At 44.8% G+C, this 288,358-nt stretch overlaps 1 protein-coding gene across 3 annotated transcripts; it reads left to right on the plus strand.

Moving 5' to 3' along the window:
* The first annotated feature begins 3,344 nt into the window (after positions 1-3,344).
* Positions 3,345-243,178, plus strand: ANKRD50 (ankyrin repeat domain containing 50). 3 transcript variants are annotated; one of them, XM_069631123.1, is made up of 5 exons: positions 3,345-3,529; positions 5,284-6,493; positions 134,196-134,425; positions 203,419-206,971; positions 238,687-243,178. In XM_069631123.1, exons 2-4 carry the CDS (start codon positions 6,027-6,029, stop codon positions 206,967-206,969), a joined length of 4,248 nt encoding a protein of 1,415 aa, XP_069487224.1. In that variant the 5' UTR covers positions 3,345-3,529; positions 5,284-6,026; the 3' UTR covers positions 206,970-206,971; positions 238,687-243,178. The 3 variants fall into 3 exon arrangements, with proteins under 3 accessions (XP_069487224.1, XP_069487223.1, XP_069487225.1); XM_069631122.1 differs by having other exon boundaries at positions 3,345-3,516; XM_069631124.1 differs by lacking the exon at positions 3,345-3,529 and adding an exon at positions 3,538-4,273.
* The last annotated feature ends 45,180 nt before the right edge of the window (positions 243,179-288,358 follow it).

Consider the following 288,358-nt stretch of genomic DNA (forward strand, 5'->3'; position numbering starts at 1 on the left):
TTTATCCCAAAAAGGCATTGCTAGATCACAGATGCATCTTCATTCATTCCACCATGCCATAATGCAAAAAGCTGTGCTTTTTGAAGGGAGGCTCAGAGGTTAGATCATTGGTTTACCAATGGCAAGGTTGCATGTACAAGTCACCTCATTGGCATAAAAATACTCAAACTAATAGTTGACGTGTACTGGTAGAAGATAAGTAGCATTATATTAATGTTGTAAAAATATTGTTTAATATGTATTTCCATTACAAATGGCTCAGAGAAACCAGCACCTTGGATTTGAGAACTCCAGGCCTCGAGGGCTGGATTCATGTCGGATTTTCAAGCTAGCCCTCATTAATATTCATGAGACAATTGTGCATACAGTAATTCTAAATGTATTCACATTTCTTCTCATGAATATTAATGTGGGATATCCTGAAAACCTGTCAAGATTCTGGCCTTTGAGGCCTGGATTTGGACAACCCTATCCCAACCAGCAATGCTAGTTCCCAGATGCATCTTCATCCATTACAAGTTGACTGTCATGTCATAATGCGAAAAGCTATGCCCTCTAATGAGAGGCTCAGAGGTTAGCATGTGAGTTTTCCAATGGCAAGATTGCAGGTTCACACTCCCTCGTTGGCATGAAAATACTCAAACTGAAAGGTTTTGTTTGTTGGGAGAAAATCATTAACATTTTAAATGATATATTAATGTTAAAAATATAGTTTTATCTTTATTTACATTGCAAATGGCTTGGTGAGAGCGACAAGCACTGTGTTTATCCTAAACAGCAATGCTAGTTCCAGACACATCTACACCTTTGACCGCCATGTCATATTGAAAAAGCTATGATCTCTAGTTTTACCAGTGGCTAGGTTGCAGGTTTAAGTTCCCTCGTTGACACGACAATAATTAAACTAATAAATGGACCTGTGTGCTGGGAGGAAATATTTAACATTTTTAATTTGTAACTTCTTTTTACTGTTATAAAAATGTTGTTTTACCTTTATTTCCATTACAAATGGCTCAGAGATGCCCTCACTTTTGTTTATCCCAACCCTCATTGCTAGATCCAATATGCAGCTTCAACCATTACACACCAAATCATAATGCAACAAGCTTTGGTTTTTGGAGGGCGACCCAGTGAGGCAGAGGTTAGAGTATACAGGTTTGGACTGGCTTATAGACAATGTCCAAAGTGCGAGCTGTTGATTCTAGGATGGACCCGTTTTATTTTACGGAATGGGCCACTTTTTGGCCAGAGTGGAACAGTTTCATAAGTAACTATACTAGTTTTGACCAATGTTACTATGCAAATAATTGTTTAATGTGCAATTTGCAACTTATTTTACCAAAAACATCCCATTGGATAGTATTCAAACAGTCTGTTGTGGTTAGCAATTAATTGTATTGTGTGATTGTGAACCATGTTTTCATTAGGACCGCGACAGATTTTATGCCCCAGTCCAACCCTGGCTAGTTCCAAGACGCAATTTTATCGATTACACCTTTGACACCTATGCTATAATGCACAAGAGCTATTCTTTTGGAACAGAGAGGCAGTAGCGCAGAGGTTATAGTACCCCAATGCGGCCCTGCATCAACCCCCCCTCCTTCTTATGCACTTTATTCTGATCTGAATGTACCAAGACCTGTGAATAATCTGAGGTGTCCCTTCAAACTGAAGAGGGCTTGAATGTATGTGATGTATCTTGGTGTGGTTAGGACACAGGCAGGATACTCAGGAACCACACCAGAGCCAGGGTTATCAAAAGCTAAAGTCTTCTTTATTGTTCCAGTTACAGTGGGAAAGTGAGACAGGAGATCAGGTGATGTGCTTCTGCTTCCTTTGGCTCTCTCCCTGCCAGTCCTCTAACTGTCCTTTCCTGGAACCCTCACACTCACACCATTCCAGGCCTTGCACCAACATTCCAAGCTCCACTGCTCACTCACATAGCAGACATGCCAACATTCTGAAGCCCCTGAGAGGGGGATTTCAGCAGCGAAATCGGGAGATTGCATTTTCCCCATAGGAATGCATTGGGGGTATTGTTATTTTAGGCACCTATATCGGGAGGGTTGGCATGTATGACATAGACACACAGCACACATAGCAGATGTTATGCTAAGATACAACAGTATGCTATTAGGTTTTTACATGCTGGATGTTAAATGTTAAAGGTATTTGTACCGCGCACTGTCACCAACGGAATTGGTCCCCAGGCGCTCAGGCGGATCTGTGAACGATAAAGGTGGGATGGGTTAGTAAGGTGAAGAAGGGAGTAGGATAGTGAGAGGAGTGGTGTTCTGTTGGCAGCATCAACTCGGTATACACCGGGTGCTGAGCTTTGGTGCGGGTATCGGATCGGAGTCAGTCCGCGTGTGCTGTTGTTCCGGCTTATGTGTTGTTGCAGTGTTGTGAAGTGCCTGCGGCTTGTTGTGGGAGAGATGGTTGTGTGAGTTTTTTGAGTGAGATAAGTATGCAGAGTTTGAGCTTATATTGGTTAGTGGGTTACCTGACAGATGGAAACTAAGGGCCTGGTTCACAGAGCGTTTTCCAATGTGATTGTTCCATTATAAAACGCTTCTGTGAATCAGGCTCTAAATATATTTTCCTCCATTGCAAGCTAATGGGGTGGGGGGACAAACCTCCCTCTGCCTTGTGGAAAATAACGCACTTAACTACCATATTTTGTATCCTGCTAACTAATGTATTTCATTGTGTCTTGCATGCATTGGTGTAATAACAAGTCAACATATTAACCCTTGTGGAGGGGAACATCGCAGAAAACAGTTTAGAACTGCATATCCCATGAAGACTCACGGTCGTTTCCTCTTCTGACGTTCACGGCAGTACACCGCTCAAAAGCTACTGTTGAATGGTCATGAGAGGAAAATGTGGCTGCGTTGTATGATGCACAAACGTAAAAACCCGAGCATTTTTACTGTGGGTAGGCAATGGGGCACTCATCTTTGAAAAGACACAATACCAGAGACGAGCGAGCCATGTGCACATGAAAACAAGATACAGATACCGAAAGGGAAATCCGAACTAAAGATTGAAAGAATAGATTAAACGGATTAGTGTCAACTCACAACCTTAATATTTTATAATTGCGAATAATTGAATGAAGTTATTTAACTTGTGAAATTGCTATGTATTCCACGTCTACGACGGGGGGAGATCGATTTCTCGTTAGTTTGAATTTGGAGCAACGTTTGAGGACATTTCGCGGCGGCCATGTTGGAGTGGGTAGAAAAGAAGATGTACTGTAATGCCTAGGCTGGTAGAGGATGGGCCTTTGAGCAGGAGGCGTGATTTCGTCGGTTGGGGTGCGGTCTTCAAGCAAGGGGTGGAGCATAGCGGTTCTGGGCGGGTTCCTGAATCTGGGGGGTGCGGCAGAAAGGGAGTTCAGCGGCAGGCAGCAATCGACCGGCGACGCCTCGGCTAGACAGACGGGGAGCCGGGAGTGCGACTGGAACTGGCAAGTCGGTGACAGAAAAGCTCGGAGGACCCTCGCAGTTGCAGGTACCGCTGTTAGGTGGGTCGTTGAGGGGCCTCTGCGTCGCCCATTCCCGGGCGCTGTGCATTGCCGAAAGGGTGTTAACAAGGGGAGAGATACCCCTGTCTGCACATCTGGCAAGGGCATTGCGCCAGGGTCTAGCACCCCGTGCACTGCACGCACCATGCCTCTTCGCTGTACTAAACACATCAAGACCTTACACAGGATCCCTGGAGTGCAGGACCCTCCCCTCGCCAGTAACTCCAGCATACCTAGTCTGCTAAAGTAGCACCTCCAGATATCACCGATCTAGACTAGCCCCACAGCCTTTACCACTTACCAGAGGCATGCCCCCTCCCCCCAAGCAATATTCATTTTACACTACACCAAGTAAAGCTGGCTATCCCCACGACTGTGTTCGAGTACTGAGCCTCATAAGAAACACTACTACACCAAACCCGTCAGCCACCTCCACCCGAGAGCCTTCTCCTATGACGCCTCTGTTCTATGCTTCCCACAACAAACCCTGCCCCATAACACTCTCGCCAAGACACCGTTCCTCGCCAGGCTGATTTTATGCATGCAGTCACCTCCGCCCTCTTCTCGGTCACGCCTGTTTGCTCTGGAGATAATGTGAGGACAAGGTCGGGTGCCCTGGCCGCAGTGCTGTTCGCAGGAAGCGGCGGGGGAGGTCCGGCCATCGTGGGGTTGTAATCGAAGTCCAGCAGCAGCTGACAATGGAAACGGAGCGCTCCTGAGTGACGGCGTAAACATCACAAGCAGGTAGTGCAGCGCCTCGCCAGCTTCCTTCCTCGTTTCGTAGCACTGTGCCGAAACGCCCAAAAACTCTATCAAAATGCTTCAATGTTGTTGCCAAATACATGTTTAACGTGTGATAATAGCCGGTAAGAAAGCTCAGCGGGTTGAGCGCTCGCTGCTGCGATCTGAGCGTGATCTGCAGACACAGGTTCGAATCCCGGCAAGGCCAACTAAACCTTAAATCCTTCCGAAGTCGATAAATGAATACCAATTTCGGTTGGGTGATATTGTATGTAAATATGTGCTCTGTAAAGCGCTTTGGATTAAGGCGCTATAAATACCACATCATTATAATAGACGTGATACTGGAGGCTCTTGGAGATGCATTTGTCCAAATAGAATATTATATTTTGCTCTATGTACTCAAAAATGCCCAAATGGACAAATGCATCTAAGAGCAAAGGGATGTGGGAACATCAATTAGCGTTGGTAATTGGGACTGGTGATCTGTAGATGTGACCCAGGAGCACAAGTTTAGTTACACCAGTTGGCGTGCCACTCGGTGTGGCAGAATACCCAGGGACGACTATTTTAACTGTTGTAGTATTATTGAAAGGGCTTCGTTGTTTGGTCTACATCTCATTCCACCCGAATAGGTTGGTTCCCTTGAATAGCTGCATTGTGCTACCTGAGCTGATTGCTGTCTTAACTAGATGAGCCATCAGACGCTTTTTGATGTTTGGCTGTTGGGGGTTCCCTTAAACTTGAAGTACTGATGTGAATGAATAATTATCCCACATAGTTGTAACCACAAACCGAAGAGGAAGGATGAGAGAAATCTGCTAACGAGGAAAAGCACCCTGTTGTGAGCACCTCATCTGACCGTGTCTTGAGGAGGGGGAGGGAGGTTGTACTCTCCAAGAAGTGCCAATGTCGCAGGGGACCAGAGTCGTATAACGTGAGCATGCCATTTTTTTTCTGTTGTCTTATGTCTGTGGGGCGTTGTCTTGAACATATGCGTCTTTATATTGCAGAATTCACGAACAAGTCGCTTCTCGCTGGACTACACAAAACCCTCATGCGGAGAATTGGGATCTAAGAAGTGGGGGCTAAATGTGTATTCGACAAAACTGCAGCTGAAGAGCAACTGCCTTCGGGAACGCTGTCTTTCTTGTCACTGTACAGCACCTCTAAATCGGCCTTTGAGAAGCTGCTCCCTGTTTCTCTAAAATGTGGGCTTGCAATTTGTTGAAGATGGCATTTACTGTTATACAATAAACTAAGCACGTTTTCAAAAAGGTCCGACGTGAAGAATCATTTGGGGGTTTAAGCGATATTTGTCGGATATTGAAAATGTTCATGATGTTTTCCAGATGTTTTGTGTCTGCATTCTTGGAAGATGCAGAGAAAGATATAAAAATCAGATGTAGTAGTGGGGCTTGGTCTCCTGCCATATGAACAGCATTAGTGCGCCTTGTGGGCTTACAGCCCTTTGCCATCTCATCAGATGAGCCGCAGGATGCAAATGCTGCAGCACGTTGGTCGAGATGCAGCCTGTGAATGGAACCACCGGCCCAATCCTGGAAAGAAGCGGCCAGAAAATTGACGTTCATTCCCGATTGCTGGAAAGTGGTGCTTACATGGCAGATTCCACGCTGAGATAAATCTGGGTTGGCCTTGTTCCCTGCAGTGGGGCTTGCGTGGGCTGCTTGATTGATGGTGCTGGCTGTGGTTCAGCTTCTGATGAAGAAAACCAGGAAAGGGAGAGGTCTATAAAATGGCTCAAACAAGTCTGCTGCATGGGAAGCACTTTTACTGTCGCGAGTGGGTTTTCCACAAACTTCAGCACTGTCTCCAGGAAAAAAGCAACTGCTTGGGTGGCAGTCCGTTGCCTTCCACCAATAATGTTGCTGTTGCACCCCTTGGCGGCAAAGGAGTGTCTTGGGGTGTGCTGTTGGTGGGGGGCCCTGGGAGTGGCAAGACGGCACTCATTACGGAGATGTTGTGGCCCAGCTCACCAGCCGGTCTGCAGAGGGGTTTGCATCGACAGGCCCTGGCCTTTCATTTCTGCAGGGCCCAAGACTCGGATACACTGTGCCTTGGAGGATTTATTCGAGGGTTGGTGGCTCAGATCAGTCACAGCGGGCTGATGCCTGGGTTTGAAGAAAAGCTAAAAGATCCTGCTGTTCAATCTCTTCTACAACCTGGGGAATGTGAGCGGAATGCCCCTGAGGCTTTTAAAAGGTACAGTGTGGTCTCCCCATTTAAGCATGTGTATTGTTAGTTTTGCATTGGTTCAATGTTTGGCATTCTGATACATAAGTGCTTTTCACTAAACCTTCTAAATCTTGCAAGTTTTTGGTTAAACTAGCAGAATTGGATTCCAAGAAAGCTTAATGGCTCAAGAGATTGTTAGTTGCTGTGCATAGAAAATGTTCAGTTATTCGAGATGGCCAGTTCAATGGCCACTCTGTTCTTGAAGTGTTAAGCACACATACGTACTTAATTTATCAACCTTTCTTTAAGCTCAGTCACACCTTTACATTTTTGCAGATACCTACTGCCAATTCCTCTTGCCAGGCAATGCCTCTGTCAGCAGATCTTGTTACCGTTCTGAGGTACAAAGATGGGCTTTCAGGTCGGAAGTGGGAAGACATTTCAATTGCTGATAGGATTTGAGTCTGAAAAGGGTGACTCGCGCTTAGGGTATCAGCTCTCAAAATAGGTTGTTACTACGATCTACAAGATTGGGTAAGGAAGTCAAATGAGCGCGAGTCAACCTAGTCGCCCTATCTTCACACTTTCCAAACCCTAGTTGGGTGGGTTTGGTTGAAGGGTGTTCACTGCCGGCTTTGAATCTTACAGTTCAACCCGGAGTGGTCACTAGCGCATGGATTCTATATTGAACCCATCATTTGATTTCAATTGCTGCACTGGATTTTAGATGGCATAGCCAGTATATCCATTTAAAGCCTCGAATGAGTGAGAACATTCACCACGTGGCACCTGGCTGTCTGTCTTCCAGGATGATTGATAACGAGCGTTTTGGACCATACAAATCACACCCTCCAAGGTTTTCTGTAGAATCTGGTCTTTATACTTGTGTGTACATTTTTGCTTCTTTGTGATGAGGGGCTATGGGGGAAAGGGGAATCCCAGTGTCTGAGGCTTTACTATACTGATCAGCATTTATCCTACGTATAAAGTTGGGAACAATTGATGGCTTATTTTCACTAGATCCATCTCTGAACCCAGAAAGCTTCTCAATTAGATACCTTTCAGTTTAGAAGCAGAAAGTGTATGTCACAATGGGCATCCATTTTCTATTGTTCAGGGGAACAATCTGCTGACTGAAACGGGTGGAATATTTTTTATTATTTTTTTATTACTTGTTTTAATTGTTTAGAAAAAAAACAATTTTTACAAGATTTCTCCTTGAAAGTTCATCTCTTGAGATAAAAAGTAAAGACAAAGTCTCATTCGTGCCAGCCTCTGCAGTTTGTAGGAGTAGAGAAAGCGAGGAGAGAGAGTGGTTTGGTCCCCTCAAATTGTGAGGTCAGTTTGTTCAGACTCTGGGCGTTCAGTCCAAGGCTTTCGTAGAAGCCTGTCACCGCTATGCTCCATTTGGTGTTTTCTACACTCATCAATCTCTCCTCTTCTTCCATGCACCGGGCATTGCCAAACACGGGTCTCAAGTAGAGGGTGCGGGCCTCGTACACCCCTCTACAGGTGATGAGCAGATGGGTTTCAATTGCATCAGGTTGGTTGCAGTATCTACAGAGGCTGGCCTTTGCTTGTTTTCGCCTGAATAATATCTAATTTGTGTATAAAATGTTCAGGCGGATATGCAGAAAGTTTTCGTGAAGCTTCCTAGATGGGCACTTCAATAGGTAGGCTCTGGTCCCGTTTACTTTTGCCGGGTTGTCCGGGCCGTTCTTCATAGATTTTACTAGTTGAGCTTCGTCTAGTGTTTGTATCCAGTCTCTCCATCAGTCGCCTCTTTACTTTTCCTGGGTTATGGATGAGATCGTCCTCGGTACATCCTGCCCAGTCAAGGCGCTGGTTTTTTGTTTTTTCCTCCCGTCACTGAAGCATCTTACACGTTCCTGCCCTGAGTTTTTGCTCTATTGCCTTAAGTATCAGTGGTGGATTTGGCAAAAGTATCTTTTGATAGAGCAATAGTTCGTTCCGTGATACGATGGAGTTTAGTGATTGAAGTGTTAGTTCTTTCCTGATTATAATGGTGGAATAATTCCTGAGAGCAGGTATTTTCTAAACTGCCACTGGCAGGCAAGCAAAACTACACAACCGTGATGTTCAGACTTTCACGAATACCATGCTGTCCAGAAGCAAGACGATAAACGATTCTTCCCGAGCAGTGGGATGTGAAATAGTACTCCACTTGGCTCCAATTCTGATCTAATACCAGGATGGCCTTTCTTGACTGGGGAGCAAGGGGATGCCAAATCAAGTTATTCAGTAGGATATACCTGACACCTGAAAGAATGCACTAGAGCAGGACTCTGCAACCTGTGGCTCTCCAGATGTTTTGGATTATGACTCCTATGACCCTTTACGAGTTATTTATATAGCACAGCCATGGACCCTTAGGCGTTAGGGTGCAGACAAAATATAGAACATTATCACCACTATTTTGATTGGTTATTATCTAAAAAAAATATTCAGTCGGCTCTGCTCGATACAACGGTTCAAGAAAACAGCCAAGTTTTCAATTCTTTCTTAAAGAGAGGTAGTGAGACCTGGCCTCGCAGCGTCAACAGGTTACAGGCCTTAGGGGTAGCTGTATAGAAGGCACCATCCTCGACCTTCTTAGTTCTACATCTGGGAAGAAACAAGTAATTCTGATTACTAGACCTAAGGGACCTGCTATTAACCTTCTCAATAATAAGGTCTTGCAGATAGGGGGGCATAAGACCTGATCTGCAATTTTAAACCCAGCATTGATTCTGCTGGGTACAGCTGCTGGGAGTTGTAGTCCAAACATCTGGAGAGCCAAAGGTTTCAGACCCCTGCACTAGAGAAACACATGCTACAAGGCCTCAGTATGCTGGGACTGTGTGCCCTTTAGATTGGCAGTCTGTAGAATAGTGCATGTTTCTTTTACTGCAGCATGGTATTATGATTTCAAATGAGTGATGGAGTATGTGGTTGAGTAATGGATGCAATGCACTCTGTTAAGTAAGGAATTAGCTGAATAATTCCTCTTAATGGGGAATGACTCTGAATTTGATGTTTCTTGTTGTTGTAATGTTTACTTGCTCATTTTAGGGTGAAATATATTAATCCTGACCTAATGGAAGTTCCTGATATCTTGATACTGTTGGGTGCTCAGTCTCCGCTTTACCTCTGTAGTGGAGAAGGACATCTTAAAACAAAAGAGCAAGGAGAGATATAAAAAAGCTATGTGGTTTACTTTTCCTGGCAAACTTTTTACCTTAATGTCTTCATCCTCCGTCCAGATGTTTTCCGTTTTTGTACGGTATCCAGATATGTGAGGGTTTTTTTTTTTTTTTGTTAAATACTTTCATCTTTACCTTGGCATAGCTGAAACCTTGATCTATGTTAAGCATGTTACCATATCATTTTCTTGAAATTTTAGGTGAAAAACCTGTCCTCTATGATCAGTGTGTTTGGGTAAAGCTTGATAATTTAATGTATCTCGATTCACTGGACCCATGTCGGGTAGTCCTTGTTCTATGTAGTTTAACAGATAATCTGAGTGTGTTTGCCTGGTTATGATCTTAATTCTGTAACCAGCAACAGTTATTATAATTAAATGGAAATAAATGTATCAAAAAAAGAACCTGAGTAGTTTTACCACCACATAAGTATGCCAAATATATTTAAGCAAGATTTGAATTTGTCTATTCCCTTAATCTAAGTAAAATTTTCTTGATGAACAGAGATAAATAGGTGATTTAGCTGCATTCACTGTGACCTTATGCATTAATCCTTGACCTCAATGCATTTTTATTTAACTTGGGGCACTTTATAGATGGACTTTTTAAATCTCTTGATTTGTGTTTCACGAATTCAGTCCTGTCAACAATTTCATTTTGAAAAGGCACAGTTAACAGGAAGTACAAGTAAGTCATGCTCTGCACAGCATTGGCTGTTTCCGTCTGTCTCCATCCTTGGTCCGATGTTCTAGGTTCCCTTTTTTATTTTTTGCAAGTGTATGGCATTTCGTGTATATTGTAGTTTCCATTTTTTTTAGTCGTGGTGCACATTTAATGTATTTGTTGAAACACTGTAGGTGAATTTACAGAAGCCTTACAGTTCTGACATTCCCACCTAATTTTACTTTTAATGTTCCGGTATTATCCAGTCCCCGCTACTTTCCACAATCCCAGGTCCTCACCACAAGGCTATTAAGTAGATGGCTTCTAAAGATACCGAATCCCACATCCCAAACATTACCACTAAAAGTGTTGCTTTTTTCCGTAGGCAGATTAGTTCCAATGGCTTCAAATCTGCCTGTTTAAAAAGAAAAAAAAATACAGATGTGCATGGCCATCTTATCCTGTGCTAGACCACTCTCCCCCTTGGAACTGCCTGATTTATTATAGATTTATTTTAAACATCCTTGTCTTAAGTGATTCTCTCCCAATGAATTCATGGATACTTACTGAAGCTCTTAGTGGCCACACTGTTATGTTTCCAGTGCAGCAAATTGATATAAAAATGACCCCATTCACATACATTGTAGGAAAATGTATCTTAAGAATGCTGATTGTTGAAATCCAAAATGTTCTAGTTGTTTTGCCCCCTCAAAGATGGTCTACCAGTTTCATAGGCCTCACAGGCAAAGAAAAGACCTTTTGTCGAATATATCCAGAAAGAAACAAAAAACGTATTTCGTTACTTGTGATGTACGTTTGTGCTTTCCTACACCTGTTTACACCAAAACTTTTGGAAACCGATCTAATTTGGGAGTATCTGTTCACTCGAATGTAACATCTCCAATCACTTTGATACTTAGGATTAGTAATGACAATATTCAATTGTAATGCTTATCTTGCTGGAAGCCTACCATTTTTCTTCATTGTATTGTTGTGTGTATTTCTAGAACGCTGGTGTTGTGCAACCAAGGCAAAGATGTTGAAATATTGTCCTGCTGTCAGGCCCCAGAATTAGTGCCTGCCACTAGTCAATTTCGCAAACTAGTAGATGGTTTGCTATGTTTTACTGAATAAATCGCACCTTAAATGTCATTTGAGGTCTGAACGCATAGATACACACCAACTTTATCTATATACCCGCAGTGTATCGAATGCCACTCTTCTCTCTTTGTACTGGAACTTTGACTATCCTACCATCCAGCTGCTTGGGAGCACCGATTTGTATGCAAGGGCGTGCCCATTCCTTCCTTCTGGCTGGCTTTGCTTGCTCCATTGTGTGTTATGCCACCCAAGCTGCCTCTCCTGCTTGACTCTGGGTGCTCCACTACCGTTCCTGTAAGCCATGGAGCTGGATGCAGGGTTCTGTGGGTCCCTGCATGCACGTTTTGCGAGCATATGTTTGGAGTTGCACAGACCTCATTAGCAAGAATTATTTTCTATCCATCAGCTGAATACATTGACAGCCGTATACTTTAACAAATAAGTTAAAGCAATTTTTTCCATTTCAGTTCTGCTACTACTGATGGCAACGAGCTCTTTTCATGTGAGCTAATGAAATTGCAACTGGTTTGAGTGTTTTTGCTCTCCTAACCAAGGATTACTGAATGTGTCCTTTGTTATTAACAGGTTTGAACACAGCAAGTTATTTTTTTGGGGTGCAGAGGTCTCTCCTTTCAAACAGATTTGAAAATGTTGGAGCAGGGATTTAGTTGTAGCCTGTTTTCTTATAAGGACCAATGAAGGGGAACTCCCAGAATTAAGTAAATTATCTTTAATAGAATACATAATAAAACATCTGGCCACGCAAAGCGATGCTCACCCTCTATTGTCTTTGAGTTTCTTCATTTTCAATATCGTGTCTGCAGTTTAAGGATTCCCCCAATCAACCTGTGAAATTGTGTTTGCTGATCTTTTAGAGTTTAGCCCATCCAGGATGCTTTGAAGATTAAATCCAGAACATTTACCCTCCTTCCCCTCTCTATATTCCCACCCGGAGACTTATCTTTCAATTCATTCCCCTTGCATCTTCTCCCAAGTTAATAATGGTCTTGCCATTTCCCACCCTGAAGAAATGAAAGCAACTGTCGAAAGAAAGAGCACAATCTTGCAAAGCAAGCACGAATGCACTTTTATCCAAGGGAATCAACTCGATCTGACTGGATTGTCAACAGCCGCATTTTGGGCAGTTGGCTTGCTTTTTTAGTGATGATGTACTCAAACCACCCTGCCAACTGCTAAACGGCCGTTGATTGATGTCATACTGGAAGGGGTGTGTGAACAACACACACAAGAAAGCACCTTGCTAGAAAGAACACACCATGTGCTGCGTTGATACAGTGCAATAAAGAAAGAAGCATCTCATGGCTCTAAGATGGGGATGAGAATTTGCAATGTGGAGTACGCTGCCCAGTAAAATGAAGATCACAAGGAAAGGGCTAACCTGGCAGAAGGCGGTTTAAATGGACAAGAACTGAGGACGTGTGAGATGGAGTGAAGTAAGAATAAACCAATTGGAAGCTTTAGTCTCAAGAGTATTGTCACCATCTGAGTTGTGCTGATCTGCTTTGTGTGATCTTGTAGGTGTACTCGAAGGGTTTACATTTATTCACCACAGATTAAGGACATTTCCAGAGGTATAGTTACAAAGTTAACACCTCTTCTATTGTTCCACTGAGTAATACAATCTTTTATCACATAGGTTGGATGCCCCATTTGGGTATAAACACTTTATGCATGCTATGTTAGTATTTCCTTCCAAATGGAATCATTGCTTCACGCTTACCTGTTGGCAAAAATCGGTGCCTTATCGAAAGTGATATTTTTGTGTGTGTTTTAAAAATAAATGTGTGTGTGTGTGTGTGTATATATATATGTATATATGTGTATATATGTATATATATATATATATATATATATATAATATGCTTTCGGCCAGGACGTGGTACAGAGTCTGCCCTATTTGACTTAAAAAAAGAACTCAGTGACATTATGGATAAAGGCAAACCAGCACTTCTCCTCCTCCTCCTTGATTATTTTTGCTTCCATTATGTGGCACTAAAGCAAACCCCCAAGGAGCCACAATCAAGAATCCCAATAGTATCTGTTAGGAAGCATTGCATGGCAGCAAGTGTGGGGTTGCAATCTCCTCACTAGCAAACCTGCTGATCTGAGATGACAGTGCCAACTGACTGGTGGTCTACACAGGGCTTAAATCTTCACTGGCCAATGGTTAGTGAATATGGACACTTGGGGAGTAAGAAATAGGGTTTGTGTGTTTTTGACGAATCCATGGAATTTGTTGAGCCTGTGGGCTGCCCAACAACGCCCTTTCCTAAGGGTAGAGGCAAGTGGAACCTCACCAGGAGAGACTCCCCCCTTAGGGGAGAAGGACTCCCGTTCCTGTGAGGAACTCCTCTGACCATTAGACATGATGGCATAGATTGGTCTGTCAACAATTGGGACTGAGCCCAAGAAGATGAACAATGCTATTATTGTGAAGAAAGAGAAACTGTTCCGTTAAGAAAAAGTGACCAATCCACTGACATGAGTGAATTGAAAGAGGAACATTTATCAAGTAAGAGGTGAAAATGGAGAAGAGAAGCGAGCAAGGAAGGCATCTCCAAGCAGGGGAGGTACCCTGGTAATGTGAACTTGAAAAGAGGCAGAGCTGCAGGAGGAAGTGGATCCCGCAAAATCCAAATCTGCTGGTAAGTAGCAGAGAGAACGCGTTGAAGCCAGCATAACCAAGAGCCTGAGAAGGGACAAGCCGAATGGGGCTTGATAATTCGTGGTGTGACACTGAGAGAGTCCTGGTGGGCAGTCGGCCCACTCAACTATGCTGATTCTGCCTCAGGGAAGAAAATGGAGCAACTCCTTGTTTAGTCTCTGAATAACCAAGCGGAGGAGCGACTAGTGTATGTGAGAGACACAGAGAAAATCAGGCTCAATGGTATGGTGGATAAACAAAACCGTCACTGGTCCTGTAAGATCCCCAAAGACGTGGACAGGGGAGGCACGGGAAGATCAGACTAGTATTATACAACACAAATAACTCTTCTCAGTACTATGAAACAAAACGGAAGATGCATCTATTCAATTTGAGCTGTGATAAGGCAAGGAGGAGAGCAATACCATTCGCTTAAGGAGAATAGAATAGAAGTGGAACATTCTTGTTGAATGTGACCTGTAACAGTCTGAGAAATAGAACAATGTTGATCCCGGAAGGAGAGGAAAATGGAAATGTGATATCCTTGTTAAAACTGAACTGTGCAAATACAAGAAAAGGAACAAAAATTATCCTGAAAAGGGAGGTCAAGGGCAGTGAGAAACGCTTAATGCCAACATTAATGAACCTTTTGAAAAAAAGACAGAAAGACAGAGCTATCTGAAGGGGGAATAATACAGTGAATGTCTTTGTCCTGGAAAGAAAAAGAAAGCTAAAACATGTGTCCCAAGCAGAAGAGTGGGACCAAAGAAAGAAAGAAAGAGTATGAAGAGCTGAAGACAAAGCAATCTTTATGATAAATTACTCAATCAATTAAAACCACATCTAAAGTGAAGAATAAATATACTAATATGAGGAAATAATTGAATGTTTCCAAGAACTATTGAAAAACCACATTGGGAAGACAGATGCTGGAAGTGCAGAGCAGGAGAAGGGCGTCTTTCAGTGCTGTCGGTTGCAGCTTGAGGGGCTTGATTGGCTCGAAAACGTCCTGTAAGGCAGACGTCGATAGACGTACTCCTATCTTCTTCACTGGGATTGTTTCGTCCTTTAAGGTGGATGGCCCGGAGCTGAGGAGAGTGTTGGAGGCAGCTGTCTTGTCCTTTGGTTCAGACACTCTCTGGCACTTCCCACCTAGGAAGCTTGCTGCAGAGCCAAGCAGGGCACACTGTGCGATGGTCCCCTGGATTCAGTATCTCCCTCTGTTCCCTGGGAGCTGTTTAGAGGAAGGATCTTGCTTCCCTCTTGGACGTCCCGTCCTTCCTTCACTGGCAGAAGATTTTAGGAAGACTGTACCTTCAACCAGGGTCCAGTTGTGAGTTATTCCTTCTGGTGAAGAGGATCTGCCCTCTTTTTAAAACCAATTCAATTGGGATTGGTGTAGGTTAAGCCTACCTTAATGAACCAATCCTGGAATTCCCTCCCCCCCCCCCCAACAATCTACTGTGTGGATGAGTTCATAACTAGAGTGCTTTCCAACAGAAAAGGTAAAGGGGTGAAACATGTAAAACTAAGTCCCACCCATCCTCCTGTCTGTTGTGGATCAAAGGGTCCCGCAGCGAGACCTGACTTTCTGGCTCTGTCAATCCATACTCGTACCTTCCGAATGGGGTGTCCCTGCAGGGATGACTACTACAAACATGCAGTCCCAGACCAGAGCTGGCATCAGGTTGACACAGTGCATATGATAGGCTGTTGGGATTTCCTGTCCCCTTTTGTTAGCCTCTGTAGCCAGGCCTGTGTGGGCTCGTTTGACATAAGCTCTGATTGGCATGTGCATGCTGCCACTGGCTGTATGCTTAACACATTGACCGGGCATATCCATGGACCCCTGGTTAGTTAATTAGGCTGGCCATGACAGGGGATGGTTTGGCCCTCCCCCCTCCGAGATGACATGGTGTGAACCTGGCTGTCATATGCCAACTAAATATGATCGGGGGGACTGGGCCTGTAGGCTGTGTCCACCCAAAGTACAGAGGTCTATGTCGTGCAGTGAGCATAGGAAAATGTGTTCGGACTAACGCCCCCACATTTTCCAGAGGTTGAGCTACCATCATTTCATTTCATTTAAAATTTCAAAAAAGCCCAAGCAATCGCACACCCACCGTGCAGATGGTTGAATTCTTCAGTGTGTGTGTGTGTATATATAGAATTGACATGGAAAGTTACATTTTATGGCTAATTAGTAGCATACAACCAGTGCTTAATTTGTAAAATAAGTGCTAGGGCCCACAATATATTGGTCCACTAATGCCGGCACTGGCGGGGCCCCACCCGCAGTCCTGGCCGGGTGGCCCTGCTCAGTGCTAGATCAGCCTACCACCAGACCATCACACTACTGCTGCCTGGTGCCTTCTGCAATAGTCTCCTCTAATCATCTCTGCTATGGTTTTAAAAAGCTCTTTTCCAATAAGACATTAGCAAATCCATTCCACAATGGAACCTTTGATTGTCCTTTCTCTATCCTTCTGCCTCAAAGACCATTCTGATTTCAGACTGCAGTCCATTGTTGATTTTTATAACGTATGGCCAATTAGAACACACAATGCATTCAGGCATCACCATTCTAGGTACAGGCTGACATCCTGGGTTTAAACTAAGTATTTCTGGCCTGCTCTATTCATTTACAGGGAAGCGCCCTCTACCAAATTGCCCACCTAGATGGATATCGATGAAAAAAGTATATAGACCCCCACAAGGTGCACTCGCTACAGAATAAAGCTGAGTTGACATAGGGACATGGAGGCCATTTGATTATATACAACAGGCAACATTCAAGAGACAGTGTCTAGTTGCTTAAGATTGCAATACAACTCGAATTGCCCAAACGGTTGCACTTATTGTATCCAGGAGATTGAACAGCTCAATTGCCCCAAGGTGTATTTGAGCTTGTTACCTGTAGACTAAACTGTGCAGTAAACTCATAAATCTACATAGCTATCATACAAACTTGAATCTGGCAAATTACCTCAAGGGTCCAGAGTTGTGGGAATGAGCAAGGGCCCGCCACCCCGCGCTATTCACTCACCATTCCTTGGTCCCCAGCGACCAGCAAGAAAAGATATTGGGTCCTGAACACTCAGGGAGGAGGCTCATTGACAGGTAAAATGTTTGCGTGGGTCCGTAGGTTGGGTTTGACTTTGGTCAGGACCACACTACTCTGCAGAGCACATGGACGTCACAGACCTCTGCAGGACATGGAGGTAGGGTAGCCCTTTGCATCTCTCTGATGTATCCTGCCTCCTGCAGGATCTGCCCTGGCCAGTAACAACAAGGAGCAGGAACCAGGCTGACCCAGGTATGTAGAAAAGAAGCAAGCTTTATTCTCTTAGTTACAGGCTCAGTATTGAATATAGGAGAGAGATCATCGGTAGCTTTTACCCTGGTTCCCTGCCCAGCTCCAAGTCCCAACTGTCTTCCATGGAATTCCCAGGTGCCCCAACACTCCAAGCTCCACTAGAGCATTCTGCAAGGCCCCTGCACTCGCACAGACATCCTTGATCACCTATAGGATACCACACTCTCTCAACACACATTGCTGAACAACCAGTCTCTGCTTCGTTTCCCAATTCCCACACATGTACTGCGGCAGGCTGTGGACACAGTCCAGTGTCCCAAGGATCTGTGTGGACTCTAGGTGTTTCAGCTACCTGCTGGGTGGCTGTCTCGTGATAATCTGTTTCTTTGTTTCCATTCTTGGTTTCTTCTAAACAACCCAACCACACTTCAGTCTGTTTTCCTCTGCTCTAAGCAGGGAGGGGCCCAAACCTAATGTTGAAATGGCCTCCCACAAACCAATAAACCTCTTCAGCCGAACCAGGTCCCAGATCTTGTCAGGGGACGCCCAAGCAGGGCCCTTGCTCACTTTCAGCCAGCCCTGATCATGGTGATCACAGTCCCGCATTTACAAAGGGAATGTGAAACTACAAACACCAGAAGAACCTAACGGCAGGTGAGCTAAAAGACCAGAACTGGCTGCAAATCTCACTGTTGAAGTCACTTGCTACAGGATAACTTGAGAACCCAGCTGCATCTGGTCTTCCATAACTTGAAGCACTTCATTGTATGTGTCTGTTGCCGCCTTTGTGCAGAAGATGGCCACTGCCACTGTGCTTTGGTACCACTTAACTTAACACTTCCTTGCCACAGATGGTGTGACCGTGTGAGCAGTCAATTCCTCTTTTGACTCCACCTCTTCCTCCCACCACGTTCCCACTGCAGCTTGTATCCACCACGGGGCCCTTTAATGTTAATGCCACATGATGGATGCCTGTGAGAACAAAGGCCTCAACAGCAAAATGGCCACCAAGAATGCAGGTTGATTCCCAACCCCTAAATAAGAGGCTCGAGACATCCTGAATGATTGATCGGGATAACCCTTTCTGGAAATCCAGTGGCAAAAATACCTGGTCTGGGAGAGGCGAGAACCCTGAAAGGAGAGTGCAGAGGAACGAGAGCTGAGCTCTTCAAAGAAATTATTATTTTACATTTGTGCCATTTTGAGCAGTACTGGGTCTGGGATACACATTAAACATTACAGTCTAGACCTTTTTAGTGCAAAGTACTGCATATGTCCATCGTGGGCTCTGTAGTCCATTTGTACATGAACAGAAGGGGTCTGTAAATAAGCGATAAAAGCATGTAACTAGCTAACCATAGAATGAATCGAAAAGGGCTCCCTCCAGTCCTGGCGCTGGTTTACTCGCTTGCCCAAACTGTGTGATCCCGGGCAAGTCACTTTGTCTGTCCCCCATGCCCTTTCTCTTATCTGCCAACATTGCCAGTGCTAATTAGAAACAGAGTGAGTGGCTGTCTGACCACCAGTGTGACGCCATACAGTAAGCTAGATGCTTGTAAATAGCTGCAACGGCAAATCATGCTAGCTTCAGTTGAATGGACTAGTCAAATCAAATGCATAATGGGCTAGGGGAAAATGTTTTGCACAATGCACTCCTTCCCATTGTTCCCAGTGCACATCCTTGTCCACTTCCCACAAGGACTGTGTAGGTAATAACTCACCATTACAAAAAAAAAAACATGAACACATCCACTAGGCACTGGCCGTCACAAAGATCTGTGCTCGCGTTTCACTCCACTGCCACAAGTATTGGGATCCACCACGTCCAAATCCACTGTGCAAAAAGATCTGTGCATTTCCACAGGATCTCGTCTGTGTACACCTCTCTGACGTCTTAAATGTTATCGAAAGCATGCAAACATCCCTCAACAACAGCCCCGAAGAACGCGGTACAGGCATAACAAGAGGAAATAATTACAGATTGTGCTTACAGCTTACCTAATAGCTCAGCCTTTCTAAAAATGCAAACATGCCGAAACCCTGTCCACACAGACATGCCCGCACCAAATCAATCCAAAACGTACATCAAGTCCCTATATTATACCAGTAAATTAATGACGGAATAAGTGTGTATATCTTTACATCAGAAATAAGCAAAAAACTGGTCCGATGGGGGGAAAAAAAGACTTTGCGGTCCACACCCGCCTGAACTTGCAGACCGTGCCCCGCGGCCCTTCCTGTGCACACCAGCCAGCGCTAGTGTTTGGTCAGAGACTCATGGAGTCTGCGCCTCCTTCCTGGCTGCCGCGCACGGACATGAAGCTCGTTAAAAAAACAGGCAGAGTTAGGTGAAACGACCGTGACCTGACCTGTAGGCGGCAGTGCACGCAGAGCGTCTGCTCTGAAGGCCAGTCAACAAAATGAAATCAAAATAGGTCGGTGACCATGCGTGCTGCCAAAGCAGCAGAGTTTTGAATGAGTGCCAGTGCCCATAAAATAGTGCCGGTGTTGCCCACCGGCAAATACCGGCACACATTACTTACATGTTTTACCCTTGGTATAGAACAAAACATTCCTGTTAAAATGGCCTTCCTTTCGAGAACCTTGAGTAACATACGATTCCAACCACAAGTCATCAAACATTGACACAACTCCTTTCCTTGACATAAGAAAGGGCATGTGAGAAAAGGAAGGGGGTAAGAGGGGAAGCGAAAAAGGGGTGGGATCTAAGGGTAATGAGTGAGCCAAAAGAGACTCTAAGCTACAAACTCAGGATTCAAATTGTGGTTGGGCCAGCTGTTCACATGGGAGATGAAGCAAGTTCCTGCTCCCTACTTAATGCCACACTTGGCATGGGGCTCCTACACTCCTGTTGTGGGACCAATTATTGCATTTTTCCCCTGAGTGACCATTCCTTTACCATGTCTGCCACCGGGTGGGCTAAATATGGACAAACCTTCCATTATATCGTGCAAAAACCTTGCCCTTACTACCGGATTCCTGATGAAGGCCAGCCAGGTGAATTGATGGGATAGAGGACTTCTGTGCATCCTAAAATACTGTCGAAACAGAGTATTGACAGTGGAGGGTTTTGTGTGAAAGTGTTATGGATTAACAATGAGATCAAGTAAAGACCCCCAATCCAGATGATTGAAGACTGTAGCTGCGCCAACCAAGTTGGTGCTCCACCTGAGTTTTGAAGTGCGAGGACAGCTTAGTTGCGTAGATAGAAATTTAAACTCTGGTGGGGTGCGAGGGTACTGATCCTGCTGTCTTCAGGTTTTTCACATAAAATGTTATGAGAATACACGGTTGTTGCACTTACTAACCCCATTGCATTTTAGAACAAAATTATATATATCTATATAGACAATGACATGTTAAACTATGGAATAAATTTGTTTGTTGTGCAAGATCTTTTTGTATAAAAAAAATATTTAAAAAACAAAGCATTTTTATGTAAACGCAGTATAGCGAAGTTCTGATGAGCTAGAAGTTATTTAGACACGCATGATTGTGTGAAGAGAGCCCGCAATCATGTTTGAATGATGCAACAAAACGAGGTGTGATATAATGCCCCTCTTATTTTATGAAAAGTAATCCTGGTGTGAGAGGTTGGCTGGTCTGTGTCCCCGTTGTATGTGAAGTTTGGTATGGACACATTATACTTGAATGCAGTAAGTCTTCGTTCTGGTGCTCACCTTTTAGTTCAAAAAGAATTTGTCTATTACATTTACCTTTACCCAACATACTTTAGGGACCCAAACTCCCCTGACTTCTAAATCTTTTGCAATCTTGTGCGCATTGTCTTTCTGACAAAGCCTCTGTGAATTTTCAATATTATTATTCTAGTCCGCACAATGACCACAGTTCGTCATAGTTTTCCCTTGTTGTCAGGGCTATCAGTTCTCAACGTGGTGTCTACTGAACCCCTTGCTCACAAATGGAATGCCCCAGGCATATTAATTACAATATCTCAATGCCCCGAGTGGGGTGAGAAATATGTCAGATGGAAGCTTTGTTCCCAAAGTTGTCTTTAGCTTTACACTGGTGTGAGCTCTAAGCTTGAGAACAGAGTTTCTGGTTCCCTGATCACCCCATCATCTGGTATATGTTTAGTAGGTGTATGGCGATTGCCCATATGTTTTCATTGAGCTCTCTGCAGTAAAGACACATCCTTATCATGCTGTTTGGTTTACTTCCAATTGATATTGGCGACAGCCACTGTTCCTGTTGGCGCCATTATCTGGCTATTGGAGCACTTTACAACATTTCTCCCTCACACATATGTGAAGCAGCCTGATCTTTATAAGCTCTAGGTTGTGCTCTCTTCCCGAGTATGGTCTTATGTTAAAAGCCTTTAGCAGACCAAAGTCGACATTGAACAATTCTTGATATTCTTTCTGGAGATACACAGGTTCGTTGCCCTTTTACAGAACTGGGTTTTCACAAACTCACTTTGGTCTTTAAGGTCTCGTGGCCATCCCTCCACATCTGAGTCTGATTTTTGATGTATAATTGCAGACTGCTGCTGGTTCGTTGTATTACAAGCTAGCCCTTTTGTAACCTAATGATAACGGATCTCTTCCCATAACCTGTGGGCTATATGGCAGTCTTTCTCATATCATCCATCTTCCCTTCCAAAGCTGTCCTCAAACATCTTCTAATCTGTCAGGATAAAGGGGAATTCTGAATGCAGCAGTATTCCAATGGATTTCTATCTGCTTCCACAATGTCCCATGCTCCCTTCTTATTGCCGGTGTCTGTCGAAATGTAGTCGGTCATCTGCTTTGAGCTTTTCCGTCTGAATAGTTCCAAACCTGCCGCTCCTTGTCTTCTGACACATGGAAGCAAAATATACGTTGTTGCTATGACTCGGTGTGCACTCTGTGCCAGGCATTTCCTTAGCACAGTGTTGTGTGTGCCCCAATCACACCTTGCACCTGCTAGTATCGCAACTTGCCAGCATGCTTCCTCCACTTGTGTACCTCACTGGTATTCTGGTGTTTTGACTGTTGCTCTTTGTACAGAAGTGGATCCCATTTCTTCCAATCATGTGCGCAAAACAGCCAGTGTTTCGTTTGGTTCCTCTGGAATGATCTATCTGATCTCTTGGTTACTGTCGCACGATTGCGCTACCTTCATGATAAACCCATAACATCAATCCAGCTATAAATTTGGCAAATTGAAGACTGGATTTATTGACCTGCCTTAACTTTTGTTGGTTGCTTTGGTCCGATGCATGCAATATCTGCTGGTATCTCCGGTATTCCTCTGCCTTCCCTGAAAAGCTGCATTTGGGTATAGGCTCTTTTAAGGTGTATGTATAGTGGTCTATGTTCTCTTCTTTTGCTGTTTCTGTGAGAAGAAGCAATATCTTCGAGCATAACTTTTCTTTTGGATCCTGAAGTGCTCTGCCAGTGTTGCTACCGCCACTTAATACCTTTTTTGCATTCAAATTCTAGGAACCTTTTCTTTTGTTCCGCGAATCAGTGGGTTCCAATAGGCTAGGGAATATGTGCAGACCTTCTGTCCTCAAGCAGTGCTAACGAGGCTGCTTTTTTCTAGTCGTCCGAGTCTGGCTTGAAAATGTGCACTCGCTTCTAGCCATTTATCAGTGAGGTAAATTAAGAAATTGTGTTCTTTGTGCATGTGGGGATCTCCCGTTCATGACATGAGGTGGTTGACTTTGGAAAGCTGGCTAGCAGCTTCTTACCCAGTGTTTTTAAAACCGTCTGCCTCCCTTAAATAGAGTGGAAAGTTATTTAAACAAAGTTCCCAATATTTTGTCAGTAGGGAATGGCAGGCGTGGCCAAGTTCTGCATAGTGCACAATGGCATATCGACATGGGAAGGTCGAAAGGAGGAGATGAGGATATGAGTGAGGTCAATCTAGGTTACCCTCACCTCGCTTATATTCTCATTTCCTCACCCGCCACTAGCCATTTGCTAGTGATAATTGGCTATTGGCGAGTTAGAACTGGTGTGTTGACTGTATTTATAGACTTGAAGTGACAAGTGACTTTTTTGACTGCCTAGTAGCTTGCAACTCAGCACATATCAATGAAGTCTATGGATATTGCAGCTAGAGTCCACTCGTCGATATTAAAGCTAGGTTCCACTCGTACGTGCTAATTGCTATTAGTGTATTGTTTTGATGGACTCCCAGGACGATGCTGGAAGTCCGCAGACTTGGGACAGCACAACTCCCTCTCCAGTATACACGGAGGACTCGGTCAATGCCAATTTCAAACTGCGGTTTATTACAAATAAAACCAACAAGAATCAGCAAAGGAACACAGAAATATTCATGCACCACTCTGCTTCCTCTGGGTCGCAGGCCAGTTTTACCCAAAAAACATTTCACCACTTTGTCAGAACGTGGACCTCTCTCCAGAAACCTTATCTTGGATTGGGGGCTGAGGCTTCATTAACTTATATGGGTACCTATAGATATTATTCTACTGGCTATTACATGTCAGGTGGCTGACCTGTTCTATACCCAATCTACTAACTACAACATTGTTGCAGAGTTATGGACTTATCATTGGTTCTTGACCGTTGCTATCCACCCCTAGGGTACTGAACTGTGATTGGCTAGAGCTGACGTCCCCAGGCCTGAGACACGAAATGGTTCTCAGCTCACGGTGCGCCTGTTCAAGGTGATGCGAACGATTGTGCCTGTATTGTAACTTGTGTACACCACCTTTGCCTTATGAGACCATGTCCCGCTCGCCGCAACACTTGTTGTAGTCCGTGTCTGGCTGCCTGGGATCGGTCCTCCTTTAGCACCACCGATAACTGTCCATTGTCTGCTTCAGCTGCATCACATGTTTAGAGAGTTTCATGTGTTAATACCCCCGAAAAAATATTGCCTATGCGGGGGGGACACCCCTGCTCTCAATAACCCCAAATATTAACCCTACTAAAAATATTGCCTATGGCCATTTCCAATGACCATATATACGGCGATATTTTTGGTAGGGATAATATTAACTGATACCATCTAGAGACCACGAAATTGAGCTCTGCACCTCCGAATTATGAGGATTTATTCTCTTTTTCTGCAGCTAGTCCCCTTGTCATCTGGGGATTGGAATGTCTTTCCATATCTCTTGACCTTGTCTCGCACGTCTTGCTCTCTGTACAGCCTGAATTGGCTCAGCTCTTCCCTTGCTCAGTGATCTGTGGCCTGCTGTAATTTTTCTAAACCTTATATTGTGGTTCCTACACTGTCCACGCTATACTATATTCTCCATAGGTTAGTCTCACTTGGCTGTGTCAGGTACTATAGGTGCCCCTGCAGTTCCATAGAGTTATTCGTGTTAAGCATCTGCAAGCTTTGCTCACCATCTCTTGTGCCTTGCGGTTTCTGTGTTGCTGCCTTTTGGCTAATTATAAAAATAATAAAAGCAATGACAGTATGTATATGTATTCGTCCTCTGACTATAGAACTGTACACTCTTCTTCATGTATTAGAATGTTTGTTTGTATTGCGCAGTGCAGCTTGCACATGTGCTTCTGTCTAATGCAGCTAGGTCGTGGTGTCTCTAACAATGTCAGCAACATGGCTTATTGGTGCCTAGTCCAGGCTGTCCATATAGGTGTCTCTGACCCTGGCCTGCGGCACCTTATTCACACATGTCAGATTTGTACCGCACCTGGTCTGTATGGCTGACTGAGAGGATGCCTCTCAGTGTATTCATCGATCATTGGCGCATTTGGGATTCGTCCGAAATAGGATGGGTGATTGCGATGTTTTCTGGCCTCCTGTCTTGTCATGAACTTGATGGAAGGGGTGGGGGTGGTTCCATGATCCCGGCTCCCTCTTCAGTAAGGTGTGGACTTTGCTGCTAGTTCTTTTACATGGGGATTAAGTCACTGATTGATTGGTAGCCATTCAATGTAGTTGTGGAGGTTCAGTACTGGGATGCCACCATCGGACCCTCTCAGCCTTGGCACCTGCTGGGCTTCTTCCTTGCAGAGCCACTACCTTCTGAGGATGAAGCCTTCTTAGCCTCTCCTTGCATCCCATCCTAGTAGGGTGACCAGATTTCCAAAACGAAAAACTGGGACGACCAACAACATAAATGAGGGACTACCCATCACAGCCCACCAATTACCGCCCCTCCCCCAACACGCCCACACAACCACCACCCAATCTTATTTCCTGCACTTATCATTTCTATAAACTGTATATGATCACATTTGTGCAGTTTTGTCTGTGAATCTTGGCATGTTAATTCAAAACAGGCGTTTGCTCTAATTGATATAACATTGCTTGCTGTACACTTATTTCCAAGCCAGTTTCTGTGGCACAGTCAGTAAGTGTTGTGACTTGTACCTGAAAGGCTGGGCGTTCGAGCCAATCCTCTAACTTCAAAATTCTGAAAGTGTTGTGCAAAAAAATTACAAATTTCATTACAGTAGCCACCCAACCATGCAAACACCGGATGGGGTTTATAAAATGACTCCTGGGACCCCAGGAGGGTGATTTCCCCAGACTCTCCCGGGAAAACCAGGACCTCTGGACTACCCATCACAGCCCACCAATTACCGCCCCTCCCCCAACACGCCCACACAACCACCACCCAATCTTATTTCCTGCACTTATCATTTCTATAAACTGTATATGATCACATTTGTGCAGTTTTGTCTGTGAATCTTGGCATGTTAATTCAAAACAGGCGTTTGCTCTAATTGATATAACATTGCTTGCTGTACACTTATTTCCAAGCCAGTTTCTGTGGCACAGTCAGTAAGTGTTGTGACTTGTACCTGAAAGGCTGGGCGTTCGAGCCAATCCTCTAACTTCAAAATTCTGAAAGTGTTGTGCAAAAAAATTACAAATTTCATTACAGTAGCCACCCAACCATGCAAACACCGGATGGGGTTTATAAAATGACTCCTGGGACCCCAGGAGGGTGATTTCCCCAGACTCTCCCGGGAAAACCAGGACCTCTGGTCACCCTACATCCTAGTCACCAATTTGAACAAGTATTGCATGGCAGTCAGAGCAATTGTGGGAGCCAGGTCATTGGGAGCGCCCTGCCAGCCTACCTTTTGGGGAGATATGCTTCAATTGACTGTTTGGAACACACATTCTGGCTGCCATGGCATGCCACTTCAAAGGGTGGGGGAGACATACCCTTCCCGAGACATGCTTAAGGAGAGCCTTTCCTTGACTGATATTAATATCTAGATTCTGGGGTCCAGCCCTAGTGCACATGAGCGTTGGTAAGTCGGGCGAACTAGAGGGCGCACCCAGAGATTGCAGATTAGTCTAGTTCGGGTCATTTTGGAGACGATAAAATAACTAATGCTGTATAGCGAGTTGCTTGTAAATGACTGTGTTCATTGAAATGGAACTAATATTGCGTAACTTTCATTGTTTGTAGAAATCGCACAGCTTACCTACCACCTTACTCGAGCTCTCTGGGATTCATATTACAGTTAAAAGGTATTCATCACCAACAGGGACCTTCTTAAAAGTTACGCAGGATCTGCCAAAGGACAGTTTGCACCACACGGGGGACAGACACCCTCCAAGAATACTTTAAACCCATACGCCGCTACACATTGTAACTCTTTAACGTGTGTGAAGTGGGAAGGAGCGAACTGGCATCAAAGCCAAACACAGGGACTGGATATATTGGGAGTAACGCTTCAGTGCAGCGAAGCCCAATATTGATGAGTTTATAGAGTCCTACCATGAGATCACACTATGTCTTCGTAGTTCTGTATTTTATAGGATTACAGTGAAGTGTCCAGTGATCCAGGCAGAATAAATGGAAGTGCTTGCGACAGTGACACTAACATTTTTAATTGTTTTTGCTTTGATGTTCACGGTTGTTGTCACTTGAGCACTATAGTCGAAAATCCCCCGAAAAGGGCATCTATTTGTGGTTAGCTCTGTGTGTGTGTGTAGCGAGAAGCAAATGATCTATTGGAGACCACAATTTCATTCGTGGGGGGCTGGGGGAGGGGGGTCTTATTCTGTCCTTTCTTAGACAGGCGGCACACCTCCACTCCCTAGGTTCAGCGGGTGGTGAAGTCCGGTACAGTTAGAACTGTGTCCCGTCCCTGTTTTTCTCTCCTTCTCAGCAATGTGTATGTTTTTACAGTTAAAAAGTAAGCAGTGCTTAGCATAAGTGTCTCATTGTTTGTTTTGCAGGTATTTGCATAATGAACCAAGTATTGCCCATTGTACCCTGCACAGTTATTTATTATGATCATCTGTGCCCGTGCAAACATATGAGGTATACAGTGATGTAGTTACCCATACTTTGTCGAAGCAGAAGGTGAGCGGCAATGTTTAGCTTTACCATTTTGTTTGCCTGAAATAGCTCTTGCTACGATTCAGGCTAGCTGTTGTAAGTTAGTTTGGTTCCTTGCAGCCAATGCAAAGGTTTTGGAAATTCTAGTCAATGTTTTTCCCCCAGATGCCAAAACAACCATAGTAGTCCCCTCACCCTGTGTCTTGGGACCGTTGAAGTACATTTATGTACAGCTGCACAAGGTGAACTGATTTACATGGTGAAGAGGAAGGGTTGCCTTTATATTTCTACATAAAGACTGTGTTGTAATGTGTTTCTTGGGGTGTGATGCCACTGACGGTGGAATGCGTGAGGTCAGTGTGGAGTGTTGGGTGGTGGTTGTGATCTGAATTCTGGGGTTCTAAGGACGGTAGTTGGAAGCTGGCTCTATGGGACGTGCCAGTGTTACTGACTATGGTTCTCTGTCTTGTACTAGACGCTGAATAAACCTCACAGTAAACTTACTAGCAGGCTCCGGTCCGTGATTACTTCCAGAACCACGTTACTTCAGAGTGCATAACTATTTATAGTGATAGTGGGGTTATCTCAACCTACCCTTCTAATTAAGTAAACTGTTATGGTGAATTGGGATTCAACTCAAAGGATTCCCTGTAATGTAACCTGTCTTTTATACCATGCCTTACATGAGCACCTGAATGGGAACTTTGAAAGTGGATGTCTCAAAATATAGTCAATAACGTGTGATATGTTACTGCTTTGGAATCGTTTTCTGTCGGAACACTGTCACAGATATCCTACTCTCTTCTCTTGACTCTCCTACTCCTAACTCTGCCCAGCTTCACTCCTTAGACTCTGTTCTTCTTGTCTCTCACTCCTACTACTGTCTCCATCCTTCAATATTGCTACTCCCGCCTACACACTTCTACTTCCTCCTACCCACTACTGCTCCCTCCTCCACAATGCTACCACTCCTGCCCCACCTTCTCCCCAGTCACTCCTTTCTCTCGCAGCCACTTCCCCCTCACTAACAATGTAACTACTCTTACAAGCACAGGCAACGCTCAGTAGTACCACTTGCTCTGATCAACAAATACCTCACCTTTTCAAAAAATCGCCTCCACACCCCAGTCCACCATCCTTCCACCTGGTGGTCTCTTTTTCTGACACTTCTTCCCTCACCTGACGAAGCCACACCTTTTTGTTTCCAGGGGTCTCTTATCCCCCTCCCCATCCTCTGAATGGTGGTGTGAGGCTGGCCAATCTGACCCAGTCTTTCCTACCTGGGGAAAAGATGCACACAGAAACACTTCAAAATCACGGGTTAAGCCCTGTCCCATTTCTCCACGCTGGGCTGCAGTGAGGTAGCAATGGTGGCCCACGCTCTGCAATGTTCAAGTTTCTGTTAGGGGGCTTTGGCGGATTATTTGCAGCAATGGTGTCGCACTGCGCATCTTATGGCAAGAGTCTCATCTGGTGTAATACCATAAAATAGCCCTAGGCGGAGCTGATAGTACTGTTAACATGTAACACCATGGGCAGTTTAGAATTAAACACGGCGCCTACGTTTTTCACCTTTTGCTGTTTGGGACTATTTTGTACTTCCAGTATGATATTTGGGCATTAAGCAAGTACGCTGGGGTTGGATTCTACGTTGAGAATTTTGGCTGAAGTTGTCTTTCATCCGCTTTTCAACTTGCCCAAAGTTCAATGAATGTGACGGCATAATCGTCTGCTAGACAAAAGAGGACTTGAATGTTGTGTGCATAGCTTTGGAAAAACTCCCCCAGTTCTGCTGCCAAGTCATGTAGGGGATTGATGTGAATGTTGAACAATGTGGGGGAAGCTAAGGAATCCTCTTGTATTTTAGGGTGATGTTATCAAGTACCCATTTTAGCCCTGGACATCGATGGAGTGATGGTGCAATGAAAGGTTGTACCCGTATTGGCAGGTCGCTGATCAGACTATTTGCCATCATAGCATCTGATGAGAAATGCTAATGTTCATTCTAATTTTATCTTGTTGCCAACGAAAAAAAGAAAACCGTTCAATACCGGTACACTACATCATATGGGGCTGGACTAGAGCATCTAGGGTGCAGCGATGTTTCCTTTTTACATCATTTCTTAAAAAGCTCCCTAGTGGAGTGGATAGCATCATTGTATTTGTTCGGCAAATAATGCTTTCTTTGCCTAAATCACAGCTTTTGTATTGTTGCTATGAACTAATTTGAAATTTCAAACAATTGGAAAATGTAGAATCTTTCCTTTATTTATTTTTTTTGCCAGACTCGCTAAGAGTGAATTATCAGTCGGCAGTGGCTTGTGGTGAGCGCAGTTTGTGCCCGTTTAAAAAACCAAAACAAAGGTACGCTGTCTTTTTGGAATCCAAATATTCTTGGTAGCTAACAAATCCCATAAACCAAAGTAAGCATTGTATGCAGGCTGTCTTGGTATCGGGTGACACTGTGGCAGAGTTCTTCTTGTGGAAGGTGTTGCTCTTGCCAATGGTTTGAGCAGCGCCAGTGCTTTAGAGAATCAGACACCTGGCTACATGTTACTCCCTAGTTTGCGTGTGCTTGCAGAAGAGAAGTGAAGTGGCGTCCTTACAGGGTTTAGGTTGGTGTGATTGCTAGAGTTCAACGTGATGCCTGCAGGAGTTAAAGGAGACTCTCCTATTGATTAGGGTGCATTAGAAGCTCTGTGATCAAGGTTTGGAGAAATGGAAACTTGCATACAGCCCAACTGGGGCAAAAAACAGCACAGATATTGCCCACTTGCTTGCTCCTCACCCGGCTGCAATATTGCAATGTGTCAGACCATAAAGTTATCTCACAGTATCTTTTGTTTGGGAAGTGCAGTTTCAAAACCAAAATGGCATTTTTTATGCTCGCATTGCTTTGTGGTACTTCAAGATGGGCAAAATAAAGCAACAACCACACTCCTTTTTTGTGTAACTTTTTTTTTTTTTTTAAAGATTTGAGATTTTTGGCGAGTTACTTTTATTATGATACTTTTCACATCGTCCATTTAAAACAATTGAAAGACAAACATGAACGGACAGTTCTACCAAATAGACCTGCAGCAATATCTGGTCAAATGCCTTGTAGACCAGCCTTAAACCACCCGTCCTCACTACTTAAGTTCATGGATCTGGGATCATGGAAGAATCCTTCAACCTCACCTGAAAAATATAAAAAACCTTTTTCGTGTATGCATGTCAAACCGATATCATGGAAGTAAATTAGAAATGTTAAGAAGAGGGCAATGGATAATTTTATCACACCATGAAAGTGTCCTAACTGAAGGTTTCAGTAGTCAACTGGCGAAGCTGTGGGGACTTCACTTGCAAAAGCTTCCATCGGCTCCTATCTCCCAAACATGAACACTAATTGAGGGACGATTATTTATTATTTTTTTATTTATTTATTTTAATTTATAAAGCACACTTGCAGCCCAGAGGCATTGAGGCGCTGTTACAAGCAAGTGTCTTGGTTACATGGTACATAAATTGCTACTGGTTACATTCAGTGTAGCAGTTAAGATGAGTCGATACATTTTCATTTAGTTACATATTGCTACCATTCACAATGGAAAAAGAGCTGCACTTTCATTTTAATTCCTTTCATGCTGAATTTGGGGCGGAGTGGTATTTTTGACGCAGTATCCTCCTAATGACGGTACTGGAGGTAGATGTGGCCTGAAACCCCCTGAGGAGAGCAAGGCCCTGGGCAGTCGCACAGTTGGCACATGCCTTTTTCTAGATCTCTAACAAACTTTTCCAAATAATTAAATCTGCCATGGAAAGTAGCCCAAATCGGCCCCAACTTGGGAAACCCGCAAGTGCTCGTTTTTTTACCGTACAACGTGATTTTGAGTAGCCCAATTGTGCAGGAAGTTCTGGCAACCCTGTCTGTGAAGTGCTAGTAAGAGCTCAGGGGGTGCATAGGAGTGTTCATTTCTCTCTGCTGGCGCTCGGAGCAGAATGCCTGCAGGATCTCTGCGTGCTGTCCCTAGTGCAGCAGAGTTTAGTCCCTTCAAGCAGTCAATCAAGTGCCTGAAGCAACTCTATTGTTTGCTGCCATGGGCCCCATTGAGTGTTCGCAGGAACTCGCTGGGGTGCACAGGGGCACTGCGGTTGCTTGCTGGAATTCAGTTTGATATCTCCCAGGAGCCCAGTTGCATATCGGTAGAAGTTCAGGTATGGTCCCGATGAAGCTCATTAGAGTTACTTGCAGGCGCTCCTCTGCGTGGCTATAGCAGCCCCGCAGGGTGTCTACAGGTTCCCGTTGAGTTTCCTGTACAAGCTCAGGTGTCATCTGGAGTGCATACATGGGGCAGAAATGGATAAAACAATCCCACCTCTATAAACGGTCGTTTTTATAACACAAAAGTGCGTAAATCGCTTGGTAGTCTCTAGATGGTGGAGCGCGTTTTCGTATTTTGACTCCGCTAGTGGTACTTATAAACCACCCTATCCTCAGGGCTAGGAGTAGGCTGTTTGAGAGTTTAGGTATGATCTCACAGGAGCGAGCTGAGGAGAGGCCAGGCTGCCTCCGTGGGAATTTGCCCATTGCTCTGCTGCTCCTCACAAGCAGGTCCCGTCTTGACGTCCCATGTAGTCAATGGAATGTAAACAGACCCGCTTACAGATATATTTAGAAGCCACTTGGATAGTTGGGATGTCCTTCTTGGCTCTTCTTTCACTCCGATTCATTTAGGCTAAAGAAGCGAAAGCTGTGCTTCATGAAACCATTTAGACGGGCCTCTTTGTGCCATTGCCTAAACGCCGTAGCACACTGGCTTTCCTGTAAACCTTGGTTTTTAGCAACGCGCGTATTCACTTGGAAAACATGCGATGGGGAAGCAGGAGCTCTCGCGTTTCTTCAAGCAGAAGTATGGGTTGCCCCACGGGCTCTGCAAAGCATCTGATATACATGATCAAACGCATTACATTTGTAACGAACTAAGAAAAGGAGCACATGTTTAGATGACCATTTATAATCCGATTTTTGATGTGCCCTGTGCACCACGATTTCATTGTACACGAACGTTCCATCGCTATTTTGATGGAACGTTCAAGTAACGCAAATGCCAGGTTTGCGTTGATTGTTTTAAAGGATTTGGGTATGCCTCAGACCTCTCGTAGTGACCAGATGTGGCGTCATTAGTATTAGCAGCCATCCCCAGGCGCTACAATACTTCTACGTGAACAGCAAAGACAGAGCTTACCTGCCATTCAAGTATGGGACCTGTGAAGTCCCTAACCTAAAGCACGTGCAATCAGGGCCTGCACAACACAATGGTCGGCAGAAAATAGTGTTCAGCTCTGTCTCTGACTCTTTGCGCACTGTCGCGACTGAGCTATCCGTGCTCTGAAGTTGTTCCCACTGAGACCAATCGTTTAATACTTCAGCCCTACCATTAGTGGCTGACCACTAGTTTAAAAACCTTGGTTTTCTTCCTTTTTTGCTTTGCACAATTTACGGATAATTCCTATGCTATAGAAGTGTTCTTTTCTCAATCTGAAACATGTTAGCAGTGCTTCAGATAGGATTTTGATCTTACTTTACTCCCAGTGTTTTATAATTCGGAGTAAAATGATTTGGGGAGTAAAACATGTAAGTCCATTTCTCAGTGGGAGTAAGCAAGCAAACGTGTTTTAACTGAAAAGTTTTTGTAATAACTTATTTGCACCTAGTCAAGCACATTAAAATATACATACATGTGTACTACTTCCAATCGGACAGTAATAATAATAGTTTCCTGCTCTGGTTCTACCTGCACTATTGGTCCAAACATATCCGTGTAGTTGTTTGGGTGAAAGCAAGGTCCTAACTGTCTGTCTCCTGTTTTTTGTTAGGAGTATTTTTACTCCCTCCTTTTTATTTTTAGGGAGTATTTGCCTTTTCTTAGGGAGTAAAAGAGCCCAGTACACCCCTTATCTGGGCTGCATATTAGTGGAAATACAGATTCTGTCCTTTCAGTTGCTTGGTTTGAGGGGTTGGTTTCGGGCTATGGGGCTGCAAGGCAGATTCTACATTTTGCCTCCATGACGTACACAATCGTTTCCCTTTTGGATGGAATGGGTAGGATGAATTATGGGTTACTGATCTCCCCTCTGTGGCTTCCTTTATGGCCTGATGTTTGAAAAACTGCAAAGGTGAGTCTGTTGTTGCAGGCACCCGAGTAGAGTCTGTGAGCACAACCTTAAGTCAGGGGCCCTGGCGGAGCACATGCTGCCCAGAAGCCTAATCGGCACTCTGGCAAAACAATGCAGGGTGCCGAGTTCTACCTCACTCGCCTTCTACGATCTGGGGTCTTTAACAACAGGATGAACATCTGCAGGCACGGTAGTTGTGGAGTGCATATGATGTGAAGGTTCAGTTCCTTGCCCTTCCACACGCAGAACACCGGCGTAATCCAATCTGCCACTGAGAAGGTCGCAATGTGCGTGTGGCTTTTTTCAAATTATTGAGCTTATGAAAATGATTGAGCTATAGTGTGCATTTTAATATGTATTATTTACTGAATGGGAGTGGTGTTTTGATCTTTTGAGTGTTGAAAATTTGGGTCTGAAACCGTCTCTTAAGCGGTATACGAAATCGAGGAGGGACTGCGAAACAAGTCTGCTGTGTGGGGGCCTACAGTAGGTGTAGCTGGCTTAGGCAAGGGCCACCTTCTCCAAACAATAGATCATGAGGCCTTCAAACATGTATTTTGGTTCCCCATTATCTCAGGTGGTCTTGTCTGCATACTGTAGTGAAGCAGTCTTTTATAGTATCCGTTGCCATTATTGGGGGCTTTTCTGTAAGGAAAAGCCTGTCGGGTTCAGTTTGCAAATACATTTCTGTGTGCAAGTAAATCCCTTTCTCGGTTGTTATATAAGCAATTAATTCAGTGAGTAGGACATCTTCGTTCTGTAAATAAATGACCTTTTCCTAAGGGTTTATTTAGGGTTTCGGCTCACCTGCTATCTGATCTGCCAGTCACGTGATACTCTGTAGATATTAACCAACTGCCTCAATTGTGTTAACTAGTAATTTACCACAAAATCAATCAACAAAGAAGCGATCGTAGTACGTACATATTTCCGGTTGTATGTGAAAATGTTGCCTGTTTAAAAAGTCACCAGGTAGGCGAAATGTATTTGATTCCACCTGCACCCCTAAATGCCCCCCCCACCACACACACATATATTCTAGGACAGTTATTAATGACTTTTATCATCTTCAGTCCTAGAATATTTTATGGAAAGTGCCTGATTTTCTTGAGTGCACATTTGTGAAAATGTCGCCCCATGGTGACCTTTTCCCAGGCGATTGTATGACTGGATACCATATTCCCTAGGTGGGCACTAGTTTTCCCAAACAAAAGGCAGTATCACTTTACAGGTGCTTTTGCGGTCGAAAGACGGACTTCTTTAAAAGGTGTTCGTTCAGCACTCACATGTTTTACTGCTTTCAACTATTTGCTGTGCGGCAGGGAGTATCCTTGGTAGGTAATTAAGTTCGAGGAGGGGCTCATGTTAGGCTCCCTCAATCATAAACCCATGGCAATCAATTATTTTTTGCATTTTCAAAGCGCTCACACAGCCCGCGGGCATCGAGGCGCTGTTGCAGTAATTGTTTTTTAGTTGCGTAATTGAATTTTCTTTTTTTTTTGTGTGTCATTGTTGCGTATTTATAATGCACTTAAATACCCAAAGTGCGGGCCCGGGGATCGAAACCGTGTTGCTTTTTGTCGTCTTGCTTCCAAGGCGAGCACGTTGCCGCTGAGCTATCCTCAGTGGCTGCAGTTTACATTATAATGGAGATGCTTCATAATGCATCTGCCACAAAGCTACCAGTGGGGGTAGTTGGGGTACCACAAGCCCCAATGCAACTTAATAGGGCCCAGATATCTCCACTTGCAATAAAACACTACAGCATTTTGGGAACCTAAGATATGACCTGTCCATGACAATGCTGTAACCCTTCTGAGCTTCTAACGCACACAGGCTTTCCCGCCCGTTTCATTTATAGTAACACCCTGACAGTAAAATGATTGAAAATCGTGAGTCATATATTTTAGTCTTTGGGGTCGGAGGACGCTGTCTGCTTTAGTGGGCACACACTTCCTTGCACATCTTTCTTTCACAGCATATTCATGACTTGATCTGTCCCTACCGCTAGTCACACTTGTGCACTCTCAGGTTCTGGGTGCTCACTTGTGAGGAGATTGCAGGAGCCGCAACAGCTCCCCAGATCATATACAGTTTTTGGACACTTGCCCTCGCCCAAAAAAGTTCAGCATTCTACAGTTGCCTTTCATTAGCTTTGAAAGGAAACTTATTTCCATCTCAGAAGGCTTCAGATAGGAGTTTGTCCCCCCATTTTAATCGGTTTGGAGTATTAGATTTATTTAAGAAGTAAAAATGTAGTGCTCTTTCCAGATTAGAATAGTTTTTAGTCAAGTAAAAATGCATTGTAATTTTAAAATATGGAATTGCCTTCTTATAATCTGAACACTTGTAGGTAGTGTTGTACCTAACGGTGGAGAGAGCAAGCTGGCGCCACTAGAAGTAGGATCAAGATGCAGTTTAGTCTCAGGACAGTTCAAGGTTACCAGGTAATGGATCTGGTCTCATCACCCAGATCAGATTAGAGCTGCACCCACCGGACATCTATTCACTCTACTCACAGTGTCAGTTGACACTTAGGCCCAGGGTTCCATGCATCATTATTCATTTTCTGTCCCTTAATCATGCTTTCATTCAGGGTAGAACATATATCCCTTTTTCACACAACAAGAAACGTACCAGGAAAAGCAAGATGCAGTACCAGGAGGGGACACATGCGCTTCACATTCTTATATATTTGTGGACGAAGGCGATAGATACTCTGTCCGATGGTGGGGTCAGTACTAGAAGCGACAAAGAAGAGCTTGCACTACCAATCCTCCATCCAGAAAAGTTAGAACGTATGACCATGCAAGAAGCAGGGTTGGGTTGTCTTTCATTTTTCAAGAATGGCCCATAACATTACGAGGTAGAACTGGGCCAATACTCCTGCTTTGAAAATGATAAAACAAAAAAAAACATAAGGCCTGTAGGTACACCATGCGTATTAATTATTGCTGAGATGCAGGGCTCAAAATATGCACTTGCCTCTCGCCATTAGCTAGTGATAATTGACTCATGGCGAGTAGGATATGGTGTGCTTTGTCATGTGTATGTGGAGAATTGAAAGGTTAGGGGCTTTTTGTTCTTACCTAGTAGCGTGCATCTTACATTTTTACCCATGCTTGAAGGGTTCTGCTATTCTGCGTGCAGGAAGAAGAAAAAAAAGTGCTGCACTGGTTTGCAATCATCTGAGGAGTTCTTTCAAGCGTTGATCTGCAAGAAGGTGTATACAAAAGTGCTGCACCACTCTGAAATTCCCCAAGGTGGGTCATGTCATGAGTTGGGTGTGAAAAAGGGCGTCTGAAAGTTGGCAAGAACTGCTTTGGAATTCTTTCTTAAGAGTACTATCGGACAATGGCCTACAGGAGGGTGTCTTAAAAAGTGCACTGCTTTGCAATTCTGTCTTGGGGGTTTTGCTAGATGTTGGTCTGCAGAAGGTGTCTAAGAATTGCGTCCTGCTACCCAGTATCGTATAGGTGGAAGAGTGAATAACGAAGTATGCAATGAGGCACAATACAATTTTATATGGAGCGTGGTGCCTGGATGCTGAAAACTAAAGGCATGACTGATCAAAAAGAACACCTGTGAGTTCTCATAACTTTACGCAGAGTATGACTGTACCAACTGAATGAAACCTGCTGGAAACGCTGGCCGTTCTCGCACTATGAAACGTTGCAGGATTGTTTTAGTCCCTACAATGGCATGCACGGGGAAAAAAGGCAATCAAGTGGTTGAGATAGAGCTTCAGCTCCACCACACTCTGATGGTTTGGGATTCACTGGCCATGTCTCCTGCCAGAACCTACTGTGAGCCTTAATTCTAGATGCTTATTCCTCTGCTGTTGATTCTAAAAGCGCTCAGAATATTCAAGGAGATGGACTGTTGGGGTTAGGAAATAGGGTCCACAGAGTTGGACTTCAATGTGCCGTATTCAAAATAGATTTTGGGGATAGGAAACTTACTTTATATTTCAATCTGGGTCATGTTTGCTCCTACTGTGAGTTTTGAATCTAGGTGCATTTTACTACTACTGTGAGTTGAATCTGGGTGCATCTTCCCACAACTGATTTTGAATCCAGGTGCATTTTTCCCACTGCAGTATATTTTAAATCTGGGTCGCTTTTGCCTCTACTATATTTGTTTTCAAATGCAGTGTATTTTCACCACTGGTTTGTAGTGTATGGGATAGGAAATGCATTACACGTAGATAAGACCATGAAGGTAGCTTGTCTATGGAGCCTTAAGACTCCTACTAACCTAAATCCTACGGTAGACTCCTAGTAGATAGACTAGGTCAGCTAGTTTATTGCGCTAAGAAGACCTCAGGATAGCACCACTCCACAATGGTGCCTAGAAGAGTCTTACAAGAAATAGAGAGGCAGAAAAACACCTTTATCAACAGTTGTCCCGTATTCAAAAAAGCCTATAACTCTCATATAATCAGAATTACATTTTATTAAGATTTTCAAGATAAAAACTCATCACATGGGAACAAATACAAAACTGATTATAAAAACTCTACAAACATATACCAATATAACAATGAGACAATACAGATTTCTAATAATAGAAGGTGTGGATGTTAAACTACATCCATTATTAAAAGGAGCATCAGAGTTCTATCATTTCTATTGAGGTTCATATCTCACAAAAGATCTCTACAAAAAACATTTAATTTTTAATTTTTCACTTTAAGACCCGGTATTACTCCAAATCACAGGCTCAAAATGTTTCAGTCCTCTCATGTACTGGGACTTTCATCAGGAGTGGTCATTTAATTTTTAGAATCATGAAGCACTATTGAAAAATCTTCATTTATTGATGTATCCATCAACTGTGTCCGGATCTAACTGTTGATAAACGCGAAAGAAAAAAGAAAACTCAGTTGTGCATATTCTTTTTTTTTTTTTTTGGACACAATAAATGTGTCGGGGTAAATATTAGGTTAATAAATTACCTAGTTCCCTTGTGCAGTCGGTCCCTTGCAGGAATGAATGTCCACAAAATGGGCAGATCAGTCGGAGGATATAAATTCTTCCATGGAATCCTATAACACAAATGATAAAACCATAAGGCTAACCATTTCTCTTAGAGCATCGGTGTTCACATATTGGACTTTATCATACTAGCATCGTTTCACATGGGCATCGTTTGACTACCTTTCTCCAGATGTTTTCTTCTCTAACATAGGCCGACAAAGGAGATGCCATAAGGTATTGCCAATCACCAGACGCTGTGCCAGGCAGCAGAAGAGATGGGAGTCTGCGTCTTCTTTTTTGTTCACATACAACTGTGCATAATTGTATTCTTGGTGTAAAACATGACAATCCTCCTTTTTTATATTCACATATTTATTAATTTATTTACATAAATACTACACACATTACATATAAACATGCCGGCATGGCAAAGCACAAGTCCAATATGCATAACAATTCCATAACAATTCCAAAACCCTCCAACAAATTCCCTCATACAGATTCAATTTCTTCTGCTTACATAAATCACCCTCTCCATCATAGACATCTTAAATCACCCTCTCCCAAAATCACAAAGATCTCGGGGCCCAGGTCCCCTCCCCTGCCAGTTGCACACCTGCACTGCCTTCCTGGAAACTCCTGCAATTGGGGACTGTTTTCTGTTTCCCTACAGTCCCTTTACCAGCACTTGACTTCTGATGCCTGCACTTACCCTTGCCACCTGCTGGCCTTACTTTTACTTATTATTTATTCTATTATCCCATGCACTGCACTGTCCCCCGCACTTCGCCCTTCCCATGCACTTGCGTGATCTGAATGACACCTGGCCTAGTAGTATCATTGTATTCCCTTTTTTCCCCCTTCCCTTGCCTCGTCGCTCCTTGATACACTTGTGTATAATGCCATATCATCATCACAGTTTGAAATTGAAAATCTGTCAGTAAAACCCTATTCGTAGTTCTAGTGACTTCCTCCCAGAATTACCTCACTTTGGAGCACTCCCAAATCATGTGCTTAAATGAGCCCACCCTCTGGCCGCAACCTCAAAAGGCACTGAGGCAACCATCCCTCTCGCATACATTCTAACCGGGGTCCAGTATACATTGTTCAATATTTTGACTTGACAAACCCTCTCCCCTAGATTCAGGGATGTCCGGGCCACATTCCCACACATTCTTTCCAATCTCCCAGCTTTCCCTCTGTGCCTAGACATTCAGACCAACTTATACATGTTTTGATGCACAGCGTCCTTTAGCTTTCAAGCTCGTTAGCTGTATCCTAAGAGCATCCTCATCGAACACATCCAGCCATCCACCTGCCAACTTCAATCTATGGTATTTACCATAAGTACAGTCTTTGAGGTCTTTCATCACAGTTGGAGTGAAAAAGGGACCCTTCTTTTGTTCACAATCGGGTCCCCAATCCACTGCACCCCACTCAAGAGCCACTTGGGCCAAAAGAGAGGCATCCCGCTGATTTGCACACTTATGCTTAGCCAGATGACCTGGCCTGAACTGAGTATTGCTCCACAATCAAGTTCTCCAATCTCTGCCATGTTTTTCTCAAAAAATCTGTCGCTGCTGAAGCTATGTACCCTTTCCTATTTGTAGTCGACAAGTGCCTTTCTTGATGGTCAACAATATCTGAACAAGTGGGCACAGGCCACGAGATTAATGCGGTAAGAGCTCCACCTCCAAATGGTTTATAGTCATCATGTCGAAAAAAAAATGTCGAAAATAATAATGTCGACATCCTATACTTATAATGTAAAAAGTCATTTTTTCGAAAAAAAAATGTCGACTTTTTTTTTAGACATTATGACTATAAACCCTTAAAACTATCAACACCTCACCCAACACCCTCCTGCCACACCCCCCACCACCACCCTCCCACCCCTCATATGCAACACATTCTATTTATATATTTATTTATTTATTTATTCAATAAATAAATAACCAAAAAAAGGATCATTTACTATGGAGGGGGTCCCCCCAACCCCCCCTCACCCAACACCCCCCTGCCACCCCCCAACCACCCTTTCACCCCTCATACTCAACACATACCAATTATATATTTTATTTATTTATTTATTTAGTCAATAATTAAATAAAAATAGTATCATTTACTATGGAGGGGGTCCCCCCAACCCCCCCTCACCCAACACCCCCCTGCCACCCCCCACACCCCCCAACCACCCCTCATACTCAACACATCTTATATATATATATATATTTATTTATACAATAAATTCAAAATTTCGAAAAAATATCGAAAAATGTCTACATTATTGTTTGTCGACATTATTTTTTTCGACATTTATTTTTCGAAATTTTGACTGTCGACATTTTGACTGTCGACATTATGACTGCACACCCCTCCAAATCATATGTAGCATTAGCTAGGAGGAAAGAGATGCAAAACCGAAGAGCGCACGATAAAAATACTTGACGAAAACTCTTAAGGGGTGCTATTCCAGCGAGCGAAGAGTGAGATTAAGGTGTAAAAATCAAGGCATAACGTTTTACGCCTCTATTTGTCACTCCAGCCAATGTTTGTGTGCACACAAAGCAGCGAAAGGACACCGAGCGGTTTTTACATCTCTGCCGTGCTTTCGTCCTCTGTGTTGTGTGAACACTTCTTTTACGCTTGCATGACGTTTTTATGTAATTGTCAAACTAATGGATTCCTACGGAATTTACCTCGATTTAGCACCTGCTAAAGAGTAGCTGGTTCCATAGGAACCCATTAGTAAACACTGTGCAAAATGTACTTTGCAGGAGGTGCTTACTTTTTATTTATTTTTTTTGTTTATTTTTTTTTACAGGACAGAGTAAAACTGAAGTGGGAGGGCACTTTTTCTTGGTTTTAACTCTTCAGTTTTCCACTCTGCATTTCAAAAGTTAAAACTCACTTGCAGGCGACCCAACAGAACCTAAGTGCTAATGTTGGTGGGCCCTGCATGCCATTCACATTTCTTCTAAATAATGGTCCCCTTTTGTAATCACATGGTGATAATGAAATGTAACATTCATTTCAGTCTTAGCGTATCAACTGGGAGGAAAAAAAAACAGATGACCCCTCGGGACACCTGCAATAAGGACATGTAAAAATCTTCAGGAATGATGTGGCTTGCCTCCAACAATTGCAAATTATCTCAACGCATAAGGCACCGGATAAGGTTGTGGCTGGGTTCTTCTTGGTTGGTTCTACTTGGCATAAGCATAGCTTGGAGATTGGAGGCCTGATTCACAGAGTGTTTTCCAATGGGATTGCACCATTATAAAAGGCTTCTGTGAATCGCGCCCTATATGTGTACCTTTTAATCTAAGTAGCTCCCAAAGGCTCCTGCTGCAATGTTTCATTATGTACTTGGTGCTGAAAAAACGACTGATTAAAAAGTGTTTTAATGAAAGGTTGTGTGCATATATTGTTCTATCTTTCTGGTCCAATGCTTCCAAGTGGTGATTTTCCAAGTACAAAAAAAGGAAGTCTTGAAGTTAAGGGATACACAATGTTTTCAGTACTGCTAATAACTGCACTACTCTCATAAAGCCGACTGTTCCAGCAAAATCGATCAAACCAGTAAAATGGTTACAAGAAAGACATTTTAGCTTGATAATGTTGCACACCTCCATTAAGGATCAGGGATGCTTGGATTAAAGCCTGCAAACATTTGAATTATAAATGCTATTTGCAAAGAAATATATCCATGGGTGTACATTATTGTTGTATTTATGCCTGCACGTTGTTTTCTCATTTTGCGATGTAAACTATTTTCCTCTCGTCTTTTGGCGACATCCATGTAAGTTAACAATAACAACATTTCGCACATCTTGCTAACCACATCCAGACACACATGCCAAACTTGCGGTACTTTTAAGGAGTTGCCATGTCAAACAATGAGAGTAAAAATACCTTTTTATGTTGTGTTTTTCATAGACCCATTTGGGGAGCAAATTCCTGAATTCTCTGCATCCATGTCGCCCCACAAATATCTAATCCTTCCTTGGAACTGTTGAAAGCCGCAAAAATTTCTAAAATTGTCTCTGCCAAACTCAAGATATTTATTATTCAGACCCGCTGCGTTGTTCTGGAATGAAAAATATATATATTTAAAGTGAGCTAAAAATAGTGTTTGCACACTTCTGAGAGCAGATCAAAGAGAAGCGGCGAAAACTGAAACACATGGGTATGCTACAAACTATGCCATTTCAGCTGAATGTCTACACATGCACGTATAGGGATAGCAGAAGCTGGTGCAATTGGAGAGTGCAGGCTATTGTGTTTGGATTAAAAGCTCTTTCTCACTCTCTCTCTCTCTCTCTCTTATACCATTTTCATTAACTATAGCTTGCATAAATACTATAGTTATAGAGAGTTTAGAGAATTAGTGGTTTAGTCTGAGTTAAGGTTTGATATGCTGCGTGATGGACCTAATCTATATGTGGGAATTATTTCAGACGCAAGAGTGTAGAAATCGTGATGGTGGCCTTCATATTGTTTGTAGCTTTTAACTTTTCGGGTAAGTAACCTTTGCTTCCTTTAGAAAACTATTATGTACATATACATTTGCACACACTCTACAGCCGTTCATTGATTGTATTGTAGCTGCATAGTCTTGAAGGACATGTACATTGTCTTCCTGTGTAATTTCTGTCAAGGAAATCCGTCTGCTTTTCCTATCTTGAACGTTGCATAGGAGACACAACATTGTTAATTGACTTTTTCTTATAAGGCTTTGAGGGGTGTCATTCTGAAAAAGGGGTATTTTTGAAAAAGGTTTTGTGGTCTCTACGCGTGACATTCAGGTTCCAGAAAGGAATGACTGCGGACACTTGCGAGATGAGGGGCCCTGCTTCCCGGAAATAGAAAGAAACCAAAAAACGAAAGGGTGAAGAAACTCGGTTTACTCGGCAGGACCCCCATCCTTTTAAACACTCAACACAGCAGGACTTTAGTCCCATGTTGATGTGTACATGCTCTCACAATCAGGGGCTGCCTCAGCAACCGTTTAAAAGATCAATGGGTCACTGCAGAATCGGGTCCATAAGCTTAGCGAGAACTGTGAACTCTTTTTGGAGCCTAGCTTCTGTAATCTGTCGACTAGCAAATGTGGCCATGAAGGGCAACCTAATGGGGAAGAAAAGCAATGCAGCTTGCATCCATCCATCGTACACGCTGGTAGTATCTTTGTGTTAATACCCATATCAGTCCGATATTAAGCATGGCTTGTTTGTGTTGGTCCCCATTCCAACCAAACTAAATGTCCTTTAGAGTCTACATCTATCAACGATACTAAAGGTGTCCATTATCTATCCATAATTATCCTGGATCCTGCTGATTTGCTTCCGCCTCTCTGGAGTAGTTTTTCCAGTTACTCCACTGTACTTGCAGCAGATTGTCTGTCTTATTCTTCTCTGTATAATGCCAGCAATGCATCTTCTTCCATCTTGACCCAGAGGTTTGGTTATTGAAGCCCCTAATTGATTTAGGAAAATCTCTTGGATATGGCTGTCCAGGTATTGTGGTGGACAGTATGTTTTCCTGGCAATGGTCTGGAAAATGGACATATGTTTGACATGTTCCTTGTTCACACAGTTGTCCTATCTTTTTAGCCTACTGCGCCAGACTTTATTTCACACATCTTAATGTTTGACCGTGTTTTTATTCTTTCATAAGTGACTGGCAAATAAGAGGTTTGGATCAGTTTCAGAAACCTATGGGGTTTCCGGGAAGTTTGGTCGTAACCGGACTTGAGCAATGCTTTCTCTCATGGTTCTCTTTATCAAGTATGCAGGCATGTTTGTATTATTTCAGGTTATTAACCAAACACCCAAAGGTCTGTATTGTAGCTTGAATAAAGTTGTTAATCATTTGAAAAACATCCCTGTTGGATTCTTTGACTGCTTGGTCTATCCTCAGAGAGTAGTGATTGTGATGGGGTAGGAGTTAATACCACGATTACTACCGGAAATGTTTATTCCTGTGAGCAATGTGCTATGCGTTGTCTCAGCCCTTCGTTACCTTGCCGCCAGACACCAGCATGGCTGTACAATATGTGAAATGTATTACTGTATGGTATTCAGTGCTTTAGGTGGGCCAGCCCCGGCAGTCTCCAAAAAGTGTGGCCCTCCGGTCCCACCATGCCTTAGCGCAGGGGTGCACAACTGATTTTGACAGAAGGCCGAAAGTACCCTACATGATGGCTATAGTGGGCCGAAAAGTAAATGTGGGTGGGGTGGTAGGCAAGGTGGGGCGTGGCATGGCAGGAGGCTTTTTCAACCCCTAATTTTTATTAAACACTATGCCCCATAGCCCCCACCTCTCAAGCAAACACTATGCCCCATGGCCCCCACCCCTCATGCAAACACTAGGCCCCAAGACACCACCCCTCATGCAAACACTATGCCCCAAGACACCCACCCCTCAAGCAAACACTATGCCCCATGCCACCAAGCATGCACCATGCATACATACTCATACAGACCCCAAACCCCCCACCCCTGCATGCAAACTAACAAGCATACACCATGCACCCATACAGACCCGAACCCCCCCCACCCCCAACTCTGCACACAAGCATACACCATGCACCCATACAGACCCCAAACCCCCCACCCCTGCATGCAAACTAACAAGCATTCACCATGCGTCCATACAGACCTGAACCCCCACCCCCAACTCAGCACACAAACCCACAAGCATACACCATGCACCCATACAGACCCGAACCCCCCCACCCCGGCACACAAACCCACAAGCATACACCATGCACCCATACAGACCCGAACCCCCCACCCCCAACTCTGCACACAAACCCACAAGCATACACCATGCACCCATGCAGACCCGAACCCCCCACCCCCAACTCTGCACACAAACCCACAAGCATACACCATGCACCCATGCAGACTTGAACCACCCCACCCCCCAACTCGCCAAACAAACTCACAAGCATGCACGCATACAGACCCGGACCCCCCACATCTCAATTTACACTGAACGTGCACACAACAACAACAAACATTCAGGCAGACCCGACCCCTCCAACTCCCCCCCACCCCCCCAGCATCTCAACATACACTTCACTTGCACACAAACACATTCAGGCAGACCCGACACACACCCCACCCACGCATCTCAACATACGTACAAAAAAAAAAACAGGACGGACCCCAGACAGACACACACACACACACACACACACAAACATACAGCCCCTCCCACCATGTACTTACCCAGACGTGCTGGAACGCTGGCGAGGCTTCTGGCACTACGGCTGGCGTGGCAAGCAAGGCTGAAATGCCTTCCGGCATCAAGCCTTACTGGCCACGCCAGCCGTAGTGCTGGCCCTCCATTGGTGCAGCACACACGCACTACGTGGCTCGTAGGAGCTGCGTGGTTCGTGTGCACTGAACCAATGAGGGCCAGTGTTTTGTCAGGCCCGGAAGACAACAAAGACTTTCTAATGGAGGGTGGCCGATGCTGCTTATGGGCTGCCCTCCATTGGGAAAGTCTTTGTTGCTGGCGGGCCGGACAAAACGGCATGGCGGGCCGCAACTGGCCCGCAGGCCGTATGTTGTGCACCCATGCCTTAGCGGGACACATTATTCCGCCACGGCTGCAGTTGTGACGGCAGATACGCCCACCGTTTTCAAGACAGGGAAGCTGTGACTGACGGAACGGCCAGCCAGCCACAGCGTAGCTTAAACTGTAAATTGCAGTTTCCTCAAAGCTGTGGCTGGCTGGCACTTCTGTCAGTCACTGTAACTTCCTCTTGTGACCCCTTGCATGAGGGGAAGTTACAGTCCCTTTGTTTCCCCACCCCCTCCCCAGGTCACCGAGGCATCTTTGACGGCAAACCTATGGGCTTCATGATCTAATCTGCTCGGCAGAGCTGATTAGATCACGGAGCCCCCAAGTTTGCCAATGGTCAAAGACGCCGCGGGCTCAGTGATCTAGTCTGCTCTGCAGCACACAGATCACTGAGCCAGAGGCGTCTTTGTCCATTGGCAAAGTCTTAAAGATGGCTTGAATTGTGCACTTTTCAAGCCATCATAAACATAGAAATATGTGACATATTTCTAAGTTTATAAAAGATGGCTTGAAAAGTACATAAACCATAGTAAGGTATGCATACAAATATATAAATGCTTTACATACATTTATATATTTGTTTGCGTACTGTAGTAATGTGGGTCGTGAGAGATACAGGTATGTTCAACAAGGTTTATTGTCCAAGCCAGTCTCAACTTCCGTAGTACAAACACAGGGATGGTAGGGTCCACAAGACAGGTTACACAGGAGGAACACTGGGATAGCCCCACACCCGAACAGCCACTCTCACTCTGGTTTCCCAACCGTCACTCCCAGCACACTCGGAGCGCCCACATTCCACCTAGGCTAACATCACAGCACTAGTTACATCAAAGCCTACCAGCTACAATACTACACTTCTCCCTCCCTAGAGAAACCCCAAGAAGTAGAGGGATTTAAAGGAAGACCTTACACAGCGAATGTAAATGGATAGCTGACCAGCATTAACCCACACTTCCCTAAGGACGAAATACTACAAGCACCTAACTTCTAATACACAGCGGCCGTCCATGATCAGAAGCTCTGCACCAAGACACATAAGGTACCCTTACAGGCCAACCGGACCCGTACAAATTGCCAAACCAGGTCACCCAAAAACAAAACACTCTCTTGAACAACCACGGCCTAAAACCATCTCGGCAGAACCCTCGAGGACTAAAAATAACAAACAGCACTTCCACCAGTTCCGAGCTGCCCCTCAGAACATAAGCCTGCCACGCCTATAACTACCAAATGTCCGGAGACAAAACCTAATCACTAACACCCCTGACCAACATAGCGCTAACTCCTTATGCTCTGGGCTGCCCCCCAGAACTTCAGCACTGCCACTGCTGAGCACTACCCCGCTCTACCAAGAGCAACAACAAATGCCCAACACCTGCCGAGAAGCCCTTAAATAGTTGAATGAAAACACACTGCTTCCTACCACCACCTAGCCTGTACCACTACCAAATGGTCAGAACTTCACCTGACAAGCTCACCTAAACTTGGCAAATTGCACCCCAACACACAATTAACACCCATCATCCAAACCTACAGGTATTGAACTAATTCAACACAGTGGTAAAACCATTCCCTAACCACTATGAACCATAACACGGACGCTCCGATCCAACAAGAGCTTCCTAACTCCTGTACCAATTGTGTACACTTGCACTATACACACTCGGGAGAAACCAACTTCAATAAATCGGTGAACACAACCCCCACACTTGCTTTAGTCGACGCCAACCAAAGGCACACAGCTGCACCTCAGCCCTAGTAACTATAGACCCAACCCGGCATCTGTACTAGCAACCACGTACAAACCGCACAGCTGCGCTAGATACTCCAGTTCCCTTGCCAAGTCACTACAGACCCGCCCGGCATCTGTACTGGTAACAGCAGAAAAATTACAAAGAGCCCTACCCGGCATCTGCATTAGCACAACACACCATAGTACTCGCACGTCATCTCAACAACAGACTACACAGTGCCGAACAGTTGTGTGACAACGCCTAAGAATTACACCATCCAAGACGACACAACTGAATTGTTGTACACAGACCCACCCGGCACCTGCATTCGCTCATTAATCTTACACCCTACAGCAACCACACTTCTTGGTGAAGAATACGGACACCCAGTGCCCTTACTGGCCTATTAACGCCAAGGCCAAGTTAAAAAAATGAAGAAATACACACTCTCCACTCTCTCCATATCCACCGCACATAGTTGCATTCTCTCACGCACACAACTCACTAGACATCACTCTATGTAAGAACAGGCCACTTAAGTGACGCATGATGGAAATGTCAATGTCTAATAAAATGGCAGAGAACATCTTCATAACACACAACACCTCATCCGGTGTTGGTCCTCCAAGTCCTTTAGACATGTCCCCAAAATGGAAATCCAAAAATGCCAACGTCCTCCAGTTCGGAAAACATGAATGCATAAATAATGACGACTCCCAAGATGCAAAACCTATGCTCCCGCCCCCTTTCCACATAACAGTTGAGCGGGCAATACATCGCAAAAATAACCCAGGGCACCTACACCCACGGAAGCCACAACGGAACACGTGACAGAAAAGACAATGGCCTTTAACATCACCCACACTAACCCAGGGAACCAGACGGACCTACACCCCTAACAGGCCACAACATTAACACAAACAAAAGAGAACAGGCCCACAACTCACCTAATCAAGAGTCTCTACCCTCGGTCACGGCCTGCTGGCTCACGAAAACTTCCCAGAACGTCATCCAGGCATGTAAAATCTTGTGTTGCATACAAATTCTGCTCAGACTCCAACAGCTTCTCACTTCCAGCTTTCCACTTGACGGGCTCTGGAGGTCTTCGGCTCAACTCCTCCTCTTTTGAACGATGCGCAATAACATCTTGACCTGTACTGAAGTCCCAGTCGTCGCTTTCCTCATCAAACGACCTTCCGCCGGATTTCGCATTGAATCTGCCCAAGCCCCACGTGACTTCCACACTGGCGTGGGCTGGGCATCTTCTGCAGGTGCACCAACTGCCGCTCATGCGACTCGAATCAGGTGCGCCGCACTGAGCTGACGTCATCATATGATACTACCCACTATGTGGAAACAGTGTCAGCACAAGCAGCCTTACCAGGTACAGCCCCAATCACACTATCCATGCTGGGCGCCGGGCGAACTCTGGACACCCCTGCGTCTTGGCCCTTAGACTCATGTTCTCTTGGATGGCGCTCCCGTACCGGAGCTGGGTGTCCATCCATCGATAACAGTTCCCTCAGAGGTCTTCCAGCAGAATCATCTGCATCACTGGAAACGTCCGCTCTCCCAATTTGCATGTCGTGCACCCAACATGACCTAGGCACCCAAATCTGCCGGCCACCCGACTTCTGGTCGCCTCAATGGCATTTCAAGTTTAGACTTGGACCACGGTGCACATCTCACTCTGCCATGGCCCACGGAGATGATCCACCGGGCACCCCGCAGCCCAACGATGGAAATAGAGCGCCGATTGCTAGATCAGACAGTCACTGGTTAACCAGGGCTTCAGTCTGAACGCGGCACCCAGCTTGCTTCACCTGGCTGAAACGTACCCTGTCCGCAACACTTCAGGCCTTCGCGCAGCCAAACTTGAATACGGCACGGCCTCTCCTGGGTACCAGATGAAACGTCGCAAACCAGCATAAGTGGCGTCCTACGCAATAAACTCTTCAGTTCTCCCTCGCGGCCATGACGGCTACCGCCGGGAAACTACTGGGTGTGGGGCAGGATGGTGGGGGCGGTGACCTCAGTTTACTGCACCCCCCCCCCCCAGCAGCACCAGATGATATACAGCGGGACCACCTACCATCCCATCCTCGTCGCCAGTTTAGTAACGGGGGTCGTGAGAGATGCAGGTAAGTTCAACAAGGCTTATTGTCCAAGCCAGTCTCAACTTCCGTAGTACAAACACAGGGATGGTAGGGTCCACAAGACAGGTTACACAGGAGGAACACCGGGATTGCCCCACACCCAAACGGCCACTCTCACTCTGGTCTCCCAACCATCACTCCCAGAACACTCAGAGCGCCCACATTCCACCTAGGCTAACATCACGGCACTAGATACATCACAGCCTACCAGCTACATTACTTCACGTACCTTACTATGGTTTGTGTACTTTTCAGGCCAAGCCCATCGTGGAAGCCACACCCCCAAATGAGGCCCCCCTCAATTTCTTTCCCCACTTAAAGGACTGATGTTGGCAAACTAGAAGTGCTGTGAGGCTTGGGTCTACTTGTTCCCTGCTGTAAGAAAGGGATCCGTTTATTTAGTAAGTAGTCTGTCTCTGGGTGATGCCTCACATCCAAGATCAAGAAGTGTGACGCAGAAGACCATGATTCTGAGCAATGAAGATTACCCGTAAGCAATCGGGGCATTTCTCAGACACAGAAAATGAATTGGCAGTAAAAGTACAAAAACAAATTTCAATTGTCATTTGCCGGCACAACCATGAGGAAACGCAACAAAATCATGTCACCAACACCATACAAATGATGCAACCGATACTAGAGCTGGCACTTCAGGAAAACATGTCCAACTTCAACTTTCCTGGCCGCAAAACAAGTCGCTCTCTTCATGGAAGTATCTTTTTTCACGTCTGCCTTAACGTGGCAGGTAACATTCAAATTTACGCCACAAAGTGAAAGTGAAAAGATGGATGCACAATCCTATTTCCTATACAGAATCCCTACACTTTTACATTACACCTAACGCAAGGTCATCTAACGCTGTTTGCAGTTCAACCTAGTTTACAATAAAAATGCTTACCAAATAAAAATGAACCTTGTAATTTAAATAACACAAACTAAATCACTACCATGTTTTATCTATTTACTTGACCGCACTGCAACGCCAAAACCGATATTATTAGCATTCCATTCTAATGGCTCGCTGGGCCTTGAGGGGCCGTTATCGCTTGTCTAATGAACACTCCCTCAGTCTAGAACGCTATGTTATGGCCACACTTGCCTCCTCTTTTACTGATTTGTTTTTCGCAGGCTTCCGCTTGAAGGTCATAGTCTTGTTTTCCCCCATTGTTTGCCTAGTTTATTTTGTTTGACGCTCTATCGCGGATTCTCTGTGGCAACTGCTGCATTACTCTAGACCATTCGGAATCCTTTGCATCTAAATGGAGAACACACATATCCACCTAAAGAGGAGTACGTACAGCCATGGAAAAGTCATTTGGCCGCCTTTTCGTTTACGAGGCCGCAAAAGAACAGATAGGAGGTTGGAAGCAAATGCCAGAGTGCTCCTACTATGGCAGCAGTGCTTTTATAAATTAAAATAGAAAACTATTTGGTAACGCAAATTCTAAAATGGTGCTCGTATAGTGGTTTCCTAGAGAAATGTATTGATGCCCACGGATATGGGCACTTGGGGGAAATTCATGAGCATAAACTCTCTTTTGCAGAGTGTTTTGGTGCTTCTGGTTCCCAGCACTGTTAAAAGCAGGGGACTTCCTTGGTATGGCTGAATGCCTACACGCGGTGCGCGCAGAAGGCAGGCTCCAGTGCTGTAACTGAAGCTCTAGGACTTTTGTCAAATGTCCGTGCTGTTGGGTAAGTTGGTAAGTATGAATGAGGAAAAATACTGAACAGTGGCACGAGCTATCTCTGCCACAGGGAGTACGCAAGAGCAGCAGGTCCTATTGGATGCAAAACAAGGCACACAAACAAGTTCTTGAAGGACACTGATAGGAGTGCATATTTCAATACCCATCAGAACAATCATAAGGCACGTTCTTAAGCAGAGATTTGCCTCCAAAGGCACGGTTTGCAAGTACAATATAGCAGAGGCCGCAGAAGACACTTTCTTGCTTTCTCCAGTGGTACGTGGTTGGAGCCATTCTCTTGCCCTTTTTGTTTTGATCATATTGTACATTGTCCAGATTGCTTCCTTTTGGTGTCAAGGTTTCCTGATATGGCATTTATAACGCGCCTATAGATAAGTGTTTCAAGGCGCAACATGTATACTGGACTGTGGATGCCCTGGTAGATTGCGCTCTCACTATTTTAGAGCAGAGCTTTTTCTGGGGGAAATACCGTGACTAGGATGGGGGAAAGCTGGACCAGTATGCAGTGTAGTGTCACCCGTCCACAGGCAAAGACAAAGTATGTGGCAATATATATGCACGAGCGTGTGCGCAGCCAGATTACCAACCTGAAAACCTAATTTTTTTACTGCTGTATCATATTTACTTGCCTGCCAGGTCAATTTGTCATGCTCATTCGGATACATTTCGTCGCAGTGATTTATAGCTGCGAGGAACTCTCACTTGTCAGCCATACCCAGCTTTTTTAGGTTATCCAGTGTTACTGATTAAGCAGCGTGTATTGTTTATAAATGTTTGTAAGAATAGTGACTTATTTCACAAAATGTTTTGTGGGAAAATAAAAGAAAGACATTGGCCAATGATTAAGGTGGCTTTTGTTATGTCCAGAATGTGACATTAAGAGCAGATTGCGGCATGGAAGTCTTTGTGCATTACTTGTTAAATTTGTCTCATAGACCTTTCTACAATTTTTAAAAAAAATGCATTTCTAAATGGGGCTGCAGTACATGAAGTGGAGGGGCAGGGCAGACTTTCTCCAATGCTAGTTTGTATTTTGTTTAACCCTATACTTTCCCCAATTGATATCTGATAGTTACAGTAGGATCTATGTTCGGCTATACAGTGATTTGGGCGGCTCTTTGGGAGTTGTACAAACTCTCTGGTCACAGAAGTAAAAAAATAAAATAAAAAGAAAATCCCCACTCTCTTGCAGAGCTACAATCTACTTCTGAAAGTTAACAATCTGATTGCGCCTCCAGTTTATTGAATCATTTCTTAAATCAATTGTCATGGGAGGTGATGCAGGTCAGGACAGATATATTACTGCGTAGGGGTTCAAAATTATGTGAATAAATGGACTAATCTACATCAGTCAACGTGGGACAAACCAACTTTATAATCTGCTTTTACTGCCATATAAACCTTTTCGATATCTGTGATTGTCCTACCTGTAGAGGTGAAAGTCAAATCTGGGATGAAGGAAGCATACAAGTGAGGCCTGTCGTCCAATCATTAAAGCTAAACAAGAGGTGATGGCTGGAAGCTTTATAACTAATCCTAACCTCTGTCATTGCGCTGGGCAATCCTCCAGACCATCGTTCTTCACCTGCCAAGCCATTACAAAAGGGAACAGACTCTGGCTCAGTCACACCCCAAAAGGGGCAGTCCAGCCCGAACTGCTTGGTCACATCCCTTCTGCACAGGACCACACACATCACCAGACATACCTCGACCTCATTGAGCCTCATCAGTGAGGAATAGCTTGGGTCTCTAGGCCCAGCAGGCATGGGACCCACATCTGGGCATACCCATCTCACTCAGGGTCACCATTGCAAAACTAAAGAGGTTATAGCTGGAAGATTTAGAACTAATCTAAACATCTGGCGTTGCTCTGGGCAATCCTCCAGGCAATCGTTCTTCGCCTGCCAAGGCATTTTAAAAGGGAAATACCATATGCAAATCAGACTTGTGGCATGAACATATCAGAAATTAATTCATTTTTATTTAAATGTTATGTTCAGCAACGATTAGTGGGCGTACTGCCACTTCACAGCATTGAGTGCCTGAACACTCTCCGAGTTAATTACGCATCTACAATGCTACTACTAAATTCATGCAAGGGGCTGTGCAGCTGAATGATATCAATAGTTGACATGTTTTCCCTCAGGGTTTGAGAGAAATCACAGACTAAGATAATTGTTCACACATGATCGGCTTAAAATCGATGTTGTGCACGTTTTCCCTCACTCCCTCATGTCCTATTCTGTCCGCCCTTTGAGCTGTCCCTATTGTGAAGTAACAGGACTCCAATGATGACTTCATGCACGAAAAGTTCAGTTGAGAGATTTATTCAGGAGTACAAGTCTGACTGTGGCTCTCCCTTCCAGGATACCTTCAAACTCCTTGGAACTCCTGGAAGCTTGAGCCACAACAATTCCATTTCTCTGAGCTCCTGACGTCACAGAACACAGTGATGTAACTATGTACATAAGCAGGGAATAATTGTCACGGTTTTATAACCTGGCACACTCCTTCCAGGGACTCCTTCCCAGACAATGAACGTGGCGCACAATAAAAATGCTTTTTATCTTTAATAACCCACGGATTTGTTTTGAGTGGGCCCCAACCAGTCTCACACCCACCTTTTCAGGACCAGGAACCAGGCCGGTGTGTGTCAATGAGATATTTATTAATGTATTATTTAATGGAAAAAGCAAAATCAAACAAGTTGACAACATCCACCAATGTTGTGGGACACAATGCAGTGTTTCCTACAGAACAACGGGTTCAAAATCCTAAACACAGTTTGCATGAATCGTTAATGGAAAACACGAAAGATAGTTTTAAAGCATGTGATTGCACTAAGGTTAAACAATCCCCCTGCAACGCTCACCCCCAAACATCAGCTAACTTAATTCCCTTTGAATGGAAGGCAGTGGCAAGGAGTTAGGATAAAGAGAAAAAAAGTCAGATTTGTAATACAGCCCACCACCCCAAGATGGGAAGGCAGAAAAGAAAATGAAAACCTATTTTTAGAGCAAAACTGCAGAATCTGATTTGCTTGATTACTCGCACAGCAACTCACAACCGCGGTGGGACAGCTAGAAAGGAAATTCGTGTTGCTAAACTTTAGGAGATAGGAAAGCTTATGGACTACTAATCAGCACACCAGGGCAACGTGGAAACAATGTAGGAAAATTGATTTTGGGGAAGAAAGCAAATGCAAAAGAAAAATACACACAGCAATGGAGTTTCGTTTTTACACATAATTTGAGATGACAGGCGGCTAATGAAAGGGTTTAGCTGTCAAAATCGTAAATTGGTTTTTAAGGACCAGAACAGAGGCACAGAACGGATAGGATTCTAACAGAAAGGGATTGCTCTCAATGAGACTATAGTTTGGGGTTTTCAGTGGTACAGATGTAAATTGGAATTTGTGGGGTAAGGCACACAAGACACAGGCAAATTTGGTTTTCAGTGACAACGACCAATTCTGTTGACTATTTTAAAGACTATAGTTATTAAAGAAAGACACTTGGCACAAGGGGGTTAATTTCAAATTTCAACCAACTTGCACTGTGAATTTCCTTATAGGGGCATTCATTGATTTACTTCAAAATAATGCTAAGGATTTAAACAGATAACTAAAAGATTTATCAAAGGAATACGCTAACAAACACAGGCTAATACAGATTCTTCTATGGGAAAGTGAATGAATTATACTGGCAATTTGGGACATTCAATGGGATTTTCAATGGTATTTTTTCTATGGGATTTATGTTACAAAAGAGAGGGGTATGCAATTTGGGACTGGGGTTGTCTGCTAAGCCTTGGTGTGGGAGTCTGGAAAGTCTTCGGGATCTCTGGACCCTTAGGACAGCTCTGCAAGAGGCCTGGTCTCTGCACTCTCCTGGATGGGATTCTGGACAGCCAGGCTGGATCTTGGGACTCTCTGGACAGCTAGGCCAGGGTCTGGTCTCTGCACTCTCTTGGATGGGATCAGCTGCCTCCTCTCCGAAGATGGTAGTCATTAGATCATATAGGAAAAATGCTTGACCCCATGCCACCTTCTTTGTACCCCCATAACAACTTAACCTCATTGCCAAAATCCGTCTTTTCTTTGCAGTACAATCCTTCCTGCAGGTTCTGGCACAGTAAAGGTAACCGTACTACAGCAACACCACAGCAATATATCAAACCTGCTGCTTACCAAATTCATTTGGTTTATATCCAAGCTACCTGTCCATTTTCAATCTGCAGCACTCCTAGCACTTCGCCACTAAAAGCCTAACCTTCGATGGATCACAGTTGCCCAACCTCCACAGGAATTACCATAACTTGATTTAATGTATAGGAGCTCATGTTCTATTAAAGACAAGAGTATTTTGTTTCACTTTCTTTACTTCTACAGCAGCAATAAAAAACAAACGCAAACTAGAAATCATAGCAACTTTGGGCATTTCTGTAGTTGAAACTTCAAACCCACATGGTTAAAGCTGTCCAGTCCCTGTAAAACTCTTTTCATAACCTGCTATCATGTCCCTAGTCTGTGCTCTTTCATTGCAGGGAGCAAACCCTAACCGTCTGCATCCAAGCTACAAACCAAGAAAACAACGGCCAACTAGTCTATGAAGTCCGCAATGGTGGGAAGATGAGAGGAATCCCTGTCTAAGCACCTCGACAACTCCTCCAGAGATTAGGAGGACAAATGCACAGCACTCCAGCGGCTTGGCTACCTCAACCAAATCTTTTCTGCTCTGAACCAGAGAAGAAAGAAGATATTTAGCAAAGGATGCGTAACAAATGTCCATGAATATATCAATATCGCAGTCAAAGCCTAGTGAAACGTAAAGATAGAAATTCTGAATAATCACAGGCAGGGACAAAACCTCAGTCATCAATGGAATCAAAATTCCCTCATGTCAATCGAGTAATGGGAATCCCTTTTCTATGGCAATAACAGAGGCGATTATTATGCTTGGACCAAGAAAGTCACCACCCTGATTGGTTTACCGTAGAAGTGTTTAAAAATGAAGTCCCCTGATTAATCAGCCTTTTTCAAAATGCCTTCTGACCGGCACCTTATCTGTAAGCCTTTGAGGCTGTCTTTTTCCTGGCCAAATGGCAACCAGATACATAATGAATCCCTGCCTGTTGCACAATCCACTTCACCACTGTGCTGATGTAGGAGCAAATAGCAGCTGGAACACTTTACACCCCCCACGAGCAAGTGCTTGGACCCTGAGGGCCTATCTCAACAGGTAACCAGTTTGTATTGCTTAGGACCTTTGATCATGTACCAACTAGGATTCTACATAAAGGCTGGATAATGGACCGACTTGAGATTCGTCTTAGTATGACGAGGTCATGAAAGCCAGTCATTCAGTTGAGAAAACTGTGCGAGTAGTCCAGAGCTCGGCACCCTTTCACAAGAAATAAGACATGAGGCTATGGTAAACTTGCCTGAAACAACCTTCGTACAGAGGGTCTCATTATCGCCCCAGTCATTGAAAAGATGAAGCACCAAATAAACATCCCATAATGCAGAGTATGAGGGAGTAGGAGGGAGGGCGCAGGAATTGCATATTCTTCAAGAGGTCGCAAACGATGGGTGTTCCCCAGCTCTGCCACCCTCAACCGCACTGTGATCTGCAAAAACAGTCAACATGTACTTGCAGATGTTCAAAAGTCTTTCTTCAACCAGGAAATTATCAACATCTCCCACTGATGCTGACGCAGGATCAATACTGTGTGCCAAACTGAGCCACTCCAGGAAGCCCACATCACCTCCAAGTTCTTCCCAGTGCAGTGGGTCCAGGAGCTCTTGGTATGTGACCGAGGTAGTTCCAAAAGGCCTGGGGCAGTCCAACAGCTCTCAAACCTTCTTGGTGACCAGCTGCAGAGACCATCTATCGCCATCAAATGGTTCTCTCAAGCTGTGTTCGCCAGGAGACCTGCATTCTGAGGAGGTGGGATTGGAGAAGCTGAGGAAAGTTACTGAAGAATTGAAAGCCAAGCCTTCAACCTCAAAATAGAAATGCCCTGCTATGCTACCACGACTAAGACTCCAGGGGTGCAAGAAGGCATCTGAGGCTTGAAGTGTTCCAGCCCCCAACTGCAAAAATGCAGTAATTGCCCTTATAGCCTTGAGACAAAATGTTCTGATTGGGCCCAAGTTTTCCTATAAGACTTTAAATACCATTGCGTCAAACCTCCAGTGGCTGAAATTTGTGAGGCAGCAGAAGGTTGGTTTGCCACTAGGTTGGGACGGGCCCGGGAGGTATTCTGTAGTACTGGCAAGCAGATGTTAGAGGCAGGTCTGGCAAAAGTCTTTCACCAGTTGGGCAAACAAGCTTTATCTAGTACCTCCCAGATATAACACACTGCAGACATGTCAGTTTCCAGGGTATGCATGTGTCCACTCTGTCCTCCTTCAATGCACTCATTGCGAACAACTCCTCGTAGGAGCTGTAGGTAGTTGATGTGGAGTGACAGTTGATGTGGAACTGTGCAGAAGAAGAAATCTAGAAGTTAAAAAGGAGGAAGTCGAACAGAGTGAGAAGAAGTTTGCAGAACACCAGTAGAAGACAACAGAAATTTAGCACATGAAGGCTTCTGAGGGTCGGTCATGCCCAACGCAGATATTAGAGGGGGGGTGGGGAATGAGACTCTGGCATGATGGCCACGCAGTACAGTACAGCAGATAGACGGGGGTGACAAGGGCAGGAGAATCCCAACTACTGCAATAGGGAGGTGATTGGGTCCTCTTGATAGCACTAGTAGCATCTGGAGGGGGAGGTCTGCCTACCTGGCACCAGTTCACACTGAACAAGAAGCTATCTTTCTCTGTTTCAACTACTAGAAGAGACCCAAATGAGACTGACCAAATAGAGTAGAAGAGCTCAAGAACAACTGAGTCTGCACAGAAAAAGCAGTTCCTGAGAACACACCAATGCCAAAGCGAAGGGGAGAGATTATTTGGCACCTGCAGAATGGGAGTGGGGGGGGGGCTTCTCAGATGACAGTTGTTTTCATCCACTCCTTGGAACATTACTTTGGTCCACCCTATTTGAAAACACTTTGTGTTGCTTTCATCAACCCTTTGGAGCATTACTTTGGAACGTTCCGCAATGTGTTACTTTCATCCAACATTTTCCACATTATTTTGGCTACTCCTGTACAATATAAACCTTGTAAAAGAGTTGATACACCTTATCCTGGGACCGGCTGGTCTGTTCATATCTGCTACCTACTTGACCGTGCTCAGAAATTTGCAGAGCCCTTAGCGAAATGTTCCCCGAAAAGAAGTCCTTATGTTTTCGGTCCTGCTTTGATAGCCACCAGTTAACCCCCCCCCCCACACCCCTACACCCAACTTGGTATCTGCTTTTACTAGGATACCTCGGTGTTACTTCATACAAATAGCATAGTTTGCATTGTCTAAAAGGCAGACTGCTCTGAGAGCCCACCCCTGCCAGTGTGTGCAGGCCCACCAGAACTCTGGTGTCATTGATCCTATCCACTAAGTCTATTCTCTTAGCCAGTGGTCCTCATCATTCTCAGAGTTTGTACTGACTAGAGGCCTGTTTCCCATGACTGGGGCTGTAGTCAGCCTGAAACAAGTTCTGATTGACATATGCAGAGGTCTGTCTGGGATGGTGTGGATACCGTCCTTTGTGTTGGAGCCCTTCCTGAGCACATGATTGTGTTTGGTGGGATGGTATGCCTTCGGCTGATTTCCCTTCTGTTGAAACGATTATATTGGTGTGTGAATGGGTGCTATGTTCACTCACTGCCTCCTGAGGGGATAAAAGCAAACTACTTTACTTACCCTGTCTCCTACTGGAGCTCCAGCTGCATTCCTAGAAGGCCTGCTGCTCGAGGGAGGACCACAGCTCTGCACTAGCATACACTGACTCTTCAATAACCATCTTTCCCAGGGGTGTTGGGGGTCTCTTCTGCACTGGTGTGTTGTCGATGGAGCCTAGAGTGGTTTGCAAGCAACATTCTCCATAACCACCTCTGGAAATGGCAAACCACCTGCTGCAGAACTGCTTTTTGGATCCTTTGTATGTCTCTCCTGACTCTCTGGTTGCTGCTGGTGGTGTCCTCACTTGAATGCTCTCTGGATCTCCTCTCTATCACCAAAGGTCTCTTTTGATCTTTACTCTGCTGGAGTTCCAGAATGTGCTCCTTTTGGACCTTTTTACAATCGGTAACTTTTTTTTTTTTTAACAAAATAATGCTCCCTTGTTGTCTTCAAAAAACAATCTGGCCTATATAGGAAAAGTGTTTTGCAGATCTGTGATTGCCCTTTTCTCTCTAGGAAAGACTCTTTACTGAACTCATAATAATTCTAATTGTTACAGTGTTAAACATTTGTCTTACAAAGGTCACTTTCCCATGAGTGTAGTGTTTTATCTCTTGTCTTTTCCTATATAAAGTTTATATTCTACTAAATATATAGTGTGTGGATATTAGATTGTTTCGTATTAATGAAACGTGTATACTGTACCTGGTAACTGCCCCACTCCACCTCCTGAGAGTTAGGCCTGGGCTGCTTTGCCATGATTTTACTTGGAGAGCCTGGTCGGCTCCAGGGAATCTCTGGTACCCCTAAGTCTGGAAGACGTAAAGATCCCTATCATATGGTTTAAGGAAAGTCCCCATTAAAAAAAACAAATCCCCACCTACATGTCACACGTTTGCCCAAATTGCAAGAGCAAAGCCAAATGTGTTTGTCCCAGTTCGGTGCAGATTTACAAACTGCTTTTTCGGAATTGCATTGTTTATTACTACTAGGTCCCAATATGTGTTGGCAACTCACTCTTTGACTGTTCCCCATGGCTCTCAATTGTTTGGCTAGATCTGCTGATGATCCTCAATTCATGCCTTCCGTTGCAAATATTTTCTGTATCATATGTGTTGCAAGATTTATTCTCTAAAGGAGTCCCCCTGCCCCCCCCTAACCCCGGACCTGTCTGGATTAAATTTAAATCAGTACTGTAGTGTTTGACTTGTTGGCGTTCATTGTGCACTGGACAGCCACACATTTCTAATGATGCCTGTATTGTGCTCTTCGGGATAGACGCAAATTAGATTGAGCATGGCATTGAACATCTAATATTGTGGCAAGCAACATTTCAGTGATTCCTTGTATGTTTTGCATTCATTTGTGGCTGTAGAATGGATTTTTGAGCTGAAGAAGTATTGATCATTCTTACTTTTAAGCATAGACGGTCTGTGGATCCCTGTGAAGCAGTGTTATTGTCTGTTAGGTAGAGCATTGCTTTGATCTTTTTCCTTCAGGGTTTGGTGGGACGGGAAGCTGCTGCATGATTTCTCACCTGTGCTGTGCTTTTTATGCCGACCTTTACCTCGACCAGAAGTCCGCTGTCTGTTACCCCCACCCTTTTTCTGGGGATAATGGATGTTGGTCTTAATGTAGGAATGGTTTTGGAGATGTAGGTGATTTGCCAGGCCAGAGCCATATGTCCATATATTGCCCTCTCCTTCAAAAGCTGAAGCAGACGGTTATTACTTATTTTTTTTTTTTACCATTCGTTAGTTTGATGCTACTTACTTTTTGAAGGGCGACTTTGGCCTCATTCCTTCTACATACTTAGTTTTGTTTGTGCTCTCCCTTGACCTCCTGTTTTTTAGGGGAGGTTTTGCTGCTTTAACAGTTTTGTTCTTTTTTTTTTCTTGTGGAACTCTCATAGGTTTTCACATTTCTGTGGCTTTCTCTCCTGTCGTGATTTTCTTGTGGTTATCGGAATCTCCTGCTGTGTGTAGAGTGTGGATCCTCTCTACACCTCAGTTTGTTTGGATATTTATTGCAAGGCATATCTCGCTGGCTTACATCCATGTACTCTATTTTGATTTGAAAACAGAATGTTGGTTTCCTTTCTCCAATATTTGTACTGTGTAATTGGTATGCCGCTATGTTTCTGGATGGCCATTCAACTTTGCAGTTAATCGTGTGTTTTTTTTTTTTTTTTTTTGTACATCGTGATGCCAGGTAACTGATTATAAAACTGCTTTCTACCTGCTGAAACCTCTAACCTTTCTTTTTATTTTGTCTCTTCCGCTTTCCTCCATTACCCTATTTCTGACTGTTGCTTTCTATACTGCGTCACTTTTTTCTCTTCTCCCCGATCTTACTTATTTAATGGGGTTTCACTTGCGAAGAGTAGTCTGATAAACAGTCTACGTTAATATACAGGTCGATGGAATACATGGTATGCCTTCAGCATTTAGTGGTATGCTGAAGGCATACCACTAAATGGTCAAAAAGCAGTTTGAATGACATTGCGTCCCTGTTTTCTGCAATCTTTCCTGATGTATGCTCCAACACTTGATACACCTGCTTGATAAAACCATTCTATGGGCTATCTTGGGATAAGGCACGCAATGAGTCTGCCTATTTCATAACAAACATTTGGTACCACACCTAAAGGAAAAACGATGCCAACGCCCATGCAATGTCCTGAATTCCTCCCTCAACTGAGCCGTCTTTTGTTCTTGTTTTTTTTCTTTCTGCTTCCATATTCACACTGATAATCGGCTTGTTTAAATAGTTGGATATACAATTTGCAGGTTATCTGCATTTTAAAACCAGTATCGGTCCTGATAGAGCCACATAAGTACACAATCTTCTAAACCTTCACAAAATTCGCAGTTCCCCTGATTGATCATTGAACTGATTTGTTTTAGCAAATGCATTACAAAGAATCTTTTTTTTTTTTTGTTTGGCTTTTTTAAAATGTTTTTTTTTTTAGTGGTTGCAGCTGCAGAAGTGTGTTATGTGGACATGGAAGAGGCCTGTCTAACGTTTTTGAGTTTCAAGTAGGGGGTCGAGCGTGGGGCATCCAGTGAATCCAGGTGGATTGTTCCGTGGCATCTAGAATTGACACCATTTACGAGAAATGGTGTACATACGTCAGTACAATTAATTAGTCTAGACAACTTCATTAAGTTTAAGCAGTAACTCCTAAAAAGGAATACAAATTACCCAAAAACACATAAGTGATGCGCATCTTTCGACCCAATATGAATATGCAAAGCTTTCTACAGGAACCAAGCATTCCAAAAGAGAATTCCTGCACAGCAATTACATTTCAATGGAAAAAAAAAGCCTTAACCACCAAGTTAACGGACAGAAAACAAAAAGAAATGACACACGTTATGATCGCTGCAATATTACAATAACGGAATATATTTAGAAATAATTAAAATAATTCAAATGTAAAAAAGGACATAAAAAGCGTAAAACACCAAGACTTCCGAGATCTAGAGTGGTCTGCAGATTCATAAAGTACTTGGGTATGCCATATCAAGTCCAAAAGCTATTGTAATATACAAATACAAAAACATGCAGAAGAAATGTACTTAAAACAGTGTCTGTAGTGCTGTTGCTTAAGCTGGAAACACATTACTATTTTCCCCTAGGAAGGAATTGGACCAGAATTGTCTTGCCGGTTTATTGTTCCGTGTAGACCCAAAGCTCAACCCTGCCCCAATTTAAGGAAAAACTCTGCCCTCAGTCTTCTGAACATTGAGTTTGGAGTTTCAATGCCTGCAACAATATGCATCGACTTCACAAACTGCATCTGAAAGTCACCATTTGCTCACCAGGACAGCCCAAACTCAAGCAATGAAATGATCCAAAGCTGCCTTGGGTTAAGGTATGTATAAAGTAGCTCTGCCCTCTTAACAAGCCAACTGGCTACCTACCAAAGAAAGTGTCATCTTCAAAACCTTGGCACTCGCACACACATTCCTACACAACATCTTCCCCCCCTGTATCTTTCTCAAAGAATCTCATGACCACACACTGCCAAACCCACCAGAACTCCTTACACCAACAGAATCACAGTACCTAAGGTCTTGAACACGCACCGGACGCTCCAGCTTCCTCTTCATGGCTGCCTCCACTGGAACTCGCTACCACCTCAGAGGAATAACCTCCCACCTAGCCTTCCGCAAAGCAATCAAGACTATGCTTTTGGTATGAACCTTTCATCGCCCTTTATGACCAGGTGCTCATTGTCCGCTCACTGTTTCTATAAATAACTCCTGTAACTAAAAGAAAGTTTTATTCTGTCTGCTCTTTACTGCTACGCTTATTGTAACCAGTAGCAATCTTTGTACCATTTAACTAAGTCATTTTCCTTTGGCCAGCGCCTCAATGCCTGTGCTGCTAGAGCGCATTGTACATTTAAAAAATAAATAAATGAGACCTATACAATTTCCTGGAGAAAAAGTTTGCATTTTAGCTAATTTACATAACAACAATGCTTTGCTGTTGGATGCAATGGAAAAAAAAAACTTTGCTCACGCCTACAGCCCGAACCGCTGGACGGAGTTTGACCAAATTTGCGGAAGGAGCAGTGGCTTGGTACCAAAAGCATGCTTTTGTTAATTTTGGTGTAAATCCATCCAGCCGTTAACAAAAAAGCCAAAAAGTAGGTAAGAGAAAATTGGTAATATCTGGGTTCGCTCTGTGGACTCACTTCCCTGTTCGGTCTGCGGACGGGCCTCCGATTGACCCAGAGGGCGACATGATTTCCACAGACATCAGACACGCCGACTGATTTGAAAAGCGTGAGGTGGGACAGATTTTTGGAAACACCTGCCATGTTGGATTTGTGGCCGGTGTCCACGGACAGCGCAGTAAAAACATATCAAAGACACAACATTGCATGTGTCAGACTAATGAAACGATCCCTGGGGAGGTGAGGGGTGATGAGGATGGGATGTGTCATGATGCCCGCTCCTGGGGAGCCGGTTCAAGCCCGGCGTCCCCGCAAGCGGACATCCAGTCCCCAAGGAAGGACCCAGCAACCCCATATAGGGGCCCTTTGGACAGTGTCCTGGCGCCATAGGCGCCAGGCTCATTATGGGAATGCTTGGGTGCACTTACCTGATGTAGACCATGCTGCAGGATTCCGGCCTCCTTGAGGCCTGAAAGGAACTACTTTACCTGTGGGACTAATTTACCATCCGGGCGTGGTCGGGGAAGGATACATACCTGATTGGAGGAAGGATACATACCTGGAACTTATTCCAAGGCCATTTAAACCCCACCCGAACAGCCACACGTGCTTCGCGTTGTTCTGTATCTAGCAGCTGGACACTCACCGTGTCTGCTCCTGCATCCTGACTTCTGCCACGCCTGCCAGCATCCTGGATCACCTGCAAAGGAAGAGAAGAAGAGAACAGAAGAAGAAGGAAAAGTCCTTACCTGCTAAATCCGCATCCCGGAGACATCTCGCCGACAATCCTGAAAAGGAAGACTTTAATTTAAAAGCTCATCGCGTCGATCGCTGCAGCGCCGCATTCCACTCACCTTTACAGGGCGCCTCCATGTTCAGCAGCGATCATCCGGATTCGCAGTCACGCCCCAAAGCCTAGGGAGAAAAACACCAGAACAAAAGGTGAGAGAGAGAAGGGAATAAGGAAAGCTAAATCTCCATGTTAAGACTTACCTGTTGATTCATTCCCTCTTCATTTCGGGTCCGCGCCGCATCCTGGCATTTCCGGACCTCGGCCCTTAAGGGGAAAAGAGACATCAGCGTTAATGAGCGAATGAAAAGACATTACCAAAAAATGCTCATTAAAGACTTACCTGATTTCTACAAGGATTTCACCTCTCATCTCGGGTCGGTGCCTGTTCCCCGGCATTCCGTACCCCGGCCCCTATGGGGAAAAAGACACTAGCATTAGTACATTAATGCATGGACACAAGGGGAACCTCTTATCAAAAAAACTTACCTGGAAGCCAAGCAAGTTTGGTTCTCACCAATCCGAAAATCCAGTGAAGTAACTGGATACCAACGTGCCCCTGCATCAGGAGCAGGATGGAGAGCTCGTCCTTCCAGACCCTAAGGTGAGACGCTACGAGAAATCGCAGAAGGGTTTCAAGGAGGGTGAGAGGGGAAAGTGGGAGGCCGATTGCATTACCCCGCAGACAGTTAATCCCCTATTTTCGCCTACAGAAGGATACTTCTGCGAGCCAGACAAGCCAGATTTGGGGGGCCCGGTCCAGTCCGTCTTCCGAACCCTGCGCATCACCTTGGAAGAGGTCACAGCAGCGCGAACCCGGCCAGTGCCTCCGTGGGAGTCAGGTGAGCGTAACAATGTGATATGGCCTTTAAAAGCCCAAAAAAGTGGTTCTTTTTCAACTCATACGTCCGTGAACAGTCCTGATGTTTGGGGCAGTCCTGTGGTGATCGCGAACACCTGGGATGTTCAGAGGCATCTATGCCTATTTCTTCATTACAGGGTTGGTGAAAAGCAGTTTTTGGATGGCTTCTAACTTTGGCACCACTCAATGAAACTGCATGAAATTGTTGAATTTTATACTTGACCGGTCTCTGAATGGTTCTGCAGTGTGGTGCTGTTTTGCCAAAAGAGAACACAATTAGAGGAGTGGTCGGTGTGGGGGACTGGGGCTTATAAATGTGGTGCCATTTGACAAATCTGGACAAAGGTTTGCAAAAAGATTTTAGACCTAGATGTGAATGTTTTCGCAAAGTTTGGTGGGATCTTGTCCAGAGGGGGCAAAATTATTAGGGGGGTGGGTTCACAGCATGTTTAGATGGCTTATAACTTTTTTGCCGTTTGATGAATTTGTAGAAATGTTTTCAGAAATATTATAGACCCAACCTTGGATGTTTTGTGCAAAGTCTGAATGGATTTTGTCAAGTGGGGGCTAAGTTATATGATTATTTTATGTACGTACATTTTGACACTTTTCAAAAAATAAAACGTGGGACGGTTTTCAGCAGACTCGTGTAAGGAGCACTGGCAAAGACCTGAAAGCATGGTTTTGCAAATGTATGTTTTATTTTTTGAAAAGTGTCATAATGTAGGTACAAAAAAGTGATATACCTTTGGTGACTGAGGTATAGCTTCTGGCCATGGACAGTGGCCAGGTTGTCCGGGTCATGGCCTAAGGCATGGGTGCACAACATACGGCCCGCGGGCCAGTGGCGGCCCGCCATGCTCTTTTGTCCGGCCCGCAAGGCACAAACACTTTCCTAATGGAGGGCGGCCCGCAAGCAGCATCGGCCACCCTCCATTAGGAAAGTCTTTGTTGTCTTCTGGGCCGGACAAAACACTAGCCGTCATTGGCTCAGCACACACGCACCACGTCGCTCCTACGAGCCACGTAGTGCATGTGTGCTGCACCAATGGAGGGCCAGCACTACGGCTGGTGTGGTCCATAAGGCTTGATGCCGGAAGGCATTTCATCCTTGGTCCACGGCAGCCGTAGTACGATTCCAGGGACTTCCAGCTTACCTGCCTTCCAGCACGTCTCGGGTAAGTGGTCTGTTTGTGTTTGTGTGTCGGGTCTGTTTTGCCGTATGTTTGTGTATGTTGAGATGCGGGGGTGGGGGTGGGGTGTTGGATGTGTATGAATGTTTGGATTTTAATGTTTTTGTGTGTATGTTGAGATGCGGGGGTGGGGTGTTGGATGTGTATGAATGTTTGGATTTTAATGTTTTTGCTGTGTATGTTGAGATGGGGGGGGCGGGGGGGTGTCAGATGTGTATGAATGTTTGGATTTGAATGTTTTTTGTGTGTATGTTGAGATGCAGTGGTGGGGGGGTGTCGGGTGTGCATGAATGTTTGTTTTGGAGTGTAAGTGCGGTGTATGTTGAGATGCAGGGTCTGTATGTGTGCATGCTTGCTAGTTTGTATGCTGATATGGGGGTTGGAGGGTGCTGGTCTGTATGGGTGCTTGTTTGAGAGTGTGCTGATTTGGGGGGTGGGGGGTTCGGGTCTGTATGGGTGCATGTTTGTGTGTGCTCAGTTGGGGGGTGGGGGTTCGGGTCTGTATGGGTGCATGTTTGTGTGTGTGCTCAGTTGGGAGGGTGGGGGTTCGGGTCTGTATGGGTGCATGTTTGTGTGTGCTGAGTTGGGGGGTTTGGAGTTGGAGGGGGGTGGGGGTTCGAGTCTGTATGGGTGCTGGTTTGTGTGTGCTCAGTTGGGGGGTGGGGGTTCGGGTCTGTATGGGTGCATGTTTGTGTGTGTGCTCAGTTGGGAGGGTGGGGGTTCGGGTCTGTATGGGTGCATGTTTGTGTGTGCTGAGTTGTGGGGTTTGGAGTTGGAGGGGGGTGGGGGTTCGGGTCTGTATGGGTGCTGGTTTGTGTGTGCTGAGTTGGGTGGGTGGGGAGTTCGGGTCTGTATGGGTCCTGGTTTGTGTGTGCTGAGTTGGGGGTGGGGAGTTCGGGTCTGAGTGGGTGCTTGTTTGAGAGTGTGCTGAGTTGGGGGGTGGGGGGTTCGGGTCTGTATGGGTGCATGTTTGTGTGCTGAGTTGGGGGGTGGGGGGTTCGGGTCTGTATGGGTGCTTGTTTGAGTGTGCTGATTTGGCGGGTTGAGGGAGCCATGGGGCATAGTGTTTGGTTGCGGTTGAGGGAGCCTTGGGGCATAGTGTTTGGTTGGGGGTGAGGGTGCCATGGGGCATAGTGTTTGGTTGAGGGGTGGGGGCCATGGGGCATAGTGTTTGGTTGGCGGTTGAGGAAGCCATGGGGCATAGTGTTTGGTTGGGGGCAAGGGGGCCATGGGGCATAGTGTTTGGTTGAGGGGTGGGGGCATGGGGCATAGTGTTTGGTTGGGGATGAGGGGGCCATGGGGCATAGTGTTTGGTTGGGGGTGGGAGCCATGGGGCATAGTGTTGCACTCCAAGAGTGAACCAAATAATAAAGCTAAAACAGGCACAGTTAGGAGATGTACATCCTTTGCTTTTTGAGGAAACCTGACTCAACGAAGGCCATTCTCCTCTTGGGCAACCCAAACAGCAAACTATAGCAGTCCAAAATAACGGAATGTCCAATCTAGGGTCAATAAAATATATATAAGTTAATTAAACAGACGAGATACAATAACTAAATAGAAATAAATTATAACAATGGAAAATGTGTAGCACAAAATGTAAGTTTGAAATGCAAATAAAAATCGTTACCCCTCAAAAACATATTCTTTTTCAATGTGTTTAATACAAATTGGGGGTTTAAAAAGCCTCCTGCCACGCCCCGCCTACCGCCCGCCCACATTTACTTTTCGGCCCACTATAGTCCTCATGTAAGGTACTTTCGGCCCTCTTTCAAAATCAGTTGTGCACCCCTGGCCTAAGGCAATGACCCAGACAATCTGGCTACTGGCCATGACCACGAGGGAGTAGCAATGGGATTGAAGTGGGCATGGCCCACAACTTTGTGGTTACGTTTTTCAAAATTGGGATAGGTTTGAATGGGGAAAATACATTCTGCTTGTGGGTACAGGTTGAAATGCTGGATGAGATTGCAGCAAATATGCGCAAGGAGGGTCAGCAAGAACTTCAAAGGTTGGTTTTGCAAATAAGTCCTGTATTTTATTTTTTTGAAAATGTAAGGACACAACAGTGCTATAACATTGGTGTCCGGGCAATGGCCTGGCCGTCAGCAAGGAGAAATGTGTCCTGTATTTTCTTATTAGGGCATGCGGCATGGGCAAAGCGGTAGGTTTGAATGGAAAAACATTTTCTGTTTGCGGTTACAGCCTGCAGTGGTGGACTAGATTACAACAAACTTGCGCGACAAGCATTAGCAAGAACCTAAAAGCATATATGTCTTGTGTTTTATTTTTCTAAAGTGCAAGAATGTAAGAAGAAAAACTAGTGATGTACATTTGGTGCCTGTGTAGTGGGCCTGGCCCTCAGCAAACGCAAAGCTGTACTCTGATTTGCTTATTGGGGAATGCATCACGGCTGAAGCCCATGCCCTATGGATTTGGAGACAGGCCATGGCTACAAGTCTTGAGCAGTGGCCATTGGTTACGTTATTAGGGTATAGTGGATACTGACCTAGGATGCATGGTAGGTGCAGTGAATAAAAGGGGTGGTTTGGTTTGGCTGGAGTCATGGTGGAGCCTTATGACATAGGCAATTGAACAATGATTTCCATCCCCAGCATGCGCTGCTGATAATGACAGACATAGGTATGTGTTGGAAAAAAAAATCTTAAAGGAGGGTTAGATTTCTTTCATGTATATGAAAAGAGGAATTATTAATTATACAGTGATGTAACACTATGAAAACCTTTCATTTATAAAAACCTATTAAATTGACAGAAAAAACATTGTTAAAGGGATGTTATGGTTTAGATGCTTCCCACCTTTGGTGCTCCGCTCCTCCAGTAGTTGGCCAATGGTGTCCCACCTTGGAAACCAAAATGCAGATGCAAAAGATTTGTAGTAGATTGTTAAGAGGCAGTTGGTGTGTGGAAGCTTAATATGGTCATAGGGTGTTATGTACAGTTTTTGGAAGTGATTGGTGGATGGTTGTGTGACTGTTTGAAAGCAGGTATTGAGGGAGTGTTACAAATATAAAATTAAAAAGGGTAGAAGGGCTTCCCTGTGCAATGGTGTGCACATGCCCTCCGGGTCTTTTAATGATCCATGGCCTGGAAAGGGGACTGTCGAGACCGTGGATAGATAAAGGTACAAAGATGATGGTCCTTGTATGCTAGAGAAAGGTATTTGGGACAGAAAATTGTTTGTCCTTTTTATATTTTTCTCTAGTATACAATTGTCCATTGGCACCCTGGGCGGGGAGCCAGCCAATCGGGTGGCTAGGAACGTGGGCTTGAACACCCCGATTTACCGCTTTGGCAACCAGGGGTGCTAATGGTCTTCATTCGCCGTGGCAGGGGCTGGAACGGGGTATAGCAGCCCGGAACCCTTGTTATCTGCCCTTGCTTCACTTGGGCCAATAACTTGGGCTGCTGGGCCTTTATCCCCAATTTCAGAGGCTAGAACGGGGATAAACGCCACAATATTTCCATTAGCTTAACGCAAAATGCTAATGGAAATGTTGGGGAATCTTATTGTCGATCTACTTTATTGAGGAATGTAAAGTAGAGGAGTCTCACAGTTATTTCTTAACTGTGAATGGTGGTTCCTAAGGGAACCTTTTTTATCAGTGATGTCATCAATGACATTTGTGATGTCATCTTTCATGTCCTTGGTGTTAGTTGTAGAAGTGCATGCTGGTGGCGCGAGTTATGGTTGCTTAGCTTACCCTAACTGACACATTTCTGAGGTTTATCAGAGGTTTTTCTGTTTTACTTGTAACCATAACGTCCCTTTAGCAAGTTTTTTCAGTGAATTTCGTAGGTCTTTATTAGTGCAACTTAAGGATAACGTCCCTTTTTTAAAGTTTTTTTCAGTGAATGTCTCCTGATTTTTACTTTTTTTTTTTTTTTTTAGGATTAGCGGTGTGCTCAAGTTTTGTTTCATTTGTACCGAATTGAATATAATCCGCTGTTTTAAGACTGTACCTACAAACACTCAATAATTACAGGCAGGTTATCCTGCAAAGATCAAAGGAGGGCACTTGAGGAATGCAGGCTGATATTTCTTTGCAGTATAATTAACAGTAGAAGGCCCCCAACAACTAGTCATACTGTCAAGGAAGATACTATTTTTGTTGTCAAATTGAAATGAATCTCACTACTTGTGCCTGATATCTATATGCCTATGCTGATCTAGGTCTCCCTCTCTCCATCCCCTCCCTCTGTTGCTCTTTCTCCCTTGCTCTCTCCTTCTGCTTTCGTGCTCTTTGCTCGTCTTTCTTTCCTGTCACACTCTACACTTGGCTCTGTTTGTGTGGCTGACAGTCACATTGTCAGGTGTGTTTTTGCTAGAGCCACCGTAGAAGTTGCTGACATCTGTTTGATGAAAAATAAAACCATTATCTTGCGGCGGTGGGATGTTTTCTTTAAAAAAGTAGCTGTACCAAAACAGAAAATAAATTGTATTCATATTGTAAACTGTACCCGTTTTTAAACGTTCTTGGTTAATTTCTAATCACTTGCAGTATACCTTGGTCTTAAAAAGAATGTAACACTTGTGTAACTGAGCAATGCATATTATCGAAACCTAGAATTACCATGTAAATGTTTTCCGACAGAAGGTTGTAACTTATGATGTACAGTCTGGTACACTGCAACTGTAGTCTTTCAAAATACCCCTATTGGAGAGAAGAGGGCAAAAAGCTTCACTAAGGGCTCCTGCTTGCTTTTCAGGAAACCAAAGAACATCATGGGAACATAGGAATGACCACAGATCTTTATATTTGACACAGCCTGTGATTAAAAGGGTTGTAATCTTGAATCACTAAATACATAATGCACACTGCGATTAATGCTCATTTCATTTTCCACTTCAGTTAAGGTGATCAGATTTAATTCAACAAAACACATGAAATTCAGTGGTTGTGGGAAGTGATGATCACCTTAACTAGGATCTAATGATGATTTATTTATGTAGCACTTAAGCCTAAGCACTTTACTTAGAATACATACAAGTTCACCCAACCAGAGTTGGTACTCATTTATCGACCTTGGAAGGATAAAAGGCTGAGTTGGCCTTCCTGAGATTCTAACCTGCGACCTGCAGATCAGTTTTCAGCAGTGAGCACCCAACCCACTGAGGTATCTTGCAGGCCTCTAATTTTGTTTGTGATTGTCAATCCCATCTGTTCATGGGCTTTGCCACAGGGGAGACGCAGAGTTAAGATGATCATTTCCCACGTCCACTGAATTTCAAGCGTTTTGTTGCATTAAAGCTGATCACGTTAACTGTCCTTTAACTTGTGTGTTTTTTTTCCAATGAATTTCAAGGGTTTTGTTATTCAATAGTTTAGTCAAGGGCCACTAGCCGTGGCCACGGCCACTGTACATGTTGCACCTGTAGGTTTCTTGAGGGCCCACTAGCCATGGCCTTCAGTGGTGGCCACTGTACATGTTCCACCTATAGGTTTCCCTCTGGGCTCACTGCCAATGGCCTTCAGCCTTGGCCAGTGAGCATGGCCATTCGGCCATGCCACTGTATATTTTAATATACTTTCTTTCAAGCCCACTCATCATGACCGTGGCCGCTGCACATGTTCCACAAATAGGTTTCTTTGGGGCACACTGACCAGGGCCACTTGCACAAAGGCCAATTTCCCCTGCCTAGTAGATGTGATCACTGCAGATGCCCCCATTCCTTTTTTCCCCCCTCAGTTTCTATTCCTCGATAATTACCACGGTAATCTTAATCTCGCGCTATCAAATGCGGTACTCCTCAAAAATTAAAACAAAGGCAATCCATCCCCATCTGTCTACTTCCTTTTTCCTAGATCCCCTAACCCATCTCAGTTGATTTTCAACTCCCTGATGCCCCCCCCGTTGCTTCCTTTCTTACTTTGCTTCTTGTGACGCATTTTGTTACTGAGCACATCTTCCATTATTACTGCGGTTATCTCGCAAGATTCTGCCGAAATTCCCCCAATAACACAGAAACGTTTGAACTGTGTAACTGGCTCGACAGACCACCCATAACTTCACATAATCTCCTTTTTCCCCCTTCCCCACCTGTAGCCTAATTCGATGTCAACCTTCTCCAAATAGCATTTTTTTTTTTTTTTTGCGCATCCCCCTGTTATTGCCGCAGTAATCACTAGCATCGAGCGAAAAAACAAACCATGATTTTTCATTTCTGAAAAGCCTCTCTCATGCAAACCAACATGGGAGATACAGCTATACTTTAGGAGATGGGGATACCTCTTCCCCATCAGATATTCTAAAAGCTACTGGACGGAATAACCCCAAACCTGTCCCTGAAATTAAGTCCACATTTCGTGCCCAAGTTGTTCCTTATTTGTTCCAATTCCATCCAGTGTTTTATTTATGCGTGATAAAATCTGGACTTTTTCTCTATGGGAAAATGAATACGAGTAGTTATGTTTTCTTAATAACATTTTCCTTTTTTAGCCAATCTTTCCAACATTTCCAGTCAAGTGGGGAGGAGGGAGTAGGGTAAAAAACATTTTCTTTGCAAAATAGCCAAATCCGTCATGCGAGTCAAATTATTAGCTATAGAATGTCCAGATTTCCTTTGGATCTAGGCAATCCCCTTTCCTATAGTGCAATATACATAGCATTAGTCCTATGCTTTAATCAGTCAAACATTATTTTGAGTCTGTGCTGCCAGTCCTTATGTATCATCAAGGTGTCTCATCCATAGCCTAATAGGCTTGAAAGGATTAGTTTCATGTAGTATGTTTCCAGCTTCGGTAGATTACCAGCGGTATAGCATGCCTCCACCTGTTATACAATTACTTCAACAATTTTACTGCAACAGCCAAAAATGACGACTGCAGGGGTCTCCCCCGGCCTATATATGCGGTGAAAAGGGGGTAAACAAATCCCTAAACAAAATTTACATTTTTGATTGATGCGATAAAACCGGCATAATGATCGCATAGATCCGAATAAGTGGGGTGGTTTATACTCCAGCATAATTTTTCCAGGGCCAACAGTCTTATCTCTTATGCGTAAAAGACTGGAGCAATAAGCACATTCAAGTCAGACGTTCCAAGTGCCCCTGTAGCATGACAAAGGTGGTGGACCAAAGGTGGTAGACCAATCACATTTTGTAAATGTTTATCCTCTTTATAAATGTCTATGTCGGAAGCACTGAATTCCAATTCCCAGGGCAGAGCATGTTAAACAGTGAAAAGGAGCAGAAAGATGTGTTAGCATCAGGATAATTTATACGGAAAAATTGATACAAATAAGGAAATGTATGTGTATGGCAGGTAATTTGTTAACGGTAGCTGCATTGTTTTCTATTTTAAATTGCAATTTTACTTAGTACATGTTTCATATCTAGTTTCTATGAAATGCAATAAGTTTTAACTTGCAATTGAATTGACTACTTGTCAGTTTGTATATAGTTTTTATGGAACGCGGCATGACATTTGGAAACGTGTATTGTGTTATAAAGTTGAAATTCGTTTTAATGTTCTGTTTATACATTTTCCAAAATGTTTTTTTATAGTTTGTAATTGCATCAGTTTTATGGATATTTTACGAAATAAACATTGTTTGATTGATGGAATGACTTGAATGGACACATGTACACACAAACATGCTTTAAGGAATCTCATCACATCTGAATGAACACTCATTCCTCCATTTGGCAAAATCATCATGCTCTGCAGCAAAGTTCGGGAGGTTCATGTTAAATTATATATGATCCGGGTTCGAAATTGCTGTCAGCCGGAAGCTATTTAGCTCCTGGTTATCGGCTAGTAGAGGCTGGATAGCTTGACACCAACAGATGCCAGGAGCTACTTTTGACTCCTAGGTCATCTGGTACCATGCACACAGGGTTCGAAAATTGAGGGGAGCTGGGAGCTTTTTAGGCTCGAGCCACTTGTTTTATGTTTCAGCTCCCCCTCCTCCGGGCTCCGATCTGCTGCTGTTCACTTTCTAGGCTTCCTTAGTTTGGGCACAAGCCTTTTAAACAGCCAACATCATTCTTATTTCTATTTAGTATTGTGCGTTCACTTCTCAATTATTGGCTTTCCTTTTCCATTTGCGTTTTATCAACTGACTTTTTCCATTTGCATCTTTTTTATCAACCGACTTTTCCTTTTGACTTCGTAGGACACTTTGTTGCCGCCCGTAACCTTCGTTCATACACGGCACAGTTTTACACACATGCCGTCAACTCACCAGCTGTATACAAGATACGGCTTGCAGCTTTCATCATAGAGCCAAGGGAGACACCAGAGCGGCTTCACTCAACCAGTCAGGCAGGAGGGCCTCTGGTGTCTCGGACACGCATTACAGGATTCTCTAGCCTCACTTATCTGCATCTCACGTGTTGCTTCCGAGTTTTCAACAGCACTACGATTACTTGTCAAATGTTCTGCGACTTTTTCTGGTTTCCTTGATTCAGCTGCGGTCTGGAATAGGCTGCTCCTTCATGTGCTCTCTCGTTCCTTGCCTTGCCTTGCTCAATGTGTGCTTCTGAGCTCTGCCATTTATCCAGGGGGCGGAAAGGTAATTAGTTGCAGGTGTAGATGATTGGGGTGCAGTGCCTGATCCTGCCTGGCTTTGTTAATGTGACAAAATGGGGTTTGTCCATAGGAACCCATGGCCTGTGGACTTTTATGGGTAATCCTCATTGCTCCAGGTTTATTCTTCCTCCTCTGTCATGTCAGTAGGATAGGAAAGGTGGGGATTATGGGAATTGTAGTGTTTTGAAAAATGTGGTAAAAGATGAGTTTGAAAGGGTTTCAAATAGACATGGCCTTTCAGATAATGTTTCTTAGAGTTATGGCTGGGAAGGGGGACTTGGGATAGCGAGTGGGGAACTTATGTAGGGACGGTTCTGCATTTTCGAGAAGGACATTGATGGGATGAGGTTGAGGGGTGACTGGTAGGGGTTTATCGGAGCAGGATGGCATGTATCCCATAGTTTCCAAGGACCCCCTGCCCAGGTGATCATCCTTAGTTTGTCCTCCCCCAGGCTTGGGTATCCAAGAGCGATGGCCCTTCCCTGGCCACCTGAACAAAGGATCCCCAGGAAAGGCCTGGGAGAAACACCTCAGGTTTCTCACAATACCCAGGAACTGCTTTTAGCTCCTGTGCATCAAATTCTTATTCTGTTCGTGTACAGTGACCTTTGAATGTCTTCAAGGCTTCAATGTCTTCAAGGCAAATATATATAATATAAATATGTAGTATAGTTACCCAGCCTGTCTGATTAATCCCTGTACCTGACTGGACCCTGTGTGGCAAAGGTACCATGGCACTTAAAAACTCAGAACGAGTACAAGCCGAACACAACAGCTACCAAGATCTGTTGTGTTGTAGAATTGAATAACTAAGCTCATGGCTGATTTTCTTTACATGTTTAGGTCCTAGTGAGACCTACTCCATTAGTGCACTTAACTTGCCGCAAACCACCTTTTTTTTATTTTTTCTTCTTTTTTTAACGATCATCGACTCGTTACCCTAAAAGATGCATTACAATACACGGTAGAAGCCAGCACTTCTACACTGCAGATGGCTCATATGGGAGCAATCCTTAAACTGGGACTTGTGTAGTGCTTAGAATCACAATAGTTTGGGATGAAAGGCACCTCAAAAGGTATGCCTCAGAGATGCAGTGAAACTGGTGTTTTGGGATCCAACATCGCTCCTATGACTGGATCACCTGAAAGCACGACAAAATAATGTTCTGTAATAGCTGTTTCGCCCTAAAACTGTGAACCAGGGTACTTGTGGAGTCTCCTCAAAATATACATTACTCACTATTATGCTCTCTTTGAATACGTGCCCTGAACTATTGAAGACCTGATAAGTCTATTGAGGCTCACAAATATACAGTGGCCGGGGGAACAACACAAATGGGGCACATGTCTGTGACTTGTGAAATCCCAGTACCCTGTAGCAGCCATCTCCCAACCTCACTCAAATGCACAGTAAGTAGCCTCTGGAAATAACCCATCACCAAACTAAAATCACGATCAGTCATTTGTGAGTAGAATCAGTACCTAAACCCACTGAGAATGGATGCCTAAATTCACCTGGCTAACCCTTGGGTGTTCTCCCCTTTGAAACACATGGTTGTTATAAGTGAGCCGTTCAATTGTACTCCAAAGATGGAAACGGCATCGACACGTTGAGGGGCTCCCTCACACACACCTAGTCATGGAACACAATTTGTGATCTCCATGCTAGAACGTATACTCCAACAGGCTCTTGTCACCCACTCACTTCAAAACCCGATAGTAGCTCCTTTCAGGATCAACTGTTAAAAACGTTCCCTTTTGATAGAGAAAAAACATATTTATGTTGACATAAGAAGGAACCTATGTGAGAAAACCTAAACTAGCCAGCACTGCCCCCTGTGAAGAATGTGCCACTGCAGGCCCAACCGCTGCATTAGAATGCCATTGATGACGCTCCTCAACCAGGAATGGTGAGAGATCTAACCCTCTGCTCCCCGGCAGCAGCTCTCAAAGGAAAACACAGTCCGATTACATGCAATGCTGCTTCTAGCCCCCGATTAGAGGAGTGTTGGATGCATCCAAAGACATTTCGGCGGCCACCACCCGTCGTATGTTTCAGATCTTGTGCAATTGTATGTACATTTCATGCCTTTTTTTTTTTTGGCTGGGGCGGGTGTTTTTAAATCAAAAATTAAAATGTCCTACAGATGATCCCTTGATTAACACTGAAAGTGAATTCATGCTTTGGGCCTTTACAATCCAAGAACCTTTAATTGGGCCGCTTAATTAAGCTTGGCCAATACTATGTTTGTTCAGTACCAGTAAACTGTAGCCTAACTTGGAGCACTATGTTACCCACCAGTGAAAGTGCTTTTTGAAACTGTTGATGGCCTCACTTTGGGAGATCTGGTTCTGCTACTCGGCCTGCCACTGGTGGTTGCGTCTCTGCAATGGGACCCCCCAGAATGTTCACTCCCCTGCCACTGCGGTTTACCACTGCCAGATATGTCCTTTTATCCTGCATCCCCTTTTAATTGATCCCTACTGCTTAAGCGTTGAAGTATGGTGAGCAGAAGCAGGTCCACATCTACTTCCGGTGGGTGTTCTCTATAGGGCCTAAAGTTCCCTGGTTGGAACACTAATTTGTCAAAATGATCCTGCTTGTATTCAGCTTTCCAGTAGCTTCTTTACAGGGTATGGGCGTTTTCAGTAAGAGTTTTGATGTTCTAGTGACCTTGATATTAAAGAAGCAGGTCACCAAGCCAACTTCATACCACTGGGTGCAGAATTTTCTATTCATATAAACTCTTTAGAAAATGTAACCTTTTCGGGAATAATGACACATGTTGCCCTGTGCCTTTTGTTGGGCTCAAGGTTCTGTTATAACTTCATTTTAATATATTTGAAATCTTATAATATTTACCGTATTTAGAAAGGTCTTTCTTCATTTTAAATTGGCAGCGCTCATGTATCTTGTTTCACAGTATACCCTGACCAAAGTTTCATATTAAAGCCACTTGCAGCATTTAATTTAAGCAAATGAAAATTGATGTCAAGTGAGCATCCTTTCAAACTGCATTATTTTCAATTCTGGTTATTTCCCAAGAAACCCTACTTGAAAGTAGAATTGAATCTTACCACTTGAAGTCCTGTTTTATTTGTGTTGCGCAAAATAATTCTTGATAATGAATGTCCATTTGTGGCGAGTGGCGCCCCAATCCAATGCTCATAGGTAAAATTGAGCAGCTGTGAAACAAGGAAAATGGGAAGTGTGCTTTACTAATTAGAGAGCTATTGTTCCGATTTTCAAGAAGGGCAACAGGGAAGATCCTAACAATTACCACCGGTGTTCCTCCTTGATGTAATCAGTAAGATAATTGGCTCACTGATCTTGAGGAGGCTGAATGAGTGGTCTGTCCAAGAGGGATGTAATGACTGTTTCCAGACTGGATTTGTTCGTGGGATTGGGACGAGTGTAAACATCCTGACCATCCTGAAAGGGAGGGTCTGGGATGACGACATCCAGGATTTTCCTGGCTTTTGTAGATCTCGTCCAGGCTATCCATCAGGTGGGCAGACGCGCTTATGGAAAAAACGTTTGAATTGGAATTGCCCATGTACCCTTCTGTAACCCTGAGTTTTGTTACACTGAGACACTAGTCTGAGGGTATGACTGAATAAGAGCAGTCTATTGTTGCAAAAGGTAAACACATTGCAAGGCCTGAAACAGGGTTGCACCAACCCTTTTTAACCTCTTTTTGTCCAACTTGGATCAAATGATGAACATGGCAAGATGTTTTCCACTGCGTATAGGTGGGGTTCCCTTAAGCCGCCTTCTTTACGCAGACAACTTGGTATTAATATAGCAAATAGCCGTCTGTCTTCAGAAGCAGCTAAACAAGTTGAGACATTATATGCAGGGAAATGTCCTACAAATAAACACTGAAAAGACTAAGATATTAGTGCTGGAGAAACCGGTAAAGCAGAAATCCAAATTTGTGTGGCGTTTTGGTGCTACACAAAACAGTTTTCATCATTCAAGGTACGTGAGGATATTGATTAACAGCCGCAGTACTGAAACACCAATGTTGGCATCTCTGCGCCAAAAGGCAAAAACACTGGCGAGTCAAGCAAACATTATAAACAAAAAATGTGGACGCTTCTCACTGGTGCCGGGCCTGGCCTTTTGCAAGAAGGCTGTCCCAATTCTGGCATATGGTGATGAAGCAATTTTGATGATCCCCAAAACATTTTGGTCACTTCTTGAAGGCATTTACTGGAAAAGAGTCCTGGGAGTTCCGATTTCCATCCCTATTCAAGTTGTATGTAGAGGACTGGGTTTCTTATCATCAAGGGCCATTGTAGAATGGAAAAAATTAGCTTTTTCCAGGAAACTCCTTGGGGACCAAGATAAAAATCATGGAGATAATAAGTAACAAAATGACGAGCGGAGCTAATGTGGCCCTGAAAGTCTGGGTAGAAGTCAACTTGAGTGTGGGGTGCATTTAAAGGCCTCAAACCGAAGTCCCTTTCACCTGAACAGCAAGAATGTAAACTCTGCAACCAAAAACGGCCTGGCTTTTGCTTCTATTTCACATGAGTGGTAAGAATTGAAATGCTGCAACCAAAAATGGCATGGCTTTTTCTTTGTGTTCATGTAAAATTTAAAGAACTGTGGGGAAAAGGGCCTACCTGTCATTGTCAATGGACCAGCAGCAATGTAATTCATCCAAGAAGGAGGAATCAAAGAATCCTGTGACATGGAAAACAGGATTTTTAAACATTAAAAGCAAAAACGGCCTTCACAGGTGTTTGTAAATAAAAGCGGCTTTAAAAAGCCACAAAGGAAAAAGATATCACAGGAAAATTTCAGGAAAGCAAAACCTGATGTGGCGGGGGGGTGGGGAGAGGGTGACCAAAGCCAATGTATAGTATGTTTCACCCACAAAACTCCTGTAAACATGTGAAGAGACACTTACTTCAGGAAAAACCTGTTCTTCTAAACTTCACAATGAAATGCCCCACTTCCAGCTGGATGTTACACTGCCCATCTAATGACGCCCTGCAATAGAATCTGCTGCTGCCGGTATTGAAATCCCACTGTTTTCTCCAGACTGGCTGGCACTTGGCTGGACTTTGAAGTCCCTTGCTTTAAGGTAGTTAAAGCAAGGGACTTCAAAAGAGCCCACACCACTTCAAAGACTCTGGTCAGAGGCTGAGCCCAGGGAGACAGATGGCGGCGGGGGATAAAGCGGCCCTCACACATGTTGAACAGACACTCCCAATTGATATTAAAATACTGTTTTCGTTTTAGGCATTTTGTGCAGCTATCAGACTGAGAATTGATCTCAATGTTATGCCATTGTTCATGTAATTTCCAGGCGGGTTTGGGGATATAAATTGAATTTATCTGGGACTCTGGGAACTGTAATGGCCAGTTAGACTAGGTTTCTGGCTGAGCTGGACATGTTACAAATGTAAAAGTGGGTGAAAAGATGCAAAATGAAATTGGGAATATGTTTGGTGACTTTCATATGCATAACTGTTGTACAATTTATGAAAACGACAAAAATGTGACACATGGCCCTACTAAATCGTACGTCGGATTTGGCGGTTGTCTTATCTAATTCCCCCTGGTCAGCTCAAACAGAATATGTGTTTTATATGGCAGTGGCTAGTACAATTCTGAAGTTATGATACATAACTAGTTTTTGCCAAAAAGTTGAAATGAGAACAAAAGATGGTAATACATGGGAAAAGACAGATGCTACTCCAAAAACCCTAAACCAATCTTGACTGGGGGCAGAGAGAGAAAGAAACTGTCCAGTCCTGGTGACAGGGTTTAGTGAAGGGTACTTCCCCTAGATTGTAGAATTAGTGATGTAAATTCTGCTATATAAGGGGGACTGTACTAGCACACGCACACACGCAACAACAACTGGGGAAGACAGAAAAAGGACGAGAGAAGGCTGCTGAACCTTAGACCCCTGCCCTTTCTTTCCACAGTGTTCCGAGATGCAGCTCGCTTTCCTGAATCTTAACAAAGTCTTGCTATGTAAGTAGCAATAACCCCAGCCCTAAATTGCATAAGCCCTTCATTGTTGCAGCAATGCATCCAATATTTTCGCATTGAAAACCCCAATTGCCTTTTGTAATTCAGTCATCTCCCATAGAATAATCTCTTGTTTGCCTGTCTGTTAGCATATTCCCATTAAGAAAACCAAACTCTGCATTGTCTGTGTAAATCTGTAGTATTTTTGTAAGTAAATCAATTAATTCCCCATTGAGTTTCACAGATCGGGATTGTTGAAATTCGAAACCAACCATCCTTGCCTAGTGTTTTTATTTAATTGTTAGTCATTAAAGTGTTGCCTCAAAGGAATTATTCCCATTGTGAGCTGAAAACCTAATTTTCCCTATGTCTAAGTTATGAGCTGTTAAGAGAATTTTCATTTTCCAGTGTCATTCCTATTTGCATCTGTCCTATTAAACCCAAACCGTTCTCCCCATTGTGAGTCATCCCTTTGCCCAAAGCCTACCTGTTAGTTGCCCCTGTCATTTTAACAAAAAAACAATTTTCCTATGTGCCTTTCTCATTGTTGAAAGCGTGTCATTTTCAAGTCCCAGTAAAATTAAGGTGATTTCCATTTTCGTTTTTCTAAAAATGTCTTTTCATCCTTTAACAAGGATTTTTCCTACATTATTCCCCATACTCTATCCGATTCTGAGTGCAGATTTCCGAGTTGCATTTCCTTCAGAGCTTGCCTGTCACTTCACAGCCCCAGCAAAATTAGTGATTTATCTTTTCATTTTTCCAAAAACTTCTTTTAACCTTGGAAAATGTGGTGTTCATAGTTTATATCTCTTCCCCTGCTATGCCCTGATCAGGGATTCTGAATTGCATTCCCTTTGTTTTGATTTTCTTTCCCATGTGCTGCCTGTGCTCAAATCAAATTTCTTAAGTGTGCTAGCTAGTCTGTTTTGAAGCCTGATTTGTCCTCTTATGTAAGCAGCCTGAAGTACCCTTGTGTGCTGTCCAAAGCCGTAGTATTGAATCATTGAAAACACATTTTTCCTTAGCCCCGTCAGCCCTTTCCTCATCACACCCAGGTGAATGGAAGTGGATTATATTTCTAAATTACCCCGGAGGTAGTGCAACAGAAAACGTATGTAGAAGGCGAATAACAAGGCAGTCCCCTTTTCCGTTCCACGGAAGCAGTGCCAGGATCACAGGATGGAGGTTTGGAGCTGGATTCTGGAGGGCGCTTCCACGCTGGTGGTTTTGTGTGGAGTTGGTAAAATCTAACCCTAATGCACGAGTAAAGCGGTGAAGGGCTGTTTTTCTCAAAGGTGTGGCTCTTTCTTTGGCTCTATTTTTGCCTCGTCCGCGATGCAGAAGGCATAGAAAACCCTGAATCAAGAAAAACACAATTCAAATATGCGACAGAAGGCAGAATCTGCAGAAGTTGTTTCGGTTTCTAAAATAAAAAGGCTGTTCTCTAGAGGTCTAGCTCTCTTTGGCGGATTACTTCTGGTATATATCTAACCTCTGATATTCTAAGGGGTTACCAATATCCGTTTTTTAACTGGTCCTACAATCCCTTTTCTTTTTTCACTTGGCAAAAGAAAGTTGATTCTTTTTTAGAATTTCATCAACATATTTGTCTTTTGCATTGCTTTGTAGGTAACGTTTTCTGTCTGGAGATAACAGTTGAGCAGTAGTAATTGTAAAAACATGCTTAAGCAGGTAGCACACACTCTCCTCTGGATGGGATACATGAGACAGACCTGGTTATCCCTTCATTGGCTCTGTGAGGGATGGAAAATTGCCTTCAACACGATTTAAACATTTCCAGTTACAAGCTACTCGACAGGCATTAAAAAGTCACTTGCCCCCTAAATTCTTCACATGCACACAGCACACCAGTTCTCGTAGCCAGCTAATATTTTGAGAACTGAATATCTACCACCTTCAAATCCATCAACGGATTGGAGAGGCAAAGTATCACACAAACCTCACATAAATCTCTCCTATAGGAAACTCGGATCCTCATTCCAGTTTACTCTGAACATTCCTCTCCACAGCAAAACACAGAGATGCAGCTTTTCCTTTCCTGGGCTAGCTACACAAACTCCACTACAATGCAGATCAGCCCTTCCGCAAAACTATCAGGTGCGACTTCTCTAACACGCAGACTCATTTGTGAAACCTTTGACACTCCTCCATTCTTCATCAACACTCTACCTCCCATGCTCCCCTTATCCCTCCTTCACCTCCTTGAAGCATTGCCACTTCCCTATCACTTGTGTAAACAGGCATATCAGATTCAGGATTAGAAGGTACGATCTAGGATTTTATTAGGATTTTTAAACCGTAATCGATAGTGCCACTCATCAAAGATTACTTCAGCAAATCTCAGGCTCATCATGCAACCAGTTACCCATACGCACCACTAAGTACAAACCTTTGCCTCAGAATAGCACTTTATTACCCTCAACCACCCACTTTTGCACTACGTCTCTTTTTCTGAAACTAACGCTGCACACCCTTCTTTCTGCTTTCCTAATTTACTACCTTTTTTTTTTTTTTTAAATATATTTTTATTGTTTTTTCCAAGAAAACATACAACCAGTATCATCAACACGACAATCAATTAAATATCCACAATAATTCCCCATTCCCTCCCTCCCCAAGTGAACCCGGACCGGGGTTGCGCAGTCTGCTGCTGGCATTAGGGTGAGCCCGGGCTGTCCGGGTCCTCGCCTGAGGTGCTGGCTTCCTTAGGACTGAACAGGGCCGTCGTGAGGGCAATCCACTGCAGGAGGTCCTCCGAGTCATTTATTTTTTGCTGTCTTTGCGCCAGCTCCCAGGCCCCGGTTTCAGCCACAGTCCATCTGCGAAGGTCCTCCCACCATGTTACAAGTTTAGGGGCCCTGGGACACTTCCAGTCCATTGCGATGCGCCTTTTTGCGAGGATGTACATCAAGTCTTTGAGCCTGTTGAGAGGTTTGTTTTTTTTCCCTCGTGGGTACGAGCCCAATAGACATGCCTTGGGGGATTGCACGTCTAGCGTTATGTCCTCCTCTGCTACCTTGGTCTGAATTTGCGACCAGAAGGTTCGTATGTTCGGGCAGGCCCAAAACATGTGGGTCAGGGAGGCCGCTGGTTCTTGGCACTTGGGGCACCGCACCACACCAGCGCCATTGAATCTCGAGATGACAGCTGGGGTAAGGTAGGCCCTATGGATGATGTAAAATTGGATAAGCTGGAATCGGGCATTCCTAGAAACCTTTTTGTGATAGTGTGTTATTGTTTCCCACTCCGTGTCGCCGAATAGTGTGTTCAGCTCGGCCTCCCATTTGCTCTTGCATGTGAGTTCGCTATGTGTGGTGTTGTCAATTAGGATCCCATAAAGCCTAGAGGTTTCGTGTCCCCCTTCTGCCACACCTATCAGGTTCTCTATGGCCTCGTGTCCGGCGCATTGGGATTCTGCATCCGGCCATCGCCTCCTAAGTCTGTCCAGCACCGCCCCGTATAGAAGGAACTGACCCAGTGGGACCCCAGTCAATTCGTGCAGCTCGGGAAATGTGTGGATGCCCTGGTCGTCCACCAGATCGCCCAGAGTGGCGACGCCGGAGGGTTCCCATATGTTCCGGATCGCCTTCCGGTCTTCCGGCCTAGTGGACATGATGGCGGCTATAGGGATCTGTGGGGAGTAGGGGTCGGACAGCTTGACCAACTTGCAGGCCCGACTCCAAATTTGAGTGCCTAGGCGGATGAGGTGCGCGTCCAGCGTTTTGGGCATTGGTCCGATCCAGAGGAGGTCCCTGAGCAGCCATGGTGCGTCTGGGGGCTGCAATAGGCGTGTATCCGTCATGGCATCATCAGCCATCCACTGGATCACGTGCTTAAGCTGGGCCGCTATGTAGTAGAGCTCAAAGTTAGGGGTGTTCAGGCCTCCCCTCTCGTACGGTCTTTGAGTAATGTCTAGGGCAACTCTGTGCCTCCCCTCCCGCCATAAGAGTTTCCTACATAGCATGGCCAGGTCTTTGAAAAAACGCTGGGGGATGTTGTAGGGGACGTTGGTGAAGAAATGTAGGAGACGGGGGAGTGCTACCATTTTAAGGAGTCCCGCCCTACCAGCCATCGAAAGGGGCAATTTGCACCATAGGTCGATTGATTTAGCCAGTCCCTCCTTAGCCCTGCCCGTGTTCAGAACATGTTCGGTCTCAGGGTCCCGGTGGATCACGACGCCCAGATATTTGAACGTAGTGGGTTCCCATTTAAGGGCCAGAGGGGGGAGGTGTTCTTCCTTGGTTCCACTAAGTGCAGCCAGGGGGAATAAGCAAGACTTGCTGTGGTTAATCTGGACCCCTGTGCATCTGTGGAACCCGTCTAGGGTTTCCAGGATGTAGGGGAGAAGGTGTTCGGGATCCCTCAGGTAGAGGAGCATGTCATCCGCATACATGGAGACAAGGTGGTTCACACCATTTATCGTTATTCCCCCGTCACCGTATTCCTGCTTAAGGTATGCTGCCACTGGTTCAATCGCTAAGATGTAAAGTAGAGGGGATAGGGGGCACCCTTGCCGAGTGCCCCTGGCCAGGCTCCATTTTTCAGAAAAGGTGGTGTTGGTACGCACTCTGGCGGTGGGGTTGGTGTAAATGAGTTTGACCCAGTTCAAGAAAGCCGTTCCGATCCCCATCTTTGCTAAGGTGGCATAAAGCCATGTCCATCGGACCGAATCAAAGGCCTTAGAGGCGTCGAGGGACACAACTGCATATTTACCGGGCATGCCGTTTGTGCTGTGTATCACGTGGTGCAGCCTTCGCAGGTTCTCGGACATAGAGCGACCCTGCATGTAGCCCGTCTGATCCTGGTGTATGAGGTATGGGACGGCTGCACGAAGCCTTCTGGCCAGTAATGCGGTGAGGATTTTGTTGTCTACATTCAACATGGATAGTGGGCGGTATGAGCCGCAGTCAGAGCTGTCCTTGTCGGGCTTAAGTAAGGGGATGGTGGTGGCTTCAGTCATGGTGTCGGGGAGGTGGCCTATGTCATACGCCTCGTTATATACTTTGGACAACAGGGGGGCCAGTATGTCCTCATAGGCCTTACAAAATTCGCTCGGGAGACCGTCCGGTCCCGGCGTTTTACCCGAGGGCAATGACCTAATGGTGGCTGTGACCTCATCTGGGGTGACGGGGGCTCCGAGGGGATCTGCCAAGTGGTCCTCCAGGCGTGGGAGCCAGATGGCGTCTAGGGCGTCTTCGATCGCGTGGTCAGGGGGCGGGGCTGGATCGGAGTAAAGGGTTTGGTAATATTGTTTGAACACTGCGTTGATACCCACTTGCGTGTGGAGGGTCAGGCCGTCTGTATTACGAATGGAGCAAATGGGGTATTTGGGGGTTTCTCGTTTATAAAGCCATGCAAGAAGCTTCCCGGGTTTATCGCCCAGGGCATGATTCCTCTCCGTGAATTTTGTATAGCTCAACTTCCCCAGCGTCTCCCAGTGTGTTAGGCATGTTTGTTTAAGATCAATCATCTTTTGCAGGTGGGCGGGATCAGGGGACGGGGTGGCTTCGAGATCTTGGAGTTCAGTCTCAGCGTGCGCTAGCAGGGACGTGACGGATTTTAGGGCCCCTCCAGCCGCGGCTATCATTTCCCCCCTAGTTACCACCTTGTAGGCTTCCCAGGCTGTGCCTAAGTATCTGACGCTATCAATGTTGGTCTGCCAGTAATGTGTGGAACCCTCCCTGATTTGTTCGCTGAAGGCTTTGTCTAACAGCGCTTCGCTCCTCAATTTCCACGTGGGGATGGGGGGCCTGGGCGTCGTGGTCACCCACGAGGTCATCAAAGGGGAGTGGTCTGAAAGTACCCTGGCTAGGTACTGCGTGTCCTCAAATCCCGCCACGTGCTCTTCGCTAATGAACAGGCAGTTTATCCTGGTATGGACCTTATGTGGGGGGGGAGTAAAAGGAGTAGCCTCTGGTTTCGGGGTTTTGCACTCTCCACAGGTCTTTCAGGGCATATTGCTGCGTGAGGGCGTTCAATATCTTGGCGGGTGGGGAGGGGTCCCCATGTTTACCATCCGACCTGTCTATGCGAGGGTTCAGGGTACAGTTGTTGTCACCTCCCCATATCGTTATGCATTCATTACTCGGGGTCAGCCGAGCGTACAGCGAGCGAAAGAAAACAGTGGCATCATGATTCGGGGCATAGGTGCAAATCAGGCGGACGTCCCGCCCCTCTATGGTGCCCAGAACCAGGGCCATCCTACCTTCATTGTCCGTTTTGGTGTGGGTCAGCTTGACTGGGACAGAGGGGGCGATCCATATCAAGACGCCTCTGGCGTAGGTGGAGTAGGGGGAGCCCACTAGGGTGCCCCGCCAGACCTTGGCCAACGCTGCAAGCTTAGGGCCACATAAGTGGGTCTCCTGAAGGAGGGCGATTCCGACCCTGTGGCGTTTCATGTAGGCGTGGATGCGGCGCTGTTTGATATAGCTGTTTAGCCCCCTGACGTTCCAGGACATGACTCTGATCCTCTCAGCCATGGTCTGTGTGTGTGGTCGTGCGGCTGTGGGAAGCGTGAGGTTGAGGGGTTTGACGAACTTGGTCGTCCTGGTTGCAATTCCGCTGCGCTTGGTCCCGGTCCGGTTTGTGTCCAATTCAAACTGCGATCCCAACTTGGGGTTCAAACCCCCACAAACAACAACGTCTAACTTAACAAAAAACACAACTTCAAACATAACACGTCTAGCGAGGTTGCCCTTGCTCTGACATCCCCGTTTCTGCCCCATCAGACCAGGGTCTTCCGGTGCCCTACGGGCAGGTGAACTCACCCAAAGTATCCTGGGGATAGGAAAGGGGCTGCCTCCGAAGGTGTTGTCAGGAGGTGCGCCACGACCGGCGCGGCTCCGGTTCCATCAGTGTCGCCACATCTATTGTCATATGAATGTACGATCGGTGACTGCAGTCAATGAGTGGAGAAGTTCCTTTGTTGCGGGCGGCTTGGGCCCGCGCTGCTTCCGTTCGATGTCCGGGATCTGTTCTCTGTCCATCCATTCGCAGGCCTCTGCTGGGTTATCAAATAAGTGGGCCTTGTTGTTGCGCAGGACCTTGAGTCTAGCCGGGTAGAGGAGTAGATAGCGCAGGCCTGCTTCCTTGAGTCTCGCCTTGGTGTGGTGGAACTGGGCCCTGCTCCTTTGAACCTGCAGGGTGTAGTCAGGGTAGATTGCTATCTTTGCGGCGTCCCTCTGTATGGATCCGCCCATCCTGGTGAAGGCCAAAATGGATTCCCTGTCCCTATAGTTGAGGACTTTGGCTATTACGGGTCTTGGTGGGGTCCCCGGTGGGGGCCTCCTGGCTAAGGAGCGATGGGCTCTTTCAATAGTGAAGCCCTGCGACAGTTTCCCGGCCCCAATTTCCTGTATGAGCAGGTTCTCGACGTAGTTAGTAGGGTCGTTGCCCTCGATGCCCTCGGGCAGGCCGATAATTCTGATGTTGTTTCTGCGGGCCCTTCCTTCGGCCTCCTCAGCCCTGTCCTCTAGGTTCTTCACTTTCTGCGCCAAAATGTCTACATCCTTTAAAAGTTGAGTTTTGGCATCGGTATTGTCTCGGACTTGGATCTCGAGAGCGTCCGTTCTGCCGGTGATAGAGCGCACATCCTGCCTCAGTAAATTCAGGTCGATCGCAACCGCATCAATCTTGTCCTCCATGGTTTTCTGGAGTGTCTTGATGGCCTATAGCAGTTGGGAGTTGGCTGGCTCGGGTCTCGCGGCGCCCGGCACCTCCACAGGGGCAGAAGTCTCCGCGGGTCCGATCGCTCCAGCGGCCGCGAAGGACTCCATGGTAGTTTGGCGGTGTCTGCTTCGGGCGCCCTTAGTGGTCATGTCCTATCTTCGTGGTCCATCAGGCCTCGGCAGGCACTACACAGTCTGTGTCCGATGGCGCCGTGCTGGGGAGACTTCGTGGGGGGGGTTGTGCGTCGGCCGCCCGCCGGGCTGCCCCAGTGGGCCGCTCAGCAGGGCCCGGTGAGGGTGTAGTTAAGGCCGCATCAGGCGCTCCCCCCTCCGTCTCCTCGCTGCTCTTCTTCGGGACACATAAGCAGTCTCAGCTTAGGCAATCTCTGCCACTTCAGATCGAGTTCCATAAAGGCTGGCCCCTTGCGGGTTCCTCCCGGTCGGTCACAGGGCTCCGCTACAGCGTCGGGCTGGGCATCATCATGGCCGCCATTTTCTGTCCTCATACGACGTTCCGTTTCTTTTCGATGGTGCGGGCCCTCAGAGGGTCGTGAGGCTCCCAAACTTCGTCAACAGGCGGAACACTCTTTCACACGACCTATATTCGGTTTTCAAGTGGCTGCAGTCAAGTTTAAGCGGTAGTTGGCGGCGGATCCATAATCGTATCGAGCGGAGCTGCGCCGAACACGTCCTTCCTACATGGCGGTTAGCCACGCCCCCCTAATTTACTACCTTAGTACTGTTGTTCTCCCTCTGCTACTAATCGCCCCCACCCACTTACTTCTCCTAAGACTGAAGTCTTGAAAATCCACACACGTGTAAATTACATACTGACAGGACAAATCTGTGGACCGTGAGACCTCTACTATGTTAGCAGGTGCAGTACACCTGCTTGCATGTACACCAGGTCCATTTATTTATTTTTATTTATTGAACATTTGTATGGCGCCTATACAGCAAAAGTGTTTTCAGGCACCACATGACAAAAAAAAGGGTCGGGGACTGGGGAAAACCAATAACTGTCCTGCTAGGCATTTTAACAATCGGAACGTGCTAATGCAGTATCAAGAAGTGCGGGTGCGGGTGCAATCGGATGAAGGGATGGGATGGGGTGATGGGAGAAGTGGTGGAGCGAGGGGGTGAGGGGGGCTGGGCAAGTGCCAAGGGGAGCCTAGGAGGACAAGTCTCCGGGGAAACTAGTGTGAGGATGGAGGTGGGCCAGACTCAGTAGGCTAGTCAGGTTAGGGTGCCAAGGGAAAGTGCTGGTAAAAAGAGTTATGGGAGTAGAGTAGATTGGTCGAAGTAGGCCCCAGTGAAACTCATAAAGGACATAGGCAACCAGTCACAGTGGCAGGTGGAGACTAGCAAGGGAGGGGGAGAGGCTAGGAAGAGAAGAGGAAGGTATTGTGAAGCTTCCGGCACTTAAGGAGATCTGTCTCAAGTCAGAGACGGTCAAGGAGGCCGTTCCCAGAGGGAGGCTCCTGGCGAAGAAAGAGATATACTCCCCACACTCTGCTTGGAGGAATGTCTGATCTGCAGAGAGTTGGAGCTAGAGGACCGAAGGACTCTTGCAGGGAAGTATTTGGGGAGAGATAGTTGGATGTAACCAGGTCCCAGGCCACAGAAAGCCTTGTGGATGATGCAGAGGGTCTCGAATTTCATACTTGTAGTCACCAAGAGCCAGTGGAGAGATTTTAGGGCTGGAGAGATGCAGTCCCTGCGCTTGAGACCTAGGACAAGTCTTGTGGTCCTATTCTGGATTGGTTGAAGGGAGGAAAGAGGCAGATTAAGGAAGATCCTGGAGAGAACCTGAGCTCTGGAGACATTGGGCCTCATTCCGAGTAGGGCGGTAAGGGATACCGGGCACCGGTAAGGAGACCGGTGCCGGTAATCACTTACCGCCCTACTACGAGGTCCCTTAACGGGTCCCTCCTAACCATAGTCTGACCAGGCGTTATGGATGGGATCCGTTAAGGGACTTCAGAGCCAATAACGGTACCGCAATTTGCCAAAGAAAGTGGGCCTTCTTGGCAAGGTCCGCGATATGCGGTGAGAAGGACAGAGAGCAATTGAAGATGACAACTAGGCTTTTAGCCTCACAGGAGGGTGGGGAGAGGGGGGCCCAAGGAGGGCGGCCAGAGAGTAGGAGGCCAGGAGGGGGCAGGGGTCCCAATGAGATGGATCTCAGTCATACTTGGGTTAAGGCAGAAATCGTTAGCAGCACACCATGCCTGAATGAATAGCAGTCAGTCAGGAATGAGAGAGGAAGGAGAAGAGGAGGGAAGCTTAAAGGAGAGCTGTGTGTCATCAGTATAACACTAGAAATGAGGACAGAAGGTGGAGATAAATTGGCCAAGAGGGTCAAGCTAAAGGCTGAAGAGCCACGTGAGTGGATAGAGCCCTGAGGGACACCACAAGTAGAGACTGAGATAGAGGAGAGGAGAGAAAAGGGCCCCATTGCACTTGCAAGGGCCGATTTGAAAGGAAAGAGGTAAACCAATCCAGTACCCGGTATGTGATGCCCAGGGTATCATGGAGACGATTTATGAGGATGAAGTTCTTGACCGTGTCAAAAGCAGAGGACAGATCGAGGAGGATGAGAATGGAGAGACAGTTGAAGTCGATGTTTGAGAGCAAGTAATCATGGGTGTCCGTGCCTCTGGCTGCTCTGATGATGACGCTGTTCAGAAGTAGTGAGTTGGATCACGACTAATGCGGGACGCGCTGGGTGATATTTGTCAGCCCTGCACGTTCTGTGGAGATGAGATGGGTCCGGGACACACCGACTTTCGGGCTCCCTTCGGTGAAAAGCCTTTTTGATTCAGCCCGGATTTTCCGTTTGCCTGCAATCCAACACACTAATTCCGCTAAAGACCAGGGCCGCTTGTAATGAAAGTCTGTGATTGATGTTAAATGTAAACATCCTGTCCGTCACTAGAAGAAAAGGGAAGCACTACTGGGTTTGGAGGTTTTAACTCCACGTTATACCATTGATACTCTGTCCTGATAAAGGCCCGGCTCGATTAAAGAGGAGACCACGCTTTGGATGCAGTCTACCTCTACCATTTGGGCCTAAACGCACTGTGTCGACGCCATTCCCTGCCAATTCATCCATTGCTAATAAGACACCCTTTGAGGTGATGGGTAGCAAGCACCTTATGATCAATAAGAGACTGATCTATTTCTTTTTATGCATTTTTTTCACTTTTTTTCATGCATTGTATGTGACAGTACTGTTTTTTTATCTAAACCCAGACCAAAGTGTGTCTATATGAGAAGGTGCCTAATGTGAAAATATTGCTGGTGACATATTTTCCTTATGTTTTTTTATGTGCTATGTGTTTTAATACAAAAAGAGAAAATCGTGACTCAAGATGAGTCAATAAAATATGATGCTCTGTTGGCAAAAAAGTATGGTTTGTTCTATAAGGAGTTTATATGCGTTTTTACTTCAGCGTGTGCACTGGGTTCTGATCATTGATAGTGTAAAATGCAGGAGTAGGAGGACTTTTGTGGTTCTTTTTGTTGTTGGACATGGAGACAGCCAACAGAATCGGTGTGATGGATTAGTTGGGTGACTACCAACTTCTCCAAGAGTTTTTTCAGGAAGGGGGTAATGGAGATAGGGTGGTAGTTAGCCAGGCAGGAAGGTCTACAGATGGCTTTTTTTTAGCAGGGGTGCACAAGGGAGTGCTTGAGGCATGAAGGGAAAGAGCGGTGGCAAAAGAGTGATTACAGAACTTAGCCAAGGAGGGAGCAAGAGGCAATGTTTTCCTTGACAGTTCTAGAGGAGCAGGAAGAGAAGTGAAGACTGCAGTAGGATTGGCAAGGTCCTTACAGATTTTGAAAAGTGGCCCCAGAGATGCAGGATTAAATGTGGGCCAGTTTCTTGGAGCGAATGGACAGTCTGTATTGCAATTGGCGCAGGTGGCAGGATAGTTTGTGTTAGAAGCCAGCCATTTCTTTTTCAGCGAGATTAGGTCGGAATCATACCAACTATTGCACTTGGAGGCAGGCTTCATTGGGATCCTCATGGCAGGGGCAGAATGTCAAGGGTGTTGGATATGGAGTGGGGAAGGTTATCAAGGGAAGAGTCTGAGTTGGAGTGAGTCAATAGCAGGAGTCTGGGGGAAATGAAGAAGGTGACAAAAGCAGCTACTGACACTCGCTTCATCGGTCGAATGACGGTAAAGGGGACTGGCAGTGTGGGCAGAGGCTTACCCGGGGAACCCAGGAGTTCCTGATGGGAGGAGAGCATGGTCAGACAAGGAGAGAGAAGTAGTGGGAGGGTTAGAGAAGGAGATATCAGCTAAGCTGAGTGCCTCCATGGTGTGTCCGGCTGAGTGGGTTGTCCCAGAGGGAAGAATGGTGAGGGAAAGAGTCACAGGTTGCAGAAGAGTAAAGTGGCCACATCAGGAGAGTCGAGATGAATGTTGAAGTCTCAGAGTAGGAGAAGCTTGGAGGTAGAGGTTAGAAGAGGCGAGGTTGGCCCACTCTGAAAGGAAGAGTGAGATCGGGCCAGGGGTCATGTAGATTGCAGCGAGAGTGAGCGAAAGGATAGGAGAGATGCAAAGCTTGCAGACAAGACATTCAAACGAAGAGTAGGAATGAGTGGGTATGATGGAAACCGGGACCCATTCAGGGAAGACAAGGCCCACTCTGCCTCCAGGCCTCTTAGACCTGGGATTGGAGAGGATCTTGAAGCCCTCAGGAAGGAGAGTATCAAAAGGAGTATCAGAGCTGGCAATGAACCACGTCTCGGTGAGAGCCAGGACGTCAAGGTCTTCAAGGAGGGGACAGATGTCAGAGGAGTGTTTGACAGTAGAGCGAGAATTGAAGGTAGCTAGGTAAAGCTGGTTGCCACTTTTAAAGGTCTTGCGAGGTGGGATACAGGGACGAGGTGCACCAATCTGTGGGGGTGACAAGGCCAGTGGGATGGCAGGTGGAGGGTTGGCAAGAGAAGGGAAGAGGTTAATAAGAGATGGAAGACGCCTGTCAATAAGGCAGAGGTTGGGCTGAGAGCCCTGGGCCATGATGGTACCATTCTGGTAGACCATAATGATGCACCTAGATAAGTGTGCCAAGGGAACTTTGCATCTGGTTCTACCATTAATAGGCAAGGAAGAAAAAGGAAAGAGGATAGAGACCATAAGGGGAGTCCATAGGTTTGGAGAGGGGACAGTAAAGTGGATGTCAGTGATAGCCTGCCTGGAGGGTAGCATTGACGTAGGTGTAGGCAATGGGATATCCTGGGTTGGAGACCAGGAGTGCTTTCTTAAATGTTTTCCTTCCAGACTTTGAGAGAGGGGTAGGAAAGGTGACGTAGCAATTAGATAATATAGGAGAAATTAAAGTACAATAGATGAAGGGGGTGGGGATGGAGAACAGATAGAGGGACTGCACAATGCATGACAACTCACCAGGCGGCCTAGCAGCAAGTCAGGTGAACAAGAGTCAATGGAACAGATGCAGTAAAAGAGTAAGGAGGGAGGGATATTGCCTAGGTTACAAAGGCAGAAGAGAGCACAAGTATTTAACAAATGTGGAGGCGCAACCAGTAAAGTGACCATCCAGAGAAACCCATCAAGGTAACAGTAAAAGGACTAGCAATTGACGCAGCAGTATTGTACAAATAGTAATCAGATTAGAATTTCACAGAAATGTGAGTAATGTCAACAATTAAAAAAAATCTATGATCGATTTTAAAAAATACAGTCAAAATGCAACTTTTTGAGTAAGCCAGTGATTCAGAAAATGGACTATCTTTAGTAGAGGTAAAGAAACTACACAAGTTACATGAAACGAGCAGTTGTGGCGCACGCCGTTGGAATAGTTGCGAACAGGAGTACAGGCTGAAGATTAGGATAATGCAGAGCTTGTCACAACCATAGAGCTATAAGAGGTAAAAAGGTATCATAAAGTAAAGTAGCAGTTGGCAAGGTCCAGCCAGAGAGACCTGTGCATAAAGGCACTCGGGGAAGGGGGCAACTCTACCAAAGAAGACCTGGGACTACAAGGGAAGCAGCATCGTTTAAAAGAGTTATGGTGTGCTTTGCAGGGCGGATTGTAGGCAAATTGCATTGAATGCCTCACAGATAGTTTGAGGGGCGAAGTAAGGAGCCAGGCTGCCAGGGCGTGGGGAAATCTGTCTTGAGCAGAATGGGGCTCCGGCAGAGGGATTATGAGCACTTCAGTGACTGAGAGGGAATATGGAATAGGGATAGCTTGCATGCAGAGCAGAAGCCCAGAACAAGATGGAAAATGGAGAGGGCGTCTCTGGGATTTGGGGGTCGGCGCTTCCAGAATGCAGGGAGTATAACCAGGCCACAATGAAAAGGGGATAAGGGTAGGGGGCTTACGCGCAGTCACTGCAAAGGATGGCCATTTGGTGCATGAGGTTGCTCCAGAGTAACGGGTAGGGCTGGGGACTCTCCCATGCCCGGACAGGCCCAGACAGGGGGTGGATGGGTGGCTGCATTCAGTAGAAATCGCTGCACGCTTTGGATTTGGCAGAGCTGATCTCAAACCACCAGCCAGGTCAGATCTGCATCAGTAGCAGTGTTACTGGAGAGCAAGAACTGTTGAACGGTAAGCAGAATAAAGAATGGAACAATTTTCAAGAGACGGGATACTTTATCTTTAAGCGAGACAAGATGTCCAACTTTTCTTTAATCTCCTTGGCAACTGCCGCGCCCTTGGAGCCATCAATACAAACTTCATTTGCTTAAAACAAAATCGTCCTTTTGCAAAGATGGGCCACAAAATTGAAACATTCAAGACATGGACCCTTCACTTTCCAAGTTGGAGTACTGTAATGGCCTATATTTGTGCCTCATAAATATGAAATTGAACAGGACGAGTACAGATATATATAGACCCAAACAATTTCTCTTCATATGACTTGTAGTGAATTTAAAATCAATTTATTCTATTATATGCAATTCCTGTGTCGAAAGTTCAATGATTGAGGTCAATACATTCTTATCATAAAAACAAGTTTCCCACAGGAGTGATGATACAATATATTATTTGTGGGAACAATTCTAATTTAAAACGGTGTATTCCCACAGCTCTATACACCCTAACGATCAACTAGGGCTATCTAAATGCCTAACTGACTCGGCTGGTTTAGTAGTGTCTTATGTTGCACCACTATATTCTTGGCTTGTCGATGTGACTGTGTTTCGGCCCCCTGAGCGATATGGTGATTCTCTAGTTGTAGTGGCCTTCATCAGGACAGACATTTTATTTTCACATCCCCTTCGACTGGGTTCCTCTGTTGGATATCTATGACACAAAATCTAGGCGTGGATCTAGAGTTAAAACGGGTGTGTGTGGTCTGTATCTGAATTTGTTTTTATAGCACTTTAAGCTAGACCTTTCTTTAATCGCCCTCAATGCAATTTCAATGGGCCTCGTACAGGTCTGGCTTACTCGCAAGGGAGTGGTGTCTGTGCTTGGCTGGGTTAAATCTGTAATGACAACACATAGGGTGTCAGCGAAGGCCTCCTGAAGCCACACAAGTGTCTTGTCTTGAAACAATTTACCTGTAATTTCTTATTGGATATATAGTCCAGTGGGGTTTCACTCTGTGGAATATTGTCACAGAGAATGCATGTGCCACCTCAAAATTTGCTTACCGCATTAATACAGGATTCAACATGAGATCCTTCTTATTTCTACTGTAATGTTGTGAAGCATTAATGTTAGTTACTTCTGAGCACATATTTAAATAAATGTGTGCATCCGCTAATGATTGTGTATATATATATGTATATATATATATATATATATATATATATATATATATATATATATATATATATATATATATATATATATATAAGCTTTGAAAGGAAAAGCTGATTGCACTCAGCCAACGGCTCTCTGTCAACATCCTTCTTCATACGGTGGACAAGGTACAGCAGAGAAGTCACAATAATGGGTTTCACCCTCACGGGCTTCGTCAAATTGTAAACCGTGAAAAGGGTTTCTTTGGTTTTAATCTTTTCCTTGGTGAGTTTAGTGCTTTTTCGATTTCTTAAACACCTCAATGCGCCTGGCCGCCATGCTGAGTGTGGGTACTGTTGTACAGAAAACTCAGAGCATGGTGGTCTGGGTATATATACATGTAGTTAACACTCATCCTTTGTTGTTGTTATTAAGCCAACGCAATACCAAGCCTTTCAACACATATATAGCCAGGTAAAATGTTATTTAAGGTTTCATGGGACTCATTGTTGATAATATTGGTGCATGGAATCGGGTGCAAAATATAAGGTTTGTTGCTTGTATGACATCAACTTCACCAGTTTTTGTGAACAAGGTGGCGTAAAGGGCATAGTGCTTTGGTTCTAAAATACTCATTTTAATTCCGAACAGTATACCATGCATTTTGACACCAATAAAATAAGTCATTTGAGATTTTGCAAGGCACAATTTTCATAAAGTGCATAGTGTTGCTGTTCTAAAATGTTCTGTTTGATTTCAACTTGTATACCATGCATTTTGGCACAGATATGTCTATACAAAATGTATCATTGGAGATTTGTGCATAGTGCAAAACACATTGATTGTATGGTACACATTGCTTATCATTAAGACCGAGATAGCATAAAGTGCATAGTGCTTGGCAACGATAATGGCTGTTCGACACAACATACAGCCTCTTATCGTCAAAAATTGCCTTTGGTGATAACATAAAGTGCCTACTGCATTCTACTAGGATTGTAAGGTGCATATTGGATTCCATTGAATATCAAATTCCAACCAGTATACCATGCATTTTGACACAGATATGTCTATCCAAATTGTGTCATTAGAGATTTCGTAATGTTCTTTCTTCATGGTGTTAGATATTAATGTAAAGTGCATAGTGCAAAATACATTGATTGTATAGTACAAATTGCTTATCATTAAAAGAAAGATAGCATAAAGTGCATAGTGCTTGGCAACGGCAATGGTTGTTCAAAATAACATACAACTTATTGTCCTCAAAACTGGAGTTTGTTTCACATAAAGTGCATAGTGCTTGACACTGTGTGCCCCTCGATCTGTATCTGAGCAGCCAACTTTATCCTCATATTATTTGGGGTATTGTAAGCGATATTCAATCAACACTACAGCCAAGTCAATGCCTAGTCTGGGATGCTGAGGAAAACCCTCATTGATGTATTTTTATGTCCAGTTCAGTACTCTGGATGACAACCCTTGTATAACACCCCCCTCTTAGAATCCCCCTGGCCCCACTGAGCCAAGAAGTAGGTTTGTTTGGCAAATTAAAAGGTTTATTTGAAAAATTAACAAGATATATCACACTTTTATAATAAATTAATAATTGATATCACACTTATGGATATAATGTTGATCAACAATGGGTAATCTGGCACTAGCACACTTCTTTACAATCAACGAGGAGTTAGTATAGGATGGATAAGTAGCAAAAATACTTTTATGGTTTCAAGGGAAAAGCAATGAGGAATAAAATGCAGTACAGAAATAATTGATATGATTTTAGCAAAAGATAACATAATCACTTTTTCTCTGGCAATTCACCCCCCCCCTATGCAATGTAAGGAATGGAAGGAGATGGAAAGAGAGGCACACAGTTCTCAGGAATGCAATCAAATACAATACGAAATTCAGTTCCCCCCCCCCCCCAGCAAGCTTAGAGGAAAACAGGTAGAGTTTTGAAATACAGGCCCAACATGCTTTGAATGTGATGACAATGAAGTGAGAAATGTGCTAAAAATGCTTTTAATTCCCTCTAGAGGTTCAGGTTGGGTGATATCTAGTTTATATTAGTTCAGGCTCAAGTTAGCAATGCCCTATGAGTAACTAGCAGGTTAAATCGAATTTTAGCAAAGTACAGCAAGGAGCTGCTGATTTTTACACGTGGCTGAAATTGTGCAAAATGTCAAATCGCGGCAAATTTAATTGCGTACGTCGAGCGTGATTACGGAGGCACTATGAGTAGGAAGTCGGTTCTAGGTTCGTTGGAAAGCCTAGAATCTTAGCTTTAAGATTACAGTTAAAACTCGCTCCTAGCGCAAACGGTTCCAGAGATGCGGCCGATTTAATAAAGGTAGTTTTTCGGATTTGAAATTTTAAAGCTCAGAATGACAGATGACAGTTCTCAGTTTTAAAGATGACAGAATGACACGATTCTAGGAGGCAGTTCTAATAGGCTAAAATAGTTTGAATTAGATTATTTTAACTAAGAGATTGGTTCTGCACAGGTCTGCTAGGTACTCACAATATACATTTGAAATAGGCCTCGTCACGGATCTGGGCAACACGTCCAGGGGCGGTTCTCTCTGCTCGGCGGGTCAATCAGGCACTGGTTCTGCTCACAGCGATCCAGATCTCTGGTTCTGCTCACAGCGGTCTGGGTCTGGTCTGCGGTTCCGGCAAAAGTTCTTTGCAAAGAATTCAAACAGCTCACCCGGCTGTTGAATAGTTTGGTTAGGTTTGTTGGATTCTGAAGGCCTGCTGAGAATACTTTTGCTTGCAGTGGGCCTTCTAGGTTCAAAGTTCTGTAGTTTATGGGTCTCTGGTTCTGGTCTCTGTCTGGATGGGATGTCGGCCGTCAAAATGCTCTGCAGAAATGGAAAATGAATGTCTCTACCTGTCCCAGCAGTCTCTTTTTATGTGTTTTTTGAAGTGGGTGTGTGTGTGGCATAACTGAGCCTGCCCCTCTCTACTTGTCAATGGCCCAGTTCTCCCCTCTCCCTTGATTGGGGAGCTGGGTTGGGTGTCATCTTTATGGCTTACAGAAAAACACTCCCCTTGTCAATGTGCACACAAATCTATTTCTGATCCAAATACATATTTCCCAGATACACAATTTGTTGAAATTACATGTACACATTATATATTCCTTATGGTCCATGCTTGTCCGCCTCTGATCTTCCTGGGGGCTTGCATTCAAAAATGACAACATTTTGCACTTTTTGGTCGGTTTACCAATATCTGACATTTACCAAAAATTACACAAATGTGCGCAAGGAGTATGGACATTAATTGATGAAGTGTCAGATTTTTAACATGCAGACATTTGGAGTAAGACCCTATTTTCCGCTAGCAACCCCCAGAATACACCACAGGGCCCTAACACCTCTTAAAATGTGCACGGAAAATCCCAAGAATAATGATATTTACATAATTTTGACCAGTCCGCACTATGAGTTATCTATCTTTTTAAAATTATGCCCTGGTCGAAAAGGGGTGTGGCTTCCCACATCACATGGTGGAATAACTGGTTTATCCACTTCCCCCAAGCTCAGCTTGCTAGCAGAGGCACTGCCCCTCCCAGTTTCCCCCAAGAGGAAGCCATTTTACGACCCCCCCCCCAATATAACATTTGCCTGAGCCCAGGACAGGGCTTTGTTCAACCTCCTGCAGTCTGCACGTACCCCTCCCTTAATTCAATCAGAGAGGTGTCATCTCCTTTTGGCAGGGGCAGCAGGATGCAGCTAGGCGTGCGAAGAGTGGCTGAGCAGGTTTCTCCTGTCGGGGGTAGTTGTCAGGCAGAATTCAGCTAAATGTCACTTTAGTTCCCAGTTTAAATCAAACTTACAATTTTTACATATACATTAAATAATTACTTCCTTCAAGTCATTTCACAATATAGTTTTACATTGTATCCACCTCTTAGCAAATCTTTCCTTGGCCTGGTTTGGGTTCCTCTGTTCAGTTTTACACAAAGGTCTGGTGGTTTTAAAACGCCGGCTTTCTGATAGTGGTGAGTCGGTACTCACCGGTGTATTGCATCAATTTTTGGGATCTGTCTTGAATTACTGCATTTCAATAGAGTGGTCTTTTGCTTGATAGTATAGGACCCTTGCTTAACATTGTTTTGATGGCATCCTTACAGTAGAGTGGTGATGTGGAACCCCCCACAAGAAGGTTGTATCTTTGGAGTGGTCTTGTGCCAACTGCGCAGTTCTCCTGGATTCTGGCGTGAATGTGGGTGGCGATAGCTCATCCCCACATCCACCCAGTTTATTGATTCAACATTGGTCAAAACCCTTGACAGTATGAAGTGCATTATTTGGGGTATAAAGTGCATAATGCATAGTTTTCAAGTTTAAAATTTGAATACCCGAGGAGTATTCCCCTGTTATTACAAGGGGTGTTATCCAAAAAGTGCAAAATACATTGTACTGCGGTTGTGAAACACATACTGAATTGTGCTAAAATGTGGGTTTACTTAAAAGTACATAATGTCTAGTACTATGTATATGCATGTTAACACCAGCTTTCAATGATCATTTTTTTTGTAAAATGCCACATATACCCCATTGCTGTGTGCACTTATACTGCCCCCGTGCTTTAGCAATTCATAATCAATACATAGTATCTGACAACAAAGGCAGTCACAGGTGCAAATGGGTTAGAAATGGGCCTTGGTAAATCAACTAACTCGCCATCATAAACCCTGAATTGAGAGATTACAAGAACTAAAACTGATAGTTCAAATGTAATCAATAGTGAAATATAAGTAAGTAAAACAAATTTGAAATGAGACCCACAGATCCTGAAAAACAAAAGATCTGTGACATAACTTACTAAGAACAAAGTGCATTTTAAAATTGACCGAGGGGGAATATTACTTAGTATTCTATTTCTCTAGGTTAGGGCATTGTCAAGGACTGAAATGTAGATTGGTAGACGGAATATCAAACCGCACTTGCGAGAGAAAACTAACGAGGGGGGGTGGAACGGAACCCCAAAGGGAGAAGCAGAAAAGCAGAGGCTAATTTAGTCACCCACAAACGTATAAAGTTCCTTGTCTTTGTTGTGGCCTCATGGGCTCTTTGTATTGTAATCCACAATGTATCTGCTCTTGCATCACCTTAATCTACGTTCCCGGTTGCCACCTCTGGGATGTTGAGAAATGGTGTTTATCCCAATGATGAGGCATCTCCTCCATGTTTTTCATCAAAGTGTTTTGCCAGTGGATAGGTGGGGCCTTGTTTCTGATCGCTCGCAGGAGTCGCTCGCAGGTGTTGTAATATTCGGGTCTTGACTTCCAGTTTCGTATTCCCTATGTAACAGAGATCACAGCTGCATGAAATGACAAAGATCACATAGGGTGTGGAACAGGTAATGTATTTCGTAATTTCGACTATATATCGTGTAATAGTTAGATAGTGGGTGAAAGACCAAAGTGATGACAGCCTTTCCAAGAACTGGTATCACTTTGGTCGGTTTCCACCTTCTAACGATTACAGGTTTATTTTGTTTTTTTGTCAATTTATTAGGCACTTGCCAGTGTCTGAACTACGAAATTAATAAGAATGTCCCCTTTTGAACGTACCTGAAGTGACGGCGTAGTGTAAACAGAGCAGCATGGAGTAGACAAAGGAGATGCTTTCAATTTTGATGAGAGGTCAGGGCCTTTGAAATAAGATACATGCTAGTTGAGCTATTTATTCTGCACTATTTAAGCGGTTATTTATTGCTATTTGGCCATATGCATTAGGAATTGTTTATCTGTTTATTTTGTATGCCACAGGTTTTTAGGACCGTTCAACCGTATTGGTAATATGGACTCCATAGAAAGGAAAGATGTGCACAAACAGTTCTATACCAATTCGCTGACGCACAGAAACACCTTTATTGTTGTAAAGCAACGTACTTGTGTTTTGCTTTCGTTCTGTAAGGGAATCTATTATAAAGTTTATTTTTTCTTTGCTCATTCTTTACTTACCTTTTACATTACAGGAGATTCCTGGCGGGTCTCCCTCGTGCCTGGTGGAGGGACACTTCCCATTCTCATTTTTTAGGGTTTTGTCCTCTGGATGCTGCTCGCTCTAACTATCCCAGTGTAGCAAAACGCTGGACACTCTATAAGGGATTAGTGCAGCTCCTTTCCTGTTACTACCCTACAGGCACCACCCCTTCTTGGCGTCTGCATTTGCGAGTGGCAACAGTGTTCATTTTTAGGTGCTGTAACCTCCACTGCTATTTACCTTTTGCACACCCCTATGGTAACGTGAACAAAACGTGTCTCTTGCTCTTGCTCTTTCTACCTCTCTTGATCGATGTCGCTCTTTATCGATTTCCCTCTTTCTCGCGTCCCCTCTTTCATCCGCCCTACCTCCCCCACGCCCTCTGACCTCTGGGGCACCCATAACATATCTTCTTAGGGGCCACACAAACCATCCCCTCACAAGCTCCTGAATACTGGACAGTGCTCTGTCACAGGTCTGCCAAAATAAAATGAAAATCCCTCTTTAACATCAGTGCCAGTTATCCGGCAGGCTACAGAAGCTGAAATTCTCACGGGGTTCAACAATCTCGTAAACATGAAATGCAGACCAATAAGAGAGATTGGCATATCTATAAACAGTGGAAAACATCTTATTTGTCAGTAAGATCAAATGTGTCTTTACGTAGCATAGAGGAAATTGACTCCTACACTCAAACAGCTGGGTTGACCAGGTACAAACAAAATGCCATTATGGTTTCATCAACTTCACTTAAATTACCTTATAATATATTCAAGGCAATAATACCAAATGACAAAACCAAAAGTGCATATGCTTAGTTGTGCTGTAATATAATGGGCACCAAACCAGTGCGAGTTTATTTTCACTGATCCAGTCATTAACCTACCAAACCTTATCATTTTACGTCGTTAAATAGTGCTAATGCAGCTTGAAGTGTGTGTCTCTTCTAGAATGCATTAACTATTCATGTCCAAGAGCTGTTCATTCGCATTCATTAACACGAGCTGACAAAGCATATGCTGAAAAATGCATGACTCGTAATGAGTCCATGTTAAATGCATTACATTAAAACAAAAAAGTGCAATATTATTTGATACTCTGAATAGTTCTAAGCACATTCCTTTGTCCTCTAGGCCCTTCAATGATTTGTTTGGGCAGTGCACATTTATGGGCTTCATGAGTAGTTGGTACTTTTTAGCTAGATCATTTATATATACATTCAGCAATTGTGCTTCTTAAAAAGCTCTGCACATTCAGGCTGTTTAGCATTAACACACCATTAAAAACACGCTTTTCTAATATTTGTCAATAATCCAAGAACTTTCTGCTGTGGAACACAAGTTCGCCCGTATAATGCCACACCCTCATTAATGCCTGCAGAATACCATAGAAAGATGCATTTAATTCAGGTTTGGCTTCAGTCTGTTTCGGTAATTTAACATGTTCTCCAAATGAACTGTCCAATGCTAATGTTCGTGATTGATACCAAATCTGGCAACTCTAATTTAAATTTGGAGGGACAACAGTCCATGCTGCTAGAACAGATGTCTCTCACAAACTGACGTTGGCGTAAGCTGCATGTTCATATTCTGAAAAGACCTGGCGCCTGACCAAATCCTCCAAGCATTGTCTGAACGTTTCCTGGTAGTTATAAGTTATATAATATCCCAAGCTGATGTCTTGGGAGACTGCAACATTGACTATCCCCCTTTTTGGTCAGTGATCAGTGGTCAGATCTCTTGATCCCAGCTTATACTTACAGCTCTGAGAAGGCCATACCAGTTTCAATTAGCCGCAACAAACTAGCCCTCAATCTTCACAAAAGTGGGTTTTTTTGGTTGGCTTTCATCTTTTGGAATGCCCCTTGAGTCTTCAAATTAAGTCTGTTTGCAATCTTGGACTAAATTCAAAGGTGTAGTTAAATATTGCGAAACCCCTTCCTCATGCCTGCAACATATATTTTCTCTGAACAAACCTTCAAACCACTGTCATTAGAGCCACCTTTACCTTCAGACTGGACTATGTAAATGTGGTCTACATTGTTCTTGTTCAATCTTCTATTGATAAGCTCCAAAGTATTCGGAATAAAGCTGCCATTAATCCGTCTTAGTCTGTACCACATCACTCTTGCCCAGATAGAATTCTGCGGACTCCTGGGCTTGTCCTGTGTTTTTCAAAAACCTCTTCCTCACTCATCAGGCTTTTCACACCAACTGACCATACCTACCTACAGGCAGATTTAAAATAGACCAGCATTCCTTTGATTTCAAGTTACTTGCTGCTCCAAGAGTCTACAAACAATGTCTAATAAACTGCTGTCTTCTACCTAATCGTTGCCATGAAACTTTGCATGTGCTTCTCAGATGAAGTCTCGGGGCACACCCGTTCTGCCTTTCCTTCTAAGCTCCCTCCCTCTTGCTCTACAGAGACTTCATTTCACCAAAATTCCAGGGGTAGCGGATGTGACATCACATGACCCTTGACCTCTGATGTCACGGGAAGTGATGTAATTTGACCCCACCCTGAAGTGACTTAACGGGAAGTGATGGAACACAACCTTACACCCCTTGACAAAACAGGAAGTGGCATCACTTAGCATTGTTCCTAAGTAAACTACAAAAAACGCTACAAAAAATATGATTGATATCACTATAATGTGATCTACATTTCATAAAGGAATGGATCACCATATGCATTGTTAATATAAGTGTGTATAGGCCCATATTACCAAATTACTGTAAATGCAAGCAGACGTCCAAGGCCAAATAATAATGTGTTATTATATAGCCCTTAGGCTTAATCACTTTATATAGAACAAATATACATACAATATCACCCAATCTGAGTTTGTACTCATTTATCAACCTCAGAAAGATGAAAGGCTGAGTTGAGGTGTTGAAGAACAGACTCGATAAGTGACTCAACCCCTGGAGTGTGCCGGAAATACACCTTTAATGAATCTAGCTATTATTGTATAGAATTCAAGAAAGACAAATCATTGTTATTCCTAGTATTTGTTATTTGTGGTCACTGCTCGAAGTGTTACACTTGTGGAACCCCCTCCTTTTTTTAAGAGGCCTGAACAAGAAAGACAGCCACTCCACAAATAAAGAGCCACATGGTGCTGGCCACATAAGAAAAAGAAAAGAAAAAGTGTGTTTTTTTTTTTTTTTAGGGCTAGCAAGGTAAACCACGGGTAGCAAGGGAGTCCTCGGGGGTCGCAACTGCGAACCTCATATGACATCCCTGGCCATGACTTTGTAATGAGCGAACAATAACTAAGAAATACATTAATTGTATAATGCCGTTTGTTCTCATTCATATACAAATGTCTACATGAAAGCAAGGTGCAATTATGGCCAGTTTTGAGTCTGAGGAAAGCACTTTCTGAACTCGACTACTCAACATTTTTCACGTCTTGCTTCGCGCAAAGGGGGGAGTAGGACGTGAAGAATACAGGACTTGTAATTTTGATTTCAAAACGTAAGAAATGGGAGCTTTGCCTGTGCCCTGTCTTTGCTGTTTCGTAACTGTCTATTCAGGTATCAAGGGATTCTACAGTGGAAAAAGGCACTTACCTGAAATCTGCAACCTTCAGAAAATTATTTTATGCCTTTGCCACGTTCTAAATGTCAGAAATGTTTTCAACCAAAGCTGATCACGGACTATCAGGCACATGCTGACAAACGGACCTCAACTCACAGTACTGTGCTACTTTTAAAAGATGCCAGCCGAAATGCTGGCTACCCACACTAAGTACAGCACTACGCTGCTCTCGAGCTAGGTCCGCGCTTTAAAAAATAACATGAAAATAAACACCTGTGTACGAGCGCGATACAAATAAAATATATCATATCATAAAGAATAAATTCAATATGGAGTTCAAAATTCAGAAAAGGACTGATTTTAATTCTTAGCTTAAACAGCCACAGAAACACACGAGATAATGAAATACATATTTTTATCTGCTACACCCACACACATTCTCCTTAAGTACAGCTTTCTTTCAAGAGATATTTCCACCCAGGACAAGCTATTTCATAAAGACCAATAACTATCTTCTTAGCAGCTCATTGTGGCAAGACACTGATCCTCCAAATAAAGGATCGTTTGCTTTAAGAGACTGTGGATTTTTGTTAAGGTCATACATGTATAACCTCGTGTTTCCGGGGTGAAAGCTTATCTGTAGAGAATCCCTATGATAGGAGGACGGATACATGGGGGCAGAGTCTCTCTCTCCCTGTTGGATTCACTTTTCTGCCCCTAGCCCCTCATCCATCTATTTACGCTACCAGTTGGGTGTCGTTTGCATACATTTGGAAATTCATTTCGTAGTGAGACATGACCTTAGCCAGGGGGCACATAACGTTTTTAACCCGAGGACTGTTATACAGAGGAGTCCTAAGGAACACTGCATTTAAAAGATTAATTGAGAGAAACGGACTGCTGCTATTCAAGAATGATTTCTGCTATCTTTCCCTTTTTCAACCGAAATAATTGGGTGGAAAAGGGTGTTGGGGGCTCTTTTAAACGTGGATTTTCAAGTTGTGCGACTACTTCAAATCTAAAATCTAATGACTTTGCAGCATCTGGTACAGTAGAGTAGAGTTGAGTTAAGAGTTCATTTTCATGGCCATCAACCAGCCCTGAACTACCTCAATTCAAATCCATCTTTTCAGAACGTGATGGCTGCTCCGCTGAACTGGATTCGGCAATATTGGGCACTATGTCCATTAGTTGGGTGAAATTCCTGTGTCCATCATTTCTGGCCCACCACGACTGATCCCTTTACGCTTGCCGTCTGCCGCCTATGTGTGCACCGTCCTTGGAACCTACTCCCTCGTACCTCCTACATCCACCAGCCTACTTGTGCTCCCCTCTCTCCCACCCCCCCTCCCCCATCCACAGTTTGGGAGCGTGGCATGCTGCCATTAGTGCGCAGACAGCCCACCGAGATATACAGATATAGCAGTGGCTCCACTGTGCCCCCGTGTCTGCGCTCATGTCCACTGCCTCCTATGGCTCCCGGGAGGCTCGCTCACTGGCCCTCGCTGAAACTGATCCGCTACTGCTTCTCTCCTCCTCACGACGCGTGCATTTCACACCTCCATGTCTCTCTGCTCAGCGTAGATTCCCTCGTTTACACCAGGTTGCCTTCGCAACCGTGGTGACTGGACAGGCATTACCTGTCTTTCCTTTTCCGCCGCTTTTGGGGTGCAATTGAAGCATCTTGCTAGGTGCTAAGGTAACGTCTGGATGCTTCGCTGATCGTTCAGTGGGGCTTGCGTGCATCACATGCCTGCACAAGAGATAATGCATATATATTCTTTTTCTCTTTTACATGTTTTTCATTGATAAGGCCCCACCGTTATTATCTTGGAAATAAGGCAATTGCTTCCTTTGATTGTCATAAAACACGACTGATGTTTACACCACATCAGTAAGTGTATAGGGGTTGCTCCTGTCGTTTCCCATGCCTGTGCAATTGATGTAGTTGTGTTTGCAGGTGTAAGAAAGATGTAGGCCAAACACGTTCAAACCAGTGATGCAAACAGTTAAACTAAGTTAAATGCCAAGACCTGTTGACAAGCATTATCCCCTGAGGCAGATGTTTTAATTATACAATTTTACTGCAGTATATTGTCACATCTCAACACTTGGCTGTTGTAAATGGGTTCTGCTGTTTTATATCGTTCCACGAAGGGGTTGCTGTAGAGTCGGAATTTCACATTTTAAAACGTATCTGATGGGTGACCACGGTGTGAGCATAGAACTCGAGTCCCCTCTCAATCCACAAGCAGCTTTCTTTTCTGCTTGCATGTTCCTTCCGTTGCCTCACACAGATGCACTGCCTCCATCTAGTTCCAAGTCCCCTAGCTTTGTATGGGCCTTTTGTTCAAGCCAGAAAACTATTTCCCCATCTCCAAATTTGAAGAATGACAAAGGCATTTGGGCCATAAAACAGTTTTTGTTGTCACTTTTTATGTCGCTGGACTAAGGAAGGTTTTCTTCGTATACCAAAGCCATACAATGCTACACTTTTAGTCCTCATTGTGTAGCGGGTTTGTTTTTAAGGAATGGGGGGCAGCCTGTCTGAATAAAAGCGTCCACAAGTGCAGGAGCACTGGGAACCCAAGAGAAGGATCCTGAGCTTGATTCCAGCTCTGGATTGGCCCGTCTAGATTAAGAAAGTGAAGGTGTCGGAATGTAAATATAAACTTGAACTGTAAATACATGCGGTCTGTAGGACAAAGCATTATTTCAATAACATTTTGACTCCTGAAGGTCAGTCAGTTGAGTTGATGTAAGGTTGGGGCTACAAGTGATAATGTTGGCAAGTAAATGCACAGAAGTAATTGCTCTACTAGTCTTTTTCTGCTTTTGCTGTGGTGTCTTTTAGTCGGCATTCGGTAGTGCACTAGTCTGCTCAGGCTTTCCCTTTTTATTAGTTTTGGCTATAAAGTAGTACTTTAGTGCCAGCTACAAGCTGAAACTTTTGCACTGGAGTACAGCTATGGGGGAAATGGCATACGAGGAGAGGGCCACAATGCTTGTAGGTGTTGGGTTATTTACTCTCCCCTTGACTGCCCCTGGCTATGCTAATCCCAGTGGCCATTCCCACCCACTTCCTGCCCCTCCCTGCCCAAAGCTTACCTTTCTCGGCTCTTTGAACAAGCTTTCTCAAGCTTTAGCATCAAACTTTGCACTTTAAGTGCCTGCAAGTGTGTTTTCTGAGAGTTAATGGTTTAATTGTGCTGTAAATGACCTACTGTTGTAAGAAAAATATATTAATCTGGTCTGCCTCCAGCCACTCGAATTATAAGCAGTATGCATGTTCTTCACTGAAGTCCTGTTAAAAACCAGCATTGGCCAAGCCATCAGTTCTGGTTTCTGTAAAGGTATTAAACAGGCATTTTCCACGCACTGCTATTCTATGCTTAGATTCCTGCACCATTTTTCTGCTGCTACCATTAATGACCAGATAGTACCATTATGGCAGTGCCTGACAACTACCTTTCCCATGTCAAAAGCCAAAACTATTGTCACAGACAGTGCTTGTTTCTACCATGTTCCTCATCCGTTTTTTTAAAATGGTGATGTTCTCTGTATATTTAGTGCTGCCATTTATTTTATGTGTATTTTTTACAATCGGAGAAGCCACTCATTTGTTTTCAAATGACCATGTATGTCATCTACCCCCTGCATGCCGAAGTTGTAGGTTGTCCTGCGATGCCAACTACATTTTCTGCTTGGGTACCATACCCTTGCTTTCTTTGAGGATGAATAACTCGTCCTCCTACCCATTTGACCATTCCAGCATGGGGATGGGTTGCCACTGAATGGTGGTAATTCTGCAACTGCCACCCCTCGCTGTCCACCATCCAGTTGACGCCCTTGTCCTGATTAGGGATCTGTCCAAGAATTGTCCTGGGCTGTGGGTGCTGCAACAGTGGGTATCTGGAGCAGACAGGATGTTGAAAACGAAAACTGCTGCTTTTCTACAAAATTATTTGACATTCTTTTAAAATCTTCCCTTTTTCAGGACCTAGACCTAGAGCTAAGACGTTTCTAGGTCACCATTTTCTAATGATTGTGCCATTGAAGACCTTGGAGGATGTTTCTTCCAAAGCATAGTTTATCGTTGGGCATCATGTGAACGAGGGCTGTATTAAAATAAATGCAGACATTCTGAAATTATTTTGAAGAGATTACAAAAAGTACTCAAATATAGGGAAGGTTTGCTACATTTCCTGGCGTTACTATTAAGCCGATATTAAGCGAGTATTGTGCAGTCAAATGAGACGTTTCAAGATCACAATCTTGGGCATATTCTTTAAGTTCATAATCTTCTGGATGTTAATGATTTCACTCAAATTCAATCTAAAATGCAATTCCATGGAAACGCAGTTTAAAATCTTCCATGATCAACTTGAAAATGGAGGCATGTTGGGCGCTGGACTTGAATGAATCCTATTTGTTATACTCTAGCTGGTTAGCGGCCATTGTAGAAGACCTTTACTTTACCCCTTGCTCAAATTTGAGGTTAGTAGCAACCTGGTCTTTGTGTTGTCTGTGTACTTTTCTTTTTTGGACTGTTACTTGTGGAATAGGAGTTGGGTTTATTTCTATCTGGTTTGAGCACTGGCTTCACCGCTCTCCGTTGGCTAGCTGCTGCTACTGTAGTGACTTCGTTTCAGGGTTCATTGCTGTGCTATGGCGCATTACATACTATGGGTGGTCCCTTCTTTGAGGGACAATAGGTGTGTTTTTCTGACTGATCGGGACTGTGAGAGAAGTCCCTGAGGAATTGGTGACTGGAAGCCGAGTGAGTGACCAGAAGATCTGTAAGAGGAGCACCTATTGTGTCCCAGGACTAGAGGGTTCCCTTGTAAAACACTCCCCCAACATACAAATATAGATTCCTTTTATAACTGTTTGTATGGCTTTCTACTGACTGAAAAACACCCAAGAAGGAGAACATCTTTGGGCTAGACCAGTTGTAGCCCCTGGCGAGCTTGTGCATCGGTCAGGAGCGAGCAGCACTAAAGACAGAAAGATAACAGGAAAGACGTTATTTTGCAGAGTAGAGGTTAGCGGCTTGGATTCCCCATGCTTCAGAAATAAAGGAGGTTACAGTATTGTTCCTACTAGGCGTGGGTTTTCACAAACTTCATACAGATCCCCGAATTGTTCTTCTGTGAGTACATTGAAGTCATACACTGTAGTCAAACATTGCAGGTTTTGGCAAAACCAAATAGTGCTTTGGTGGCTGTGTGTGGTTTTGGGTTGTGAGTGTATTGGCTCAACCTTGTATTTCCCAACATTTCTGTGCTGGAGTGTCTCACTTGTGCTCGTGAAAGACCGTGGTGCTTGTTATGTAGGAATGCTGCCTAAGCGTCTACCAAGTGCAGGGTTTGAAATTGCTGGGAACTATTTAGCTCCTGGATCTGGTATAGAAGAGCCTAGTTAGCTAGACCCTGGCAGCTACCAGGGGCAACTTTTGGCTCCGCAAGACTACTGGTGCCATACAAATACATCTATCTGGCATAAACTATGTGTCTGGGAATTTGCATAAAAGAAGCACTGGTAAACTTATCAAAGACATGTAAAACATGACTGACCATAGGACACCGTTATAGTTGCACCTCATTTGAAAGTTAGATTTGTTGCATGCTATGAGTAGGCACCTCGTTGTGCAACAGAGAGAAAGAAACGGAGGTAGGCCGTAGCAAAGAAAAGGAGGTGGCTGCAGATAAAAAAATGGTGTGGCAGTAAGGAAGGAGACAGCAATAGATTGTAGCACGAGTAGGCGGTGCTTGGCCGCCTTTCATCCATTTAGAATGTTTAGAGTGCAGTTAATAACTACTGGCATTGTCGCCCCCTCGGAACATTGTCTTCAAAAGCAGACAGGGAAATAACAATGCAATTTGCAGGCAAATTACTTTCAACAAGACACTTCCTTTCTCTTTCGTGTGTTTAGCATCCTGTAAAAAGCTAAAGCAGGGAAAAATGCTTCCACTTCGTCATAACGAAACCATTTACCAAATGCAAGCTCATGTTAAATCTAAGTTTGCAATTAAAATGCTTAATTTTATAAGAACTGTTATTGCAATATTTCAAAATGGCACTACATTACATTTAATTTAGTACCTCAGTTGCCAATTTACATTTCCTTCCCCAACCTATGGCCCAAATCCCTCGGTCTATAAGGCTATATTAATGAATTTACTGATGTGGCAGAGTTATAAAATAGTGGCAAAGAAGTCTAAATGAGAGGTAGCAGCAAGAAAGAAGAGCTGACAAAAGAAATGTGAAGGGGAAGAAGGAGAAATCAATGTAAAGTGAAGACTGGTAAAGCAACATGGCAAGAGACTGAGGATTCGACAGAAATGGAGTACAAGAAATGGCAACACAGCAACAGGAAGTGGGGGTTCAAGAAACCTGCATTAGTTGGTGCATACCACCGTTTGGGGGGGGAGGGGAGAGAAAGAGCCACCATCTTTCAGGCAATCCATTTATGAGGCTGGTCTTTAATCGCTTCTGGGCCATGATGAGTATCTCCTGGTCAGGGGAAAATCCTGACACTCGGGAGCTACGCCCGGCTCCTGCTGCATGAATTCCAGTTTCGAGCAATGCAGGTGTTTCTGAAAAATAGCGGTGCTGTTATTTAGCACTTCTGCCGGAGTGCTGTCCACATCCTCTGGTGCTTCTGCATAATACATTGTCTGTCCTGTGGGCTCTCTAATGTTTTTGGCTGGTGCAGTTTGACACATACTTGTATTCGTGCCTCTCGGGGGGGAGGGGGAGGCGTTTGGGGGGAGGAGGCGGGGAGTTCATGGTACTCCTACACCAAAAAAGTCAGTCAGCTTTGTGAAGATAGGAGTCTGGCTGGTGTTTCTTTGTGTACCTATTCACCTCTGACCCTTTTGGTAAGTATTTTAAAGGGTGTTCATAACATCCAAAAAATTGGATTCATGGATATATTTTACTGTACAGAATAATATGCTCTTTGGAACAGAGGCTTCTTGTTTTATGAATTGATGAAATGGTCATCACTTAGAACGTGGTGTGTTCTATTGAGAAAGGTAAATGTATGTGTATGTGGGTGTTTCTATGGCTTGAGTCTCTTATTTTTATACTTGTCTCGGGAGGATAGCTCAGTGCAACACACTCGCCTTGGAAGCAAGACGACATGGAGCAACACAGGTTCGATCCCCGGGTCTGCACTTATAATCCTCTAGGTATTAAGCACATTGTAAATAACCAATCACAATTAATAATTGAAGCTATGTGGTTATAGGCAGTACACCATTCAGCTCTCCATTCCACTGTCTCGCTTTTCACACATGCTATTTCATTGTTTGTGCCAGTCTTAAACTCGGGTCACATTGTGCGCCCCTCTCATGTTTACCTTGACAAGTTAGCAGCAATATGCACCCTTACGGTCCTGGGGACACATGTTGTATGGGATGTTACATAAACAGGAAAGCAAGGATGAGAAAGAAGGTGAACCCTAGGAATTCATGCCACTTCTGTAAATTTATTTTACATCATGTGTTTTGTAGATATGGGAACTGAGGCTGCTCTATTTACCAAGATAAAATAAGAAGTGGGATGTTTTGTCGCAAGCTCTATGGGGCTAGCGAGAACAAGCTATCCAAGAATGGATAGGGTTACCAAGTAAAAAGTGTTTTTTCGTCACATCAATAACTGGTGGATGCCTGCGATGTAATCACCTGCAACTCCACACCAAACTAAGACCTATTTAATGAACAAGTGAGTCCATATCTCAACCGGGCTCATGATATAATCTGGTCCCGGTCACTGCCAGCTGGAATTCCCAAAGCGATTATCAACAACACCTATGACAATGAGTGCCCCGGTAATGGAGGGGGCTGCATTGTGGGATGTATTGACCCACTCCGCTATGCTATACAGCATCACCCTGCCAGTTATGCTGAAAGAAACGGCAACAATGGCGGCAAAACCCTTGTGTGCGCCAGAAACCTACGAAAACCATGTGGTTCATTAACAAAAAGATGGATACACAACCTGCCACCCATGGTGCATGTGTGGTGGGATACAGCACACACTGCAGAAAATGTGCCAGTGGGCTCCATGACCAGCAAACACAGTGCAGAGAGAGAAGCAGAGCTTTGCAAATGAAACTCCAAAATGTGCCTGCTAATGACATTTGCTTTGTTGCTAAAAACCACCAAAATGCCTATACACAACACTTCTCAACATTTAAAATCCTCTTTGGTGCTCAAATTCATGTAATCTAATGAAGCGTTGCGAACACAGTCCTAATGGGAAGAGCAAAACATTCTTCAGAAAAACTGTATTGCCTGTAAACTGACAACCTCTGTCAGAATCTGTGTGCAGTACCATGGGCTACCTGTGAATGACAGCTGTCAGATGAGCTCCTTATGAAACTTCAAAGAATTTAAAAGATTTAAACTAAAAGTCTGCTTGATTAGTAAACATATAAAAGGGATTGTTGCCAAAAAGGAATACAGATCTTAGTTGTGTTTTTGATCCCACAGATTTTAAGGCTAAGAAAGTAATGTATTTATGTTTGATGCAACACATTTGGTTTTGCTGTATTTAAGAAGTTAATTAGCCTGGCTGAGCTGCCAGAAGTTGAAAAACAGGTTTTTCCACCCAAGAGGAGGGGCTTCCTCTCAGCAGAAACTCACTGAGAGGTGCTAACCACGGGTTAGCACAGACTTTCGTCTATAGAAAGAGAAGGAACAATGACAGAGCTTCAGCCCAGGAAACAGAGGTGTAAAGGTGGTTGTAAATGGCTCCTGGAAGGAACAAACAAGGAGGGTGCTGCTCCTGGACTGTAGGGAGACAAAAAGGGGAAGAACTGTGACCCATAGTATATTTGCATTGTCTTATTCCTATCTCAAACCCATCCTATCTTTCGTTCAGAACAAGTATTGTTAGAACTATCTTTGCGCTGACTTCTTTCTCATCTGAAGAAGTAGAGTATCTACAATAGGCAGGTTACGCTGATCAGGTGACTGTAAGATCCCTCTGTGGTAGTCTCTTTTTCATAGTCATCAACTAGTGTAAGCAAACCCATTTGTCATTTTCAAAAGTGCATTTCTGTTTTCCATTCTCGCGCCTATCTCGCAAAAACGACTCTTACTAAAACCTCTATGACTCCCTCAGTTTTTATGATCAAAACGAAACGAAACTCCTACTTGTACCTAACACTCATAGCTATCCATAGAACCCAAAACCGCATTGCAAAACAGTGCGATTCGCCCTTTATCGCGAATATCTCGCAAGGAAAAGTTTGCAGCGAATTACAATTCTGAAAGGTTTTTACATGTGTGAAATAGCTTTCATTTGTTTCCGACTTGGACTTTAAGATTTCAAATGTTTTCTTTGGACTAAATCATTGCTTTGATTGTGTGCAACTGTTCGAAGCGGCTCCCATAGGAATTTGCAACAATTTAAGTATTTTTGACCATATTAGCCGTTTTTGCTCAGTCAATTCCAAAGACAATTTTAAAGCCAATTTGACAGCTGAAAAGTCCATTCTGTTTTTCCTCTTGTGTTTGATGGGGGAAGGCAGGACTGATATTGTGTTTGATTTGTGCTATTCCTGAATACCTGCTCTCTCCTCCCATCTCTTGACATTGCCTATTGGGGGGTTGAGGGGTGTTGCAGGGGGAACCTCTAACCATAGTGCCATCTATACCAAACCAACCCAAAAGTATTCTTTTCTGTGCTGCATATGTTTCTGGTGCTCATTACTTGATTCCTAGTGTATTAAAGATATTCTTCTGTGTTCTGTCAACCCATTGGTGATTGTTGCATACCTATTAAAACATATTGTGATTAAAATTTAAATGCATAAATAAATATTTACCTTTGCAAACTGGCCTGATTCCTGGTTCAGTGTGACCGGGGGGGTCTCGGGAGAAGGGTGTGATATGAGTGGTGTATAATTCAGAATATTGAACTTATAGATGAAATAAGTAAGGGTTTCCGTTGTGCACTACACACTGGGCTTGACTTGTGTGTGTGCCGGATTGAAATCACTTACAGCATCTGTGTAAAATTGTTATGCATTATAGCCATTTCTGTATTCTTGGTATTAAGCCTTCTCAAGTCATAACACAAACGCATATCTTCATCCCCACAGCTCTGCACCTGCCAAAATATTATTCTACTGCTTGGCACAAAGTTGATATCTGAAACACAAAATCTGCCCATCATTTATAGGCAATGGGAGGTTGCTTTTGATAGTCCTCCTGAATATGAAAACCAGTATTTGAGGGGTGTGCAAGAAACGTTGCACTCGTGTCAAGCAGAATATTGTGGATTGGATTGAATGCTTAGTCATCGGAAATACCCGGATGATATGTTCAAAAGAAATGGAAAATACAACCATTAAATGAAAGAGGGTGCAATGGAATATCAGACCTAGTGTGTTACCTTCTTGGTGTGTGTAGAACAAAACGAACACTGGTTAGCCCAAGTTCTTTGAAATTGGAGAACCTTTTTAGGTAAAGCAAAGGATAGTTGAGCTAATGAAAAATTAAAACCTCTGAGGACTAATTGGTGAGAGCCTGGGTCCAGTGTTCTGCTAACAAGATCATTTGTCATAATAAAGAAATGAGTGAAGCATCTTTTGTGGATTGCCGAACAGACTCTTGGATCCATCTGCCTTTTAGTGTGGTGAGGAGGATAAAGGTGCCTGGCAAATTCAGTCAGTGATTCAGATTGGGGTGGGGTGTTCTTCTCTTCCTCCATTATCTTCATGATCCTGCCCTAACCTGGCTCTTTTTGAGGGGAATTTGTCTTGTGTTCAATCATTTAATACAGCATCTTTCACTGATGCCTGATCGTTTTTCTTACCAACTGGGCAAAACAGGATTCCATCTGCAGGCTTGATGGGTGTGAATCTTTCACATGCAAAATCACGTTTACTCTTGTCGTTCTTCCTGTGTAATTGAGTACCATGATGTGTTCTTATTTGAATCGTGGGTCTAGCAAGGCATGTAAACAGCCACGGTGTGATATCTGAGTATTTAATATGGAGCTGGTTGTGACATGGGACCTTAGTTCCTATTTCTGTGCACTCAACAAACTGCTTTGAGAATTCACTAGCTTTGTAGTGCATGGTTACTGCATCACACCAAATACCCTGAAGAACTATGGCTTTGCAGGAGGATGTCCATGTCAGGACCCCATGAGGTGTGCCTTGGGCCAACCATGACATGAAGGCTGTGGTACCTGCCAGTCCATTCACACCATTACCCTCTGAGAGTGTGCTTATAAACGTTTCACCACTCTACATGAAGGTTGGAAGCAGACCTCTTTTAAGTCCACATCTTTGGAGCCATTTGCCAACAAGTACTGTGTCCCCGTGAAAGAACCAGAGTAGTCCTGTCTCATGAAGAATCCAGGAAAGACTAAAAGAAGAAGCATAAATAATACAGAGGTCCCGCTTTCCCATTGCTGTTCAAAATGGTACTCTTCGTACTCCAGGAAGGAACCTAGTCACTCCTACTCTAGGGTTAATTAATTATATTTTCAGAAGAATCCGACCTGCTAAGGAACAGGTACAGTTCCCCACCAGCTCCTTCACCACAGAGCAGTGTGAAGTATTCAGGCATAAGATGGTCCACTTTGTTAAGATACCAACAGCTTTGATCTCCAGTGAGGCAACCATGGACCACTGCTCCTTCTTAGGCCATTTTAGGTACCGCTTCAAGCGGCAACTGCATGTCTGATGACTCAGTTCTATCCCCAGTTGTGAAGACTCCTCCCCTGCCGTGCTACTTGGCTTAGCACTCAGACACTAAAGCATCCACACAGGACTCCTCTGCTTTGGCTGCAATGCCGAAAACTAGATGAGTCATGCTCCAGAACGCAGTTATTCCCAAAAATGCATCAAATCTTCGGTGGAGAAGTTTGCCTTTTCACTTATGGGTTAAACTAAAGGACTCTGCAGGGGAGGAGGACTTTCCTTGGCTGTTCTAGAGGTAGGATGATGTTTTAACCGCTTTGGCCTCAGACTTGCTTGATGCAGGCAGATTGTGCACTATGCCTGATACTGATTTCATGCAAGCCTCTGTTTATGGAAAGCCTCATATGTAATTTCACGCAACAAATAAGGCTGTGGAGGCGCTAGATGCCTGGTCCAATAAAACCACACAGGCATTCTGGAAAAAGATCCTCCTAGACACTTCTTCCTTTCTATCCCGCTGTTTATGACCCTATCAAGGCGGTTTGGCTGAAAGCTGCGTGGACACTGGCTGTAGAGTGGGATCTTCCAAAAACTGTATCACTTGCCCTCAGGGATCATGGGTTTCTTTCCACCCAACCCTTCACAGGAATCCTGGTCTAGGCATCCATTGTGGGGTCTATGGCGTATACATTTTCAACCTTAACCCTTGAAAGGGTTAGCAAAATACTCAATGGTATGGGTTGCACATCAGCCAGACCTGCACTGTGTGCCGTGAATGTTTCCTGTGTCCTGGCTATATATTCCCACCCTTTGTGGAGTGTCATCTCTGAGGCAGTTGAAAATCTACCCATGGCCAAGATAAACAAACGCTTCACTGCCTTGGTGAAAGATGGCATTGAGGTGCCTCAGCAAATCTTGCAATCTGTCCTGGGCACAGCTGATTGTGTACCTGTGTTTAATGGGCACAGCACATGGACGGTGCTTCAGAGACGCTCCTAGCTGGTTTCCCAGGATATCTAGACCAAACCCCTGTATATATCCTTTGACAGTCCCATCTTCTAAGGCCGATTAGTTGGAGATGTTTAAAGCTTCCAAAGCCCTAGCCCAGGCCCTTGGCTTGGCCGTTCATCTGCCTTCTGTCCCCTCTTTCTTGGCAGTCTGGGCATTGATTTTGGTACATCCCACCTTTGCCCATAAGAAACGATAGGTCCGGCATCATTCAGCAAGCAGCCCCACAGTGTTTCCCACATTTCGGCAGAGGTATCCTGAGTGACTGTGTTTCTGACTCCATGGTCCCCTCTTCCCCCCCCCCCCCAGGTCGAAAACCACTTAAATTTAGACTATGTACTTTTGGGAGGTTGTCCGTGTAGATCAAGAAGTGAACCCGCACCACCCATGATGCCTGCTCTTTACAGATCGAGTCCGTGCTACTGCCCCACTTTCTTCCACCACCCAAGACTATCCTTCGTCCTGTCCTTTGTATCCCTAGACCCCCCTCCCTTTGAGAAGGAAATTCAACAATTGCCTCGGATTGTGGAAGGGGTTTGAACTCCCTTTACTTTCTGGTTCTAAAAGCGGAAGGGGATCTGCGTCCTATCATGTGTTTGAGGGTTATGAATTTATACCTACTCAAATTCACGATGGTTATGCTGGCCCCATAATCCAGAGCCTCAAACACAGGGATAGTTTGATCTTTCCAATTCTCAATAGGCCCCTGCGGTTCATAGTATGGCATGCCAAATACCAGTTTATGGTGGTAGCTTTTCCTCACCTTCAAGGCTCTTCACCAAGTTGTTGGCTGTGGTAGCTCCTCATCCCTGGGGGAGGGAGACATTGATTTACCTTTCCCTACCAGAGTGACTTGCTTATTCAGGCTCGCCCCCAAAGCTAGTGGCAGCCCACATGTACCTCTCTTGCGGTCTGCTTTGTAGCATGGGCTTCTTGCCCAATCAACTTCAAGAAATATGAGGTCATGCCCTCTTTCACTCTGATTCGTCAGATCGATTCTGGAAATGTGCTAACGTAGGGCTTTTCCTCCTAAGGACACAGTGGTGAACATCCTACTGTTGTTGCAAGCCTTCCAATCACAGAGACTTGTCACGGCCTCTTCCTTTCTGCATCTTCTCGGTCTTGTGGCCGCCTGCATTTTTGTGGTGCCAGAGACTTGGTTGCGCATTTGATCCACCCATTGGTGACTTTGTCGAAATTGCTCTGTTACAGGGCAACATGACTGACTTTTTATATCTCTAGAACAAAGTATCAGAGGGCTTCCTGTGGTGGGCCCACAGATACTACCTCCTAAGGGGAGAGCCTTTTTCGGAAACCTTTGCCTCATTAAACAATAGTCACAGATACTGCCTTGAAAGGCTGGGGAGCAATTGGGCAATCTGAGTGTGATTATGGCCTACCGCTCGGGCAGGGAAAACCTTGAACCTCCAGGAAATGCAGGTCATCACACTAGCCCTCTTTTCTTTCATTATCTGCACAGGACCGGCTTGTCCAGATTCTGACCAACAGCAAGAATGCCATGAATTGCTTCAACAAGGGAGGTGAAGAGAATGTGGTTGCAGACTAATTGAGCAGGCATTCCCCAGTCTGAAACAACAGATTGAAACAACAGATTTTCATCTCTTGGGTGTGGGCATCCCATGGACCTATTCTCCAGTAAGAATCGGAAGTGCAAGTTGTTGTGCTCCAAAGAATTTCCTCTGTGGGAAACACCAGAGAATGCATTGGTTGTTGAGTGGAGCTTTGATTTACACTATGCATTCCAACCAATTCCTGTCCTCACAGGTCCTTGGAAGTCTGCGAAAGTTGAAGCCACCTGTCTCTTGATCACTCCAGACTGGGCAAGAAGGACGTGGTAAATAAAACTTCTTGACATGTCCATCTATCCATCGATGCTCCCTGGTCCCTCTAGGTGAGGTTGGACCTGCTCTCCCAGTCAGACGGCAGGATCCTCCATCCAAACCTACGAAGTCTCAGCCTTAAATCTTGGCTGCTGAGAGACTGAGGAACTAGGGGTGTGGTCCCCTCTGTTGAAGTCCTGGATTTTCTCCTTTCTGCCAGAAGGCCTGCTAACAAGCACGCCTACGTTTGCAGGTGGCTACGTATTCAGCTTTGTCCCTTGGTAAGGGCATGAACCTTTTAATCTGTTCTGGATTTTATTAATTCCTTTGTCCAGGGGGGCCTTTAAATTTGCACCTTGAAGGTGTACTGGGCTGCAGTTGCTCTCTTGGAGAGGATTCCCACCCGCTATTATCAATTTTTTGTTGGAATTATTTACTGGTTCCACCATGTTAGTTCGGTATTCAGTGATAATATTGCAGGAAATGATAAACAAGGAATTTACAAAGATGAAAAAATATTTCAAGAAATAACAGAGTGGGTAAAAAATACCTAAAAGCAGAAAAAATATCGAAATCAAGAAAAGAAAATAGATAGGGGTGTGTTTTAGGTGTAAAAATAAATAAATTAGATTTAGGTCAACATTGGGATAACTGGGGAGACGAGTAGAGTTTAGGAGTAGGTTAGGTAAGTGGGGATCAGAGCCCCCCCCCGAAAATAGATATGTTTTACAATGTGCACTGTTAAAGGCATTTCAATATTTTTTCATGCAATATTTATTACACTTTGCAATTGTAAGGAATAAAATCACAGTGAACCGTTAGTTCCATGTGGGATATAAAACATTTCTCATGGTGGTTCTGTTTGAGCTTTGGCATTTCTGCCTCAAAGCTATGGTGACTTTCCTGGTTCCCATCATGTCTGCTAGACTTGTGAATGAGCTCCACGAGCTTTCTGTCAAGTGTTCATACATCTTTTTCAAGGAGAAAGTGACTGTGTATGAAGCTGTCAGTCCTTCCCAAAGTTGTCGGATTTCACCTGTCACAGTAGATTCAAATGCCAGTCTTCTTCCCTCTGCACCATCATTTATGATGGTGTAGCAATTTCATCATCTGGACCATGTCTCTCAAATGAGAGGCATCAGCATAGATAATTAGCTGTTTTGTGAGTTATGGTGGTGCTCAGGCAGGCATGTGTGTTGATAAGCAGACGCAGTTCAGTTGGGTCATTCTTGCTTTTCTGATTCCTATGATCTGGCTGGTAAATTGACACCTGGAGTCTTTGAGCCCCTTTCACCAGTAGTCTGGAGGCTACCACTGCCTTTCTGAGGGGTGTTTCGTAACGGAAGGGATGGCCCCTAATGTGGAAGGATAAAGAAAGGGCTAGTATTCAGTAGAGAACAAAAAAGGGGGCTCCAACCACAAGTACGTTTCTTGGCATTGCACTTAGTTTAGAGTGCCTAAATTATTTTGTTATTCTTATTTCAACCTATTGCTCAAAAATCAATAAGCCAAGTATCCTTGAAAATAAGAAATCAAAATTTCAAGATGAAACCAGTATCTTGAAACACTTCTTTTTTAATATTAGCAGTTACTTTATTCAATTGTTTTTTTTTTTTTTTCAGATACAGTTCATCATCTGCAATTATAATTATACAGAGTAACGGAATGTAGCATAGTAAAAAAAGGTTTAAAAGAGTATAACATCCAATTGTAACATCATTGGTGAGTTAGTACTATTCATGTGTTGCGAAATCACAGCAAAGCATATTGAAAAAAACAAAATAGAAAAATAGAAAGAACAACCAACCAAGGTCCTAAATCTGAAAGTGTTTGTACTAGACAAATGGATTACAGCTATCAAACAACAATCACCAAATATTCGGTATAGACAAAATAGGACGGTGGAAAGAGTTCAACAGTGGACCATAGCCATTGGCCCGAAACCCCCTTGTAAGTAGAACAAAGCAAGTTACGGAAGTGAAATGAATTAAACAGGGGACCAAAACCATCACAGGGGGAGGTGCCCCCTTTAAAGTTGGTATGGGCAGTCAAGAAAGCTCAAGGCTTTGTCCAAGGGCGTTTTGGCTACTTGTTGGCAAGCCTTTGTCTGGGCCTCTGGAATCTCTGTGGGGAAAGTCCCGCAGGGCAAAGCTGGGGAGGAGAAGGTATCCTTAATTCACTTCCTTCTGGTAAGTGGATACAGGGAAGCACTGTTTCTAATTTGAAATTCTTGTAGTTAGAAGATATCTACAAGTTTGAAAAAGTAGTCTCAGTCGTGCGCTGGGGCTGCACGCTGGTATAAACGAGTAAAGCTTGAGCAGCTGTGCAGAAAACTGAAGCCTCAGGTCATCATCTCGAGCACAGTGGTTAGCATGTGTGCAAATTAATTACGTGATTCAAAAATGCCAGAAAGACGCGAGTAAATCGCTGCAGCCTGTGTCCTGTGGTGATATCCGGCCCGCTGTTCTCCCGAGGTGCCGTAATAGAGCTGTGCCGTCAGGGGGTGTGGCTGGTGTCAGCAATTGTCGGGCATCTAAGTGGGATTCTCTGAACGTTTGCTGAGCATTACTGCCTGATTTCTTTCTCCTGTCAGTGCGTCTATCGGCTGCAGGGTTGGGATTGCTGATATCGTAAAACTTCAAATAATGGTGACTAATTATAATGAGGCTATGCTGCCTTATTTTGTAGGCCATGTTTTAAGGACTGGCTGAGGATCTGGATGCCATCATCCGACAGTTTTGCAAGAAGAACATGAAGCTTCAAGCCCTTACCAGTGGTGGAGCATTGCCTCAAAATCCTGCACTACTGACTTGTGTGCATCAAGTGCCTTTAGTAACTCACACAAGTCCACATGCATGGCCTCTTTAACCATGGCAGGTTGCCCTGGGTGGCTGCCATTGGCTACCACTACCGCAGTTACTTTGATTGGCTCCTGCTAAACCAGGCCTCAAGTAGACATTTTGGCATCTGCCACATCAAGACCCCATGATGTCGGAACAGACCAGACCAGACCTAATGAATGACTAGTAGAAAGCCAGATCCAAGGCCAGTCTTTGCAAATGGCTCCATACAATGTGTTAGGAGGGACGCACACACTGTGCATGTGAAGACAAGAGTGCGTTGTCAGGTTGCCAGCTCCCTACATTCACACTATTTCACACGCCAAGAATAAACTCTGATTAGCGAGTCAAATTTTGCAGCCCTTTTAATAATGTGTGTCCAATCTTTTTGTGTAAACCATAACACATTTAATATAGTGAATTAATGGTGAGTAACAATATGTTTCCTGCTTCCCAGGACGTTTTTGGTCAGTAATTCATGTTCTGCTCTGCCCCTTATCGGTAGTTTGTACTTTCTACAATGCCCTCGGTGGCACTTAATATCCTTCCATGTTGTTTCATGACATCCTCTTGCTGCACCTCCATTCTACCGTTTCCCAGCAGTCCCCAAAATGTCTACTCCATACTGGCCTTGCTCTTACTTGAACATATGCTTTTTATCCTTCCATGGCAGCTCTCTTGGATATTCTATGGCCTGCTCTATATCCACACCATGGATTGTCTTGTCGATAACTGAATCCTGTGTTCCAGAAGAATGTTCAGGAATTGTATACATTAATATGCCATCACTTCATACCACAGGGTTAGCTTGCTATTAACACTGTACAGACCGTTAATATAAAATAAAATAAACTACATCAGTGCATAATGAGACTATCTCTGGAACTTCAATTGCCTCAGACTGAGAATTTTAGAAGGGCTTGCGAGTTTTATCCTGGACCCTATCGTCTCTTGGACATTCCTTGTTGTTAAACTGTAAAGCGCCTTGGATTAAGGTGCTATATAACTACAATAAATACAATACAGTAAACTGTGCTGGATGATCAGTTTGGCTACAGTTCATATCAATGCAATACCTCTGGGTCCTGGGCGCGTATAACAAATGAAATAAATAATGTATTGTATTATTGGTCAGACTGCAGCCTGGTCTCACACCAATACTCATTCTGGCAAACTCTTGGGCCACTCTGTCTTGAAGCTTCGTGCCTCATTGTGCTGGGCTGCGTCCTCTCCATTTGCGACTGCTTGACTTTACAATCTGTAACTCCATAAATAGAACCAATTATTCAATCACACTTTTTTTGCTGCACAAGTTCTGTCCATGTAGGTGCCAGCTACCAAACCTCTATAAACTATAGGGCCGCTGTTACACTCTTTATTGCAGTGTTACAGCAGAGCCGAGGAGGCGATTGCATGCTAAGAACAATCTTTAACTTTTTAATATAATAGTTCCAAAACAATCCGCAAGCCTGCTCCCACAGAAGTAGGATTCCCTGGTGAAGCCATGGCATAATTGATGGGGTGGGGGTTCATCCTGTTAGGCTAGAACACTGTTTTGATCCTGTTCGTGAATGCTAAACCTTGTTAATTTCTGTGAATGCTTTGATGGCGTATGCCTTCAGGTTTCAGGAGGCGCTTTAATATGTTAAGCATAAATTCCTTAAGGCCGATTTGTGTAACATAGAAATGGACCGTCTCTGTAATCAACTGCGTTTTGTCTTTCCTAAAACCCAACTTTAGTCACGAAATGTACTGGTGAGGAAAAGTAATGTGGTGATTATCTATTGCTCGCTCCATACCTTATTTGGAGTATTCTTTTCAGGTCATTTTCGTTTCTAGCTCATCTGAAGCTTTCCATTTCTACAGTCCGATCACAGATTTGACGGCAAGTGGTGTCTCTCTGATCCTATACAATTCATATTGATTTAAAGGTATAGGACAGATGAGAAAAGCTGGGCCTTTCAGAAGTCCATACTGACAGCAAAACCCTGTTTTCCTTAAGTTGCTTTTTCATATGGCTGTAATCACCAGTGGTTTCCTCGGAGACCGTTGATACTGTATAATAATTGTTGTTTTATGACGCGCCATAATACCAGAGATTGGTTTCTAAGTGCGCAATTGGGATTCAAAAGTGAGTGGCACTGCCTTGTCTTGCTTCCAAGACGAACCTGTTGTCCCTGAGCTATCCTCCCATAAATAAAGGTTGTAGTTTCCGTTTTTATGCAGTAGCATGCAAGTTTCTCCTTTACTTTGTATCTTGACATGGAATCATGGTGTCAAATGTATTTCTTTTGTAGCAATTGTGCAATTGCTGGATAAGAAAAAATGTAATTTTGTTCCATTTTGACAAATAGCAATTGTATTAAAAATATGTTAGAATGGGATTCTGGAATGCTGGTGAACAGAGCAGCAGCTTAAACCAGCTGCTCCTGCTCCCTCTTGGCCTATCGATGATTAATACCAGGATTGAATATGAATACCCTTCAAAAGAAGAAGATTGAGATTCCAGAGAACCCTACTCCTAAGAAACCAAAACAAGGAAGTGACCTGGAAGACACTCCTGGAATTACATTTATGCTCTGCTGCTGAAGGTCTCTCAGGATGTAGGGAAATTGAAAATTACCCTGAATTAGTTATCTTCCAAAGTAGGTCAATTGGAGACTAGAATGACTAAAGTGGAGTCAGAAAATGTTTCCCTGGCTTCTGAAGTTGCTGGAAGTTACAGGGTGTATAAAGAGCTGAGTTCTAGGTTTCTGACTTCAAAAATAAGAATTTAAGGCTGGAAGCAGAAAGGAGAATCCATAACTTGCGCTTGCTAAGAGTGAGAGAAAATCCTAATCTGGACAAGGATCTAGTCGCAAGAGTTGGAGGGATCCTGACCGAGGTGTTGGGAAGGAAAGTGTTGAATGATGGAGATTTGGACTATGCGTACAGAGCAGGGAAGAACATGGAGGATGGTAAACCAAGGCAAATTCTGGTGTTAACAAAAGTGAGTGTAAAGGAGAACGTTTTGAGACTGGCAAGGGAAAAAGGGAAGCTCATTCCACCATGGCCATCTATCCTGATTATCCAAATGTTATTGAACCAAATGACAAGGGTAAACAATGGAATACTCTTGGAGCTTGAATAAGTGGTCCTGAGGCAGGGAACCATTTGAAACGGCCTTATGCAAAATTGGGCACTTCTAAGACCCATTAAACAAAGAAATAAAGAAATAGGTGTAAGTTCTGCAGAGACAATCAATGCATACTTTTTGTCTCCCAAATGCATGTTATGTCAGTGCATAGAATGCAATGTGGCAAAATGATGTAGGTGTTAAATTCGTATTTTTGGCCCAGTGCATTTGACACTTGGAGAATGGGTTCAGTTTTGGTCCTACGGCAATACAGGTTCTCTGCAGCTCTTGGGGATACTTAAGTCCAAAGTAGAGCTCATGGGGAGAGGAATCCACTGGGTAAGGTGTCGGCATTGGGTCATATTGATGGTGGACTGATAATGTTGTATATACCAATGCGTGAGGTGAATTGAGATGTCTTGGGAATTATTAGATTTGACCGTTATATGACAGTTTGCCTGATACATATTGGGGCAGAAAGTGCATTTTTAATTCTGGATTCTGGAATGGAGTCCAGCGTGAGGTTCAGTATGGAAGTGTGGACTCCAATTGTTAGGTAAGAAGTCGTATAGTGTTGCAAAATTCACCTTTTTCACAACGGTTTGTGAATGCAGTTTGGTCCGTGCAAATATTGACCTTTTAATGCGCACCACTTGGGTTTGGTGCTAACGGCTAGTAGGGGAAGGGAATTGACCCGAATGGGTGTAGTGAGATTCCAGAATGAATGTCCGGTGGAATTAGAGGTTCTATGTGGGGTGGTACAAATTAGCACAAGTCTAAATGTTTCTAAGAGGATGTGTAATAAGGTGGGGGGACCTCTGGGATGTTTTTCAAACTATGATGACAAGTAGTGTTGTAGGGTTGTTGTTGGGACGGACCGAGTGGAATGGGAATTGGGAGTCCAATGTGAGGTTTTTCATTTTAAGCTTGATTTTATATGTATTGCGGAAGTGATGGGAATCCATATGAAGGAGCGGGTGTTGTTTCTTTCTACATAATTATAATTGTGGAAGGGAGGATCCAGAGGTTTGGATTGAACAAATCCAAGTGGTTTGGGTGTTGTATTTTTTTAGTTAGTCTTTTTTGTTACGTGTTCTGGTGTATGTGTAGGTTTCATCACGGGGGATATTTTTGACAGTCTTCTCATGGCAATCTCATATAAGAGGAGCTTCTGTGTAATTTCCTGGAATGTTAATGGGGCGAATTGTATAAATAAGAGGAATATGATTTCGCAGAAACTGGATGGGTTGGGGGCTGATGTTGCCCTGCTTCAAAAAACACATTTATTGGAGGTGGGTGCAGATAAATGGAAGAGAATGGGTTGGCAATGTGTTTTTGTTCATCTTTCTTTTCTAGCTCAAAAGGTGTATGCACCTCGATTAGGAAGAACCTGCCTCTTACTAAAATGTGTTGTGAACAAGACAAGAAGGGTAGAATTATATGTGTGAATTTGATCATTCAAAATGTTAATGACTGTATCTGTAATATATATGCTCCCAATAGAGGGAATGGTGCCTTTATTTTTTTTTTTTTACTCTCGCTCAGTTCCTACAAGAGATTAATGAAAAGAATGTTATTGTGGGGGGTGATTTTTATTGTTTTACTTGATCCTCTGTTGGATAAGAGTGGAGGGAATTTGCACAATGACAGCAAGCCTAAAAGGGAAGCCTTAAGGAAGCTGATGATGGAGTGGAATTTCCTAGACGTCTGAGGATTACAAAATCCTCATCTCCAAAACTACTCAGTACTCCTTTTTCTCAGCAAGACATAACGTGTACTCTCAAATTGACCTATTCTTGACGACCGGTCTGTGCACACAATGTTTAATCGGAGTGGATATCAAAGGCATCACAATCTCAGATCATGCTCCCATTTTTCTGGAACTGAAATTGACTTATCCACTGCCTAAAACCAATACATGGGGTCTAAATGTGACACTACTTGATGACAACAATATCGTTGATAAGATAGTGAAAGAAGCAAGGTACTTTGTCTGCAGAGAATTGTACAGGCGAAGTGAAGGTTGAATTTGTGTGGGAGGCCTTTAAGGCCTACTCGAGAGGGATGCTAATAAGACTCTCGAGTAAAAAGAAAAAAATGAGACACAATGAGATACAAATTCTAAATGAAGAAATCGAGGTTCTTGAATGGCAAAATATGCAAACTTTCTCAGAGAGGTTCTTGGAATTGCTAAAGAAGAAGAAAGACAATTTGGAAGATCTACTTACAACAAGAGTTGATGGACTTCTTTTCAGAACAAGATGCAAATATTATGAAAAAGGTGAAAAGTGCGATAGGCTCACACATAGGCCCATCGCCTACGCGTGCTGGAAAGTGAAAAGACGGTCAGGTCAGTGTGATTTGAAAATGAGGATGGAATTGTGACTTATGAGCCTATAAAAATTAAGGTAATATTCAGGGAGTATTACTCCAAACTATATTCCTTGGAGATCCATGTGAGTCAGGAGGAATTGATGCACTATGTAAATGGATGTAATCCTAAAAGACTTGATTCTATATGCAGAGATGTACTTGAAAAAGAACTAAGTGTGGAGGAGCTCAAAAGAGCTGCAAGTTCGCCAAACTCTGGAAAATGCCCGGGACCAGATGGTCTGCCGCGCGAGTTGTATAAAATCCTCCCGGATGAAGTTTACAATCTGATTTTGCCCATGTTACATGCCTCTCTAAAGGAGGGTTGATTACCAGCAAAAACAAGGTATGCTTCAATATCAACATTTTTGAAAGAAGGAAAATCACCTTTGGTAACAAGCAGTTATAGACCCATAAGCATGATTAATACGGACAATAAAATCTTCGCTAAAGCCCTAGCATTGCGAATGGAACGTTTTCTACCAACAATAATAGACAAGAGTCAAACAGGTTTCGTGAAGGGGAGGCATGCCTCGGACAACATGCAAAGGCTACTGTTTACGTTGTTTGAGAGTAAAGAACATCAGAAGGAGGTCGTGGTGCTGTTGTTGGATGCAGAGAAAGGCTTCGACCGGATAGAGTGGGAGTATCTCTTGGCTGCCTTGGATGGTTTTGGATTTGGTTGTAATTGGATCAAATGCATTAGGCTCTTAAACTCTTGTCCAACTGCCTGTGTGAAAACAAATGGATATGTCTCTGACAAATTTGATCTTGAGAGGGGGACGAGACAAGGCTGTCCGCTCTCTCCTATCTTATTCGTTATTGCATTGGAGCTTCTTGCTGTCCGGATTAGAGAAGATGTGAAGGTTGAAGGAATACAATATGGAGAGACCGGTCAAAAAGTTTGGCTCTACGCTAATGACATGCTGCTGGTTCTGCAAACATCAAATCTTCGATTCCAGCGTTGATGGATCAAATCGAAGCCTTGCACAGAATCTCGGGATATAAGTTCAACTGGACAAAGTCCTAAGCATTGCCAGCATCAAGCTCCTGATTCGATCTTAAGTATGAGTATGTACAGATTTAATCAGTGTCCTGAAAAGATGCGTTATTTAGGGATCTGATTGACGAAAGATGTTTCTAAAATGATGGAGGTCAATCTTGCATGTATTATCCAAAATTTTGAATCAGACCTGAAGAGATGGAATGAGCTGAAATTGAGCCTTTAGGGCAGGGTACATGCTGTTAAAATTATGTGCTGAACATGATTCCATTGCAGATCAAAATGGGGTTTGTAAAGAAAATTGAGGGCCTTCATTCAAACCTTTCTATAGGAAGGTAAGCAGCCTCGTCTGAAATTGTGGAAACTGCAACTGTCTCAGGGAAGTGATGTCTGGGTGTTCCAGACGTTGACAACTACCATTTGGCGTTTGGTGCAAGGCACTTAGTCCCATTCATTGAAAACTCGAATGATGTATGGACTCAGGCGGAGACCAGTAGCACTTCCCCCCTCTTTCACCTAGAGCTATTCTTACATCTGTGGATGGGGCTGGCTGCAAAACCTTTCCGCCAACAACTTTTATTAGAGCATGCTGGAAAGCTCTTGTAAAGAAAAGCAAACTGGATGTGGTTGGTAACCCCCATCACTTCAATCTGGCTGAATCTGGACATAACGTTGGATGGGATATCCCTTCTCTGGCCGAACTGGCTACTAGGGGGGCATCCAGTGTTTACAAGATGTAGTGGATGGCAAAAATGGCTCAATTTTAAACAGCTGTCTACAAGTAAAGACTTCTGGGATTGTACTCTAGGGGAATGTAGGAAGCTAAAGAAGACATTGATTAACAAAATTCCAGAGGTAGACAAAGAGTGGCATGTCTGGTTGAAAGAATATAATTGAGAAGGCCATTTGGCCTCTAAAGTATACAGGAAGCTAAGTCAATACAAGGAACCAAATTCAGAGTTATTGGTCAAATGGTCAGAATCATTAGGCACGGAGATGTGCGAGAATAGGTGGTCCAACATATGCTAGAATGTGTCTCTTACATCTCTAAATCATGGTGAGAGAAGTCGTCAGATCAAGTTATTAAATGGGGTTTTCTGGACACCCGAAAGGCTACACGCTAGGGGTCTTCTTGACTCGGAGGCGTGTTGGAGATTCAGACATGCCAGAGCGACGTTTGAGCATATGATCTGAGAGTGTTATTAACTAAGGCGCTTTTAGAGGAAGGTTTCACTGAAAATGAACGAGATTCTCATTTTTGATGTGAATTATGACTATGCAAGTGTAATTCTGGGTGAAGATGATTTAGTGGCTCATCTCACATACCCTCAAAGATGTAGGTTCTTCAGGGCCTCCAACTCTGCAAAAAGTTATTCTAAGGAGGTGGAAAGATGTGGAAAGGCCAACGCTCGCAGAATGGATTTCAGATCTAAGACGGGTGGCCAGAATGGAGAAAATTATCCTTTTCAGTAATAAAAAAACATTTGATCAGATTTGGGGAAGATGCCTAGATTTGATAATCTAAGAGTATCTTTATAACCTCTGTATCTTCTGTCTTATTAGTGATGTGTATCCCTATGTGGTACATTTGTTTGACTGTTAACTCTTTGATGTTTGGTTTTTACTGTTTGTTATGATTTAAATCTAATAAAAAATGTACATATAAAAAAATGTGTTAGAACGCATACTCCTTTGTAATGGTTAGTGACTGGTCAGTTGCAACATGTAAACCAGGCTTTACACAGTATTACAAGAAAGAATATTGGTAGCAAATAATGAAATGGAAATAGTGTCTTATACCTTCACATAGTTCAATGTTTATATGGCTTTGTTGGCCTGTATTCCAAAGGAGTCCTTCCCAGCATCATGGAGCATTTGAAGTTCACTGTGTAGAAATCATGTGATCTTTCACATTCTGCCGCAACATATTTTTCAATTGAAATCATGTAAATCGGGGTTTACGTTTCTAAATTTCTCAACCGGGTGCACATGTAAATGCAGAGATTTTCTTGTTGTGGACATTACCAATATTTTTTGCTTTACCTTCAGAGCGATCTTCAAAATCCACAGCCATGTTCAAAATACGTAAGCGAACATGGAGCATAGGTAAAAATAAATCTGATATATATTTGTTGTGTACATACAAAGACCTACTAACGGTAACGTTTGTACAAGTCACTGACTTCAGATTTTGAGCTTTTTGACCGCTGTAACCAGTATTGCATTAAAAAAGGCACCACAACAGTCCCTTGACACTAGGTTAAATGTGACATTATCTGAAAAACAAATTACATGGCTGTGCTATCCATTTTGGATCAGTTGAAACCCCAATCTAATTGTAGACATGCCCTTGTGCCATCTCTGTACTTGGAGGACTGAACCGTACATCGACAGCCCTTTCCTACTTTGACATATTGCTACATAAGGGAAGCAAGAGAGATGTCATCTCTCATAATCAAACAATATGGAGGAGGGAGCTCTTCCAGCTAGATTCCTCTGGTTCTGCACAAACTGAACAGGTTTTCTTTTAGCAAGTAGGGGAATATGTGTCGCTGCAAGTGGGCTTTCCAACCAGGTGCGCTTGCCTTTGTAAACATCAGTTGAAGGTCCGATCATATCTGTTTAGAACTAATCTTCTAGTTTAGGGATTGGGCCTACCTGCACGCACAATGCATTGCTGTCTCCTAATCAGTACAGAAAGCCGTGAGTAGTTTGGATGGTGAACCTCATGTGTGATTTTATTTATTCATTTATTTTGTAGATTTTGATTCATAAAGAATAATTTGTAAGTGTTTCAGTATTTCAGAGGTAGGAATCAAATTGTAGTTACAGTAGTTTAATTCTTGTAACTGGTAAACAGATTATAGATATTCTAGTTTTAGGTTATTCTAGGCTTCAAACCATCATCTGAAAATGGTTGGCTTGTAGTTGTCTTTTGCGGAGCATGCATTACATCTGCAGTCTCATAATTGTAGTGTGCAATATATAAAACATGCAGGTTATTTACCTTATTGTCATTTTCCAAAAGTAATTTCTTGGAGAAATCTAAGATCCAGATTTTAACCGATTACTTTGAACATTGTTAATTTATTGTTGTAAATGTCTACCTTTTTGTAATGAAAAGAAATCCACTTTTACACCTGTTCAAATAATGGTAACAATGTATTTTCTTATGTATCTGTATTCTGTATTACATAAGCACCATATTGCAAATCTGCCAATACACACAAAACACATATTCCTTATGTCCTTATTCTTATCAGAAGTAGAACACCAGTTTCCAAAGTAAGTTTTATACAAGAGGTACATTATTCCTTGGGACAAGGTTGTACACACTCATGCAACAGGATTCTCGAAGTATAAACTGGTTCCTCCTATTTGCGTACTGCTAAAAAGAATTAATTGCAATAGAATTACCTCTATCTGTTCTTGCCATAACGGACAACAATTAACCATAACATTGCTTTGATTTGTTTTTCTTGTAGGTGTGTGCTGCTTCCCCTTTTGGAAATGAAAGCCCCTTCGCAAAGCCTTTTTATACTTATTGATTCCATCGACGAGGGCTGTAACGTTGCAGACGGTGAACAGAGACAATCTGGTTTATCGGGAACTATAGCAGAACTTTTAGCAGCTCATCACGAGTTCTTCCCACCATGGCTTCTCCTCATGTGCTCTGCCCGCAAGCAAAGCAAAGCTGTTACGAAAATGTTTACAGGTAAGGGCAGTTAGCTTTGTGAGATGTTATTTTGTGGAGCCTGCTTGAGGCCTAGAGCAGTCAGGGCAATAGTGGTTTAACTATGTCCAATTGAAATACTCTTCACATTCTTGAGCGATTTTATCATCTTAATGTAACAAATCTTTCATCATCTACCAAGTTGGACTGAAATGTCATTGTTAGTGTGTGTTGTTATCATAGATTTAAAGTTCAATGGCCTTAGCTCTCATATCCTGCCCACTTGGTAGACATTTGAAAAGACAAAACTTGCTTAAGAGGTCAAGAACATTTTATCTCCTTGTCCTGTAGCATTCATCATTGAAAAAGTGTTGCCATGGGTCGAAAGCTTTGGTTAACCTTTGGCTAACCTTTTCCTGTCCTTGGCTGGCATTAAAGGAATGTTTCAATAAAGCTTGTTACTCTAAAACAAATGGTATATACAGCATTTGAACTGGTGTTATAGTTTTTTTTTAAAATGTATTTCCACTCTGATTTTTAAACGGAGTTTACACTCTAGTTCTACTAAATATATCAGTATGTATTATGAATTCACTGGCATTAATAGAGATTAGCTCTAAATTGTATGCAAAATTAAATAAATCCCTTTATAAAGCATTAAACGTTTCGTTTTGACCAAAAAAACATTAAATATTACAAGCATTGAAAACCTTATGGTGAAGAAATGCACTTCTTTTTTAAGAATCCATCAATCTCTTCTGATTATTTTAAACGTTTTAGAATAGCCTTTATAGAGCAACTTCTCCGGAGACTCTCTTAGGTTTACATGCATTCAAGATTTCTATCTTAAAATGTCATCAGAGTAATGTGAAAAATAATCAGAAAAATCTCTAGGTTCTAGTCCCTGACATTGTTTTTCTGTTTCCTAGCACTGCTGCTGAAATTAATCAGGATGTTGATCCTCTTACTCTCTTCCTTCGGACAGGAGCTGTAAATGTGCATGTTACTGTCCTATGTGATTTTTATTGTACTTATTCTTATCTCAGGACGCCAAGCAGATCTTGCTACTTTTTAGGTATTTGTGACATTTTTACAATATAAAATGAATCACAATAGAGAATTTGCAGACCTCAACAGGGACAACTTCTTTAAAAACGTGAAACAAAAGTTAGACATAATTTAAATTGTGCCCATGTTTTTCTGTCCCACACTTTTCACCAATCTGGTACCAGACGTCAGTAATCGTATAGTTGGCTAGGAAGCACCAGAAGAACTTGCCATGTACTAGTGGATGTGGAATGACGAGCGGTGTCTTTTGCTGTAAGGAGAGCCATAGCAACATTATGGCAAATCCTTTTGGTGAAACTATTTGTTTGCCTATCTCCACCTTTATTTCTAGTTTGTGGAGAGTGGTACTGCATACTTAAGTTATATTTATTTTAATAATTTCGGTTTTCTTTTACTACTGGACTGAAATGTTCAGGATGCAAGACATTGGGTTGGTAACAGTTTTCACATACTGTATAACTGATGTCCAGTCAGCCCAAATGGGCGTGCCACACATTAGGTACGTGGGAGTGCTCATTGATGTTAATAACTATAATTGAGAACATGCAATTTGATTGGATTACATTACAAATGATGCTGAAATATTGCTCTTCCTGCCTTCGCGTCTCTTAAAAATGGATCTCTATTGTTGGTGGAGTGGTGAGGCTGAAATCTACTCTACCTCTAGAAACATTGGCAGAACCTTGAGCTCTTGAAAAAAAGGTGGGCAAGTGGCTCCTCCTCTTCAGCCTGGAGTAAAACCCTATCTGGGTAAATGATTTTCATGAAGATAGTCTATGAGGTCAATCTAGGGAAGAAAACATCATGACATACTCAGCCACCTCTTTAAGGTACTGATCTCCAAACAGTAGACCTTCAGAACTCATACTTGTATCTGATCTGGCCCCCAATTTACAAATGACCTTTCTACAGCAGGGGGTCTGGCATGTTGTCAGGCTGTGAATCATCGCGTGAAAACTGTTTCTCCTTTAAGCCAATCGCTGTCCTCTGGGTCATACTGCCCCCTTCCAATGAGTCCTCTCCCCAAGCTCTACCCCTAGTCGCCATCTTCAGATTTGTACTGCACGCTTCAGTGTTTGGAGTCCTTATTGCCCTCCAAGCTTTTTTCCCCTAATATTTTGAGTTTTTGGTAAAATGTGAACGTTTTTGACAAAATTTTGGATTTATCATTCGACCAGAAGTTGACTCCCGGCAGCAGGGATCCGCTGTCGGTGAAGATTTTACTATATCGAGGAACTTACATCGGAAGGCCCAGCTTTGGGCCTACTTCCTGCCTTTTCAGCATGACGGAGGAGAAGAGATGCCTCTTCAAACTCTGTGCGAAATGTGCACTAAGGAACGTTTTCGTGGAGGAGCAACACCCCAAATGTCTTTACTGCCTGCATCCGGACCGTGATGAGGAGGTATGCAGGGTCAGCCATGGTTTTTTCAAAGAAGACCAAGAAGGACCGCTACAGCATGCTTGCGGAGTGGGTAAAATTGGGTAAGGCCTCTGGCCTTTAGGATGCTTCCCACAGGACCGGCCGGATACACGATCGAGCTTCCTCAGATAAGAGGTTGAGGTCCTTAGAGGACGCTCTGCCCGTGGGGGTCCAAAAGAAGGCAAACCCGCACGCCACAGATCCCACTGGGTTCACTGCTGCTGCAGGTCCCGGTTTGAGAAGGACAAGGTCATCATTACCAACCACATCCACGGTGAGCCTGCGGGCAAGGGTCGCACACTCAGAGAAAGTTCTTGATCCCTTTGAGACTCTGCTTGCCATCAGCGGACAAGACGATGAAGGAGAAATCCAAGGTGGGCCCTTCTCTGCCTCCATCGACGACTCAGCCAAAACAACAAAATCATCAACTGTGTCATCAACAGCCACATCGATGATGACTGCTGTTGCAATCCCGTTGACGACCCCTACTTCTTCAAAAGGAGGGCAGACCACAAAGGTGGTGCCCACAGTGATAGCTACCCCGTGGTTGTCCTTACTGGCATGGCATGAGGTAATTGCCACGGTTTCGGCAAAGATCCCCTGGAAAGGGGACAGCAGCCACTTCCTCCCAAAAGTCTCAGAAAAGTGGAGGGAGTAGGCCGCTGACGTCCCCTGGGAAGGGTACAGAACAAGGTTCTGAACCAAGTGTGCCGGGGCACATTTAAACTAGCTCCGATGAAGGCGATGAACTGCCTGAGGGCTATTATTCAGACCACGAAGGGGGCCAGGGACCCTAGATCGAAGGCCCTGCTCCGTCTGGAAGTCCTCAAAGACCACTTTCCGGAAGTCTGTCTTGGTGCAAACCTAAGTCTGTCTAGGGCGCTAATCGACACCACCCCCTCTGAAAAGAAAAGGGAAAGTCAAACCGAGCTGGCTAGTCTGTCCTTTTTAAGCAATCTACCACAGCTTTATGGCGATCTCCATCTATCACAGCGGAAAAACCCTCTGCTGAAGCATTGAAAAAGAAAATACCTGGGAAAATACCTGGGGAAAATATAAAATTATACCAAGTCACCTTTTATATGTTCCTTCAATATTTTAAAAAGGGAGTAGCACAAATAAACACATCACAAAAGGTGTACACATACATGGGTTTTCACGTGTTTGAATTTTCATTTTGAATTTGATTTTCGGGTCACATCTGGATCACGTGTGTCTCAAAATCCTTGAGGTAAAAGAACAACCTTGGGCAATAAATCGTGCACCAAACACATTTTTTCTGCCAAATCCCGAGTCTAATGAAATCTGATGAGTTTAATTTCCTTGGGGCAGAATATTCCACACACGTTTTGGCTGACTCCATAACCAGAAAATTAAATTTCAGGAGCCAGTGTGAGTTCTGATTGATGAGCAAGATAATGAAGTCGTGGGTCAGGCCTTGACAGTTCCTCATGTAGATTCGCCTGGTAAGAATTAATTGCAAAACTGGCATGGAAAATTAAAGTAACCACCAGAGGCATGAAATTCTGTAAAGAGAAAAATATATCCTATTGCCTTTATGGAAAAGATGTGTTTGCTGTACAAGGAGATCCCTTACTTTGCTGATTAGTGTTGAGACAGGTCGAATTTTACTGTGTTTACAGCAGCAGCACTGTATGTTGTACTTTTACAACCTAGCCCTATGCTGTTGGGCAGTACTTGCACTTCACCTAGAAGTAATAGTATAGTAACTTGTAAATGCTCACATTAGTGAATCAAGCACTGTCAATAGGAACGTCCTTTCTTCATGACATGGTCCATGATTGAATGAGGCATGCTCTCAAAGTGCTCCTACAGCGTGTCTCCTTTCCTCCTTACTTGTGGACTATTCCATCCTCCAGGACCGGACCAGAGCTTTTTGCAGCACCATACAGAAATGTTCTCTTCTATTTTCATGTCCCAGGCCCAAGCACATGATTGGCCACAGGTTCGGCCTCCCCAAGACCTGCCTCCGGGCCTCGCACTTCAGTACTTTTCTGCGTGCGGTCGGGCTGGATGCTTCAGCACCAGCGGGTAATCTTTTTTTCACACCCTTTTTCTTCTGGCACAATTCTTTCTCCTCGTCTCTGATTTCATAGTCTTTTTTTGGCCCGCTTATGCTGAAATACATGGGGCTTGCCTCCTGCGGGTTGTGTACTAGAAGATACTCACCATTGGATCCTTGTGCTCTCTGCTTGGAGTGCCTGGTCCCGATTCACAGGGGGACAGTTGCTTCGCCTGTGATGCACTTTCAGTTCGGTCCCTAACTCGACATCTCCAGCGCTGGGAAGAAGTTTTCCGTCCGGTAATGCCAGAACACATTTGAGAATTTGTCTCCATGAAGAAACATCGACTAGTGACTTCCTTTTCAGGGTAACCAGAGCTGGTGGCTCCTCTTCAGAGGTTCATGATTTCCGGAGGGGCCGTTCACACTCGAGCAGTACCGGGCTCGTCCCAATGCCCTTGAGGCATATTTGGATACTGGAGCTCGCTCAGAGGCTCCCCGCTCAGGGCTAGGACTCTTACTGGTGGTACTGAGGTACCCCCAGTAGGGGCTAAACGTACCATGTTCACCCCTGAGGTTCCCTCGGAAGAGGGCCAAGATCAGCACCGGCAAGGCCGAGGTTCCCCATTTGGAGGCTAAGTCTACATGGGTCCTCCCTGAAGGTCCCTCCAGTAGGGCTAATCTTCCTGGCAGGACCAATGCTCCACAGGTAGCTAAATGTACTGGGGCTATCCCTGAGGATCCCTCTTCTAGGGCCAAGTCTGATACCGGCTAGCCCAGGTACCCTGTGAGAGGGATAAGCATGACCGGGTTCAAACCACAAAGGGCCTGTTGGTGCTGTCGCAGCTCGAAATGGAATCTGCCACCTCAGCTGTTCCATCCTCTGTGACTTCATTTGTGGCACCAAAAGAGTGGCCCAAATCCACTACTAGTGCGTCATTGTGATGTGACCCTTCAGGGTTGGTTAAAAGAGCTTTAGGGGAGAATGATCCCTTTGCCCGGGGGTAGAGTGGTCGGCCCGACTAGAATGTCTCTGCTACCCACTGTCTTTGCCGGTCACCTAGTCACTGCTCCATTACCTGGATCTGTGGTTGTCCAGGCGCACTTGGTAGCCAGTTTCTAGTGAGTCATGCTCACGGCCTACTGTGCCTCAGATACCGGCTCCTCAGCACATGTTCCATCAATTAGAGGAGGCATTCTTTCAGCGGTTCCAGATGCTGATGCATTTGGACTCTTATGTAGGAGTATTTCAAAGGCATTCTTAGAGAAATAATGCCAACCTGTCCGAAGCTCCCAGATCAGCATCTGCTTCCGCTTCCAGTGGAACCCCAACCTCTGCTGTGAACCGGGTCATTCTGCTCCTCCTCTAATTCAGGAACTGGATCTTCCGACAGTGCCGGACTCGCTGCCCCGGCAAGGTCCAAACCTCACTAAGGAGGGGGAGCAGCTTATGGGCCTTATGAGCTTTCTGGAAATATCGGTCCCGGGCGCACCACCTTTTGGAGGAGGGGGTGCTGCCGGGTGCACAATTGATCAAAAGGTCCAAGATAGCAGGGATTGTCCTGCACAAAGACATGTTAGCAGAGGCAAACAGAATCTGGAGTAAAGCACATTCTGGTCCTCCCACCAGTAAACCAATTGACCTACGTTATAGGCTATTGCAGACCAAGGAGGTTTTTTTATCTGCCTGCCCGAAGCCATCTTCTTCGGTTGTCGCTGCATCAGCGATATTTGCAAAGCTGGCGTCAGCGTTGTCCTCTTCTGTGTCTGGGCAAGAAAGAAAACTCGGCGTTGCAGCTGAGGCAAGCCAACACCACGGTGCTGCTCTCAGCCATGAACCAACGGCTGTGGAAAGATCTGGTAAAGTTTGAGAAATTTATCCCTCAAGACGGATTGGATGAGGTGAAGGACGGTCTGGCAAATGCTAGAATGAAATCTTTTCCACAGCTCAACAGACGAGCTTGCTAAGAAGGCCAGTACCCTGGCGGCAAAGTTGCTGTCGGTGCTTACAAAGTCTGACCCTCCCAAGCAAAAGTCTTGTTCCAGTCTGAGGCGTGATCGAGATCTTTTTATGGATTCAGAGGTTTCCAAGAGCAAAAGGTGAGACTGCAGGACAGATCGCCCAGTATGCAACGTAAGAATCAGATGAAAACTGATACTAGGGTTTTTGTCTCCCACCAAGCTGCCTCAACCAGTTCTTCCACTGATAAGACAACAAAATGATGGACTTGTTTGTTGCCACGGGACACAAGTGGGCGAGGGATTTCCCTCCACTTGGAGGCCTGGAGGACCATAACGAGGGACTTATGGATGTGGTCTGTGACCAACAGGGGGTTCAAGCTCCCTCTTTATCCCCATCCCATCCCCCGTTGAAGCAGGCTAGGTCTCCCTCACCTGGGGCAGCAGAGTGGAGGGCGATAGAAAAAGTTAGAGCCCTAGAAATTGTACAGGGGTTCTATTCCCGCCAGTCAACGAGGCAGGCTGGCGTACCATTCTGGACCTTGCAGACTTAAGTATTTTCCTTTCCCTTCAGAAATTCAAGGTGATCACCCCGGCACAGATCCGGTAAGCCTTACAGCAAAGGGACTTGATCTGTGCAGTGGATCTGAAAGATGCTTACCTGCATATCCCCATTCAGGCCCCTCTTCAGATGTTTTTTGAGGTTCTTGGTGGGTGGGGGTGGGTGGGGGTCGGAATCCTGTGATGAATCCACTTCCAGGGCACCAAGGGTGAATATCGGTTTCTAAACCATCAATTGGTCCCACGCCTCTAGTACACCAGAAGGGATCCAAACAGTTTGGAATAACAAGCAAATTCCTCCTTGTCCAATTTTTGGTAACCTGGACAGAACGGTAGGCTTATCTCTGAAAGGTTGTGGATTGTTCGATACAACACAGCAAAAATACCATTATTGCCCAATGATACAACCTTGAATGGACTGTCCCTTTTATCAAAACGATCTACATGCAGAGTACAGACCGTTTCAGAGACGAAAAAGGGATGCACTTTGGATACTGACAGGAGGGTAGTCGATCTGGTTAATAACCACAACAGTGTTTGGTTTCTTGGTTTCAGCACAAAAGGGAGTGATGGGTCTTAATATTTCTCTAGGGGCCTTCTTGGAAAGACCAAGGGGACAATGCCACAATGTTCCTTGTGTTGTAGGTGTTCTTCGTGCTTGACTGGGTCGAGTCAGATTCAGGGCACTTTGCAGGCTTCTGTGACCGAGTTCAAGATGGGGGTGACCTGCGGGGTATCAGGCGGCAATACAGTGAATGAAGCTGGGCGAACGACTGCAGGCTGGTCTACACAGCGGCTCTAAGTCGGGAATATTTTCAGTTTTGTTCGATGGGTCTGAAGCACTGGTCGAGACTTCTCAAATGTCTTTAAGCGGCTGCGGCTTCACAACGGTCAGTATTGCAGTCGGTTGCAGCTCAAGGAACTCGACTTGCTTGAAAATATGCTTTTAAGACCACGTCTATGCATGCTCTTCGAGGCACTTCTCCCAGCTTCTTCAATGGGCTTGTCATCCTTCAAGGCGGATGGCTCAAAGCTGAGGAGTGTGTTACAGGCAGCTGCCTTGTCCTTCGTTGTAGGTTCAGAGACCTTCTGGTGCTTCCTATTCAGGAAGCTTGCTACAAAGCCTAGCAGGGCACTCTGTGTGCTGGCTGGGTACTGGTTGTGGAGTGGTTGGAAGGTCCTGAGTTCTGCATCTTCCTCTGTTCTCTTGGAGATGTTTAGGGGAGGGATATTACTTCCCTCTTTGGCAATCCTGCCCTTCCTTCACTGTCAGAAGATCTAAGGCAGACTGTACCTTCAGCCAGGGTCCAAGGTTTAGTTCTTTTAGTGTTCAGATTATCTGCCCAAAGAGGGGCTCTGGCCCTCCTTATAAAGCCAAGTGGTCCACAGTGATGGGTGTAGGTTAAGCCTACCTTAGTGAACCAATCCTGGGGTCCCTACCAACAATTTTCTTTTATGTGTGGTCATAACGACAGTGCTTTGCAACAGGAAAAGGTAAAGGGGTGAGAACAGGAACCAAGGGTGTCCCAGAATCAAAATGGCATGCACCTTTTCTCAGCAGAAGGCTCTCTGACCACAGTCCCTTGTGATACTAGGTCCCCCCATCTTCCTGTCTGTTGTTGATGAAAGAGTCAAAGTGACAGGTCTCCCTTGAAGCTGCAGCGAGACCAGACTCTCTGGCTCCTGCAAACCACATTCTCGTACCTTATGAATGTGGTCCCCCAAGCGGGTGGCTTACTGTAAACTCCCACCCACTCCCTCGGTATCTTCCATTCAGATGGCATGGGAAGGGCCATCACTCGTTGATCCAGAGCCTGGAGGTGGACAAGTGAGGGAGGATCACCTGACTGGAGGGCCACAGGGATTGGGAGGAAAAGTCCCAAGGGCAAGACATGGTATTACCCCAGTCCCAAAAATACCCTGACCTACCCTTCCTCAGCCTTTATGGGGTATCTCCAATCTCACCCCATCTCCCTCATCCACCCTCCCCATTTCCAACAAATACTTAGACGAAGAGGAGGCAACTAAGATTAGTAAACATCACCCATAGGAATAACATGGGGGAAAATATGGGCAACCTACCATAGAAAGAACTCAGTTCTCCCACTAATAGTCAGGCAGGGTCAGGCATTTGATTGTGACCACTCACACCTGACTGGTTTGTTCACTATAAAAGGTGTGGTCTTGCACAGATGGAGGAGCGAGCTGGGTAAGAATACTGGACCAGAGAAGCCACGAAGCTGGGAGCTGCAAAAAGAAGGATCCGGAGGAGAGTGGCATGCCGCAACGCTGGCGCGGTGTTGGAGAGAGGCTGCAGCGTGACTGGGGAGCCTGGTCTCCTGAGAGCCAGAGCGAGGCAGCTGGAACCCCGCTGGTGGTATCTGTGCAATTGCTCATTCCCTTGGGCTGTGTGCCGGGCCCAAGGGTTTCTGAAGAAAGAGAAAGAAAGACAGTTTTAAGAAACAAAGTAAGAAAGAAGGAGAATGTGTTCTAGTGGCACAGAAGGAAGGAAAAGTAAAGTGCAGAGTAACAGGAAAGGGTGCGAACGACCCGGAAAGAAGGAAACAAGTGCAGATGTGCACAGAAGTGTGAAAGAAGTGTGCAAGAGGCACGAAAGGAATAAGACAGTGCACATGTGCACGGCAAAGAGAAGGGAATACGTGAAAGGGGTGCAGGAAGCACCTGAAGTTAAAAGGTATGAAGGAAAGCATTAGAGGGAAATGAAGAGCGGGGCAAAGGGTCAGAATAGTCGTGCTTAGGAAAAGCAGAGAGTCTGGGTTTTTTTTATTTTCGGAAGCCTCTGATTGATGGTTTGTAAGAAAAACTGTATATAAGGAAAAGGTACATCCTGACCAGTTGAACATGTGTTTGGATCTAGAGGGGCCTAATCCTGGGCAAGGGCACCCTGAGAAATCGAAAAGGAATTGCGAGATATTTTTGTTTTGTGTTGAAAGCTGGAAGAGGCCTGAGCTTGGGAAAGGGAACCCTGAGAGGCCTACCAAGGAAATCAAAGTGCATCCTGATAACATTGACTTTGTGTTTGAAAGCTGGAAGTGGCCTGTGCTTGGGGAAGGGAACCCTAAGAGGCCCAACTAAGTTGGAGACTTGTTATTTTTTTTCATAGTGTTGAAAGGATTGAAGCATGGGGAAGAAAACCCCAGAGAATCTTAAAAAGGAACCGTTCTATTTCTTTTGTGGTGTTTGAAACTTGAATAAGTTGAAGCTTGGGGAAGGGAGCACCAATGAACTCAAAGACACTGAAGGTATTTGAAATCACTGCAAGGGTTCTGCATAGAAGGACTAACGAATAGCCCTGTTGATTGAGCTCATTTTTGTGACCTCAAACTGCACCTCGTAAGAAGACCACCTGAGACCAACTTTGGTTTCCCACTTTTTGTTGAACCATTATTTTCCTTTTCAAAAGACTTCCTATCACATGTTTGTAAAGAGTGAAGGCAAGCATAGGTTTAGACAGTCTTTTTTATTTTAGACTATTAGACAACAACAGCCATTAGAAACATGAGTTAATAGAACTATCCGTTTAGAGTTGGAGCCAGCAAGGCATTGCACCAACCCAGGATCTTGGTAAATAAAGGTTTTAAAATGAACCCTTTTGAGTCTCTCTCTTTTGATACAATGCCTGTCTCACACAGTTCACTGTCATTGATACTGAGGGCGGGAACTGGCTTCATGTTGACACTGTTGCATATAAACGTTTGTTGGGTTTCCTGTCCCCTTTGTTAACCTTTGTAGCCAGGCCCCATGTGGACCTGCTTGAAGTACCCTCTATTGAAATGTTAATAGCTGCCACCAGCTGCAGGGCCTAACAAATGAGCAGGGTGGATCCTTGGAGCGTTTGTTAGTTAATCAGGTTGGCCATAGCAGGGAGGGAAGGTTGCCCCCCCCCCCTTCCTGAAGATGACACTGTGTAATCCTGGCTGTCACATTCCAACTAAATAGGACAGGGCTGGTCTGTGCCTGTAGGCGGTGTCCATCCAGCATACACGGGTTTATGCGTTTGTCGTGGTCTAAGCATAGAAAAATGTGTGTTTAGGCCCACACATTTTCATGAGGTTGGTTTACCATTATTCCATTTAATTAAAAATGTCAAAAGGCCAGGCAAGCACACACCCACCATGTAGATGGTCAAATTCGTCAAGTCCCAATTTCCAGTTTTGAGTCCTCCCTTTTGGTCTCAGCTCAGCACCCAGAGTGTTCACGAACATGATGGGTCCAGTGGCCTCCTTCCTCCGTCTTCAGGATATTTGTCTACCCCTACCTGGATGACTGGCTGTTGAGTGGGCTATCCCCAGAGAAAGTGAACTCTCACCTTAATTACCTCCTAGACTTACTTTACAACCTGGGCCTTTCAGTCAACTGGAAGAAGTCGAACCTTACAGCTTGCTAATACTTGGTCTTTATAGGCTTACTTTGGGACACTCAGGATGCCAGATCCTTCCCGACTGCAGAGAGGATAGTGGATATTTGGCAGGCCTGCTCCCTGTTTCTTTCCTCTAGCACCACCACAGCATGGTGGTTCTAAAGCCTATTAGGGCTGATGGCTTCCTGAGTCCAGGCGGTACCGCTAGCCAGGTTGAGAATGAGGAGAACTTTGATAATGTTGAGGTCCTCCTGGTCGCAGGGGGTAGATCAGCATCATCAGTCACAGTTGATTCAGATTCCTCACAACCACCTCTGGTGGGCAAATCCCCAGAATGTGTTGCAGGGGGTACCCTTACATGACCCATTGCTCCAGGGTTCTATCGCAATAGACTCCTCACTGCTGGGATTTTGGGGCAGTGCTGAACGATCGGACTGCTCCCGTCACATCAATTATTTGGAACTGAAGGCCATCTTTCTGGCGTTGAGAGCCTTTCTTTGGTGAGGGTTTCTTCCCTAGCTGGATCTTTTCACCTCCAGCTTGAACAGCCACTGCCCTGCCTACGCATCCAGAAGGATATAGAGAATGGGCACTCTGGGGATGCACTAGAGATCTGGTGGGATGGGATGATAGCGTATGACTGGTCCCACTAATGCTTTGGGCTCTGCAGAGGTTTCAAGAAGCAGTGTTGCTCTCTTATACCCTGGTGGCCAGCCAGGTTCTGGTTTTTGGACTTGGCAAATTTTACAGAGCAGCCTCCGGTATCTCTACTAGTTCGCCAGGACTTAGTCCTTGGAGGAGGGAAAGATTCTCCATCCCTCACAATCGACAAGCTTGACAGCATGGTTCCTGTGGTTAGTTCCCTAGGACACCTGGGCTCTCAGATGACCACATGCAAATCTTACAGGCAGCCTGCAAAGATTCACCAGAGCTCAGTACAAAAGTAAGTGGCTGAGATTCTGCCACTGGTCATTGGGGAAACACAAGAATCCTTTACCGGCTTTGGATGACGTTCTTTTGTTTATTTGCCATCTGGCGGAGTCTGTAATAAGCTAGCCTTCTGCGGTACTTACTCCGCTCTGAAGGCCTACTTGAATTCGAGCAACCAGACCTTCTCTATCCGGTGGTAAGATGACATGTTGAGGGACGGCGCAGGCTGTTTCCAGCAGTCAAGCCTCCTCATACCAAATGGGATTTTAATATCATTTTAATGACCTTGTGGTACAAACCGTTTGAACCAATGGCTTCTGCAAAAATCATACTGGTTTCTTGGAAGACAGCATTCCGGATGTCCAGGAGGATAAGTAAAATAAAGGCCCTAGCGGCGGGCAAGCCTTAAATTGGGAGAAGGTGGTGCTACACACACATCCTTCGTTCTTACCAAAGATAGTCACTGATCTTCATATTAACCAGGAGATTTGCCTCCTGATATTTTTTCCAAATCCAACTTGGAGTTTTAGACAGTTCTTCACTGCTTGGATGTTAGGATAACCCTAATGTTCTACATCAACAGGAGCAAGGAATTTAGGAAATCTCCTCGGTTCTTTGTTACGTTCCGGATCGTGGACCAGATAGGGTGTGACAGCTTTGAAAGCGACCGTTTCCAGGTGGATTGTGGCACCCATTGTGGAAAGCAATTAGCTACAGAAACGCCCGCAAGCAGAAGGTTTCATGCCCACCTGGTCCGAGCTAAAGCAGCCTCGGTAGCATTTCAGAAACATGTCCCGTGTGGCACTATTGCAAAGGCAGTAACCTGGGCTTCACCATCAGCCTTCTGAAAACACTATTGCCTAGAAATGAGATTGAGAAACGGAGAGAGACCTGCCACCCCTTTCGAGACATGTGCTTGTGAATCTCCGACCAGTATGGAGGGGCAAGGGGATGGTACACAGGAGTAAGGAAAACGTATTTACCTAGTGACTACTTTACTCCTAGTCCATAGTCCCTTTTCCTCCATATGCCCTCCTGCCATCCCCCTAAAATGTCCTCAACTTACGTCATACCAAACTACGCTGGTCAAAAAGGACTGAGGTGCAAGGACTGGTGGTGGGATTTGGGGAGGCGTATCCTGTGGCCAAGGATGCACTCCGGCCCGCGACATAAATATAGGATAGACCATTTTTGTAGGATGCTACAAAAAGCTCTGGTCCCGTCTCGGAATAACCCCCAAATATGGAGGAAAAGGGACTATGGACTAGGAGTACAGTAGTCACTATGGCGAGTCATTTTTCCAGTTGGAAGCAGCCTAGCTCAATATTTATGCCACTGTTCTGGGTCTCAGCAAAGGATCCAGTTTCGTAATTATTTGCCCCAGCATAAAATGTGTAGGAATGTTCAGAAACCAAAGGCCAGATGAATTCCACAACTGCAAGCTCGGCATGGGGTCTCCAGGCCTGTGTTCAAGAGCAAAGAAGATATCTCAGTGAGATAAGCTCTTGCTTTACAGATCTGCGTGCAACCTACACTCAGCAGGGCCAAAGCAGCTTTCTGCTTTTGATAAAATTAATACCGTTCCGTTTGGCAATAAAATCCAGCTGGAACCGGTGTACCATATACCGATCTACTACTCTTTTGTTTTCCTGCGTTCTGTGTCCTCTTGCTTGCTGTGTCTCACACTGTGTAGGTCGGAGTCGCATAGTCTGCGTTCGTTTTCTAGAGCCATCCCAGCTCCGTCTGACGGCTACGCATCCAGAGGTAAAACAATTGTATCTTGAAGAGGTGGTTGTGTTTTCTTGCTAGAGCATCTATTAAAAAGTTATTATTTAATTATATTAACATAGTACATTGTCTCAAAAGTGTGCAATGTTTATTTGTACTGATCCTTTGCAGTACACTTATCTTACGGAGCAAATCACAATTATTAAAACCTAGAATAACTATGTCAAATGTTATATAGCAGGTTCTCCGAAGATGGACTGTTTCGTGTGCAGCTAATGTACTTTTTTTGAAATGCCCCTCTAAAAAAAGTGAAAGCTTACAAACGGCACCAATGAGAGTTCGATCATGCGTTGCCTAAAATCAGAGAGCATTTTGGGAACATAACAATGACCACAGATCTTAATATTAACCATTTGTGGCTGTGATGAAAGGGTTGAATGCTTGAATCACTTAAATAGATCATAAACACTGGGCTTGGCACGTTTCATTTTTCCAAACACTGACCTCAACATTAAAATGTTTGTAACATTGAACCCTACATATTAATTCATACGGCTTCAGTATTTGGATGTGAGCATAATCTACAATCCATCGGGGCGCAAGGGCCATTCAAAGATAACATTTTCCTTTCCTTTGTAGAATTTTAGCCAGGTCTCGTGAGTAAGGGTACCTGTGCAAATACTCATTTTCCAATGCATAGAGAATTGTATATAGAGAATTATCACCCTTCTTAGAAATGGCAGGGGTCCTGCATCCAGCCTTAGGTGAATCATATTTTGTATGTTTATCCGTAGTGAGTGCCTTATTCAGACCTTTATGCTATTTTCTAGCAAAGAATATGTATAGCTGTTTACGCCTTCCTGGTGCTTTCTGCCCTTTCCACATTCCCTCCCTAACCCCTTAACTCCAATAGGACCGTATTCACCCTTGTGAGCTTAACTCTTCTGACTGAGCACCACTCAAATGAGCATCGTGTTTGTTGGGGCGATTTCTCTCAAGGTATACCAGAGGCCTGGGTCTCCGCTTGCCTCCCAAGGGCCTCAACACCCTTCCCCAGAATAAACGGAGGACTCCGTCAACGGCAAGTTAGAAATGCAGTTTATTGCACAAACCAACAGGGATCATACAAGACAATTGAAATTCTACAGTACTTCTCAGCTCTTCATGGTGTGCGGCCAACTTTTTTACAAGTATGATGTCATCACCTGGGCCCTTCCCTGAAAAACCTATCCTCATAGAGGATTGGGCATCGGGAGTACTATTACCTATAGGGGTACACTAAGAGGTTATTTTACTGGTCCTTGCGTGTCAGGTGGCTGGCCTGTCCAATCCCCCAAAAAATGTCTATTACATTGTTGCAGAGTAGTGGGTTTAGCATTGGTTTGTACCCTTTGACATCCACCCCAGGTTTTCTAAGCTGTGATTAGTTAGGGCTGATCTCCCCAGGCCTGGGACTCTGATTCGGTTCTCAGCACTATGTGCACCTCTTCAAGGTGATATAAACAATTGTAACTTGTGTGTACCCCCTTTGCCTATGAGAATGCGCTCCTTATGTTGCAACACCTGTTGCCGCCTGCATCTGGCTTGCTGAGATCGGCTCCGCTTTCCCACCACTGGTGAATGTCCATTGTCTCGTTTGGTCGTACCATTTGCTTGGAGACAAAATCAAGCTCTTCAGCTTGCATTTCTGAGGATTTATTCTGTTTCTCTACAGCTGGTCCCCTTGTCTGATGATTGGAATGTTGCATATTTCTGACCTTGGCTGTGAGCCTGCTTCGTGCTCTGTGCAGCCTGAATCAGCTCTCCTCGTTGCAGGCTCCGTGGCTTTTAGGCCTTCTGTAATTTTCCCTAGACATATAATATAAATTCTACATGTTCTAAGCACTCTGTTAGTCACACATGGTCCTATCAGGTTCCATATAATCCCTGTATTCCCATAGGGTTGTTCGCGTTAAGCATCTGCAAGCTTGTGCAGGATCTCTAGTGCCTTGCGGTTTTGCGTTCGGCTGATGAGAAAATAATAAAAGCATTGACAGTATGTAGTCCTCTAGCTATAGAACTGTGTAAGCATGTTCTTCGTTTATGCGAATGTGTGTTTGTGTAATGCAGTGCAGGACTGCGAATATGCTTCATGTCTAACGCTGCTATGTCGTGTTGTCACTAATGACGTCGGCATCATTGCTTCTTGGTGCTTAGTCGAGACTGTCGATATAGGTGTTTCCATCCACTATCTGTTTCTTCTCCTATATCTGTGAAGACGTGTATTGGATTTGGTCTGTATGGCTGGCTGAGAGGATACCTTTCCGTGTACTTTTCAATCATTGGTGCACTAGGGATTTGTCCGAAACAGGATGGGTGGCTGCAAGTGTTTCTGGCTCTTCGTCTTGACATAAATCTGGGGACGAGGAGGGGCATTCCTGGGACCCTTTCTTCAGGTTACTCGCCTAGCCTGCATATATTTGTTGTCCGAGAACTTGGTGAACGAGTTTAAGATGCGGTTTCACTACACGTCTATTTTTTTTCATTTCACCTTGGATGGAGTAATAGAGTACACATTGCTCCGAGTCTCTCACTGATGCAGTTCATTACATTACACCATGCTGTTCCCCGTTGTATCAGACTGCTCCAAAGGTCCTTCAACAGTTTGTCTGCACCCTGGAAAAGGCTTACTGGTCATTAGAGTGGGCTCTGGGGGCCAGTGCTTAATATGCAAAAATAAGTGCACGGGCCCACATATTTTCGAGGATGCCTTTTACACATCGGGCCTGGCAGCTCCCTGTCCACTGTTGTCACCACCCATGGGCTTCTCCCCACAATGTCAGGATAGTTGGGGTTAAAGCTGTAACGATCACTGGCTCATCAGGGTTGATGGCTACACTATGCAAGGCATATGTGCATTTTACAGATATCAATTAATCTAACACAAAATAACTCAACACGCGAGTTGTGTCTTTAAGGGAAATATTGAATTGCTTTTTAAAACACATTGTAGTTAACATGTGGCTATGATTCTATAAATGGCAAGTGGAGCATGTAAACCATCTATCCACAGAAAAAGATCAAATGTGCTTTCCTCCTATAGAAAACTGATGATCAAATTCAGGAAAAATCATAACTGAACTAATGAACTACCCTGCAGCTAGATCCTTCTGTGTAGGTTGGCACTCGTGACAGGCACTGCTCTTCGGCGTTGACCTTTTCCCTGTCCTTTGCCCTGTGTTGGTGCTGCTGGCATGGTCACTATTCTGTCTACAAGCAGAGAGGATTTACTGCCACCTTCCAACTCATAGTTTTCCCAGAAAATTAATAACTAGAAACTGCCCACCTGTATCATCAAGTTCATGAATAACAATGAGCTGGCCCAGGATGCAGAGAACTTAGCCATTGCACACTTTAGTGCGACTGACAGTTGAAACAAAGTTGCCAAAACACCACCTCATAATCAAACTGAGTCTGAGACAATAAGTGCCAGGGCTCAAAAATAAGTGCTGGGATTGAGCCGTGGCTAACAACCCCACAAATTAAGCACTTCTAGGGGCACAGCATACATTTTCATTTAACCTGATTATGAATAACTTCTGTTCCGGCTCATTAAAGTACCAGGTTATTTAGGAGAACAGGTGGCTGTCTCGGTCCCTGATTCGATCAATTGTTGTCTAACGTCTTCAGGAGGTTCAGCATGCGAGGTAGCTTGTGCACCACCATTTAGGCCTATGCGGCATATCTGAGCATTATATAGTAGTTTGTGTCTTTGGATTTTATGATGTTCCTTTAAAATGTATATTGTAGATATTATTACAGCAAAGATGCAGGCGAGCTCCCACTGTTTTAATGTGCTCAAGCTTAAAGGAGAGTTCCGGGACTTTTTTTTTTATTGTCCCTACGGGTCGGCCATGTGTTTGTAAGCATAAATCGGTAGATCGTAGGAAACTTTCCTATGGACCTTACCCGACTTTTCGCCCCTTATCGCACTCGAAATCAGCCTCCATTTTGTGATAATCCTATCATTCCGCCGCATCGACCTGGCTCACCTGCCTTTGCGGCACTAAATCAAATCCCCCGCCCCTGAGCCTGACATCAGCAGACGCGTACTGCCCATTTCAAGCACGTCTCGTGTCAACAATCGCTGCGCCTCAGCTATTGACGTGTTGCCATGGAAATGGCAGGACGCCTCTTTCCCCAATAAGTATAAACAGACCGTTTCACAACATACAGCAGCAGATTTTCGATTCCATTCCTCTCTCTGTGTTACTTTGAGTATTCTGTGACTCGTTTCAGTGCTCTGGTCAGCTACCTTCGCCGCTTGTAGCCCGTGTGAACAGATACCAGTACCACCGCTATAAATTATTTTACTATCTTTACCGCACAATGGCCACAATAATGCCGTATATGTACGAGCCCGAGTACACCGAGGAAGAACTACTGGAAAGGCAAGCACGCGAAAACGATGGGGATTCGGACGGCAGTTGGGAGGACCAGTCAACGGATGAAGAGCCTGGACCATGTCGCATGGACGGCGTCTCCACCTGGTGCACGTGCAATCGGTGCGAGCTAATGCCAACTGAGGAGGAGAACTGCTGCTGCCGTGAAAATTCCGGGTGCTTGGCCTACATTTCGGAAAGCGAGCAAAGTCAGCAGGAAGGCGAGCAAAGTCCGCAATGCATCACCGAGCTGCCAGAGTTCAGGGAAGCCTGCCTCTCACGGACAGTGTTGAGGATGATGATGGTGCTTATGCACGAACTTCGTGGCACTGTTCGTCCGCGTAATCCGAGTAACGAGTAAGTATACTCTGTTTGTGATGTCAGTGATGCCACCACTATTTCATGGTCGTCTCCCACATATAAAATTACATTTACATATCATTGGAACGCATGTAAATTGGTTCCATATAGTGCATTTTCTAGATATAATTTTTTTCTAAGGAAAATGACATGTGTTACCTGAATCGACATTGATAAGAAAGTTTGGTCAGTTTAATACAGTTTGCATCTTTTTTTTTTCACAGGTGGTACAGGCTGGTGGCCTATCGTTGCTTCACTTGGTGGCTTCACGGGAGGCTCGGACACCGCGTTCGGAGAGTAATACCTGCCTGTGCGGTACTTGCCATTAGACAACATTTCCCCAGTGACAGTGGACAATACCGCGGATTTTCCCTCGATGTGCTGCAACCTCAACTTTACAATGTGTAATGTTTATTATTTATGTTTAATTAAAATCTAAAATAAAGCCCAACATATATTTTAACAATGGTTGTTTTGATTTTTTAAATGAATCTAGTGTATATTCTCCTGGGAGGGTGAGGTATTTATAAACTCACCCCCCTGCCTTCCATGTAGTAGATCCTGCAGCCATCCTCTTACATTCAGTTAGATGGCCTCTCCTTGGTGAGGCCCTGCGGCAAACGGGTCTTGTCTGCACGACCACCGCCCCGATCCACCCCCCGCCTTATCAAAGGCAGTTCGCACCGGGGTACTTGAGCTGCTGGCAAGTGGAGCTGTCAGGGAGCGATAAAGGCCAAGAGGTGCCAAAGACCATGTACACTTCAAAGTGGTCTATAGAGCATGGGTTTGTTGTTCCCATGTCTACCTCCAGACCCCGTGTCTCCTGCCAAGCATCCCCCTCACGCTGGACGGCCCCCTGCAATCCACATAAGTGTGTCTCCATTCACGAGTCTTCCTGTGTCTTGTCTGCACGACCACCGCCCCGATCCACCCCCCGCCCTATCAAAGGCAGTTCGCACCGGGGTACTTGAGCTGCTGGCAAGTGGAGCTGTCGGGGAGCGATAAAGGCCAAGAGGTGCCAAAGACCATGTACACTTCAAAGTGGTCTATAGAGCATGGGTTTGTTGTTCCCATGTCTACCTCCAGACCCCGTGTCTCCTGCCAAGCATCCCCCTCACGCTGGACGGCCCCCTGCAATCCACATAATGCCACGACATATACACGTCATTCATTCACAAACACACCCCTGGTTCGAATTCTTTATAACCCACTTCATATTTCTAATGAGAACTTCTTTGCGCTTTGCTAGTCAACCCGTGAAGGTGCTGGTTATCTGCTCTTCGTCTCTGTGAACTTCCGTGACCACTTTGAGCAAACTCGTCAGTTTGCAACCTGTGAACTGCTCCCTGTTCTACGACAAGAAACTACTCTGATCCCTGCATCTAACTGTTTGTTCGTCAAGGTAAGTCCATGTACCATAATCATTTTGCGTCCAATTTTTTAATTTATATCTATTTGCTAGTAGTCATCAAATTGCATCCATGTTTTCTTTTCGTTCACGACAGTACATGCAAGGAACTAGTCACATGTTCTGAGTTTAGTCAAATTACTTTTTCTATTTTTTGAAAGTTATTGAAATACTTATCCGCATGTGAATAACGTGTATAGTTCCAAGAACCAAAACGGACCTTGCATTGAACCTTTTATGTGTCATTTACTGTTTTAACACATTGGTATTCATAGAGAATTGTTGATCTTTACTTTTCAGAACTTTCCATAATGCCTGCCTGTTCCATTGGCGGTTGCCCTTCGAAGACCCATAACAAATCTGAAGGTACTATAATGCATGTTTTCCCTAAGACAATAGATCAGATAAGAGAATGGGTCCGATATTGCGGATATCCAGCCTCTGAGCTAGAAAGTAGAGTCCTAGAAGTCTTTGCGGACAAGAGGGGTGATCGATACCGCATCTGCAGCAGGCACTTTAGCCCAGACATGTACTCCACATCATTGCTAATAAAGAAGAAAACACCGCGAGCGAGGCGAAAATTGCTCTCAACCGCTATTCCCACTCTATTCGTCCACATCCCTCCACTGGTGAGTCAAGTTTACGTATTTATCTCTCGGCCTTGCGGTAGTGTGTAGCATTAGCTAACAATAATTTCCCCATTTATGTATCCACTCAATATGAAGGCGGAAGATTCTCCATCCGTGTCGTTATTGCAGTCATCAGCCACTTCAAGCGCCTATCGGGTAATCTTACTTAGCTATTCTGACACTGACTTGTTTTAGGCATGTAAATCAATAGTTTTAATTGATCGTGTAATTATTTTACCTAATGGTACACCCTTGTACTCGTCCTCTAGTCTTTGTTTTCAGTTATAATTATTGTTATCCAAAATAATGCAAGTACTGTCTTTCAGGGAGATGCTGAGGAGTCCAACGCATTGACGACAACCGTAGATGTCACTCAGATGCTCGAGGTACGTTTCCGGACAGTTCCATCGATGGAGATCATCAGATCTTGCATTCTTGTAGCGTGATTGTTACACACAATGTTTCTTTCGTTTTTAGCCATTGATATGTCCTTCTGTCGTCGCCCTCCTATTTGTCTTCTTTTTTCAATATTGTGTTCATTACTAATGAAAGTCCTATGTTTCAGGGAGTCGATGGAGCATTAGTCCAAGTAGAAGGGGGAGCATGCAGTTACGGGTCGGCGCAACAGCTTGCAGAAGTGTGCACCGCAGTTACATCGTCCCTTGATGTTCTTATGCATTTCGAGGTATGGATACTGACAGTTCGATCAAGCGAAATCATATGACGTGATTACATCCGCTATACTTCCTTCTTTATTAACGCAAGTACTATGTTTCAGGGAGATGACGGAGCTTCTTCTACAAGAACATCACCCCTAGTAGTTGATGCAGATCTCTGGGTGGTGACACTTCCAACGATCGAGCAAATCGAATCATATTTACATATCCATTATTTATTTTAGACAACTGATCATTTGTGCAGGTCTATTTAGATGAGCCGTTGACGCCTGCTCAAAGTTTATGTTCTTTTTAACAAAATAGAAAAGCATACTAATGCAATTACTGTGTTTCAGGGAGTTGCTGAAGCGTCATCTTCAATAATATCATCAATGGAAGTCTATGCGGAGCCCGAGGTATGGATCTTGACAGTTCAATCTAACTAGATCAACAATGCGTGAACTATTGTCGTTTGAATGTTCTACACAATGCGTTCATTCGTGTTTTGCTATTGAGATGTACGTATGGGTATTGGTCCCCAAGTACATTTTGTGTTTTCAATATTATTATACATACTAATGAAAGTTCTATGTTTCAGGGAGTCGATGGAGCCTCAGTGAGTGATGGATGTGCTTATCATGAAAATATAGTCGTTGCAGCGCGAGAGGAAGTGGAGACATGCACACACGAGTCGGAGCAACAGCGTCCAGATGTTGAAGTTCGAGGCAAGAAAGTTTCAAAGAAAAGAAAGCAAAAGAAGGTTAGTGTCCTGTTCACTATATTATGTTGTCTTTCACTGTCAATAGTTCAATACTGTAAGTTGTGTTTAAACTGAACATCCCTTTTCTAATCTGTCCTCTAGTTGCGAGTGGGTGTAAGAACTAGATCTACACAGACAGTGAAGCGAACGAGAGATGTTGCTTGTCAAACCTTTTGGCAGGGACTTGAGACTGGAGATGCATCGTGCCAATGGGAAGAATATGAAGTGATTGACAACGGAGCTATACCACCACCAGCCATTGATAGTGAATGTCCTCCTGGTAGTTTGGATGCAGTCGGAGATCAATTCACAGAATCCACACCCGCAAAAAATAAGAGCGCGCGAAAGTTGAAGACATTGTTTTTTTCTCCCATCTCCGGACAAGGAACAGATGTTGCAATGGAAGAGAATGACGTGGACGACAATGAAACACCATCAATATCACTCAGCATAGCGGAAGACGATATCAGAGATTGTACCTTTCATGCGAGTGACATGTCCTCAACGTTACAGGCCGAACCAGCTGGGATGCAGAGTGACAGTATAAGGAAAGAGGCCAAATTCATTGTATTCGATAGCTGTTTGATGGATATTATTATGATGATGAAATGTGGGCATTCGGTTGGTGGGGAAGTATGTGGGGAGCCATTGATTAATGTGACTCGTGCAATTCGAGGCACTAACCTTAAAATACATGCCACCTGTACACAATATCATCCGTTCGCATGGTCTGCACAACCCATGCTGGGGCAACTGCCAGCAGGCAATCTACTTTGTGCAGCGGCCGCACTTTTTAGTGGTTCAAGTTTTAAAAAGTTACAGTATTTCTTTCAGTTTGTGGGAATCCATTTCATTGCGAAAAGTCAGTTCTACAAATACCAAACCGATTATCTATTTCCAGCCATCAGCGAAGCTTGGAGAATGGAAAAAATGTCAATGGAAAGTACATTCGCGGGCAAACGCTTCAGGCTAGCCGGTGATGGACAGTGCGACAGCCCAGGATTTTCAGCCAAGTACTGCACCTACCACTTTCAGGACATGGAAAGTAAGAAAATTGTGAGTTCGGTGGTCGTGCAGGTGTCACAAAGTACATCCTCAGTGGCCATGGAGAAAGTTGGCTTTGTAGCATCATTGCAAGAACTACAATCGCGGGGAATGGTGATCGACCTGATAGCCACGGACAGACACGTTTCAATTGCCAAGACAATGAGAGAAGAGTACAAAAATATAAATCACCAATTTGACGTATGGCATCTTGCAAAAACAATCAATAAAAAATTGTCGGCTGCAGGAAAAAAAAAAGATATGCAAGGTATTTCACAGTGGTCCAAGTCAATCAGCAACCATCTTTGGTGGAGCTCAAAAACATGTGAAGGGTCGTTGGAAATTCTACTGGAAAAATGGCGGTCAGTAATGTTGCACTGTAGCAACGTACATCGATGGTCGACAAATGAGCATTTCCACAAATGTGAACATGGCCATTTGTCCACAGAGGAGGCACGGAAGAAGAAGTGGTTGATTCCTTCATCACCCACTCACAAGGCCATTGAAAAGATTGTATTTGATAAAACTATAACAAGAGATTTGAGGGGACTCACGGAATTCTGCCACACAGGAGATTTGGAGGTGTTCCACAATATGTGCCTAAAGTACAGGCCCAAAAGATTGCATTTTGGCATGGAAGGCATGAAAAATCGGACTCTTCTAGCGGTCTTGGCACATAACCATAATGTTGGCCGTCAACAAAGTAGGACGACCGGAACTTTAGGGACGCTTCGCTACAATAAGGCCTTCACTAAAAGAAGTAAACAATGGGTGATCAAACCAGTGTTTGAGGATATGCAATATGAGTTTATTGAGAGACTTATCGTAGATGTCCTCGATAGGCACATACATGGAGTGGTGAACGAACCTATGCAGGGGACAACTGCATTGCCACCCAACATTGCCTCTGTTCCATGTCCACCTAAAGCAGAGCTCATTGAGAAATACACATCACGGTTTAAATGATTGTAATTTGATTGTCTGTTCTCTCGAGTCTCCTCATGTTGCAGGCCCATTGCAATTAAACCAAACAGTAATATAAATCATTTTTACAAAAATTATAGAATGTTTCCGTATTGCAAAAACATGGCCGACCCATAGGGACAATAAAAAAAAAAGGCACGCAGACAAGATGTCCCTAAAACTAACTGCAGCTAACTAGAAATGTGTGCTCGCTCAAAGTGAAGGTCAGCTGCTTTGATGTTTTGCTCGGGTGGCGGAACGGCCCACGACCCAATATAAGGTTCTATTGTGATTTGACCTTGACAGGCCGGGACCATCCTGAAAGACTAAGAAAAGATAATGAATAAAATTTCAGAAACGAAACGATGAGCCACGTTCATTAGAAGAAGTAACGTCGGCAAAGAAGGAGTGGTGTTTCGGGTCTGCCCTACACAGAGACACAATGGAAAATGCAAATATAATGTAAGTAACTTTTGATGAGTTTATACCGCAATTTCATTACTATACAGTGGCTTTAAAGACGGGTTCAGTTGTACTTGTTCGTTCTATGTGGCATATTGTTTTCTACCGCGCACTATCTTGAGGAGAAACATCTGCTTTTACTGAAGCACCTCAAAACCTTCCTCTTTGCTTCTGCTTTCTCTCTCCCTCTCCCCTGCTACAACTGGTCCACTGTCTGCGACCTCAGTCCTGGGCCCTTCCACTCTCCACCTGCACTGCCTCCCTGTCAACCCCTGCACTGGGGGACTGTCTCAGTATCCTACAGCCCCCCCTTCCCAGCACTTGTTCTGCACTTACCTTGCACTTGCCACCAGCTGGCCCTATTTATTTATTATTTTATGCTACTTACCTTGTACTCCACTCCCCCCCCCCCCTCCATGCCTCGCCACGCCTTTAAACACTTGTGTACACCCAGTAGCGCTGTCCTCGCTATGAAATGAATAATTTTAATAAGGATCTGATGGTGAGACTAATTTCATTTTTTATGTTTTTAGGTACATCATTCACTACTGTCTGTGTCACGAGTACCAGACACCGGCGGACGGCTTCTACAGCCGCCAGTTGCTTCTCCGCGTGAACAACGTTACCACCCTGACCATTTTATGGGACGATCGCCAAGTACAAGTATGCCCTTATGCGGTACTAACGGTTAGATGCAACATACCTACCGTTGTGGTGGCCTAGTGCCTCGTTGTTGGAACAGCCATGCGATTATCAGTGCGACCGAAGAGCTTATTTTTATCGTAAACCAACACCCTGTGTACTGCACACGAACATCGCTTCCCTCAAGACGAACTAATTTGGATCGAGAGCAAAGAAAAATGCAAATCGCTGAATATTCTCTAAACATTTGATGTCCAATAAACGTACTTTGCCAAATGTACAATCTTGCCGTTTGCTTTTAAACCACGGTTTCACATTCCGAATTGTGGCGCTGTATTGTGAGATGCTCTAAGACCCTGTGTACAGCAAAGGACCATCGCGTTCCTCAATACGAACTTTTTGGAACGTGAGCAAATAAAAATGCAAATCGCTGAATATTCTCTAAACATTTGATGTCCAATAAACGTACTTTGCCAAATGTACAATCTTGCGGTTTGATTTCAAAGTACAGTTTCATATTCCGAATTGTGGCGCGCTGTATTGTGAGCTGATCTGTGTTGATTTCCGGGGTCTGTGTGGAGTCGCGTAGAAGACGCCTGGGCGCGTTTGCCTACGCAGCTCAGTCACGTCACGGATAGAGGCGGGGAATATGAATGTTTTGATAAAGTCTGTTTCAGGGGCGGGGGATTTGATTTAGTGCCGCAAAGGCAGGTGAGCCAGGTCGATGCGGCGGAACGATAGGATTATCACAAAATGGAGGCTGATTTCGAGTGCGATAAGGGGCGAAAAGTCGGGTAAGGTCCATAGGAAAGTTTCCTACGATCTACCGATTTATGCTTACAAACACATGGCCGACCCGTAGGGACAATAAAAAAAAAGTCCCGGAACTCTCCTTTAAATATTTTGAAACTGAATCATCAGAACATGTGCTTTGTCTGCTTTTAGTCTTGGTAGCACTCCTACGTTGTTGAACTAAAATCACAAACCTTGTCATAGTGGTACAAAATACTTTCTAATAGCTGTTTTAATTATCGCAAGAGTCTATAAGCAGGCTTAACTTCCTATTCTTGTTGTCAGTGATGCCTGAAATACAATAAGAATCTGTGTTATTTGTGCATTTGCCTCGAGCACTGGGTTCACTTTAGGGTCTTCCAGTTGTCAAAGGTCAAAGTGAAAATGATATTTTGAAGGCAAGCAGGAAACTATTAATCTCTGGGCGACGGATGGATTTCTTTACTCATTAAAAATCAAAGAAAACGTATTTTTTTACCAGTTGCTCGAGATTTGGCTGAAACTCGGTATTTACTGTCCAATTTCATAAATGAGAACACTATACCGTGTCACAGGGGCTTTGACATTCTGCGCGGGAAAGAGCGATTTTCTGTTTGCAGTTTGATCATTAGTGAGCTGTGAAACAGTACTTTGGTTTGGTTGAAGGACGAATGCCATGATTAATTAACCATGACTCGTAGGTTGTTGTCAGACGCGGCCACCTTGTGGACATGCAGCACGACATAAAATGGCTGCAATACCCGTGCTATCTTCGCTAGTGTAGCTCAAATAAAAATAATGCAACTTGTTATAGCTTTTAGTTTTTCTGGCACATTTTCGCAGCAAACACATATTTTTATCGTGACTTAGAAGTTGCTAAACTTATATTTGATGAGCTAATAATGCTGTCCACGCATTGCGGCATTGGACCTTTTAACGCCAAACGTATTACAGTAAACAGAAATCTCATTATCATGCAAGCGTGTGCCTGCTTTTGCTTTTATTGGCACACGTTGCCACTATGTTTGCAACTTTCCCGTAATGTTGGGCAATTGAGGTCTGCTTTTCTTAAATTGTTAACTCGTGTGGTATACGTTTCTCTGAAAAGCAGTAACATGGGCATGTGTAACCTCTCGTGAATTTTCTGAAATCTTTCAGTCGTCGCAATCAAAGGAGACACTTTTTCTGTACTGCGACCACTGTCGGCTTTAACGTGGTTTGGTTGAATTTGCCTCATTATGCAACCCATACCGGAAAATGTATGTTCATCCTTCATTAGTGTCGCTAATTTAGGTTGCGTTTGTCTCCTAGCAGGGAGGAGTGGTCAGAGACCTCTGCAGGACGGATTTACAGCGCCTGTTGATGACGGCTCTTATTGACGACAGCTAGGCGTCGCTTCCTTTTAAGCCCCTTCGCTCGAGGCCTGCCAGTTTTGATTTATTTCTGTCAGGTTGCTGGAAGATCGCTGATATGGCCAAACTTATTTTTTGTTAATTAAAAAACAAAAGCATGGTTGATTTCGAGACAACTTTGGTTATGCCTAGGTCCTTAACAAAGCCATTTTGTATGGGACCTTTTTCATTATATCTATGGTACTTGAAATATCTGACTGAGGTCGTTTGGGGACTCCTTTGAGGTTTCCGAGCTACCTTCCTGCAAATGTAAGTGCATGACACATGTTTTGGGTTCGAGGAGTGAAGAGCTCTGAAGGAGCACCGATCAATAGCATTTCACTACTTTATGGTAGGAATTGGTGACGTTGTGATCTGATAATTGCCCTACAACCTCCACTAGCCTCACCAGTAGGGTCAGTGAGTTTTTGGCATCTTTGAACTTTTATTCACTCATGTGGATTTTTTAAATTCTTTTTATACAGCCTGCATATATTTTCCTCTGCGTTTGTATTATCAACACAGCTGCCACTTTTGTTTTTACTTAACAGTTTGACAGATTTCTTTTTGCTGTTTTTCTCCTGTGGGAAAGGATTCCATGCCATCTTATTGTTCCCTTGCTCGTGATAATGACGTCAGCAAACTATGTCATGACTGTATTTATGCCTTTCAGAGCACAGCCTTTTCATGATGCTGTGCCCAACATTGTGGGGATCTTATCATACATACATAGTTTGTGACCTTACCTCTACAGGCTAATGACATCATTGCACTCTGTAGAGGGTGTTTTTCAGAACGTACTGCTACTCCTTTGATTGTCATATGAAGGATTGATTACTGACCTTCAATCTACGCTCATATTTTGCCTGTCAATATAATAACACACTTGCTGTGTCAAATGAAATGCTTTCTGTCTCATGCTCGCCTCTTTCTCGGATGTGCAACTAGAGGAAAACGTGCCTTTGCTCTATGTTGCCTCTCCTGTCAGGTTACCCGAACTGGAAATCGACATTTAGTGGTGGGCCCATGACCCCCATTCGCACGGGGGTGCAGATTGTCAGTGGTGTGGGTGGGACTGGGGCTGGATTGTCAATGGTGTGAGCAGGACTGAGGGGCACAGCTAAGTGTCGAATGATGTGCGTGCCCTGAATACAGGATGATGGCTGCTTTGCATAAAAAGTGCATTTTGAGAACATAGGAATGACCACCAATTTATCAAACATGTCTGCACTAGTAATTCAACCGTTCATTCCTTCTGAGCATGTAATGCACATTTGATACAGTGCTCTTTTCCTCTGTCAGAATAGTCACCATGACAGTAAAATGTGTGCAAGCATGAGACGTATGTACAGCTTTGGACAGTGTCATTGTTTGTTTGAGTTTGGGCTGTTCAGTAAAGGACTACTTTCAGAAGCAGTCTGTGAAGTTGTTACATATTGCTGCTCAGCTGTATACATAGAAACACTGTGTCTGGCTCTGTGTCTCTGTGTGCAGCTGTGAAGCGATATGCAACGAGCACTGTAAACCCACCCCCGGCCCCAAGTTGAGGAAGCTCTCTGCCCTTGACTGCCACTCGCAGTTTCCTGACCGCTTTGTCAGAGACACAGCGAGACTTGCAGCAGTTTGATGAAGCATTCGGAAGACTCACAGCAGTCTGGGGCTGAGCGCTTCCTCAACTTGTGGGGCACGGGGTGGGTTTGGCCTCGTGTCTACAAATAGCACTCGGGCAAGACTGTTTTTGCCAGAGCAGCGGCTCCGTCTTGTTCCATCCCAATTCCTCCCCTGCAGGTTACAGCTTGTCTCTGTATTTGTATTCAGAAGCAATTTTTACATTGTTACAATAACCGTCCTGTCCACTGTTTTATGGATAGGCCACCCTCCAATATGAACCCAAAGGTCCATCAGTAAACCTGTATTAAAAAAAATTAAAATAGCCGACCCCGGATTCGGTTGTCTCTCTGGCGGCCAAGAAGAAGGCGGCGGGGGCTACTGCTTCGACTTCAACCCCCCCCCCCCCCGGACAGCGAGGGGAAGAAACTGGACGCCATGGGGCGACGTGTCATCTCGTCAGCGGCGATGACGATTAAATCGGCTAACGCCCTAGCGATTGTGCCCCGTTACGACAGGGAGCTTTGGTTTAAGATAGCTCCTCCGCTGGACTTCCTCCCGGACGACAAGAGGGCGGAGGCCCTGGAGATCCTGTATGAGGGCGAGGTGGCGTCGGACCATGCTATAACGGTGCCCATGGACATTGCTGACACCGGTTTCCGTCAGTTTGGGCAACGGTGTTTGTCTTCGACGGCGTGGTTGGCTCAAGGTGACCGATTTCCACCAGGACGTGCAAACCAGAGTTTTGGACATGCCCTTCACAGGAATAACCTGTTTGGAAAGGCAGTGGACGAATCACTGCAGGCCATCAAGGCCGACACTGAGACGGCCCGGGCCTTGGGGGTTTTGCAGCAGCAACGGCCACCCTTTCGGAACTCCGGAAGCAAGCAAGGTGCCGCTAAAGGATTCGGCGGCGGCTCCTCGACGTACCGCCAGGCAGCCCGCTCCTCGTCGGGCCACCACCTGAGCACCCCGGTGGGAGGCCGGCTGGCGAAGTTCATCAACATGTGGGAGTCCATCTCCACCGACCGATGGGTGCTGGATGCCCTGGCCCGCAGGCACACTCGCGAGTTTTTAAAGAAGTGCCCCCGCATTCCACCCGTGGCCAGGAAGGAAAACCACAACTGCTGCAAGTAAGGGCGATGCTGAAGAAAGGAGCCATCGAGCTCGTCCCAAAGAGGCTCTGGGGCTCGAGAGTATACTCTCGATACTTCCTCGTAAAAAAAAAGACCGGCGGTCGGTGACCCATCCTGGACCTTCGTCGTTTAAACAGGTACATCAAGGCCCAGAAGTTCCGGATGGTCACCCTCCAGCACGTGCTGGGACAGCTGGAGGAAGGCGACTTCCTATGGTCTCTGGACTTGGAGGATGCCTACTTTCACGTCCCCATTCTAAAAGGACACCAAAAGTTTCACAGATTCGTAGTCCAAGGGCGGCACTACCAATTAAAGTCCCTTCCCTTCGGACTGAAATCAGCGCCCAGGATATTCACGAAGTGCCTAGCACCAGTGGCGCTTGCAGGGGATCCACATCTACCCCTACCTGGACGATTGGCTCATCCGAGCAAAGAATCAAAAAATAGGGCTCCTGGTGTGGAACCTATTGTACCCAGGAGGGTTAACTAGGAAAACAAAAGATACAAATGAATAGGTCCAAGGATGCTAGGCTCAGAACAACACCTCCACATGTATTATCAAACTCTGCATTGCTAAGGAACGAATCACTCTTCAATAGTATGTTGTAGAGATAAATCTCATTTGTTTATATTAGAGTTGTGTGCAAAAAGACATAAATCCAACATTTAGAGAAATTAAGACATCAAAATGGTTTGCTAAAACAGAACAATCAGACAAAATAACAGAAAGATATTTACAACACACAGTGCCAAAAAACCATTTTTTGGGACAATCTCCAAATTGTGTGTGTGCAACAAACCCGACTCCTATTAGGATTTGCCAAGAAATTCACATATTGCAGTGTACATATTCAAGTCAACATTTGTGGAAAACGCATAGAACAATGGTGGGTACACAATTATTTTTCTTGCGTAAACCGCATTAATGTGCTGTAGTTTTGGGGGGAGCAGTGCGTCTACACCAGGTGTTTCAGCCGTTTCTAGGTGGGCTAGGTGTGCCTCATCTTTAACACGGCCTTCATCAGGACGGAGTTCTGTGTAGATTGACACGAAGGGTGTCATATATGTAATAAAATGCCCTTGCAAACTCCTCTACATAGGAAAAACCACACGTGCCATCAAAATGCGCATCTCTGAACATCGTTCCTGTATCAGGAACAAGGTAGCAGACAAGCCCCTAGTAGAGCATTTTATCTGTAAGAACCATAGTGATACTGATCTAAGATGGTTTGTCCTCCAAAAAGTGAAACCAGCAAAGCGTGGGGGGGATCTGAACAAAAGGCTGACCCAATTAGAACAACGGTGGGTCCACAGACTTAACTCCGTTCAGGCTGGTCTAAATGTGTCAGTTGAATGGAAGTCTTTCCTGTAATGACATGTGCCCAATGATTGAGTATGAGCTATGAACTTCTTAACACTATGATCATTTTTCATTTCATGAAATGCAGAAGTCAGTAGACATTTCTGTGCAGGCGGCCGTCGCGAGGTAAGGAAGCCCTCCGGGCATGCCTCCATTCATAGAGCCAAGTAGGCCCCCAGGCCCTTGGAGCGTCCCTCTCCCACCCCGCACCCTCTTCCTGTTCCCCGCTCCCCTCCCGCCTCCATTCATTGAGCCAAGTAGGCCCCCAGGCCCTTGGAGCGTCCCTCTCCCACCCCGCACCCTCTTCCTGTTCCCCGCTCCCCTCCCGCCCCCCAACCCGCCCACCCCCGCTCTGATTGGGCCGTGAGCCCGAGCTGGAAGGGTCTAGCGACCCTCCTCGCGGCGGCCCCTGCATTTCTGTGCAGGCGGCCGTCGCGAGGTAAGGAAGCCCTCCGGGCATGCCTCCATTCATAGAGCCAAGTAGGCCCCCAGGCCCTTGGAGCGTCCCTCTCCCACCCCGCACCCTCTTCCTGTTCCCCGCTCCCCTCCCGCCTCCATTCATTGAGCCAAGTAGGCCCCCAGGCCCTTGGAGCGTCCCTCTCCCACCCCGCACCCTCTTCCTGTTCCCCGCTCCCCTCCCGCCCCCCAACCCGCCCACCCCCGCTCTGATTGGGCCGTGAGCCCGAGCTGGAAGGGTCTAGCGACCCTCCTCGCGGCGGCCCCTGCATTTCTGTGCAGGCGGCCGTCGCGAGGTAAGGAAGCCCTCCGGGCATGCCTCCATTCATAGAGCCAAGTAGGCCCCCAGGCCCTTGGAGCGTCCCTCTCCCACCCCGCACCCTCTTCCTGTTCCCCGCTCCCCTCCCGCCCCCCAACCCGCCCACCCCCGCTCTGATTGGGCCGTGAGCCCGAGCTGGAAGGGTCTAGCGACCCTCCTCGCGGCGGCCCCTGCATTTCTGTGCAGGCGGCCGTCGCGAGGTAAGGAAGCCCTCCGGGCATGCCTCCATTCATAGAGCCAAGTAGGCCCCCAGGCCCTTGGAGCGTCCCTCTCCCACCCCGCACCCTCTTCCTGTTCCCCGCTCCCCTCCCGCCTCCATTCATTGAGCCAAGTAGGCCCCCAGGCCCTTGGAGCGTCCCTCTCCCACCCCGCACCCTCTTCCTGTTCCCCGCTCCCCTCCCGCCTCCATTCATTGAGCCAAGTAGGCCCCCAGGCCCTTGGAGCGTCCCTCTCCCACCCCGCACCCTCTTCCTGTTCCCCGCTCCCCTCCCGCCCCCCAACCCGCCCACCCCCGCTCTGATTGGGCCGTGAGCCCGAGCTGGAAGGGTCTAGCGACCCTCCTCGCGGCGGCCCCTGCATTTCTGTGCAGGCGGCCGTCGCGAGGTAAGGAAGCCCTCCGGGCATGCCTCCATTCATAGAGCCAAGTAGGCCCCCAGGCCCTTGGAGCGTCCCTCTCCCACCCCGCACCCTCTTCCTGTTCCCCGCTCCCCTCCCGCCTCCATTCATTGAGCCAAGTAGGCCCCCAGGCCCTTGGAGCGTCCCTCTCCCACCCCGCACCCTCTTCCTGTTCCCCGCTCCCCTCCCGCCCCCCAACCCGCCCACCCCCGCTCTGATTGGGCCGTGAGCCCGAGCTGGAAGGGTCTAGCGACCCTCCTCGCGGCGGCCCCTGCATTTCTGTGCAGGCGGCCGTCGCGAGGTAAGGAAGCCCTCCGGGCATGCCTCCATTCATAGAGCCAAGTAGGCCCCCAGGCCCTTGGAGCGTCCCTCTCCCACCCCGCACCCTCTTCCTGTTCCCCGCTCCCCTCCCGCCTCCATTCATTGAGCCAAGTAGACCCCCAGGCCCTTGGAGCGTCCCTCTCCCACCCCGCACCCTCTTCCTGTTCCCCGCTCCCCTCCCGCCCCCCAACCCGCCCACCCCCGCTCTGATTGGGCCGTGAGCCCGAGCTGGAAGGGTCTAGCGACCCTCCTCGCGGCGGCCCCTGCATTTCTGTGCAGGCGGCCGTCGCGAGGTAAGGAAGCCCTCCGGGCATGCCTCCATTCATAGAGCCAAGTAGGCCCCCAGGCCCTTGGAGCGTCCCTCTCCCACCCCGCACCCTCTTCCTGTTCCCCGCTCCCCTCCCGCCTCCATTCATTGAGCCAAGTAGGCCCCCAGGCCCTTGGAGCGTCCCTCTCCCACCCCGCACCCTCTTCCTGTTCCCCGCTCCCCTCCCGCCCCCCAACCCGCCCACCCCCGCTCTGATTGGGCCGTGAGCCCGAGCTGGAAGGGTCTAGCGACCCTCCTCGCGGCGGCCCCTGCATTTCTGTGCAGGCGGCCGTCGCGAGGTAAGGAAGCCCTCCGGGCATGCCTCCATTCATAGAGCCAAGTAGGCCCCCAGGCCCTTGGAGCGTCCCTCTCCCACCCCGCACCCTCTTCCTGTTCCCCGCTCCCCTCCCGCCCCCCAACCCGCCCACCCCCGCTCTCATTGGGCCGTGAGCCCTTCAACACAGGTCCTCCCAGGGCAGCCCCCAGCGGCTAAGGGCCCCAAGGCCAAGGGCGGCTCCAACAGAGGCGGCTCCAAGATGTGTCTGCAGGTGTCCGCAGGGGAAGCCAATGAAGCCAGCAACTAACAGACACCACCAAAAAACCGTGAGTGTGGTGTGGGTGGGGAGTGGAGCAATCACTCCGCTCCTAAAACCCCATGCCACTCTATCTTACATCCAAATAACATAGACTGCCATAATGCTTGCATGTCCACTCTTGGATGGAACTGTGAAAGTTAGCATGTCCACTCTTAGATGGAATTGTGAAAGTTAGCATGTCCACTCTTAGATGGAATTGTGAAAGTCAGCATGTCCACTCTTAGATGGAATTGTGAAAGTTAGCATGTCCACTCTTAGATGGAATTGTGAAAGTTAGCATGCCCACTCTTAGATTGAACTGTGAATATTCGCATGCCCACACTTGGTTAGAACTGTGAATATTCGCATGCCCACACTTGGTTAGAACTGTGAAAGTTAGCATGTCCACTCTTAGATTGAACTGTGAATATTCGCATGCCCACACTTGGTTAGAACTGTGAAAGTTAGCATGTCCACTCTTAGATGGAATTGTGAAAGTTAGCATGTCCACTCTTAGATTGAACTGTGAATATTCGCATGCCCACACTTAGTTAGAACTGTGAAAGTTAGCATGTCCACTCTTAGTTGGAATTGTGAAAGTTAGCATGTCCACTCTTAGATGGAATTGTGAAAGTTAGCATGTCCACTCTTAGATGGAATTGTGAAAGTTAGCATGTCCACTCTTAGATTGAACTGTGAATATTCGCATGCCCACACTTAGTTAGAACTGTGAAAGTTAGCATGTCCACTCTTAGATGGAATTGTGAAAGTTAGCATGTCCACCCTTAGATGGAATTGTGAAAGTTAGCATGTCCACTCTTAGATGGAATTGTGAAAGTTAGCATGTCCACTCTTAGATTGAATTGTGAATATTCGCATGCCCACACTTTTTTAGAACTGTGAATATTCGCATGCCCACACTTGGTTAGAACTGTGAAAGTTAGCATGTCCACTCTTAGATTGAACTGTGAATATTCGCATACCCACACTTGGTTAGAACTGTGAAAGTTAGCATGTCCACTCTTAGATGGAATTGTGAAAGTTAGCATGTCCACTCTTAGATTGAATTGTGAATATTCGCATGCCCACACTTGGTTAGAACTGTGAATATTCGCATGCCCACACTTGGTTAGAACTGTGAAAGTTAGCATGTCCACTCTTAGATTGAATTGAGAATATTCGCATGCCCAGACTTGGTTAGAACTGTGAATATTCGCATGCCCACACTTGGTTAGAACTGTGAAAGTTAGCATGTCCACTCTTAAATGGAATTCTGAATATTATCATGCCCACACTTAGTTAAAACTTTGAAAGTTAGCATGTCCACTCTTAAATGGAATTGTGAATATTCGCATGCCCACACTTGGTTGGAACTGTGAATGTCCGCATGCCCACACTTGGTTAGAACTGCGAAAGCTAGCATGCCCACTCCTAGATGGAATTGTGAAAGTTAGCATGTCCACTCTTGGGTGGAATTGTGAATATTCGCATGCCCACACTTGGTTGGAACTGTGAATATTCGCATGCCCACACTTGGTTGGAACTGTGAATTTTCGCATGCCCTCACTTGGTTAGAACTGTGAAAGCCAGCTAGATGGAATTGTGAAAGTTAGCATGTCCACTCTCAGATGGAGTTGTGCGTATTGCCATGTCCACCCTTAGATGGAGTTGTGGATATAGGCATGTCCACCCTTGGATCGAATTGTGAATATAAGCATGTCCACCCTTAGATGGAATTTTGAAAGTTAGCATGCCCACACTTAGATAGAACTATCAATAGTAAATTTAGAAGTATACCCAACTCCCTCTCTGTGAAAAGGGAATTAGAAGTGTACCCAACAGCCTCTCTGTGAAAGTCAATTTAGAATTACATTTAGAAGCTGCATTTAGAAGTGTGCCCAATAGCCTCTATGTGGAAAGTAGCATTTAGAAGTACATCTAGAAAGTTGCATTGAAAGTGCATTTAGAAGCAGCATTTAGAAGTGTACCCAACAGCCTCTCTGTGAAAGTGAATTTAGAAGCATACCGAATATCCTCTCTATGAAAGTGAATTTAGAAGTGTACCCACTCTGGGATAAGAACTGTCAATAGTAAATTTAGAAGTATACCCAACTGCCTCTCTGTGAAAAGGGAATTAGAAGTGCACCCAACAGCCTCTCTGTGAAAGTGAATTTAGAAGCATACCGAATAGCCTCTCTGTGAAAGTGAATTTAGAAGTGTACCCACTCTGTGATAAGTTGAATATAGAATTGCATTAAAAGTGTGCCCAATAGCCTGTCTGTGGAAAGTTTAATTTAGAACTACATTTAGAAAGTTGAATTTAGATGTGTGCCCAATAGCCTCTCTGTGATTCTAGAAATGTGCCCAACAACCCGCTGAATCTAGAAGTGTGCCCTGTAGCCTCTCTGTGAATTAAGAAGTACGCCCAAGAGCCCCCCGTGGAAAGTTGAATATAGAAGTGTACCCCATGTAACCCATCATATCTCACCAACACGCTTACTCTCTCCTTACATCACCACTCAAATAGAACACAGAGATACTATGACACCATTCGGTATAACTGTTCTCATATCAACATTTGCCGCTCACCCCACATCACTCTAAGTAATCACTGCTGGTTACGCACCCCCAGCGAGGCGTTCTCCTCAGGCCTAACGCAGCCACATCCGATCTGGATAAATCCTGCCAGAACGAACACATACCCCTGACCTCTCAACCACCACACCTACCGTTAGAAAACAGCTATCACACCGATACTGCACGAGCTGTACACATACCCGGTGCTCACACGCACCTTTTTGACTCTCTCGACTCTCTCTACTGATATGAACTTCGGTTCCCAAGGGCGTTCAACCTACCAGCGCCTTCAGACCATACCAATGGTATATAAGGCGCTATATAAGTGCAAAATAACAATAACAATTATGGCACTGTGTGTTTTTTTGGTCAATGTATGAAATCACCTACATGAAAAACTATACTTTCTTTGTTAATTCCAAATGTTTTCTGTCATTATGAAACTATGTATTAAGTTTCCAGGCGACATGCCCTAATTCTCACCCTCTCGGGCTGTTAGTAATACAATACAAACTGTCCACTTACTTAATTATGGTTTTTCTCTGCTGAGATTCCTGAGACACATAAACAGTTTGTGATCCATGCCACAACATATTGAAATGAAGTATTTTCGGTAATCACAACTTCATGGGGCCATTAGCTATGTTGTTTCAGAGTATAAAAAACCAATGCCATTCCGCAATGCTTACGGTTGCCATGACAACCGTTTGTCAACAATATTGTCTAAATTAACTTTTTAGACACGCGTTGACACTAATCACACCCATCATTGATTGAGCTTTATTTGTGCCCCCCGGATGGAGCAGAATCCATCATTTTGTTTCTCACTCGATCCTAGGGCCATTCCAAAATGGCCGACATATAAATACCTACAGGGACCTAGCAACAGCGTTACCAATGCTTTGCAGTCAGGCCCCTGCAGTCTCATCTGTGACTCAGCAGCCTGAGGAGTTCCAGCTCGTACTTTTTTGCAGACAGGCTGCCCATGCTGCAACCCTCACAGGTACTTTAAAAATAAACCGTGCACTTACTGCTATATATATATGAGACAGTTGTTACTAGGTAACCACACTCACCTTGAGCCATATATATTTTTTAGCTGTGCAAGCCGTGTCTGTTTCCCACTGATACCACCCTGGATCAGCATTTTTCGACCTCCAGCGAGAGGAAAGACTTTTTTCCCTGCATATAATAAAAAAAAAAAAATGTTCATGCCTTTTTAAACGGGGACATGTTTAGCTTCAACCTCCCTTTGCTTCTCTCGTTCTGTTATTTGCAACAGGATCATACAGAGACCAGCCCATGCGGCTAGCAGATCTCAAATTTAGCGCCTGTGAAATCTATTAACCCATAGGTAAGCTATGTGCTTTTTGATTTTACATCAACCACACGTGATTCACTCAAACTAAATAATTTTGGCTCAGACACCCCCCTGACTGTAGTCTCCTTCCCCTGCAGCACAGACGTCAATCTACACAGAACTACGTCCTGATGAAGGCCGTGTTAAAGATGAGGCACACCTAGCCCACCTAGAAACGGCTGAAACACCTGGTGTAGACGCACTACTCCCCCCAAAACTACAGCACATTAATGCTGTTTACGCAAGAAAAATAATTTTGTGTACCCACCATTGTTCTATGTGTTTTCCACAAATGTTGACTTGAATATCTACACGGTAATATGTGAATTTCTTGGCAAATCCTAATAGGAGTCGGGTTTGTTGCACACACACAATTTGGAGATTGTCCCAAAAAATGTTTTTTTGGCACTGTGTGTTGTAAATATCTTTCTGTTATTTTGTCTGATTGTTCTGTTTTAGCAAACCATTTTGATGTCTTAATTTCTCTAAATGTTGGATTTATGTCTTTTTGCACACAACTCTAATATAAACAAATGAGATTTATCTCTACAACATACTATTGAAGAGTGATTCGTTCCTTAGCAATGCAGAGTTTGATAATACATGTGGAGGTGTTCTGAGCCTAGCATCATTGGACCTATTCATTTGTATCTTTTGTCATGAGCAAAGACAAGAGATCTCGCCGTCGGGCACATAGCGAAGACCGTTCGGCTGCTCACGGATCTGGGTTTCTCCATCAACTTCGCCAAATCCCACCTGGTTCCATCGCTGGTTGCACTGTTTCTGGGAACCGAGCTCGACAGGGTAGCGCGACTGGCCTCCCTGTCGGAGGAAAGGACGAAAGCATTCATGGGAAAGGTGCAGCAGCTGTTGACCATGGACGTGGCCAGGGTGAGGTCCATCGAGTCCCTTCTCGGCCTGATGTCCTCGTGCATCTTCCTAGTGCGCCTATGCAGACTGCGGATGCGGCTGCTGCAAGAGTTCGTCGACGCCCGTTGGATGCAAGCGGCGGGCAGCTTCGAAGACAGGATCTCGCTCAACGAGACCTTCTGCCAAGCGATCCAGTGAGGCACCCGCGCACATCTGGCGGCGGATATGGACTTCCAGACCCAGTCACATCAGGAGACGGTGATGACGGACGCCTTCCTGGAGGGATGGGGAGCGCACACCGGAGATCTCCACGCAAGATGCCTTTGGCTCCCGGAGGAGAGGTCGCTCCATATCAACGTACTGGAGCTCCGGGCCGTGTTCTGGGCCCTCGGGTCATTCCTTCCGTCCCTCAAGGTGGTGAGGATCTTCACCGACAACACCACCACGATGTTCTACATCCGGAATCAGGGAGGTACCAGATCCCCAGCCCTATCCAAGGAGGTGCAGGATCTGTGGCACTGGGCCGTCGCCCAAAGGATGTTTCTGGTACCCTTCCACCTGGCAGGAATAAAGAACACAATCGCCGACTCACTCAGCAGGGAGCTGCGCTCGTGCCATGAGTGGGAACTACGGCAGGATCAAGTGGATCTGCTGTTCCAATGATGGGGCAATCCCCAGATCGATCTATTCGCGATGGCAACGAACACCAAGTGTCAGAGGTTCGCCAGCAGGTTTCCCCAGCCGGGGAGCATGGGCGATGCCTTCTCATTCCCCTGGGACGACCTGTTCCTGTATGCTTTCCCGCCGTTGCTGCTGCGACTCATCAACCAACTCAGACGGTCCCGGTGCAGGATGATCCTCGTTGCACCGGCGTGGCCAAGACAGACCTGGTTCCCGGATCTTCTGGACATGTCAGCGCCTCCCCCCGCCCCCAAGTCAAACTGCCAATGGATGCGGATCTCCTCGCCAGAGAAGGAGGCCCCATCCTCCACCACGACCCGGGGTCGCTGAACTTGCAGGCCTGGCTCCTGCAGCACTAGAGTTTGGAGGTTACGTTATCCCGGTGGACTGCAAGGAGGTGCTTGCAAAGGCCAGGGCGTCCTCGACTCTCAGGTGCTATGGACATAAGTGGAAGAGGTTCTCTGTCTGGTGCCGTGACCTATTGTCACTGGCCAAGGCGGGGCTAGCCCATGCCTCCATCAAGATAAATCTAGCGGCGATCTCCCGCTACACCAGAACTCCAGGACGATCATCTCTGTGGTCCCATCGTCTGGTGAAAGGATTGTTCCGATCATTCCTGCCGGTGAAGGCTCCAGCCCCGGCGTGGAAGCTCAACTTGGTGCTGAGCAGTTTCATGGGGCCACCATCCGAGCCTCTGCATTCAGCATAGTTGAAGTTCCTCTCGTGGAAGACTGCGTTTCTTGTGGCCCTCACCTCCGCACGACGAGCGGGAGAAATCCAGGCCCTCTCCTGTAATCCTCCATACCTGACATTCCACGAGACGAGGATGGTGCGGAGGACGCACCCCTCCTTCATGCCCAAGGTGCCGTCGGACTTCCATCTCAACGAGCCCTTGGTGTTACCCGTTTTCTTCCCGTCGCCTTTGTCGCCGGCTGAGAGGACTTTGCACTCGCAGGATGTAGGTAGAGCCATGAAGTTCTACATTGACCACACGAAGAGCCTTCGGAAGACATCACAACTGTTTGTGAACTTTGGACCTGTGAACCAAGGGAAGGCCCTATCAAAGGCTTCCATTTCCAGATGGCTCTCCGGCTGCATCATGCACTGTCACCGGTTGGCAAACCGACTGTTGCCCGGCCATCTGAGAGCCCATTCGACCAGAGCGATCGCTGCTACCACGGCGTTCCTATCTGGTGTGCCCCTGCTAGACATCTGCAGGGCTGCTACGTGGAGGTCGACGCACACCTTCACAAGATTCTACTGCGTCGACTGGGATTCCAAGGAGGAGTCCAGAGTCGTCCAGGCAGTGCTGCGTAACCTGTTCGCCTGAAGGTGGGCCTGGTGAGGAGGTAAAAGGTGCTTAATGTTGAGCCTTCCGTGGTTGTGCATGTGTGTACTGCTATGTATTCTTGTATTCATGAGCATGTGAATCCATGCCAGACCCCATGCTGGAGAAGGAACAAGTTACTTACCTGTAACTGTTGTTCTCCAGCATGGGTCTGGCATGGATTCACAGGCGAACCCTACCTCCTACCCCTCTGCGGCTCTTCACTTGGTCCTACTGCCACTTTCTGTGCTACCAAATCTGAAGATGGCTGGCAGAGGAGGGGCTTAGATCCAGAGACCAGTGATTGGTTACTAGTAGAAAGACAGTTCAGTAACAAAACTGAAACTGATCTTTTCTTTACCAAGGATTCCTAGCCTGACGACAGGGAATATTCATGAGCATGTGAATCCATGCCAGACCCATGCTGGAGAGCAACAGTTACAGGTAAGTAACTTGTTCCTTATGCTATACATTGTTTGGTATTGCGTGAGTTATATACCAATGTGCAATATATGTATGTGTTGGATTATTTTCTGTGTGTTTTGTGTGAGTGCAGCACTTGGGGCAGTGTGTGTGTGTGTGTGTGAGAGCAGTGTTCTATCAGTGTGTGACGTGCTTTTGCAATCTGTGTTTGTGCAGTGTAGAGCAGGAGGCAATGTGCGTCTGTATATGCTGCAACTGAAGTTTGTTTGTATTAGTCGAATACATCATATTGATCCCAACCTATAAAAACAAGTTGTTGTGTTTGATTCTTTGATAGCGAAGCCCCCGATGGGATAATCTGGGAATGTCAGCATTCTAACATGGCCACTCCACTTGCTATTGATATACACCACCTATAGGCTGCGTATCACTCTTCATATTCATCACACCACTATTTACACTGCGCATAGTTTCACCACACTTTCCGTAGAGCTGTTACTTTTGACTCTGGTAAAATGTGGCAACATTTCAGATTTGGAGATCAACACCACCAAGACTTAGATTTTCCCAATGACCCATCTATGTCATAGAGCTCTACTTGATGGCTAATTCACAGAAGCATTTTATAATGGCAAAACCCCATTGGAAAACGTTCTGTGTATTAGGCCCTTAAGTGTTTTGAGAAAAGGGACACGTCCTGATGAACATCCAACTGTAACTGGATCAGATGAAAAAACAATGTCCTGTGCACTCTAAATTAATAGAACTGGTATCACAACCCAAACTAACATAATTAGATGCAGCTTATTACAGCCTGCATTTAAATTTCATGCACATATCAGCAAACCTCTGCAACATTTTTACATGAAGGGGATTTGATTTCCATTGAATGAGAACAGTGTTGATATTTATGCAACCTTTCCCTTGTACTAATACTTGTTTTAATTGCTAATAGAGAACATAAAATGTAGTAAAAATTGGTGATGGATAATGAGGAAATTTATGGGATATATTGACTGCTAACATTATTTAACTGTACTGGCTGCTAAGCGGCACTGTGATTATAAACTTAGATTGTGTTTAGAAATAAGATTCACGTATTAGAATTAGAACCAGAAAAATCGTTACCCGCTATCTTGTAGAGTGTGTGTGCAGTTTTAGTGAGTGTAACAGGCTGGCCAATTCTAATTGTAAATGAACTATCAAAGTTCATGTATCTTATTCTGGTGACTTCCCCTGCACCTTTAATTTTAAAAAAATGTTTAATATGTCAGAGCTTCAACTATAAACACAGCATGTTTCTTGTCCCAGAATTTTGGGGTGGGTTTGTATACCAGGGAATGTTAGATTGGGATTGGCACTTAGTGAAAAGAGCGACATATCAACAAATAACTCAACAGGAATCAGCTGGAGGAAGGTGATTGGAGGATCTTTGCGATCTACAGGCCTTTTGAGAGGACAGCTTGGATGAGATTGTTGGAGGTTGGATGAAAGAAGTTATAGTAAAGGTGGAAGTGTTACATGGAGACATCCCGGGAGGATAGCTCAGCGGCAGCGTGCGCGTCTTGGAAGCAGGACGACACGAAGCAACAATAGGTTCGATCCCCGGGTCCGCGCTTAAAAACCTCTGGGTGTTTAAGCGCGTTATAAATACGCAACTAAGAGAAAAAAAAAAAAAAAACAATTACGCAACTAAGAAAAAACAAACAATCCCTGTAACAGCGCCTCGATGCCTGCGGGCTGTGTGAGCGCTTTATAAATGTTAAATAAATAAATAAATGTATATTGAGATTAGAATGCAGACGTTACAATGGAGAAGGAGAGGTAACATCTGGAAGGAGTTATTAAGGAGAATTGTTACTATTTGGTGCGCGTGGTTGGAGAGATTGGAGAAGGAGACCATTACCATCTGGGGATTAGGCTGACGAAAAGCTACCGGGAGAGATAGCGTATGTCCTGAGCAGGTACAGTAAACATAAAGTGGTCTTGTATGATGCCCTTTTGCCAGTAATGCTGGGCTAGCTGCATGTGGCTCTGTGGAAAAAAGGGGATGGGGAGAAAGTGTTAGTGGGATAGTGGTGTATGCAGAAACGGAAATACTGTGGTGTTGAGCGCAATCCAGAAAGATCCTGTTACATGGGTGCTGATATAGGTTCTATACTTTGTTAGAGCAGGGAGGTACCTGGGGCATGTTGGCCTGAAGGGCAGTCTGTGGGATAAAGAGGATGACTGGTGATGCAATGGAGTTGATTGGGTTTTGATCTGGCTTGGATAGGGTAGTGGTCTGCGTTTAGTGTGATCGATTTTGTGGGTCATCTGATGGGATGGGATTTTGTTTAAAGCCGATGAATGATTTGCAAGTTAGTAAGGGGGAGTCGTTTTGGGGAGCAGTGAGGTGGATGTTCTGCGATTTCTTCAGATGCATAACTGGCGAGCTTGCTTTGTTCCGAAGATGAGGTCTGATGTAGGGTGTAAATCGGAGGGGAATGGTCATAAGTGTAAGGTAACCCATGAGTAGGATTTAGTTTCCTTAAGATAGTGTTATAGCAGACTAGCCCCCTTTGTAGAGTGTTGGCTTGTTTTCCTGTTTGAGTGCCTACATGCTTTATTAATTGAGTTGTAGTCAAGGGGCCAATTCCAGTTGGGTTTGTCTGGTTCTTTGTATAACCAATTAGCTGAGCTCAAGAGCCATGTATTGAGTTGGTTCCTGAAAGTCGTGTGGTTCATTCCATTCAGTGTTTTGGTTTTATGGAATAATGAAAGCTTATTTGCAGTATTAGGTTTAGAAAGGGACTGAATATTGTGTCTCTGATAACATTGAGTTCTTGCAAGGGATGTGCAGTGAGGTGCCTTTCCGTTGCCTCAGTATTTGGTGAATACTAACTGCTAGCCTCTTTTATATATTGGTGTGGTTGAGTATTGCAGGAATGATACAGAGAGCAAAGATAATAGTCCCTGTACTTTTCTATTCCTTTACAATGACTTTTTAAGGTATTTACGTAAATGGCGGAACATGTCAAGTAAGGTCTTCCAGTCTAGGGGCATATTCAGAATTGGGAGTAGATTTCTGAATGCCTGGAACAGACACAAAGGAATAGTTCATTGGATAGCAAAGACTAAACAATTATAGAGAGGTATTGAAATTAAGTGTCAAATGTCTTCCAGAATGCCGTGGCCTTCAGAGAAGGAACTAAAAGAGGTTGGGGAGGGAGCCTCTCACAAAAAAGGGGAAACCTTGAGAGCAGGGATTCGACAAGTGGAATAGCCCAATTGTTCCAAAAAAGTGACTTGACTGATGAATTGCGCACAAAAGTATATTGGATTTTGGTCAAATGGAGAGTGGTTTGGTTATTGACCAGCAGAATGAGGAGGTGGAAGCACTTGGAGAGATTGTGTGAACAAAAGCAACAGAGGTGGAGAGATGAACAGAATTAGTAAAGTGAAGAAAGAAATATAGGGAGATTGACCAAAAAGAGGCAGAGAGAGGGGCTGGTTAGCTTAGAGAGGGAATGAATTCTTAGGAAATGAGTGAGGGTGGCGATTCACCAAAACGGAGGAGGCACTGACTGAGCGTACAGGACGGACTAATGAAACTGTAGAGGGAGAATGAAACTAACCAGATGAGAAAGAGGGAGGTGGAACTGGCAAGAGGGCATCTCTTACAAGGATCGCTACCAGGCTAGAGAGGACAAAAAGACCAGAAAACGGGAAACTTGATAAAGATTGCACCCATACTTGGCAGTCTTGGTTTGATTTTTCTGTTCTTTCCATTGATGGTTTTGGCCGCCTGCTGGTTTGCACCATGTCCCATTGCTGGTTTTGATTCCATACAAAATTATCACACCCATAAACGACTTCAAAATTGCTTTCACATTATTGTTTCACTTTCATACTTTATGCAGTAACACATTGGCTGTATTCTGAGATGGAATTTGGCATTCCGTTCACAGATTGGTTTGCCATTGTGTGGAGATGTTGGATTCAATAGTCTATACGCTGTTCTCATTTTTCAATAGTGTCCACTGACTATTGCTGTACTTTATGATTGATTGTACTCTAGTTTTCTTCCCATTGCACTCACAAGGAAACTCTGCTGCACTCCTAGATTGCACCAGCTTCGTACATGGTTGTTACCCATTACCAGCTCATTGCAATCAGATACTTCTTTGCCATTGCATTCTTATATTGCACTATCAACATTGAACGGGTTCCACTTGGATGTTTTCTCATTGTTAATTTTAACTTTGATAGATGCGCATTGCAAATGTATACTGTGATTCAATGGTTTGATCTTTTGCACTGTGCTGTGTGCTCCTTGCTGCCTTGCACAGAGATGGTTCTTTTCTCCCTGCTAATCTACTATTTTATCTGGTATGTGCTGTTTTGTGATTCCCAAAAGCCACGGGCCAGACGCTAACTTCTCCACCATCGCTAAGACTGCTTTTAAAAACGCTCTTCATGCTTGCCAACAGTCTACAACGCCATTCCAAAGGGACATATGGACATCCGAACCTGAGAAGCAGAGAGGATCAGGAAATCCCCCTAAACCACAAAGGAATAAAGAAGACCAGAAACCAACCAATCTACAAGAAATGCCATGACACCTACAGTCCCCTTGCAGTCACCCCTGCCACTTGGTTCCATCTAATAATGTGCCTGCAAAAATGTCCCTTGACAAAAAAGTGGCAGTTTTTTGTGGAGACATTATTACATTGAACATGCGGGGGACACCCCTGCAACCGTGTATTTTCTTTATTTTTTAAATGGGAGCAAGGGACATCCCTGCAACTTGTCCCCATACATAATGTCACCATATATAATGTCGCCAATGGCTTTTCAAAGCAACATTATGTATGGGGACATTATTACCTAATACCTGCCACTTACAACTCAAAATACCCCACAAGAACCAGCAACAATAAAGAGCAGGTACACTCCTTAACAACCTCATACGTGGAAGATTTGGATAAAGATAGAAGAATCATGTGCCTTTAAACATGGCCAAACACAAACCATCATCTTGCGTTCAGAAGGGGATTTTAGTTTTCCCAGGGTCACTTACCTTACTCCTATGTCCCGTACACTTTCCTCTATTACTTTTGAGACATTCTGGCCTACGGGGCGGGACCGGGGCATTTTTGTAGCACCAACAAAATGTTTGTCTTATTTTTATGTCACGAGCGCAGTGCATGCGTGGCTACAGACTCAGCCTCCCAAACAGCTCCTCAGGGCCGCTCTCCTTAGTCCTTTTCTCGCCGCTGTCGAGGCCGGACGTATTGCACCAGCGCAATTATTTTTCCCCGTCCTTTTTTGTTGTTGTCTCTGTCAGAATTTCTTTCCCTTCATCTCCGGTTTATCTGTCTTTTTCGTCGGCTTATGCCGGGTCTAAAGGCCTTTGCCCCTTGCATGTCGTGTAGGCAAAGCTATTTGGCGTCATATCCTCACATGTTCTGCTTAGAGTGCCTCGGCCCAGACCACAGGTGGGACACATGCCTTTCCTGTGATGCACTTTCAGACCGAGCCCTCACATGACCCCTTCAACACTGGGAAGAAGTCTTCCGTCAGCCAGCTCAAGAGCACATTTGGGAGTTTGCTTTGGTGAAGAAACATCAACCAGAAAATGATTGCTTTGTCAGGGTACCCCCGGCCCAGTGGTTCCTCTTTGGAGGTCCCCAGTCATGTGAGAGGTCGACCGCATCCTAGCATTATTGGAGCTCGTCCCAAGTCCCACAGGGCTAAATTGGATACCAGAGCTTGTTCTGAGGTTCCCCCAACTTGGAGCTAAAGCAAGTACCGGCACCACTGAGGGCTAAAGCTACCAGTGTTCCCCCTGAGGTTCCCTCAAAAGGGCTAAATTTACAGTGGACTCTCCGCCCCCTGACCCCCGAGGTTCCCTCAAGTAGGGCTAATCATCTACCGGTGTAGCCAAGGATCCCCAAACAGGGTCTAAGTGTGCCGGGGCTACTACCAAGTGTCCCTCATGGAGGGCTACATCTTGCACCAGCTCAGCCAAAGGGCCAAACACGACGAGGCTCAGTCAAACGTGGCCTCTTGAGTTGTGTCACAGCCATACAAATGTTCCACTGCAGTGCTGGACCAGCATCGAACTAAGGTGACCGAAATAGAGCCTGCTCCCCCAGTAGTTGTCTCCACTACCCCTGTCATATCTATGGGTTCTTCCACATTAAAGGATCATTTGAGATCCCACACCAAGTGCGTCCATAGAAGGGGCCCTTCTGATCCTTCTCCCAGAGCTCCTTTAGACTGTGATCCTTTCACTCAGAGTCCAGTGGTTGTCCCCTGCTTGGATGTCCCTACCACGAACTCTGCCTCTGCCCATCACCACTTCCACCTCTTTACTACGCAGTGCCATGTTTGTTCTGGCCAACTTGGCAGCCAATCTCCACAGTCGTGGTCCAGGCAGATTCCACCTCAGAGGCCTATCCCTCAACAACAGAGGTTACACAAGTCGGAAGAAGTTTTCTTTACTAGTTTTCCAGGCATTAATACACTTGGATCTTATGAAGGAATATTTAAAATATATCAAGGAGATTATTCCTGAAACTTCAGAAGTGCCTATGCCACCCCCTCTGCCTCCATAGCTTGCCAGTGGAGCCACAGGCCCTTCCATCACTGCAGCAAGTTACAGAGGCTCCCCCAATTACTCCTTCGGCAGCGGACCTCAAGGCCCCGATGCTACTGATCCAGCCGAGGAAGGAGATGAAATCCCATTATCGGCAAGGTCCTTTCATGACAGGGTCATGGATCTAATAGGATTCCTCGAAATTCCGGTCCCTGAGCCTCCACCTTCAACGGGAGGCATGCTTGCAGGGGTACACTCCATAAAGATGTTGAGGAAATCTGGAATGTGGCTTCAGAAAGACGTCCTAGTGGAGGCAAGAAAATTCTGTGCTAAACCTCACACAGTAATGCCCACCAACAAGGGAGTAGGCACAAGGTACAGGCCACTTCAAGCTAAGGAAGTCTCTTTATCTTCCTACCCCCAGCCGTCTTGGTCGGTGGTTGCAGCAGCTACCATGTTTTCCAGACCCTAATCATCATCATCATCATCTTCTGCTACTTCACAAGGGCTGAGCAAAGAAGATCGTGGGCTAGAAGCCCTTGGCAAATAAGTATTTGCAAACTCTGTGTTACAACTGAGACGAGCTAACGCAACAACACTCTTAGCAGCGGCAAACCAAAGGCTTTGGAAGGATTTCACTGAGTTTGAAAAGTTAATTCCACCTGAGCATGCAGACCAATTTAAAGGTAGACTGCCGGATGCCAGAATGGTTGAACATGATCTCTTGGAAGTGCGGCACACCACGTAGACACTTCAGCTAGAGCGGTTGCCATCGGCACGAGTGAGTGCAGACAGGCATGACTTCATGCTATCAAATTTTAAAAAGAAGTGCAAGACAAAAGTGCTGGATTTTCCATTCGACGGAAAAGATCTGTTCCACAGCACAACAGATGAGGAGTTGGCTAAAAAGAAAGCAGGCACGCTCACAGCAAAATCCCTATCTGTACTGACGCATCCAACATCAGCCAAACCATCAGCAACGTTTAGAGCTGATTCACGTTCCAGATGCTTTTGGGGTTTTCAGGAGTGAATAGCAAGGATGCAGGACAGCTCGCCTAGCACCTAAAGGAAAAAACAGCAGTCCACTGCAAGAGGTTTTATTCTGCCTCCAGGCTTCCTCAGCAAGCTCTTCCGCCAACAAGACTTCAAAATGATGGCCAAGCTCAGTCCCATGGATTATGGTTGGGGGGGTGGGGGGAGAATTTCCCTACATATGGATGCCTGGAGGACCAGAACCTCAGATTCCTGGGTGTTATGGGTTCAGACTTGCTCTGCCCCCTTTTCCCTCCTTCCCGCCTTCTTATAATAGGTTGATGTACTCTTTGATTCTTGGGCGTCACAGGCCTCTCGACAAACACTCCTTTGCAGCAACCTCAAGGCCACATATGCTCTCGGAGAACGGGCAAGATTCTGAATACCCTACAATTTGAGCTTGGCGGCATGGTTCCTGAGCGCTTACCGCTAGGTCACCTGGGGTTTTCTCCGGATTTGAGGCATAGAGAAAGAAATCCACTATAGCTCAATGCAAGAGCAAATTGTTTAATTTTGGCATTGTTGTCTCCAGTGCCTGTAAATCCCTTTTCTTTTGATCTGGATGAGGTTTGATCTTTTCTCATATTTGACTAATCTAGGCATGGTTATAGACTTCTCCAGAACATACTTCTCAGCTTTGTGCTCCCATAGAAATTCCAAAGACCTCTGCTTTGCATACTCTATTTCAGTAGTTAGAGATATTTTGAAGGTTTAGTATCTTTTCCATCCTGTTGTGGCCTCTTATCCCTCTTGGAACCGTAATGTGGTCTGTAGGCATCAGCCTAGGGTCATGAAAGACTACAGTTGTGGTGGAAGTTACATCAGACCACTGGGTCAGTGAGTTGCTGTAATTCTGTTTCATGTCTTCAAACTCACATAAGGGACTGTTGCAAAACACAAGCTTCTTTATGAATACTTTCATTGGCTTTTTCCATAAAGGGAGGCACACGGTCTAGGTGCAGTTGTTAGACCACACGGTCCACCCAACACAGGTCACACAACCGATACCCTTTCTTATCTGCTTTCCATTAGCAGTTGTCCACTGCTTTCCTTTGATGGTAAAGCTTGTTTTTTTTCATCAGTGTTAACACTCTTCTAACACTTTTACCGTGTCTTGGTTGGCCACCATGCACTTTGTTATACCTTCTGTATTCTTCTGGCTCTTGCCAATACATGTTTCCTCTTAACCTGCAGTTCTTTGAACTGTTTTAGCGTTGGCCAATATTTGGTTCTCATCTCATACCCTTTTTGTAGACCTGTGTCTCGAACAATTAATTCCGTGGTATCTGCTACTGCCACAACCTTGCTTTCATTCCATTCCCGAATACTCGTAACTTACTTTTGCTCTGTGCGGCATTCAAAAAGTGCTTATAACAACTTTCAGTTTGTTCGCTATTCAAAAGTGTGTGTTTCAAGATCCGGTATGTGGGTTTCCCGGTTTCCACACACCTGTTACACATAGCAGCTCTCTTCGGCTTCTTTGCACTCCTCGCTATGCTTTGCGGCTTCCAATATCTCTGCTCTTTCCTCGCCAAAATCATAGGGAGCACTGCTCGCTCTCCTGGTGTCCCGCTGCAACTGGAGTGCTTTGGCGCTCCACAGCTCCTGCTGCGTGTATCCGACAAAGGGAGCTTGCAGGACTTCCAGACCCTCTTACGGCCAGACTCGACCTCTGTGTCACTCTCTCCTGCTCGTCACAGCTCCCCTCGCCTTTGTCTCCCGCTCCTCTATCTCCAGCCTGCTTCTCTCCCTGTGCTGTGCGGCAAGGATTTGTATACCCATTGGGATTGTTAAACGACCACAGGTGTGGATCATTAAGTTCAATCGCCTGGCCATGGTGAGACCCATTAGCTGGGCATGCCTAGTTGTTCCATTGGTACACCCCCATAGCCCTCTTATTCGCCTCAGGGATATCTGAATTAAAGGAAGTGTGCATAACTCTGCGTTGTCTCCTCCTCGTCTTGGTACTTGGCTGATGTGTTTCTGCATTAACAATATAAAACTGACATGTGTTTCTTACCCAAACGAGGATGTGTCCTCCTAGTTGGTCTCTTCCTCGTCCCTTTGTTCAGATGGCGTTTCTGGTGGACATTTTGGAGGTAAGAAAAGAGAAAGGGCTGACGGCCTACAAAGGCTTGAGGGATAGAGGGTTCATTCTGAAAAGGTAATGTGGGATACCATGTATCACCTAAGGACATCTTATCCCCACTCCCCAAGTTCCCTCCACCCAGGTGATCCTCCTTTGCATATCCACCCGAGGGTCGAGATCCAAAAGCGATTGCCTTTTCCTGGCCACCTAAGTGGAGGATCCAGGGGGAAAAAGAAGTGAGGATGTCCTCGGGTTCCTCACAGACCCCAAAAGGAAACTGACAGGGGAAGGAGCAGACACGGGCCATTGCACTCTGGATCTTAAGCATTGAAGGCTGCTTCTCCATGGCAGTATCCTCAGGCTATTCAGTTATCACTCATGGACCGTGCATTCAGAGCTTTGGGCCTTCCCAGTGTCCGTCTACAGGGTTTAGAGCCCAGGAAACCAGCATAGTAGGTGTGGTGCCCTGATTCTTATTCTATTTTCTGCAGCTGTCTGAATCTTTCAGTATTCAGCATGTTGCAGTGTCTAGAAGCAATTTAAGGCAGCATGTTAACACTATATAAAACAATAAAATAAACATAACAAATATGAGCGTTTTGAAGGACACTTGTATATGTTTATTCACTTTAGCAGAAACTCCTCTCTTTGGTAGTTTCATTCATTTCTGCCCCTTTCCAGACCTATTAAGTGTGAGTGATGGGGCACTGTGTTTGTGAAGGCTTCATTAATGCTATTATAAATGGAAGTGCCTTCTAGCAGAATGTCCCTCTGCGACAGAGTGACGGAAAAGTTTAGCTGAACACACTCTCTCACTCGCTCTCACTCACTCACTCACTCACTCGTTCTCTTGTTCTCTCTTTTCTGTCAAACAGAAACTGTGCTGACGCAGAGCTGAGCACCATAAACCAAGAGATACAAGGGAGATTGACACGTTTTGCAATTCACTTAACACGAAGCAGGCTACTGTGGTGGACATTGATGCTCAGCAAGCTAACCGTAAACAAAGAAGCAATACTAAAAAACAGGGTGTCCGTAGCAACAGTACGCAAGTGCCCAAAAACGAAAAGGTACATGTCATACCGAGATAGTACATCAGTAAAAGCACAGCCTCAAAAACCAGAAAAGTGGAAGCAATAGTAACCATTAGGTGCAAATTCAGAGTGGATGGAAGAGTTGCCAAGAGAATTTGAGCAAAGCAATTATTTCATATGTATTTATTTTAATGTTGGTATGATAGGCCGAGAACAATTGCTTTGAAAACTTCACTGATGTCTTGATATTTCCCACATGAAAAAAGATGCCATAAAAGCAGAGCATGTGAAGAGATGTTTTAGTGTGTGCATTGACTGTGCATTTGGGTGGTATGTCGTGGTATGGTTATAGCGTGATGTAAATCATGTTGGGTTTGTCACTATGGCACTGTGATGCATGTCTTTAGTACCTGCAATTGGGTCAAGGGAATGTGCTGTGTGGGGGAGCCATGGTCAAGGCAGGATTGGGCATACTGCTCTTAGTTAAAGGGATTGAGCGGCAGAGCAGTATACATGATGGGGTAAAGGGCAGGAACCCGCCATCAGAGCGATAGCAGTAGGGGGAGCAGGCGAATAACCAAGGGCCATGGCTAGTGAGCCGCAAAGAAACCTATTGGTGCAACATGTACAGTGTCCACGGCCGAAGGCCATGGCTAGTGGGCTCAGAGGAAACCTATTGGTGCAACATGTATAGTGAGCAATTAGGATGGGTATCCCGTACACCGTGGACCAGGGGAACTATATGAATAGCAAAGAAGAGGTAAGAGGTCACACGGAAGAATACAAAGATTCAAATCATTAAAGGACTCAAGTGGGTGAATGGGAGAGAAGAGGCATAGACAGGTCAAAAATCAAATTCACATTTTATTCAATTTGTAGAAAAAGTCACAATAAAAAACATTTTATTAATCCACACAAACATTTTCTAAAATGCATATAAATACATAATATATATCAAAAAAGTTCCAGAAAAAAATCTAAAAAACTATCTGATCATCAGATAGTTTTTTAGATTTTTGTTCTATAACTTTTTTGATATATATTATGTATTTATATGCATTTTAGATAATATTGTGTGGAATAATGTTTTTTATTGTGACTTTTTGTACGAATTGAATAAAATATGTGAATTTGATTTTTGACCTGTCTATGCCTCTTATCGCCCATTCACCCACTTGAGTCCTTTAATGATTTGAATCTTGGTATTCTTCCGTGTGACCTCTTACCTCTTCTTTGCAACATGTATAGTGGCCACGGCTGAAGGCCATGTCTACTGGGCCCAAAAGAAACCTATTGGTGCAACATGTACCGTGAAGCTGGTCATGACGTCCCACATCCGCATAATTTCAAGGGCTTTGTTGTGTTAAATTTGTGCAACATAACTGCACCTTAAGTAAGAATTCTTTCAATGAATGTCAAGGGGTTTGTTAAACTGGTACTTGCCGTTTTAGGGAAAGGTTAACTAGAGATGAGACTAGTGCACATTCAGTGACTTGCCAACAAGCAAGTTTCTCCCTGCATTTATTTATCTGTCGAAATTATGGGGCCCATGCCACTATTCATTTTTGTATATATTTATTCAAAATTTTGTGTTTTGTGGCATGACAGTCTGTTCACGTGATCAGTTGTTAAAATATACGGAATGCGTATTTGAAAGGTTAACAACGGTGCAAGAACAGCATCAAGTTGGAACTAAAGTATTTCAATTAGTGAGAACTACAACTGTTGTAAGAATATAACCGATTCTGTATGGTGTATTCAGTCTAGTTAGCCCTACATAATATTCTGCAAAACAAACTTTTTTCCACAGACCATATATTACTGTAAAATATTTCTCTTTTAGTCTGTAAACAGCCATTGATCAAGCCAGCATATCCATTTCTAAGGTAGCTTAACGGGATTGCCCATTTACATGTTCTCAAGCGCTTTGGCCAATAAGACCCACATCACTGCCCTGTACAGTGTAATAATGGCATCAGACATGATTAGCAAAAATGGCCATCTGACACGATGGTGGTTAAGGGTAATCCAGCGCAATTAGCGTTCTTGACCGGCAAGGGCAATATCACCAATAATGACAGTGGTAGAGGAACTAGCAATATTCTTGTCAAGAGGTATTAGTAGTGATTATCAGGCAGTGTTGTAAATACTGATTTGCAGGTATGTGGTTTGCTATAAGATCAATTGACGGGATTTGCACTATTGATTTAATGCAGTATTATCAGTAAAGGCTATAGGACTATGCCATATTGATTAGCCATAATGATATTGATATTATGCAGGATTAGCAATAATTACAAATTGGCTAGACGCTTTACCCCTGTATCCAACACATCCGTGCACCTTTTGCCCCCAAAGTATTGCCTCCCCTTCCCCTGTATAGTCCTCCTCTCCCATTGACTTCCCCATGTACACATCCATACTCGCCCATGCAAACGCTCCCACTCAGGGGTCAAGCTACTAGCCAGCATACAAAATTACTTGCCGCCTCACTTCTACATATGGCACGCCATTTCTTACTTGCCAAGCGTCCGTTCTCTCTAGCCAGTGGCGAGTGAACCTTTTGAACCCTGTCCTCAGACACATTCCCAGACTTTACATACACTGCTTAGCTCCATCATCTATCCCTTCAAGGACACCTCGCCTTACTCTGTACCTAACCGCACCTATGCATTAATTCCTGCACTGCATCTGCTCCTTCACAGGTACAATAGTTCACCACTCTGGGCTGCCCATGCGTACATTGAAGGAAGTCTTGATTCTATTAAAGACACGGAGGCAAGCATTATGCTTAACTTATTTAATTACTGGTTCCAAAACCTTTTCAAAACTTTGAAAACTTATCTTCTTTTTTTGTAACTTTTCTTTCTAGTTATAAAACAATCTGTATATAAAAAAAAAAAGGAGAGAGAAGAGAAACTACAAATCCCCATGGACCTCTCCTGTATGGTAGCCCTGGGACTCCAATCAAGGCTCAGCTACATAACTATGTTTCCGAAGGTCCTTTCCCCTTTCCTTTTGGATGCATCCATTCTGAGCTTCTAGTTAATAGTCTATGAACAAAAAACGGGCAACTTCTTTGGCATCTTCGGAGACCGCTCCTGTCCTCAAGTAACTTTGTCATTAGTCGACTGATTATCCTCCCTGCTGAAATTTCGGGCGGCTATTCTTGAATGTTCTTCTGGTCATCTCCTGCATTAATAGAGAGACGTACTATTGGGGAGGAGAATACTTCTAATATCATAAAATCATACTGTATAATGAACCAACATAGCGTATCCGTTGGGTGGGATAATGCTCGCCTCCATGTCTTTAATAGAATCAAGACTTCTGCACTGTACGCTTGAGCAATCTTCTTTCTGTGTCAAGACCGGAGGCAAGTATTATGCTTGTTCAAAGCTCGCTACCACAGCCGTGGCAATAGTAGAAATCGGCTTAAAGTAGAAAGTTCTGCACACAGAGTTACTAGACCAATCTCCCGCTTTCATGATCTCTTGCAGCGAGACTCCCCCTGCAAAATGCATTGGAAGCCATAGCTCCTCTAGCTGAACGATCTCTGAATAAAGAAATATCAACCCCTGCTAGCTAAGGCCATGATTTTTCACACATCTTGCTATGGTAGCTGTTGCTATTGCATGATACGTTTTACTGCGTGCCATCAATAATTGCTTCACGATTTGCAGTCTTACTGCTGCTGTTGCTCTCTCGTAACTCTTAATTTACTGAGCTCCGCATACATTGCTTTTATTAGGAAAATATGGGTAGGAAATGTCAGAGGAGCCAATCTTTGTGAGATGCGCAATGTTAAATGCTACCCCCTCTGAGTAAAAGATTTTTCTGTCAATCTCTAAAGCTTTTACATCCTAAACTCTCCTGTAGAATACTAGGCAAAGTAAAGTGGTTAACTTTCCTGATAACTGTTTTTCCAACAGGAGTTTGTTACTCACCCATTGTTCCAACAGACTTAGTACCCTATTAACATTACACAAGGAACAATATTTTGGCTGAGGTGGTTTGCTCACTTTCACTCCTTTTAATCTGGCTACAGCTGGGTGTTAACTCGTGTCCGGCTGAAATGGGTGACCTATAAACCCCTACTGTTTTGAACGCTCTCCTCTAACTGGGCAGGCTTGCTAGAAAGTTTATTACTTGCACTATAAGGGCTGAAACGGGAGGAACACTCCTACCCCTGCACCAACCCAGGCTTGCCAAGCGGAACTATAGCTCTGAATGGTGGAAGGAGCCAAGGATACCCCAATGAGCTCTGTAGCTTCCTCTGAAAGTCCTGGCAAACGCAATCTACGACAAACTCTGTATGCTATTAATGTTTGCATGCTATTAATATTAGCGCCTGTCCCTGCACTAGAGGGTGTAGAGATCCTGATTGATCTGTCAGGAGATCTGCTCTCTGCGGAATCCCCTGGGGGAAATCCAAAGAAAGTGCCAAAAGAACTGGAAACCAGGCTTGCGATCTCCATTGTGGTGTCACTGTCACTAACTCTGCTTTGTTCCTGCGTACCTTTTCTAGTGCTCTCAACAGCATTGTGAGGGGGAAACGCATAATGGACTTGCTCCTCCCAACTGTGTAGAACGGCATCTGTCCCCAGGGCTTCCGGATATAGTCTCCAACGGAAGTATTTTGGCAGCTGGGCGAGTCTCGAAGCGAAGAGATCCATATGGAACTGACCCCACACCTGTAACTTCGTGAATACAGACCTGTGTAGTTTCCAGTCGCTCGAGTCTTAAAGATAGTGGGAGTTCCAGTCTGCTACTGTGTTCTGAACTCCTGGCAGATATTCTGCTGTGACTGAGATTTTTCTCTCCAGGCAGAAATGCCAGAGGTCTTTTGCTAGCTCTGCTAGCATCTTGCTTTTTATCCCCCCCTAGCTAGTTTATATATCTCACTGCTGAGATGTTGTCCATCCACAGAAGTATGCAACACTGCGCTTTGTCCTTGACAAAGACTTTCACTGCAAAAGAGCCTGCTAGAAGCTCCAGGGAGTTGATACTTAGATCGAGTTCTGCTTGGGAACATTTCCCTCTTGTTTGTCTGACCACACCTGTGCCCCAGCCTGATCTGCTGGCGTCGGACTCTGATGAGTTCTGGAACGTCTCAAAAGATGGCTCTGCCGTTCAACGCTTCCAAATTGTGAAGCCACCAAAGGTGTTCTGCCTTGCTGTATTCATCTAGCGGTACTAACTGATGGTATGGCATACCCTTTTGAAGATATTTGATTTCGAGCCTCTGTAGGGCTCGATAGTGAAGGGGACCGGGAAAAATTGCTTGGATAGATGCTGCGAGTAGGCCCGCTACTCTAGCTATATTCCGAAGCGATATAACCGGACACTGGAGGTGCTTTCAGATCCTTCTTTATCGCTCTCACCTTGGGTGTGGGTAGCTCTAAGGTTGCCTTCCGGGTGTCCATCATGAAGCCTAAGAACTCTGTGCTCCTGCTCATCGTTAGAGCGGATTTCTCCTCGTTTACTAGGAAACCTAACCCTGATATTGTTGGAATCGCCCACCGCACATGTTTGGTGAGCCTTTCTTTGTTGCTTGCCATTAACGGGATGTCGTCTAAATAGATGATCATCCGACTACCCAGTTCTCATAGCGCAGTCGCTACTGGCCTCATCAGTTTGGTAAAGGACCAAGGGGCTGAGGCGAGGCCGAACAGGAGACTCCTGCACTGCCAGGTCTGTCTCCTCCAGGTGAACCTCAAATGGGAACGGTGATCCGCTGCCATGGGTATCGTAAGGTATGCGCCTTTCAGGTCTAGACGTGCCAACCAGTCGTCTTTCCTGAGCATGTCTCCTAGCAGATGGATCCCTTACATCTTGAAATGCCTGTACACTAGCCAACTGGTTAGTTGTTTTAAATGTATTACTGGATGAACTTTGCCTTTGCTGTGTATTAAGAACATGTTGCTCTGAAAACTCTTGTGTGTGAGTCTGCCCTTTCTATAGCCTTCTTCTGGGCTAGCAGCTGTAGCTCTTTCTGCTCGTAAAATTTGCATGTGCGGGGGAGGATGAGATTGTCTGGCAGTTTATAAAAAGTCTAGTCTGAACCCCTCTATGGTTTGCAAGACCCACGCGTTGGAAGACAGCTTGCGCCAATTGCTTACAAAAAGTTTTGTTCTCCCTCCCACTGGAGGATAGTTATCGCTGCGCACTCTCATCTGAGGCAATTCCTTACTGTCTAATATCCTCGACCTCTGCACCCTCTATACCCTCGACCTCTGTTGGGGAAGAATGGACCCTGTTGTCTCGATTTCCAATATTTTGCTCTAGGACCTTGGGACCTTCTCTCGGAATTGAAATGGCCAGTCGAATGGTCACTGTGTCGGCCGGCCCCTGCAAAAACTCTTCTGGGGAAAACCTTCCAGATGGAGGCTTGCGCTTTCTCTAGCACTGTGAAAGTCCCTACAGATGTGTTCATTTCCTTGATGAAAGTTTCGCCAAAGAGCAATCTTTGAGCTCTTTCCCCTGCTTCATAGGAGGCTAGATCTCCCAGTGTATCTATTTTCAGGAGCATGGGCCTGTGGCTCTCGGACGAGATTGCACAATTTGTGTTCCCTACCATGCATACAGCTCGCTAAGCCCAGCTTGCTAGCACTTGAGGGTCTACTGGTTCTCCTGTAACCTTTGCCCTCTCTGCTAGGTCTATAATCTTTGCTATTAGACCGGCTAAGTCTAAGATCTTGTCTTGACAGGATCTCTAAGCCGGATCCATGCCTTCTTGGCGTCTTTTCCTGCTTTGGTCACAAAAGTGAGCATTTTAGGGTCGAGCTCTGGCGTATCTGCCACCTTCCCTGCGAGCTCTTGTCTTGGACACTCTGCTTTTAGGCGGAACCTGGTCTCTTTTTCCAGGGATTTGCCCATTTTCTGCACCATGTAGAGTGCCACTCTTGGTAATGGGGCCCAATCAGTAGACCTAGGGTGTCTAATAGAGTCTGGTTCGAACATGTCTGACATGTCGTCTTCATCCTGGGGTACCTCCACATTGCTAGCTTTAATCTTGCAGTTAGTCCTCTGCGTGTCAATGCTCACATTATCACCATCTTCTTCCTCGTATTGATCGTTCTCTTGTGATGATGACTTTTTCCCCTGTATATTTCGCCCCTGGGGTAGGGGCGTCAGAGGCTGGGCATGGCTGATTTTAATAGAAAGGCATTCTTAAGCCTATTAAAGGCGTCAGCCACCTCCTGGGGCTTCTTCTTTATCCCCATCATTGTGCCCGGGGAGTAGAAGAGGCCTTTCTCTTCCGGGCTGTTTTCCTCCCCTTATAACCCTCTCTTAGGGGTTGTTCTGTGGAAAGTCCCTCATCTGGGTAGTCAAGGTTGCCAGCTCTGTTGTTCAATATGCTCTCAAGGACCTGTAGTCTGTAGGAGGGGCTTCACTCCTTGGGTGACTGCTTTTACTAAGGACTCCCCCATTACTTTTTTGAAGCTCTGTGAGAGGTCAGCTTCTTCCTCTCCCATGTCCTGCTTGCTGTCCTCGGTCCATGTATAGACCCCTCTTTCACATGCCATTGTTGCTTCCTTGGCAGTGTAGTTTAGGTTAGAAAGAAAAGTTCACCTTCCCTTTCAACTATTCGAGTGCCTTGGCACTATGTATCAGTGTGAAGACAATTCTTTCTTAATCCCTTTCTGGTTTTTTTAAAAAGTTGTTTTCAGGTACCTACTGAGGCGTGATGCTAGCGTTTCACTTGATTCTCTAATACTGCTTAACTTATGGTGAAAATTGAGCCATGCGCTTGCTGCTAATTGCCGGCTCGTTAAATGCGATTAGCTCACGCATGCGCAATGAGCGTGTCATGCTGCTTCATTGACAGCGCTGAGCGTAGCAATGCCGTTACACGGCCGTATAGAATGAAAGGGGGGGAGCCGAAACTGGGGTTTGGCCCCTTTCCAAATACGTATGCAGACCGGAGTCCTGAGGCGAGCAAGTTCGCTCGCGGGCCCAGTCTGCTAGGGAAATGTATTGTTTTGCCTGAGGCAAATGATGTTTGCGTTACGTCGACAATGAGGGATATGTTAATGTTAAAGGATATTTGTCCTGTGCACTGTCACCACCGGAGAGGTCCTCTTGCGCTCTGGCAGCGCTGAAAAGGGGGGGGAAATGGTGAGTTAGTGGGAATAAGCTGGAAAAATACAAGAGAGCAGTGATGTGCTGTTGGCGGCCTCAACCCGGAATTCCGTTGGCTGGGCTTCGGTTGTTTTCCGGTCGGTAGTCGTCGTGTGCTGTTTTGCGAGTCTGTGTGGTTTGTTTTGTTGTTGCAGTGTAGTGAAGTTTGTGCGGATTGTTGCGTTATAGGCTTGTGATTGTGTTTTGGTTAGAGTTTGAGCAGTATATGCAGAGTGGTGAAACTGTTAGTGCATTGGTTAATTGGGCAAATGCCAACAATCATAATTCTATCTTAGTGTGGCACATGCTATCTGGATGTCACACCTGCTAGTGTTTACGATTACGTCTAGATGCAACGTCTGGTCTGGTAATGTTCATGATTACGTCCACATGTGGCACATGATAACATTCACAATTCCATCTGAGTGTGGCGCAAGCTGACCTTCACGATCCCTTCTAGATGCAACGCTGTATAATGTTCACAATTATGTTTAGAGGTGATGGCGGCTAATGTTCACGATTACGTCTACATGGAAAATGAGAGAGGACCTATCTCGATACGACAGTATAGACGGTCACCTGAAGAAAGGGCTGAATATTCACAGATGCCACTATTAGAGAGGGGGGGGACGAGGCCCCAATATGTACCCTGGAAACACACAGACAAGGAAAACACTAGGTACAGGTTACCATCTTTAAGTGGAGGAGCAGGAAAATGGATATATACGAAAATGGAAGAATTGACGGCGGGGCACAGGCTGGCAGTGGGGGACGTCAAGGGGTTGTTAGCATCCATATTGGGTGACGCAGCAGATGACATCTGGAGGAGGGCGGGGTTCCCTGGGGTGACCACACAAAACACAACACATGACGGATTTCCATTTGCAAATTGCAGGCAAGAAGTATGGCAGGCACCAAGGACGCAATACCCCGACAAATCAGACATATGAGCAATTATGTCACGCAAGATGCGTGATGATGAGGATCCTGTTAGCTGAGAACCGTGGGACAAAATAATAGCTATCTTTTATCAAATCTTAATACATGGATTACTAGAGCCGGTGCAAAGACAACTGAAGAAATTCGGGATGGAAGCAAAGGCATGATCAGAAATACAACTCACAATAGTGCACCATTGTAGACTATGGCAGGAGAAGATAAAACAAAAGGTGGAGGATAGAAAAGCAGACAAGGCTAAATGAGTGCAGAAGAAATTATCAAAATACGCTCTAGAGGGGGCAGTAATCACCAGCCCGGCACCACAAACTCAGACAGCAGTATCCCAACCCCAACATCCGCTCCAGCAGCAGCTGCCACAATATAACACAGCCCAGCAATACCAACCACCCATGGGGGGATACATGGGTATGGGTGGAGACCAAACAAATTTTAGAGGAAGGGGAGGGTTTACTAGGGGGCGGGGCTTTGGGCCACAAGCACACCATCCCAAAGGTGGGAGGAGGATTCCCATGGCAGGTGCGAGAACCACCCCAATGCTGGACTGCGGGCAGTTAGGTCACATTTCTCGCACGTGCAGATATCAAGCCATACAACCAGGGTGGGGTGAGCAAGGGCAACAAAACTACCAAGGAGGCCAGAACGGGTACTACCGACAGTTCCTCCAACAGGCAGGGCAGCAGCCAATGATGCAACAGCAAATCACAGCCCAGCCACAGACGCAACACCAAACGGTGCCAGGGACATCACAACCACAAACGCAACAACTACCACCACAACACATACAAACAGCACAGCAACTGGCGCAATTACAGGATGACTTACTGCAACCAATAGACACAACGGCGGTGGTGCCAGTGTCGAAAATGGGAGGGGTTACAATAATGGGACACAACCCTTAAACTGGGAACGGGCACTCCCTATACCCACAATAGGACAGCCCACAGACTAACTTGCCGTGTCCCATCCTATCGTTAACACCTAACCCTGTGGAGGAACCTCGCATAAAGGTGGCGATAGGTGACAAAAGCTTTTCCTTTCTGGTCAACACGGGGCTACTGGGTCATGCGTACGGGAGGGGAAATGCATGTTGTCTGGCGATGCCGTGAACACTCAAGGATTTTCTGGGGCTCAAGAAGTGGTTCTATTTACTGATAACATCTCCCTATCCATAGGAGATCACGACTTATCACTACCCTTACTTTACTCCAAGCATGCACCTGTAAACATCTTGGGATGTGACATAATGAGTAGACTGAACATAACTATCTCCTTCACAGACAAAGATATAGTGTGTTCCACACTAGGCATATACATGCTTACATACTGTGGTAAATTCGTACAGAGGGGGGAGCCAGTAGACCCCAAAGTGTTTCGTACAGGGCAGACATGGCATTGGCATGGCTACCTGGAATCACAGGGAAAGTGTGGAGAAGGCCAGGTGAGTACCTCTTTAGGCCAGCGATGCCAACAGATGAGAAGGAAGGAACGTTTATCAATAGACATAGAAGGAATAGTGGCAAGGGAGGATTGGAGTGCATACATGCTCTAGACGACGAAGGAAAGGCATGGAGGGCAGTAATGGCACTATCAGAAGGGTGTCGATTGACAAAAGTGTCAGATGAGGAACTTTTCTTGCAAGAAAAAGGAGGGAGTGAGATGATGCTAGGGATGAGTGTGTACTTTTGGCTACGATTGACATACAGAGAAGTGACCCAGAAAATGGTAATAGCATTGAAAGCAGCCATCCCTGTACCCACCTCCCTTCTGCGAGGAAGACCTAGCAAAGGTACCCACATCACTATGGACAAGTCCCTATGATGTAGGGTGCATCAAAAGCCTAGGAGGAGTGAAAATAAAACTGAAAAAAGGAGCAATTCGGCCCAGAGTTAAACAATACCCACTGTCGAAAGAAGCAGATGAGGGCATTTATGAGACAATAAGTGCCCTCATAGAGGCATCCTGGTCCCTTCAGAATCCCCCTGCAACACTGCTCTGTACCCGTCCGCAGGGCAAACTGGGGTTCATGGCGTTTCATACAAGATTTGAGACCTCTCAACCGCATTGTGGAAGCGGAATACCCAGTAGCGGCTTACCCGGCCACAATACTCAACACAAAAACGCCTTTTTCTCAATACCGCTGCACCCAGACTCACAAGATCTAACAAGCTTCATGTACCGCAACACAAAGAGGAAACACACCAGACTGCCCCAAGGGTAATGCAAATCACCATCCATTTTAAACGGTTTTGTACGATCAGACCGAATAAAAGGTCAGACCATACACAATGACTGAAAACCATCAAAGGTTTGAAAACCAAAAGTTCGAACCTTTGGTGGTAGCATTGCAGGTAAGTATAAAAATAAAAGACTGCGGGGGTGTCCCCCGCAACACCCTGCTCACTATACTGTGTGGCATAGTGTGCGGGGTGTCGCGGGGGAAACCCATGCAGCCCCCGTAGTATGTAAGTGTGTTCGCATGAGAAAGGTGCAAACCTTTGGTAGCTCGCACCTCTCTCTAATGCTGAACATTCCGGCCGTGGCAAAATCAGCCGCAGTCGGATCACTTGGAATCTTTTTAACAGGGTTATCCAGATGGACCTAGGCAATATTGAGACAGAGTACGATTTTGCAATATGTGGATGATATCCTCATCTGCAGCACCACAGAAACAGAGTGCCTAATGGACTCGGTTAAAATGCTCACTCTATTAGCAGAGCAAGGATACAAATTAGACAAGGCAAAACTACAATACTGCCAGGAGGAGATACTGTACATAGGCCAACTAATGTCTCAAAAGGGCAGGCACATAGCACCAGAGAGGGCACAGGCATTATCAACGCACCCAACCAAAAACAATACGAGAATTACAGCAGTTCCTCAGTCTATGCAACTATTGTAGAGCATGGGTATAGAATAAAATAACCCGCTGCATATGACTTCAACGTTAGATAAACAAATGCGTGCTTTGCCCTGTACAAACGCTCTCGTGCTAAGAGTAGGTGTCATGATGCCTACTCCCGGGAAGCCAGTTCAGGGCCAGCGTCCCCGAAAGCAGACATCATGTCCCCAGGGAGGGACCCACCAACCCCTTATAGGGGCTCTTTGGACATTGTCCTGGCGCCTTTGGCGCCAGGCTCATAGAAGGCATCAGTCCTGGCACCATAGGCGCCAGGCTCATTATGGGAGTGCTTGGATGGACTTACCTGATGCAGACCATGCTGCCGGATCCAGACCTCCTTGAGGTCTGAAAGGGACTATTTTAACTATGGGACTATTTTACCACTCGGGCGTGGCTGAGGAAGAATACTTACCTGGAACTACTTTGGGGGATATTTAAACCACGCCCAGACAGCAGCTCACGCTTCGCGTTGTTCTGCATTTAGCAGCTGGACGCTCACCGTGTCTGCTCCTGCATCCTGGCTCCAGCCACGCCCGCCTACAACCTCGAACACCTGAAAAGGAAGGTAAGGCGAGAAAGGTGAATAATTGAACTTTACCTACCTCCATCCGGAGTCCGGAACCATCACTCCGACGATCTTGAGAAAAGACATTATTTTAAAGGCGCATCACATAGCTCGCTGCAGCGCCGTGTTCCACTCACCTTCACGAGGCGCCCTCGGGCTCTTCAGCCACCATTGGCACCATCCGTCGCCTTTCAGTGCCTAAGGAGAAAAAGAGACAAAACAAAGGTGAGCGAAGGAACAGATCGAGGAAGGCCTGATTCTTCCACCTTAAGACTTACCTGATTATTGTTGGGACAATCTTTCCTCACCTCGGGTCGGCGGCGCTTCTTTGGCACTGCCGTACCCCGGCCCCTAAAGGGAAAAAGGCACGCATTAGTGGGTGAAAGCAAGATCACCAAGGGAACCATCCATCAAAAAGACTCACCAGAGTTACCTTCGGCGAATCCATTCCTCTACGCGGATTCTTCATCCTACATCTGAAATAGAGAAAAGGACAACGGACAATTAAGGCTTGAACTTTTGCAACTGAATACTTACGGCCTCATATCGGAAAAGTCAAGCGGAGTAGAATACTCACCAAACCCGAGATCCAGTGAAGTAACTGGAAATCAACGCGCCCCTGCATCGGAAGCAGGATGGAGAGCTTGTCCTTTCAGACTCTAAGGTGAGACTCTACGGGGAATCGCGGAGGGGGTTCGAGGAGTGTGAGAGGGGGAAGGGGGGAATCCAACACATTATCCAGCAGACAGTTAATCCCCTTTTCCATCTACAGAAGGATTCTTCTACGGGCCAGACAGGCGAGGTTTGGGGGTCCAGTCCAGTCCGTCTTCCGAGTCCTGCGCATCACCTTAGAAGAGGTCATAGCAGTCCAGAACAGATCGGTGCCTCCGTGGGAATCAGGTGAGCATTACAGTAGGTCATTAGCATTTCGCACTGTTTAATATGAGAAACAATTATGTGGGCCACTTAACTGTTGGTAAGCGGCAAAAAAGAAGAGGAAAGGACCTGGGGAAACGGTGATGTAGCTATTGATGAGCCCTGATTGGAGGAGAGTCCCAGGACTACCATACAGGAGAGGACCATGGGGATTTGTAGTTTCTCTTCTCTCTCCTTTTCTTTTATATACAGATTTTGTTTTACAGCCAGTGGCTGATGTGAAAAAAAACAACAAAAAAGAGTTTTACGAATTTTGAAAAGCTGTTGGAAGTAGTAAGTAAAGAAGTTAAGCATAATGCTTGCCTCCGGTCTTGACATGAAATTCACCCTAATCCTAACACAAGATATGCATGATGATAGGTATTTCCAGTGCCTAGATCTGAGACTTTCGAACCAGAAGGTCTTCTAAGCGTGGGCATCCTTTGGTCTAGCAATTACTACCAGTTGGTTGCTCCTTGCAAACATGGTGCACTGCTTCGCATTCCCCAGATTGAACCAATCTGGTAATTAACTTGTAGTTATCATTTGGTTGTTTTGATAGCTGTCTGTGGGTGCCCATTATCAATCAGTATTTACTAACATGCTGTACCCTCTGATGCCCGCTAAAATTGTTTGAAATCTCTACACACCCGACTTGGGGCTTCAGGCTAGTTTAGTTTGCCTTCCTGTGACGTAATTGAGAAGGGGTGTAAAGGGTTGTGTGATGTATTGTACTACTACGTATCCAAAGTTGTGCGATCCTGGACCAATATTTTCCCCACCTGCTTCACCTGTATCTGATTTATGTGAAAAATCGGTAAACTGGACACCAGTCTGAAGTACTATATCAAATAAAAAAGAAAGTCAAGGAGTGGACATGGAGGAGATGCCAAGTTGCTAATTTTGGCACCTTAAGATCTTGAGCCCAATCTAATTTTCCTTTCTTGGGCCAGTGGTTTGATCTTGGGAAAATCCATTTGAATCAGGTCATCAGTTCCCTCATCGGCCAAATGTTTTTGTTTTTCCCCTTGTGAAAATCTATTGAGTGTAGTGTGCTTGAACTAGCTAGCAACTGTAAGACTTGTATGCGTTGCATTTGTAGAGATAGTCTGCCTTCTCACAATAAACCCAGTCATTACAATTGGTGCTAGCTAAGCTGCCTGTCATTAGTTTGTTGTATTATTTATCGTCCTACACAGGCCAAATGCTGCCAGAATGCACTCTCGGAAACCAACCACCGGACTGCACATATTCAACTGATCTCTCAATACCAATGCACATAATATTAGGATGCAGCTACCATCAGGCAACTGCATCAGCTGCTAACATATCGAGTGCACCCAAGCACCCTATGCTACCCGACTGGCCTGGACTACGGTCCCCAAGGGCGTTCAGCCCATAAGTGCTTTGAGATCATACCAATGATATATAGAGCTCTATATAAATGCCAAATAACATAACATTATGTGAAGTCCTGGGTCCACTGGAACCTGGCAATTCAGGGGTTGACAAACATGAAATGATGATCACAATGTGTGAAATTTCCTACAAACCTCGGGCATATTTTGCACACCTGGTGGTACTGTATGAGGGCTCGTACACCTTCCATGACGAGGCAGACGTAATCATGTGAGAAGATCAGTAGGGTGAGGGCCCATTCGGGCACATTTACCTGCCACTGCAGCAGTCCTGGCAGCTTTTGCAAGATACCAACCTGATGGAAAGGTTTCTGTTTTCTCAGTAGGCTAAAAGCCTCTGCTTCCAGAAGGAAATATGGTCTAGTGACTAAGTTGGGAACTGTGATCTCAAATGTGGTAGGTTTGAATCCTGGCTCCTGTACTTAATTACGTTTTGTAACCTCCTTGGAAATTGTGCTCATTTTCCGAACCAAAATTCCATTATCTGAAAAACATCATGTAGAAACGAGTTGGACACTTGAATGTTCAGTGGTTACATGTGACATACATAATGGTGCCTCTGGTTAAAAAAGAAATCGTAAGACAAGAAACAATGTGCAGTTTTCGGACATGATACTAGGAACTGCTAAAACAACTTTTAAATATGCTAAATTCATGACTGTGTTCCAAGGCAGCAGCATTTGCTTTGGATCTGCGCTTGTGACCTTCTGACACTGGCGTTGATGGAATCCCTCTCATTCTAATGTTTGTTTTACTGCATATCTGACAAACGTGTTAAGAGAGGCTTGCTCCCTTTCATGCCGTAAACTGATGATTTTGAGATGAACGGACTGCAAGATTTCTTTGTCGCCTGAATGGCTTAGATCAAAAGATAACCCTCAGCCAGATATGAAATGCATTGCTTTTAAGAAAGAAGCAGTGGGTTGATGGTTCCTAGCGCTGTTTAGTCTAGTGTTTGGCAAGCGTGGGAGGCGCGCACTGCAAATGATTCATCATTTGGTGCTTAGGAAAGATGTATCACTTTGCGAACTAATGAGAATCGGCCCTGAACAGAGGTGGTTCATTTCCCCTGCCTCTCACCTGCCTAAACGGTACCACGCTGGGTGCAATATATACTACCAAAGTATCTGTACCACTACGGTCTTCATTTGTTTAATCATGAAGGTTAGCCATTCGATCCAACACAACCTCTAGATCGTCAGAAGACAAACTCCTGCTGGTTCCTCTTCCCTCTGGGTTAGAAAAGGAAACTCCTGCTGGTTCCTCTTCCCTCTGGGTTAGAAAATGAAACTCCTGCTGGTTTATATTCCCTCTGGGTTAGAAAAGGAGGCTTCCGTCCATTTTTGAAACGCTGCCCTTTATAGTTTGCAACACAGAAGATACATTTTTCCTTAAGTAAAATATCCAAAACGTGTCCCTTCCTGAAGTACAAAAAGACATACTTTGACAACTGGGTATGAGTGAAATGTTTTTTTTTTTTTCAGATGGTGGCAGTAGAGCCAAGCTTTTAATTAGATTTAAAAAAGAATAAGAACATTTGTATAAATGTTTTCTGATGATGTGGAATAATAGTTTAGTTTTATTTTTGTTTGTACAGGACAACTACTATCACATTTGCGCTTCACCCGCAGGCATGCGCTAAAACCCGCTATCTGAAAAACATTGCTATATGGCAAAACGTCACAAGTAGAAAGATAGTGGCTGATGAGTTGAGCTGTAAATGAACTGTGACATTGCATGTGGTGGGTGTCTAAATGCTTTCTTTGAAAATAGTTTAGTGAATAGCCATTTTATATTGGTACCAAAGTAACCTGAAATTCTATGCTGTGTGATCATTTAGTATGTTGCTGTCATTTATCATACAAATATCTATAATGGAACTTTCTTTTGCTTTTTTAAAACAGGTTTTCGAAAAATAAGCCTTGATGATCTCCGCAAAGCCTACATTGTTAAAGATGTCCAGCAGTATATTCTTCATCGCTTGGACCAAGAGGAAGCACTGAGGCAGCACCTTACGAAAGAAACTGCGGAAATGTTGAACCAGCTCCACATCAAAAGCAGTGGATGTTTTCTATACCTGGAACGTGTCTTAGATGGAGTTGTGGAAAACTTTATTATGTTGCGTGAAATCCGTGATATTCCTGGAACATTAAATGGGTTATATCTGTGGCTTTGCCAAAGGCTTTTTGTACGAAAGCAGTTTGCGAAGGTCCAGCCCATTTTGAATGTAATTTTGGCAGCTTGCAGGCCTTTAACAACGATGGAGCTGTATCATGCCGTGTGGACGAAAAACGTGACCTTAACAATGGAGGAATTTCAGCGAAAGCTTGATGTACTAGCCAAGCTTCTTGTAGATGGGTTGGGAAAAACGAAAATCCTGTTTCATTATAGCTTTGCAGAATGGCTGCTAGATGTCAAGCATTGTACACAGAAGTATCTATGTAATGCCGCAGAAGGTCATCGAATGCTAGCAATGAGCTTGACGTGTCGAGCAAAAGAACTGACAGCCTTGGAGATTCAAGAGTTTGCTTTGCACCTGATCCATTCAAATTTGCAATTGGAAACATCAGACTTGGCCCTGTGGATGTTATGGAATGGCACATGTGTTAAAGACTCCTTGTCAACCATAATCCCGAAGGAACAAGAGGTATTGCAGCTGCTGGTAAAAGCTGGTGCCCATGTCAACAGTGAAGATGATCACACATCCTGCATTGTTCGGCAAGCCTTGGAGAGAGAGGAATCCATTCGTACCTTATTAGAGAATGGTGCTTCTGTAAATCAGTGTGATCCAAATGGGAGAACGTTGCTGGCTAATGCAGCATACAGTGGCAATCTTGATGTTGTCACTATGCTCATTTCTAAAAAATCTGACTTGGAGATTGAAGATAAACATGGACAAACTCCTTTAACGCTAGCTTCTCGACAAGGACACACAAAAGTGGTAAACTGTTTAATTGGATGTGGCGCAAACATAAATCACACTGATCATGATGGTTGGACAACGCTACGATCAGCAGCCTGGGGTGGGCACACTGAGGTGGTTTCTGCTCTTCTTTATGCTGGTGCAAAAGTGGATTGTGCAGATGCCGATAGCAGGACAGCTTTGAGGGCAGCAGCATGGGGAGGGCATGAAGATATTGTTTTAAATCTGCTTCAGCATGGTGCAGAAGTAAATAAAGCGGATAATGAAGGTAGGACGGCACTGATTGCAGCAGCATACATGGGGCATAGAGAAATTGTAGAGCACTTGCTGGATCATGGTGCCGAGGTAAACCATGAGGATGTGGACGGAAGGACTGCTTTGTCTGTTGCGGCTCTATGCGTTCCTGCTAGCAAAGGACATGCATCTGTGGTAAGTCTTTTAATTGACCGTGGTGCTGAAGTGGATCATTGTGACAAAGATGGGATGACGCCTCTCCTTGTTGCTGCCTACGAAGGACACGTAGATGTTGTTGATTTGCTTCTAGAAGGAGGTGCTGATGTGGACCACACAGACCATAATGGACGCACTCCCCTCTTGGCAGCAGCTTCCATGGGACACGCCTCAGTTGTAAACACGCTTTTGTTTTGGGGTGCGGCTGTTGATAGCATTGACAGTGAAGGTAGAACAGTTCTAAGTATTGCATCTGCTCAAGGTAATGTTGAAGTGGTACGGACTCTGCTGGACAGAGGGCTAGATGAAAATCATAGAGATGATGCAGGATGGACTCCATTGCATATGGCGACGTTTGAAGGACACAGATTAATCTGTGATGCACTTATTGAGCAGGGAGCCAGGACAATTGAGATTGATAATGATGGACGAATACCTTTAATATTGGCTGCACAAGAAGGACACTATGATTGTGTGCAGATTCTTTTGGAAAACAAATCTGACGTTGACCAAAAAGGTTATGATGGAAGGAATGCTCTCCGCGTTGCAGCTTTAGAAGGTCACAGAGATATAGTTGAGTTGCTTTTAAGTCATGATGCAGATATAAACTACAAAGATGCTGATGGGCGGCCTACACTGTATATTTTGGCACTAGAAAACCAACTCCCTATGGCTGAGTTTTTTTTAGAAAATGGTGCAGATGTAGAAGTAAGTGATGCTGAAGGAAGGACCGCACTACATGTTTCCTGCTGGCAGGGGCATTTGGAAATGGTGCAGCTTCTTGTAACATACCACGCAGACATCAATGCATCAGATAATGAAAAGCGGTCAGCTTTGCAGTCCTCTGCCTGGCAGGGTCACCTAAAAGTAGTTCAGTACTTGATTGAGCAGGGTGCTCTTGTGGATCACACATGTAATCAAGGTGCTACTGCACTCTGCATAGCAGCTCAGGAAGGACACATTGATGTTGTTCAGCTGTTACTAGAAAATGGTGGTGATCCCAATCATGCAGATCAGTTTGGACGCACTGCTATGCGTGTTGCTGCAAAAAATGGACATTCTCAAATCATTAAGTTATTAGAGAAATATGGTGCATCAACTCTAAATGGCTGTACTCCTTCTCCAGTACACACAATGGAACAAAAAGCCTTACAGCAGACTTCAACAAAAATGCAGTCTTTAACAATAAAATCAAACAGTTCATCGAGCACAGGAGGAGATGTGCAGCACAATATGCGTGGTTTATCTAATGGCCCAGTCCATGCCTTCAGCTCTCCCTCAGAGTCTCCAGATTCTACAGTTGATCGACAGAAGGATTCACTTTCAAACAATTCATTAAAAAGTTCTAAGAACTCATCTCTTCGCACCACCTCATCTACAGCTACTGCTCAAACTGTACCTATTGATAGCTTTAATAGCCTTACCTTTACAGAGCAAATACAGCAACATTCACTACCACGAAGCAGGAGTAGACAGTCAGTAGTTTCCCCTTCTTCAACAACTCAGTCTACAGGAAAGAACCAATCCTCCCCAATTAGTGAATTTGAGTGGAGCCAAGTTAAACCTAGTTTAAAATCTACTAAATCCAATAAGGGTGTCAAAACTGAAAGCTCTTTGAAATCTGGCTCTGTTGGGAAAAAAACAAAACCGAACAGCTCCTCCCAGCCAAAAGTGTTAGAGTATGAAATGACACAGTTTGACAAACAAGCTCCTGCATCTAAATCTGGGACAAATATAAATGTGTCATTTAAGCCACTGCCCGTAGATCCACAATGTAACATTTTAGTACCACCTGGCCCACAAGAAGTCGGTCGATCACAACAGCAATTCTTAATTCAACAACAGAGTGCTGATCAGAAGAAAAGGAATGGAATTATGACCAACCCAAATTACCACCTTCAAGGAAGTCAGGTTTTCTTTGGCAAGGTTTCTGTCCCCCGAGCATTGCAGGATAAAGGACTCCACGAGGTTTTGGAAGGGTATCCTTCAACTGAGACAGAACTTAGCCTTAAGCAAGCTCTAAAACTTCAGATTGATGGAACAGACCCAAGTTTCAATTACAAAAAGGAAACTCCACTATAAATGTAAGTATTTGACTATGTTAATGTGCAATTAATTAGATTTTCTAATCACAAGTTATTTATTTGTGAATTCATGCGTTTTGGGTCATAGAGGATTTCTAGGGGCCTGTTTGCTTAAATTCCCAAACTCTAATCTTAAAAAGAAATATGGTGTTAGGTGACAAGCCTTACAAATTCCAGATCTTCCTGAGTAACTCCCAGTATGGGACAGTCCAGGTTTACTGACAGAACCAACTACTGAACATGTGAAAACAACTAAAGTTAAGCATACATATATAATGGTGAGCATTTGAAAGTGTTTTTGGAATTAAATGTAGAATCTGGCTTGGAATATTATACTATGTGCTTTTAGGAGATTTCTTACAGGGCAAAACACATTTGCAAAGAAACTTTGAAATCCTGTGATTTCTATGTTCTTATAAAAAAAAAAAAAGGAAAATGTAATCCATTATAGTAATCTAAATTTAAGAGGGAAAGTGATGATTCAGTAAACCCAGTAAAAGGAGACCTGAGCCTGGTATAGGTATTGAGAGAAAGTGGCCCCTAAACTCCCAGAAGTTGTCAGGTAGCTGGAAATTCATATTTATTTCCACATAGCTTTAAAAACAGTCGTTTTTGGGAGATTTCTAGCAATTAATATAATACTCCCCTGTGATTGTGTCCACATCATAACTTAATAGATTGATGCTGTTTACAGGAGCGCTGACTTACTTTAAAATCTTTGGCATTTTCAATATTTAATATGCCTAGCCTATATCTGTCCTTAGTAAGATTTCAGAAAATGAAATCCAAGCTAGTAGAACCTTCTCTTTAGGATTAGACACATTTAAATTGGTGATTTTCAGATCATGGGCGGAGATAGAGGTAGCTCCAAATCACACGATATCAATGTTGGGGTTAGTGCTGGAAGATGGGTATTAAACAATGGTGTGTAATTCATAATATCTGTATGCATTTTAATAGTTGGATAATTGATAACATCTAATTTGGCATCTGAGAAAGAACCAACACTTGCAGTGTGTGTGTGTGTGGTAGAAGAAAAAGGAACAATACATTTAAATGGGTGGGGACAGCACATCTTACATGTTTAGGTGGTTTCATGTTGCATTATGAAAATTCTGAGCCCACACTTTACAAGCTGATGTAGAGCGTGTGTTGCCAATTTTATAAAAATCTTAAATTTATTTTAAAGAATGCATTATACTTATAATTTCAGTCATTCCGTTTTACAGTTACATTTTATTAAGAAGCAGATTTCTGTGATACCTACCTATGCCTAGTAAAATATGTATATATTATTTTTGAAACTCAACTTGAAAATATATTCCAAGGGCATAGGAAACAAATCTCTTGAATGAAATGGAACAGAAAAGCATCAGAGAGATTTGGAGGAACTGGACCAGGTGTACAAAGTGCCTCATGAGCACTTATGGACATGATATCAAGTATCCCATTTATTTACCATAATGATGCTTGAACTGAGCGATTCAAAACTAACTCCTATAGATAACAAAATACAGGAGAAATGCTTGATGAAAAAGAATTTCTTAGACCTGCACAGTTATGCAATCCAAAGAGTACAGTAAGAAGACAAACTAACAGTAACCTTTGAATAATAAAAATATTTTCTTAGGCTTTCCAGTTTGAGTTTTTGAAGCAGATATATAACATGGAAATAACAGGCAGCTTCCCCTGCTTACCAGAGTATTTCTTGGGTTCAAATACACCCTGACAGAAGCGGGGGACCTAAATGGACACAGGCCAAGGTAGCAGAAACCCAAGGGGGAGGGCAGAAGACCCTTTCGCTAAAATCAATGATGGCGGCAGGGTCTTATTAAATGTCAGACCCAGCCCACTTCCAAACCATCTGACTACCAAAACATGGGCCAATCACAAGCACGCACAACCCTCAGTGCACAGTATTCTCAATGTCCTTAAGTACCACCTAATTTGAAGGGGACCTCTATCACAAAAAGCAGTCAGCTCAACAAGTTTGAGTGGGAGTTAGTGAACGGAGTTTGGCAGAGAGTGGCAAGAGGAAGCAAGGTAGAATAGAGACCTGGTTGTTGGAAGGAGTGTCTGGAAGTGGTTGGGGTAAGGGAGATGTGACCTGTGGAGAAGAGTTGTTGGGTAGTGAAGGAGATAGACTATCACAGAAGGAAAGTTGTGTGGAGGCTGGAGGAAGCGATCCAAAGAGAAGAGGTGGTGAGGAGTGGAAGAGGTAGATCATCAGAAAAAGATGTTTTGAGAAGGTTAGTGGAAACCCAATAATATCTAGAGAGAGAGTGGGGAGATTGGAGAAGACAACCATCCAGGAGGGAGAAGAAGGTAAAATCTTTTGTACTCTTTGTGGATAGAGAGGAGAGCTAGATATAACTGGTGTGCCTTTGAGATGGCGGAGAACATGTGCACCTTCAGAAAGAGAGGTTCCAGCAGACTAGGTTGGGTTAAGGCAGAAACTTGAATAGTCGGTTTAAGGTACAGGATGGTGCAAATTCACTGGGGTCAGGGAGCTTACATTCGAGTTGGGCAGCAAGGTGGTGTCCAGGGGACCAGGAACCCTACAACGGGCAACTGGTGAACCTGGGGAAAAGCACTGCATGCCCCCAGCACAAAAGCCTGGGAGATTGGGTTGCTGCTGGGAAAACTCGCCTAGTGCCTCAACCTCATATAAGAGAACATTTACAATAGCCCAAGCCTGGATCATACCCATCGCAGTAGGCCGAATGTTTGTTCTCAATTGAGGTTTAAGAAGTCCGTCAAACCCACATCCTGTAGCCAAAGGTTATCAATTGGACATTCAAGCAGTAGTGGATGGACCCCCTTGGCTGGAACAGTTGTAAAACATTCTTTATGATTTGTAACTTAGAAACCTTTCTACAATTCCTTTGCTATTGTTGGAAAAATAAACCTCTTTTTGGTGATAATTACCCTGGTGTCAGCCTGTTTGTGCCTCCGACCGAGCCACCCTGTGATACTGTCATTGAAACCTTTTTAAGAAACTCGGGTTTTGGCATATACATCCCTTTTTAATCATATGTTACACAAAAAACCCTTTAATCGAACACTATTTCCTTCTAGAAAATCCTGAGTGTGTCAACTTGGTCTTTTCAGATTCCCTGCCCTTTGGTTCACAGGAGTGTATAAAAATTAAAATGTCCCCAGTCCATCTGATCATCTCAGATCTAGTGAATGTTCAGAGCTCTTTGTAGTTTAGTGCCATTTCTTGCATCACACTATTCACTTTTTTGTCTTACATTCTTTCTATCCCTTTATTGAAATCTGTATGAAAATCCCCACTCATTATCCCAGAGCCCATAGCTCTTTATGACTCAATTCTGTGTGGGTGGAAACTATCTGCCAAATTAGGACATAACCTTTTAAAGATGATTACCCAGTATTATAGATATAGGTGGGGGAGCACCAAGCCACCTTTTTGGAGGGCTCTTAAGAATTTTGACTTTTATCCTTGGGCCTTTAAAAATCTGATTTAAAAAAAAAAGGCTGCCTCTTTTTGTCATCAACAGAAGATTTTTTAAAATTGTTTTATATAGGGTAATTTCTGAAGAATAAAGCTAATTTTGTTGGTCGTAACATTTTCTTTAGGCTGATGCTGATGCATCTTATCAAAGTTAAGAAGTGATGTTCCATTTGATAAAAATTTAGATTTTAGTCCATTCAACTTGCACAACTAATTCAAAGCCACTGGAATTTGGATATGATATGGCATCTATAACGCGCCTATACACAAGTGTTTCAAGGCGCGAAGTATGTCATTAAGTTTGGTATGAAAAGTTATGTCTATGCTCCATGCCATCGTTTTTCTGGTTTACACTTTTTGAACTGACTTCTACTCAAAATGTTTTGTAATTCTATTAATGTCCTCCAATAATGCTTCTAAATATTTAGTATATTCTGGCAAGTCGTCTGCATGGATAAGGCTAGCGCTTTAAATCTCCTCTTGTTACTCTGCTGATTTAAGAAGTCTTGTGTTGACCCTCACTAACTAGCTATCATTTTATGTGTTGTCATCCTAATCCCTCTAAGATTTTTTTAGGGCTAGACCATTTCCGTGCTCGTGTGCCATGCCAAGTAGGGCGGGTCAATTCATCAACTTCTTCTTTTTTTTAATTTTTATTTTTTTTACTAGTTTTCATACCAACATCGCGAAAAACAGGCATCAATAATCCAATAACTTGGTAAATGATGGCCCACCCCCCTCCCAGTCTAAAAATAGGAACTGCTTTGTTTTCAACCACTGCCCAATAATGTAAGGCTTTGTGGGCACATCAAGAACCTAAAAATTATTCTTGAAGTCTAAAACTCCCCTCCAGTTCGCGTACAATTGTGTTTTCATTTTGCAAGGCAAGAGTCATACACCCTATAGCTACAAATAACCATCTTTCCCCCTGCACTTTTTGAGCTATTAATAACAAAGCTGCTATGATCAGAACTGCAAGGACTCACCAATCTAATCTTGATTTTGGTTCCTGTCCCTGTTCCCAGATCCCCAGTAGTACATTCAGGGGAGATTTTCCATAGTCCCTCTTGAAACCGGAGCAAATCGAACCTTGTTATTCTTCCCAAAATCCCTGTAATTTCAGTCATTGCCACCGTATATGCGTCCACATACCTTTATTTCCATATTGCCTCCAGCATGCAGGGGAAGTTAGCGGGAACCTTTTCTCAAGTCTAGTTGGATTATAGTGTCATTGGTACATGATTCTGTAACACATTTATCCTATTTTAATAGCTTTTGTTAATTTGGGTACATGCTTCCACAATTTTACCCACTGTCCTATCTCAATCTTCCCCCCCGCACTGCTTTTCCCCATTTTCTCATATAAGCTCATTCTTCTTGTTTGCATGTATTGATAAGAATACCATATATATCTGTTATCAGCTCCTTACAACCTTCCTGGGTTATTAAAACATTCTTAAAGGTGGTTGGTGATCTCAAAACTGCCCTTTTATTTTCCCCATTGGAAACCCAATGCCTCAGCTGAAAATAGTGCAACGCTTGTAACAAGGGTTCGAAAGTAGCTTGCAAAAAGCAAAGGGGACCGGGGACATCCCTTCTCTGATCATCACCTCGGAGAGCGTTCCGTTGATCAAAGGTCTAGCCGTGGGGGCAACATAGTTGGCTCCTACCGTACGCAGGAAAGCCTCACCAAAGCTCATCTTCTTCATTGTGTCAAACAGGAAGGACCACTCCACCCGGTTGAACGCCTTTTCAGCATCTATTAAAAGCAGGACTGCTGGGATATCTGTTTTATGGACCTTGTCCAACAGGTGTGCAACCCTTCTAATATTGTCAAACTTTTGCCAACCTTTAATAAAACCAGATTGGTCATCTTGAATCAGGGCCGGAGCAGGGGGTCCAGCCCATTAGCCAGGATGTTGGTGTATATTTTGGCATTTATACACTTAGTTGGGTGTTTGTTAGGTTTAGTGATAATATTTATTTTGGATTCTTCCATTGTTTGAGATATTCATCATGAACTAAGAAATTAATTATAAACTTCAGCTGAGAACCTCAATGGCCCCAGTGATTTATTCTAGGGAAGGGATTTAATCATCCATGAGACCTCTTCTTCAGAGATCCATCAAGGTTGCTCTGAGCATTAGGCGGTCAAGATATAGCTGTTGTCTTGTGTGCTTGAAATTCTGATAAATAAACCCCCCCGTAGTATTGCATAACTTCCAGTGTGATATCCTCCGTCTTTGTGAATCCATTCTCTGAATCATCAACCATCTTGCATATCATTTTGGAGCTGTCCTGCTCCCTGAGTAGTCTGGCAAGCATTTTGGCAGCTTTATTAGCTCCTACGTAGAAACGTTGCCTATTGTTTAAGAGGGCTTTTTATGCCTGTCTAGTGTGTAAAAAGTTCAGTTTCCCCATATGCTTTATAGACCTCCCTATATAGGGAAGTTTCTACACGCAGCCTTCAAACCTTTAATTCCTTTTCCAATTGGGTTCCTAAGGCCCTTCGTTGCGGTCTTCTCTGGGCCTTCAATGATATCCTCCTCTCCCCCGTATGACAGCCTTATATGCATCCCTCCTCACTGCTTCGGATGTGAACCTACTAACATTATCTTCAAAGAACCTAGAGATTTTGGTCTCAGTGTCTTTGGTAATGACCAGGTCTCTAAACTGTTCCCCGGGTAGCAACCATCGCCAAAGGGGGTTATGTATTCTCAGTGTGCATTTCCATCACTAAAGCGGCATGTTCCGCCAATGCCACGGGTCCTACTGCCACGTCTTCTACCCTTCCCAGTAATGGGGCCGAAATCCAAATGTAGTCTATTTGTGATTGTATTTTGTGCATACTAAGGAAGAAGGTATATCCATGTGTCCTGCCCTCGTCTCTCTCGACACATTCCTCAAGTGGAAAACTGAAAACGTTTATTTAAAAGATGCCGAAGCGATACAACCTCCTTGCAATCTACTTGAGCTCCTATCCAGGTCATGTGACCAAGCAAGGTTAAAATCGCCCATTATCACTATCTCCTCCTTTGCAAAAGCCTCTAATCGCTGCAAAAACCCTGTAATGAATATCGCTTGACCAGTGTTTGGTGTGTAAACTGAAACTACTGTTAACTGATTAACCCCACAATTACCCCCACCAGTATGTACCTACCCCCCCTACCTTCTTCTGTCATTTCAATCTGTATTTCGGTCCCTTCTCTAAAGGCCAGGGCCCCCGCAGTTTTAGTCACATTAGTGGCATGAAATACTTGAATGTACTTTCTAAGCTTAATCCTACCACGTCTCAAGAGATGTATCTCCTGGAGAGCTAAAGCATTGGATCTTTGTTCCCTTTTGTATTGCTCCACTTTTTTCCTTTTATGTGGGGAGTTAAGGCGCCTCACGTTTTGAGTTGGCCACCTAAGCATGGTAAGTCCTAGGGGGAAAGCCCTGCAATGTACCCCTCCTTAGACTATACCTTCTTCCCCTTCCCCTTCCTTCATTGTGTTCCATAAAGACACTCTTGATGCGCCTTTCTCCCCAACCGTTCCTCCATCCTCTCCCAATTCCCTTGCTCCCCTCTGCTTCTTACATTCCACTGCCTCCTTGCCACCCCCATGAAAGAATGCAGACCATGCGCCACTTGTATGGGTTCCACAGCTTCCCCCGTCTCTCGCCTTCAAGTGAAAACAAGTTGGCAGCATATCAGTAGCCTACAGTCGGTTACTCTCACTTAGAGATCCTATTGATCTAAGCAGCTAGTCATGTCTTGATCCTCTCTTGTATATCATTCTCCTTTTGGGATATTTTTTATTTTTAGAGCATGCAAAACCCAGAGGCATTGAGGCGCTGTACAAAAGTTACAGTAAATACAGCAGGCATAAAGCAGACTTCGTTGCTGTAGGTAAAGAGCCATGTTTTTAGGCTTTTGCGGAATGACCAGTACGATTGTTCTGCTCTCAGGTTAGGCGGTAGGTTTGTTGTTCCACCGTTTAGCTGCGGTGACCGGGAAACTGGAGCCTCTGGCTTTGGTCAGCCTGAATTTCGGTAGAGTCAGACGGTTAGTATAGGCAGTTCTGATTGGTCTGGATGCTTCCGTTCTGGAGAACGTCTGGACAAGATGGGGGGGTGGGGAGGGGAATCTTGGAGAGGCATTTGTAGGTGACGGTCAGTGTCTTGAAATTGATCCATTCTTGAGTGGGCAGCCAGTGTGCTGCTCCCCTTGCGACAGAGATGTGCTCCTGTTTGGGAAATCTTCAGGGCCGAACCAAGGGTATTGTTTTGTATCACTTGTAGTATCTGAATGTTGCTCTGGGAGGTGCCGGCAAATGGGGCGTTGTAGTAGTCCAGCCTTGGTCCTATGAGTGTCTTCACAATGGTGTGGCGGCTGTCGGCGGAGAGGAAAGGGCTGCAGGGTGTGTGTGTGTAGGCGTGTGTATGTGTGTGTGTGTGTGTGTGTAGGCGTGTGTAGGCGTAGTGGGTGTCTGTTTTTTAGGATTGATGGTAAACCCACTATTAGTAGTTCAGTCTTGTCGTCGTTTAGACATAGGGAGTTTGTTGCCATCCACGCTTGGATGTTGTGATAGATAGAGTTGAGTTTATCTGAGTCTAGGGTGTAGTTGTCAGATAGTGGGACAAAGATCTGGGCGTCGTCTGCATTGTTTGTGTAAATTATGCCAATGGAGTCGAGGTTGAATAAGGGTTTCATGAATATGTTATATTGTGGGCGAGAGAAGCCTTGGGGGATGCTGCTGGTAATGGGTGTTGGTTGTGCTCTCACGTTTTCTGCAAAGAGTCTGCAGGTTCTGTCTTTTAAGAAGGAGGCGATCCAATTAGAGGCTTCCGGGGAAAAGTTGGCGGCTTAGGAAAGGTGGTTGCAAAGAATGCAATGGTCAACCAGGTCAAAGGCTGCTGAGAGGTCGAGGAGGATCCGGAGGGTGGATTTGCATGAGTCTTTGGTTTTGTCTGGGTTGTTTTTCAGGTCCAACAGGGCTGATTCCGTGCTGTGACCTGGGTGGAATCCGGATTGGTGGGTGTTCAGGATGTGGTTGGTTTCGAGATATTTCTTTATTTGGATGTAGTCAGCCCTGTAAAGGATCTTGAGGAGGCAGAGGACTCTTGTAATGGGCTGGTAGTTGGAGGTGGCTGTGGGGTCCAATGTGGGCTTCTTTAGCAGTGGGAGAACCCGGGCCTCCTTGAGGCTGCATGGGACCAGACATGATGCGAAGGAAGAATTGATGAAGGTGGTCATGAAGGGAATCAGTGCTTCGGTGCAGTCTTTGATAAGAGTGGCTGGGCATGCATCACCTGTGCATCTGTTGGGCTTTAAGCCTTTTAGTATGGTGCCGACTTCGTCCTCAGTGACCATCCTGAAAGCAACAGGGGGAGGTCTGCCGATGTGAATGGGTGTCGCGAGGAGGGGTGGGCAGGTAGATTAATGGTGCTTTGCTTTTGCTGTATTTTGGAGTGGATAGTGGCAATTATTCCTAGGAGACCGTTTTAAATTTGAATGCACCATGATTAATTTTTTGTGAGGTCGAATCTGGAGTATGTGGTGGTTTTGTCTTAAAGCATTTGCTGCTTGTAGTTTTTGCTGCAGTGGTGAAATCTGCTTTGATTGAGGGGGAGGGTGTCTTCCTCCAGGCAGCGTTGTCAGCGCGTTAGTGGCACGGAGAGTCAGGAGGTCTGCGGTAAACCATTTGTTCTGGTGTAGGGAAGCTTTGCTTTTGCGGAGGCCAGAGGTGTAAAGGTGTCAACTGCTAGCTGTAGTGTTGTCTGTAGAGGTCTGAGTAGAGGCAGGATGCAGTCTCTTGTAGGTTTTTGTGTGATCTATGTGCAAGCTGGCGAAGGAGGGGGGTGCTAGCGAAGGCTGGTGCCCTGTTGCAAGGGATTGGTCCGTCCAAGGGCAGGGTAGGTTGGAGAGAATTGAGATTTGGCAGTTTAGGTCGACTAGCCAGCTTAGTGTGCGACCCTTGGAGTGTGTGGGCGATGTGATGCATTGGTGAATGCCTAGGGTGTTGAGGCTGTCTGCAACAGGGGTTGCGTTGGTGTCATCGGGGTCATGTAAGCCTAGGTTGAAGTCGCCTAGCAGGATGATTATGGAGATAGGTTTGATGTTGGAGGATAGGTGTGTGATGTCTTCTTCAGAGGGGAGAAGTGGGCTTGGGGGTTGATAAATGAGCTGCAGGGTGATTGTGTCGGAATGAGAAATTCAGACACCTCTGCCTTTTGCGTCTTGTCTGTCAGTGTGCAATTGTGTAACATGTGGGTATGGAGATTGAGAGGGAGGGGCCTGCTTTGAGTCACGTTTCTGTGACTGCTAAAAGGTCTAGGTTATTAGATGAGATTGAGGATGTCCAGGGGGTGGGCCTGGATAGAGCGGTCATTGATAAACGCGCAGCTACGATTGGGCACAGGGAGGCTGATGGCTGGGGGGCTGCTGAATAAGGGAGTAGGGTTGGACAGTGCATCAGAGGGGTTGCTAGGTGTGGTGGTAGGGTTTGATAGCACAGCAAATGGGCTGCTGGGTGTGGTGGTAGGTCTGGATAGCACAGCAGAGGGGCTGCTGGTGGCAATGATGGTCCGTACGCTAGGTGCTTTGGATGCAGTGTGCATGTTTTTTTTGTTTTTTTTAATAAGAGTGCGATGATGAGGGTTCGAGTTCCAAGGCGAAGTGAGGGCTGTACAGTTGTAGAGGTGATTTAGGCATATGTGGTGCCGCTCTTTTATGAATGCAGATTGGCTTGATGTGCTTTGCAGTGGAGGGGTGGGTGCAGCAGCTGAGACGGGCATTGCAGTGTGAGGTGGGTTGGGGGCTGGTGTTCTGTGTACAGGGTGTTGGATTGGGCTAGGGAGCAGAGAGTGGGGCGACCAATGAGGCTTTTGCATGAAGACAAAACATCTCGGTGCAGGCAGGAACAGAGCGCAGCAGTAAACATTTTGGTGCTCAGAAACCTACCTAGAGGTTCAGACTGGTAAGGCCCTTCGGAGTGGACCACCGGCTTCGCCTACCAGCTAATATGTGATCAGCTTTTTGTAGTGGGCTGCAGGCAATGGGGAAGTGCCATACACCATCCTGCTCTTGCACGAATATCGCGGCCTGCAGCAGAAGGATATGATCCATATTTGTGATGTAGCCGTCCTCGCAGGTTTTTCCTTGGTGCAAGACCTTTAGGTGTTCTGCTCTGCGTAGTCCCAGCCCCAGTCGACCATTCCTACATTTTGTTCTTCCTTTGTAGTCCTTCTCCCAGGTTTGCAACTCTCTCCTCGCTCTCCAATTACAGCAGGTCGACACCCTCTTGACCAGATGTTATACAGCGCTGAGGGACCTGCCAGGATAATAGTAGACCAAATGGAAATGTCCACATGTATCCTAGGTCTCCCCTATCCAATTCTCTCACCACCTAGCCCATCTCTCGTCTTTTTTGCAATGTACTCAATGCCAAATCATGGAAGAGGTGGATCCTGGAGCCACCCACCTGTGATTTGTGTTTTCCCTTGCAGCCTGCAGTTAACTACTCTTTCTGTGGATATGATGTCATTGTGACCAGGACGTCCCCTGAGTGTGGCCTTTCACCCCCACCTTTTTGACCAGTTTGATGAATTCTCTCCGGGTTTGGACTATGGCCTTGAGTGCGTTGTTGGTCATCTCTTCGGAACAATTCATAACGTGAATATTAGAGTGACAGGATCTATTTTCCAGGTCCTCTGTTAGAAGTTATGAGAAACCCTACTCAGCTGCTCCCACAATTTACCTTTTGTTTGCACCTCATCAGCCATTTCTTGCAAAACTCTGTCAATAGTATTGGTTCTTTTCCCCTAGTTCAACTATCTCCCTTTTGAGCCTCGCCATGGATTTAGACCGATCAGATCTCAACATCTGAAACTGTGTTCGTAATGTTGCCATAAAATGATTCTTGGAGCTCTTTTAGTCCCTTTTGCATTCTCCCTTTGAAATTAAATTTGTTGCTGCATCTGATGCCATTTCACTCTCGGGAAGCCATATTACCTGTTTGAAATTCCCCTTCCAAATTTGCCTTTGTGCCCCACAACTGCTGTATTGGACCCGTAACTGAAAGGGACCTACGCTTAGCTTGGAACATTGTCTCCTTCGGTTTCCCTTTTGGCATTTAGATCGCCTATCTCCTCCTTTGTTTTCACCACAGATATACTTCCTTGAGTAGGACAGAAGTTGCCCTGCCAGCAAATCGTTTTACAGCTGTGATATGATGTCTCAACCCTAAAACTTCTCATCTGATTAAGCTACGGTATAGGACCATGATCTGCCTCGGCACTGCCCATTCTGTAGGTGTCCGTATCACTGTGTGCTAAACCAATCCTTGTCTCTGCAATGTTACTCGTATTGACGCATCCCAAGGAAGACAGAGGTAGCCCAGCCCCTCTGATCTACCCCGGGCTTTTCGGCGTGCCTTCCTTCCCTGTAGCTCCCCAAGGGCTGCTCCTCTTAACCTTTACTCCAATGGACCGGTAGGTGCCTCTACAGGGCCCCCTCCTTGCACTCACTCAGCTTCCTTCCAAGGTTCGAGGGTCATACCTCAGAGTAAATGTGGGTATGGCGATAATTTGCTATCATACTTCTGACTGTTTCTGCATTATCATTGAGAGGTCAGACGGAGCTCCACCTACCACCTCTACTCCCTGCCGGCAGCCATCTTGTCTCCCATTTCATCAACTTTAACCGGGTTCCATTCGGGCTGTGGCACAGAATCCTGTCATCCTGGCTCTTCTTGATGATGTTACATGTCAGCAGTGGCGTGGTCTTCCTGAGGGCTCACCACTTATTCTTCTGTTCAGTCCTTATGTTCAGGCCCTTGGTGCCTTTATTGCTTCTTTTAGCTTGTATCTTTTTCACCTATAGTGCAGACACCCAGTTATTCATGCATTTGGATGAGGAGTGGGAATCTACTGCTGCATCCTTCCAATCTTGTCTCGCCTGTATTTAATTGGGTCACCAATAACTCTCTCCCTCTGAACTATGACAAAACTGAGATGATTGGTTTTGATGGATACAATTCCTTTAGATGTTTTACTTGCTGGCCTCCTGCATTGGGTGCCTTCCCCTCTCCTGTCCACATTGTAAAGAATGTTGGTGTCAAGGTGGACAATCTCACTCCTGACACTAACATTGTTGCTTCTTGCGTTAATGGCCCAAAATGTTGCCCTCATAATTGGGACGGCCGAAATAATTTCTTTTTAAACACCACATAGATATGTGGGGGCGGGGGGTGTATGTGATGTTATAGTAATATGGAGGGGCTGTGGGGGGGTCTCCCCCCACATATCTATGTGGTGTAAAGGGGGTTAAATAATTTTTTTTTAAAGTTGCCATTTTCAGCCATAGCAATGATCAGGGTCACAGTGATCACATAGATCCCTTCTTCCTTATACCATCATTTGCAACTTCTTTGCAAAATGTTTTCTTTTTGTTCTCTTTCAGCCATACCTCTACTGCTTAATCTTCCATCCAATCTCTCTTGGGCTATTTCAATTCTTTCTACTTGGGTCTTCCTACCTATTGCTTTAAACAAGTTCAGGTGGTCCAGAACTTGGCTGCTTATATGATCTTTTGCTTAGGTTGCTTAAATTGGTCTTCCCTACCGTTCTCCCCATCTTGGGTATTTGCATTTGCTCCCTGTTGATCGGCGGGTGCTTTTCAAAACTGTGTGTACTGTCTATCGTAGTGTCTCCAACTCCTCACGTATTATCTTTCAGCTAGACTGGGGGGGTTCTATACTCCGTTCCACCGTATCTGCTTCGCTCAGCATGCTCTTCTCGTCCCCAAGGATTTGCCTTTTCTGTTGCTGCTTCATCTTTGTGGAACTTCCTCCATTTTTCTGACGACTTCTCCTACTCTTGCACTTGTTTGATGCAAACTTAAGACCTGGTTCCTCAGCCAGGCATTTGACATCTCGTCATCTCTTTTGGTCTCTGTAGCAGTATTTGTTCAACAGGCTCCATACCAAGAACCCACATTGTGATGTGCTTGCTTTGAGCAATTACATACCTTAATGACTGGGGCATCTTTTCAGTGTTCAGACATTTGTTATATGGAGGAATTCACCTCCAGATGGAATTAGGGTCTTCCATGCGATTTATGATCGGAGCGTCCCAGTTATTAGGAGTCATTTTTTTACCTCAGGGAGGAAGGATTGCTACTTATTTGGCCTTCTATACAAGCCACAAAAGTTGAAGACAGCTCCCTCCATCCTTGCTCTGTGCTCATCCCACATCTGGGAAGAGGACCTCTGCAGTATGAAAAGCTACTTTTTTTGACCATCAGATTTGAGAAAAATGTCACACCTCCATATGACAATCCAAAGTGCTCTATAGGTCAACATATAGGTCAACATAATCCAACTCAGTGTTCCATCCTGCCAAACAGGGTTTGCATGAAAGCTGCTGCTTTTCCATAAAATATCCACACCACAGGCGCCACCTCAAAGGCACCCCTATTACAACTGCCAGGGAATAAAGGCAACCTTTGAGATCCTGAAAGGGTGGCCATTTGCTTGGATCCGGTTTTAGATGCATCCACTGTTAACAAACAAATGGCTAATGGATCAGGCGGTCCTACTCGCACCACCCTCAACACAGAGGTCCAGCCAAAATGAGGCACATGCACTGTGACAACGTGACCGGCCTGACTTTGGGGACCCTTAGTGGAGCGACCAAGGAGGCTGGGTGCCACCCTGAACTAGCGGATAAAGCAGACTGTCACATGAGTCCTTTAGGAACAGTGTATTATGAAGTGAACAGAACTTGACGATCAAAGGAAACCCTATAGCAAAGTATTTAATTTCCTTTGTTCCTGGATGCAAACACCCTCTCAGACATCAAAAGCACACCAAATATTCGTACTGCACAAGCTCATCAGGACAGCTCGCTTATCAGTGGTACTCCACTTACCTAGCCAATGACAATCGCACAATGCGTCCACTTCCGATAGAAACTCTGCATTTGTTTTCATGCAGCGACAGCCCAGAACACTCAAGCATGGAAATGGCACCACTTTAACAGTGTGTTTACTTTGTTCGTCATCAGTGGACTCTCCACTTTGCTGGTAAACCAAGGAAATGCTGTAGACATCATGGTGTGCAGCAAGCCCACCATAAGTGAAAGTAAAATCTCAGGTGATGGTACAGCCTTTTAAAGGCTTTGTCGGGCCCCAAAGTTCTGAAGTATAAACACAGGTGAATTTATTAAGTACAGACAATCACAACCCCTCACTGATTCGCGTCCACTGGTGTAGACCCTCACCGGAAGCCTGGTGGATGTTTGGAGCTGGCAGCATGAATTTGGTGCAGGTTGGAAAGCAAGAATAGTGGTCGGAGGAAGAGTGGAGCGATGAGGAAGCTGGAGACGAGTGGGAGCTATGCCAGGAGGAGGAGATTGGTTGGGTTGGACACATTAAGAGCAAGTGCGCTTTTAAGGTCCGAAGGATGTTAGTTGGAAATATAAGGAGGAGGTGGACTTCAGAGATCAATACGAGGTTGGAGGGGAACATCAAGAGAAACTACAGGAGGCGAGCAAGGTAAAAGCTAGCAAGAACAGGAAGGAATGAGAGGGCACCTTTGACCCAATGCAGGATGGAGGAGTCGAACTGCTATCTGAAGGGGTCTACCTCACAGTGGGACGAGGAAAGGGCATGTGGTGGTGTCATGGAGGAGCAGGAGTAGAGGACCTTAGGAGAGAGATCAAGAATCCTAGGAAAGGGAGGGGATAGAGTCCTCATTAACTCACCTTTGTAACCTGCAGACGGCAAATCCAATCATCTCCGGCTTAAAGATTAAGATATTTTCTACTACTACCTTCAACTGTTGGTTCAGACACAGCAAGGTCTACAGGGACTACAAGGCAAACCAGTGGTGCTCGTAACCCACCACATCCCAGTGTCCAGCTGGAAGAAGCCTACAGCGAGTACCTTTGAGACCCTTATACAGAAACTGTCACACTGTTTGAACAGTTGAGTTTGGACTTGCAGAACACCTTATGTTTTGATTTTTGATCCAGGAGAGAATTTTTTCAAAGGCATATATGTGGCACATATATCCCATAGGAACCAAAATCGGAAGACCTGCATGTAAGTGCAGATGTTATAGTGCAAGGATCAAGGAGTAACCAAATAAGCTACTTAATGAAAATGGAAAGCTTTGAGTATTTTAGAAATACAATTAAGGAGTCTGCTTGCCGAAGCTCTTTAACCTAAAATTATGCCTGGGCTCTCTGAGCATCCCACTCGGCTATTTGACAGCCCTCAAATTAACAACTGGAGTAATAATTACCCACCCACTCACCTGCTTCTCTGTGTTTATTGTTGAAAAGAAGGTATGTTATTTAACCCGATCTCTACTCGGATACCAGCCTTGCTGAGAATGTGTTTGAGATAGTTGGAATGCTTTCATACCCATTGTTTAGGGAGAGGATTGAAATAAACATGTTAAAGATTAACAAAAAGTAGTATAACCAAAGAATGGTGTAAGTGTGAGAATATAAAATGAGGACAAAATAAACTACCACTGGTAAGAAATAGAAGCACATTGGAGGCAAGCCCAGCAATGTTCTTGCTAATCCCCCAGGAACACAGGTCTAATCAAGAAAGACAACAAATCAAAAACCAGTAACTATCATAGAAAAGCAAACTAAATCCTAAATGTCTGTCGTATAGTATCAAGATGTCAAACTGCAGCCTGGGAAGCAGGATTTCGATAAGCAAAGATTGCATCAACACCATACTCAAAATAGTTGAGTAACCATGTGTTCCATGAGGCGGGATCTTTTACACTTTATTTGCTGCATAATAACCTACCAGTGATTTCCTTATCGGGAAAAGGGCTGCAGTGTGCTATGATCGCACAGCATCATAGAATCTCTATTTTTTTTAAGCTGGGGTAATGATTTTTATGCATCAACTTGGAGGAAGTAGGCTGTACAGGATTGAAACCCACTATGTAATTGTGCCCCCATCTCTGTGTTAGTGTAGCTGTCCTCCATTGAGGCCCCAATGTCTCCTTCTCCCAGAATGACCCATCTAACTACAAACCCATGGACCACACACAATGTGAGGGAATCGTTGAGAGAACTGCCCTTCCCTCACCTGGGTGCACAACACCCTTTATTGGGGAAATAGATCTTCAGAGAGAAATTGGACAAGATTTTGAATGCCATCAAAACAGGTACTGCTCTTTTTGTGAGAACCATCCAATAGTGGAAAAACCGACTTCCCCTTTGATTAGTCCAAAGGACGATCTGTGACCGCTTAAGAGGCTCCTAAGCGTTATCACACATAGGACTACCAGTGTTTGTGCCAGGGATACCAAAAGCAGGAGGAGGAATTTAATTTCCAAACACAAGCCTTCGGCGTAGTTCAATGGTCAGTCCTTCACACAAGCCTGTCTCAACTGCCTTGCCTCCCAACTTTTTTTGCAGTGGACTGAAATGACAATTGTCGAAGGGCATCTTTCAATACTTCATCACAGCACTAGCTATAAGAGGAGGTACAATTATTGGATCTCGGGAGTGCCATCGAGTTACTCTGAAAGGTACATGTATTCAAAAAAGGGAAAAAAAAGAATGGCAAACGGTGGCATATCCTGAACCTGAGAAACCTGACTAGATTTCTCTGATAGCAGTATTTCAGAATGGTCACTCCAAGAGAATATTCCACTGCTGCAGCAGGAGGATTTGTTTGCTTCTATCCACCTGGAGGTAATGTACTTCCATACCCCCACCCACGACAAGCACGGGAAATTCCCTTGTAGTTAGTAATCAATGCTACCAGTTAGGAGGTTACCCTTTTGAGGCACATCCCCACCAGGCATCTTTAGCAATTGTCTATATCCAGTTGCACCACACCTCCCAAGGCAAGGCAAGGCCACCATGTCTACCATGTGTACTCTTAACATACTTTCTTGAGACCAAAGCCTCTTGGCACTCACCAATTAATCCATTGACATCTTTTGGATTCTCAATCGACTTAAACAAGTTCCAACTCTTGCCCTAGTGGGAATTTGTTTTTTATAGGGGGTATCTCCACACAAAGGACTACATTGACGCTGTTAATAGAAAGACAATGACTGTGGAAGGAGCTGGATGTGGCAGTAGGACATTGTATTAAACCATAACATCTCCCAGGTTTCTGGAACATGGTGTCGGACATCCTGAGCATGGATTGGAGCTCAATAAATGTCAACTGAACAAGGTCTTCCAACAGTGGAAGATCCCGCTGACAGACCTGTTCACTGCCATTTAGACCAGTACATGTTGGTCCTCCCAAAGGAGGTTTCATTTGCACAGTCCTATTGTGGTATACATGGAAAAGTGAAAGTAAATATCACTGGCCAGGGAAGTGTTTTTGATTCCCTTGTCAGGAATATATGCGTGCTCTTTAACTCTGATAATCCTGTTTCAGAGGCTTCTGATCAGCCTACAAAGCCATCTGCGTTGGCTGAACCATGTTGTACGAGGCTGGGCCAGGGAAGCATGGTTCTCACATCTCCCTTGACTCCGAATGGGAACCCTGAGCCCTAGAACTGAGATCAAATCCATTCAAGAGCAATGGCAACGTTTACCATTATGAGCATGTGTCGTTCTACCTGATGTCATGGCTATTGAATTAAAAGTTGACAACTAGATCCCTCTCAAGTATGTTAGGACATCTCATAATGGGCCAGGGTTCCTTCCTACTTAGGCTCTTAAGTATAAGCGTTTTTGCTGTTTGTGCTCTCGGAATTGAATGTGCCATTTTTCCTTTCCATCCTTCCATGTGTGTTGTACTTGTTCAAGTGGCATATCTCATGCACAGTCATGGTGCATCTATCAGTCATGTACAGGTACCCAAGGACGTTGCTCTCTTTATTCAGGGAGAATCACTAAGGCAGGGTCTTTTCTGCACTTTCCGTCCGGTTTGCAAAACGTCTTCACTCTTGAGAGCACAATACCGTCTTGGCCTTGCTCATTGGTCAAACTTTGGAACTACTGCTTTGTACGGACATCGAATGAATCTCTTGAAAAAGCTACTTTTTCATGGCTATTACCTCTGCCAGGCACACAGAGTGGTCCAGGCCTGGTATCACAAAAAATGTTTTTATTCACAACCCTTAATTCTTGACATGATATCCGTCTGACTTTCATCTGAATAAAACTGTGGTTGCTTACCTTTTTTGCCCATTCTGCTGCCTCAGTGCAGATGGTTCTACATTTTTTGCAATCAAAAATGCTCTTAAAAATTAAAATTAATAGGACGCCTACCTAGCTGTTTATTGCATTTACCAAACTCGGTGGATTAAGGCAAGTTTACCCTCTGGGAGAATGTGCCTACTCTACAAGGGAAATGTTGTAAAGATTGCAGGGGTGCTGCTGCACTATCGTTTTGATGTGTCTGTGTGGGCAGTTGCAACACACCTTTACCAAACACTACTGCTTATCAGTAAGGTATACGGCCAAGGCCAAACCAGTATTCCTTTCGGACCTCTTTAAAGTGAGCCTCAACATCCCACCTTCTCCGTCTTTAATGCATTTACAAATTCTGCTTTTGAATCCATTAAAATCATTTGACACTGTGCTGGAGAAGGAAAGGGCTTCTTGGATGTAGTTCTCGAGGTTCCACATGAGACCACCCAACTTTCATTTCTGGGGCTCATCTATGAATTAAGGCACTCTGCACATGTAGACTCTGAAGATGACCCATGGGGTAGTGGAGCCTGGATCCTGTCCTTATTAGTCGCAGGACAAAAGGCCCAACATTCGGAGAATATGCTGCACATATTGCTGCCGATTCTTTTAACTTCTGCTTGGTTTGCCAAGGATTTCCAACTTGACGATGAGGAATATTCAAAGCATGTGAATCTATGAAAGATACCAATGCTGGTCAGCTTCAGGTCCATCTGTTTCCTTTCCTAGAGAGTGAAGGATTTGGGCATTCATACATCTGGCAGTTGGGGGCTTGATGTTCACAGAGATTTAGTTGTGGTCACCTGTGGTTTGCAGGACACTTTCCTTGCATGTATAACGATGCTGAATATGTAGACCGTTTGCAATACAACCCTGTCTGGGGATCTTGGCTAGCTAAAGCTGACAAAAATGAAATCTCACAATATTCCATTTAAAACAAAAATACTACACCAAAAAATGTATACAGAAAGTAATATAATTGGGTTCAATACACCCTGTTGAAATCTGTTTTGTTCCAAAAGTACTTAGCTTCTCAGTGTAGAAAGATTTGCAGGTGGTCTCTTCTTGCGTTAGCCAACAATCAGAAAGTAAAACCTAATCTTGTGTTGTGTAGAAATAAAGATTTGCATGATTGGTTTGCTTCTTACTAACTTAACTTCCCTACAAATTCTGTTACTTAAATAATCTTTGTGAATAAGTCTTTCCCAAAATAAAACCTCAAAATTAGCCCTCTTATCAGAAACAAGAGCTAGGTTGAATGAATAAATCCACTGTTTCCTTAAACCGGTCGCCACTTGTTCAGGCTGTGCTTTTCTAAAACGTTCTTTGAAAGGTTATTGAAAAAATGTTATGTTACAATGTATTTGTTAGCAGTTGATCATACCAACCTCTTAACATTAAATGGCCTAAAATGTGGCTCGTGTTAGAGAGATCATGAGGCACACCTTTCTGTAATCGGTTGGATGCCAAAATGAATATTTTGTGTGGCATCGCCCTCTGGGCTATTTAGGGCTTTAACACATGCGTTGACGAAACACGTGACAATTTCAAAACCTCTTCTTCACCACATTACCCTAATCAGAGTTCCTGATGTATCAAACCTGTCATTCAGTATCGTTGTTCATATTTTGTTTTATTCTTCTTCATTCCACTTCCTTTTCTCCAGATTATTGGCACGTCAGTTTGAGGACGTGAGTGGAAGCTTTATACACTGCTCACTTATACATTGGGGCACCCTGGGCCAAGTATGCATAAATGCCCTGCTCTACAATGCTCTGCGCTCTAGTCCTCTTTTCTGAACCACCGTGACTGAATGCCTCAGGGATTGGTTTCCATAGAATTAACCTGTCAGAAGAAAAGATCCAACGCGAATAAAAAATCCTCTTCTCCTCAGCCCCCTGGCATGTTGAAGCTCGCTCTGGAGTGTCGCGGGCCATGCGAGAAACCCGTGTACGTGGGCAGTTAGCCACCTTTTTAAATGGTACAACTCAGGGGATACCATTGCAGGGGTTAACAGCAGCAACCGTGACTCGGGGTATTTTGTGGCACAGGACCAGGCAGATGACTGAAGAGATGCATTCCCATCATAAGCTTACAAAAGTAGCTTATTGTGGGTGCCTTGTTTCAGAGGGAACCGCTCCTATTACCCATTGAACATCGAACTGAGGTAGCAGTTTATCAGCAGATACCATTTTAAAGTTTGAAAAGATGGTAAGATTATGCATATACTACGCCACAAAAAAAAGTTATGCAGAAGAATGCATCACTGCAACCATTCCAATCTCATATTTCAAAGAGAACTAGTTGCTCTTGGGTATATTATGGATTTGTCCTATCCCAAACCTCCCTCGTTTGAGGCAAAGTGGTACCTGTTTTCTCCAAATTTAGAACGGTTATAGTTGGCCACTATTATAATGGTTTCCACTGTTAGCCACCTGTTTACTACCTTTATCTATATGAAACACTGCCAGTGCCCAACTCAAGATCGGGGGTCTCTGTACCATAGTACTATATCGGGTCCGCCCCGGTCAGCCTGTAGGGGAGGACATGTCTGTGAACATTTAGATATGTATGACCTCTTATGCAATGAAAGGACCTCCTCAAAGAAATGACCACCATGGGTGGACTGCCAGAGAAACCAGAAGAAGCAGTTCCTCCTACCACACAGCCACTAGCAAAGGTTGTGAACCTCCAGGCCATTTTCAACCATCTGTGACACCACAACCCTTGGCACCACAACATCTGCCTTCTCCTACACATGCACTTAGCCTCTGATATTGACATATCCAGTACAGGTTGACCCTGAAGAAGTCCCTTCATCAGTACACCATTTTCATAAGTGGAATAGAAGGAATTGTAGAATTCATGGGAGTTGTGGTACTAGATAGGTCTGCAATGGAGGAGGGCATTATGGCGTTGGCACCGTTGTCCAGATCAGGCTTTCATATCCATACGGATGTGTTAAAGGAGATATGGAAAATATGGAGAAGCCCCATTCCATTACAACCAACAGAAAAATGAACATAGCTTTTGGAGAGAGAGGTCTGAAATCTATGTCTAGACACACAACCAGAGTCCCACTTCTCAGTTGTGGCAGCAGACTATGTTGAAGAGTAAAGCAGCAACATCCTTGGGTATATCTTCGACAGCTGCCTCACTAAGGAGAAGAAGCTGCTTGGTAACTTGTCCAGAAAGGAATGTCACAATTAAGCCCTACCTTTCAGACATGCTAATGCAGATGCCCTTTTGGCGGCATGCAAAAGGTTATGAAAGGAGATCAGTACATTTCAAAGGGACCTTCTGGGGGATAATTAGGCTCTCATTTGAGTGGGTTTAGCAGAAGATGAGCATGCATCCTAGAATGCAGAAGAGATCTGGTAGCACACACCTCCAGAAGGCATAAAAAAGGAATTTCTCTCGCAACCATCTAGCAGAGACAACAAACACAAATGCTGACTGCTTGGTCTAAGACAATCTTTTCCCTGTTGGATGCTAAATATAGCAGCACCCTTAAGATTGGACTCTAATATCCGGAGACCCCCTGTTTGCTTTGGTGGAAGGAATTGGATTCTGCTTCCTGTCATCACCCCTTTTTTTCTCCTCCCCTGAATCCACCTGCATGTTCTTGACAGTTGCAGAATCTTTGACAAATCGGGCCTGAAAATGTTCCACTTGGTAACAAGGGGAGGTGATTAGTCTCTCACTTGTTACGGTTTATAAAACAAACAGCCAGTCCTGCACTCCATTCTGGACCTTCCCCCCACCCCCCTCTCAACCTTTATCATTCGTAGGGGCAGTCAATAACACCTGTCCAGGTTCAGACTTCATTGATGCTGGGAGAATGGGCCTGCATGATCAATGTGAAGGATACTAAACTGCATGACGACATTTGGCCCCCATATTAGAAGTTTCTATGTTTCTTCGTTTGAGCAGCCCATTTTCATTAAACACTGTTTCAGTTTGGCCTTGCGCATCTCTGTGCTTCCTCACCAAACTGATGACTGTGATGGCAGTTCACTTATGTTGTGTTAGTCGGGGTAGACATGTATCACCTTTGACCATGTCTCTTTCATGTGTTCAACCCTCAGACGGTTCATTCTTCACTACTTATGCTATTAGATGTGCTGTTTGGGGAGCCACCATAGGGGATTGTTACATTTGCAACCTCTGGAATTAAAAAAAGCTCAGCTTTATAGAACCCAATACTATTTCCCTGCCTCTCAGGCCATTTCTCCCTCTGTTTAAGAGCAAGAATGCATACATGTTGACCAGAAAATACCTCCTCCACTTTTATGTGAACAAACGGGGGCTGCATGATCCCCCACAACTGTGCTCGTTGGCCGTTCAGACATAGGTGTTTAACCTTGAGTAGATCAACCCACTTTGTGGACGAATCAAACATGGATGCAAACCTTCTCAGCCTGTTACACTATTTCGTGTAACCATCTCGAGCTGATAGCGCAGGCTTCGCCAAGCAAATTACAAAAACCCTTACAACAGCTCAAATATTTGGTATGAGGACATGTTGCACCTTGTAACATCCCAAACCCATACCTGCATCTTCTTGATTTTTATTTTTTTGCTCAAACCTTGTGCCACTTGAACTTACCTCCCAATGGGCTACACCACCAGAATCGCAAGTGGTTTTAGAGATCTTCCAGTTGTGGGGAGTGACTTTCCCCCTAATATTGCACATGATCAATTCTATTGTGTTGTGTACATTAATAATTATATTCTAATAATTGTATGCTATGAACTGGAGGTGAACTTCCAGTGATGGCTACTAGGTGACGCTGTGACATGTGTGGCTTAGCTAAAATCTATTAGCCCCTTTTTCACATATCAGTTGAATTTTTTTTTCAAGCCTTTTGAACCTACCATAACGTTGGCATGCTCCAACCACAACGATGATCTCTAATGAGGGTGAAACCAGGTTTGTAGTGGTCTCTCAGCCTTAAGAAATGTCTGTCTTGGGTTGATAAATCGATTAAAAGTAGGACTGCCCTGTAAGACAGATAATTTCCTGGAGCAAAAGGTTTGCATTTGGGCTAATTTGCACACCCACAATGCCTTGCTGGTGTGTCTCTGAACTGAAGGGGAATTTCCAGTGATAGCTACTAGGCGGCGTTGTGGCATGTGTGACTTTGCTCAAATGTATTCTACTTTCACATTTCAGGTGAACAGGTTTTTTTTTCAAGCCTTTTCAAACTAACATACATTTGCTGTGGTTTTGTAAACATGCCCCAATGCTCCAACCACAAGGCTGTTAAGACTGTACTGCACTGATGACCATTAATAAGGGTGAAACCTGGTAGATGGGATTCTAGCAACCTTGAGAAATCTCTGTCTTGGGTAGATAAAGCTACACTTAAAGTAGCTCTGTTCTCTAAGACAAACAATTTCCTGGAGGAAAAGACTTTTATTTGGGCTAATTTGCATACACACATGCATTGCTGATGTGGCACTGAACTGGAGGTGAACTTCCAGCGCTGGCTGCTAGGTGGCATTGTGGAATGTGAGACCTGGCTCAAATGTATTATCCTATATAGTCTTTCTACAGGTGAATAGTTACTGTATACATGCAGGCTAACGTGTCTGCCCCCTCCATCAAACTGTTCAAATTTCAGAGAAACTCTGTTCCCTATGTTTTCAACAGGTGCACATAAAGGTTTGGATCCTCAATAAAAGGGGCAGACAACTTAAGCATTTAATGATTGCCTTCTCCGGACTGGTTTATTGTACAGCTACCTGCAAAGATTTTTAAATCTGCGTTTCTCTCTCTCTGAAAAACCAACATAAAAAACTGGATTGACCAGCTAAACTAATAGTTTGATTTTTTTTTTTAAAAAACAATTTTTAATATTGAGGGTGGAGTATGAGAACCTTCATACAACAGATCATGGCTTTACTGGATGCGCTTATGCCACTATAGAAGGAACTCTACATACTTTTGGGACTGTCGTGCTCAGTGATTATAAAAGTCAAAGGGGGACCATATTCCTTGTAAGAATCTAGCAAAACACTTTTATCTTACCCAGCATGAATTATGGATGTTGGGTTGAACTGCCCATGGGCACTCCTTTATGCGTCAAAATCATATGTTAACCATAACCAAAAGAGTTGGACAAGATTAAATTATTACTAATGCAGTTGATTTTTAAATGTCTAACACTTTCCGCTGGCTGGTTTTCAGATCTCATCATGGTGTTTGGTTCCCCCCCCCTCCCCCCCTGCCCACGTTCTGGAATTAGTCATGGACTGATCTGCTGAGACGGCATCGAAGGTTCCATTTTATTTTCTGATTAAGCAAGGAATGTGTCTGCCAACATTCTCTTGTAGTCCTTACTCTAATTTGGATAATAGTCGTCACATGGTAAATGTTAATTGAACAAAGAACATATGCTCCATTGACAGACTGTTTGTCAATGATGTTATGTTAAGATTTTTATACTGCATCATACACCACCATAGTGGACTAATAGGGCGAAGTCTTGTCTGGGGAGATATGTTTTATGCCCACCAACATATAGTATAGATGCTCCTGTTAGACAGGCTACGAAATAGTCAGATGACAGGTAGGTGGTCCACTGTATTTTTCGAAGCGTGGTCAATTCAAAATGGGTCTCCTCCCAAGCCCTTCACACCCATACAATCCGCTTTTATTAAGCTGCGGCTTTCAAAGACCTGTTCCTATTGGCTTTGTATGTAAAGTGTTACAGGATAGCTAGGAAGATGCACAAATGCCTTGGACCAGTATGGTGTATGACGCATATTAATTTCTGTAACAAAAGAAAAGATTACTTGGGGAATAAGTCCTCCCAGTCTTAATGGTCTACCCACCTTTTTCAAGAATTTCCTTGAAGCCATTAAAGTCATTAAAGCCAACATGTAGCAGTGTTGCACTTACAGATTTTCTTTCAGTCCGTAGTCGGTGTAGGTTGGTTGTCTGGCTCTTTTGGAATTAGATGTTTCAGTCCACTGCCTGGTCCCATCTGTGACAGGTGTGGTTCCCTGCTCTGTGGCCCTGAATTTAACCCTTGTTGTAGCTCCACAAACTCGTTAATCCTCCCACTTCAAAGAGCTGACCTGAGCCGACCTGGTTTGCTGGAACCTCCCTGTACAGTCTATCAGGTTCTCCATCCCCTTCAGGTAGCCTTACTGGATTTCCACCTCTAGTCGTCTGCCACTCTTGTGCAGCTTCTCTGATTAGCCTGTCTAGCAGGAGGCCAGGTTACTCCCCTCCTGCTTTAAAATGAAAACCATTCCGTCTCTCCAACAACTCCTTCAGAGGGTATTTATTTTGCCCTCTCTCCAGGAACTCTTTTCACTTCTTTAACCTCTAGCACTCTCCCTCAACCACGCTCTGCTTAGAACTCCTTGAACCGACCAATTCTCTTGAAAGTCCTGCCTCCAACTCCTTCTCAAACAACCCAAGCCAATAGTCTGGCTCAGCTAGGTTTTATAGGATGAACACTCCTCCTCAGTGCTGGTTATTGCTTTTAGGTGCTGCACCTGGGAGAGGGCTGGACTGGCAGGAGATTGGCCCATGCATTTAGGCATGTTGGTTGAGAAGTTCAAGCCCTGAGGTTATATCAGGGCTGACTACCCTTTTGAGATTCACATTGTCCTGGGTCTCCATTTGGAACACTCTTCTGCTTTGGAATGCTGCCATAGCCTGTCTGCCTGCCTACAATCGATGTTTAGCCTATGAACTGCATATGTCTGAAGTATCGGAGAACCCTGGCGTAAGGCTGCTTTGGCTGAGGGTGTAGCTGGCAAGTATTCCCTGCGTGGGCAGTGTATCTTTGTAATCGCCACATCATTCCATTCTACAGGAGTAGCAAGTTGAAATGTGCTTGTTTCAGCGTGAGAAGCATGCATTTGTTTGAAGCATCGTTAAACTAGACCATGATTTTGGATTAATGTGTTGAGATGCAGAGGGTGTCAATCTTCAAAGTATGACTCATGACATGAAGTAGATCCCTTGGTCCATTAGTGTCTCCTTAGGGAACACCATCTGTTAGAAGTATGGTACTAATGGATGTATATTGCTCTTGCTATGATTGCTTCTCATAAGGAAATCCCCTTGGTAACCTAAGTGTCCAAATCCATTATATTCAGGATATATCGATTACCGTTTTTGGTGGGTCTCCCAGATCCTAGAACACCCATCCCAATATGGGAGAAGGGCACATGGATAATAGGGACAGGTAACAAAATGGTTGCCTTAATGACATCCATGCGAGAGGTGTTTTGATAAATGGGACACTGCCAACAATAGTTTTGGATCTATTGGTATTTACTCGGTCTGTAAAGCCAATTAAGTAGATGGGCCGCCTTCTTCGCTGCCCTCTTATGCCCTGCTGATAGATGGAGTGGGCTAGTTCTAGATCAGATTTACAGTACCGTTAGGGCAGTTTGGTAGAGTGTGTGCCCTTTCTCTAGGACATTAAGGGCCACCCTGGTAAATAAAAATGTCTGTTAACGCGCTTGACCCCGGAATTAAGCCCCTCCTCTCAAGAGATAGCAATGTCAAAAGATGCTTGTAGGAAGGGGGCGCTGTAACTGGGCTTTGTAAACTCTTCTATCGGGTTGGACTCCTGACACCTGGTCTGATATCAGGATCTCAAGGCCTGGGGGATCCCAGGATGTTTGGGATACTTTGATCGGGCTCCTCATGATTCCTTGGCTTTTTTCTGTGGAGACAAACCCAGCATCTCCCCTCTGACTCCCCTAGATCTACAATTTGCTTTGCCTCTATTGTGACAGTCATTTCACAAATGATTGATGCAATGGCCTTTCCCTCTTGAACTTTAAATGGTTCTGCCATTTTTAAAAAGTGCAAGTTTGATTATACCTCTGTAATTCTTGTAAATGACCGTAAATGACCCAGACCCTCACTGCAATGCTGAACATTACTGCTACCCAAAACCTGGGGGATAGTCGGTCATACTTATACTCTCGAAAGGCCACATTTAACCCTCTGGGGATAGTAAGGCACAGCCCCATGGTGCAATAGGTGCCTGGTCGTTGCTGTAGAGGTCTAGCCAGCTGAGCTAGAACTTCCTCTGGTGGGAACTCCTGTTACTGGATGGAAAGGGTAGGCCTTCATACCACTTCTGACATCTGTCAGGAAAGCAAAAAGTGGGGGTGCATGTACAAACGATTTGGACCAGTATGGCATGTAACTGAAAACAATAGATTTCTTTTCTCTTACAATAAATAGATTCCCCAGGTAACAAGCCGCAAGAACAAAAGGAAAAAGAGCTCACAGCCTTATGGTCTTCCTGGCCTTTGTCCAGGGTGTCATTCCCACCCCTTTGGTCTGTGTTAGGGAGCTTTTCCTTAATCCATTGATCAGGGTCTTTAGATATGTGTTCCTTACTTAGGAGTACCAGTGATTCCCTCTAGCTCATATCGGTGTGTCAGGCCAACCCAAGCCTTACTTTCAGGAGGTGAAGTGCAGTGGTTAACAGGTACAGTACACACTTTTTATGAATACCAATTGAGAGAATGTCGCCACACTATATTTGTATAGAAATATAATCTTTATACAAGAAAAGACAACAGATAAAACTTTCACATAACAGGTAAATTAACTTTGTAAGATTAATGCAACACTGTAACAAATGGGTAAAAACAGTTTCAGAGAGATTTTGAGCATTCAGTCAAGATGGTTTCCTTTAAGGGAAAATAAAATCGCAGGTAAGTAAAGCACGTTTCCTATATAGGCCATACAGAGCTTGGGAAGAAACCAAGGGAGACCAGTTGTACCGATTTGTCACCGTTTTTGTGTGAAAATGTATCTTCTGCAAAAGTGGCACAAGGAACAGGTTCCTGGAACTTTGGTGAAGTGAAGTTCTCAGAACAACCATGGTGATAATGAGGCACCCTGAGATGAAGAAACAAGTGAAGAAAGAACTCGCCAGCTGCGATTTATTGATGATTCTGAGTTAAGTGACTGAGCGATGATTCAGTGGTTCGTGAGCCAAGAGACTGAGCCAGAGCAGCTGAAAGAGAGGGGGGTTTTGGTTGGTGGCAGTCGGCAAAGTAGGGTGCAGCTGTCATTCTTGGGCACCGGATTTGGCATCTGAGTCTGCGATCAGCGTAATAAGACTACAGGGATGGAAAGACGCTTATTGAGGAAATGCTTGTAAGGTCACATCGGAAAAGGGGCCAGCCATGGAAGAATGATGCGGAGGCAACTTTGACGGTGCAGTTGCTGACCTTGAAGGCCACACAGGCCCCTGGAGCTCCCCAGGTGGGATGTGCTGGGAGTCAGGAGCTTCAGAGAGATGAGACCTTTCAACAGGGGTGAAGCTTTGTAACAGGAATGGTGAGAGGAATTTTTTGTCTGGGTTAGCAATGCAGTTGGACAATCTATTCTCTCCACTTGATTGCTATGGAATATCACCAACTGTTAATAATGGACCTTTAAAGGGCAATTTTTCTTCCCCGCGGAAAAGGATTGACATAGCCATCCGCCTTATGAAGGTAGAGGTTTGTGGCGACTCATGTGGCTGGTCCTTGCCATGGGTTCAGACTGATTGGGGATGGTCAGCAGATCACCAATGTGTCTCCTTTGGGCCCAGGATTCATTCTCCTGTTGTGGTGGCACCTGGCCCCTTGGACATCCATCTTTCAGTCCTCAAGGTAAAGCAGGGGGCCTTGTCACAAGTTGAAACGTGGGCCTCCGTATGTTTTTTGTTAGCACCACTGCGTGGATGTGAGCTCAAGAGCATTTGCGGAGTTTGGGCCGGAGAGACGGAGCAGCCTTCATCAATCTTTTAGTGTTAGGTCCAACCTCCTACCTGCTCTTTAAGCTGAGGAATCTCCCATTGGTATGGAGGAAAGGGGATAAAGGTGCACCTATAATTTGAAGTTACGTCGGCCCCTTTCATTGATTAGTCTTGCCATTTATCCCTGCTAAAAATCTACCCGTACTGCTGGCTGTGGAAAATGGTAATGGACTGATGGGTGTAATTACAGGGCAAAGCATGGTAAATTAGGGTGTTTCTGTCACCACCCCACCCCCCGTAAAATAGTGAAGAATCTTATTTGCAATGCAATTAAGGCATCTGTCCCATTATTTTGGAGCACCAGAGACTTGGTACTGCTAGAACAGTAATCACTATGGTAAGTAACTTTATATCCGACATTTGACTCCTATTCTCGTATCAAATTGTAATCAAAAGTTAGAGAAGTAGTTTGCGTGTTATTTACCAATCGTATACACTTTTGTTTTACAAGTTGCTTTAATTGAATTATGAAAACATGCTCTATGCAAAACCTGCCCTCGTTACGATTCCGGCAGTAATGATAAAAAATAGGCTGTATTTAAAGTGCTGCATGTTTTTAACTACCCAAGTAGAGTTTACCTCCTACTGCATGTCAGATGCCTGAAAAAAATCCTCCAATGTTCTCCATGGAAACCCTTCACTTAAGGGGCACGCACATTTTCTGCGGGGAATGGAAGTCTGAGATGCCCACTTATCGGCCCCTTTGCAATGAAGTGCATTAGTGAGTTGACCAACTACTGCACCCAATTTATTTCCATCCTCCAAACAGGGATGGAAAGTGTTTTAAAATCGCAATAGCATTCATTGCATGGACATTTTCTGAAAGCCTTCGTGTGGTATTTTTTTTAACTCTGCATCCTTTACTGCTGGTAGGGTGTTAATGTGCTATTCATGCAGAAACCCTCACATTTCCGCATCTGAATCTATAAAACTCAATGATGGTCGTTTTTACTCAACTGCCGTTTAGTGTTTTAATTTTCAATTCTCTGATTGTCTTTATACTTCCCCAATATTCCTATATATGGAAGATACCAACACCCATTATTTTTAATGTGGTCAGTCTTCCACACTTGACAGAACATAGAGGATCTGTGGCTCTCTTTGGGGGAAAAAAGGGCTTCCTCTGCCTTGTGCCTCTTTGTTTATCAGATATATGGTTAGTGCCAGTTTCCAAACCTTTGTTTCTCTTTTCCATTACCAAAGTTAACCAAAACGGGAAATCGGCAGACTCCTGTCCCCAGCAGAACTCGGTAACATCTTTTACTCGAACAGACCCTTTATTCTAAAGTCCCTGGACAAACCGTCTCAAATATTTTACAGATTAAGCCTGTTCTCATATATGCATCATTTGATCTGCTTGTAATGAGTAGGGATGACAGATGCTGCAACTAAACCTGGGCATTTGAAACTTCATGCATTTCGACACTACACATAACTAGTTCTACATTTTCCCCAGTACAAAATCCAGAAATGTTACATCCATTTGCCTTTTATTGTTTCTCTTATTTTCCTATTTCCTGAGCTTACTTAACCAAATTGAATGCTGAATGGTGTATCTTGTCACATTTCTATTCCTTGTCCTCAAATGGGTGCACATCTGACTCCTCTATGCGCCTGCATATTAACCTTTTATTTCTACTGTGATCCACATATTCCTATCTGCCAATATACCTTCATACTCTTGACAAATAGATGTATTAAATTGTACATTTAAGTGTAAATAAGTGGTTTTGTGGCTTTACAAAAAAAGACAGATTAACTTGTTGATTTACGTTGCAAAAAAAGTATTTTATATGCACAAGGTATTTTCTTCACAAGTAAGTGTACTTGCTACATAGGATTAGGAGTTTATCAGCTGTATTCACTTAGTGATACCTTTCTGCTGAACTGCACAAGCCATGTTCTGGTTATTTGCACAAATAATTAATCTGCATTCTGGGGATGGCCACTGCGAAGCCTGGCGTTTAACAAGCGCCATGGGCGTTACCACCTGTTAATGGCTCGAGGAAGGGACTATGATTTTTATTAGAACGTCCCACCCAATATGGGTAGAATGTTCTCTGTAAAACCACGAGAGACAAAGTTGAAACATGGAATGTCACAACAAAGGACTTCTATCGACCATGATTGCCCTTTACCAACGCGTTATCTGCATGCAATTCAACTGCCAACATCCAACCTCCTAATACTTTGTGTGATCATTTTTTTTTTCCGCTTGTATACCAGAACAAAGCTACATTTCTATGTCCTTTTTTTTCCAGGTCAGTTGCCTAACTTTGAAACATTGATGCGATGACTGAAGTGGGTCAGCAGTTGTCTTGGATGCAAACCTATACCGAACAGCCTAACTGGAAACGGCGCAGCGTGATTGCAATGTGCCTATGGTTTGGGCTCCATACTCATCTTGTTACATTCGGTGCTTTAAGACATATATCCATTTTATGTGTAACATTGGAACAGTTTCCAAACGACAGAACGATCTGAATGAAAAAAGCCCTAAAGGAGACTTTAACAATATGCATGTCCCGCTGTGGCCTATATTTGTCAAGACAGTGCTCGTTGTACTTGTATGTCTGAGTTTGGCAGCAGAAACCTTGCTTACAATTGAAAAACATCTTTCAAGTTCCTTAACAGCCGCAATTTTCATATGTGCTTCAGACCTTTAAATAACAAATCCTGCAACAGTGTTACCTAAAGTACTAGTTCACATTTATATAATGCTGTAATCCAATAACCCGTAGATTCAGAAGAAATGAAATTCTGTGTGCATATACTCTGGCTGGTGAAAATATCTACGTATGTGTGCAAGGCTCCAGATAAGCGGCAAACCTGCCCTTTGTATTCCCTAAATCAGGCCAATACACCTACAAAGAAAAATATGGAGTAACATGTGCCCACGCCTTCCTTTTCATGCCACCAGTGGTGCTCGGGTGATTTGTGCAGACGAATAGTGGCTTGATAAGCTCCTCCCACCAAGAGCCCGCTGCTTGTGTGCTAAATGATATGAAGACTGAAGATATGATTCACGGAAGTGCTAGCTACAAAGAATGTTTGTAATACCAGAATGAGGGCTATTTTGTAAAATGTCAAATCTATTTTTCCTTGCCTAAAATATACCAGTTGAGAATGATGACTATATTTGAAAAAATGTAAACACTTTGGGAGGCATTTTGATTAGATCCCTCTATTGCACAAAGATGACCCCTTATATTTATAAATGTGTAAGAAGCCCATAGCGTGCACTAATAATTTTTTCTGTGTGTAGGTATGAGCTATCCACGTAAACCCAGGTAGTCCTGGGTTTATGTGCATGTTAACACCTACATGTGCAAACAATCGTAAATGCCGTCCACAATATCCGTGTGGGAGCCATTTACATGGGTTCCTAAAGAAGCTGCTTTCTTTTTGCAGCTGCAGAAACCTGCAGATTTCACAGAAATCCAAAGCATTGCCTTCCATTTCAGATAAAGATGTGGGCAGTGATATCAGATTTGTGACGTATAATGAATGTGGGTCGAGATTCAATAGTTAGTCAGCACAGTCACAAATCCATCAAATGCATTCAATCCATGCATAAAATGCGGTATGTATTTTTTTTAACACACCATGCGTATGCTTCGCACCAGCCGAATGACCACATTTCATTCCCAGGTTTCCAAAATGGAGAGTAGAACACGAACCTCAAATTCTGATCTGGAGCTATTTACCTGTATGCATACACCAAAACACATACATTTATGGATTTGAAAGTCTACAGATGTACATATTTCTAATCCTGTACCAAGACAAAGGTGTACTTTCTTCGAACAGTGTACGTTTTTGTTCCATCCCGATGACTAAAGTGAAACTGGGTAATGGTGTAGCAAACTTTGTGGTCTGTGACCACTATGCCCAGGCGATGTATAAACATTGTATGCGATTGACCACCCACCATTGATCTGTGCAGGCATCTTCCTTTTGAGCAGAAGAGTGTTGTATTCTAAATTAATAGAATATAGTCATCGCGTGGTCAATAGAAAGACACCTGGATGGGTTAAGACGGGTTGATGATTGGGTGATCATAAGCTTCCACGCGTTTTCCAGTGGAAGGATGGCATGAAGATTGGAGTGATTAATTTGCACTGTATTTTGGAATGTGTTGCCTGGACCCAGTTGTGAAAAGTGTTCATGGCCTTTGCCATAGTTTTTCCTGTCGTCAATACTTTGATAGGTTTGATTAACAGAAGTTCCATGGGCAACTGACCAATCACTATGCAAATCTTCCCGTGTGTATCCGACAGATTGCATGGTACCCAGGTATTGGCGCTTAAAGCTTTTGAAAGCTGTCGTGCAGATTTGAAACCAGTATTTTATCAATGGTTTTTCCTATACCAGATAGGATATTCGTGTGCTAATTCAGATTTCCTGCTAGATCAGAATTGCATTGACCTCTTTTTAATTTAAGCTTAGCTACTGGAAATATTTACAAAGAGGTTAGGGGCATATTTCCTTGTTTACTTTTGTTTTCTGTAGTTTTTCATATGGCTGTGGAACCATACATATTTGTTCATGTGCCAACCGATCGATGGTCACTTTAGAAAAGCGCATGTGTGACAGAACGCAGCCCGAGTTTGCTTTCAGGTAGTGGTAACTGCAACGGTTTTCAGCACTGGCACGCCTCCTGTAGGTTACCGTGGCCTCCCAGTACTGATGTACAGTGTCTTCAGAACGTATAACAAAGCCCCATCCAACCCCTATGTCTCGTTTTAGGAGGTTTGGGGCAACCACCACTGGGGTGTCGGGGCCCTGGGCTTTTCCTACTCGTCTTCAGCCTCGCAGTGGGCAAGCACAGTAAACTGCAGCCTGGATTGAAGAAAAACCTTTGTTGCATTTTCTTTTCTTGCTGAGGGGGGAATCACAGGAGTATTGTGTATTCATTCTGTGCACCCGCTTTTACAGTCCATTCATCACCCTTTGCAGTTTGACAATACGCTTGCAGTGCAAGTCTAGTTTGTGTTTTAATTTCTTTTGGAAATGGTTTAGGGGGCATGGACCCATTTGCCCATATGGTGCTATCCAGTCTGAGGCATGCATGCGTGATTATGCAGTGGGCAATGCAGAGGGTGATGGGATTGAACTCCTGCCATGCTGTAAACTCTGCATCCTCATATCCTCCATGCCTTTTCCAATCACTTTTCATGGTCCACTGAGCAGGTTCTGGTGACCCTTTGCTACACATAGCCCATGACCTCGGTCTGGTCTCCGCTTCTAGCGCGTCCTCCTGCCACAAGAAGCCAACCCCCCCCCCCTCAGTATTATGATGATTGATTTCATTCGGAACAGTTAGGCGCGTCAACACTGTTAGTGCTAGGGTAAATGTAATTCCTGTTAGGGTAAAACAAATGTAGGGTAACCTTTTTTTCTGACTCCATTTTAAGCAGTACCGTAGACTTAATATGGCCTCAGCCGAGGTATTGTATAAAATATGGACTCCTTTAATTATTTATCCCTGTGGGATATATTTATACATGTGCTTACGCAAATTGCAAAAAAGCCTTAAGAATGATAACGGCTTGGTGAAGCAGAAAGCAGGTTTGCTAGATGCTGTCAAACCCCACACCACCTCACCCACCCGGCTGTCCAGCGTTGGAAGGTACTGTACCTTCATAGAACTGTGTCTTGTTAGGTGTAGGTTCTTCTTTTTTGGGATAAACCAAAAAGGCTGCCCTTTTGTGTCGATCTTTTTGATAAGATTTGGTTGTTATTTATTTAATGTTATTGTGTGTTGTTACTGGATGCACATTGTGACTTAATGCACAAACCCAGAGCCCGCTTACAAGTTAAATGCCATATCCAATTTGCAGTGATTGATATGGATGATATGGATTTGAAGCCAATGAAAAAAGAGGGAAATGTTAGTTTTCTTTCTTTCTTTCTTTCTTTCTTCCTTTCTTTCTTTCTTCCTTTCTTTCTTTCTTTCTTTCTTTCTTTCTTTCTTTCTTTCTTTCTTTCTTTCTTTCTTTCTTTCTTTCTTTCTTTCTTTCTTTCTTTCTTTCTTTCTTTCTTTCTTTCTTTCTTTCTTTCTTTCTTTCTTTCTTTCTTTCTTTCAGATGTTGGCTCCTAAAATGAAATGGCACCCACACCATACATATTTGCATTGCGCTGGGAAGGAGCTGTGTCTTGCCCAGTCTTGCATGGATGCTGGTTTGAGGTGTAAATGCCGCATCTGGGTTATTGTGAAATTGTTTTCATCAAAACAAAGAGCTGGATTTGTAGTTGAAACCACCACCACAGTTTAACTCCTGCGTTCTCCCAATGGGCAATTCGCCTCGGCCTCCTTCCTTACTACCTTGCCCCGATTCCCAGCAGAGTAACATCTGACGGTCAACGTCGGATGTTCACCTCAGACTCTGCCTTTTACAGTAAAAATGAGCCTCCCCAGAACAGCCGAAGGCCCCCCTAGGTATATTGGCAGTCTTTGCCATTTGTACTTGGAGTATTATCTATTATTTAGTAGCCATTACTTACACGTCAGTTATTCTGCTATGCAAATGTGCGTTTTGCCTATAAATAACATCTTTCATCATAACAATTACGTTGGCTTGATTTGCAGTGCGACTGTCTTTCCTGATGTTTTTTTTATTTTGTGTTGTAAATAGCCTGTAAAGTATATTGAATTTCACAATTTTGTTTTTTATTTTATTCCTTGTATTATAATAAGCAAAAATCCCTATGTATATGAAAGTGCACAATAAATATATTTGCTTTTCAGCAGACGCTGTACGGCGTATTTCTATTTTTAGATCTGCTTTATGATGGTTTTATGAAGTTGTTTGATTGGCCTCTCTGTTAGGATGCAAGCTGACTTCTGTCTGCTCTTCTCCACCACCATGGCGTTGTCCGTTTACCCAAAGCACAGCATGCAAATGTGTAACCACAGAGTTGTCTTGTTGAAAGTGAGAAGTATATAGCAATGTGTCACCTCATCGATGCTGAACTTTGTTCCAGTGCAGAAACTCCTTGAGGTACTCCTTGGGCTATCTTCTTCTAAACCCATGTGCTGCCACTCTATGGCGGGTGTCTGGCCACAGTGGGACACAGCCCTTCTTTTGGGTTTCCATATACATGCAGATCTTGACCAAGAGGTAGATTTGCATGTGTCTTTAGATGTATTGGCCTCTCGCTCATATCCTGAGGAAAGCACTGTAATGCACACAAGTGAGCTTCATATGCTTCTGCGCATGATTTGATTCGGCTCTTGAAAAGTGAGCAAAGAGCAGTAACCCCTGCTCAGTCACATTATCTAAACCAATGACTAAAGTCACAACAATTTCCTAAAAATCCCTAATTTCTTGGCATTTCATAAGAAATGTAAGGCTTTCCTCTGGACCCAGGCTTTGGGAAACAACAGATCCCGAATACCTCTTTTTTTTGTTGTCTGTTCTTTTCCTGTATTAATATCGTTGCTATAATTGCAGTATTTTTAACTACTATATACATAATTAATGTGCTAGGGGGAGGACCTCCTCATGCCAACCACCATCTCGGGCAACCTATGCCTTCAGGGCAGGGGCATTTTACTGGAAAACTCGCCATGCAAACGATTGTGTGCTGTTCACGTGGACCTAGCCCACTGACCGTTTCAATGCTGTATCTGTAGCTAGTGAATAGAAACACAGAACACAGACTAACAACATATATTATATTGCATCGTAATAGGACCAGTGTGCTTGCCCAGGTAATTAAAAGATGCAATGACCAAAATTTGCAAATTGGCATGTACGTACGTATGATCAACATTTTCAGTATTGGCCAACACACAATGCACCCTTTTGCCAATTATGGGACCCGTTGTCTCTTTAAGTGACCTTTGGGCGATGTATGTCTTTTTTTTTTTTTTCCAATACCATAGGCATAAAGCGAAAACTAATGGCACCTCTCAACTCTCTCCAGGGTGTGGCACTAGAAACCACACTGCACTTGCACAGCGATTTGGCCTAGCTCTTAGTGACGTATGCGTGTGTTAATGCTTGGCCACACTTCTATGGGATTCTCGACACGTGCAACGTTGGATTACCAAGTTCTTGGGACACTGGGCTCTGAATGAGAAGCCGTCGTGAGAACTATGTTCGAAAACCACCTCTGCCAATGCCTTCTTGAATTGGCCTTGGGTTCTTTATTTTATTCAGGAGTGGTGATTTAGCCTTGAGGCAGGTAGCGCCAAGGCTGGCATTGCCTGCGTAACAATACTTGGTAAGCACAAGTTCAAAGCCCCTTAACATCCAATGCCACTTTTTAAAACCTATTCCACGCAAAGTCACTGACATTTATTTTTCTGATTTGGGCAAGCTTTCTCATACTTGCCAAGCACCATAACTTAACGTGATGGTTACCCATGTCACCCTGGGTGTCCAGATCCTCCCTTGCCAGGTTACTGACTCTTTGCCATCCCCGTTTCTCTCTCAGCTTCGTACATAGCTTAACTTTATTGTAATTTCTTTCATTAGAACTTTGGGTTTGTTGCTATTGGTTGGTCAAATATGTTTTGACTTCAGTGCACATTTTTGGAAATCCTCACTTTGATAAGGATTTCAATCAGGCGACACACACCTTGGTCTCAGCCTAGTATGCAGCGCACAACTGAAATGCTTATTTTTATGGTAGATTCAATATTGAGATGGTACACCACTCATATCACCCCCCCCTTTTCAAATACCCCGGGTCACAATGGACCGTGAACCAGGCTGGTTGATACAATGTAATATTTATTTGAAAATTAAAAGAAATCGTACAATGCTTAATATGGGGCAGCGATCACCAATGGGGTGATAATAAGAATAGGTTGACACATCTAGAAAACACCAGGAAATGGGAGCACTTTTTGATTTTAGGAAAGATAGCATTCAAGTTAGAATTTCCGCCAACCCACAAATCAGTTCTGAGTGGAGGATAAATAGAAGCAGCATGTAATCAGGAATGACAAATAGGAAACCGAGTTGAAATCTGACCTTCCCTCCCCAAATAAGAGAGAAACATATTTCAAACCCCTTTGCAATGCTAAAAATGGCACTCTGAAATGGAGGAATAAAATAATGAATGTGTGTAAAAACCTTGAAGCATATACAATTCTTCACTAAAACAACAATGCAAATATACTAACAACCCTAAGAATGGATAACCAAGAGCATACAGTTCGAAAATGAGTGGCAGGGTTTAAAACATTTTGCAGCAAATGACACGTTGGAAACTTTGCAAACTTTGCAATTTCCGTCTGAAATTACCCAAACGGTTTTTAATAAAAAAGGGTGAAATATGAAGTGCAGATTTTGTGTTGGGGGTTAGCTCTAGATCACAGGTACAATATGGAAGTGAAATTAAGTCTCTAGCTGGTAAATTGAATGAGTTATGCGAGATCTAGAAAGGTGCTTTTTGAGTAAAAGGAAGCAGTGTAAAAGTAAAGGAAATCAGTTTTGACAAGAATAGTTTTACTCTACACTAGAGTATTCAGGCCAGGCTACCAAAGAGGGACACAGTTAGCTCCAGGGTTGATTTGCAAGTTCCACCCTAGCACCTTAGCGCCGATCCCTGGCGGAACCAGTCCGATCACTCGAAATAGGACTAAGGGCTTAGGATTTACACAAGGCAGAAATTACTAAAGAGATGACGGGAGCACTAGAAATCGAAGGCAGGTTTGCAAGAATGATTCTGACAGTATTACAAGCTATCAGGGAAATGAATGAATGACTTGGAGAGGGGAACTAAGGACAAGGCAAGGTATACTATGGTTACTATTTATATTCACAGATGACTTTAGTTTAGGATTTTGGGACACTCGGCGTTCTGGTCACCACATGGACCTGGTCCAACAAAGGACAGCCAGACAAAATCAGCGGGACAGGATCAGCTGGGCAGGGACTGGGTACCAAAGGATGCACAGGTACCTCTGGATACAGTTATTGGGCAGCAATTGGTGGGCCACAAGCCAGGCTGGTGTCAGGTGGCTTCCCACAAAAATACCACCGCTTCTCCCCTTTAAGTATTGGGATTTTAAAATTGAGGCCTTGCTGGAAGGGTCAACAATGCTTGGCCTGGTAGTTGGATCTGGAATCTGGATCAGTGCAAGATGAAGGAAACCGGAGCAGGACGCTGTGCAGGAAATCAGCAAGAGTGTGTGTGTAGAGTCTTGTCAGGGACCCTTATTTATAGTGCAAAATGACATCATCAAAGTATAGGCTGGTCAGGGTTAACTAAGCACACCCCTAAAGTACTTGGATTGGGCAGGGGTGCTAGTCTCCACCTTGCTCTCAACTGGTTGGATTTCCAAGGGAATGTCAGGTTTATGAGGTGAGTTTTACAATGTCCAAAAACTCCCACATTTACTTTACTGAAAATCTGATTTTGCCAAAAACATACATTTACACAATTGCAATCTCTTAGTAAATTATACACACAGGTTACCTATGTGCAGCACGTACCAGTCCAATCCTCAAGTCTGTAGGACCTTGTTTCTCCCTTCTGATACATTTTGGTAATTTTAAACATGAAAGATTTTTCCTAAAATTCCATAATTCTATACACAGATGTGAATTATCCCAAGGAATGTATGTACAAAAATGTATGTTTGCAACATTGATACTTTTCGATTTATCCTCAATACTTTGCCCTTTCTGTCCCCAAGATGTGAGTTCTACCATGTCTCTAAAGAAAGCACAAAAAAATCACTTTTAAACTGCAACATTTTTACAATTTTTCAAAGTCTTGCTGCAAAGATAGAAGTCTTTAAAGTTTATCCCTGAAATAGTCTTGGGGAACAAAAGGCAGTCCCTTTGTTCCTGGGTCAATTTTTTTTCTGTCCTTCAACTGCTGCCAACTGTCATTTTCTTTGGACAGGGTGGAGGTTTCTCCCTTCATTGAAGTTATATTTCCCCCTTCACACCTCTGGCTTCCTTCCCTGTGAGCTTCATTGTTTGGGTCCCAGCAGAGACAAAAGTCTGTTCAAACCCGTAATTATCAGGGGGTTGTCAGTATCTGCTGAGAGTGAGAGCCCTCCTTTTGGTGCCACCCCTCCAAGCAAAACCTGTTTTTCAACTTGCAGCTCCAGCCACCATATTTGTTTACCCTTTAATTTCTGATCTTAGATACAGATTTAAAGCAAGCCTGTTGCATAAAATAACCCAAGTTATATAATCTCACCAGCAACAAACCCCTTCATATTGCCAAAGACTGGCAGGTTTTCATTCGCCAGTGTACTGTTCCTACACACAGGCATTTGTTTTTCTTTATTTTGCAAAAGCCCATTTATTTTTTTACACGTTGTGCGGCTGGCCTTTCCTTCTTGAATACAACTTTTCATCTCCAGCAGCTTGACACTGTCTTGCAGCTATAGTTATTCTCTTGAAGGCTGGAGTTGGTCTGCAGCACAGATACATTGACACAGATATGGCTCAGCTAGTTAGAGTCTCTCTCGGAACAGCTGAGTTTTGGATATTTTTGCACAGAAAAATGACCGCGTCCCGTGTAAATCAAAGTAAATACCTGGTTGATTTTCTTTTAGAGTTTGACTCGGCTTGTCAATTCAGAATTATGCCTGGTTTTTCTGAGGCACGGTGAAACACACAGGGCTTGGTAGGGCTTATTAATCACAGTGACTTTAATGAACAAGGGGAATTAGCGGCAAAACCACATTTTTTTTTTTAAAGGTGGAAAAGGGTTTCTTTTCCATTGTGATTTTGGCTTTTCCAGCAAAGCAACGTTGTTTTTTCCACTTTCTTCCTTTTGTTGATGTCGGCACACCCTGGCAATCTCCTTCAATATGCCCCCTTTTTTCTAACCTGCCGGATGTGTGCTTGGCAGGATGGTGCAGCCATTTTTGGTGGTTGCTGCAACATGCGGTTTGGAGCCATGGCGCTCACAGGAGCCAGTTCAGCCATTTGGCTCTTTCTGTGCCAGTGCAGCTTAGTGATGTGGGGCAATGCTGAGTGGGTCAATATATCCCACATATCCACCCACAACTTCTCCTGGGCTTCCAAGTCGAGGGAGAGTCGGGTAAGTGGGATTTCTCCATGGGATGCAACAGGATCAGGCAGTTATCAGTCCTCCTTCCATCAGAGAATGATGCGTCCTGCTCCTCTCGTTGTCTCTGGTCGGAATGTGGAACGACACTCACTGCTTTCCCTGTGGAGCGACACTACCGGATCTCATTTGGTTTCTCCCTTCCAGGTTGCTGAGGAGGTCCTCCTTGGTAGTGACGGTGCAACCAGTACAAATCTATGAAAGAGAACACAAACCGGTTACGACAATTTCCCACTAACTGTCCACCAATCGGGTTGACAGCAGTGGGATACACAGGCATTCAATGATAACAATTGATAATGAAGAAAATGACTCCCTGTTACATAATTATATTTATCAATCCTATTGGCTCTCTTCTGGTTCTTCTTTTCCTTATTCTCATGTTTCCAATGTCTCCTCTGTTTGATTCTCTCTTGGCTTCTCAATTTGTTGCAGTGTTTCTAGGGTGACAACTCTTTAGCTGATTAATATGGACCCATTTCTCTTCTGTCAATTCGCCTTTGGGGATGCAGATTCTGTAGGGTAGGCCTGGGATGGTGACTTCCTCTCAATTTTTTAACTTCAATTTCCTACAGTAGCGCTGGGGCTGACCGGAAGGATTTCTTTAGGACTGCCAGGGCCCTGAGATTTAATCTCCAGTTGGGACAGGGCTTGGCAATAACTGGGATCCAAATGAATCACAAGTCGGTTGAGAATGTGACTGCCCATGTAAAAGGTGGTAATAACTTGCTGATAGTAAGGTTTAGCCGCACATTACTGCACCGGCCAACTACAAGTTTGTCAGTGGGGCACCTGATTTACCTCCAGCTAAAAGCTGGGGGTAAATCGGTGCCTTTCCTGCAAATATAAATTGCTTGTATTGCTGACACCAGTATCACTGGTGCTGGTAATACCGGCAAACCCCCCCCCCGCCCCGTGGAGTCAAATGGGACTCCATGGAATGGGTATGTACAACTGTTGCCGCCACATGTAATCTGTCGGTAATACCGCTGGACCAAGGGCCAGTAACATTAATACAGTTTGGTGGTATCTGGGCAGATTTACCACCATACTCGTAATGAGGCCCAATTGTCCTACACTGATCTTCAAAACAGCATCCAACATGTGGGTACCCCCACCCCCTTTAGCTGCACCAATGCAACCTTACAGGAACTTTATTGTGCCCTTAAAGAAAACATACCTGTTCAGTTACTTGTGTCGGCATACTCACTGAAGAGCACATACCTTTTAAGGGATCACTCATGCTCTGATGTCGTGCTGCCCCTGCCTCTTTGACTTTGGTGTGCACTGTATAGTGGTAAAGGGACTTTTAAAATAATTTTTTAATGCCCAGATCTGTTCAAGACCTGCACCATGCCCCACTCGCAGCCGTTCAGCAAAGCCATTTGGTGTAGGGCTACTTTGTTTGGTGCTATGTTTTGTGGGACAGCATGAGGCACAACGCTAGCGCAGGTTTTTCATTTGCAGATATACACTCCTAATTTGTTTGTGTTGAGGAAATGTAGTGATCACTGGTGTCGCATCCCGAATTGTTTTACTTTAGTTTGTGGTTTGTTGACTTTGGAGGCCAAGATCCGGTTTTCCCCTTCAGTGAAGTGTAGAGGAGGAGCCAAGTACCTCTACCAGAAGTTCTGCCCCTATTTTGCCTATATGCTGGCAGCCAGAGATTGTGACACTTGCAATACCAGTAAGCGGACCAATATCGCGAAAAGTCCTTGAAACAAGGTATCCATTGAGAAAACCCTATATGTATCCACAAAGAAATTCCGACCTTCTGAAGGAAGTTCCGGAAGAAGTGTGAAAATGAATGAATGAAAGAAAGAACTGGTGTTGTCACATGAAGTAGAGGGTGATGCACACAGAAGAGATATAAATGGAAGTAAGGATGTAGACCCTATAGAACCTGATGGCGAAGTAATGAAGGATGTAACATTTTGCCCTAAAATGAAGATTGCATGTGTGGAGAGGCACTGAAGAAAATGCAAAACCAGTTTACAATTGTACAGACGCAGTAATGCAAGTAGACAGTGATCCTAAGGCTGGCTACGTAGTGAATAGATTGTGGCGATGAGTTAATGTATATACATGGGAAATATATAGAATCTGGATGTTCCACAACACACTTTAGCAAACTTGGAATGGAAGAAATGGAAGTGTGGCACAGCAGAATAATAGCTGACATTGAGGGAAGATTTGAGAAAGGCTGTGCCGAGAGCCTAGCCATGTACTCCAGAAGATACAAAACGTGAGAACCAAGATCGGCTTCCATTTGAGGTGTAATTAAAATCATCAAGGGTGCCAAGATTTCTTAATTTAATGGTATTAAAATATAATGAAGAGCTCGAAAATGTGGTCTCCTGTCACATGATCGGATGAGAATAGACTTGTGGTCGAGCTACACTGAGACCAAAAGATATGCTTCACTCCCTTTTTTTCCCCAGGCGCAGTGAGCCTGTGCAAGGCCAATTTCAAAGTGTTTAATTGAATGGCAGACCACAGGAGTGATGATGGTTGTTGGGCTAATTGGGTGGGGAGGAATGGCCATGCCAAACCCCGCAGCACCTGGAGTTCGAGTTGCGTGCTGCTTGCGCTTGGAATCTTCTGGAAGGGTATAAGCGTTTGTACCAATTGTAGAGGGCCACGTATCAAGGAGCCCTATAGTTTGAGAAGCCAATAGTATGTTGTGTATTTTCATGACACGGAAACTGACTTTCACTTGGGATGGGCTTAGTTGCCCACCTGTCCTTAGAGATCCAACCCTTCCCTGTAGCCCATAGAAAGTATATGTAGATGTTCCCAGCTGACCAACCATAACTGCTAGTAGGTTTTTGTATTTTGCCACGTATCCGCACGCCAGTCCTGATGAATAATTCGTATAAATGCAATGTTTTTTATTTATTATGTCGAGATAAGTTTGTGCAGCGTCTGTTGTACTCCCTGTTTTAAAGACTTGTTATTAAAATGGCTTTACCTTTTGCCAACTTCTTGAGTTGGTCTGATTATTGATGTTTGAGTAAGATCTGCATCGCCATCCATCTCAGATACTTGTCTTAAAGGACCCGTTGCCCAGGTTCACTTGGTAGCAGAGGATGGTTGTTATCAAGGCCCATCAACCGATAAAGCTCTTGGAGATTACGCAACATTGGGCCTCCTCCGCCATCTAGTTGGAAGAATGTGAGGTTTCCTGTGGAGAACGGCCGAAAATAGACAAACTTGCAAGTTAAAAAGACAAAGGTGCAACGGGTCCCTCGTTCACGAAATCCCTCCTGGTTTCCACAGGCGCTGAGTGGACCTACGGCAAAAGTGGCCTATTGGAGGAGGAGACGATCCCAAGTCTCAAGAGCCGAAAGGCAAATGGTGAGTGGATTGAAGGATGTGGCAAAAAGAATGAGGGAACAGGGGCTTGTGATGATAGTGAAGAGTAACTGGGTTGATTAAGTAAATAAATATATATAGGTAACGAGGAACATCAGAGACAAAGAGCGCCTGAGATAAAGCCCAGTGTCCTACAATTAAGTGTCTAGAAGGAGTCATCTCAAAACCCAAAGTGGGTAAACCGAGGCCGCATATAGATAGATCTATACGAGGGGACAACTCCCACTCCTATCGGAGTAAATGAGGAGCAAGTAATAGCAGCGAAGAGCGCTGAGGAAGTATGCGTTATAGTCAACTAGTTTGTCTGTTTGTGCATTTTATGTATAAGAGAATTGAAGTGTTGATTAGTGACAAGGAAAGGTTGTGTTGGATAGAGATTAAAGTGTTATAATTTATCTACTTTAGTCATTTTTGGCACTGATTGAAATAAGTAGATTGGAGTAAAGTTGTGAACGAGAGGCTTTGAGCGGCGACTGTTGGCGCACTCTCATATTTGATTATTTTTCTGAAAGGTATTTTGTGTAAAATAACGGTAGGTTTTGACAGTCAATTAAGACTTGTCACAATGGGGGACGATACTCCACTAATGCATCTGTGCAAGCAGTTGCCAAAGCACACACCCAAGCTTAAACAGTACAGTGTGGAATGGGCTAAGGGTACCGCAGACAAAATGTTCATGCCATGGCCACAAGGGGGATCGCTGTCAAAAGTAGTTTTGCAACACATGGCCACATACTTGCATGCTGCGTACACAGGAAAGAAATTGGAGAAAAGGTTAGCTAGCTTAGAGCTTTGGAAAATGTGCCGGGAGGAATGAGAAGATTCGCCTTCTGAGGATTGGATGTTTCTCCAGTCCAGGGAGGAGTTTGCCGAGCCTTCTGCTCCCCTACCGCGCCTGAAGTAAATGGCGTTGGTACGAATGATGACGGGTTGTACCCATTAAAGAAACCCAGAGCGACCTAAAGGGCTATTGCACAATGAGAGAGGAGAATCGCCACCATATGTGAGCAGGTTGAAGTCATTGCCAGGTAGAAGGCAATCGGGGAACTATTGTTCCCACTACGAGCAGGCAGACAATGGGAGCGGATTGCGGATTTGGGTTTATGCAATTCCCCCTAATAGAGAAAGGAGGGGCCAGACCACAGTATATTCCTTGGCCCCAGATGGACAAGGATAATTTAAGATGCAAACTCCACAGTTTGACGAGTGTGGGCAAATGGATTTATGAGTTAGAAAAGATGACAAGAGGAAACACGTTAGCTATAGCGGATATTAATGGTCTCCTAGCAGCCATTCTTGGTGAAAGAGCTGATGATATATGGACAAGAGCAGATTATTCGAGTGTCACAGCACAGAACACAGCTCATGATGCAGCGCCGTTTAATAATTGTAGGACGGCTGTGTGGAAAGCGCTTAGAGTACAGTATTCTGATACGTCAGATATGGGTGCATTAATGGCACTTACGATGCAAGAAAATGAAGATCCACTTGCTTATATTAAAAGTTTTCTGGAACGGTGGACTTTGGAAACTCGAGAGCCTTGGGGAAATCTGTGCCAGTATTTTTATCATATTTTGTGTCAGGGGTTGCCAGAACAAGTACAGAGGCAGCTCAAGAAGCTAGTGGGAATGGAAGTGAAGCCATGGGCAGAGATACAGTTGACTATCGTGCATCATTGCCGATTGCTGCAAGAGAAAAATAAGAAGAGGGAGGATGCTAGGACACTTGAGGAAGCTAAGTTAGTCCAGAAGAAATTATCAAAGTATGATATAAAAGGAGCAGTGTTGACAAGCGGGGAGGAGCTGGAAACTCAGCAAATAGCGGGCGTGCAATAGGCGAATAATCAACCCCAGTTGGGTCAAGGAGGAAATGGGGTTATGCTGAGAGGCAGAGGTACAGGCGAACATGTGGAAGCCAAGGTTATGTACAGAATGGGCAATTCTCAAGAGGGGGGGGGGCAGCTTATCCTCCAGCATATAGCCCAAAAGGAAGGGACAGGTTTGCCCAAGATCAGACAGTATATCAGGCACAAGTGCTGCACATGCAACAGGCCTTGCAACCACAGCAAGCACCATTGAATCTGCTGCAAGTGCAATTGCAGCATGCACCCATGCAGATACAGCAGAGTGCAAACACAGGACAGTTATTGACTCCTAGAATAGGGGGTGTCACTATTGTGGGAGGAAGTCCTTTCAAGGGCACGGAAATAAGCATTTACCCACATAGGACAGCTCACAGGGTGACCTAATGTGTTTATTACTGTCGGTGACACCAATTCCTCAAGAGGAACCAAGGGTCAATGTTACCATAGCAGGCAAATCTTTTTATTTTTTAGTAGACACTGGAGCAACTCGCTCATGTATACGAGAGGGAATGTTTTCGTTATCAGGAAATGCCATGAATGCGCAAGGCTTTTCTGGAGATACAAGTAGAATTCCTTTTATTGATGAATTACCAGTCTCTGTGTGAGAGTGTGATATGTATGTGCCTTTATTGTATTCAATGCAGACACCGGTTAATATTCTGGGCAGAGATTTAATGAAGAAATTAAATTGACAATTTCCTTCACTTATGAGGGAATAGTGTGCACCACTCCAGGGATACATTATTTAAACGTGAGCAAATTTATTGTGGCATTTACAAGGCAAATAGCCGCCGGAGTAGCATTTTTTCCGGAACCCGTGAATGGACAAGAACCGGGTCATGCCGAGTTAGGCGGACCCAATACTTGCCCATTTTCGGGTGCCGGAATCAAGGGCCTCGTCATCCCCATTCTGCCCCATAGGGCTGAATGGGGATGGGGACATCGGATGCACCGGCACAACTCTGCATGTGCCGGTGCATCGACATGCTCTGCTCGCGGGTGCCGTTACACCCGCTAGGAAAACCTGGCGGGTGAAATGGTTCGAAGAATGTACGAAGATAGAGATCAGTGCTGGTTTTTATTTTCTCCACTTCCCCTTTCCCTTGAGTGGGTTGGAACCTCAACTGCAAGTTTGACCAGTTGTTGCTCAGACCTTCTTGGGAGACGGTGGGGTTCTGCAGCCTCTGTGGACCTAAGAACCCAGGACCGGACAGAATGAAAGGCTGTTGATGTCCGCCTAGGCTGTCTGAATTCCACAGTAAGAGTCATGGAGGTGTCAGAGAATGTGGTCAGGGAGTTGAGGGAGGAGTTAAGGGCAGCGCACTTGGAGAATGAGAAATTAAATAAAAGGGTGGCGGAAATTAGTGAGATGATGTCTCGGTTACAACAGACTGTTGGATCCCAGTTGCTTGCGGGGTTGGAGATCGTAGGGAACCTCTATTTTAGTGAATGAGGGGGCTGGGTATGCAGATTTTGAGGAATCTAGCAGGAGAGCTGTTGGTGTTCAAGGAGGATACTTAGTTCCGGTGCCTTTGGCCCACACAGAACGTTTTGGAGGGGATCCAAAGAAATGTCAATCTTTTACTACCCAATGTGAATTACATTTTTTATGTAGGCCAGAGGGTTTCCCAACTGATGCCGCCAAAGTAGCTTTTATGTTGTCCTATTTGACAGTTATCATTGAGGTTGATGGGGAATTACTAACTTAAGCAGGGAAATCGTGAGCTGGTCAGTTATGTTACCCAATTAAAAACACTTGTTCTTAAGAGTAGTGGGCAGGAAGAAAAAATAAAAAAAAGGTGTCATTATTTTATCGTGGGCTGCGAGATGAATTAAAGGACGCCTTGTCTGTTATTGTTGATCGTCCTTCGACTTTTGAAGGTTGGGTTAATTTGGTAATGCAGGTGGAGTTTCGGTTAGGTGAAAGAAGAAGTGAGCGTAGGAATGAGCTGAGACCTGTACTGCCGGTGGTTAAGCAGAGGGTAGAGTTTGGTGCTAAGGAAGAGAAGGGGAGAGGTCAGGATGAGAGCAAGAGACAGCATGGTCCGCTGTCTAAGGAGGAGAAGGATCGGAGAAGAGCTAACAATCTGTCTTTACTGTGGTAGGAGTGGACATTTTCTGGGAAATTGGCCATATACCCCAAAGAGGATCCAAGCATCGAGAAATCGAGGTCAACAAGTAGCTGACAACATCCAGGCGGCGTTGCCCCATATTACAGTTACTGTATCCTTATTTGTTTAAGGGAAAGGGGTCAGGTCCTGTAATGATTGACTTTGGGGCCACTGGAAATGTTTTGGATTGGGGTTTGGCTAGGACTCTGGGAATTCCTCTTGTGAAGAAGGACATAGCTTGTTTAGTTAGAGCTGTGGGTGGATCTAATCTGACCTCGGGTCCAATTACCCATGAGACAGTTCCGGTGGAGATGGTTATGGAAGGTAATCATGGAGAGACTTTGACTTTTGAGCTTATAGATGCTCCTCAACTCAAGGTAATTCTTGGGATGCCATGGTTGACCCACCATAATCTGAATATTGACTGGAGTAGGAGGGTGGTGGAGTTAAAAATCAGATTTTTGTAAGGAGTTTTGTTTCAATTTTGAGAATGTTGGGAATGGGGTAGAAGAAAATCAGATACTAGCTTGGGCAGAGAGAATGAGCGAATGTCACTCTGTAGGCGCTGTAGTTGGAATTGCCGGAATGCTATAATGACAAAGGACATTTTTGATGAGGCAGCGGCAGGCGAGTTGCTGCCTCATAGACAATATGACTGTAAGATAGATTTGGAGGATGGGACAATTTTACCTAGTAGTAGAGTTTACTCTTTAACGGTAAAGGAAAATGAATATCTAAAAGAGTATTTATCTGAGAACCTTGCAAAAGGGTTTATTAGACATTCTCAGTGGCCGGCCGCCTCACCTTTGCTCTGCATCCCTAAAAAGGATGGAAATTAAGAACCTGTATTGACAATCAGCTTTGAATAAGGTGATTGTCAAGAACAGGTATCCACTGCCACTAATTTCTGAAATGTTGGCTCAGATTCAGGGATCAAAGATTTTTTCTAAATTGGACTTGAGATTGGCGTATCATCTGGTTAGAGTCCAGCAAGGCGACGAATGTAAGACAGCCTTTAAGACCAGGTTTGGGTTGTTCAAGTACCAGGTGATGCCTTTTGATCTATGTAATGCTCCTGCGGCCTTTCAGTTTTTCATCAATGACATCTTAAAAGAATTTCTGGATATCTTCGTTGTGGTGTACATTGATGATATTCTCTTCTTCTCTAAGAATCTGGAAGAACACCAAGAACATGTCAGAGCTGTGTTAAAGAAACTGTGAGAAAATCATGTATTTGGCAAATTGGAAAAAAGTCAATTCCATACAGAGACGATTGAGTTTTTGGGTTTTGTTATTTCTCCCAAGGGGTTGGAAATGGATGAAAGAAAGGTGCAAGCAGTTGAGAATTGGCCATCTCCAACTTGTGTTAAAGAAGTGCAAAGTTTTTTGGGATTCGCACATTTTTATAGAATGTTTATTGTGGGCTTTTCTCAAATCATTCTGCCTATCACAACACTTTTGAAGAAGGGAGTCAAGTTTGTTTGGAGTAGGGAGGCAGAGGAGGCCTTCAAGGATCTTAAAGAAAAGTGTGTCTCTGGTCCCATTTTGCTGCATCCCGATCCAGCTAAGCCATTTTTTGTTGAAGCGGATGCATCTAATCTGGCAATGTGTGCAATACTTTCTCAGCGACATGAAGTTACTGGCCAGTTACATCCTGTAGCTTATTATTCAAAAAATATTTCATCTGCAGAATGTAAATATACTATTATGGATCTGGAGTTATTGGCCATTAAGCTTACTTTTGTAGAGTGGTGTCAATATTTATTGGGAGCTCGCCATATTGTGACTGTGGTGATGGATCACAGAAATATTCTGTTCTTGAAATCTGCTAAAACGTTAACACCACGTCAATTATGGTGTTTGTTATTTTTTGCTGATTTTGATTTTGTCGTCACCTTTTGTCCAGGAAGATTAAATGGCAAGGCGGATGCTCTTTCGAGACAGAATCCAGGGAGTGAGAAGGAGATGGAGTTGAGTCCCAGACCTTTAATTTCTGAAGCTCATTTCATTCTGACAAATACCACTGTAGAGGAATCCATTATGCAAGAGGTCCAGCTGAGTATGACTTCTAAACAGTTGGAGGATTGGGCGGGACAAGATCCAGTTCGATCAATTGTGAAAGGTGTTTCCAGGGTTGGTGGTCGATTATTTCTACCCAATACAGATCTTCGTGAAAGGGTGTTAAAGGAGGGTCATGATTCTATTTTGGTTGGACATCCAGGTTTTTACAAGACACTTGACATGGTCCAAAGGCTTTTTTTGTGGCTGCACATGTAACTAGGGTGAATCTCGCTGCAGCTATTGTAGAAAACTGGTTTGTACCTAACCTGTTAGAACACGTTGCATTTTATGTCGTGAATTGCATTGTATGTCAAAGGTTTACTGCTGGGCACACATTGCGAACAATTGGAGGAGTGATTCCTCGACCGAATGGTCCTTTTCAGCATTTACATATGGACTATGTTGACATGCTGCAAGTATGTAGTGGATAAAGGTATATGATAGTGTGCCCCTTTTCAGGATGGATTGAAGCTGGTCCATGCACACATCCAGATGCCACTTGCTCTGCAAAGTTTTTGGTCCGAGAAGTATTTCCTAGATGGGGAGTATTTGAGGTGCTAAGATCTGACAATGGGCCCCATTTTGTCAATGAGGTGTTTAGCAAATTAGCCAATTGCTTAGTATTAAACATACATTTTCTTCTGCTTATCACCTGCAAGTGAACAGAGTAGGTGAGAGACTCAATGGCCTTTTCAAAGAGAGAATCTCCAAATTGAAATTGACACTGAAGAAGGGGTGGCTGTATTGTTTGCCCCTTGCATTATATGCATTGAGAAATCCGCCCGGACCACCACCTCGCACCCCATGAATTAGTAACAGAGACGAGAATGAGAACGCCTCTGACTCCTCCATCAAGGACTAGGAGTGATGCCCAGACAACTGCCGAATTGTTTGGACAATAGTTACATACTTATTTAATTTGTATGACCGCTAGAATCTGTCATTTCAGATCAACTCAGGCGTAAGGGTTGTCGGTCTCAGGACACAGATGAAGACCATTCAGCAACCGGATACCAAGAACTACCTTTTCCTAAACTTTTTAGTGGAGATATCATATTGATCCGCAATTTCACAAGGAAGTGTCATGAGCCTCGTTTTAGTGGTCCTTTTATAGTGGAGGACATTACTCCATCTGCAGTAAAGGTTCAAGGAAGACATTCCTGGATTCACCTGAGTGATGTGAAGCATATGCTGGTGAGACCGGAATATCCCCACCCGATTAGGAAGCAAGTCCAGAAGAAGTAGTTCAGCGCGTGTAGACTCGATCGAGGAAGAAGGATGCAAAGATTGTGGAATAAATAAATGCAAGTGTTCATTTGGACTGTGGCTCTCCTGGACACTCCTTATAGATATTATAGCAGGAAGTGAGAAAGTTACCATTCCTGAGCTGCAGGAACTTGTTGAAATTAGACCCTAGGAAGTGGTGAGCTAAATGAAAAATACCTGATTTAGACTTCCCTTTTTATGATTGGAAAAGGGAGCAGTTCCCAGATTCATTCCTCGCTGAATTTATCTTTGGATGCTTAAATGGTTCTGTCTGATGGTGATGCCCATAGACTACTTGGTGGGGCTTCATGTACTGGTGCATAATTAATATATGCACAGCATCTGTTATTCTATTTTTTCTTATTCATGCAGCTTATCTTGTTGGTTCTAAAAGGATAGAAGTCCCTTTGATTCTCCCCACTCCAGTGACCTATGCAGAGTTAGAGGCTGTAAGAAAGCCGAGGCCATATGTGCTTGTTCCTACACCAGTGACATATGTAAGGTCGCCTATCCAGGATTCCTCCTGTAGGAAAAATGTATACTGATGTATTCAATGAGATGCTTATAAGAGCTCACATGGCAAGAAAGCGACCCAAGAGGAGTGCAAGGTAAGACAATTAGGAGTTAAATGATTATTTAGACAGCACAGCACATTTGGGGAACAACATGTGGTATCAACACATGAAAGATGTCGGAAAGAGAAGCTTCAAGGAGCATTGCTATGTTTGTGCTCTCCTACCTTATGCTATGGGAAAGTCTAAGATATACAAAGCTATAGAGATAGATGTCCAAACAGCCCATTGTTTAACTCACCTTGCACTCTGCCATACAAGAGGCCAATTCCAGGGTTGAACAGCATCTTTGGTTTGGGAAACTGAACGGACAGCGCCAGAAGAAGACTATGTTCAAGATTTAAAGACCAGAGCAAGAGTACACACCAGAGATCATGTGCTAAGATATGAACAGCTGGGCATGAAAGGAGCAGGAATCCGATGGGAGATAAATAAAAAGCTCAATTGTCAAGGAAAGACTGATGAAGAAATACAAAGATGCAAGGAAAGAGGACAGGTACAGATCTGGGGAACAGTACATTCTCCAGATGGCTGGGAAGAAGGCATAGCTGCCTGCCGAGCTGTTGCAGTAACTGGACATCATAAACCAGTTCTAGACCATCTGGGGAAAAAAATGCAAACCTCTCTGGCCGAGACTTGCGAAGTTACTGACGTGGGTCAAAGCCAGAGGAGGCCTGTTGCAGATAGTGGCTTTGGCCAGTGGAGAACTGTGCTTCAGAAATAATGGCACAAAAAAAGTTGGAGAAAATAACCAATGTGGGAAAATCTTTTATATGCCAGGAATGAAGGATGGGACAGTAGTGATAATGGACCACTACTGGGCCTGCGGATCCAGAGCATATATGAAGCTGCCCAGAGATTGGGGAGGACTATGTTCCATGCTGATTATCCATGTTCCAGCATTAGTGATTCCAAAGCGTGACCTGAACATTGGTGAGTTTCCAAAAGCAGATGCTCACCTGAAAAAGAAGGGATCTGTTGAACTCCTTGATCGAATGAAGAGGGAAAATTACTTCTCCAGCATTGGATCTTTCATGGATTCACATGCTTAGAATATTCCCCGTCGTCAGGCTGGGAATCCCCGGTACATTATATAGACCCTTTCCCGTAGGAAAACTTTTTCGACGCTTATGCGTCCTATCCACCTCGTTTTGTATCATGCGTGCCCGCGCCGTCAGGACGCCATGATATAAATACAGGACCCGCCCCCGCGCTCCCTCAGATTTCAACCGTCTTTCAAAGTAGTGGGATCCTCGTGGTTACTGCTAATTGAAGTTAGGTTGTGTTTTCGCTTCGGCGAAGTTCTGTTCTGAAGAAAATATGTCCGGAAAAGCTTTATTCCGTCCTTGTGCGACATGTGGACTCAAAAAAGTATATGAGGGTGATGCCCACATGGATTGTATCTACTGTCTCCACCCGCACCACACGGCGGATACATGCGAGATATGCCAGGGTTCCTCCCAAAAAACCCTTAAAGATCGGAAAAGAAGGTTGGTCGACTGGCTTAACGATGGAGCGGGTGCCTATCTGGCATCAGAAGTTGGCTCCACGGCCTCCAGGAGTAAGTCGGAACCTCCCTCGAAGAAGGCGAGGCCTGTCGAAAAATGCCCTGCGGACAAGCATGCGGGGAAGCATGCTGGGTCTTCCTCATCACACAAAAAGTCCTCCTCCTCCTCATCCTCTAAGACGGAGAGGCAAGCGGCATCAAAATCCTCCTCAGGGGACCGTCCTAGGTCTTCCCTGCGCTTCAGCAGGGAAGTCGGCAACGAAATCGGCTACGAAATCTAAAGGCTCGGTGCCGGCGACTGGCTCGTCGACCCCGGTATCGCTGACGATGCCGATTACTATTCAGGCAGCAGCGGTGGGGATTCCTTCGTCGACGGGGACTCAGTTTATGGCCTGGCAGCCAGAGGTTTGTGAACCGGCCCCCCCTGAGGTCCTGCTGCAAGACACGGCCTTGCTGGGGTCGTCGGTGGAAGGAGAAGGTGACATGGTTATGCAGCCGTCGGACTTGGGCCTGCGGCCTTCCAATACGTCGACGACGAGTGCGAGTGGGGGTGTGGTCCCTCTGTCCTCGACGTTGCTGACCCCCCAGACGGTTTTGTCTCTGGATGTGCTTAATACACTTCAGAAGCTCCTGCAGCGTCTGGATACGCAGATCCCTCAGCCTGGCACTTCATCGGCGATATTTTCTGCACCTTCCGTCGACGAACAAGCTCAAGCAGCTCGCACAACGACCAAATGCCCTTCGGCCTCCCAGGTGGCGAAGGATCGTCCTCGAGTGCAGGAGGAGGGTGAGCTATCGGAGTCCGATTCTATACGAGGTAACTCAGGGTCGGACATCTCCCTGTCACCGTCGAGAGATCCAACATGGAATTCGGATGTAGAGGTAGAGTCTACGAGGAGCCAGGCACAACCATCTCCTCCGGATGATGTGGGAGCCTTCCATGCAATGATGGGGAAAGCGTGTTCCGAGTTCAGCTTAATTCCTGAGGAGCAGAAGAAAGATTGTTTTCTTTTTGATCACATGGGTCAAAGGAGGAAATCGGTATTTGCCATCCCAATCCTGGACCACGTATGGCAAGAAGGTCTCAAGACGATGCGTCATCCGTTCTCGGAACCGGCTATTAAGGGGCGTATTGAGAAAAAGTTTAAAGCTCCGGAGTCCACTCCAAAATGTCTAACATCACAGCCACTGTCAGACTCTGTGGTATCGGCGGCAGCGGCTAGGAAGGCCAGAGTACAGCAAAAATGTTCAACCCCTCCAGAAAGCGAGGCAAGGAGACAGGACGCCTTCGGGAAAAAGGTGCTCTCAGTCGGCGCCACGACGGTGAGAGCAGCCAACTCCTTGGCGATTGTATCGCGTTACGATAGGGAGATGTGGCATAAAATAGCCCCTATCCTAGAACACCTGCCGGAAGAACATCGCAAAGCAGCCATGTTACTAGTACGGGATGGTGAGGAGGCCTCGAACCATGCAATAAATATTGCGGTGGACCTAGCAGAGTCGGGGTTCAAACAAATCAATCATGGCGTAGTACTTCGTCGACAAGCGTGGCTCAAATGTACTACTTTTAGACCTGAAGTCCAGTACAAAGTTCTAGACATGCCATGTGAAGGAGAACATCTGTTTGGAGATAAGGTTGATGAAGCCTTGAAGGGGATGAAGGAAGACACAGATACCGCTAGGTCTCTTGGCGCCCTCCAGACAGGTAGAAGTTTTCGCTCCTTTCGCCCCTTCAGGGGCGCCTCCGGAAACTCCCGCTTTGGAGCCTCTAGGGACCGTGGATTTAACAGGCCCTCATACTCTTCACAAGGCTACAGACGGGCAGGAGTCTTCCGCCAGTGTTTTCGGGCCAGCCCCACCTTCGAGTTCTAAGACAAGAGGTGGCGCTTATGCTACAAAAAGGAGCGGTAGAACGGGTTCCTGTGGCACAGGAAGGACAAGGGGTTTATTCCCGGTTCTTCGTCGTCAAGAAGCCAAATGGAAAACGGAGGCCCATTCTCGACCTGAGGGTACTCAACAAATGGCTAAAGAGCTCAAAATTCAAAATGCTAAAGCTCCAGGAGGTTATCAGGTCAGTGCAACCCATGGATTATCTGTCGTCGCTAGATCTTCAGGATGCATATTTTCATATCCCAATACGTCCACGACACAGGAGATATTTAAGGTTCGTCGTCGGCCAAAAGCATTTTCAGTTCAAGGTCCTCCCGTTCGGTCTCAAGTCCTCCCCCAGGACGTTCACCAAGTGCTTGGCCCCCATAGCGGCCCATTTAAGGAAGGACGGTCACCATGTCTATCCATATATAGACGACTGGCTGGTCAGAGGCTCGTCCATGGAACAAACACGAAACAGTCTGGGGGCCACGATGTCCCTTTTACAGGAACTGGGCTTCGCGATAAACTTCAGCAAGTCCTCCGTAGAGCCCTCGAGGACCTTGGTCTTTCTAGGAGCGGAGTTTCATACGCACACAGGCCTGGTAAGACCATCCAGCGAAAGAATACTGAAGCTACAAAGCAAGGCGTCGGAATGGAAATGCGGTACCAGGGTGTCGGTGCGCAAATACATGTCCCTGCTAGGGACCATGTCGTCCTGCATTCCGTTGATAAACAACTGCCGCCTGTTTATGAGACCTTGCCAGGAATTTCTAGCGGACCGTTGGATGCAGAGCCAAGGTCGCTGGTCCGACAGACTGGTCATCGACGAACAACTGGTACAAGCACTCCGCTGGTGGAGAGTTTCTACTCATCTAACGAAAGGAATGCCTCTGTTGGAACCGGAGTTCCAGAAGACGGTGGTGACGGATGCTTCACTGAGCGGATGGGGAGCTCATCTGGAGACGTTACAAGTACAAGGCCGATGGTCGTTACGAGAGTCCTCCCTGCATATCAACCTGCTAGAACTGAGAGCAGTGCGATGGGCTCTAAAATCTTTTCTTCCTCAACTGAGAGACTCTGTGGTGCGTGTCATGACGGACAACACGACTACAATGTTTAACTTAAGGAAACAAGGAGGAACACGTTCCAGGTCCCTGTCGACGGAGGCACAGAAAATCTGGCATTGGGCCCTGCAACACAACATGCTAATCTTGCCGTTCCACCTACCAGGCGTGAGAAATGTGGAGGCAGATGCCCTCAGCAGGGAAATGAACGAGGTTCACGAATGGGTGCTGAACGACCAGCAACTGCAACATGCATTCAAGAAGTGGGGACATCCTTCCATCGATCTGTTTGCGACAAAGGACAACAGAAAATGCCCACAGTACGCAAGCAGATGGCCTCAGCAGGGCTCACTGGGGGGTGCGTTCTCCTTCCCATGGACGAACAAATTCCTGTACGCATTCCCTCCTTTTCCTCTTATCCGGAGGACGTTGCAATGGATCCTCAAGTACCCATGTCGGGTGATTTTGGTAGCCCCGTATTGGGCCAGACAGGTGTGGTTCTCAGACCTGCTGCACTTGGCTGCGGCGGAGCCAATGAGGTTCAGGAAGATCCCCAACCTTCTGTCTCGACAGGAGGGTATCATCTGGCATCACGACCCGGACAGCCTCAAGTTGACGGCCTGGCTCCTGACTTCGCCGAATTTGGCCAGCTAACGATTCCAGAGGAGTGTCGTCGTATTCTGCAAGCGGCAAGAGCACCTTCCACAAACACTTCATACTCGTACAAATGGAGGAGTTTCTGTCAGTGGTGTGGGGATCAACCAGGTTTGGATCCGCAGTTGATTATGCCGGAACAGCTCCTCCCATACTTGGTGTTCTTAGCTCAAAAGGGCTTATCAGTGTCGTCGATAAAAGTACACCTGGCCGCCATCTCCAGGTTTACACGTCAACGACATTCCGCACCATTATTCAGCGACCGCCTGATTAAGCACTTCCTTAAAGGGTTGTTCAGGAGTTTCCCTCCCGAGAAGAGATTTCCTCCGGTGTGGAGCCTCAATCTGGTGTTAGCGTCTCTTATGAAACCTCCTTTTGAACCAATGTCATCGTCGTCTCTAAAGTTTTTGTCCTGGAAATTGGCCTTCCTGGTGGCCATCACTTCAGCCCGACGTATTTCGGAAATCCAAGCTCTAATGGTAGACCCACCATACTTACGATTTTTTAAGAACAAGGTGGTCCTTGCCACTAACCCACAGTTCATACCGAAGGCGCCTTCAGTGTTCCATAAACATTCCTCTATTGTCTTACCTACGTTTTTTCCAGAGCCATGCTCGGGAGCGGAGCGCACGTTACACACATTAGACGTGAAGAGGGCTCTTAAGTTTTATCTTCATCGCACGCAACCGTTCAGGGAAACGAGGCAATTGTTCGTGGCCTATGGTCTGGGTGCTAAAGGCAAAGCCATTTCAAAGCAAGGACTGTCAAGATGGGTATCGTCTACCATTTCGTACTGCCATTCCAAGGCTGGGAAGCCTCTTTTGCGACGCCCAAGAGCTCATTCCACTAGAGCGGCGGCATCGTCGAACGCGCTGTGGTCTGGAGTCCCTCTGGGGGACATCTGCATGGCGGCTACCTGGGCGGCTACACACACTTTTACCCGCCATTACTGCCTGTCACAACAACATGCCGAAGATACTCAGATGGGACAGGCGGTGCTTCGACACCTATTCCAATAAGGTAAGCCCCGGTTGAGGGGTTAGATCTGGTTGCAATTATGAATTAATATTGTTCGTTCTCTATGTTAACTATTGCTGATGGGTACACGACCATAGAGAACTGGCATTGTGAGGAAAGTATGTGAGTTTGCATGCACGCCTCCTCTCTTTGGGATGGTACTGCTATGTAATCTATTCTAAGCATGTGAATCCATGAAAGATCCAATGCTGGAGAAGGGAATAGTTTCTTACCTGTAACTCCATTTCTCCAGCATTGGTATCTTTCATGGATTCACATGCGCCCGCCTGCCTCCCCTGGCCATGCAAACTGGTTCCCCCACTACTTTGGGGGCCGAAATCTGAGGGAGCGCGGGGGCGGGTCCTGTATTTATATCATGGCGTCCTGACGGCGCGGGCACGCATGATACAAAACGAGGTGGATAGGACGCATAAGCGTCGAAAAAGTTTTCCTACGGGAAAGGGTCTATATAATGTACCGGGGATTCCCAGCCTGACGACGGGGAATATTCTAAGCATGTGAATCCATGAAAGATACCAATGCTGGAGAAATGGAGTTACAGGTAAGAAACTATTCCCTTCTCAGCTAAGTCAATAGAAGATGTTGATGCTATTCCATATGAACACAGACTAGCCAGCAAGACTGCTTCAGTTTTTACTATTAACTTTATGCTGGGAGTTCAGATGATGGCAAATGCCAAGTTGTTACAAATAACCAGATGGGAGATTTTGCAGACGATTAATACTATGATAAAGGGATTTAATGCTATCAAGGAAGAGCTGAGAGCCATACGACTTGTGACTCTTCAGAATAGATATGTTCTGGGCATGATTACAGCTATGGATGGAGGAGATTGTCCAAACATCGGCAAATCATGTTGCACATTCTTACCGTCTCATGATGACGAGAATAGCACCTTGACCGAAGCCATAACGATGTTGACAAACTTGCACGTGAAGATGGAAGATGAAGTGGAAGATATTGCTGATGACAGCTGGTTTGTGTCAATCTTTTCATGGCTTCCACAATGGAAGAAGAACATTTTCAAGTTCCTTGGAGTCCTGTTACTGATGATCATGTTTGGATTCTGTGTGGTTAGGATTGTAATCGCACAGTGCAAAAAGACTGCAAAGAAAGCGACAGGAATGAAGATCATGATTGATGTTCAGTCTGGGTTCAAAACCAAAGAGCTGACAGATGATAAAGGGCAAGTATTCACGCACCTGAGGTAACAAAATTCCTCTATCCAAGAAACCACAAGAAGTGTGTGGGAAGATGGATTTACTGCAGTCCCAATGGACAGTGCAGCCTTATGACTTGGAATATTGATGAGCATGTGAAGTCAGCAGGATTTCTGAAAGGAGTAATCAAGATATGGACTCCGAAGAAACTTTTCTTCAGACGAGAATGTCTAGATGTCAAGACTTATGGGAGAGTGGTTGATGAATCGCCCAGAGGGGGAGTGTAGCAGGGGAGCCAAGTACCTCTACCGGAAGTTCTGCCCCTCTTCTTCCTATATGCTGGCAGCCAGAGATTTGCGACAAATGCAATACCAGTAAGAGGGCCAATATTGCAAAAAGTCCTTGAAACAAGGTATCCATTGAGAAAACCCTATATGTATCCACAAAGAAATGACAACCTTCTGAAGGAAGTTCTGGAAGAAACGTGAAAATTAATGAATGAAAGAAAGAACTGGTGATGTCTCATGAAGTCACATGAAGTAGAGGTGGCGCACACAGAAGAGATATAAATTAAGTTAAGATGTAGACCCTATAGAACCTAATGGCGTAGTAATGAAGGATGTACATTTCGCCCTGAAATGAAGATTGCATGTGCGGAGAGAAAACACAAAACCAGTTTACAATTGTACAGACGCAGTAATGCAAATAGACTAAGGCTGGCTACATGGTGAATAGATGGCAGCGATGCACCAATGTATATACAAAGAAAATATATATAATTTGTATTTTCCAAAACGAACTTTAGCAAACTTGGACCCCGTGAATGGAAGTGTGGCACAGCAGAATAATAGCTAATGGCGAGGGAAGATTCGAGAAAGGCTGCCTGGCCCAATGTCAAGAGTTAGGGCTGCGGAGAGCCTAGCCATGTACTCCAGATACAAAACGTGAGAAGCAAGCTCAGCTTCGGTTTGAGGTGTAATTAAAATCATCGAGGGTGCCAAGATTTCTTCATTCAATGGTATTAAAATGCAATGAAGAGCTCGAAAATGTGCCCTCCAGTCATATGATTGGATGAAAATAGACTTTCCGTCGAGCTACACTGAGACCAGAAGATAAGACCATGCTTCACTCCCTTTTATTCCCAGGCGCAGTAAGCCTATGCAAGGCCTAGTTCACAGGGTTTAATTGAATGGCAGACCGCTGCAGTCATGATGGATGTTGGGCTAATTGGGTGGGGAGGCATGACCATGCCAAACCCCCCAGCACCTCGAGTCCCAGTTGTGTGCTATCATCGTGTGGAATCTTCCGGAAGGGTATAAGCGTGCTAACCAATTGTAGAGGACCACGTATTAAGGAGCCCTATAGTTTGAGAAGCCAATTATATTTACATGAAACGGAAGATAACTTGCACTTGGGATGGGCTTAGTTTCCCACCTGACCTTAGAGATCCAATCACGTCCCTCTAGCCATAAAAAGTATATGTAGATGTTCCCCGCTGACCAACCATAACCCCTATTAGGTGTTCTTATTTTGCCTTGTATCCTGACTTCACTCATGACGAATATTTAGTATAAAGGCAATGTTTTTCAGGAATTATGTTGATAGGTCTGTGCGGCATCCGTTGATGTCCGTTGTACTCCCTGTTTTAAAGACTTGTTATTAAAACAGCTTTACCTTTTGCCAACTTATCGAGTCCGTCTGATTTTTGATGTTTGAGTACGATCTGCTTCCCCATCCGTCTCAGATACTATTACCTCGTCTTAAAGACATGTTGCCTGGGTTGAGAAGTCATTCTGTTAACAATACCTCAATTCTCCAGCTCTGACGACAGTGTGTAATGTACACGTACTGTAACAGTACTGTACCAGTGTGTGGCAATTCTCTTTACTCTATAGCAGTCTTACGAACAGGGGATCACAATGCACTCGAAGCCACAAGCATGTATTTTCGGCTTCGGTGTGCTTACTAATGTTTGCTAATGGCAATTCCTCTCTTTACCCCGGGGCCAAACACTTTCAGTCAATTGATACCATTTTCTCTGCACTTTCTGAATGTTTTTGACTCCTGTGAGATCTAACTCAAATTCAATTTAGGAAATTCAATGGGGAGTGCTGATAGTAGTTCAAAGCATTGTGAGACTCTGGGGTATCATCTTCAAACCCTACTTGCGTGGTTTCCAAATATGTACAGTAGCTTTACTAATGTGCTGAAACAATGTGTTTTAGTATTGTATAATAATGTCAATCATGTGACATTCTTTTTTTTTTTTTGCTTCCCTGTGGGTCTTGTTTTTTTGTGTTCATTAAAAGGTACTGATTGAGTTATTATATCTATCATAAATAAATATTGCATGCTGAAAAGAGTTTGTGTTCATCCTGCAATATTTCTGTCTGGAAGAGGTGCTACAAGTGGGGCAACAATCGGGTTGGGTCAGAGGGTGACCACGATGATTGGTCATCATTTCACCCTCCAAAGTGGAAGGCATGTAGGGGCACATTTTTCTTTATTACCTCTGATAGCACAAAACGTGTTCAGGTGTTGCAGGGGGGAAGGCACCGGGTTGAGGCAGACAGCACAAAAGCATTCTTGAAGAAGATGGAGATATTGGGATGAGGTCTCATTGTGAAGTTTCTACTGAGGTCCTTCCCCAAAAGCACTAGTTGATGGCCTACTGTCTGCCAGACTTTTCTGTAACTGTCCCACTGTCATCATGACTTTGTTTGCCAAGCATGTTATGTACAGTAACAGTTTATCTCTTGTAATTCATAAAGTCCTACTCTACTTGTCACAGACCTTTGGAATATCGATAGGCACACAATGCACCCTTTGCTGCTATACAAGACCATTGTCTCTGCAACTTAGATCTGGAGAATTTCCTGTCTTGTTGATGCACCACAGCAGTTTGACATGGATCTAATTGTGAGCCACTGTACAGCATACTCAGTAGCAAAGGTGTGGTTCATTGCCACTGCCACTGCTTTTGTTTCCTTGTCCGCTATGATGTGTGCTGTAAAAGATTGCACGCTCGAAGGTTGTGTTTTTAATATGTTTTTACCATGGTGTCCGTGGTTTGCGAATCCGACATGGTGTCCATTTCAAGAGTTATGACGCACCTCAAGTTTTTAGTTGACCAATCAGCAGGCTCGTATAATGTCTGGGAACTTCACGTGGCTCTCTGATTGGTCCAGAGGCATCTTCGGACTCCACATCAAGAGTCCACAGACTAGACCGAGATATCACTATTTATTTTTTTACACATTACATTTGCTTTGAAGGTAGGCAGTTTGTGCACTATACGATCAATGTACATCAATTTGCCGCTATGCGCCAGATTGCGAGAAAATCAGTGAGGGGGAATAGAGTGGCGCTATGGAGTTACCACCAAAGACAGAGGTAAGTATGAGGAATTACCTTCTGCACTTGGCAGGTGGCATGTTCTCCAGGAAAATGGAGATTTACTGCAGGTGGAATTACTGTTCTCTGTAAACGCTCCCAATGTAGTCCAATGCGACTCCACAGTAGGAACTAACACCAACACCTTGTCACTCGTAATTTGGCAAATTTATCCCAAAACTGGTAATGATAAGCCCATTATTTTTAACACACCACCATAATCTTTTTGAGGTTCTTATTCCCGTATTATCTCCTTAACCTTATACCTGCATAGGGCCGACATGTTTAAAAGCAATTGTAGGCTCGAGGCGGTCTAAAATTACATGGAAAAATGTATCCATCAAAGACGAGCCCAACCATGGAGTTCTGAAGTTGTTTTAAGTCAATGATGGAATTATTGGTATTACAAGCAAGTTGTTTTAGACGGCTGTGAGCCTGCCGTCTAACATACTAATAAAGGTGAAATGGGTGCCTGGGCTGCTCATATTTTTAGCATCCCTTTCCTAAAGAAAAGATCTTGCCTCCCATAGCTCTTAAAAATGTAACTTATGGTAAAATTGACAATGTGAGAAAGTGAAATGGGGCCGGTCTGCAAGATGCCAGTGGTAGAAGTGCAGTGAGGACACCAGATTGTTTTGCCTTGTAAGGGCTATTCCCCCCCCCCAAAACGAACCGATTTCCCTCCAAGATCATCTACCACCTTACACTACTCACACAAATCTCCCACAAGCCTATCCATTAGCACACCAACCCTAATTAAAATATGACAAATCTCTCCTGTTTAACCCCATCACACTCCCTCCACATCAGCGGCTAACCAGACCCAAATCGCTGAGGTCTATCAGATGTTGGGCTCTCCCCTTTGGCTCTCTCCATCAGCTGATTCAGCCTTCTCCACAGATACCCCAGGAAAAGGCTACTTTGTCTCATTTTTACTGCCACCTCCTGCCCTTCCCCTACAGCAATCCTTGACTGGAAATATCCAAAGCAGCTTTTCTTGCATGGGAAGTATTCTACTGAATAGTTGTACGTTATTTCAACCAGATATTATTGAAATCACAAATATTGCAGCAACCGCACTCATTTCAAAACAATCTCGGGTTGCACATTTCGTGATAGGGCTCTATTTAGCATAAAAACTAGGTACAACATCATGCATCGTGTATGTAGACTTTTTCAGCGAACATCTCCCTAATAAAACACCCCACTCTTGTGGGGGGAATCCCTCTGTAAAGACTGGAGGGGGAGGGTCTTTGGTGCTACCCACTATATGGATGTGGTAGAGGCACAGAGGTACTTCAGCTAAGGCTCTCAAATGGTGGTAATGGACAAGCAACCAACGCTGAGACTCAAGGGAGGTGATGCAGGCTGGTTCTTGGGTATAGTAAATTACCATACCCCCTATAGAAATGTCTACACACTGTTATGTGCTAACGCCTTTCTTTTATAAGATACAATTAGGTTTAGGGGACTATATACACAAATACATAAGACTTGCATTGTACTCAGGAAACTCTATTTAAACAGTTTACACACTATTATATATTATACAGTTCTATGTGGTACCACATGTATTCTTAGCTTCCGCAATGATGCACCAATGGGTAATTGTAATAAAATGCACCAAAATTACTAAGCACGGTACAAAACCACAAACATAGAAATGTAGGCAATTGCTTCTGAACAGTGGCAGAATACATTTCAGAGTCCAAATGCAATTCTGTGTGGAGACCACCCACACCTGGGAAACCTGCAATAAAAGATAAGTTATACTTTGCTTTTATATTTATGCCCAATGTTCAGTAATTGTCTGTTCCTGTCTCTACGGGTCCCACCATCCCAAAGTAAACTGCGAAGTAACAGGAGAGCCTGGCCCAAGATGAATCTGGGACCCTTGTGTTACTCCTGCAGGAGAAGCCCTTCTTCCTCGTCACAGTACCTTGGGTGCTTTGGAAAGCGAAGTGGTGGAGTCTCTCAGCTTTACTCAATGATGCCCCTTTGAGGATGGACCCCTTCTTGAAGAAGTGGTCCTTGTCGAGGAAGGAAACCAAGCAGTGTCAGAAAGGCAGCAGTGAAGATCTGTCGCTGTGGTCTCTTTGGTTGGTTTGCTACACCGGCTGTGTATGTCCCACAAAACTGAAACTCACTGTGGACATCGACAAGGCTTCGGAGGTGAGGATGAGTTCTTTGTCTATGGTCAATGACCTTTGGTGGTGACAGGTGCAGTGACAGAATTAGGTGTTAGGTTTTGTTATTTCGCTGGTGCCTGCTGTTCGGTTCTTTTGGTGCTGCAGCCCCAGCACAGATGACAGGATGGCTTCTGGTGACTTTGACTTGAGCACTGGACTTCTCTGTGGGGCACCACCAGGTCTGGACCTTCAGGATTTGTTCCTCGATGCAGAGTGGTGGGAAACCCACCAGTGGACACTTCTCTGAAGGCAGCAACATGACCTCCTCTGATGTGGAATAGTGGACAAATGTCGGGTCTGCAGTGCCACTTGAACATTTCTTCCATTGGATGGAACTTTGCAATCTCCGGGTGTCAAGCAGCACTGTGCCAGGGTACCCCCTCTTCTGGTTGATGCTCTGCAGTCTGGTTTCACAGCAGTCAGACACCCACCAGACCCGGGACGATGCTGGTGAACTTCTTGGGCTAAAGATGTCCCGTCACTCTTCTTCTGGACCCATGAAGATACTTCTGCAGGATGGCAGGCACTCAGGACTGGCTTCCAGAACACATCGGGTGAAGAACAGTAGATGCACAATGTCCACTCATAGTTAAGGGAAGAGGTTGTCTGTCCAGGTCCTCTTGCTCAGTCCTTTAAACAAAAAAGCGATTTTTAAACACTTTGTGTCATTTTCGTTATAAATATTGTAAAAAAGTTACATTTGGACAGCCAAACATAATGTATGAACACACTGTCCTTTTGCAACATGTTCGGGCACAGTAGAAGAATCAGTTACTACCCCACTACCATCATACGTCACTCTACCATGCCACTCCATATATTTCTCCCATGAAGCTCAGTGACCAATAACCATGCTCTGTCCCGCCTGCCAATCTTTGGCAGTCTCAAATCTGAGCATTCTCTCAGCTTGTCCCAGACCTCCTGCCATACCATGTACTGTGAGTTGCCTCCTCCCGATGGCACCAGCCTATCCCTCACATCTACTTCAGCTCTCACCCATCTTCACATTGCTCTACACCAATTTCCTACAGTGCTTCCACCTGGCGCCTTCCATGCCATGATGATTGGTCGCTTGGCTAGCATTAGCCCCAACGTTCAGACTTAAGCCACTCCCTTATGCTGCCTGCCCCTCTCCAGAGGCAATAGCCTCAGTAAGCATTGCTTAATTGTGAGTGGAATTTTCACCACCACCAATCCAAATAATTCAGAGCAGACAGTTTCCCAAAACCTTGACACCCCACATGTGTAAATAAGTTCCAGTCTCCGTCTAACATCTCCAGCAGCTCGGGTCTGCCTCATTCACAATTTTAACCACTCTGATTGGATTAAGGTAAGCTTGTCGCACTGAACTGTAGCCATTGAAATCTAGCATTCCTAAAAACCTGGTTCCATTAACCATCTGAGAGCTGCTCCCCTATGTCTGCTTCCCATTTAAGTCTAAGCTGTCCTGCTGTAGCCTCACATTCAACTCTATTCACTGCATACAGTTCAGAAAAATGTCTCCCCCCTTCAGCTAATTGCAAAATTGTTCCATTCATCCCATGGATATGTGCTTTGTCTGGAAAGCCTTTGCAGTCATCTCTTACCCCGCCATCAATGTGAAAAATTCCAGGAACTTGCGGTGAACTGCTGGCTAGGCAGGCTTAAATTCTGCATAAGTGATGACCCTGTTCTTCACATAAAGATCAACAAGCAATCCTCCTCGCCCCCGTTGTCAACACAACCCGCTTCCTACCACCCATGACACGCCTCAGTCTGCTACAACTCAATGGTACAACTGACAAAAAGGGAAACCTCTGACCCGTACATTTGGTAGCCTGCCACCACACACGAATGATAGCCCTCACTGGGGTCAGCTGCCTAGCACATCCCCAGAGTAATTACAGAACATGCTAAGGCTCCACTTCCTTCATAATCCAGACAGTGATGGCCTCCGTATGTGATTGAACAAACCAGTCGGCAATGTGCTGTAGTACTGATGCACAGTAGTATGACCTAAAGGTCGAAACCCATATGCCCCCTTTTGCCGCAGAAAGTTGTAAGGTTCCCAATACTATCCTCTGGCCCCCCACCCCCTTCCATAACAACCTCGATAGAGTTCCATGAAGCTTTCGAAAGCTTACTGCAGGCAGGACCATAGGCATTACCTGAAACATGTACAAGAGCCTGGGTAGCGTTATCATCTTTACCAAAGCCATCTGTCCCATCACGGATATGTGGAATTTGATCCAGAATTTGGACAGCCTCTCAAAGGCACTAAGTAACTTCCCCAAATTCTGGCGATACACCCAGTCAGCTCTGATCATTATACCCAGGTATCTGAATCCCCTAACTGGGCGCTTCATCCCTAATTGTACCAGGTTCCGCCCAGATCAGGAGGTAATGCATAGATGGTTGACGTTGAGTTGTTAATAACCAACCCTGACAACTTCCTGAGCTTGTAAACCATGGACATAGCCTGATCCAAGTGCACCCTGGGGTTTTCTACTTATTATAACACATCATCCTCATTCATGGCTATGCAATGCCTAGTTCCTCTCCCCCAACATGGGACCCACACCCCTGTGTCTATTCTGATACACCTTCCCCAGTGGCTCGATGGCCAGCGCAAATATCAAAGGGGACAGCATGCACCCCGGGCATCCCCGGCCGCACTTGCCAAGGTGATGAAATTGCCCTGTTGACCTGTACCGTGGAGGAAGGCCCACTGTACAATAACTTCACCCATTCAACAAACGCCTTGTCCAGACTAACCACTGCTAACCTCTCTGCGGGTGGTCAATGCTCGTCAAATATCGAGAGTAGTTGCAGATTTTGCATTGTCGACCTTCCTGGAATGAACCCTGTCTGATCTGGATGTACCAGACTCTGCATCAGCTGCGTCAATCGGGTAGCCAACAGTTTACACAACAACAACCACATTAATCATAGACAAGGGCAGGTAAGAAGCATAATCTGCCAGATCCCTCCCCTTCTTGGGCAGAATGATTACCAGTGCTTCCAGCATTGAATCGGGGAATTTGCCTCTCCCCTTGGCTTCAAAATAGACTTCAAGCAACATAGGAGTCAGCACCTCAATGTACTCCATGTACACTTCCACTGAGATTCCATCTATGCCTGGCGGCTTCCCCTGAGACAGGCTATTAATTGCCCTTTCAACCTCATGGAAATCCATTGCCTCACCCAACCGTGATCTCTGCTCTTCGTCAAGTACTGCAAGAGCAGCCTTGTTGATCCACCGAGCTGCAAGCCTGCCATCAAACCCCTCTCATCATGTAGGGATGTATACAATTCCTGAAACTCAGCACATAGTCCTTCCTTCTCCGTAACCCCCTTTCCTTCTTGACTAGCCAAGCCAGTAACTTACCAGCCTTATCACCATGTGTTGCTGGGCTGGATACCCAGCTTAATTATGGGTATCCAAGCACTACATAGCCCCTTTTAACTGTCATCTTGCTTCAGCCACCACACTGGATGGCACCAATCCCCTTGCCAGTTTCTGTTCCAGTGTAGCCACCTTCAGCTCAGGGCCCTTCACTTCCCGTGTGAGAACAGTACAAACTCTGACACTCGCAGAGATACATATTCCACTGATGAAGACTTTAAATGCCTGCCATTCAGTAGCCCTGAGCGATGTGATGCCCTAATTATCCTCTAGAAACTGTTGAATCTTGTCCCCTAATAAACTCCTAAATGCACAGTCCATCAACATTTGGTTATCAAACTTACATTTGGGTATAAGCGAGCAAGTATTTCTCCTAACCAGCCCTACCAAGAAGAGTGGGGGAATGGTCCGATGGAGTCCTTTCCAGGTACTCAATGGATGTGACCAGATCAAATCCCTCTGCACCCTCTAAGGCGTAATCGATGCACGAGTATGGTCCATGGACAGTTTAGAAATGAGAATAACTATGCTCGTCCCCATGCCTTACCCGCCAAGCATCCATCAGACATAGCTTATCAACCACCTGTGATAAGGTTCTTGTCGCTGCACCCACTGGTTTAACCACATTGCTGGCCCCATCCAGTGCACCATCTAGCACACAATTGAAGTCTCCAAACCAGAGGGTCCAAGCATTCCTGCATTGCACCAAAATACCCTGCATCCCTGAAAGAGCCCAGCCTGAGCCACATAGGGAGTGTTGGTTCCAAGAGCATACCCCTGGAGTAGGAGGAGAAAACAGTGCCAATCACCTTCCTCCTTCATCTCCTCCGCACACTCTGCAATCCATGTCCATCAAAGTGGGTCTCTCAGAGGATCACCACATCAACGTTATGCCTGTTGAGATATGATCTAATCTTGTACCTCTTAATATTATTCTGCCCTCTCACATTCTAGCTAATTACCTTTAGTGTGGCCATATCACACAATCTGTGTTTTGAATACCCACCCCCCCAACCTGACACCAGAGTGAAACCTCCACAGAAATGACAAGTGACCCCAAAACAAACAACCCGACTCCCATTTAGAGACCCCCACCACGCTGCACCCAAAACTCCCCAACATAGGACCCCACCCAATCTACTCAACCACCCCACAAAACACACTCATCCCACACCACCACCACCCCATGCCACTTCTCAACCCCCATTTCCGCCACTCTTGTGGTCAGTAATCAAGACCAATGCAGAACACTATGGATGGGCTGCTCCATCAGCTCGGGTTGACCAACCCAATACGAATAAGCCACCCACTTTAACGTTATTTCCCAGCCATATAAAACATTTCAACCAAATGAACCAGTTGGCGTTCCCATGCACCCCGCCTTGATCTCTAATCAATGTGTAGAGGAGGTCCCAAATAAAGCCTGCACTCCAATCACCCATTTTGAAGTGCCAGGAACGTTCACACCAAGATATGTGATGTATGATGAGCAAATAAACCAGCAGAGAGCCGCAGTAGGGCTCTGTCCAGTACCTATCAGAAGAACAGCGCCTATTGAAGTACCAATACCAAGGAAACCATGGACATTAAGGTATGTATTGAGAAAACCATATCAACAAATGAAACAGAATGAAGAGTACAGTCCCTGAAGAAACCAAAAAGATCTTAATGGAAGACGAAAGGTGACTCACAAGAACCTAAAACTGACTCACATGTAGAAGTAATGACACCCAGAGAATGACATAAAGAGACAAAGCGCCATGAACAAGGATATTGTGAACTTAGAGTGTGAAGGCGATGTCAAATGAAAGAAGCTTAAGCTGCAAGCATGGCAAAGATATTTGACCAGTTTACACGTGTACATACGCTTGGAACTGCAAGGAAGCTAAGAGAATCGTGCGGATTGCTATGCTTAGTAGGGGGATAGTGTGGCAAGTGCCATATACATATCTACCTCAAATAAAGCACTTTATATGAAGTATACTTCCAATTTGCACAAAAAGCAGATTCAGCAAAATTACAAAAGGCCATTCGAGAAAGTTTTCACAGTCAATGAAATCAAGAGCTGAGTAGCAGAAACGAAACTCAGCAGAGGCAACTCGTGCCTAAGGAACCAAGGTCGTATCCATCAAAATGAATGAGCAGTAGCTACAATTAACTGAAGCAAGGACTAGAATATACTGCTTTGAAGGCAGATCACGCCGGCGGCCAGCGCAAAGGCCACTCTAAGGCCTGTTGAGGCCTGCTTACCCCCTCACTCACTCTTCCACACCGTGGGGCGAGGGCAGGAGCCCCCCCAGCACCCCAGCCCAGCGGCGAAACCACGAGACGACGAGGAGCACGGACAGGGCCTGCCTGACCCTGTCCCCACACGCCGCCTGACCCACGCATGCCGGGCGCAGCGCGGCCTGAAACCGAGGCTGAGCCTCGCTAAAATCAGCTGTAACCGCCGGCAGGCGGATCACGCCGGCGGCCAGCGCAAAGGCCACTCTAAGGCCTGTTGAGAGCCTGTTTGGAGCATCAGGAGCCAGGGGCCACAAACTCTGCCCGTGCTGCTCCAGGTGGAGTGCATAGTCGAGCTTAGAGCCAGGACCCCTTGCCGTCCACCTACAGGGTAAGCATACTGCCCCCCTCCTCCACTATCCACTCCCGACCCTCGAGCTAGAGCCCTGACCTAGCACCTCCTAACATTGCTACGCCCAAGGTCCCACATGCACCGTTGTGCTTCTGAACTGCAACAAAATACTTAATGCACAATCCATAGCCAACCAACCATGCTCTTGCCTTGCTCTGCAATATGCTGCCATCTGACAATAGCACCGTTACCACGGTCGCCCAGCGACCACTGTAATACTGTGTAGTCTCTGTGTTGTGCCCTATGGTCATATCTAGACCACACTACTGTGTTGTGCCTTATGGTCGCATAGTGACCACACTACTGTGTTGTGCCTTATGGTCGTATCTAGACCACACTATTGTGTTGTGCCTTATGGTCGTATCTAGACCACACTACTGTGTTGTGCCTTATGGTCGCATAGTGACCACACTACTGTGTTGTGCCTTATGGTCGCATAGTGACCACACTACTGTGTTGTGCCTTATGGTCGCATAGTGACCACACTACTGTGTTGTGCCTTATGGTCGTATCTAGACCACACTATTGTGTTGTGCCTTATGGTCGTATCTAGACCACACTACTGTGTTGTGCCTTATGGTCGCATAGTGACCACACTACTGTGTTGTGCCTTATGGTCGTATCTAGACCACACTATTGTGTTGTGCCTTATGGTCGTATCTAGACCACACTACTGTGTTGTGCCTTATGGTCGCATAGTGACCACACTACTGTGTTGTGCCTTATGGTCGTATCTAGACCACACTATTGTGTTGTGCCTTATGGTCGTATCTAGACCACACTACTGTGTTGTGCCTTATGGTCGCATAGTGACCACACTACTGTGTTGTGCCTTATGGTCATATCTAGACCACACTATTGTGTTGTGCCTTATGGTCGTATCTAGACCACACTATTGTGTTGTGCCTTATGGTCGCATACTGTGCCCTGATTTTGCTGCCCACATTGCATTCTTTTTCTAGTTGTGCCATGTTGAACGATACCCTCGCCATGCCTCAACAATCCACCAGCTCACCAGCTGCCCCACTGGCATTCCTCTCCAACATTCCTCCCACCTACTTCCTACCATCATTCTTCACTGAAAGCATCCCCACAGCACGTCATCCTCCACCCAGCATAACTTCCTACACCAGACCCATCCACACCAGGAACCAACTCCTAGGTCTCCGTTCTAGATACCCTAGACTCACCCACCAAGCACCTCCCACCACTCTTAACACGCCTAACACGCCATCCCTTACAGTCAAAACACCCTTACCTAAACCCACCATGCCGCACCCCATCCCGGCGACACCACTCAACACCACCCCTACCTCGGCCCAACACACACACAACCTACAGTGTGCCCTCATAAACGCCAGATCCATCCCTGCCCATGCCATTGAAATTCACGAACTCCTAATTAGCTTGGACCTCGACATCTTAGCCATCACCGAGACATGGCTGCACAGCGCTGCAGGGCCAGCCCTCAACCTTACTATCCCACAGGGGTACGCCATTATCCGGCAAGACCGCCTCTCCTCAGTAGGTGGTGGGGTAGCATTCATCCTGAAAGATCACCTCGAGGCCAGACAAATCACCTCCAATCTAGGTGACAACATAGACTCTCTAGCTATAAAAATTGCCCTCTCCCCTAACTCCACCATCACCTTCAACCTAGTCTACCGCCCGCCCGGCCCCCTAACAGAGTTCCATGAGAACCTTGTACACCGCCTAACAGAAAACCTAAAACTCACCTCCAAAAGCATCCTTCTAGGTGACCTTAACCTGGGGTATAACGATAAAAAGGACAAGCCTGCTAAATCTCTTGCACTAGCCTTAAAAGAACTAGGCTTCGACCAAAAAATAACCTCACCCACACACAACAAAGGCCGTATCCTGGACTGGATAGCTGACCACAACTGTCACGTCGACATTAGCTCCATCACCCCGACTCCTTGGTCAGATCACCACCTCATTCACTTCTTTATTCCCGCTGTATCTAACACAAACAAACCTAACCCCATCCCCCCAGCACTGGCAAGATGTGTAAAAAATCTCACTAAAGATAAAATTACACCCCACCTTCACATCCTCTCCACAGACCTCAAGTCATCTGACCCGTCAGAATTAGCAGATATCTACAAGAGCACCATAAGCACCGCCATTGACGCCATTGCCCCCTTGCAGACCAAAAAAGCCAAAACTATCAAACACTCAAATACCTGGTTCTCCACTGAACTCAAAGAACTCCGCTCACAGAAAAGAAAAGCTCTAAACTCCTGGCAGAAATCGCCTTCCCCAGCCACCCTATCCTCCTACAAAAAAATCACTGCCCAATACAAAAAAGCCATAATCACAGCTAAATCAGTCTCTTATAATGACAGAATTGCTAATGCAAGCTCCGAATCCAAAGAACTCTTCGCCATTTTCAACGAACTCACCACACCGGCCACCAAATCACAAGACATTGTTAAAGACCAAATCTGGTGCAACTCCATACAATCTGCCTTGTTAAATAAAATTGAACTCCTACAAACAAAAATTAAGGAGCACCACAAAAACCTATCACTGCACCTCAAATCTCCCACCACCACGAGCCACATGCCCACCCCTAGTTCGGGAACCACATCCACCAAAGCCCCCACTACCCCGTTCAAATTCAGGGAAGTCACAGAACACGAAGTTATTGAGATAATGAACAAGATCAAACCATCCAATTGTAAAGGAGACCCCTGCCCCGCCAGCCTGATCAAAGACTGCACTGAAACACTCGCCCCTTTCCTTAAATCATTCATTAATGCCTCTTTCAAAACCAACACTGTCCCTGACAGTCTAAAAGAAGCCTGGGTGCGCCCGCTTCTAAAAAAAACCACCCTCGACCCTGAAGTAGCTACCAACTACAGGCCCATCACCACTGTGCCTTTCCTGCTCAAGATACTGGATAAAATGGCCTACACACAAATCCAGGATTATCTCGAAACCAACCATATCCTAGGAAAAAGACAGTCAGGCTTCCGACCAGGTCACGGAACTGAGTCAGCCCTACTTGATCTGAAAATACAGCTTGCTGACACTATGGATAAAGGCAAACCGGCACTCCTTCTCCTACTGGATCTATCTGCCGCCTTTGACCTTGTCAACCACGATATCCTAGGCATGCACCTAAAAAATGAAGCACACTTCTCCCCGGAAGCCATTGCATGGGTGGCCTCATTCCTAAATGGCAGACTCATGAAAGTCTTCTCAGACACTGCCTCGGCAACCCCTACCACCATCCACTGCGGCGTCCCACAAGGCTCCTGCACCGCCCCCACTCTCTACAATATATTCACCCTTCCTCTCTTCAATGACCTCGACTGTCGTAACATAGCGTATACCAACTACGCAGACGATACGCAGGTACTACTCCCTCTAACTGGGACCTACGAAGAAGATGCGACAGCATTAACCAAAATCTACACAGCCATCCAAACCTGGATGGCGGCCAACGGCCTCTGCCTAAACGGGGACAAAACCGAAATCCTCATAGTAGGGACCAATGAAATTCTCAACAAACTCCCCCCCCAATACAAATCCTTCAACATCGACAACTCCACCATCTCAGTCTCCAAGACTGTTAAAACCTTAGGCGTTCACCTAGATGCCTCACTATCTATGTCTCGCCAGGTCAACGCCATAGCCTCTTCCTCGGCACTTACCACCAAGATGATAAATGCTGTCAAGCCTTTTCTCTCCGCCAAAAACTGCCTGTCCATCGCCAGAGCCACTATAGGTACAAAACTAGACTACTGTAATGCCCTGTTCCTAGGCACCTCCGCCCACAACCTAAAAAAACTCCAAATCACGCAAAACAATGCGCTCCGGGCAGCACTGTCCATTCCAAAAAGAGAACACATCTCGCAAGCAAGGAAAGATGCCCACTGGCTACCCGTGAAGGAACGCATACTTTTCAAAGCCATGACCATCACACATAGATGCCTATCCCTGGATGCCCCACCCTATCTCGCAGAAAGAATCACACCGAAAGCCTCCATCAGACCCACCAGAGCTCACCGCACCAACATGATTGATGTCCCCACGTTTCAAAGATCCAGGGCGGGAGGAACCAGCTTCCAACACCTCGCACCTAAAAACTGGAACTCCTTACCTACCTCACTAAGGAACGAAAAATCATACCATACCTTCCGTAAAAACCTCAAAACCCTCCTATTCCGCTAAAGTCTTCCACATGCACTCTCATGCTTGCATTGTAACCACAGCATAGCATAACCTCTAAGCTCAATGTTTATTACCAATGTGAAATGTACTCGGTAACTCGGTTTACATCTGTAAACACATTCCTATGCTTGTGTTCATGACTAAGTCTGCTGTAACAGCGCCACGATGCCCCAGGGCAGTTCTGTGCGCTTTATAAATGCAAATAAATAAATAAATAAATAAGGGGCAAGATAAGAAGGCGAAGGCAGGTGTTGGGTGAACATAAAATCAAATACACTAATTGTTGGGGAAAAGGCAAATCCACGGTGTCTGAATCACGTGACAAACAGAGCAAGACCCCCACACCTAAGCATGGCTGTGAGCCAGGAGAAGATATTGAGGCAGAATATGCAGTCTTGAGGCCAACCACTGTGAAATAATTGACACATAGCCACTAAAGTAATGATTAATTGGAGGAAGGCCAGGTGAGTTGAGGGGCACCCGGCACCTGGCCGACCATTCTGTGTGCAGCTAAGCAAAGTGAAAAAGTATGCATGGGGTTGGTGCCAACCCAATCACAGTGTACCAAGTAATCTAGGGTCCCATAGTTAGTAGAACCAATGGGACGTTGTACTTTTAGTGATGTTGCAAGTAGTCATTTTTGAAGGAAGGGGTTAGATGCCCACCTGACAGTGTTTTCCCAATCCCCTCACTCTGTTACCATATGCAGATATAATACCTATAGTAAAGTTACCTTTTCCTAACCAATAAAATTGCACGTAAACTTTTGAGTGTTACACGTCAAGGATGACAAGTTGTTAGTATAAATGTTGGGATTTTTATGAAGTTCATTGGATTTGACCAAACCGTTTGAGTTGTCATTATTGATTGGTGTTGGAGTAATAAATCTGCTCCCCATCCATCTCACGGGTGCAGCTACCTTTTCTTAAAGTGCTTCTGTACGTCTGAGCAAACCCCGACTCTATGGGCCAGTTGGGGGTCTCGGAGCACACTTGGTAGGAGAGATTTATGGTTATCGATTATCAGTTAGAATAAGACACCCATTGACCATCGACATAAAGTAACTCTAGGTCCTCGCAATATCACAAGTCCTTTTCCATTTGGCTGAGTAGACCGTGAAGCTCCCCGTAGACAGTGTTAGAATACAAACAAAAATCTGCAGAGCGAGGTCTTAAGGGACCCATGCTTCCCCACACAACCCCTTCCCACTCCCACGGGAAGCTGAGTGGGAGAAAAGCCGAAGAAGGCGGTGACGAAGGCTGTGATCCCGTGAATCCATAGTGGAATATGCGAACAGTGAGTGAAAAAGACTAATGCTTTGACAAAAGTGAATCCCTTAGAAACAAGTAAGGGAAAAGGTAACGGAGGGAGGCGGGAAAACAAAATATAGTTGGAAGTAGAGAAGAATGTGTATATATATATATATATATACATATATATATATAGGGAAGGGAATAATGACTCAAGAATAATTATGTGGATAGAGGGAAGATACCGGGTAGGACACTCGAGAAGAGAGTGGTTACTGGTGAGGACACCAGAGAAGAGAGAAGATCCGCCTTATTCCTACTCTTTTATACAAGCGGCTAGAAGAAACTTGTATCCAGAGTCTCAAATAAAGAGGAACGAATAGGCTACCACATCGATTAAAGATGCTGTGAAAAAGATAATTTAAACTCCATGTTGGGGTAATACTAGAGGCAGAGGTACATGTGACCAGCTAGAGTTTGTCTAGTCTGTTAACATTTGTCTTATGTGTTGTTTGTTGTGACGTCATAAGTAAAAATAAAAAAATAAAAATATATAATAATAATAATTTTCTTGAAGGAACCAACATAAGATTTGCGTGATTAATTAACTGAGATATTGTAGTATACAAATTGATCTTTATTGTGTAAAAATAGCGATATAAAACTTTGTGGAAAAATCGGGATTGGAGCTTGCAGTGATTGGTGCTCGCTCATACTGTTGAAATCGTTTAAGTCATGTGAAGCTTTGACAAGTGTTATATAAAGGGAAAGAGAACAGAATTAAGCATGGAGGACATAACTCCATTAGCACACCTGTGCAAACAGTTGCTGAAACATGCTCCTAAACTGAAAAAATACAGTACAGAGTGGGTTAAAGGAACCACCCACAAAATGTTTATGCTGTGGCCACAGAGCAGGTCCTTATCTAAAGCTGTTTTGCAACACATGACGACATACTTGCATGCCACATACACGGGCAAAAAGTTGTACAAACGCCTAGCTATTCTAGAGCTTTGGAAAATGTTTGAACAGGAGAAAGAAGAGGAGCCGCCAATGGATTGGATACTTAATGTATGCACAAAGGGGGAGAGACGCCCACTGCGCCACCCGCCCCATATCAAATGAAGATTGAAGGCAATAAGGGCGAAGGGTTATACCCACTGAGAGAACTTAAAGCAGCCACAGGGTATAGCAACCCGGCGTATGAGGCACCTACGCAAAGTAGTGACGAAAATCAGGGTAAAGCTAAAGATAAGGATATCACCTCCACAGTCCCGAGCGACAAGCAGAGACATGATGATGAAAGAAGGGACCAGACACAGACAAGTGCATCTCTCGATAAGGAGAGAGAAGGTAAAAGATGGAAAGGAAGCGAGGATAGAACTGATTAGGTAGCACTAGCACACTCACAAAGAACGAATGGATGGGAGGGCAGAATTTGTTGAAACTCAATGGCAAAGGCATTGATGACGCGAAACAAAAGGAGATATTAGACGATGTACAGAGAAGGGAGAAGGAGAAAGAAAGGATTGAGAGATGAAAGAATAAGGAAAAAAGATAGAGACGAGAACAGGTATATCGTGAAGAGCTAGAAAGGCAGCATGAACGTAAAAAAATAGCACCCAATGATCAAGACAGACAGGAGCGGCGTAAGTTAGAGGAAGAGCAAAGAATACGAGAGAAAAGAATAAAGAGACAAAGGGATGAGGAAATCGGGAGGGCGAATTAACGTAGAAACGAAAAGAAAGAGGAAGAAGATAGGGTCAGAGAAGAGGCGAGGAAGCGCAGAGAATTCGAAGACGATGGAGAGTTTAAGCGAAGACAGACAGCACGCGATCTTGAATATCCTGAAAGAGGGGTTAAAAAACCCGATCCAGTAGTAGATCGGGAAGACATCAAAGAATTCTTTCCTGAGTACGATTCAGTACCAGGCACGTATAGGGCGAACATTGAGGATGACTTCGACACCAGAAGCATCAGAGAAACGATTGATAGGATATATGACGAAATGGGGCTAGAACAAGTACCCCAAGGGGAGGGGCAAGATGAGCACCTAGAGAGCACTCATCTTTATGACACTGAGGATGTCTATCCCTAGATAGATTAGAAATAAGCAGGATCAAAGAAGACTCAAGAAGTTGCATGAGTTGTGGACAGACAATGTCTGACACCGTAAGAGAGGAGCGTGAGGAAAAGGAGACAAAGAGGAGATGCGAAAGACAAGTTTTGAGGGACAAAGGGATAAGATGGTCAGACACTAGTGAGTCTGCACCGAGGGCATCCAAGTCAGTCACGCAGTCAGACTGACGCAAAGAAACATCTCACGGTCAGAGGGGGTGTCACCACCCCCCTATGTGAGCCGGTTAAGGACATTGCCAGGTAGGCGGCGATGCGGGAACATTACCCCTGCAATAGACAGGAGAACAATGAGAGAAGAGAGAGAGGGCTATGCATCCCAATTTCCGTTTCTCGAGAAAGGGGGAGCAAGACCACAATATATTCCATGGCCACACATGGATCGAGAAAACCTGAATAACAAACTTCCTATGTTGACATCGGGAGCCAGAATATGGATACACGAGCTAGAAATAATGGCAGGAGGGAACACGTTAGCTATAGGGGATATCAAGGGTCTCTTAATCGCCATACTTGGTGAGAGAGCAGATTATATGTGGACACGGGTAGGTTACCCTGGTGTGACCACAGTTAATACTGCGCATGACGGAGCTCCATTCAACAATTACAGAGCTGCGGTTTGGAATGCACTAGGAGTGCTATACCCAGATACTTCCGATATGGGAGCTATAATGACACGGAAAATGAAGGAGTCGGAGGATCCATTGATTTACATACAGAATTTTCAAGACGCGCGGGTACTAGAGACTCATGAATCTTGGGGGAAATCTATACCTGTGTTCTACCATATATTGTACCAAGGGCTGCCAGAACCGGTACAGAAACAGGTCAAGAAATTAGTAGGAATCGAGGCTAAACCATGGTCAGAAATACAGCTGACCGTTGCATACTATTTCAGGCTGCTACAAGAAAAGAATTGCAAAAAAGAATCTGCACGAAAGGGTCAAGAGGCAAAATGAGTACAGAAGAAATTATCAAAATATGCTCTCGAAGGAGCAATGATAACTAGCACAGACGATTGAGCATGCAACAGGTGAATAATCCTAGGGGAAGAGGATTTAGAGGGAGAGGATGGCAGAGTAATCGAGGAGGTTTTCAAAACATGCAACATGGCAATCAAGATGTGTTAAACGGGCAAATGATCAGACCACCGCCAGTATGTTGGTTGTGTGGGATGACAGGGCATTTAGCACGCACATGCAGAAATCAAGGCATGTTGCAAAACGGCCAAGGAATAGGAGCAGGCATGGTGAATCCACCTGCATTCTTACAGCAGGGAGTTCCACAAAATGACATGGTGCAACAACAAGCACCAGGAGCACATCAAGGCTTGCAACTTCAGAATTTGGTGAGTTTTTCACAAGGACAGTCCCAACAGTCACCAATGCAACTGTCACAGACAGTGAGTACAGGACAGGCTGCAAACCCTGAAATGAGGGGTAACACTGGTAATGGGGAAAATCCATCAGCACAAGGTGGGCCAAAACTATATATGGACTAGGACAGCTCACTGGGAACCCTGATGTGTTCTATCCTATCAGTGACACCAGACCCTCACCGGGAACCTAGGGTGGATGTCGTTATAGGGGATAAAGAATATTCCTTCTTAGTTGACCCGGGCGCAACACGTTCATGCATAAGTGAAGACAAGTTTTCCTTGTCCGGCGATGCCATAAATACTTCACAGGAGCTACAAGTCGTGTTCCCTTTACAAACACACTTCCAGTCTCTATAGGAGAATGTGAGATGAATGTGCCTCTATTATATTCACGACAAACTCCAGTAAACATCTTGGGTCGAGATCTAATGATGAAGTTAAATATGACAATCTAATTCACAGAGGAGGGCATATTATGTTCAACTCCAGGAATGCACTATTGAAACGTATGCGAAATGATTAAAGCATACGCAGGACACACAGCTATGAGGGTTACACACTTAGAGCCCGAAATATTTGCGCATGGAATACGTGTACAAATGGCAGGGCTGCCAGGCCTTGCAGACAAGATCATGAGGATCCCAGATGAATTTCTATTCAGGCCAAGAATACCTATGCCAAGAATACCTATATATTTCCCTTGGTGATACACACAGCTACAGTACGAGGGAAAATGGCTTTGATTGATGGTTATGACAATGAAGGCCGACAA

The sequence above is a fragment of the Ambystoma mexicanum genome, chromosome 6q (genome assembly GCF_040938575.1).
Source record: "Ambystoma mexicanum isolate Mex_15411 chromosome 6q, UKY_AmexF1_1, whole genome shotgun sequence".
Taxonomy (NCBI): Eukaryota; Metazoa; Chordata; class Amphibia; order Caudata; family Ambystomatidae; genus Ambystoma; species Ambystoma mexicanum.

Coding starts and splice junctions, on each gene's coding strand:
- ANKRD50 (XM_069631123.1), top strand. CDS start 6,027: ATGGCTCAAACAAGTCTGCTGCATGGGAAGCACTTTTACTGTCGCGAG. Junction 6,494..134,195: donor GCCCCTGAGGCTTTTAAAAG/GTACAGTGTGGT, acceptor TTTTTCTTGTAG/GTGTGTGCTGCTTCCCCTTT. Junction 134,426..203,418: donor TGTTACGAAAATGTTTACAG/GTAAGGGCAGTT, acceptor TTTTTAAAACAG/GTTTTCGAAAAATAAGCCTT.